The following is a 233,564-nucleotide window of genomic DNA, read 5'->3' on the forward strand; positions in this document are numbered from 1 at the left end:
TTCCAACCCTACAAGTGAGCTGCATCAGGACAATGGCACTTGAGACTTACAAAATTTTGAATAATTTGGCTCCTATATGTTTACAAAATTTGCTTCACATTAAACACACTAAATATTCATTTAAATACAGTAACATTTTGGAAATACCACAGGTAAGAACTACCTCATATGGAAAGAAATCTTTTAACTTTGCTGCTGCTTCTTTGTGGAATAGTTTACCGGACCACTTCAGGACTGAAAACAGCTTCACACATTTTAGAAGTCTTGTTCAGTCCTAGAGTGGATAGGACTGTTTTTGATGCCTGCAGGTAAGTTTTGATACATTATTGATGCATTTTTATGCTGCATTAACAGGTTGCATTGCAATTGATTTTTTTTTACGTTATAATAATTACAAAAATTATATAGTTTTTACTTTAAATTTCTTTTTTATAGCATGTCTTAGTGCTTCATATATATTTTTTTAGTGTTATACATGTATATGCTAGTCAATGTGTGCTGTTTTATTACTATTTGTTTGCATGTTGCATGCCTTGTTTTGTTTGTTATTGTAAATGTTTTTATATTCAGTGAAAAGCTCATTAGAGCTTATGTTTAAATTTGTTTGTCAAATATGCCGAATCCAAATAACGTATCGTCGTAATCACAATCCCGTCCTCTTTTCCTCGAATGTGACCTACCGAATTAGATGTATCACCGATTTTGTATTCATATGAGCAAAACGACTGGTGCCACATGTGGAGCAGGTTTTGCTTACCCTTCCGGTGCGCCTTAAATCACCCACAGTTTTTGGTGGGGGTTCGTGTTGCTCAGTCTTTAGTTTTCCATGCTGTGTTTTGTGTACTGTTGTTTGTCTTTTCTTTTTTTGACATGACATTGTCAGTTTGTTTTCGGTTTATGAGTTTGAATGTCCGTTTGGTATCTTTCGCCTCTCTTTTGCAGCTTACTGTATTTTAGGATGTTTGTCTTAGATTTTTAATATACTATACCCGACTTAAAAGAGAGACGAAAGATACCAAAGGTAATTTCAAGTAATAAGTCGCACAGCAAAGCCCTACATTTCTCTATATAAAAACCCAACACAGATGCGGATCCAGGATTTTGAAAAGTGGGGTCCCAAACTAGGCAACATTTAGAGTAGGACATATAAAAAGTCTATGCATTAACTAATGTGTAGCTCTATAGCCCCTCTAAATCCGCCCCTGCAACATCAATAATAAAATAATTAACAAAACAACAACAAAAGGGAAAACAACCATCTCGGCATTATTTCCATAAACATTTAATAGGCATGCAGTTTAGCAAGTGATTATAGCTGGTTCAAGTACCATTGTCGTAAAAATCAGTATAGAAGGACTTTTTCGTGGGTAAATATCATGAAAATTACGAATTTGTCGTACTGAAATAATCTAAGAAAACCTTCACAGATTAGCATGGAACCGCTTTTCAGACGGAACGGTTATTTGTTAAATTGATATTTTTTTTTAAACTGTGAGTGTGTAGCTGCTATCTATATTTGTATCACAATTTAATGGTACTATAATCTCAATAACAGTTTTGCAGGAGGAGAAAGAATATAACGGGTGGTGTTGGTGGTCAAGGTATTGTTACTGTTGTAAGCTATGAACAGTTAGTTTAGGGTAAAGGAGACACGATTATAAAGTGTGGTTTATACAAATACATCTGGTTGGGTTAAGCTCAACATTAAATAGAGCAATACCAAATTGAGACTAACTAATAAAATCAACAAAATGAAAGTTACGATCATAGTAAAAAGACAAGCCATGTGAACTCGGTAAACCAAACCGTTGACTTCCTCTACATGAATGAGATTTACCCGCATGAAACCTACATAAAACATTTATGATCAAATGAGGTAAGGCCTAAACATTCCAAAATGAACCAAAATTCATCTCAAAAGCGACTGCTTTAACATAAGTCATTACTGAGGTACAGTACCGTACTGAGCCAAAAAATAAGTCACTCAATGCCGCCTCGTTTAAATAGATAGCTACATAGGGCGCAGCAAAATCAGATCAAATCAAATATTGTTTATTGACATTAGAGTCAAATTATTTGACTATCATCAATTATTAACAAAAATACACGAGAAACACAAAACATGTTGATATAATATAAATACAACACAAAAATACAAAAACATAAAAGTAATACAGATATATATATATATAAATCTAATGACTCGAATGATAAATGATTATATCAAAGCTGGGGTTTTCATTGTAAAACTACAGCATGTTACGATAGGAGCATGTGTTTAAAAAAAGGCAAAGCGATTCGGAAAATCATAGATGTATCTAAGCCATTTTATATTTATGGAAAAGTAAGTCAATCTATCGAAAACAGCCATCGACATCGCAGAAACGTAAATTAACAACATTAAAAGTGTTCAAATCCAAATCAAGATTAGATCAACCCTGGATTTCAACCCTGGATTTCATTTAATATAAAAGGACACCAAAATTTTTACCGCCAGTCCCTTTTGACTCAAATAACAATTTTCATCTTGGAAACTGCATGCAGGAGCTAGGCAGAATATTGACTATTGTTGACAAGAAATTCCGCAAGAATATATGGGGAAGCATTCCCATTTCACTTAAAATTAATTTTCAAATTTCACTTTGGTCGAAGGTCTCAGTTTCACCCCCCCCCCCCCCTTTTTCTCGACATCTAAAAATAGAACAAAGGTTTCGATTCTTTGCGAGAATTAACTTTAATCAATCATTTGATTGGTCAATATTATAAGGAAACATCGTTTCTAAAGATTGACAATGATATACATCAATACCTTATCATAACATTTTTTTTTACGAATGATAAGAATGATAAGGTGCCTTCCAAATGAGAGAGGAGTCTTTGGCCATTAATTAGGAATCTTGCTGTAAATTCAGAAATTATTGCGAAAAATGCGACAGGGTTATAATCGCAATAATTTAAACACGCATTTTGAAAGTTTTTATATGAATTAAACAGGATTTTTCTCAATATCGCAAAAATTAAAACCGCATTTTAGTCTAAAATGACAAAATCGCAATAATAAATGCACGCAATAATTTCTGAATTTACAGTATACTAAAAGTCATTCAACTTTTTTTGGATCTTTTGGTTTTCAGTGCTCTTCAATCTGTTTGCTTTTCAAACTATTTAATTCGAATGCCACTAATGAGTATTGTACATGTGTGGATGAAACGAGCATCGTGTATACTAAAAATTATAAGCACGGTATCTTTGATCGCTTTTTAGGACTATAAAGTATATCATATTTGGTTCATCGGATGATTGTTTTAACTTAAATGGTTCGAATTCTCTATCCTAAAAGTCGCCCTATACAGTTCATTAAGAACTCTAAAGTTTGGTCATGGCTTGATAGTCGAAGAGTGCTCTGTCATCCTAGAGGCTCCCAGTCAGTCCCTTACATGTGCAGCCAGGTCATCTGATAACTACTCGCACTGTTATGGCTGAAAAGTTGTATTCCAAACGGGGAAAAACCTTGTAAGTAATTCAATTTTTATATCGTATTACAATGATTGACATATTGTTGCATCAGACTGTTACATTGTTTTGAATACTTTCGGCGAATATGTAATTTTTCACGGAATCATCCTGTCATGCTTGCAAGTGTTCATTGTTTAATATCTTTTTGTTTGGTTGCTTTCTCTTTGTGTGTGTGTTGTAGGGGGTTTCTTACATCACCAGTTACCCGACAGGCTGTTTTATGGCTTGATGGGTACCTTCCCGGATGCAGGGGGAATCTATGATAATTACCATATGTCATGTGCTAACTTTAGGCATAAACGACCCGATCGTCATGGTGAAAATTTTGTTACCTTTACAGTCGTCGTAAGACCTGTTTCAGAAGAATATGTGTGCTTTCCGGTTGGCCGCAGAGAAATCTCGGACTGTATAAGTATGAACTTGCATTTCTAGACAATCCGACGAACTGAACGACTGACTTGGAGACTCCCTGCGACCTGTAGGTCTAACTAAGTGATGGAAAATGAATTTTAAACTATCATGCCATGTGTTGTAAAATAGATTTTATACATTGAAGCGACGACCATGTGGATGTAAAAGAGGATTTCCATTTGAGAAGCATCAATTCGCTGAATTTGTTAAAAAAAAATCGGTAAGTATGGTCTACATGCAGGCATAATCATACTTGCATTTGTATAGACTTGTTTTATTGTTTGCTTTTTTTTTGTATTTTCTTATTCTTATATTTTGAAGTCCCCGTCGCACCGTACGTCCGTACTTCCCAAAATTAGTTTCCGTTCTCTAACTTTAGTTTGCCTCAACCAAATGTTATTAAACTTATACACAATGCTTATTACCACAAAACACAGATCAAGTTCGAATTTGGTTTGCGTCACTTTTACCGTTCTTGAGTTATGTCCCTTTATAATGCTAGATGCAAGCGGGGGCATCATCTGTGTTCCATGGACACATTCTTCATTTATTTCTGTATATTCTTCATTGGTCAGTAATATTAATTTGTTGGTCGAAACCTCAGTTTCAACACAACGTGTGGTGTAATGCATCAGTTTAAAACATATACGAGCTTTTAACATTATGAATATGGGCCATTGTTTTACGCCATAAGTTTACCAATGTGTCCGGCTAGGTTAACTATGTTAACATGGAAAGATATTCAATATTTTTTTTTATTCTAGAAAATTATGGACCAAATGCAAACATTTCTAGTGTTGGAGGTGTATAGCCTCAAAAAAGTAAATTTGCTGGAAGGACTATCATGCTCACAACACTGTATAGATGAAGATCGCTATATTCTGGTCAAGTCGAATAAATAAGTTACCTGCTATTATAAGTTTAACAATATCAACACTTGGAAGTATAAGCTAGATGACAAATTCACACTAAAAATAACGAGATCAGGCTACAAAACACGGAAAATGTCACCGTCCGTCCAAAACCAGGCCTATGTTTTGTGACTCATTGTTGAAGACAAACAAATAAAAATTACAGTGTTTTTTTATGAATGAAAGGAGATGTTGGTTATAATGAGACAACATGACGACACACTAACCACAATAAATCTTTAATGTCAACATAAGGTCTGCAATAATAGGTAGGTATCTATACCGTCAAGCTCTCAATCCTCTTAACATTGTTAAAGGTTTGTCTCTTGTATACAATTGGGGGCCTCGGGGCCGAGGTCTCTGTAGTTCAACTACTGTATCACTAGCCTGTCAACACCGAGGTTGTGAGTTTTTCTCTATGATATTGGGTGGTAGATGTTACTGTCAACTACATACTGCACAACTTAAGTTCGTATGAAGTGCAGGGCCGGATAAAGCAAATTTTGATGAGGTTTAAACCAGGGAATATTTGCGACACATTGATAAAAAATAAGAGAGAGAGAGGAATTTCGATTCAAAGAACTCCTTATTTGGACCAGCTTATTCCAGAAAGTAATATTGATTACCTGTACGTTTACTTTGCACAGAACAACTTTTGACATATCGTAAACTGAAAAACCTGAAACACGTTGAAATACAGCAATAAGTGTAATGGGTGAAAAACAACAAACATCAGTAATAAGTTTCATATTGTATTACAACATAATAAGTACACAAAATCTTATAAATATAGCAAAATACATTTTCATGTTAAGGTTTCAACATTCGTTCAAATTTAAATCAACTACTTTTTCCTTTTATCGAAAATACAAAATTCACCCGTTTTCAACGAAGAAAAAGGAAATGACAACCTCAAGCATTTGTTCTTTATATTTCCATTTGACCTTTCTTCAAAATTAACCGAAAATTGGAGGAAAACGAAATTTAGAAAAAAAAACATTGGATGTTTGAATACAAAGAAATGAAACAATATCACAGAGGGAAATACTTTGAAAACCGAAATAAAGTAGGATACATGTATCAATGAAGTACAACATGATTTCCATGACAACAATAAATAATCTATAAATATATACATAACCTACTCATGAGATCATGTTGAAAACCTTATAACACAATGAAGAATGAATTTGTTCGTATTGCACTGGGTCCCAGCCCGAGATTCTAGAACATCACACAAAATAATTAGATTACAATAGGATTTCTGTAGATCCGTTCAATAATAAATAAAATCAATCAAACAATCACACATCTCTTCCTGTCAGCGCTTTTATTCATCAATATTCGTTTTCATCTTCAAAACACAGACATACTATGCAACATTTCTATCCGTTCTTAATTTACATACATTCAACCATACATTTTATCTCAGAAAACACACTCACACATACACACGCGCGCACTCCTCACTCGTTCTGATTAAATAAGTTATCACAATGACTAGATTAACTCATCCAAATTGAAATATTAACACATTTCGTATTCAATAATATAAATTAAATAAATTAAAATTACTTAAATGTACAATCACATAAAAAAAATAGTTATGTCTACTATAAATCTGTGTTATGTTCAAACAAAGAAGTCAAATATTTTTATTACTGTATGTGCATGAATTATGCAGCAGCTGGCACGATTAATCGATATAGTTTATAACGGACTTGTCGCTGTGTTGTTCAATACCGTGACTTCTTCTAAATTATGAATAATGTGAACAATTAAATTGGATGAAATTAGAATTGTATTAAGATATAAAAATGAAATTCGAAAATATGAAATTTGAGATTTTCAAGAATTTGCTGATTGCATTGAAAATAAGAATAACCATAAAAAAATAGTTTAAACATAATAGAACTTTTCATCAAATAAAAACATGCTACATTTGTTACCTACATGTACTGTTGTTATAATTTTTCAAGAATCTTTTGATCGTTTTTGGTAGAGGGAGAATGTCAATTTCGTTTTGTCTCTTTACACTGGACAGAATCGTCGCACGGCATCGGTCTTGTAAACTTAAGTACGCTCGACGACGAATTCCTAACGTCATCTCTGTTTTGGCCGCAGTTGACGAAACTAAAGGAAATAAGTCCTCTTCAATATTGTTCAGTCCTGTAAAAGCAACACCGAGACTCACACCGTCCTTGAAATATGTTAAAGTTCCTTCGAACCAATCAAAAAGCATTCCCAAAGTAGTAGCTTGGTTTTCTGTGAAAGGTTTCGTGAATTCTTTACACTGTCCGTTATGCCAAAGAAGTCCTTTATGCGAAAGTCCCCAACTGTGTTCATCTTCTCCTAACATATTAACAAATGAATCTACATGTAATCTAGCACGTCTTGTTCCTATTCCAAACATCATACTGGTTCCAAAGATTCTCTGCGATACCTTGATTTCCCAGTAATGTCTTCCATAATTAAGTGGTACACTGCCTCGGACACCCGCCGTACCATTAGACCAGTTAGGGTGGAAGTGTGCAGTTAAGTATCTTTTTCCTTGTACCTTGACTTCGTGAGATTTATCCTTTTTATTCCAGGTCCATTGTTCCTCGCATCCATCTTGGATGATCTGATGTCGAGTACATACCATCCTCCGGATCAATACTTGTAATGCTAACGTCACGTTAAATCAATACACTCATAATCATAAAATCTCTCTCCCAATAAATCTCAATGTTTATCGTAAATATTGGTTACAAATCGTTTCAGTAGCAAACAACGAACTTAAACCTTCAAGATATCCAAATCGAATGTTTTAAATTTGAACTGTCAAATCCCTCTTATAACAGCGACAGTTGTCATCGACCGTTATATTCCCCGAGTATCACATGTCTATTGTGAACACAAAGAAAATATTCGCTACCATTCAATAATGCCGTTATCATCCCCTGGTTTAATAATCTTAATACAAACAAGCTCTCGCGACGGCCACGTGCGGTGGCCCCGTCAATCGATCCCCGTGATTGGTCTACCGAGACAAAGGGTGGGCTATTGATCGTTAACAGCTGTTCGATTTCCCCTAACTTTTATGATTTGTAACACGCTTTATTATATTCATATCTCGCTATGAATTAATTAAAAATATGAATATAAATAATATTAATTGATTGATAAAATAAAAATGTTAAAAAAAAATAATACAATACAATAAAGAAAAAGAGGAAGAAAGAGAGAGGAAAGGACAACGAATATGAAGAATTAAATAAGCAAATCAAACAATTGTTATGATGGGTTAATTTCTCATAATGTAAAAAGAAATTATGAAACCTCATTTTTTCCCGTGTAGGCTTCAAAATTGATTGTAACAAATGCGTTTAGAATGAAAATATTGTGACTCATTGTGATCGCAAAATTAATGGTTACATTCTCTTCATTTTAAAAGAGTAGATTTATTTTGTAATATATTATGAAAAGAAAGAAAAAAATATGCCTTTATTAAACGTTTACAGAAAAAATAGCGTAGAAAGGAAAAAAATGTAAACAACAATTGTCGTAGTATTTGATTAGATAATATTATCGGGTATGTCAGGAAGTGTCTACTTATCTTATTAATTCTACCCAGCGTGAGAGAAGACATACACCAGATGTGGTTTTCTGGAAAAGGGTAGGGGGTTAAGTGATTTGTCGTAATCCGATATCGTCCTTTCATCTTTAAACATTATGCTTAAAATACCCGATTTCGTGTGTCCCTGTCACACACTTCTGTTAAACAAACACAAAAAATAATTCAGTTAAAATGTGAATTTTTAGCCCCATGCACTCATAAACAGGAGTACAATTTGTTGGGTTCGATGGTATTCACTATGGCTCTAAAAATGTCCCCTAAAGCTTTGCGTCTTCTTCTATCTGTAAGAGCCGGACATCCAGGCCCGATCTGTGCTTCTCGTCAAATAGCGAGCAAGGTTCTCAGGCTAATATATAGAAGTCCCCTTTCTGCAGATAATCAACACATCAAAATTATTCAGATGTTTACCTAAAGTTATTTACATGTTTTTTCTATTAATTATTTTTCAAATATTTTCAGCCAGTTTAAAGGTGTATTTTCTACTCAATTCTGGTTTCCGGGAAATAAAAATTCTGGTTTCCGGGAAATAAAAATAATTTTTCGGTTGTCAGCTATTACCAGAAGTCTACATGTATTAATAACATATTTTTTTTACTAACATCAGTAATCTTTGAAATGTTTTCAAATGTGGAAAACATGAAAATATCAAGCATATGTCTTTGCATAGTGCATAAAGTGTAAATATTAATATAAAAAAAAAACGAATTCCCTTCAAGTGGTATAGTGTGTAGCTGGCATGCGGGAATAAACGGTCTGTTGACAATATTACATGTCCAAGAAAGGTTGATAAATGGTATCTAAAGTGGATTAAATATTAAACACAACAAAATGAATAAATGCTTTTGTAACTTGTCATTAACATATGCAGATATTTCCGACACTTTTTCTTTCATGTCATTTTCACCTGTTTTGTTGACAATATAACAGATGTCATCTGGTCGCGTGCCGCTAACGGGACAAAAGATCCAGGTAGAGTGCTAAATATGGTAAACAGGCGTGACCTGAACGTAACACGTGCGATCGATACAGTTTACCGTTACCGAAAAGAGAATCAATAATGAAGGTATTGTCCGTTACCAATTAGAGGGCACCTGGTCTGTGTTGTATAAGAGAACAAAGGTGACAAAATTAACGTTATATTTATCAAACTTAAAAATCACACAGTGCCGAAAACAAACCAACTGTTAGAAGTGTGTGATTTGTGTAACTGGCAACAGACTTGTTTCTCACGACCTGTACAAACTGATATTTTAAACTTCGAGATTTTATTCATCTCGAAACTGTAAAGTTAATAGTATTACAAGTTAAAGCATTGTTGATGAGTAGAGTTCGCTTTTTTACAAGTGATTTTGAAATATGGGGTATCACATAGGCTATATTTAAAAGACTAAGTGTGCGAGTAAATCAGTATGGGCTGCGAATAGTATTACTAAAAATATATCATGTCCCAGACTCTGCAGTTATGCAGGGATAAAGGGATATTTAAATCGTCGGTTCTAAATTTTAGGGGAATGGGATATCGCGTATACCTTTAAAAAAGGCTTAACGTTTAGAAGTAACCAACGACCGTAATGTTTTGAAATGTTAGTGTTTCCTGGTCAGTTTTTCAGTAGAAATACACAACATAGCTAAGTTATAGTTTGAAGCAAGACCTAAAATGTTCCGTTTGTTTTCTCTGCAGATGACGGTATGATTTCAGAACAGGTAAAGGTAAACCGGGCCGCAAAATGAATCTTAACAAAATACATAAACAAATAAGAAAAATGTGTCGTGCATACAATGCTCAGAAAATCTCTTACTTTCGGCAATTGGTCCAACTTATTGCAAAGAATCAGAAAAAAGCGCGGAAATATAAAAAACCAAATCAAAAGTTACAAATGGCCGTTGTTGGATGTTTTTCTCCTGAACGAGTTGAAACTATAGCAATAAACAAGTAAAAATTACAAATGAAAATTCTAACAGAAAATATTCTCACCTTCCTTGCAGAAAAACTAAAAACAGCTATTTTGATCGCCCTTGCAAAACTTGCATGCAAATGAAATGTTTTGCACATTCTCCGCGATTGATAAGTTTGCATGAAAATGTTCTGACTGAGACAAATGCTGGCAATTCTTCTATCGTTCCCAGGTTCTGGTAAAAAGTTACAATGAAAACAAATCATAGAATAAAAACAAAATTACCATATTTAATCACAGTGATCATTTTTTTCCCCTCAGAAGTTATGACATTTTAATGTCAAATAAAAGGTTGAATTTTGATTTTGATTTGAAGAAAGTTTAAAGTTTGTTCATTCATTTAGTCTGCACATTATAATTTAACAAAATGTCCAGGATAAACTTCGTGGTGAATATAGTGACTTCTAGTAACCACGTGTAGGTCCTAGAATTGCATCGTAAAAAATTAATGTACATGATGGATAAAAGGGAAGGGAAGGATATGTTTCTGAAGGAGAAGGAGAGACACGTTAGTAACAATGGCGCTCATCAGTGATAACAGGCAGATTTCATCTAAAAAATAAAGCTGAGCTTTAACGTGTACGCGGAGTGGTTTTGAGATATGAGAGGTAATATTACCCCGGACAGGCAATTCTCAAAGCTTGTAGCCAAGTTACACACACGGATGGAGTCCAGAGTTAAAAGATTGGAATATAGATGGGTTCAGAAATTTCTAACTGTACTGGGACACAATATCAATACAACTATGTGAATGGGGAATACAAGTAAAAGCTATCGTCAGACAGGTCCTAGCAGATGCGCTTGGACTCTGATCAGTAGTGTCACAAACCCTCGTATGGATCCCATATACTAGTTATTCTGTGCATTTGAAAATGGTTAAAAACTTTAGAAGTATGTAAGGTTGGTGGAATCAGGAGTAAGACAGACAGGTATGCAAACACCGATGACCTAAGTAATGGACACAGAAACGTCCAACCTATGACAAACAATAAGTTTCTCACAGATAGCACACACGGTCCAAAACTGCACATAGCAAAAAAAGCATCCAAGGAAAGAAATACAGATATAGTATTATGACTTGACGGGTGCCACTAGTACTCCCCGTGACCATGAACTGGTTACCCTTCTGGATCACATGGGTTAGTGTTGCTCAATCTTTAGTTTTCTGTATAGTCTTTTGTTATTGTTGTTTTTACGTCGTTTTTCTTTTTTGGCCATGGCGTTGTTTGTTTTTATCGGACTTATGATTTGGCATCTTTTCTACCTTCTAAGAATTATGCCCGAGGAGCACATATACTAGCAGCCATGCTCGGATTTTGAAAAGAGTTGTTGACAACACACACCCAAGAGGCAGCAGACAGTACAAGGAGCCTCCAGCAGAATGATAACACAATTTTGAAAGCCTGGTCGTAAGGAAATCAAGGACAAGAACGGTCTACTAATTCTTGTCGAGATGGATATAGCTGATACCAGAACTCTAGTAATGTATTTCTGCTAATACTTTGAGGAAACCAGCGGTTAAAATCAGATTGGGTAGACTCAAACAAAAGTGTGCAATACAGGCTATACAGGTTGAACTAGAACTATCCACTAAACCGGAGTAATACCCTCTGTATCCTAGATTGACTGACTATGCCTGTGACGGAAATACTGGCTAGACAGGTTGAACTAAAACTAACCACAAACTGGAGTAATAGCCTCCGTATCTTGGATTGATTGCTTATGCCAGTGACGGAATTACAGGCTAGACAGATTGAACAAGAACTATCCACTAGACTGCAGTAATATCCTCCGCATCCTGGATTGACGGAGTATGCCAGTGACGGAAATACAGGCTAGACAGGTTGAACTAGAACTATCCACTAGACTAGAGTAATATCCTCCGCATCCTGGATTGACTGAGTATGCCAGTAACTGAAATACAGGCTGGACAGGTTGAACTAGAACTATCCACTAGACTGGAGTAATATCCTCCGCATCCTGGATTGACTGAGTATGCCAGTGACGGAAATACAGGCTAGACAGGTTGAGCTAAAACTATCCACTAAACTGGAGTAATACCCTCCGCATCCTGGATTGACTGAGTATGTCAGTGACGGAAATATAGGAAATAGAAAAAGTTGATATTGGACGTTTTTAGTGTTATCTTTAATTTTGTCTCGGATGCATGCACATCCTTTATACATGCATATTTGATTATCAGGATATAACAATATACTTAGTTTTATATAAATATAATGAACCATCTTTGAGGAGTTGCAATAAAAAAGTAGGAGCTGGACAGAACTTAAATTTCGCTGCAGATCAGGGTCTAACAATATATATTTTTTCCTGTAAAAACGACAAAATATGCAGGAGTTGCATATATGGTGTTGGACAAGGCTAAACTTTCGAAGGTGAAAGGGGCATGATACCAAGAAAGCTCTATTGATAGGAACATCATACCCACGTGAACATCTGCATTTAAGAATCAAAAAATGTACTACTTTCTAGATACGACAAACCATGCACTATATAGAAGTTGTAATTACTAGTTCGGTTATAAAAAGGATAAAAAATCCTTAAGGCAACAATTCGAAGTACTGACTACTGAGCTGATGATACCCTCGGGAACTGATAGTCCACCAGCAGAGGTATCGACCCGGTAATATTTGCATATCATGATAAATTATTCTACATAGTTTGAAGTGAATCAAACCTATGCGAAAATAACAAGACTGTCGGAACTCTTGGGGAAGAAAATTTCTAAGCTCAAAGACGAATGCTCTAAGAAAACTCAATAGCCTAGAGCATGCTACTAACACGCCAGGCGCGTAGCTACGTTTACGTCAAAACGCCCGGGCGTACACATGAATTTTGAAAAAAAAATTTAATCTTAATAAATTAAAATAATTGGTTAAAAGCACATGAGGCTGGTAATATTATCTTCAATGACGACATTAACTTTTTGAATCAAATGATATAATATTACATATTTATTCATTTTCTGTCAAAGTCTGAATCTACTGTGAATTCTACTCAATTTCCTATTGTTCAAAGCAATTTATTATATACAAAATCTTGTTAACAATGAAAGTGGTGGTGTCTGATAGTCTGAAGCCAAGGAGACAGCATTAAGGATTTAACTAGGTAAAACGTTTATTGTACTATTTTTGCCAAACGACATGTGATATGAAAATAAAATAATTTTGAATTTTGTCTCCTGTAAATGACTGGTCAAACTTGTCACATGTAAAACAACACCTGGAAGATGATTCTTCTCACCATTATTGTGTAAAATTTTTACAAGACGTTTTGGATGTTGCAAATTCAATATCCAAGTCAATAGCTTCTCAAGTTCTCCACTGTCATCCTTTCATCATGAGATTCTAACAAAAAACCGACATATACTTTCAAAAATAGTTGATGTAATAATCCTTTGTGAAAACAGAATATACCACTTCGTGGCCATACTGAAGGAAAAAGGGCTAGGATGAAATTTGAAAAAAAGGCAGGACCGAATAGAATGAAAAATAAAAATGCAGGACAGAGATTACAACTAAAAAAATGAAGGACAACATTTTCATTAAGTTTTCTTTTTTATATTTCTATGGAAGCTGTGATACGATATGTGGTTTGCACTTTCACCTCACATCTCCTGTATCTCTTTCTCGTTAACGCGTGAGCTTCCGTGGGGGTCCGGGGGTCCCCCACAGGAGCCCCTTTCAGAGCTACACCCTGGATCCAGACCACTCGCCGAGGTTCGGGCGTACACTTAAAAAAGGCCTTGCTACGCCACTGCACGCACATCTATGTATAAGTATTTAAAAATATACAAAGTTTCGTGAAGAAACTTGTAGGACTTCTTATGACAAGTTTGGTTCTGAAGAGGGTCAAAGGGGCATAATTCTTGATAATCTAAACAGAATGAATAAATAACACTGAAATGTCTTGCCTGCTTTACTGACCACGATTGATTTTATGTTGAACGTCTTCAAGATTAAGGTTTTATACGATTGTTTTTCCATTTAAAAAGGAACAACTCAAAATGCGGTGAAAATCATGTCACCCAAATTCGAATTTGCTCTGTGTTTGGTGGTAATAAGCATTGTGTATACGTTTCATAACATTTTGTTGAGGCAAACCAGGAACTTATATATTAGATATACTGTTCCCAGGGCAAACTTGCTAGAATGGAAGCCAATTTTGGAATGTACGTTCGGACAGACGGACAAGGGTAAACCTTAATGCCCCCATCACCGAGAAGAAATTCATGCTCAGCGGGTATAACAAAATATAAGTTTTTTAAAAACAGCAAGTGACTGCCTAGCAGATCTGAGAATCACCATGTTAAACAATATACTGTGAGCTTTTGCTCATTTATCATAAACATTAGATGACCAGTACATCTGCTCCTTTGGAACAGGGTATGTTTAACTAGACAAGGGAAGGCCAATTCATCTCTTCCTTTGGAACAGGGTATGTTGAACCAAACAAGAGTAGGCCAGTAAATCTATTCCTTTGGATCAGGGCATGTTTAACTAGACAAGGGTAGGCCAATACATCTCTTCCTTTGGAACAGGGTATGTTTAAATAAACAAGAGTAGGCCAGTACATCTATTCCTTTGGTTCAGGGTATGTTTAATAAAACAAGGGTAGGCCAATACATCCCCTCCTACGAAACAAGGTGTTGATCACAGCGTAGGCCAATACATCTCTTCCTTTGGAACGGGCTATGATTAATCAGACAAGGGTAGGCCAGTACATCTCCTCTTTTGGAACAAGGTATGTTTAAGACAGGGATGGCCAGTACATCTCCTCCTTTGGAACAGGGTATGTTTAACCAGACAAGGGTAGGATAGTACATCCCCTCCTTTGGAATAGGGTATGCTTAACAAAACAAGGGAAGGCAAGTACATCTCCTCCTTCGAAACAGGGTATGTTTATCACAGGGTATGTTAAACTAGACAAGGGTAGGGCAGTACATCCCCTCCTTTAGAACAGGGTATGTTTACCTAGACAAGGGTTGGCCAGTATATCCCTTCCTTTGGAACAGGGTATGTTTATCTAGACAACGGTAGGCCAGTACATCCCCTACTTTGGAACAGGGTATGTTTATCTAGATAAGGGTAAGCCAGTACATCTCCTCCTTTGGAACAGGGTATGTTTATCTAGACAAAGGTGAGCCAGTACATCTCCTCCTTTGGAACAGGGTATATAGATATAAGATGTGGTATGGGTGCCAATGAGACAACTCTCCATCCAAGTCACAATTTGTAAAAGTAAACCATTATAGGTCAAAGTACGGTCTTCAACACGCAGCATTGGCTCACACCGAACAGCAAGCTATGAAGGGCCCCAAAAATGACTAGTGTAAAACCATTCAAACGGGAAAACCAACGGTCTAATCTATATAAAATAAATGGAGAATGTGTCCCCAACATTATAAAGGGACATAACTCAAGAACTATAAAAGTGACGCTACCCAAATTTGTACTTGATCTGAGTTTTAAGGTAATAAGTATTGTGTATAGGTTTCATATTTAGTTGGGGCAACTTGTTAGAGAACATAAACTAAAAATTTTGCAATTTTTCGATTCATAAAGGGGCATAACTCGATAATGATTAAAGTGACGCTACCAAAATTCAACTTGATCTGTGTTTTGTGGTAAAATGCATTGTGTATAAGTTTCATAACATTTGGTTGAGGCAACTTGTTAGAGAACGGAAACTAAAAATTTTGCATTTTTTCCATTTATAAAGGGGCATAACTCGAGAATGGTTAAAGTGACCCCACCAAAATTCAAACTTGATCTTTACTTTGTGGTAATAAGCCTTGTGTATATGTTTCATAACATTTGGTTGAGGCAAACTTAAGTTATAGAACAGAAACTAAAAATTTATGCAATTTTTCCATTTATAAAGGGGCATAACTCTAGAACGGTTAAAGTGACGACACCAAAATTCAAACTTGATCTGTGTTTTGTGGTAATAAGCTTTGTGTACAAGTTTCATAACATTTGGTTGAGGCAATCTTAAGAAAGAAAACGGAAACTAAAAATTTTGTAATTTTTCCATTTATAAAGGGGCATAACTCTAGAACGGTTAGAGTGACGCTTCCAAAATTCAATCTTGATCTGTATTTTGTGGTAATAAGCATTGTGTATAAGTCATAAAATTTGGTTGAGGCAAACTCAAGTAAGAGAACAGAAATTAAAAATTTTGCAATTTTTCCATTTATAAAGGGCATAACTCTAGAATGGTTAAAGTGACGACACCAAAATTCAAACTTGATCTGTGTTTTGTGGTAATTAGCATTGTGTATAAGTTTCATAACATTTGGTTGAGGCAAACTCAAGTTAGAGAACGGAAACCAATTTTGGGACGTACGCTACGGCGGGGGCATAAAAACGAGAAACACTTATGAACCACATCAACAAGCGACAACTACTTAGGTCAGGTGCAAACAAATGCAGCGGGTTTTAATGTTTTAATATGTACCAACCTTCACCCTTATCTGAAACAATAGTGTAACATCACAACATAGAAACACACTATAAAATATCAATTGAAATGCTTAACTCAATCAAAAGACATATTAACACAAGTGAACATACACTGAATGAATACATTCGATATATGTTTATCTAGACAAGGGTAGGCCAGTACATCCCCTCCTTTGGAATAGGGTATATTTATCTAGACAAGGGTGGGCCATTACATCCCCTCCTTTGGAATAGGGTATGTTTAAACAGTACAATCTTTCCTTTAGTTATTTCATAGATTTATACCAGTTACTAGTGTTTAATAAATTGCTTCGCCGAGCGCAGCTGGATACCACCGCAGAGGTCCAACCCTGAACAGTTGGGGCAAAAATGGACGCAATATTCGCGCTTGATACAGGTCTGAATTTGGATTGTAATTAAATATTTGACACATAAAAGGTTTCTGACACAGAATAACTGTAGCAAAGGAACTTAGAATTGGTTATATGATTTGAATTTATATTCAATTTTTTGCTTTTTGTGCAATACATTTTGCTGTTGCTAATTGAACCCCCTCCCCCCACAAAAAAAAAAAAAAAAAAAATTTACCCACCCAATTTTTTTTGCTTTTGTGCAATACACTGCTGTTGCGTATTAACCCCCCACACACACTTTTTTTTGGCAAAAAAAAATAATGTTTGAAGAATTTTTCTTTTTAATTTCTGAAATTTGAAATGAGAAAAAATTAACCCCCCACAATTTCTTTTTACTCCCCACCCCTTTTTCCCCCAAAAAAATTCTTTCCCTCAAGATATGGTCTTAATCTCAATTCATATTTCCAATGGAGTTTGCAACCATAATTACCCATTCAAATTTACCATAGTGCCAACTTAAATCTATTTTATAATAGAATTTAAAATATGGTGTCAAATCTTTCATATGGATTTTTTTGTAAAAAAAAAAAGATGCAACATTTGCAGATATTTTTTCTTGTCTTCCTTAATAAATGTGCATTTCTTTAAAAATAATTTAAAAGCAGAGTAAGGGAGGTAATCAAAACGTTGTATTTGGATTACCTCCCTTACACTGCTTTTAAAATTTCTAAATTGTTCTTTAACCATTACTTTATATATAATTTAAAAGCAGTGTAAGGGAGGTAATTCAAATGATGTATTTGAATTACCTCCCTTACATTGCTTTAAATTATGTTTTGTACTAAATTATTTGTCCATTAACCACGACACCCTTGTTTTTCCCCCTTTTTTTCCCCTAATTCCTAAACGTTTTCAGCCATAACCCCCCGAAAGCAAATCCTAACCATCCCTTTGTGGTATAATGTTAGAGAGATCCACACACTTAAACACAAGTTATTGTCTGGAGACTAGAAAAATGCTTATTTTTGGCCCCTAATTCCTTAACTGTTGGTACCATAAACCCCAAAATCAATCCCAACCTTCCTTTTGTGGTATTGAACCTTATGGTAAAATTTCATAGAGATCCATTCACTTAAACTAAAGTTATTGTGCGAAAACCAATGTGTCTTCAGACGACGATGACGAAGCCAATGTCATACCAATATACGACCGCAAATTTTTTTGCGGTCGTATAAAAAACAAGAGGCTCTCAGGAGCCTGTATTGCTCACCTTATATTTTTACCAAAAATAAATTGATACAATGCAATAAGATTATTTGGTAAAAATGTAGAATGTAGATTTTGACATTCTGAGCATGTCTACTCCTGTCATATTTTGTTTCTACTATGTTTTTTTAAGATATTTGACAATTAAAGCATATCTTAACCTATTTTCTATTAAAAGCCATGTTAACCATGTTTGTTGACTGACTGGGGGAAAAAAAACACAAACGTTATGCTAGGTATCCTTAAGAACATTCACCCAAAGTTTGGTTGAAATTGGTTCTGTAGTTTCAGTGAAGATCTTTGTAAAAAAATTATGATGGGAGACAAAGGAAGGATGATGAAGTGATGGCAAAAGCTCGCATGGCCGTTTAGGCCAGATGAGCTCAAAAGTAAAACATAAATAATAAGTCTGAACACTTCTCAACCTTTATTACAATTTCAATTTTTGTATATGTAACTTTTAAATACATTAAAATGTCAATTTCAACCCAATTGTGTAGTGTAATCTGTATCATTTATTCTTATCAACAATTAATATCTGATATATAATCATTAACATTGCTTAACATATAGGTAATAGTCAACCTAACTCCTTAGCAATTAATAATTTTCATGATTTAAAGTTAAATTTGAAAGACAGTATAAATTCATTGTGGAAATCTACTTTATCAAATTTATACAAACTTTAAAGAGGCATTAGCTACGAGATATAAAAAAAAAAGAATATGATTTAGTACGGTTCAATCATTAATAAAGTGAAATTATGAAATAATAAATCACTTTTAGCCACCAATTTGGTTCAATTTTGTCAAAATAAGCAAAGAAACATCGCTGATGAATTATTCACTTGCAAGTGAAAAATTCGACCTTATTGAATCATGTGACCTTCAATTTAACCCATTAGCTAGAGATTGGTTACGCATGTTTTAGTCGTGTTCAGCCATTAAACGGAAAAGAATGTCAGTATTGAAAGTGAAACAAAGGTGAACCATTTCGTTGACTAATTCGATTCACAAAAAATCATTCTTATTCAGGTAAAAACGATAAATAACTTATTTTTTTAACCTATAACATGAAATCAAACAGACGTAGAAAAATCCAATTGCACGAGGTTGTTATCTATTTATATTTATGTTTATGTTTATATCGGGTTATGTGACAGTCGGCAGCAGTCTTCGAAGGTCATCTTGATAGTTAATTAGATGGCGTCTAGACTAAAATACACACCACACGAAATTCTAATTAATATTATCGAGTACATGCACTGTTAACGGTTCATTTCAGACGTATTGTAATTTGGATATACGTTTTAGTATGGTTATAAATCAAATATGAGAATTTGATTCAAATCGGTGAACATTGATTTTGACAGCTAATGCCCCTTTAAACTAGAAAAGAGAATATTTTACTCATTTACTATAAATTGAAAAGTAATTTTTGAATAGGTTTCTTGTTTCACTAGAAGAAAGTTGGACTTCTTGTTTTTCATATTGGATCAATATTCAATAGCTGCCTGAGATTCTAAAATGATCTTAATAATTGATCCCATTTTAGACCTATATGTACAAAGCACTAAATAACCCTTTAAAAATAATGTATAAGCTGAAACAACAGCTTATTTGAGGGAAATGTTCATAAATATGTACAAGTTGGCCTGGATTGCACCAATAAATAAATTCTTTTCTTGTTTCTGAAATTAGAAAGACAATAGAATTGAAAACATATAATCAAATAATAATAAATTTAAAAAAAAAAAAAAAATCTGGAGAACTGGTTAGACATCTATTCCAATCATACAACCAACCTGAAAAATACTGTTCTACAATAAATTTTATAAATACTTCAAGCTCATGTCAGATTGTTTTACTACTTTTCCCCAAAAATAATTATTGTAATAAAAAATAAAAGTATCAGTCTTCAGATTATAAATATTCCTTATTACTGCTATTAAAGCTCTTTAATAAATATAACAAGAGGCCATTTAAACTGTTCATGATATAAAACTTTCGAAATATTTGATCTGCATCATTTCCATTTTTGAAAATTAAAAAAATCTACAACTTTTGCCTATTTATTTGAATGTCACAGAAACATGAGTGATCTTATCTTATCTATAACCCTATACACTGACCCTATTAATCACAGTATAATTACTCCTTATATTTATTCTTACCCATTTGATATCACGTTCCATTCGTCACTTCCATGTCTTCTTCTTCTTCGACAATTTCACCTACAAAGTTAATCAGTGTTACAACAAACATCTATAGTGGACAGTACATGTCAAATGATGGGTAAACACTAATCTCTTGTTTAATAAATTGCTTCGCTGGGCGCAGCTGGATAATACCGCAGAGGTCCAACCCTGAACAGTTGGGGCAAAAATGGACACAATATTCGTGCTTGATACAGGTCTGAATTTGGATTGTAATTAAATATTTGACACATAATAGGTTTCTGACACAGAATAACTGTAGTCAAAGAACTTAGAATTGGTTATATGATTTGAATTTATATTCAATTTTTTGCTTTTGTGCAATACACTGTGCCTGTGCGAATTGACCCCCCCCCCCCCCAAAAAAAATAAAATAAATAAAAATCAACCCAATTTTTTTTTGGTTTTGTGCAATACACTATGCACTAATATAAAAAGGCATTTTCAATCAAGTTTTGAATTTTCCCCCCTCTTAACATTTTGCATATATTTGAAGTATTAAAATGCATTTAGAACTAGGCACTTTTGCAAAACATAACACACATAGCTAATGACTGGACATTGAAAAATATTGTATGGTTCACAAGCATTCTCAAGAACAATATTTCTTTTTATATTTCAACCTTTCTACATATAGTTCTTCCAATAGATACTTAAGTGTTTAATTTCTTAGGGTTTAGCCTATGCTGAGTTGTTGTAGTTCACTAGACCTACTGAATTAACTGATAATTTTCTGGCTAATCATTTATTCTACTATCAAGTCAAGCATTTATACAGGCAAATCACACTCTAGCTCTTAAAAGAAAAAAAAAAATGCTGGTGGACACTTTAACGGTTACCAATGTTATGAAGCATACTTCCTTTTCATCATCTCTTTCTTAACCCTTTGCCATTTGATTTTTTTCCCTGGTATATGGCCCAATATTAAAGAGTTCACTTCACCTTCATTACTTCCTTATTTTAAAACCTTTCTTACCCCTGAGTCTTCGGATTTCTTTCCCTGGTATATGGCCTGTCTTCAACATCTGATTAAGTCTTTCCACTTCATCTAATGTTTTGGCATTTGCAATAGCATTCTGTAAAGGACAAATTATCAGTATTATGGTTGTATAAGATGGTAATTAACATGGACCGGTTACTAGTTCATTTTAACATTGTTAAATTGTACTGGTATCTACTGTCAAACCTGTATTAAGCAGTCACTCATTGGAAGTGTCAAAAGTGGTAGCTTAAGACAGGTGATCTTTTAAAAGACATTCAGAAAAATTCTGATTTTGACATTGCCCCTGACCAGGATCATGGCAAATTGTTTAAGTGTTTTCACACGGTGGAATTATCAATCTTGCGCGCAGTAACATATAAAATGGAGGATTCTGTTGCTGTAGATTTGAAGAAAACCGTCGAAATATATTAATATTCATGGAAAAATGAGTAGGCACATTGAAAGGAGTTGAACACTAGGAATTCATTTGTACACCTCCTATTGCAAGATCTCTGTTGCAAACTGGGTCCAATTCTCATTTTGACTTTGATACTGAACATTTGACATAAAAAGTGAGTCCATTTATCAGTAAAATATAGAGTTTAAAAAAATTTTAACTTTTTCTTTAGATGCTATTTCTTGGTGTTGAGGATAAGCTTCTGTCCCAAGTTTCATAGCAATCCAAAGTTTACAAAATTTAATCCCAGACTGTCTGTAAATGTTAACTGTAAAAAAACTAAGTCCATCTATCAGAAAAATACTGAAAATGAAAATATATTTTCAAAACTTTGCTTCAGATATTATCTCTTAATCATAAAAAAGCTTCTGCCAAATTTTCATAAAATTCTATGAAGGTTTAACAAAGTAATTGATGTGTAACAAACTTTAACCCAAAACTGTATCTACTTGTGAACTGTTAAAAAAAAGTCCATTTATCAGTAAAATTTAGTAAAATGAAAATAAATATGTATAAAATTTTGCTCTGGATACTGTAATTAAGTCATAAAGAAGCTTCTGTCCAAATTTCATAAAATTCCATGTTGGTTTCACAAAGTTATTGATGTCTAAACACTTTTTAACCACAGACTGAACCTAATTGTTGACTGTGTCTCGCTTTTGCGAATTAAGACTCAACAATAAAAGAAAAGAGTTCCAATGTCCCCCACTTTCCACATATTTTATCTGTCCACGGACAATTTTTTTTGTACATATTGCACAGAAATGTAGGCGTGAGAGCACTTACAATGCAATTTCCCATATAATTAATATTTCCAAGGGGCATTACTCCTTTTAAAATAGTTGATCAGCACTGATTTTCGAACTTGTTCTAGACATTGCTAATATAAACCTTTTGATATAGATTTCATTCAAATCTGGCAAGAATTGTACACATGAACATGCTTACTGTTACCATACAATTTTCCATATAATTTATATTTCTAAGAGGGATAACTCTTTTAAAATTACTGATCTGCACTGATTTTCAAAATTATCTTGACATTGCTGATATAATTTTGATATAAATCTGAATTGTAAATGTGAGAGCACTTTCAATGCAATTTTATATAATTAATATTTCCAAGAGCATAACTCTATTGAAAATAGTTAATCAGCATTGCTTTTTTTGAAATTGTCCCAGACATTACGAATATAAACCACTGATAGAAGTCTGATAAAATTCTGGCGAGAATTTTACATGTGAGAGCACTTACAAGACAGTACGGACAGATGCCGTGTATTTCTATGTCCCCTGCACACACATGGGAATAAAATGACCATTGTTAAAAATTGAAATGACAATTTTGTGCAAATATTAGATTACCGCTAGTTCATAATAACATTGTTAACTTGCATACAAATATTTTAAAATAATGTACCTTTATTAACTCCACATCCTCTTTTGAAGGACCTGTCTTTTCCACCAATTTTTCCCCAGGAACAAATGTTTTACTTCTTTTCCCAATGTCCTGCGCTCTTTCTTGTCCCTTCTTTCCCTTAAACATTTTAGATGCTGCTTCTCTTTCCTACAACAATAAATAATTACTTAATGGTTGAAGTCCAGTGGCAAATGAGATAAGGAAATAAAATGTTTGGTAGTAAAGAAAGATTTGTTTTTGAGAATTTTTTAAAACAGTCAAATAAAGTAACAAATTAAATGACTTTACAATGGCCATGCAACCATTTTTTTCAAGCCTGCGACTTTTGTCGCAAAAGCGAGATGTAGCGATCCTACATTCCATCGTCGTCCACAAATATTCACTCTGTGGTTAAAGTTTTAAAAATTTCAATAACTTTCTTAAACTATCCTGGATTTGTACCAAACTTGGACAGAAGCTTGTTTATGATCAAAACCTAGTATCTAGAAGGAAATTTTGTAAAAATTTATTTCCTGTTTTTCCGTATATTACTTATAAATGGACTTAGTTTTTCTTCCAGTAAACATTACATACAGTCTGCAGTTAAAGTTTTTAAAACATTTATTAGATTCATAAACCATCCTGGATTTTTACCAAACTTGGACAGAAGCTAATCTAACAATCAAAAGATAGTATCTAGAGGAAAATTTTCAATAATTTTTTCCCTATTTTTGTTGAGCCTGTGACTTTTGTCGCAAAAGCGAGACATAGCGATTCCTACATTCTGTCGTCGTCAGAACTCTTTTATAAATGTATAGATTTGATTGCATACTGTATTAATTTTTTACAAGCATAACTTTTTTCATACATTTCAAACATTTTATTTCATTAACTGTAAATCTATTATGTGCATTGCCCTATCACACTGAAAACATAGACAACAGCAAAAGTAGGCGAGACAATGGGTTCCGCGGAACCCTTACAAATTTTTTCTTTACTTTAATGCTTACTAAAGAGTAATTTTGTTTAACATTTGGAAAATTTAGAAATTGGCATAGAGCAAGATACAAGAGGAGCTTTAACCCACATTGCACCATTGTACTCACAAACCTGGTGGTGCAGGTTTCCAACTAACGTTCATGGAATGACATTAAATAATTGAGATTTTTAAAAATGCAACTGTTATGTAAAATAAGTACATAAATCCATGGACAATTGTGAGTAACAATTTCGGCACAAACATTTCTATTTTTGTTGAGAAGGAAACCCCAAAATGGGCATAATTTTAACAAGTGTGAACTGGGATAATTAATTCTCTTTTACTATCCCAGGTTCAACCAAGAGCAGATTTCAGTATAGCACTTGAACTCTACAGAAATTTAAAATCTGTAATTGTGGTTTTTATTCCCTACTTAATTTTCACCTGTGGCTTTTATGTTTCCCCATTTATTCTCATAAAATCTAGAATCAAGGCTTTGGTGTTTACACCTTATAATTCATTTTTTAGAAATAAACTACTTTCATCTACAGTTTTTTATGCTTGAAAACTTGAAGCCATGTATTTACTCTAGCTTTTCTGGAAATTAACACTCACTGCTTTTGTTTTTAATTTAAGTTCTCAGGAGATCTTAAAATGCTTATTTCTTATGTTAGATTTTAAAATAAAGGATATTGGGTGGATGTACTTGAAACAAAAATCTCATGAAATACAGGGGGAAATAGTTACTATGGTATTTACCTTTTGTTTAATTCTTTGGAAATCTAAAACTTGTAGTTGTGATATTTACCTTTTGTTTAATTCTTTGGTTATCTAAAACTTGTAGTTGTGATATTTACCTTTTGTTTAATTCTTTGGTAATCTAAAACTTGTAGTTGTGATATTTACCTTTTGTTTAATTCTTTGGTTATCTAAAACTTGTAGTTGTGATATTTACCTTTTGTTTTCTTTGGCTATCTAAAACTTGTAGTTGTGATATTTACCTTTTGTTTAATTCTTTGGTTATCTAAAACTTGTAGTTGTGATATTTACCTTTTGTTTAATTCTTTGGAAATCTCAAACTTGTAGTTGTGATATTTACCTTTTGTTTAATTCTTTGGTTATCTAAAACTTGTAGTTGTGATATTTACCTTTTGTTTAATTCTTTGGTTATCTAAAACTTGTAGTTGTGATATTTACCTTTTGTTTAATTCTTTGGTTATCTAAAACTTGTAGTTGTGATATTTACCTTTTGTTTAATTCTTTGGCTATCTAAAACTTGTAGTTGTGATATTTACCTTTTGTTTAATTCTTTGGTTATCTAAAACTTGTAGTTGTGATATTTACCTTTTGTTTAATTCTTTGGAAATCTCAAACTTGTAGTTGTGATATTTACCTTTTGTTTAATTCTTTGGAAATCTAAAACTTGTAGTTGTGATATTTACCTTTTGTTTAATTCTTTGGAAATCTCAAACTTGTAGTTGTGATATTTACCTTTTGTTTTATTCTTTGGAAATCTAAAACTCGTAGTTGTGGTATTTTAAACACAATGTATAATCTGTAATGTTTCTTTGTTGTGACTGGGTTTCGTAATAAACTGAAAAAGGGAAAAAAACATATTAAAGATTTTACCGTCTATTTCTCTTTTAACAAAGTTATGTACATCTTATTCTCAACTTATGTTTCCTGCCATGAAATAATCTTTTTCCTAATTTTTATTGTTGGTGTGAATGGAAGGAGATTTAGAATGTACCATTATTTCAATAAAACAGAAACCCAAGTCTACAAAAGTTATTAAACTAGCACATGCCTATGAATTGTCCCAGTCTACAAAAGTCCTTATTAAATTAACACATGCCTATGAAATGTCCCAGTGTACAAAAGTCCTTATTAAATTAACACATGCCTATGAAATGTCCCAGTCTACAAAAGTCCTTATTAAATTAACACATGCCTATGAATTGTCCCAGTCTACAAAAGTTATTAAATTAACAAATGCCTATGAATTGTCCCAGTCTACAAAAGTCCTTATTAAATTAACACATGCCTATGAATTGTCCCAGTCTACAAAAGTTATTAAATTAACACATGCCTATGAATTGTCCCAGTCTACAAAAGTTATTAAATTAACACATGCCTATGAATTGTCCCAGTCTACAAAAGTTATTAAATTAACACATGCCTATGAAATGTCCCAGTCTACAAAAGTTATTAAATTAACACATGCCTATGAATTTTCCCAGTCTACAAAAGTCCTTATTAAATTAACACATGCCTATGAAATGTCCCAGTCTACAAAAGTCCTTATTAAATTAACACATGCCTATGAATTGTCCCAGTCTACAAAAGTCCTTATTAAATTAACATATACTATCAATGATCTGTCATCAACATTATGTTTTCCAATTAACCAAAAAACCATTAAGTTATGACAAAAGACAACTACCAAACAGGTTCATGACTTGGTATTTATAACAATAATGATATCATTTAAGTTCTTGCTTTTGATATTTCTTGCATTTTTCACTGTTTCTTTTAAATAATTCAGACGAATTCAATTCTTGAATGGCTGAATAAATAAATCTAGTTCAACCCAATGAATACTTATGTGCCTATCTGATTTTTGGGGCTTTCTCCTGTCCATAGATTTTTTTATATTCATTTCAGAATTAAAAGGGGTCTGATGCATTCATTTACAACATATCACAACGCTCATCAACATAAACAGTACAGTTTGATATTTTGATGCAACTTTGAATAAAATGCTCCACAGAGCACAGCTTGATACGACTGCAGAGGTTGAACCCTGAACAGGTGGGGCAAGAATGGACACTACATTCAAGCTTGATACAGCTCGGAATTTGAATTTTGATTTAATATATCACACAGCATAGGTTATTGACACAGAAAGAATGTGGTCAAAGAAATGAAAAATTTGAAATTTGACTTTTACCCATTTTGGTCCAATATCCAAAATCTAAATACACGGTTAGATTCAGCATATCCAAGTACACCCAAGAATTTGATTTATTCATTTATTAATGGATAATTTTAGCTATTAAACTTTTTAAAATGCTTCATCAAGGAATTTAGTTTAAGCTGTAATTGGTAGCTTTCATTAAATAATTGACAATTTTTTGGTGTTTGAATATTGTTACAAGTTCGGTACAGATGGATGTGTATGCTAGTTGAGGTTTATTTGTCATCAGGTAATGATTGAAATTTCTGAACATATTGTGACTTTGGGTTATGGGAAAGGGGAGGAAATTCATTTTTCTTGACACAGTTAAACTGTTAGCATTTAGAAATTATTATTGATAATTTAGAAATTTTAGGAATGAATGATGTAGTGGAAATGAAATGCAGAATATATTATATGAATTGAATATTTTTTTTAATTTTGCAAAATAGGATAATATGGGATAAAATTGTGGCATGAAATTGGGCATGAATTGGTAATGTGGTTAATGGGATTGTAATTCTAAGTGGCTGGGATGTTATTTTAAACATATTTGTGAATTTGTGGTTAAAATTGTTCTGAAAAGTTATATCAAAAGGTGACGTTAATGTTGTGTGTTTAAGAGTGGATTATCATTTAAAATTTGTGGTTCGAGTTATTTTCCTTTGAACAGAAATGTCAATATGGAGGAAGTTATGTTCTAAGTATATGTCGGAAATGTTTAAATTATTATTGAATCAGATTGATACATTTGAGTGAGAATGCTGATAATTTGATAATTTTGGTGATGCATCTCGAGTATTCGAGTATCGCTCGGTAGTACTGAGTATCGAATACCAAAACGATACTCGACTAATCGGTTTCCTGTTAGAATATTGCTGTTTTCTTTAAATAAAATTGATCTTCTTGAGAACCTCTTTCATATAATTAAATAGGCATCACTGATTAATCATACTAGTAAATAAAATACATTTTTTTTCAAATGCTTGTGCTAAATTGTCCTTTAAAATGCCTATGAAAATATGTGGGCTATACCTAGACTAACACTTTGAACGAAACATGTCTTAGCCATTCAATCACATCGATACCGTCAGAGCAAATATTTTCGACTGCAAGACTGTAATTTACAAAGTTGCAAAACAGACTGTCCCCAATAATAGTTGACAAGAAAATGTTTCCAAATAAAATAAATCCGTTGCATCCTCTGGTGACCTTCAGTGAACAGTTAAACTTCTAATCCTTATGCCTTTGTAAACATTAAATGTGTTCTCTTAACGATACCAAATACTATTGTTTGATATGGTTTTTCCTTGATATAATTTTCAAATAGGTGTTCATTAAGTTATATTGATTAGATTATTGTTTTTACTTAATTAGTACTTGTAGGTAATGAGCTATTAAATATGGTGTGTAATTCCTTGTCCTTATGTAGATGTTTTTTCGTCAATGAACATGTGAACAACAAACCATAGAATATAAAGTACGTATTTTTGTGTTTCCGTGTTGTAGATATATTCCCGAGCAAGTACTCGAGTATTGCTCGATAAAACCAACGAGTACTCAATTAGTAATTGTTCACCAAGTTGACAGCCTTAATCTTTTTACCTTTTTTAAAGTGCAGTAGACATTGAAATTGGTCAGAAATAAGCAATTCAAATAAAGTTTTAAAAAAATTTGATTTTTTACCCCTTTTTTGCCCCGAATTCCTAAGCGGATATGGCCATCAACCCCCAAATTCAATCCAACCTTCCTTTTGTGGAACAATTTCATACAAATCGATACACTTGTACTCAAGTTATTGTGCGGAAACCAGAAAAAAAGTTTGCTTTTGGCCCCATTATGGCCCAAAATTCTTAAATGGTTAGGGCCATAACCCACTTAATCAATCCCAACCAAACTTTTATCGTATGGAACCTTTCGGTACAATTTCATAAAGATCCATATGCTTATACTAAAACAAGAGTGCACACGCTGAAATGTCTCGCCTTCTTTACTAACCATTGATTTTATGTTGATAATCCTATATACAAAGCTTTACTACAAGTAACACATAAACTTAACATGATCCAAGAAAATGAGGTCAAGGTCAGATAAACCAAACGAGAAATACATGTACACCTTACAATCATTCAATAAACCAAACATAGTTGACCTATTGCTTATTTTTTCTAAGAAACAGTCTTAAACAAGAAAACTTAACATTGACCAATGAACCATGAAAATGAGGTCAAGGTCAGATGAACCATGCCAGACAGACATGTACACCTTACAATCATTCCATATACCAAATATAGTAGACCTATACTAGGTCGAGGTCAAATGAAAATTGTCTGACGGGCATGAGGACCTTGCAAGGTACGCACATACTAAATATAGTTATCCTATTACTCATAATAAGAAAGAAATTAACATTACAAACAATGTTGACTTTTTTTTCAAGTAGTCACTGAACCATGAAAATGAGGTCAAGGACAATGGACATATGACAGACGGAAACTTCGTAACATAAGGCATCTATATACAAAGTATGAAGCATCCAGGTCTTCTAGCTTCTAAAATATAAAGCTTTCAAGAAGTTAGCTAACGCCGCCGCTGCCGCCGGATCACTATCCCTATGTCGAGCTTTCTGCGACAAAAGTCGCAGGCTCGACAATTATTGTCTGGAAACCAAATGTCTTCAGACGACAACATCGCAATGCAATTATACAGTTGCAAATTTTTTTAGTCGTATAAAAACTTATGCAAGAGAAATTATTTACAATATATAACAATTTGAATGTTTAATTCCGCTGTGGTATCTTTAAACACTTCTGACATCTACCTGAGATAGGTGAGTGATTTCATTGATCTAAGGGAATCTTTAAACACTTATGACACCTACCTGAGATAGGTCAGTGATTTCGTGGATCCAAGGGAATCTTTAAACACTTCCGACACCTACCTGAGATAGGTCAGTGATTTCATGGATCCAAGGGAATCTTTAAGCACTTCCGACAATAACATGAGATAAGTCAGTGATTTCATGGATTCCTGGGAATCTTTAAACACTTACGACACCTACCTGAGATAGGTCAGTAATTTCATTGATCCAAGGGAATCTTTAAACAATTCCGACACCTACCTTAGATAGGTCAGTGATTTCATGGATCCAAGCGAATCCAGATCACCTAATTCTTGCATACTGTTATTTGATAAGACTAATGTTTCAAGATTTTGTATACTTTCTGCTAATGTGTCTGATATTCTCCTGAAAATATGCAAAAGAAAAGTGATTTTATAGCTGTTCTTCATTTCAAAGACACAATGATGTCTTTAATTATAAGTTATGAACAATGCAATAAATACAATTGAAGCAAGGCATTCTATATTAACAATAGAAATGAGAACATAAGTTTTAATACACTCATATTATGATTTCAAATTTCAAAATGGAAGATCATTGAAAGCGAAAACAGCCATTTGGCCAACAGATATAAAATTTCAGAGGTCAATTCAAAATTTTAGTGGCCAGGCAGTAATTTCAGGTTGCCTCTGAAATTTGCTATGAAAATGCCTAACCTTAAGGATAGTCTAAGAGAGCATATTACTTTATATTTTCAACAGACGAAGTAATTATCTTACATTATGTACATGATCATGTATGGTGGTGGTTAATCAAACATTTGACCAGCTTATTTCTAATGATTATTGTGTACTGGTGCCAAAAAATAGGTGTCTTTCCTGTTGCATGGATGCCCCACTCGCACTATCATTTTCTATGTTCAGTGGACCGTGAAATTGGGGGCAAAACTCTAATTTGGCATTAAAATTAGAAAGATCACATCATTGGGAACATGTATACTAAGTTTCAAGTTGATTGGACTTCAACTTCATCAATAAATTGCTTCGCCGAGCGCGAGAGGTCCAACCCTGAACAGTTGGGGCAAAAATGGACACAATATTAGTGTTTGATACAGGTCTGAATTTGGATTGTAATTAAATATTTGACACATAAAAGGTTTCTGACACAGAATAACTGTGGTCAAAGAACTTAGAATTGGTTATATGATTTGAATTTATATTCAATTTTTTGCTATTGTGCAATACACTTTGCTGTTGCGAATTGACCCCCCTCCCCCCACAAAAAAAAAAAAAAAAAAAATTACCCCCCCTTTTTTTTTCTTTTGTGCAATACACTATGCTGTTGAGTATTAACCCCCCCCCCCCCCCAACACAATTTTTTTTTGCAAAAAAAATAATATTTGAAGAATTTTTCTTTTTAATTTCTGAAATTTGAAATGAGTAAAAAATGACCCCCCACAATTTCTTTTTACCCCCCCCCCCCCCCCCCCCCCGCATTTTCCCCCCACAAAAATTCTTTCCCTCAAGTTATGGTCATAATCTCAATTCAAATTTCCAATGGAGTTACCAACCATAATTACCCATTTTAATTTACCATAGTGCTAACTTAATCTATTTTATAATAGAATTTAAAATATGGTGTCAAATCTTTCATATGGATTTTTTGGTAAAAAAAAAAAGATGCAACATTTGTAGATATTTTTACTGGTCTTCCTTTATAAATATGCATTTCTTTAAACATAAATAAAAGCAGTGTAAGGGAGGTAATAAAACGTATTTGGATTACCTCCCTTACACTGCTTTTAAATTGTCTTAATTGTTCATTAACCATTACTTTATACATAATTATAAAAGCAGTGTAAGGGAGGTAATTCAAATGATGTATTTGAATAACCTCCCTTTCACTGCTTTAAATTATGTTTTGTTCTAAAGTATTTGTCCATTAGTATAATTTCAGAGAGATCCATACACCGTTCCACAAGTTATTGTCTGGAAACTAGAAAAATGGTTATTTTTTGCCCCTTTTTTGGCTCCTAATTCCTTAACTGTTGGTCCCATAACCCCCAAAATCAATCCCAACCTTCCTTTTGTGGTATTGAACCTTATGGTAAAATTTCATAGAGATCCATTCACTTTAACTAAAGTTATTGTGCGAAAACTAATGTGTCTTCAGACGACGACGACGCCAACGTCATACCAATATACGATCGTATAAAAACCACTTACGCTACTCGGTTATTGTTCACCAACAATGATTTAAGTCTTTTGAGCAGTGGAAATCCATCTAATTTTCTAATATCATTGTCTGATAAATCTATTGTATCAAACTGATCCTAAAATACACAAAAATATTTCTTTAAAGCAGAATGTTTTTGATAAGCTTATGTTGAAGGGTTGCTGTCTCATCGATGTTAACTGGTTATAGTCAACATTCATATGTACATGTATTGTAATAAACTGGTCACGAGAAAACTTATTTTACTTGGATGCAACAGCCATTTTGATCTTTGCTTTTGAAATTATCTTGTTTCTTTTTGAATTAATACTTTTTACAATGAGGTATATTTACTTATAAATGGGTCTGTAGTAACATATAATCTCTAAATGTTTTCTAGTTTAAGTTGTTTGGTTGCCTTTTCATTGACATATTACCCTAATACAATTCATCTGTTTTCGTGTTCATTGTTTTTGAGATTAAGGCATCATTAAACTGTATAGCAATATAATGATATACCAACTTAAACTATTTTTAAACTATCAGTGGAGGGAGGGAATATGGTATACAGTAAAAACACAAAATAACTAGTTTTGACAGTGTACTGTTTACATACATGTACTTATTACTGTACAATTGCTAGAATTGGGTATCACTGTCCATGTGTATCTCCCATGTACCTTTAAACACATTTTTATTTACCTATAGTCTAATATACAACATACATGTACATTTTATGTACTAAATTGAATGGCTCTACTTGATTATCTGGGTAATCAAGACATTTCATTAAGTTTTCTTTTAAATAATCATTTCTTATGCAACACATGTTTTGTTCAATCTGATACATACCAAAGTAGCTCCCAAATTTTCAATAACTGGAATTTTGTAACCTGAAATTTATATAAGATAAAAACTGTTAACACAGAGATATGTCTCGCCTTATTGTACTTTTGATAATGCAAATGTTGGAAATTAAAATTGCAGTCAATTAAGTTCCTTAACAAACTTGAATAAAATGCTTCGCTGGGGCGCAGCTTGATACGACCGCAGAGGTCGAACCCTGAACAGTTGGGGCAAGTATGGACACAACATTCAAGCTTGATACAGCTCTGAATTTGGATTGTTATTAAATATTTGACACAGCATAGGTTTCTGACACAGAAAGAATGTGGTCTAAGAACTTGAATTTTTTTAATTTACCTATTATGGTCCAATGTCCAAAATCAAAATACATGGTTAGATTCAGCATATCAAAGAACCCCATATTTTCAATTTTTGTTGAAATCAAACAAAGTTTAATTCTGGACCCCAACTTGGACAAACTTGAAAACTGGGCCCATAATCAAAAATCTAAACACATGTTTAGATTCAGCATATCAAAGAACTCCAATAATTCAATTTTTGCTAAAATCAAACTAAGTTTAATTTTGGACCCTTTGGACCTTAATGTAGACCAATTTAAAAAACGGGACTTAAAATTAAAAATCTAAATACACAGTTAGATTTGGAATATCAAAGAACCCCAATAATTCAATTTTTGATGAAATCAAACGAAGTTTAATTTTGGACCCTTTTGACCTCAATATAAACCAATTTGATAGCGGGGCCCACAAATAAAAAATCTAAATTCATGGTTAGATTCAGCATATCAAAGAACCCCATATATTCAATTTTTGTTGAAATCAAAAAAAGTTTAATTTTGGACCCCAACTTGGACCAACTTGAAAACTGGGCCCATAATAAAAAATCTAAACACATGTTTAGATTTAGCATATCAAAGAACCCCAAGAATTCAATTTTTGTTAAAATCAAACTAAGTTAAATTTTGGACCCTTTGGACCTCAATGAAGACCAATTTTAAAAAATGGGACCCAAATTAAAAATCTAAAAACACGGTTAGATTTGGCATATCAAAGAACCCCAATAATTCAATTTTTGATGAAATCAAACAAAGTTTAATTTTGGACCCTTTTGACCTCAATATGAACCAATTTGATAACGGGGTCCACAAATAAAAAATCTAAATACATGGTTAGATTCAGCATATCAAAGAACCTCATGTATTCAATTTTTGCTAAAATCAAACAAAGTTTAATTTAGGACCCTTTGGACCTTAATGTAGACCAATTTGAAAAACTGGACACAAAATTAAAAATCTAAATACACTGTTAGATTCGGCATAACAAATAAATAAATGTGATCACAGATTTTACAAATCTAATGCGCCATACTATGCAATTAAAGATTACTTCTTGAAATTTTTCAATATTTGAAATTTGAAAAAAAAATAATATTTGAAGAATAATTCTTTTTAATTTCTGAAATCTGAAATGAGAAAAAATTGACCCCCCACAATTTCTTTTTATCCCCCCCCCTTTTTTCCCCAAAAAAATTCTTTCCCTCAAGATATGGTCATAATCTCAATTCAAATTTCCAATGGAGTTGGCAACCATAATTACCCATTTAAATTTACCATAGTGCTAACTTAATCTATTTTATAATAGAATTAAAAATATAGTGTCAAATCTTTCATATGGATTTTTTTGTAAAAAAAAAAAGATGCAACATTTGCAGATATTTTTACTGGTCTTCCTTTATAAATATGTATTTCTTTAAACATAATTTAAAAGCAGTGTAAGGGAAGTAACCAAAACGTTGTATTTGGATTACCTCCCTTACACTGTTTTAAATTATCTTTATTGTTCATTAACCATTACTTTATACATAATTTAAAAGCAGTGTAAGGGAGATAATTTCAATGATGTATTTGATTTATCTCCCTTACACTGCTTTAAATTATGTTTTGTACTAAAGTATTTGTCCATTAACCAGGACAACCTTGTTTTTCCCCCTTTTTTGCCCCTAATTCCTAAACGGTTTGAGCCATAACCCCCCAAAGCAAATCCTAACCATCCCTTTGTGGTATGGAAACTTGTAGTATAATTTCAGAGAGATCCATACACCGTTCCACAGTTATTGTCTGGAAACTGGAAAATGCTTATTTTTGGCCCCTTTTTGGCCCCTAATTCCTCAACTGTTGGTACCATAACCCCCAAAATCAATCCCAACCTTCCTTTTGTGGTATTTAACCTTATGGTCAAATTTCAAAAAGATCCATTCACTTAAACTAAAGTTAGAGTGCGAAAACCAATGTGTCTTCGGACGACGACGCCGGACGACGACGACGACGACGCCAACGTCATACCAATATACGACCACAAAATTTTTTTGCTGTCGTATAAAAATTACATAATAATTTCAAAATATTAAATCAATTTGAGAATATTCAATCTAGTAAATTTACAGGAAATCTCTTTTTTTAAAGCATAATATGCTAAAGTCACACATTTTTATTATACAGCATATTAATATTATCAATTTAACCCTACGTTGCACCATGTTCAAAATCTATTCTGTGCTTATCTTTTTTTTACTATTATAGCTACATTTTAAGAATAAACAGGACACATCCTGCAGCCAAACAGGTTCGAGAAATGGTGCATCCCTAGAGAAAATCATGCATTTCAGGTTGCGTGAATGCAATGATGATATTCATTAATTCTCTTTAAACTATACAAATTTAGCAAAATATAAGCTATAAAATCTTAAATCTGATCAAAAACATGAAACAACACATTTGCATTAAAATATGTACATTTTAATTGTAACAAAAGGGATCTAACTGAACATTTGTTAATGTTTGTTGCATGTATACTTTTCATTGTAATTTTTGGCTCTTTATGCTCCCGTCATCTGACTAACATGACTATTTAAGCTGATCCATGCATTTGTCTGTAGTTATTAGTCATAATTGGTCTGCCTCTGAGGTTTGTATAAAAATTTCAATTGCTGACAAAGATAAATGTACAGAACTTAACAATCTTTGATAAGCGATTTGGAAAGGAATATGATGTTTTTATTTCAATGAATGGATCAAACATTAGAACTGATGCAATACTAATCATAATTTAATGAAGTAACAAATTTATTTTCATTAAAATCTGAATGTTTTCCCAGTACCAGAAGTGCAGTTTCATCAACTTTGTAAAAATGAATCAGAGCGAGAGCGCTATAAAAGCAATTGCTGTCTAGTAAATGTTTTTGTGATTTATACAATTTCTCATCCTTGAATAAAAGAATCACACCATGTACAGTGTAAAAGAGACTATATTGATCAAATACTGTACAGAAAAGACTATTGACAATTCTTTAACTACATGTGCCTCAGTATCATAGGAAGTGACTTCTTATTTTGAAACTGATAGGCAGAAGTGCTGAGCATTAAAAGAGATGTGCTTGTTTGTTCATTGCCCTATAGTGTAATGTTTCCACTTGTCAGAAACTACCCCCAAAATAAACAGCCCTTCAGAGCTCCAGTTAAGAATTCACAAATTGGGGTTTTTACCCACCAATTTTGATGTAATTGAGTGAAATAGTTTTTTCAATTGCATTATGGGCCATTATCAACTCCAATTCACCCCTCATGCAAATATCAAATTGGGCTTTTTCACCACCAAGCTTCTGAATGTATTAGTTTTTGTCATCATCTAAATATTGAATTGAGGCATGTCATAAAGTATAAATCATATCAAACAAAGATGTCCATCCAGAATCCTCCCCAGGGCCTTTTACCATCATGGTAATGTGATGCTATATTCCTTGAATGTGATGCTATCTGAAATTAGTTTCTTATAAATAGTGTTATGGATGTGATGCTATAGTTTCTAAAAACAAGATGGTATTTCATAATTTCTTGTTTACCGGGATGATATAAGAAATTTGTGAGGAGAACACTGTGTCCATCCACTGATATCTTAAATATGTTTCTTTCAAGTATGTATGTGATAATCCTTTTATTTGGTTTAAACACTGACAACAATTATTTTGTTTAATTTGTGTCTGGTTTGTTTCAACTTTTCCGCCAGTTTTGTATTTTCTGTCCATTTATAAAAACTGGTGTTACTAGTGTGGCAGTAACTGATTAATTTCTTGAGCACATACGATCACCCCTGGTTTTTGTTGGGGTTATTATAACAATCCATTGACATTGCTCATGTTGCTTGTCTGCATTTTATTTTCCCAAGTAAATAGTTTTGAACAAAATGTTGTTCATGATTTATTAGAGTGAAGTGTGAGTCAGACTCTGCTTCATTATCATCACATTCAATATCAGAGGCAACTTTGGAAATGTGTGAATTTTTATTGGTGATATTCATATGTTCAGTGCCTCATTTTGTCTTGTCACTGCTGACAGCTGAATATTTTGGGTCACTTCATGGCCCAAAACACGTTGTAATTTTGTTGTCTCAGCGGCTTGCGGTAGACTTTTATTCAGAGCAATATGTATAAATGAGACTTCCGCTTAATCGATTTGATTTAGCCATGGGTTCTTTCCTTTCCAGGCAAAGAATGTCTTATCTGACACTGTGTGTCTTTGCTTCAATTTAGTAGTATTTTCATTGAAGGAAGAAAGGACACCATCGATGATTTTCGTCCAAAATGTCACATATATTTGGAGTTGTCGCCTTCTCCATTAAGAAATTGATAATGTGACTTGCACAGCGGTCTGTTCTCAAATAGTTCAACAGAATATACTACTTTGTTACTAGCGGTGTTTTTTCCTGCCTCTCTGACTCATGGTCTGCCAAAGAAAATTTTCAAACTGGTCCATTACAAATGTTTACCGGGGATACAGTTTTGAGTACAGATAATTCCTTTCAACAGGGACCCAGATCAGATATTTGATATAATGCTCTATTTTTAGAACGAAAGTAGATTTCCTAACATTACAAAAATAGATTTACGCAACAACAATTTATCGATTAGGGTAAATAACACATACCATTGTCCATAGCGACAAGTAGGGTTGAGAACACATAGTTTTAACATATAATTGGGTATTCCTTTGCATGAATTGGGTTTTTGAACGCTACAATTGTCAATTGAATTGGGTTTTCAATTGTTTTTATTGTTTTATCACGCAAATACGCAGCTTATCTGGAGCTCTGGCCCTTATTGTGCATATTGAAATTATTGCAAGAATAAAATGAGATATTTCAAAGGCATTTAATCATAAGCAAATAAAAAGACTCTGTAGAAAAACATGCCGAAGGATACCGTTTAAATCAAACAGTTTGTGATGTTCACAAATTCCAACAGTACGTACTGTTTCCACAAAATCAATCCAAGCAAAATCAAGTTATGGTACAAAATGTGAAAATTTTACTACATTCTGACAATTAATGTCCCATAACTCTGGAGCGACAATCCAGAAACTCTAAAAATTCAAATGGAGGTTCCTTTCATCAATCCCAACAATAGTTTAAAGTTAAAAGGAAATCAATCCAGGAATACTGGAGTTATAGCACCATTTGTGAAAACTTCGTAAGAGTTCCGCGGAACCCAGTGTCTCGCCTACTTTTGCTGTTAATCGCAGGCTCAACAAAAATGAGATGAGGAAAAAATTTAATAAAAATATTCCTCTCGATACAATTTTTTTATTGTAAAAAGCTTCTGTCCAAGTTTGGTAAAAATCCAGGATAGTTTATGAATCTAATAAATGTTTTAAAAACTTAAACTGCAGACTGTATGTTATGTTAACTGGAAGAAAAACTAAGTCCATTTATAAGTAATATACGGAAAAACAGGAATTTTTTTAAAAAATTTCCTTCTAGATACTATCTTTTGATCATAAACAAGCTTCTGTCCATGTTTGGTACAAATCCAGGATAGTTTAAGAAAGTTATTAAAATTTCAAAAACTTTAATCACAGAGTGAATATTTGTGGGCGACGACGACACCGACAGAATGTAGGATTGCTATGTCTCGCTTTTTCGACAAAAGTCGAAGGCTCGACAAAAATTGAGTAAAAAGTTCTACATCTCTGGAACGACAAACCCAAAAAATTCAAAAAATTGCAAGGGAGCTTCCTTTCATTAATCCTCACAAAGATGTAAAGTTTGGAGGAGATCAATTAAGGAATTCTAGAGTAAGTTTGTGATTTGCGAAAAATAGCTTTAAAGGGTCAAACAGGGCCTAATCTAGGATTTTGAAGAGGGAGAAGTGACTTCTCCTTCCATGAGAGAAGAGAGAAGTGGTCAACTTCTTGGAGAAGTGAGATTCCATTACCGTTTCGGTTGCATCATGTTTTCAAGCTTATCACTAAGGAAATTGTTTTATATTCAATAAAAGATGTACTTGCAGTTTTTTCATATGTTATTGTACACAATGTATATATAGAAAGTTCTTAATAAAAAGGTTTAAACAATATGTAGTTGTTATTTATTTATTGATACCATAATGTGTTCTAAATAAAATTTGTTGATTGGGACATGAGGGAGTAGCCTAGTAATATTATCAAGATTATGATGCATTAAATTCAAGTGCATCTGCCTCAATTTATTTTTAAAACTCAAGAAAAATATGATGAATTTCACATGACTGGGAATTTAATTTATATCACTACTTGTCATTGTTTTGTACAACATTATTGAATGTCCAGGACATTTATGTTAGTTGTAGTAAATTGAGATTATCGTTAAAGATTGTAAGTCTATAAATGAAAATATCTTTCAATCTCAAGTTAATTATCCGATAAAGAGCTAATTTCTATCATTTTTTAAAAATGTCATCCATATCAACGAAGTGGTCATGAGAAAAAATCCACTGCTGATCACAATCTCGAGTGTCGTACGTTTGCAATCACATTATCCATCAGCTGTCTTTCTACCTTTTCTATTTCAATTTTTATTCAATGAATATAATAAATCTACCGTTAATTCCCACCCTTTACCAACCGAATAGTAAAATTGATCGACTCGTGTAGGTAATACAAATAAAACAAATCAGCTGAGTGATTACGCAACATCCTCAGATGAAAATCATCGTAAAACGTTAACTTAAACAGACAGTCAGTTTTCCGTTTTAACAGTTTTTAAAGTTATATCCGAGGATGTTCAAAGTCGCCGTTGTATTTATTTAATTTGAGCGTTTACAGTATTAGTCCTGGGTTGTTTCGAAAATCTCGATTTTCCTTATCAGCCGCCATTTTTTTACCTGTGAGACTTGTCAATCACAAGTTGTCTCCCTTTTACCGATTTTGATAGCGATTTGACCTCGCTATGAAGTCAGTCGGCCGGCGAGATTTAGCGATTTCCAAAATTCTTTGGCGACTTAAATCGTCATTTCGCCGGCAAGATTATGGCCTGGTCAAAGTTCCATGACTCTGACATGACAAAGTCAAAAATAAAATAATCGAAAAGGAATTTTTTTACGTCAGTTCTAATGTTGTGTTATATAATTACAGTAATATGAGAATTGGTCAAAGCATATGAGTTGTCGTATAAAGTGCAGAAAATGTCATTCAATTATTAGCAGAGTACATAGAGGAAACAAACTGTTTTAGTGGATAATTTAATAGACATTCTTTTTAATTTTTTTCATGTCAATTCAATTACCTGATTATACAATTTTTTAAATTTTATTTTTTTCTAAATACTTTTTTTTAATTTTTTTTTTTTCCTTTATTAATAAAGCGACACCTCCGATATTTAAGTACAACAGAGAAACTACATTAGTGACTATATTTTCACAAGAGAGGATAATTCACAAGAGAGATTACCCTGTCATCACGACAAAGATTGAAGATTGAAGATAAAGTGTTGTCGATTGGACATTAGAATATTATAATATATCCCGTTTTTGATGCAATAAATCAATTAAATGGATCAAAAGTGAACCATTATAATCACATTTTACTAAAATGATATGTTATTTTGCCGAAAATAACAAACTTTTGAGGATATGCTCGAGTTACGAGTGCTGGAATTGGAAAAAAATACTTCTGATTACTTGGCTTCAACAATTGTACCTTTGAAGTATCATACAACCACACATTACCGTCTTCAAATTCAATTGGCTTCATTCTTAATTTTATTTCTATCAACTGGTACTATACTTTGATGGGAAGTATACTATAAGATCCTAAAACAGAGTGCAAAAGGCACTGGTAAAAAAAAAATGTCTCTAGGATTGCTGTATAATTCATCTAAGTCTATGGGAAAACACAAAAAATATATCAATAAACTAATGTTTTGAAAATTTTCCAGCCCTCAATTTTCAGTTGTTTTGAACTTTATCTTGATACTTGTTCTTACTTCTACTTCTACTTCTACCAATACGCGGCCACCATCAATAAGTTGATTATTTTGCCACTTTTTGGATGCGCATTTAAAATTTAGACGAAAAAATAAATATTGAATTGATTTGAATTTGTGCTATACATCATATATACAGTGAATTTAAAAACATCTTGGCTTGATCTAGTTCATCTCATGCAGGTAAGTCTTGAAGCATTCAAGACTACCTGTATTGGTGGCAGTATGTGGTAGGGCATTCCAGTCTCGTATCGTCCTTGGGTAAAAAGATTCCTTCCGCACTTCGGTCCTACAAGATGGTACTTGATATCCATTTGTATTGATGTTTCTGGATAGCCTATCTGGTGGAATGAGAGTATTACTGGTGTAAACTTTGACCATCCCGTTGGCAAGTTTATACATCATTGTAAGCCTTGATGTTCTCCTACGGTCTTCGAGGGTTTTCCATTCTAGTATGTTAAGCATGTCACTAACAGATGATGTGTTATGATATCTGTTAGTGACATATCTGGCTGCTCTCCTCTGTACCATTTCCAGTCGGTTTTTGTTGTTTTGTTGATAAGGATCCCAGACTGTACATGCATATTCTAGAGTCGGTCTTACAAGTGACTTGTATGCAGTTTCTTTTATTGTGTTGTTATTGATGTTCAAGTTACGTTTGAGGAAGCCTATGGTCTTGTTTGCTTTAACACATATGTTTTTAATGTGTTCCTTCCATTTTAAGTCGGAGCTGATAGTCTTAATCGATTATAAATCATAAACATACATCATTGTACATAGGAAATTTATCATAGCAGAGGAAAAATCTCCTTTGACCACTTTGGTATGAATCTAGGTCATAAAAATGGCAGATTTGACATAGCATAAAAGCAATTACTTTGATAAATTACTGGTGAGGAAAAGCTACTGGTGATGCTCATCAAAACAAAGATTTTTTGTTGTGTTTTTTATAATTTTATACAATTCGAAAGGGCCGGTTTACCTCTGAGATCAAGTTCTCTGTCTCGAACTGGGTTCGTATATTGTGCAGATTGTTCAATCAATTCCGCTGTAAGCTTAACCATGGCTTGTCAGTCTATTATTTACAATTTCTTTAATTTTATTATTTGGATTTTGAGTACGCCATGCGTTTGTTCATCTGCGCATGCGATTACGGAAGTTGATTAAATGCTTAAACTAAGGCGGTCAGCCATGAGTAGTATCCGAAAACTAAATCTGAGTTTCGTGACGTAATTTTTTTCAAATATGATGAAATTGACAGATTGGTGACTTAAAAAAATTCCAAATTATATTTTTTTTAAATTCTATCCTATCACAGTGTTTTCAAAATCGTAAACATATAATAAACTATCTCAATATTAATATAGTGGTTTACAGGCAATCATCATTTGGAAGCCAACCCTGATAAATTTCAGGCTATGTCTTTAGGTAAAAAACACATGAAAAAATATCATATTTAATTTAGATGGTAGTATCATAGAATGTGAAGATGAAGTCAAACTTTTGGGTGTCACTTTTGACTTTAAATTCAATTTTAATAGTCACATATCTAATATTTGTAGAAAGGCATTTTAGTCTTAGATGCATAATTTTTTTATTAGTTGTAAAATTAATTGGCTTTGGACTTAATGTCAGTAACTGCGTGTACTCTCAGATCTGTACTTCGTGTCTATTTTGATGTGGGGATGTATAAATACCCTGCCACATCCGGTCTGTGTTTTTGTTCGATGTTTTTCTGCTTTGTATCGATCTGATGAGTTAACATAAAAATAAGAAGATGTAGTATGATTGCCAATGAGACAACTCTCCACAAGAGACCAAATGACGTAGAAATTAACAACTATAGGTCACCGTACGGCCTTCAACAATGAGTAAAACCCAGCAGATAGGGCAAAACTTTCTGGTTCAAAATTACCAAAAGGTCAATGTCTATTTAACTTGCAATTTTCCGAAAATTCAGAATGCCCATTTTGGAGTTATTGCCCCTAAGATTTCCATTTTTAGCAAATTTCGCAGTTTTTCGGTATCATCTTTCAAATCTTTAAAGTAAGAGAAAACTGTCAGATGGTAAAAATGACTAACAAAGTAAGCTCTTTAAATAAAGCTGAAATTGATAATAGCAAGGACGTATATCTAATATACGTCCTTGATAATAGACTCCTAATAGGAGTAGTAGTCCTTGAATGACGATTATAATAGTACTATATTTTTAAGAAAGAGAGAAATTATAAATAGCAAAATTGGTCAGAAAAAAATATGATCTACAAAAAAGATAAATGGCCGAAATCGTCAGTTGACTCATTCTTATGAGTTTGAATATCCCTTTGGTATCTTCCGCCTCTCTTTATAAGAGATTTTGCCCTTGAATGACTATTATTTACCTTTTTGTGTTTGTGTTTATAATCTTGAAAACCATGATTGATATAGAGTTACTTTGACCATCAAACATCATCAGCAAGACAAGATCTATAAAAATCTGTCAGTCTACTCTTATGAGGGTAACTGTTCTTCAATGACGATCCCCCATTTTGGGGTGTTTTTACAAAACCATTGCAGATAGCAAGAGAAGATCTGTAAAGTGTAAAATAGTCAACAAAGTTATAGATCTAAAAATAAATTAAAAGTGTCAAAAAGAGACAGAAACTATACGGATATCAAAACTGATTAGCAACAAAAGATCCAGGCCAGGAGGACGGCTTAGATATAAGATGAAAGTCCATGAGAAATTGATTTCTAACATTCGTTATTTCTCGGTCATTTTGGTTGCATAAATCAGACTGAGAGTCTTATCTTTTAAAATCTTTTTCCCATTTTTTTCATACCGCGGCCTTTTATATATAGCCAGTATAGGTCAGTATACGGTACGTATGCGTCTTGCTTGTTGTTTACGACCATGCGATGAGCTGTAATTGTTCCATACTAGTCTTTATTTTTTTTATCAAATATTACTGGGGAAATCAAAGGCAATAATAGTTAACTTATATAAACTCGTATATCAAATTGGATTTACCCAAACGCATAGTTGCAAATCTGATTAATTTCAATACTTGCTCAATTTGAATGACTCTGTAACGTTTGATTTAAATAGGAGTAGTATACTAGTCTTTATTTTTTATCAAATATTACTGGGGAAATCAAAGGCAATAATAGTTAACTTATATAAACTCGTATATCAAATTGGATTTACCCCAAACCCATAGTTGCAAATCTGATTAATTTCAATACTTGCTCAATTTGAATGATTCTGTAACGTTTGATTCAAATATAGGAGTAGTTAACGTCTTGTGCGTCTTGTCAAAAATCACCAGCACAAAGCCAGGACCCACCAGCACAGACTCAGGTCATGTCTTAACTGAGGAATTTTGATAAATTGCTACGGTTTTTCACAAAATAATTGTGTCGAGAGGATTTGGGTATAGGAAGTGGACTCCAGGGTCATTATGGTTTATATATTTTTTTCCGTTATAGATTTTTAAAATTGAGCACTCTTTTTGTTACGCATACTTAAATAGCGTATGGGGCCAATTTTTAAACGGATTGTCTTTGAACCCATTAGAAACAAAATTAAATCATCTCAACTTTTTCTTTTCACCATATATTCGAGAAATCGTCAAAAGCCATCATTTCTGTCTTTATTTATAAAATTTCAACAATCACCAGCACCAATCAAGACCAAATCACCAGCACAGAACATTCTCTCACAAAAGACAACCTTAACCATCGTGTTTAATTTAGTTTGTAAACAAGTCGGTCTATAAAGTTATCATATCAATCAGCTCTGTAAAAATGATCTAATTCTTATAATTTCAATAAGATACACAAAAAAGTATTTACAGATAAAAAATTGTGGCAGCATGCACTCATATATACAGTTCTATTCTGCCCTTGCACACAAATAATTCATAGCGCCGTGACAGAATTATCCAAGTGTTTTGGTTGCCATCAGTCAGGAACCTGATGTTCAGTGGTTGTCGTTTGTTTGTGTGGTTCATGAGTGTTTCTCGTTTCTCGTTTTTTTATATAGATTAGACCGTTGGTTTTCCTGTTTGAATGGTTTAACACTAGTCATTTTTGGGGCCCTTTATAGCTTGCTGTTCGGTGTGAGCCAATGCTCTGTGTTGGAGACCGTACTTTGACCTATTTATATAATGGTTTACTTTTACAAATTGTGACTTGGATGGAGAGTTGTCCCATTGGCACTCATACCACATCTTCTTATATATATGACGATCAACCATGAAATAAGCCTTCACTACAACATTGGATTTGTACATTCATATTTAGTGTTCCAAAACTTTTGCTCTGAGCTTTCCTAAATTAATTTAATCCGGAAAAATTCTCAGAAAGCAGAAAACTATAGCTGTGCATGTCTGGTTGCAATTTAGCGCAGGACCTCTGATAGATAGTTTATTCTCATAAATCCATGCAAGAATAAAGGCTACAGCTAGACAAGTTAGAATAGAAATAAACATATACATAAAGATAAACATTTGCTAAAAATTACACTTTTGACCTTTTTATTTAATACTATTGAGACTGTCCGTGTCTGTTTATGTGTCTTGAAACTAATCTATCTATCCAGCGTTTAGTTATGTTATATGAAATTATAGTATGGTCGTTCAATCCATAACTATTTAATGATAAGTGTTGAATTTAAAACAATAAATTTAAAGGTTACAGTTATCACAAAAATCAAACGTCAACACGTTAACACCTATGCAATTTTGTCTTGACGAATCAATATCATCGATCAGTATTCCTTGTGACCCTTCACAATTCCTTGGTTCAAATATTAGTTATTATTGAAATATTAAAAATCAAAATTTAAATTTAAAGTTATCCATATAGTATTAGTATTTCTTTTCACTATTTGATAATTAATTTACACTCAATAATTCTATATTTGTGATATTGTAGATTACTAAATGTCTTGTTTAGATAACCATATCAATTAAACTATTCAAATTTCCAAACATATGATCAGATAATTTGGTAAAGAGATCAATGGGTTGTTGCTATAGTAGTTCCCAGGTATGCTGCTAACCTGAGTAAAGGTATCGACTTTGATCAAAAGCCCAAAATCAACTTATTCAATTTCTCAATCATATAAGATACTGTGAAATCGAAGTTGCTTGGATATACGTTACAGGTATTTTGTGGAGTCATATCTTCCTCGACCGAAGTGACATCTTAAGATATTCAGTATTTATTTAACACTACATATGGAAGTAGTTACTTAAAAAGTCATTGCTAACTGTTATAGGATGTAAGGATATTGATAAAGGAAGACAGTACATTTTCATTATGCCGTCTATCGTGGTTTATGCCGAGTTGGGTAGGTAGATGTATGATTTTTAGGACGTTTTAAAAATATATATAAAAAAAAACAACACAAATTCAATAACATTTTAGGACGTTTTCATATTGTCTTGTAATGAAATATTTTAATCAAAATGAATCCTTGCGTCAACATTATAGTGGACGTTTAGAAAAGTGAATATATTTTAAAATTAACGAGAAATGTTTTAAAATATGAACTTGATGATATCCTCATAGACCTTTTCAAAGGAAGAGATACAATTACAAGGGGCTTTTTTAAAAGTATGTCGAACAATGTTATCCAGTAGGATGAGTTAGTGATTGAATGGAAAATATAACTCTGACTGGAAGTATGCTAATTATATGCGGAATGGGTTTTGCTCATTGTTAAAGGCCGTACGGTGATAAATAGATGTTAACTTCTACGTTATTTTGTCTCTGGTGGAGAGTTGTCTCATTGGCAATCATACCATATCTTCTTATTTTTATATGGAAATAGAAATGTTTTCTTATAATACATACATTGTCTGGCAATTGTGTTATTTGTTTTCGTCTCATAATAAATACAATCAAGATCATATAAGACACTAAATTTGAAGATAATATTTCCATATATATATATGAACTAATTATGATGGAAACAATACAACTTTTTATATATAGAAAACGATTCATTCGGTCTGTAAACACCCAGCAGTTGTTAATTAACAGAGAGATATCTATAGACTGGGTTGTTCCCTATTTTATTTCTACTTTATTATATAATTGGAAGACAATAAAATAATCTGAAATAAGAATAAACAAATAAATCAAACATTGCTTTCCTAAGACTCTTCCTTTCATATACTGTCAAATAATTGAGTGGCTTAATATGGAAGAGGTATAATTGTAAGGATGGGGTTTATACGATTTCAATGAAGAAAATGGCTGCAGAATGATTTTTATATGAACAGAAAATGCGATGTCATTTAAGAAATTGTTGAATTACTATGCTTTGTATGGGGTACATAATTGTTAAAGTTTTATACTCTTTCTGTATAGTTTATATGCATTATCTGGTGTGTATTATCCTGATTTCTTTTATGAACTAAAGTTTAATTTAAAATATTGAATGGAAGTTTAAATAAATACTTCACAAGTTTGTTAAACCGTTTTATGATGAATATGAGGACTATAAGCTGGCTACAATAACCTGAGTAATCAAAATAAATATTCATTACAAATCATGGGTGCATGTTTTTTGTCGACTTACAACACATTGGTATTAAATGTTGTTTAGAATGCGTGTTCTATTTGTATACAAACTATAGATGTATAAAATTCCTGTGAGAACATGTATTGAATATGAATTGACACCATCAATTGCATAAGGTTTGAACAGTTTTAACATTTTCAAAACGTTTAAATTAACAATCATCTTATCGAGAAGTATCTCGTATCTTAAAACCAGAAAAATGATCATTAAGCATCTCAAATTTTAAAGGTAGACATTGAATCTACCACCAGAGTCCCATTTGATTCGTTATCATTTCTATATACTTCAAAAAGTAGCAGTAAAGTTTTATCAGTTAAGGGAAGACATATTTAGAAACATTAAATAAGGACTACTTTAGAATTACCAAGTATCATAGTATGTGATATCTTGTTAAAAAGTGACGAAATTTAGGGGTCATGGGAACGTGGACAAAGTGACGTAATTCACGGGTCATGGGAACGTGGACAAAGTGACGTAATTCACGGGTCATGGGAACGTGGACAAAACGACGGAATTCACAGGTCATGGGAACGTGGACAAAACGACGGAATTCACGGGTCATGGGAACGTGGACAAAACGTTCTCATTCATTTTTTTCTTAAAATGCTAAATTTGAAAGCTAGACGTGTGTGCTTATTAATTTCCACATATGATCCCTCCTCACCACCCCCACCCCCCCCCCCCCCCCCCCCAGCATTGCTCAGTTATCTGTCAGAAAAATGTACTTTTTTGTCCCAAATTTGTCAACAAAGTAAAAAAAAAAAAAGGCAAAACTGTTCGAGTCAACAAGCCTTCTGCTCCAATCCATTGCATAACGTATCAAAAAAAAAAAACATGCATATATACGTCAATATCAAATTGATTTATCCTGTTGACCGATTGTTGTCCTGGACAAAAACAATATTTGACCTTAATCTGTCTTTATTTCGAGAGCAGACATTATTAAATGCGTAAGGATTAAAGATTTAATTACGACGGGAAGCATAGCCTTTCTCTGGCTTATCCTTATTGTGACCCGTTAATTATCGCCGGGATGTCCTGGGACAAGCAGTTTGGGAAACATCTTGATATAGAATCTTTAACAGGTAAGCAAGTACTATTTTGTACTTTTTAAATAGGAAGTCCGAAAGAAATAAGAATCTTTCGACTTTTAGTCCACACGACTACCAAAAAGGCACATCTATATCAATCATTCTGATATAGAATGAAGGAACCCAGCTTCATGACGGTAACATAGCAGTAGCCAAATAGCACAGAGTACCCAAATCGCACCTATTTTGCTAAGGTAACAGCGGAAACCTTACATGTTTTCTTAAAGACTACTAGTATATAATTTGTATTTTTATAATTTGCCATTATGCATGTCTTTCAACATAGCTAAATATATTTAAATTTGCACAAAGCGGTTACATTGTATATATCAACACAGATTATGTATCCCGAGGAAAAAAATAAAATTTACGGAAACGTCGCATGCGACGTCCACAAAAAGTCAATGGGCAATTAAAATATGTAAGAAGGATATATTTCGTACAAAATGAATAGGAAGTATGGACAAATGTCAAATTGTTCTAAAAACATAATAGATCATAATATAACAAAGCATCAGTTATTCGATTTCTACAGATATAAATTTAATCATGAAGGTAATTTAGGGACTCCTCATTACAGAATCTTGGGCCGTTTGCATTACATGTTTATGTCTCGGAATAAGTCCATCTTAATTTGCCTAGTAAACTCAGAGATTTTCGAGATTTGCTGCATATCATTCGGTTTTGTTGGTATACTTTTCTTGAAGAATTGAGGTTGGTATGTCATGATGTTAGGAACTCTGCTTGTCGTTGTACATTTGTAATTTGTTTTCCGATGATTATACTATCAGGGGCGGATTCAGGCGGGGGCGTGGCGGGCGTGCCCCCCCCCCCCCTAAAATTTGCAAAGCATGGGTTGTCCTCAGCTTAAAAAAGAATATTTCGGCGATAATTTTACCTCAAAAATATGTTCGCCTTGCTCCCCCTAACCTTAAATCCTGGATCCGCCCCTGACAATTTACTGGAATGTTTTCTTGCGAAAGAAAGGCGTCCTTTTGGATAACGCGACAAATGATCGCAAGTGCGAGTATAGTAAACCGAATTGTACCATATATTGAGCAGAAACTGCTTATGCATTTGGTGTACTCGGTGAATTCACACTTTTTAGTAGGATTCGTGGTAGTTCAATATTTTTTCTGTGTAAATGCATACGTAATACGTGTACAGTTTGACGGATAATGGCTTTCTCTAAGACTTAGAAGAAAGCTTATCAGTCTTTCACCAGACAATGATTCTGATTTGAACCTTGAGATATTTAATTTGTTTTCAAGTCCTACATGATCAATATCATGACATTTTGATTGCATGATTAAGCCATATGAACAAATCAAGTTCTACAGCTTCTTCGTCTATAATTTGCGTGTTACGTTCGTTTGTCATAATAATGTCTTAATTGTCACAGGAAGAATCTTAATTGAAAATCAGTGTATAAAGGGTCACCAATTGTCGTACTGTTGTCATATTGTAAATGTGGTCACCGAATAAAGTACCCACTGATTATGAAATATCAATTCATTTTGTGGAAAATCCAATTTCAACTACTTTTCATGAAAAGGGACAGGAAAAGGGTGACGCGGGTTTTTTCAAAAGTGATGATTTTCTAAATATTGTTTAACATTTCACAGTGGTATTATATTTTAACTTTGTTTCAATCTGTTCATTTACTTTTGACCTTAGTTATTTATCCCTTATAATTTTTATTAACTATGTATTTGCATTCAGGTATCACAGATCAAAGTTATTCGTTCATTGTGTGTTAATTTACGTTTTTTATTGAGTTAAGCCTTCCAATTGATATTTTATAGTGTGTCTTTCTATGTTGTGATGTTATACTATTGTTTCAGAAAAAGGGAGAAGGTTTGGTACCATTAACACGTTTAATCCCGCTGCAAATGTTTGCACCTGTCCTAAGTCAGGAATCTGATGTACAGTAGTTGTCGTCTGTTTATGTAGTTCATACGTGTTTCTCGTTTCTCGTTTTTATATAGATTAGACCGTTGGTTTTCCCGTTTGAATGGTTTTACACTAGTAATTTTTGGGGCCCTTTATAGCTTGCTGTTCGGTGTGAGCCAATGCTCCGTGTTGAAGGCCGTACCTTGACCTATAATGGTTTACTTTTATAAATTGTTACTTGGATGGAGAGTTGTCTCATTGGCACTCATACCACATCTTCCTATATCTATTGAAAATGAACTTTATTGCGTTTTCAAATTAAATTTCAATAAAATTGGAACCACTTATACGGATGATTATCAAATTTATTTAATAAATTTAATCCGCGACTATTTCTTCTAGGAATCACGGTACTAGAAAGTTTCACAGCTGAACTGATATGAGGGGTGGACAGGATGCACAGTTTTCTTTCTTCTACCGTCCACTTCTCCAACCTAAAATATTATTTATATTCCCGATAAAAAAAGCCATATAACTTTACAGTTAGAGGATTCGAGGAGCATGTTGCACTACCTTGTCGAACTTAGTGCCTCTTGTATAGAGAAAGTATTATGCTCCTTGTAGAGGGGGTGGACAGCTTTTGAGGGCGGTGGGAGGTTGGGGGTGGCAGGAGGTGGGCGAAGGGGGGGGGGGGGGGGGGGGGGCGGGAGAAGGGAGGTGGGCGGAAGGGGGTGGGAGGTTGGAGACAAAAAAATAAGTGGGAGAGAAAAAAAAGATTCTAAAAGTGGGAGGTGGGAGATAGGGGCGGAAGGTGGGAGAAGGGTACCCCCTGTCCACCCCTCCCTGTACGTGAAAACCGTCTTGCCAGAACATCAACATACAGTCATTCCTTCTTCCCAAACAGTACTACGGATATGGAACAACTTCAGTAGATGGTTTCAAGCAGGGGGTCAAATCGCATCATCAGACTGTTTTAACTTGCACGGTGCTCAGCTGGGAACAGTATATATGTATAAAGTCAATATAATATATATACGGTTCGTGCACGGTGCCACCTGTAAATATTTTCTTGCACCTTTTTTGTCCTACCCAGCCAGGGCAATAGTGCGATAATACTCAATTACAGAGGATTGCATGTATTGAAAGAAGAAGAAGAAAAGGAGTCCGTAGTTGACATGTTGCATCCCAAAAATTATTTGGGAGTTGAAAGGCCAAATTAACTAGTTTCTCTCCCTTTCCATGCAACACCCAATGGAATCAGTTTTCTAATAGTCTGAATTTTTCGCGTTTCATCCAGTTTCCTGGTCGACCCACTTTGCAGAACCTGAAACTACTATAACGTTATAGTAGTGCAAGGCAGAACCTACCAAATAAAAAAAGTTAATTTGTTCTCAGTCTGAATATATAGATAATACTGCTGTTTGTCACCGGACGATAACAATTTTTGTCCGGTTAAGTTTGTACAGGGACTTTCTATACTTAAGTTAGTATAGACTGTCCCTGGTTTGTATACGGATTTTTTTCGCTAGATTCAATGACTTAGTATTGAAGTTTCAGGTTTACCCTTTTAAAGTATGGACGGTGCTCAAGGTTTCCAGTTTATTGTCAACTCAGTCTGATCAAAACCAGCCCCCACTATCCACACTTGTTACAAACGCAAGTGGATAGTTGGGGCTGGTTTTAATCACTGTTGTCAACTTCCATTTACACATCTAGACTACAACAAAATTGAGCCCTCTTATGTATCTTTTTAAGGCAGGGACAGTCTATACTATAGTATAGAAAGTCCCTGTTTAAGGTCAACGTAAAAAGATTACACCTCTGTGACTGGACCAGGCTAAACAGAGCACTGACGCTTGGGGAATGAATCCCCCTTTTTCTATTTTTTTGTGTTTTGATTTTTTTATTGAATACTCTTTTATATTTTAACTTATTTTCACTTGTTTAATTTGTTTTTGCTTTTAACCATACGCTATTACAATAACACAAAGATTTGTATAGTGATATTTCTCACTATACAAATCCTTGAATAACAGTAGTTTTCAGGGGCAGATCCAGCCATTTTTAAAGGGGGTCCGTACCAGGAGAAAGGGGAGGTCCATACCAGGAGAAAGGGGAGGTCCATACCAGGAGAAAGGGGGGTTCCAACCATATGTCCCCTTTCAAAAGCATTGATTTTCAAAAAAATAAAAAATGGGGGGGGGGGGGGGGTTCCGACAGCAAGAACCCCCCAGGGATCTGCCAATGGTATTACTTTATATATACAGGATGCTCCTCTATTCTTTTTTTTCAGATAAGAATATAAAAAATAACAATTATATTCAAGAGAGCTTAGAAAAATATTATATCATTATAGATAGTTTACAAACATATTAACAAACTATTAAAGATACCATAATTGAAGTAGGCCCCAATCTTGAATAAGATATAGTGCAAGTTAACATGATTCAATATGACAGTTATACTACATAAATGTGACTGTCTTAGTTATGACTGTTGTTCTCTTTCAATTTGTCTTGTTCAAGTCCTGAGCATGCATGACCTATTTTGACTTGTTTGACATGAATCAGCCAACGATAATACACTTTGTACTGTGAAACCTTGATATAACCCCAGACCCAAATTGCTATGCACATCCCTCATGTATCTATATGTTCATGTCAAAACTTCAATATTATAAATTAATTTTAAAGGGTTTTGACGACTAAAACTGCTTAATATCCATTTGTTTACAGGTTCCCTAGATCCCTGTAAATTAATATAGCCTTAAACTTAGCCTTAAACTGCTCACAGAACCCTGTTGAAATGAATATTATTTGTCAAAATTTTGCTGGAAGAGTTATCATACACATTTTTGAAAGAAGATTACCTAAGCTTGATACAAGCTAACTTGGATTCAAATCACAAGCCCCAGCGCATATACAAAGGACAGTGATCTTCAGAATGGTTATAAAGTTCAAACCAACATAAATTAAACATTGGGGTTCAACCATCTTCGCTAGCCAAGGGTTACTACCCAGTCCCCTCCTCTCTGATGGGGTTCAACAGGCAAATAAGATATTATAGCTATACCAGTAAATATTGAACCGATTTTTAGCAAAACGTTTTTTTTTTTAAGATACAGATTGCTGGTGTGTTAACTGGTTGACCATCTTTTTACCTTATTACAACCTTTGAGTGTTTTCTGATCCCTTGTCAGTCTTCCTTGCAGTTAGTGAGATAAATTTGGTATATGAATGCATTAGGAACATTAATTTATGTTGACCTACATTTGTCTAATAAATGTATTGGCAGTCAGATTTTGAAAAAAATCATGAAAATGACATTTTTTCATCTTTGCTCTGGCTCCTTCAGATATTGATTGTCATATTATCAAAGAATGAGAAGTAACAGATTATCGATGGGATATTTTTTAGTTGACCAGCTTTTGGCCTAATTATTAGATTGGATTTCATTACATTTAGGACAATATGATAAATTTGTGACTATTTACAACACCTTTACACACTATGTACCTTCTTTACACTGCTGGCTTTTTAGGCCAATACAATTAAAGTGAATTCAGCTATGAAGCTTAATGCATAATAGATATTTTAATTAGACAATTGCTATTTTGGGATAATCAAATCTAACAAAATAATCTTGGTGCAAGAGACTAGATGTAAATCCAACTATTTAAAAGTAGCACACTAGTGGAAGAATATTAGCATTTGTAGATTAGTTCCATAGTATGCTGAAGTTAATTGCATATTGCCTTGACAATAATCAGACATTTACATCAGAAAAATGAAGTGCATATAGAAACATTTCAAGAAAGAAATAAGAATATGAAGACAATTTATGCAAGTGGTCAACCAAAAAAAAAAAAAAACAAAAAAAAAAAACAAAAACAAAAACAAAAACAAAAACACCAGGTTCTTGAATCCACGATGAGAAAGAACAATTATACTTCATCTAAGTCTTTATGATAATGAAATATTTGTTTTTTCAGATCCTGAGGAAGTGACTTTGGATGATGTGGTAAGTTATAAATATCTTGACCAAATTATCAATTCCTGTTCTGCTTGTTCTTATAATATTTCGAAACATAACATGTTTTGTTATACCCTGTATTTAGAACAGAAACCTCAGTGAGGATAGATGTTTCTGACAAAGGCTTCAATGAAAACAGTTAAATGAAATGTGCATTTTGTAATGTACACATATTTGCACAGTAAGGTTATCAACATCATAAATTTTATAAAAAAACATTAAAGGATAAATGCCAAAGTTGTTACATAAAAGCAATATAAAGTCTTGAAAAACGTAGCTTTTTAAACCTGATGTTTATATGTATAATATTAATGCATTTTTAAAATCCAAACTCTTGACATTTATCGATTCAGATATTCAACTGCTATTAAATTTCTGGTGTCGTTTTGGAAAATCAATGGAAACAGTGTCATTGATGTTGAATATCAATATTAAATATTGAAAATATAGAAATTTTTGCTTCATATTTTATTAATTTATTAACTTTATTGATTGTAAAATATATGTTCATTTTTTTTTAAAATACTTGTAATATAATATTTCAATGTGGAAAATTTGGAAATAATAACTGTATCATGATTAGTTGGATAAGATTTAAAGAAATATGAGACGAAACTTTACACCAATTAGACAGCTGCCCAACAATGTACAGTACCAAAAAAAAACCACCATTTTTTTTATGGGAAATTACTAGAACTTTACATAATGCTTTTGATTGTTTCATAAAAATTTTCATTTTTGTTTACCCTGATTATAAAAATAAACCAGCAAATGAGTTTTTTTTTTAATTATAATTGTTTTATTTATTTATTTCCATGGAGACATTCTTATAATCTTTTCATGTTTAAATAATATTTGCTTGACAGATTAAAAGGTAAAAGCCTTTTCCAAATAAACAAAAAGATAATCTGTAGCAAGCGATTAATTTTCTATTCAGTATAAAAATCTGTGCACATTTGTATAATCGTTTGCAAAAAGTTTGTCATAATTACTGGTTTCCATGAAGTAACCAAATAGAAATGAGCATTTCTCACGTAAAGTTAATTTCCCCTTCAGCACAGATCTAAAAGGTTTTAAATTTATTGATGTCAGATTTTGTAAAAAGGTGGGATTACTATATTGACAAGAAAAAGAAATTATTGAGATGGAACCTTCTCATTATTAGAAAAAGTAAATAAAAAGAACAAAGTTTGAAAGACTAATTGGTAAATATTTAATTATAACAGTCAATATCTAAGTATCAACCATCAAAGTGTAAACATTCACATAACCTTATTTACAAATAATATTGTCATTTAGATCCATTAATTGTTTTATTCACATTGTATTTTAATACACTGAACAAAGAATGTAATTGGTTAATATATTTTTATTTGAGATTTCAATAACCAAATAAAAGTTTATGGATCTGACGTCTTGAACGACTTACAAAATGTTTCTGACTGAGTCAGAGTGTTATGTTGGGAGAACACTACATAGAGATCATTATGACAAATCAGAATGCACAATAGATTTCTCACTGATAACTTCTCTTTCATTATAATCCAGGTTATAGATAACAAAAAAAAAAAAATTTCCCCATAGGCGACAATAGTAGCCTTTTTCGAGATATAGACATAAGAAAGTTGATTTTTTGAAAGAAACCTCACTAGAAAAAATGGAAAAATATTTGGACAGTAATTTTCAGTCCAAAAAAATGTAGTTGGCTGTTGCTTTTCTTAAGGCAATTTGTACTTATCTCCCTTGCCTATCAATTTTGCACTTTAGGTCGTTTAAGATGTGAGTCTCATCACAACATAGAAAAGAACTGTCAGTTCCTTTATCTAGGGGCTAAGGAAATTATATATATTTTGCCTTTGGAATAATGCAGAGTGCACTAGTAATAAAAAATACCAGCTGCACACATCGACCAATCAGGATTAGCCAGACTCTTACTTAATTCTGAATACCATGTTATATCTTCATAAAATGTGTATTATACTTTCAAAAATAACACACTTAGCAATGCATACACATAAGATTTACTCAAACAATTGAAATAAAAAAATAACACCTCTACAGGGCCCTTTATTGGGGTTACTGGCTCTGCTCCTTTGAAATGTAAGACAGTTTCAACAGCTAAATTGGATACTTAATCAAGTGTTCCTTAGACCAAACTGAAATGTTTCCTCAACTAAATTGGATTCCTTATGAAGTACTCATTAGAACAAACAGAAGTCTTTCTTCAAGTAAATTGGATACCCTATGAAGTGCTCCTTAGAACTAGCTGAAATGTTTCTTCAACTACATTAGATACCTTAGCAAGTGATCCTTATATAACAAACAGTTTTTATTTTACTAATTGGATTTAAAGTGATCTCTGAAATGCTAACTTTACAAATATTCTGTATCATAATGAGGAAGAGGTTAGTTATCTCTACTTGAATCATCAACACCACAAGAATAATGTAAAATATACTGCAGCTGTGCTATTTGCGCAGTCAAATTGCATTGACCATATATTCATTTGTGATATACAGTCACTGGCTTGTTTATGACGTTGACAATGCATTTAGTGGAGTTTTACTTATGACGTCGATAACCAATACAGGTTCGCAGAAGTTTTACGTCGCCCGCTTAAAATTAAAAAATGATGGTTTTTACCCTAAATATTTCATTTGGAACAGTTATAGGAGTTGCAGTATATAAAGAATAACCATACATTGTCTCGAAATTTAAATTTTATTTGTACTCGGCTCAAAACAGGATAGAAATGCTCGGCAAAGTCTTGCTTTCTACCTGTTTCTAAGCCTTGTACAAATAAAATTTATATTTTGAGACAATGTATGGTTATTCTATATATATTGATCTTTTGGTGAAAAGGAAAAGTGGCATTAATGCCCATATTTGGCAGGGAAAAAAATTGGATTTTAGATCCTCTTCAAATATGCTCATATAACAGGAAATGTCTAAAATCAGGAAATAAACATGAAGTAGACAAGAATAACATGATTGTGACATTATTATAACACAATGTGCACATATTTCATGAAAATCAAGGAAAAGGCTGATTTTATGCTGTTTCCATCCACATCTCATTGGGGGGAGGGGGGAACATTGACAACAGATTAATAACAACAGAAAATTTTGGGAGAAACTATTTTATAGCTATTAACGTAATACTTCAAATAAAAAGTTTTTAAATCCAAATGTTTTTCAAAAAGTTGATAAAAAAATATGAATGCTGCTATGGTTACTCATTATAAGTATTGGTTTCCTTTTGGTTAAATTTTCTAGTTAACCATTAAATTAACTTTATATTTTGAAACAGTGAACCAAAATAGCAAACATGGTTTAGAATTTCAAATAACTTTTAATTCAATATTTAAATCATGCAGTCTATAACTGTCTAGACCTGTAGAGAAAATATTACCATATTTGGCTTTCCATGAAACAAATGTAATAAATAATATTCAGATGTCTGTTCTATAACATATGTATGGTGTTATATTGTGTGTTGTTAAGGAAGATAATTTAAAAACCTTACTAGAAGTAGAATATTCATAAATCTTGTTATAAGTTAGAATAAATATTGCAGCAGTTATCTTTTTTTGGTCTAAGGGAATCAACTCTATTTTACCTCTCAATACTGTTCATAAAGCACAATATCTAACTAGGTTATCTCCCTTGTACTATAAGTTGCATATACGACTTATTTTGAAAGATTTTGATCAGTAAACCTGCACTAAACAACAGCTCTGACACCCTATTTTCTTAACAGCATTTAACTTCCACATCTATATTTTGATATAGAATCAGGTAATTAAATGTCAGTGCAAATGATTTGTTAATTACCTTACCTTATCACTTATATTATCCTTATTTTATTGGATAATAATTAATAGTTCATATATTAAATGTTTTTTAATTAAAGGCTAGAATGAGTAAGAACAGATAAGGGGTATGGTTCGTGAAATAGATAAATTTGTATTGTTCTTCATAAGTTCAATTACACGGAACATTAATTGTTTGTTAAGTCCTTACTGTAAGGTGACAAATTCATTTATAATAGGAAATAGCTAGAGAACTTTATATCTAGTATACTGAAAGTTTATTTCCATAAGTGTTGAAATGATAAACTTACAAAAGTAAAATGGGGAATAGACTTTGAGTGCTGGACAATTTGATTTTGGTTTACATACAATTAGGATTAGTGTGATGCATGAATACTGATGGATTAATATGGAAGAGGACACCACAGGCTTTAAAATTGTTGAAACAGTGCGAAGGGAACCGGTAATATTAAAGGATTTCATCTTAAACCACTTAGGGGGAGGGGAATGTTCACATAAATCTTCTCTCTAACTGACATGATTTTTTGGTGAACAAATGTCAGTTTTTATGCATATGTTTTTTTTGGAAAGGAGACATTATAAAAATGAGAGTTCCTATTATTATGACATTCATTTTGAGCATGTAACTTTTTGAAAATTGAGAAAAGAGGTTGAAAGACCTGATAACATAATGGAATAGTCTGAAATGGAAAACACTATATAACGATCTATTTTTCTATCATAGAATTTACTGAAAGTACAATCTAACCAAACATCCAACAGTTATGAATAATATTTATTATTTAATCTGATAACCCCATTGCAGTAAAACTGCATATGGTTAATAATTTGGTTGAGTAATGTTATGCTTGTTTTAAGTTTTTATTAGATTCTAGAGTTCTATGCAACTACAAATTTTATGGTGTCAGTAGTTATTTTTAGGATAATTTGAGTTAAACATGACCAATCATAAAGAAATTTTTACACAATATTTCATGGCTCAAAACAGAGAATGATATGGTTCATGATATCTTGGCCAACCCGTATCTGACATTAAAGGACACAACATGATATCTTGGCCAACACGTATCTGACATTAAAGGACACAACATGATATCTTGGCCAACCCGTATCTGACATTAAAGGACACAACATGATATCTTGGCCAACACGTATCTGACATTAAAGGACACAACATGATATCTTGGCCTACTCGTATCTGACATTAAAGGACACAACATGATATCTTGGCCAACACGTATCTGACATTAAAGGACACAACATGATATCTTGGCCAACCCGTATCTGACATTAAAGGACACAACATGATATCTTGGCCAACCTGTATCTGACATTAAAGGACACAACATGATATTTTCAGTAGTCTTGATATTAAGCAAAATTATGGTATTTTTAACCAAATTTGTTGGAAATACGGCTACTTTAATGAAGTAAAACCTTAGACAAACATCATGACAACAATTAAAAAAAAAAAAACCATCATGCTTAAAACAATAATGGTTGGTGAAATAAATTATTTCCACCAAGGAAATTTCAAATAAGATATTTATTAATACTTTTTGTATTGGATACCCATTTAATACAGTTTGATACAGATTTTTGAAAGCAGAATGCTTTGATTAAGGTACCACATATAGGCATCAAAAGGCATCATTATTGAGTAAAAGAGGGGGAGCACCCAAAGGCATTATTATGGAGGAATTTAGATTATAAAAGTCTTAATATATTCTTACTTTAATTATATAAAAATAAAAAGATTATTAAATGTATTGTTAAAGAACATTTTAACTATTTAATTTTACTCAAGGAGATAAGAATTGGAAACATTTTTAAAGAACCTGAAAGAATTTGATATATTTTTTTATGATGTATAGGTATACCGTATAGGGAAAGAAGTTAAAATACTACTGTGAACTTTATTTTGGTCTTAATAGAAAATCTACAGCAACAAACTTAATACATAATATTCTGAATCAAAGATACAGCATTATTAAGACATTTAGATAATTTTAGGTTTGTTCAAAAGAAATAAGTTTTTTTTTATATACCACTGCTAATATTTAGCTTTTTTGTCAAGTGTCAATTCCTTAAATTTATTCCACACTTTTTAAGGCAATTTCCAAAAGGTTCTTTAATCTTTAACAACATTATCACAGCTTCATACTTCTAGTCAAATCCATCCACTTGGTTAATCTGTTGAGTGTTTAATGCCACCCAGCTCCTGCACTTTACAGTTTATATGATTGTGTAACTTTGTTGCTACCCTTTAATAGAAAGTTAAGTAAATTTGCCTTTGTATATACCTATTGAGTGCAGAGACATTTAAATGAATATGTAGAAGGTGTGTAAATGAGTATTAGACACAGACTACACTTATCTTTCACTTAAACTTTAATTCTACAGTTAAAGAATTAAATGTAGGGACCTAAAAGATTTTTGTATAGGTAATTTGATTTTAAAGGTACTGGTAGATGTTATTGATCAGTTCACTATTTTGATCCTTCATTGATAGGAAATGTAACAATTAATTAGTTATAGTAGAAAGTTTGTAGTATATCATGTGTAATTGTTGCCATTTCAAACTATATTTCCACTCTATGGTTTTATAAAGATAACATCCTGGGGATTTTTACTTAAAATAGTGGGCCAAATATTACAGCAAGTTTGCATAAGCACCAAATGTGAAAAAAAGAAAAACCCAGTGAATGTGAAAAATAAGTCCACTGATAAGAGTTGTTGTCGTAAAGAAAATTTTCTTGATACAATATTCTGTGTCAATCTTTCTTGAAATATTTTGAAAAATTGTGGTTGATGTTGATTTTGGAAGATGGGGATTACAAATTTTATAACTATAGTTTGTTGGCCAGCTTTTGAATTTTTCTTGACTTTTGAATTGAAGTTAACTTTTGATTTAAAGTGATAAACAATAAATTTAAAGAAAATAAATGCACCAGAGTTTTGACTTCTTGGCTCATGAGAAGTTGGAGCAAACATCCATCAGCAGTGGTATTGACCAAGCATACTACATTTGCAGAGTGGAAACACATCAGTGGTGGTTTAATCTAAAATGCCATATCAATTATGAAGTAGTAAAGCATTCAAAACAATAATGTGTGCCAAATCTAGATTAGATACCAGGAACTAGATCATATAGAAAAGCAACTTTGCTTTTGTTGCTGTTTTACATATTACTTAAATCCTGAAAGGTCTCAAAGACCCACCTCATACCAAGATTCAGACCTTCCAAAGAAAGTCATTGAATTTAGCATATAAAGGATTCAGATAGTTCACACCTTATACAAATATTAAGATATTCCTTAGTTAATCATTGAATTTAGCATATAAAGGATTCAGATAGTTCACACCTTATACCAAGATTAAGACATTCCATAGTTAATCATTGAATTTAGCATGTAAGGGATTCAGATAGTTCACACCTTATACCACGATTAAGACATTCCCTAGTTAATCATTGAATTTAGCAAGTAAGAGATTCAGATAGTTCACACCTTATACCAAGATTAAGGCATTCCCTAGTTAATCATTGAATTTAGCGTGTAAGGGATTCAGATAGTTCACACCTTATACCAAGATTAAGACATTCCATAGTTAATCATTGAATTTAGCATGTAAGGGATTCAGATAGTTCACACCTTATACCACGATTAAGACATTCCATAGTTAATCATTGAATTTAGCAAGTAAGAGATTCAGATAGTTCACACCTTATACCAAGATTAAGACATTCCCTAGTTAATCATTGAATTTAGCGTGTAAGGGATTCAGATAGTTCACACCTTATACCAAGATTAAGACATTCCTTAGTTAAAAATTGAATTTAGCAAGTAAGGGATTCAGATAGTCCGCACCTTACACAAATATTAAGACATTCCTTAGTTAAAAATTGAATTTAGCATATAAAGGATTCAGATAGTTCACACCTGATACCAAGATTAAGACATTCCATAGTTAATCATTAAATTTAGCATGTAAGGGTTTAGATAGCTCACACCTTTTACCAAGATTAAGACATTCCCTAGTTAATCATTGAGTTTAGCATGTAAGGGATTCAGATAGTTCACACCTTATACTAATATTAAGATATTCCCTAGTTAATCATTGCATTTAGCAAGTAAGGGATTCAGATAGTTCACACCTTAAACCACGATTAAGACATTCCCTACTTAGCTAAACCTTGATAAAGACATTCCCTACCCACCTAAACTTAGATTAAGACATTTCGTAATAAATCATTGAATTGCATGCAATAGATATAGGAAGATGTGGTATGAGTGCCAATGAGACAACTCTCCATCCAAGTTACAATTTATAAAAGTAAACCATTATAGGTCAAGGTACAGCCTTCAACACGGAGCATTGGCTCACACCGAACAGCAAGCTATAAAGGGCCCCAAAAAAGACTAGGCAAAATCTTCCAATCATGCAACACTTTGTCAATGATAGAAGTCATTAAAAGAAGCAATGTATTTGGACTTGCATAGTCCTTGTCATATATATATAAGCACTGGACATCAAATAAACAACAATCATTCAACATATTTACAGGAAATTGTTAGAAATAAATTTTAGAGTAATCTCCCCTTTGTTATAGGATTACAGAATTTTCTTACAAGTTAAATATTAAACATTCTTTTCTGAGTAAGCTATTTAGAGAATTATAATATGAATAATACATTATGACTTTTGTATTATATTTATTAAATTTTTGTTAGTTGGTGGCCTTTTGTGACCAAGTAAATAAAATGCAATATTTGTTTAAAGATACATAAGCATTTGATTTTATAGAAGTGAATTAATAATGTCTCTCTCTTTGAGCATGACAACATAGTCTTTTGTGTGAGTTCCTATCATGTAGTTTCTTACTGGTGTCAAATATCCAGGAGTAATAGGAAATATTTCTTAAGAGTCTAACAGGATATAAAGTGTAATCAATTTTGAATGAAACGCAAAAATTTTATAAAGTATTATTTTCATTTACAGTAAATTATTTTCAATATGGAAATTTTGTTTAATTAAGCCTTAAAATGTTTTTATGGAAATAAATTAAGATACCCAAATTTAAGTGCATTTATTTGCGGATATATAATATTACCAAACCATACAATGTTAATATATCTTTTAAAAATCAAATTAAATCATTGGAATAGAACATATAACCATTTACATCATAATTTTGGTAAATGACAGTTGATCGAAAAAAAATACTAATTTCTTTGACTATTGGACATTTAAATGTGGATTACTTCACCTGGATTTACCTGTGGACTCTCGTTAACTTTTTCTTGATGTTTGTAAATGGATTTATATTGGCTTTAAGCACTAGCAACCAAAGAGGTGGTAAATTCCTACTTTTATGGCCTTAAATTTCTTCTATTTTGAGGCAAAATGTGATAGCATGTTAAATTTTGAATAATTGTATCAATATATGGATTATTACATGTGAAAATGAATATTCATAAAGATTCAGGAATTATAAAAAATTGGTGGAAAACTTTGGTAAGTTTTATTATTTACAAAGGTAATTAGAGTTGACTTTCAACCAGGTAAAAATATAAATGCCACTAGTATATAAATGAGAATACATGTAATCTAAATAATAATGTAAATAATTATTTTTAATCACATTAAAATTAGCAAATAATAAAAGATGCTGATGCAGACGATTACTCAGGTGTGATTCTCAAGACCCTCTTTTCTAGGCAAACTTCATGTATGATGTTTTTTTTCTGTGCATTCTGTGAGAATATTTTCTTATTCAATTCTCTTTATCAAGATTTTACATATAATTTTTTTTATATACTTGATTGAATAAAGCATATTCACATTATGGTTGATATTCATTGCTCACTGAATCGTTATTTAAGTTTATTTTTGGTAGGACAGCTACAAGATTTTATACTTATAATGCATTTTGTACAAGCTAGGTGAATAAGCTTCCTCATTTGAGCTTAAAACTGAACAAAAAAGCTTTTAAAATGTTAACGTCGTTGACTTTCTCCTAGCAATGTCTATAGAAGTTCCAAAAATGCACTTGACTTAAATATGCATCTACTTACTTTATCAATATTAGATAAAACCTTTGTTGTTTAAGTTATTTATGATTTGACAACTGTAATTCAATGTGGAATTAAAATGAAATTCAAGATTAAGATATTCTGATTTAGTTGTATTTAATCCTGAACTGTATAAACTGTTTGAAACTATTCTGGGGAAAAAAGGTGAAGATTCCAAAGGGAGAATCGAAACTTACAAGTGTCATGACAGAAACAAATCAGGAAAAAAGGGGAAGATTCCAAAGGGAGAATCAAAACTTACAAGTGTCATGACAGAAATTTTTAACAAATCAGGAAAAGAAAAGGAAGATAAACAATTGTAGTCTACAAACATTACATAAAAAACTAAAGATAAACCACTGTCCACAGTCTACAAACACTACATAAAAAACTAAAGATAAACCACTGTCCACAGTCTACAAACACTACATAAAAAACTAAAGATAAACCACTGTCCACAGTCTACAAACATTACATAATAAACTAAAGATAATCCACTGTCCAGAGTCTACAAACACTACATAAAAAAACTAAAGATAAACCACTGTCCACAGTCTACAAACATTACATAAAAAACTAAAGATAAACCACTGTCCACAGTCTACAAAAATTACATAAAAAACTAAAGATAAACCACTGTCCACAGTCTACAAACATTACATAATAAACTAAAGATAAACCACTGTCCACAGTCTACAAACATTACATAAAAAACTAAAGATAAACCACTGTCCACAGTCTACAAACATTACATAATAAACTAAAGATAAACCACTGTCCACAGTCTACAAACATTACATAAAAAACTAAAGATAAACCACTGTCCACAGTCTACAAACATTACATAAAAAACTAAAGATAAACCACTGTCCACAGTCTACAAACACTACATTAAAAACTAAAGATAAACCACTGTCCACAGTCTACAAACATTACATAAAAAACTAAAGATAAACCACTGTCCACAGTCTACAAACATTACATAAAAAACTAAAGATAAACCACTGTCCACAGTCTACAAACACTACATAAAAAACTAAAGATAAACCACTGTCCACAGTCTACAAACATTACATAAAAAACTAAAGACTGACCAACACAAACCCCAACAAAGAAGTGTTCAATACAGAAGTAGAGTTGTCTTGCTTCTGAAAATATTGACTACAATGATGCACCAAATTATTAACATGCTGTTTTATGAGCAGATTATAAAGATCACTTTTTTTCTACTACATTTACATCTAGACAACTATAAAATTAACTGACAATTTCATTGCAAAGTTCACACCACCAAGTGGTCTATAAACACTACATAAAACAAGGAGGTGTTAGGTACACATCAACGAGTCAGTAATCCAACAACACAATGAAACCAGAAAATACATCAACAATATACAAGTGTCTTTATCATATGTCAACTAGATTGCCATGTTCTGAAATACTGCAATATATTACTTCTTGCTTATCCAACTAAATAATTTAGGGAATAAAGGAGACTTCAACATAAATAGCTACATTCTGAAGTTTGAAAGTAGACCCCCCCCCCTCCTATTAGACTGAACAAATTAAAGTTTCTGTAATTGTCAGATTTTCTATTGGAATTTTTTTTATCAATTACAGAACACATAACAGATTCAGTCTTAACTTTAAAACAAATAGTTAAGAGTACAATCTCCATCTTAAGGAAGTTTGCTACTCTTTTTTAAAATAACCAGCTTTTTAAAAGACTGTTATAAATCAGTATCAAAATAATGGAACTAAAAAAGTATAAAAAAAATTATAAATCCGTGACCTTGTTTTTGAGATATAATCCATTGAAAATTTGGTGGGAAATGATTTTGTCTAGATTTTTCATACATTTAACATTGGCACTTTCATTTTTTCAAAAAACTATGAAAAAATAACAAGGATTTGATGAGATTTTCAAAAATGGCTTTTTAAACTATATGTTATTAAAATTATGAAAAGAAAAGTATGGGTTAGCAGGCAAAATTTTTAATGACACTACATAAATAAAACCAGATGATTCCGAATATCTGACAAAAAGTCTAAAACAAGAGCAGCAACATCCTTAAATTAAATTATGACCTTTCAATGGTATTTTTGAGCACTTTGTAATTAATAACTGTAGGGAAGGGGCAATAAACCCCATTTGGTTTGGTTACAAATTGTAAGTTAAAGTTTAGGGGAAAGTAGATGCGACAAAAAAAAAAATTAAAAAAGATAAAAACAAAAATTATAAATTTTCAAGCAATATTTTATTCATGAATGAACTATAGCATGTTTATTTTTGATCAGATGTTGTGATATTTATGTCTGAATTTTATAGCATTGAAAAATGAAATTTTCTGGATGTTCAGGTAAAAATATTGGCTATTGCATTATTTTCAATACAAAGTCTGCCTCAAAGCATTGTTTGTGGATAAAATTAATGATTGCGGATGTGAAAATTTAATAAAATGAAGTTTTGATTACAATATTGATGATATTGAATTAGTTATCAACTAAAAGATAATTAATCATTAAAGTTCTGTAGTGTATTAGATCTAATATATATGCAAAAGTATTGAATAAAAGTAATTAGTTATTTCCTGCGAAGATTACATGAATTATCGGAGTATGCAATACAATCAGTTGTATTTTATGGTTTGTCAGTGATTGAGTTAAACCCCTTTGGGTATTGGTAGGGTATAACTAGTTTTTGTTGCTAGGAAACTAAAGCAAACAAGCACCACACATATTGTGTTCTCTGTAGAACAGGATCTCCTGATATATGGATTGATTGTCGGTGTACAAAACAACTTTCAGCACTCTTGGGTTTATCATGGCTGTCAGTTTTTATTGGTGGAGGAAGCTGGAGTGCCTGTAAGGAAACACGACCTGTGGCAGGATAGCGGGAAGTCCTAGTCAATTAAAATCAAAGTCAAATGCACTTGCCACAAGAGGGATTTTAATACACAACCTCAGTGTTGACAGGATACAGAGCCCTGCCTAGATATACTGAGTTCCATGTTCGAGTCTTTATACTACTGAAAAAATCTAATAACTCTATAATGTGCTATCTTCATAATAAAAGTGATAATGTAAGACTATAATTAAAACAAAGGAAAACATGTGTTTTATTCAGTATTGCTTTTACTAGAACTTTTGGTCAAGGCCTGGTGGACATGCAGCAAATATGAATTAATCTACTGCTCAGTTTTTGTTTCATGTTAGTCTGTTGAATAAAATGTTTTTGTTATTTCAGTACTGCTGTTAACAAAACATGTTCTGTTTCTCAATTTTTGAATAGAACATTTATCTGTTTTTTTTTCGATATTGTTTCTGCCAGAACATTTTCTGTTGCTGAGTGGTACTGTCTTCATAAAATGTTCTTTTGCTATGCTTTGCTGTCTTCAGAACTGTCTTTATTTATTATTATTGGTGTAAACAGAAAATTTTCTGTTGCATTGTTTTGCTGTCAACAGAACTTTTCTTATTATTCAGTATTGCTGTTTCCAGAATCTTTTCTATTGCTCTGTAATTTTCTGCTTCTGTCACTAAAACATATCTGTTTCTCTATATTTTTGTTACCTGAACATTTTCTGTTGTTTGGTATTGTAGTTAACTGAACATTTTCTGTTGTTTGGTATTGTAGTTAACTGAACATTTTCTGTTGTTTGGTATTGTAGTTAACTGAACATTTTGTTTTGTGTATTGTTGTCACCTTAATATTTTTTGTTGTTCTGTATTGTTGTTACCAGAATCTTCTTTTTTTCTGGTATTGTTGATTTCTAATCATTATGCGTTGTTGTGTATTGTTGTTACCTGAACATTTTGTGTTGATGTGTATTGTTGTTACCTGAACATTTTGTGTTGTTGTGTATTGTTGCTAACTGAACATTTTGTTTTGTGAATTGTTGTTACCTTAACATTTTCTATTGTTTGAAATTGTTGTTGTTTCCTAAACATTTTTTGTTGCAGTGTATTGTTGTTCCTCGAACATTTTATGTTGTTTTGTATTGTTGTTACCTGAAAATTTATAGTTCCTTTGAATTATTGTTACTCAAACAAATTGTGTTGTCTGCATGGTTTAGTTGTTGTTTGTAATTGTTCTTACATAATTATTTTCTGTTTTGCAGTATTGCAATCACCAAAATATTAGCTTTTAGTATTGCTGTTACCAGAGTACTTTCTGTTGCTATCCCCAAAATATTAATCATTACTCAGTTTTGCTGTTCAATTGGGATTTTTGCTCTTTATGTTACTACCAAGAGAACCTCTATATGTCTCAAACCAGTTTTTGTTTAATGTTTTACCTTTTCTATTTACAGGAAGAATTCCTTATCACAGATGACTTATTTGTGGAATACTTCAATGCCTTCTTGGCGTTACCTGTAAGTACATCAACTATCAAAAATTTAAAAAAACATTACTGGAAGGTATACATATATACCAATGATGTGGAAAACCTCACACTTAAAGTTAGTTCAAGATAAAACATAATGAAATTTGGGATTATACACACACACATTGAAAGAAAAAGAAAATCTTGCTTATACACAAAAACATTCAAAAGTTGATACAAGAAAATCATGATTATACACACACACATCCGTAACATAAAATAAAGAAAAAGAAAAAGTGAATGTACACACTAAAAAGTCAGCCAAAGCCGCTAGGTACAATAATTGTGAATGAGTGTGCTTTTGCATTAAAATTCCCTGCCTACCAAAAAGCAACTAAAGTATATTTTGAATGTTAGCATAAGGGATATAATTTCTGTGTAAAGTCTGTGCTCTCAGTTTATATATGAACCTTTAGGTAAACGGACAGAAAGTCACAGGACAAAAAGTCACAGGACATAAAGTCACAAATTTGATAGGACAAAAAGTCACAGGACAAAAAGTCACAAATAATTTGTTGACAATTGTTTGAATGTATAAGAGAAAGATCTTGAAATATTTTCTTTTTATTAAAAATATATTCATTTTTAAGTTTAGGAAATTGTTCATAAGCCTTGATAAATGAAAATTTATTAAATTTTAATCATGCAAAGGATATATTTCTTGGCACAATGAAGCCATTTAAGTACCAAGCCACTTTAACATTTGGTTTTCATAGCAATTATTTGATCATTATTGATATTTATTGAATAAATATTAATTACAAAGTTGCTTCAAATATAATAGTTCAAGAAAAAACAAAAAAAATATTTTTTAAATAAGGGTTTTCTTGTTTAAAGAAAAATAATCTCAAAACTGAATTGTGACTTTTTGTCCTGTGACTTTTTGTCCATGACTTTTTGTCTGCGACTTTTTGTCCTGTGACTTTCTTTCCTACATTCCAGACCTTTATACCTATCACATTGTCATACTTTACCAGCTTACTAAAGGAACAATATGTTTGTCCATACTCTGTTATGTATATAATACAAACATTAGAAAATATACAGAAAAACCAATAAATAGTCACAATATATTGATTTAAAGTATTGTATCTTAATGTGAGTTATTGTTCATTGTCGGATATTTAAAAACTCGAGCATTAGCTTCCATTGTTACATATTTTGTTACAGGAAATAAACTTAAAATGAGATTGTTGGTTGTAAAAGAGAAAAAAATTGATAGACTTAAAGAAAATTATTGTAATTCTTAACATATAGAGTATCAAGTTTTTTTTAAATTGAAATCAATAGTTCAATTTAAGTGCCCTATTTCTCTGAATTGAAAATGTATCAGATTTCAAGAAAGGTACAGTTATTGGATAAATGCACCTAATGCTTGAAGTCCATAGCAATTTCTCCTTTTAGTACATATGGTAAGAGAAGCCCTTTCCTTTAACACAAGGTGTAGGGGAAGTTGGAAGCTGGTACATTTTTACATGTATTAACATTTGAGTCAAATTCTAACACTTAATTTTTTTTAAACTGCATTTTTTTTTCAGAAAATCTCACCAACATTGTCTTTTGAACAATATAGGAATTTGTTTCAATTTTAATCAGTTTAAATATTGTGAAAAATGAAATTTGAAAAAAACAGTGTGAATAGTCACTGGAAATAATTGTGCTGTTTCTCAAAATCATTTCCAGATGAAATGATTTATTGAAGTAGAATGTATGTATGTAATGCTGCATATCAAATTATTTCCAAAAACTTTCTCTAACTTGCATAATGCAAAAAAAATAAGATTTAAGTTTTCTTTTAAGATTAAAATCTTCTGTATTAGAAAAGTGTTTTATTTAGATTTTAATCTATATAATTGCTAATTAAAGATCATGGAACTTGAACTGGTTGAATCATGACAACTTTTATCAAGAAGAGTGTTAAGAATTTGTAAACAATTTGATGTTTGTCTTTGGTTGTTGACTTTGTTTTCTTTCCCTGTTGCCATTGACACTTACGTTAAATTAAATGTCTTACATTTCAAACCTATTAAAATCAGTGTAGCACTTTCAAGCAGGACAATTGAACCTTTGAATGATCAGGGTATTGTTGCAGTCACGTTACCATTAATAGTTAAATGATGACCAGTAATGATAATCATTTTATGGCAAGGTAGATACCATCATTTAAAATTTAATGGTTCATCAGCCAGATTTTATTAAATCTTACAAAAAGAAATGTCAAGCATTTACTTGAACTGTTTGTATACCTTATAGTTTTATTGCCCAGCAAAACACAAATAAAGTCAAATTTATGTGATAGATATGTTTACAATTCAAATATATCCTGATGTTAAGAAAATTCTCAAATATTTTATTAGCACTTTAAAACATGAGTCAGTAGAAAAGCTATGATTGATTTGTACTTATATTGAGTTGTATAGATATTTACAGGTCATGTGTTTATATTTGATAATAAAAAATGCCACTGGTACTAGAAATAGCCCAAATATTTCTACAAAACTCTTTAAGATACCAATGTTTTTGATAATGAACCTTTAATTTTCTTAAGTTTGGCCTATACATTATCATTACACTCTATGAAACACAAATTCTGAGCTGAGTTAAGACTGGGGAAAACATCTTACTACATTTTTGTATTAACCAAATCTCCATTCAAGCAATTGTAAAAAAACACTTTATGGTATTTTTCTCAGCTTAAGGAATATGAGGGAACTATATTTGACAATTTGCATCATCACCCTTTTAAAAACATAGATTAATAATTTCATACTGGTTAAACTCAAATCTTTTCCATAGGGGTTAGTCAACTACAAATTAATGGTGGCAGCAAATATTCAATACAAATGTATCTAATTGATATTCAAATTGAAATATATGCTACTTTTCAGTCTTTTCCAACACCTCTCTGTTTCAACAAGGAAAAGACCGGTTTTGAAGTTGTCACAGAAGCCAGGAAAGAAATTGGCAAACAGATTAAAGCCGCCATAAGATCACAGAAAAAGCAATCAAAGATCTACAAAGTGGTGAAAAGTCACAGTTTCATAGATATACCACTTATACCAATAGTAGAACCTGAAGGTCCAGATCATATTGAAATCAACACCAATTACACAGTGACTGTAAGTACATATCTCCTATCATCTAGGGATTTCAGAGAATTTGATTGGTTGTGCGTTATCACATGCTGACCATGTTTATTTTTAATAAAATACACCGTGTTTACAAGAGTTATCTTTATTAAAATTTTCAAAGTTAACAATAGATGTTTTTTCCAAGGATCAGATAGTCGGTAGAATATACATTTTACACAGTCCATCATTGACCTAAGATGATATAACCATGGTCAATAAATTTTATATGGGGATTCAAGCTACATCTCATCCCATATAAAAAATACTATATTATAAAAAAACTATAATAGATAGATTGAAACTTGAAAGACTAAAAATAATTAGCAAGACAAGATCTACAAATAAGTCAACATGGCCAAAATTGTTAGTTGTAATTGCTCTTTAATTATAAAAAGAAGATGTGGTATGATTGCCAATGAGACAACTCTACACAATAGACCAAATGACACAGAAATTAACAACTAAGGGTCACCATACGGCCTTCAACAATGAGCAAAGCCCATACCGCATAGTCAGCTTAATGTAGATTTTTTTCCAATTTTCAGATCTTGAAATAGCCAAAATGATCAGCAACACAGGAGCTTTTAGATAAGTCAACATGACCAAAATCTTTAGCAACATCTTTAGTCAACTCCTGATTGGAGTTCTTGCTCTTTAATGACGTTTTTTCTAATTTTTGTTTGTTTTGCCTACTATCTTAATAACTATAAAAGATAGGCACTTTAGATAGCAAAAATTATCAGCAAGGCAAGATCTACAAATAAGTTAGTGATGCCCAAATCGGTAGTAGTCTCTTTATAGGAGTGATTGCCCTAAAATAATGATTTTTTTTTTAAATGAGAGTAAGAAACTGAAAACTGAAAAAATGAGCAGCAATACAAGATCAATAACAAGAGATTTTTGTCAGGAATTCTATTCTAATCCACAATGTTTGATAATGTCCATAGTTGAAGATGCACATAGACCTAGGTGAGCAACACAGGCTCTATAGTTAAAGGTCAAGGTCATGATAGCTTTACAGAAAAAAACAGCCTTATAGAGTATGCTTAATTGTTTTAATTTGATTGGAAATTTCACAATATTATGCATTTATTACAAAAGGAAATCCATCTAGCTGATCATGCTATTTAATATAAATAACTGATTTCAGTTTGTTTGTATGTGAAATCTATTTATTCAAAAATTTTTAGTGATTTATTCTCCTCTTGATATACATGTAGTATAAATGGTTCTACTAGTATTCTAAATACTTGATGGATTTGTATAAAATTTATGTAAAACCTTTATGAAAATGTCATTCAGTAATACATATGGAATTATATGCTGTTGTTATTTCTTAATTGAACTAAATTGCTTCATTCATGCCTTTGATGTATCAAAATAAAGCTAAAATGTGATGTTCTTCATATTACAGACTTTAAATAAGGAACAGGGTATACACTGGGTAAAAGAACGCAGAATGCCAGCATTTTTAGAAAGTGACCTATACATGGAATATCGTCTAGCTAATCTAGTATCACAGGCCAAAATTACTGGAGACCAAGGAGAATATATATTAATGAGAATAGATTTCAAACCAAAAGTTAAACATAAAAAGAAAGTTGTAGAAGAGGAAGTAGAAGTGGATCCTAAAGAACAGATGATGAAAGATATGTATGTTTGTATGGGCACGGCATCAACCACTGATACAGACGCTTGGTTTACTGCTGCTAACATGGCAACAGTAACCAGTGTTACTTCCTCAACACAGTTAAGACCAAGGAGTGCTGAAATGACAAAGCGTCCAGTCAGTGCACGACCAGTAAGTGCATATAGTTCAGTAGATAATTATAAACGGTCTGAAAGCGGATTAGCCTCATCTTTTAAAAGTTCTGTGTATAGTAATTATAGGAATACACAGAATTCTGATGATTACGATGATGTGTATTCTAGTAAACTGTTTGCTGTTGATGGTAAACCTATGACCCCGAGACCCACAGATTCTGTTTGTGCTGTTACTGAAGATTATAGGGATAAACATAACCAACCTTTCAGTTCTACTGTATACTGTGTACCTAAAGTTGACAACAGTGATGCCGAATCTGGATTAGATATAAGTGATGACACAGATTCTGTCGATTCTAAAGATAACATTGATCAGTTAGAAATGCTACAAAATGAAGGACAACTCTGTTCAAGGAAAGGAAGTTCTGATAGTATAGTGTTTAAAAATATTGATGATATAGGAACTGCAATAGTAGGTGCTGTTTTAAAGAGAACTGTGTCGTCAATTTTAAACATACATGATGATGATCTGCCTTTGGAAATATTAGATCAAATTCCAGGCTGTGAACTGTCAAAACATATCTCATTGGAGCATTTAGACAGAATATCATTACAAGAAGTGCAATTATCAGAGGAGGACTCAGAGTTTACTAAGGTAACAGAAGAACAACTATCAGAAAATGATAAGAAGAAAGAAGAAGAAAGTGATGCAGACTCGCTTCTTGACAGTGAAGATGATTATGAAGAAGAAGATACTTTCTTCAGGAAACATAAAGCAAAGACATTTAAGCTGACAAACAGGAAAGGAACAGAAAAGTTTAAATCATTCTTAAGTGGGACAATGGGAGAAAGAAATTGGAACTTGTGGCTTGATATTGATAAAACCAGGTTTATGACAGACGATGAAGCTATACACAGGTGAGTTTTTCAGATCAAGTTGATAACAAGTGGTGAAGCTATTTACTTGTGAGTTTATCAAACCAGGTTTATGGCAAATGGGGAAGCTATTCATAGGGGAGTTCAGGTTTATGACAGATGATGAAGATATTCCTAGGTGAGTTTGTCAAACCATGTTTATGGCAGATGAGAAAACTATTGGCAGGTGAGTTTGTCAAACCAGGTTTATGAAAGATGATGAAGATATTCATAGGTGAGTTTGTCAAACCAGGTTTATGACAGATGATGCAGATATTCTTAGGTGAGCTTGTAAAACCTGGTTCATGACAGATGATGACGATATTCATAGATGAGTTTGTCAAACCAGGTCTATAGCAGATGAGCAAACTATTTGCAGGTGAGTTTGTTAAACCAGGTTTATGACAGATGATGAAGCTATTCACATGTGAGTTTGGAAAACCTGGTTTATGACAGATGAGCAAACTATTTGCAGGTGAGTTTGTCAAACCAGGTTTATGATAGACGATGAAGCTATTCACATGTGAGTTTGGAAAACCTGGTTTATGACAGATAAAGCTATTTACAGGTGAGTTTGTCAAACCAGGTTGATGGCATATGATGAAGCTTTTCACAGGTGAGTTTGTAAAAACAGGTTTATGAAAGATGAAGCTATTCAGGGGTGAGTTAATTTAGCCAGGTTTATGAAAGATGAGGAAGCTTTTCAAATGTGAGTTTGTCAAACCAGATTTTTAGTTATCTATTGAAAAAAAAAGAAATTAATATTTTGGCTTTTTCCTTAAGTGATGTTGAAAGAACATAGCTCATTTTATTCTTGTCTTTAACTAGGGCTAACTTTTAAATTTTGCTGGGTCAGAAGAATGAGAACAACTATAACCTGGGAGTCATAGAACCTTTTGTACCATTGATCTCAAGGTTCAACTGTTGATAGTGCATATATAACAATCTGCCTGTCAATATACACAGATAACAAGGGAGCCAAAAATATATAGCTCTTTATATGTTTTCTCACCAGATAAAAAAATATTTAATGAGTCAATATTCCAGTCTGCCTGTTCAAATCAAGCAAATGAAAATTTCATTATATAAAGTTTTTTTCTGTAATCACACATTCTAATGTTGAATCATGCAGAGTAATGAAAATCAAATGTTCTTTTCTTTAATAAAAAATCTGCTGGTGGGAAGATAAGCATTTGAATATCATTCTTGGATTAGTTTAAAATCAATGACATTATATATGATATCTAAGTCACTTTATGATGTATTACACAGGTATTGTTTGTGTATTGAAATATTTGTTAAAGTTATTATACTAAAAGTCTAAATCTTTAATCCATATTATGGAAATTAGACAGCTACTGACCGTTTTGAATTAAATAGTTGACATATAAGTATTGATATCATAGCCATTAAAATTAAATGTGAAGAAAAAAATATTTATGAAATAATTGAGACCAGATATTACTAGTAATACATTCATTTTTATTCAATGAGATGCATGTAGTTTTATGTGTATATGTTAAATATTTGGTGATGACAACATTCACTAATCCCCACCCCTAACTCAAGGCACAATCAACTTTCCCGTACTCTTCATTATTGTAATGTCCATGACACTGTCTTGTCTTTTACAGGCATTTACTAGAAATGAGAGAGAAATATTTCATCCCTGGTTCATTGTTTGAGTTGACTACTGAACAGAAGACAGATCTAAATCTGACCAAACCATCATCGTGGACTAAAGAACATCTCATAGACATACAGAATAAAATAGCAGAACCACTTGTTCTGTACTGGTTTGTTGTTGTCAGAATAAAATAGTCAAGTCATTAGATCTGTCGTGGTATATTTTATCAGGTTCCTTCAGGTTTCCAATGAAGAGCTGTTGGAATCACTTTCTCTCCTAATTACCTGCTCAGTCCATTTCTGATGCCAGGGGGCAATACTCTCCTTGTTACACTGAATGATATTATTGGTGGTCAGGAAAGTGCATGATTCTTCTCAGGTCATATCTTCAACAGTTTATAATAAAGCCCTCTGATACATTTGATTTATAGTTTTTTATTCTTACTGTACTCATATGACTAAAATTGTTAAGAGAGCTGAAACTTTCCAGCTTGTTCAGTTTGTTCTATAAATCAAGTTTGCCTCTTCATTTGTTTTTTAATACCTCAAAATGCATTAAAACTATGTTTAATTTGTATTGAAATTGGATTGTTGATGTTGAAAGTGATAACTTCTGTTTTTGAATGAATTTCATAAACTTCTACTTGTTGGCTTGGAAAATGTGTAAAGAGCTTAGTATGCTCTGCATGTGCTTGTGTGTATGAAAGAATTGCAATGTTGAATGCAGTGCCAAGATCAATAATTTTGGCAGCTTTTAAGAAGAGAAGTCAAGCTTGTGTTATAATATGATGAATGCCTGGGTGAACAATTTGGTTCCAGGACAAAAACTTTTGTGAAATATTTTTACCAAACTTTGCATGATGATTTCCATGGAAAGAGAAAGACCCTTTCTTGATTTTGAGATCAATAGGTTAAAGGTCAAGGTCATATCAGCTATTGAAAGTCTGAAATTTAAGCAAAATTTTGGTTGAAACACATGTCAAACTTTGTTTGATAATGACCCTTGGGTTGAGAAAGACCCATATTATTTTTGGGTTCAATAGGTCAAAGATCAAGGTCAAAGCAGCTATTGATTAATTTTATATAATTGATTTGTTTCCAGATGTAAAGTTTAAACCACATATCCAACATTTACAAAACTTAGCTTCATAATGGCCTATGATATACAAAACAACTATAGATTTTACATACTTAAAGGTCAAGGTCACAGCAACTATCCATAGTGAAATTTTGGCAAAAGTTTGGTTTCTGGATGTTTTCTTTTGAAGTTTATATCCTGCTATCACCAAACTTGGTTCAATGTATTATGCCTCATAGGTTGAGGCAGAACACTATGCTCTAATTACCTCTTCCCCTTTTGATTAAGCTTCTGTTCCAGAAAAAAAACTTCTTCTATACAATGAACATTTCCCCATAAAGGAAAATGTTAAACTTTGTAGCAGAAGACACTCACTACCTTGAAATTAACAATCCATGGGAAAAAAACATTAGTATATGACTAAAAACCTACAAATCTGTTTCATGACAGTAATATACGAGAATGCATGTAATGGCATGCACAGACATTGAACATATTTGGATGTTGTTTGACGAAAAAAGGATGTGTAAACAATTGAAAAAGATGTTCATGCAAATAGCATATTAGTTGTCAACTATGGCAACCCAACAGTACAAAAAATATTTAAAAAGTCTTTTGGAAGCATAAACATGTACATGTATTTTTTTCTGATGAAGTGTTAACTTAATTGTTTCTGTAAGAATTTAGTTTAGAAATTAATTACATGTTAAATTTTATGTTTCAGGGCTCCTAGATTTTTACTGACCCAATTAAGAACAACAGACCCAGCCAAGCATGCTGAATACCTCAATCTAAAGTACCTTAAAACCAAGCCTGATGTATTCCCTACTCGTCCAGCAGCCAAACTACTGCCACTACGTCCTAAGTCATGTTTTCCAAGGTTCAGACAACAACCTTTTGAGGCAAGTATACAATGTCTTGCTTAAAAAGTAACTTAAATCTGGCAGATCGATAGATATTAGACAAAGGAAAGAGAAATATATGCTTCATTTCAAATGGTTGAATTATGATTATGCAAATATCATTAAGTTACATACCAGAGGCAGAGTAGTGAAACATATTTTAACACAATCATTTGGTAATCCATACAACATATACAAATAGTGTCTCCTCCATGACAGTCTTGAACATAAAACCAAATATTGAATAAACAACTCTACTAATTTTTAGTGTTTAGTACTGGTCTGGTATTCGGAATGGCTGTCACTGTGGAACACAGTTTAACATTGAACACTGTATGGAAAAAAATATAAAAAACTTTTTTGTCAGAAAACACTGTCAAACATTCAAACATACTATCCACACTGTTCTGTGTCCACACTTGTTAAGTTACATAAAATATTTTTAAGACACTTGACCACTCAAAAACATTAGAGATGGTAGTATGAAATATAAATTCAATTGAGTTAAACTTTGCTTATTCTCATTTAATATTTGAAACAACCTTGTTATCGGTTTTTACATACATTATTTTTAAATTTGTGCATTTTCCGTACATCTCCCTTTGTCACAATGCTTATGTTATTATGTCACAGCAAGAACCAATTGTTCAATGATGTCATTTATGCCAATTAACCTCTGATCAACAGTTATAACTCATTCATGAAAAACAACACGATATTGGTCTGTGGAATGACCACATGTCATTCATTTGTATAAAACCAATCATGTTTATTTATATACCAAAAAAAAAAACCAATAAAGTATCCAGATTTCTGGTATTCACTTTTTTAAACAAGAGAAGAAAACAGATTAAATTCAAACAATTTCTTTGATGTTCTAGTTTTCTTCAGCAATGATTTTGCCATTTTGTGATCTTATTTATTTAAATTCTGTTACTTTATATTGCAAAGGGTTGCAGAGTTATGTGCATTAATGAAATACTTATTTATTCACAGGATCTACCATCTACTACTCAAGATACACAATTTGTGACTTCACCTCCTGTTGGTTACCGTAGAAACTACTCATCATCAGCTTTCACCTATGACAAGTTGCATGGTACCAAACAGACAATTATCACACCAAAATTACCTATACAGAAAACAACAAAACCTCTGATTTCTGGTCAAAAGTCAAGGTAAAAATACGGCTTTATCTTTTGAATAAGAATGATATGGAAACTTAAAAGATTCGATAAAAATATACTTTACTGTCTTTGGATGTATTTCATATCTCTCTAAAACTCCTACTATTCTACAGAAACAAACCAAATTTAAAAATAATCTGCTAAGTGTTGTTTCAATTTTGGTCTTTTTATTGCCAAAAAGGGACAAGTGCATGCTTATAGAGATGGTATGCATATGTTATCCACAGCTACTCTGAAACTACTCTACTTAACCAATGAACAAAACTTGAATGCATTCTTCAAAAGGAAGTTTAGTTATTTTGAAATAAGAGATGTCTATTTAATTTATAAAGCTAATTGAAAAAAAATAACCAATGATTGCATTGTAGGCCATCCACTGCAGGATCATCACGCCCAGTATCAGTCAATAGACAAACATCGCGTCCAGTGTCAGGGAATAGACCATCATCCCGTCCTGTATCTGGTGCACTGCCAGCGTCACGTCCAATATCTGCACATCATTCATCCCGTCCAGAGTCAAGAGATGCAAATCGTCCAGTTTCTGCACATCGACCAGTATCTGCACATCCTTCTGCAAGTAGGTCAGAAACATCCACTAGCACACCACAAACACAACTACGACAGCGACCTCAGACAGCAGGAGCTGGGAGAGAAAGAATTGGTTCTAAATGTTCAGATGAGTCAGATTTTATTGGAGGACACCGGATGGAGGCTTTGTTACAAGCACTGCACCATGAAAGGGAAGCTGGTGGATTCTTCAAGAAGTTCATCAACAGAAGTGGCAACAAGGTTGTAACTAATCACTGGGATAAATACATGTCTTTTAACATACTTTTACTTAAGTTTATCATTGTTTACAATACTGAAAAAATAGAAATGTTATACTTCATATCAAAGAAAAATTAAACTGTCACTAAACCATCATGTAGAAACACAAGCATACTGCAAAACAAAAGAAAATCCAAAAATTGCATGAAAATTACTAGTATCAATGTTCAAATTTACAGTTTTAAATCAGCTTTCTATCGTATTGTCTATGATTGTTTTAATTAATAATCTTGTATTTTGATAAACTGTATAATTTCTGCAGCCTCTATTTACTTGACATGTATTCTGTATTTTGATAAACTGTATAATTTCTGCAGCCTCTATTTACTTGACATGTATCTTGTATTTTGATAAACTGTATAATTTCTGCAGCCTCTATTTACTTGACATGTATCTTGTATTTTGATAAACTGTATAATTTCTGCAGCCTCTTTTTACTTGACATGTATCTTGTATTTTGATAAACTGTATAATTTCTGCAGCCTCTATTTACTTGACATGTATCTTGTATTTTGATAAACTGTATAATTTCTGCAGCCTCTATTTACCTGACATGTATTCTATATTTGATTGGTTCTCCAAAATAAAAGAATAATATTTTCATATTTGATCAGCAGTTGTAAACTGTATGCGTGTTTTGGACCTGTCAGACACCTACTTTCTGTTTTTCAATACCTTGAATTACGTGTGGGGTAATAACTGGTAACACTACAATGTTACAGATGTGGATTAATTGCCTGAGTTTCTATATACATTACACATATATTTTGGATTTTACACTCATGGATTAACTATTTGAATTTCTTGAGTTACAATTTGCATAACTTATTTTATATTTCATTGTTGTTGATTAACAGTTTGAGTTTCTATTTACATGACATATATCTTGTATTTTACAGTTGTGGATTAACTGTTTGAATTTCTGGAGTGAAGTGCAGGACTACCATTGGTTATTTTATACAGAATTCATTGACCCATATATACTACAGAAAAAAGCAAAGGTATTGAAAACTATAACTATATACTAATCAAGCAAAGATGCTGCTTGAACTGCTCGTCTTGAACTGCTTGACTTGAACTTGCGTTGACTTATGTGGTTATGCTCCGTGTTGAAGGCTTCATTTGAGATGATTGATTGATTGATTGATTGATTGGTGTTAAACGCCACTTTCAACACTATTGTGCTATTTCGTGGCGGTCAGTTTTTATTTTTGGAGGAAGCCGGAGTGCCCGGAGAGATGAAGAACAGCAATAAAACCATTGTCCTTTTCTTATGGTTTTGTCTAGGGCCATATTCTTTCTTGTCCTTTGTAAACTCATAAATTATTGTGTAGCTTTTTCTTGCCAAAAATGGGACATGGAGAAAATTAAAAACAGCGAAGTTCAATATTTTTGCAATGTAATTAATTGAAAAATATGATTAGACATTGGCCATTCTAAAATTTTAAATATTGTGTTTAAACATCTTGTTCAAATGTTTCTGGTATTGTTTGATATGATAATATTGCCCCTTTACAACGTGCAACCAATAGTCTTTTAAGAATATGCATGTAAAGATTTGGTAAAAACACAAATTCAAAGAAATATGTTGCTATTAATATGAATGTTACAGGTTCCAACTTCATTTTTTTTTAAACTTACAAGTCTTAAGAAAATATGATATTTATAGTCCCTTGACTGGAATGGAACAACGTTATTTGATCTTAAGATTAAACTTTGTTTATTTGTGTCTCCCCTGTGATGAAAGTTGGGGAAAGCAAGACTTAGGGATTGCTTTCTGGCTGTGGCAACGATAGCATCAACAATTGTTAAGTTTTCTGCTTGAGTTAGTTTGATAGGAACTACTTGTGATAGATCATTGACATTTAATGTAAAATTGCATTACTATTGGTACATATCAATTTAAAGACTATTTCAAGGCCCTGCCCCCTAGGTCATGGACCAACGACTTTGAATTAATCAGCAATTTTCAATGTTAAGTTTTCTGCTTAAGTTAGTTTGATAGGAACTACTTGTGATAGATCATTGACATTTAATATAAAGTTGCATTACTATCAGTACAAATCAGTTTGATGACTATTTCGAGGCCCTGCCCCTAGGACATGGTCCAGTGACTTTAAATTAATTAGCAATTTTCAATGTTGAGATTTCTGCTTAAGTTAGTTTGATAGGATCTACTTGTGATAGATCAGTAATATTTTGTATAAAATTGCATTACTTTCAATATATATTAGTTTGACGATTATTTTTAGGCCCTGCCCACTAGATAATGGTCCAGCGACTGAATTAATAAACCATGTTGCTGTCCATCAAATTGTCTTTTTCTGAATTTTATGCCGAAAGATGAGAAAAATCTCTGTGTCAACAGTTTATTTAGTTTTGATAATTGAACATTTGATAAGAAATTTCGTTTTTTAGACAGTATATTCCAAGTATATAGTTATTGGAGGCATCTGCAGCATTAGCTGTAGTTACAGTATCCGACGAGAGGTAGCCAGATGTCTACAGCCACCATTCGAGGAACTATTTGACTCAGCAGAGGAATTTTCTATAAAGGAGTTGTATGTTGCATGGACACAGATGATTACTGTAGACATGAAGACTTATGGAAAGGTCAGTAAGGTTATATGTGGCTTTTGTGGGGAAAATGGAGGTGATATTTTTATTTGATAAACTAGGAGATGTTGATAACTTTGATTAATAAAGAGATTAAATAACTTATTGAAAATTATAACTTGTTGAGGTAGGTGTTAGAGAAATGGGACAGGAGAGAGTTCAAAGCACATCTGACGATGAAGATTCAAAACTATATAATGTTTGATTTAGAAATATTCATGTATGTGTATTAATTCAAATAAATATTGAAACTGCTCAACGATTTCATAAGTAGCTGTTTATTAACATTTAAAAAATATTCACTGAGAATTGTGAACATTTACAGTATAAGGGAGATAACTGTACAAGTTTTATAAGTTATAATGATTCAAGTATTTTTACTGTTAATAGGTAGAACTAATAGAGGTGGTGAAACATTTAGAGACCAGATCTAAATATGTCCTCAATTTACAGAAAAGAGGTTTGATTAAAGAGGTAAGACATCAGAAAAGGTGGTTTTTATGCCCCACCTAGGGGCATTATGTTTTTCGGTCTGTGCGTCTGTTCATTCGTCCGTCCGTCCATCTGTCTGTCCCGCTTCAGGTTCAAGTTTTTGGTCAAGTAGTTTTTGATGAAGTTGAAGTCCAATCAACTTGAAAATAAGTACACATGTTCCCTATGATATGATCTTTCTAATTTTAATGCCAAATTAAAGTTTTGGCCCCAATTTCACGGTCCATTGAACATAGAAAATGATAGTGCGAGTGGGGCATCCGTGTACTATGGACATATTCTTGTTAATGGCTGTATTTTTTCAAATATTTAGCTTGTGTATATGATACAAAATTTAAATTCTGATGTATATAAACTGTGTTGATATAAACTTTCTGACCATCATTTATCTTGTTGCTTTTGATGTTTACCTTTTTCTTATTTCTAATTCATTTTTTTTCTTAATTCTGCATTATAAAATATTCTCTGTAGGGCTCATAAAATATTAATGCCATATTTGGGGCTTAGTTGTATTTTATATACCAGACATTGAGAAACTCATTTTACATTTCAATATGTAGAGAGTAGAAACTCCGGAGGATCCTATGGAGAAATATGAAGATCCTGTGTATGACCCAACACTGCAGGAAAGAATACCTGATGAATATAAAGACTACACATTAGAAAAACTTGTTGGAAACCGTATTGAGTTAGAGAACTTCCAGGTGTTTCTGAAGGAGAATTACGCAGATACTGATTTACTCTGTTGGATGGCTATTAGAACTTTCCGTAACATTCCATACACAGATGAGAAGGCTCGAGATGAACTGGCTACATCTATACGAGACAGATATCTTAATCAGAAATATTTCTTTGGTCCGAACAGTCCAGCAGGGAAGAAAGGACAAGAAAAGGTATAGATGCAAATTTTTACGAAATTCAGATATATGTACTTAAAAAATAATGTTAAGCAAAGTGAAATGTATCATCAATTTTTCACTAAAATGTATTAACTTAATATCATAGATACTGCCAATTAACATGAATATTAAAAACTGTGCAAAATCAAAGTTATTATAGATGTGTTACTATATTGGCCTGGTTCAGGTCATTACAGTACAGACATTTTGTGCATTGACCAACAGGTACTTACAACAAATATTAGACTGGTAAGGGTAAAATGGTAGTATGTTTTATATTTGCCTAGTAATTGCTCCTTGACTAGGCATTCACCTTTGTGTTTGCAACAAACTATATTCTTAGCTTATCCTTTGTTTTGTCATGAGTTAAGTGTATCATGAATACTTTCAAAAGTATTGACAATTATGTGCAAGTAATATATGGAACTCATTACAGAAGATGTATTTTATTTTCAGGTTATGGCTGCTGCAGGAGGTTATAGCCAGTTATTTAAGAAGAGGCCACCAAATGAAGTGTTGATTGAAGCTCAGAAATATATACGTGATAGGCTGGAGAAAAAATGGCTGCCTTTGTTCTTGGCCACATCAGAGTTTGCTGAGAGACAGAGACCAAAGGCTGGCATGGATGATGTAGTAGATGATGTCTTAGTTATCAAGAAAAAGAGATCACATAATATACAAAGGGTTAGTTCTTTTCATATTTATTACAAGTTTAATAAAATTGAGAATGGAAATGGGGAATGTGTCAAAGAGACAACAACCCGACTATAGAGCAGACAACAGCCGAAGGCCACCAATGGGTCTTCAATGCAGCGAGAAACTCCCGCACCCGGAGGCGTCCTTCAGCTGGCCCCCTAAACAAATATGTATACTAGTTCAGTGATAATGGACGTCATACTAAACTCCAAATTATACACAAGAAACTAAAATTAAAAATGATACAAGACTAACAAAGGCCAGAGGCTCCTGACTTGGGACAGGCGCAAAAATGCGGCGGGTTAAACATGTTTTTTGAGATCTCAACCCTCCCCCTATACCTCTAGCCAATGTAGAGAAAAACAAACGTACAACAGTACGCACAGTAAAACTCAGTTTAAGAGAAGTCCGAGTCCGATGTCAGAATAGGAAACAAAAGAAAATAAACAAAATGACAATAATACATAAATAACAACAGACTACTAGCAATTACTGACATGCCAGCTCCAGACCTCATGTTCTTTTAATTGAAGAAAGAAATGCATACATGATGCATAGGATTTTATAATTTTGCAAATGTTATACAATTATTACCTTATTTTCTTTTATACAAATGTATTCACAAATTAAGTGTTACACAATACCAAATAATATTACTGGTGACTAACAATAAAAAATTGATGTATTGTTTTGTTGCTAACTGATTTTATATATCCCTTAATTTTTATCATTTTGAAACACACACAAAAATTATTTAGTTTTTTTTCTCTAGCATTAATCTTTGTTATGTGACATTTACTTTTTATTTATTATTGACAGAGTTTGGATAACAATAAGTTTATCTCCTCCTCTAAAGATGTTATAGTCTTCCGTAAAGGTCTGCTGAACCCAGTGACAGAGTTACAGTTCAGGAGATATGTGTCTATATATGGTGACAATCTAGAAAATGATGTACTTTTCTGGAAAGAAGTCCAGGCATTTAAGGTATCAACTATTTACCCCTGCTATCAGGTTTTTCAATATTGTTTTATTCTGATGTAATGCTGTAAAATATTTGGTTGTTTTGAAACTAAGAGTTGTATATTTAAATGAGTTTCACTAAAATTTTGAAAGATTCTTTGGTATTTCATTATAATCTGATGTATTTTACTTTTACTAATTATATTTATATGACTATGGTTATCATGGAGGAATTGATCAGCCTATATAACTTTAAATATCCTTTACACCACTTTTAATTCCATATTTGATGTTTATAAATTTTCAGGAACTTTACCATGTACATAGTGATGAAAGTTTGATTCAGGAGAAAGTTGCAGTAATAATAAGCTGTTTTATTGACTCACAAATTCCACCAAATATCCAGATTGATATTTCACCTGATATGGCAGAGAAAATTGTAGAGAGAAAATATGAAAGAACACCTTACTTATTCAGAGAGGCTCAGGTTAATATTTCTTCCATGATTTCTTTTCTGCCTTGAATGAAATGGTATCACAGTATCCTGTCCTTTCGTACTACACAAAATATATTTCCAATATCATAGTTACAAAAATTTGAGAGAAAAGAACTATAAATGGAAAATTTCAGATGATATTGAATTAAATATGAATCCTGATTTACGATACAAGCCCTTTTGTTTATCAAAATAACAGTAAATCAACGAATTTGGTATTTTCAAATTCATAATTATACTTGTGTTTTAATATGACTGATTTAGTTTAAGCATGCAATTTTGCATTTAATTTATGATAAGGATCTAATCTTTCACTTGTTCAAAATATGGACATGTGCATATGTCTATGTCGATCACGAGATCATTTGCTTGATATCCTTACGAAAATTAAAAGAGTAACTTGGAGGACCTGAGCTTTATCTTACATACGTGAGTTGCAGTTTTATAACTTGAAAGGCATTCAATCAGAATTTTTAAATGATTGCCAACCAAAAATATTCAATTTCTGATAGAAAGGCATTGAAAAAGTCTGATCTCAGTAAGTTTTCAAATTTAATACTACAAATATGTAGGTGTTTCAATTCAGTCATTTGAATTTTCAAATTAGACATAACTGGCAAATATGACTATTTTTTACACTTGCTCCCCATTATACAAATCATGGATCAACATCTGAAATTTTTTGTTGGAAAGAAATCAAACAAAAGGGTCATGCAAATACTTTTTTCTTTCAGTTCACAGTTTTTAGACATCTATTTCGATTCTGGGACAAATTCTGTACATTTAGGGGAAACCATGCAGAAGAAAAGATATTGCCAACAATAGAGAGAATACGGAAACATGAGAGAGCAAAACAGAGAGCTGAACAACAACGACTGGATGAGCTTGCTCTCAAGGTAAATTTACATTGTATTTTTGATGATTTTCCGAGTGATTTTATGTTTGGCATTGCTTCATGTATTCTTGGGATAGAGTAGAATCTTCTCGTTTCTCATTTTATGTTCTGAAATAGAATAGATATTTCTTTTTTCCTGTACATATTAAGCTTATGGTATACAATAAATTAAAGTTATTTTTTAGCTAAATATACAAAATTCTCAGTTGAAGTTCTGTCTTTAATATGAATTCATTAAGTAAAGTAGGTATACTTTATAGAGATTTTAACACAATTTAAACGCTCACTTAAAATTAATGAAAACTACTGCAGTGTACTTGTCCTGTTATTAATTTGTCATAAATTACCGTTTGTTATCAAACATTAGAGGAGTACAGGTATGTTTTTATCGTAAAGCTTGGACGTTGGCACGTTTTCAATTTAGTTTTCAGATTTAACTATTTATGTACTATTCACAATTTTATTCTAAAGGAAGCTGAGGAAAAGAAGGTAAAATTGTGTGTTATATGATTTATGTCACCCTAATTTTACACATCAATTTACACACTTATCATTGGTCAGATTTAGATTTTTTTTTGATTTGGTAGATTGATTTTTTTAATGATTTGTCGGATTGCAATAAGATAATTGAGACATGAAGGTAAATTCTTTCTATGATCACACAAAGTAAAGATTAGTTGTCACCTAGAATTTTTTTTTATAATTATCATATCATTCAGTAACATTGATTTGCTCTCTTTGACTGTAAAACCTCTTTATTTGAATTTATAATTTTCACTAATTTATTGTGGCTAAAGGGAAATAATTCAGTGTCATTTCATGAAGTGATTAATTATTTTTTTTTTATTTTGATGTATTTGTGTTTCTCATCCAAGAATCTTAAGTATAACCTGAACTACACATGTATATACCCTGAATTGTAAATATAGCACTAAATTTCACCTGTTGTCAAAACCTTGCAGTGAACTGTTGATATATGAAAATAACCCAGTAAAATTTGCATTTTGAATTCAATTTTGTAAGATGATAGATTTTTGGTCATGTAAACAATACATGACATAAAGATGTGGCGATTATTCAAAATCATCACAATCTATCTAGCTTTGAGAATAACTTTGAATTTCAACAATTCTTGTTGTATTTACAGGCATATAAGGACCTTGTTGACTTGTTTAATTTTATTGTTCTGTGCTAAATTAAAATATTACAAATCCTGATAAGCTGAATTGTATCATGCGACTTAATGCCCTTTTACTAACTCGTGGCCCTTCTGTTATTCATCATATTCTACTAGTCTATAAGTTTACAGAAATTGTTATCTGGGATAAGTTCTCATATGTCATATTTTGTAAGTGTTACTAAAAGTCCTTTCATCACATTTGTTTTGAAGTTATAAACATCTACATTGTATGTGGACTATGCAAAAATGGAGTTCAGAACTTTTGATACCACACAAGAAATGATATAAACTTTCATATACTTTACTAGATTAATATTAGATACTAAAGCCATCTTAAATTAATATTTTATTAAACATCAGATTAACTTAATCTAATCAAAAAATATTTTTATAACAGTTTGTGAGTTTTGATCAATTGATATTAAAAAAAAATATATGATATGACAAATTTGAACAAAGTTTTGTCTATTAAGAAAGGTGTAAGTCTCATTTGTCAGAAAGATAATGATATTAAGCAAAAAAACACCAAACAAGTCGATTTTGTTTGAACACTTGAAAGTCTTACTTGCTGTAACAAACAAATGTAATTCAGTCAAGTTAAGTTGCTAGTAGTTTTACAGTGTATAGAAACTTATGATCAGAGATCTATATTTAGAATGAACAGTTTTTAGATTTGGGTCAAATGCATTTTTAATATATTCATCATTACAGCAACCTCAAAGGAAAAAGAAGCTAAAGTTTGGCAAGGTTGTAAGTCAGTGTTTATGTAACCAACCTTGGCTGTTTATGTTGCTTCACAGATTAAACCTAGCTTAACTAAAACAATGGTTTAAGTTCGTTGAGAGCATCAAATTTAACTATATAATGCATGAAAACAGCTTCATTAATTATGTTTAGTTTCAGGGTTTTCAAATGATAGTTTGTCCTATAATGTAATACCCAGTGTTATAAAACACTTTTTATATGAAACTAAATCTTATAATAAAAAAACTATATTTTGGTATGACCTCTCGGTCAAAAGCAATTGGTCTTTTTGAAATTGATTGAATCAAGTTAAGGGTAGCAGGTTGAATAAACACACAATCGGTGAATTTGCTTTGGGGAGCAGGATGTATAAAAACACTATCACAATATAATTTTTGTCAGGGATTATTGACACTACCTTGGAAATCGATTGAATTAGTTTAGTGGAGAAGGATATATAAAAAACACTATCACATTTATTGTGAAATTGATTGAATCTGTTTAGGGGTGCAGGATGTATAAATTCACTATCACATTCAATTGGACTAGGGTCATATAATCCAATTCAAGATATGACATTGTGTTCACTTCATGGTTTTAGTATGCTTTGTCTTTTGTTTTGACTCAGGACTAAATGGGTGAAACTTAAATGACTATTGATGTTGCTCCATAAAAACTGCTTACTGGGTAAAGTTGGAATTTTTTTTTCTTTGTTGAGTAGGAAGAACTACTGATATACTTTCAAGGTATTAGTGAGAAATATTCAGTTGTCAATCAAATTTTGTATGAAATGTGTATTTCCAGTTTATCTTTAACTTTTTTGTCCGGTTTAATTTCAGACTTGGACTGAATTAACAAAGTTGTACTGAAAGTATTACATTGTTTTTTGTTTGATAAAAGGTCTCTTCTAAAAGTGGTTTCACTGTTTAAAATTTTATTGGTTCAGTTTAAATGTGTTCATATTGCCTGAATGTCCGACCATTAACATTTCCACTTCAATGGAAACTAATGTGATTGAAACATAAGAATATAAAAATCAGGATCATTCCATTTTCTCATTTAAGGTATACAGGCTCATTGATTTTTTAACTTGAAAATGATTCAAAAATATGTAACACCACACAAAATTTTCTGACATTATTAAAGTCTGTAGCCATTGTGATTTTGCATGATAGCCTGTAATTTGTGGATACACCTTGTTGTTAATATTTGATAGCACTATGTGTAGGAGAGCTGTATGCCTGAATGATATACAATTACCTAAAACAAAGACTTTTTATCTCAGGTGACCATCTTCTCACTTATACAGTTATTTAATTACATCTTGGAAATTGTCCAAGGTCCAATTTAAAATCCAGTTAATTTATTATTCGTCTGCCTTTCAATAATAACAAACCTGAATAATTTTTTCTCAATGTATGATTGATTAAACAGGTCTATTTTTTTCATCTTGTGGAATATAAAACTGCATTGTTGTTTTTATCATTGAATCAATCCAAAATTTGTTATAATGATTTCCATTTTGTAGTGAAAAGAGTATTTATTATATAGAAATCAATTCGTTGGAATTTGGATTTATTTTAAATTGCATGACAAAATACATTAGTGACTGGATATAATGTGCATGACTTTTAGTATGCATGTTTAGTTGCATGTATTCAATTCATATTTTATCATCTCCAAGTATGATAACTAGGGCAGCAGAAAGTATGCAGCATTTTCAACAACTGAAGGCTATTCAATTATTTAAAGTAAATTGTGAATTTTGCTATATTTTGTGTTTCCTTCACCAGACTAATTTAAAGTTGTTTTTTCTAAAGTATGAATATTAACAACAGCTGTTTGGTTTTGATAGATTTTGAAATAACTTTTTCTTAACTGCCATCATTTAAAAAACAAAATTGTATTTTGTATATGTTTTTGTTACACATGTTACAGTGTTGGGAATGTGTAAATAGCAAAACCAGAAACCAAGAAACCAGAAATCAGAAACCAGAAACAAGAAACAAAATATAAAAAATGTTGAATATTATTTTTTTGATAACTAAATAAAATTGACATGATATAATAACACATGTGTAACTGATAAGGACTGTTCTTTATGCACCTGCTGTAGCTGAAAACCTTATCAGATGATACATACAAAAAAGTGTCAGTTCAGTGTTAGACTGCATACATTGACTTGTTACAGATTTTTAATTGTGTTGAAAGGTAAACATTGATTATAGATGTTTTAACATTGTTTTACATTTTAGCTGTAAACATATCTTTCAAGTGGCAGTTTGAGTACAAATTGTGTCATGTTATTTAATCATTTAAATGAATAGTGTCCAGTGGCCACAAGTGAAATAGAAAAAAAAACAATCATCAGTTACACTCTTCATAGTTTCTATGTAAAAATGTGTAAAATAGAGAAAGATGACACAATCTTCAACTGTGTATAAAATGGCTATAATTCAAGCATGTACATATTGGGTGCTGGTTTAACTGCTGTTCTCCCTAGTATTTTGGTTAAGACTGAATGAAGTTAAAAAGTAAAAGGATGTCATATCAGTATTAAATTTCACAAAAATGACAAAAAATATTGAAGAGATGATTCAAATGTCAATGTAACCATTAGGGTTAAACGAAACACCGGTATTTTATCCTAATTTGCAAAACACTTAGTTTACATAATTTTTACAATATGAAGAGTTTACCAATAGGTCTTCTTCAGGAAAACCTTTTTAGACATTTTTCCTAAATTTTAAGTTTTGTTCGACTGGTGGAACAGATGATTATGTGACAATGAAAAAAGGAAAGAAAGGAAATCATAAATCAAATTCAGAGGTGATATTTCTTACACTTTATAATTGTTTTACATCAACAACCCTTTACTATAGTAAACACACTAGTAAAACATCTATAAACAATGTCAACCTTTCAACATAATCAAAAATCTGTAACAAGTTATGTATGCAGTCTAACACTGAACTGACACGATTTTGTATATAATTAAGTTTTAATGCAATTGATAAGGTTTTCAGCTACAGCATCAGAGTCCTTATCAGTTATACATGTGTATTTATATCAGGTCAATTATAATTAGTTATTAGAAACATATTCAATATTACATATTTTTAATTTCTTGTTTCTTGTTTCTGGTTTCTGATTTCTGGTTTCTTAGTTTCTGGTTTTGCTATTTACACATTCCCTTACAGTGTTGGTATCAATTTTATTTTGTAAAAAAAAATATTCAAAATATGAAGATAGACTGCAAGTTTAAAAATGCAAAAGCTTTGATTAAAAGGTCACTCTCTGACTTTTTAATGGTTTTTCATAATATTTTGGAAAAACTATTATCTGTCAATTTTTTTTTAAATGTAAGACATAAGATAATTGTTTATTAAACTTTATGTATTCTACTAACTTTTATTAACACTTCTAGTAATTGTGATTCATATTTGACTATTAAGTCTTTTACTTTATAAAAAAATCTTCCCTTTCATATTTTTGTCATGTACATTACAGAGAGCTGAAGAAAGAGCTGCATTAGGACTACCACCAGAGAATGAAGAAGATGAAGATGCACTTGACCATCTACAACATTTCAGTCACCATGACGATGATGAAGAAGAACATGGGTCTAATGAGAAGAATAAGATCTCATGGTCTTATTCTAACTACATGGCTGCTCTGGAAAAGGAGGATATTCTAAACAATACAGATGAAAGTACATTCGGATCATTGTTAAATTTTGGTGAGTCCGGCATTGTATTCAGATTACACTAAGAATGATTTAAAACCATTTTATGGATAATTTTTGTACTGCAGAGACATGCATTAGATTTAAATGGATTATTTCACATTTTAAAATCAAATTATCCAAGTTTTAGAGATATGGTAATTTAAAAAAAAAAGTGCTAGTGTTAAATGCCTAACAGAAACCAAAATTTATATACATGTACTGGTAAGCTAAATATATTTCAAATTGAATATTTTTGAATATAAAATCTTTTGTTCAGGCTTAATCTTTATTGACCAAAGTCAAATGTTGTTTTTCTTTTTGGTTAATAAAAATAGTAGATTCAGTGAGAATAGATTTTTGAATGTCAATTGATGGCTAATTTCTCTTTCCAGGAGGAGAGAAAAGCAGTGATAATGCTGATGAAGTATCATTAAGTAAACAGGATGATATTGAAACAATGTCTAAGAAAGAAACTCGTTCTGAAGAAACCCAAACAGAGAAAAAGTAAGTTAACAACATGATTCCAACAATATGACAAATAAAGATACTGTTTGTAAGACACATAGACAATACAACAGTACATAAACAGGATGATACATACAAATCAAATCAAATCATTTTATTTCCTAATTAAAGGGCCCTTAAGGGCATATCAATTACAAACAAGAAAATAATAAAAAGACAAACATGTATACATTCATTTTAGACATACATGTTAATTGAGAAAGACATGGTTTCATAGAAGCTCAAAGAAAAAGTAAACAGAGGGTGAACATATCAATGGGGGCAATACAAATTCACAATTCAAATAAAAACAGACAACATCATGAGTAAAATAGTCTGCAAAATACTACACAGAAAACTAAAGATTAAGCAACACATCCTCCATCAAAAACTAGGGTGAACACAGGTGCTCTAGAAGGGTCAACAGCTCCTGCTCAACTAGTGACACCTGCTGAAGTGAATAGAATCATAAGAAGCACACCTCTTTTGAGAAAACTCTAGAGAAAAAAGAAATATTAAATATTTGGTCTACTTGATTCTGAACATTGAAGACATATTTGATACAATAAAGTGACAATTTACAAGAAAGAGTTTGTTGAGGCTCTAGTAACTAGTGCACAAGTTTTATAATACTTTGAAAAAGGATATGGAATAGAAGTTGGTTGAACAGTGACAGACAATTGGCATGATTGGTTTCAATGCATCAAAAATTTAATATAAAAGAAAAGAAACTATTAATAGTTTTTATCAGTTTACTAAAGAATACACTTCATAATTTGAAAAATATGTATATGAAAAATTCCATATTATGAGCTGTCAAGAAACAATTCTGATTTAGGAGACATTGTTTCTGATAATTTATATATAATCTATTAGGAAGTCAACAAAGTCAAGCCCAAGTCCTGACTCTGATAAAGGAGGGAGCAAAAAGAAAGTTACACGACGGAAAGGTTCTGTAGAATTCCAGAAAATGGCTTCTCTTGAAGAGGAAAAAGAGAACGAAGAATCTAAGAAAAAGTCAAAGTCAAAGGGTAAAGGTCAACAGTTATTGACAGAAAAGAAATGAAATGTTTAATCTCAATCATAGTACATGTAACAGTAAAAACAGTAAAATGTTAGTGAATACTTAACTTAATAATAGTCAGTCAGTTAGTTCATATCTGTTACCATACAGTGGATTGTTCAATGAATTGTTTTTGTTAACTCACAAAAAAGGAACAGTGAATGTGATGTTTGAGCAGTTCTAAACTATTATGATTATGTTTGTGAGTTAACTAACTTAAGACTGTGTATCTATTGTACAGGGTTGATGCAAGTTATTGTAAATCTTTTTTTTGACTTTTACAACAAGAAAAACTCTTGTTTTATTTCATTGAGGAGTTTTAACTCTCTGTCTCTGGAGTTGAGTTTGTGTTTAACAGGGATAGATTTTTTTTTAAATAATTGAAACATTTGCTGACATTTTATTGATTTACAAAGTACAAGTAAACACAGAAGCCTGTATAACTGTAAAATGGTCATTTTGTAAGTTGAATGGTAATTTGATTGTTTAATAGTTGGAGCATATTATTACATGACATGCAATTTCTGAATTTGCAAGTAAAATGTAGATGTAGGTATTTAATTAATTTATTTTTACAGTGTACTCTCTAATATTTCAAAGGTAGAATTACAATTATTATTTAATCTTTTCATAGTAAACTACAGGAATCTCAGACAAGTACACATTGTATCTACCTGCTATTTTATCTATATCATGTATTATATGTTAATTTTCAAGCTAAGTTAAATCTCAAATGATATTCTATATTCAGTCTACAATCATATATGATTGTGATGTTTCACAGTCTCCAGTCCTATGGTTGGCTGACTGACTTACATGTTTTTTTTATTTTGTTTTATATTTAACAATATTCTTTATTTAAAACAATATTTGATGATTGATAACTAGCTGTGCCTAGTATATGATAATTTATTACTTGATAATGTATTTTACATGTAATATTTTACTTCAGATGCCTTTCTGTTTTGATTATGTTTTGTATTATAGTATATACTATAAGATGATTGATTTTAAATGTGATATAAATCTTATAAATTCTAGTTAATTCCAACCTGTTATGTTTTGTCCTCTCTTCCAAGCAGACTGTGATGTTTTTTGTCTTCAAATAGCTATATTTATAATAAATAATGCTACATTTGTTGATTTTAAGTTTTTATATGCCCATCATAGACATGAATAGTATACCCTTGTCCATCCTTCAGTCTGTCTTGTCTGTTCATCTGTCCACAAAAGTTAGAGAATGCTTTGATTAGATTTCATCAAAGTTGTATGAAATATTTTAATCAATGGAATTAATTGTTTTGGTTGTCATTCCAGAAATAAAAATTTCTTATTTTAAGTCATAAAAAATCCCACTTTGTGAAAACCCCCAAAACAAATACACTGAAGATGAAATCACCAAAATGATCTACAACATATTTGTTAAGTTTGGTGGATTGATTTTTCAACAGACAGTCAGTATTCCGATGAGTACTAATTTTGCACCCGACAGGCTGACTTGTTTGTGTATTCATATGAAACAGAATTCAGACAAAACCATCTAAAACACAAAGAATAAACACATCATGCAAAGTTCTATCCTGTCAATCAATAACCCACATTTCAGTTAGTGCTTGCATCTCATGTCCCAGTGAACTTGACATTAAGGATATTTTCGAAACTAGAAGGTTTATGGTTCTCTCCAGCTTCCTCCACCAATAAAAATTGATCACCACGAAATAGCACAATAATGCTGAAAGTGGCATTAAACACCAATCAATCAGTCAATCATGTCCAAGTGAACTTGACATTAAGGATACTACCGAAACTAGAAGGTCTGCTTTAATACTTGATATTATCAGCAATATTGACGCAGATTGACAACTTCAATCAAGAATCTATGAATACAAGATAATTGCAACTTTCCAATAGTCAACTTCTCAGTTCTCAGCAGTTACATATCTTTTGCCCCATAGTATGTCTTTAGTCATGTAGTTAGTTCAATCGTTAGTTTTTTATGTTGTGTTTTGTACACTGTTACATTTATTTGTCTTTTGTTTTGTTGCCATGGCATTGTCAATTTGTTTTCGACTTATGAGTTTGAATATCCCTTTGGTATCTTTTGCCTCTCCTTTATGGCGTTTGCATATCTCAATTGATAGACTCAATCATGCATGTTCACACAATACAGTCTTCATTAGCAGTGGTGTGCTCCTTAAACAAAAGCTGGTCCAAAAGGGGAATGAGGAAGAATGAAATCAACACTACAAGTTTAAAGGCCACAATCATTAATTGGTTGACCAATAGGATATGTCTATGTATCAACTCACTAGTGACATGTTCTCGTAGTCTTAGATCTTAAGATACCAAAATAGTCATCTAATCTGTAATTTAACGTATTGTGTCCTATTCCAAATGGTGAGTTATACATGGATAAAAGGGGACACTGACCCTGTCTAACTACCTTGTCTCTCTACTTTAAGATTCCCTCAGTCTTCTTTTATTCGCTAGTGACCTACTACAATATTTTAATTTATTCTTGAAACAATTATAATAGTTTTGGTAAAAACTAATCAAAGATAACATGCTTATAATTTACAGGGACGAAGCTACTGTTAGGCACATGCCTACACATATTTTTTTCACAAATATTTTTTTATTAAACGTTATCTGTAGATGCACGTGAAGACGTCACTGAAACTCTTTCCCATTTGTACACTAGTCTATCATCCTTAGTGAATGGAGTATTAGAATTGTATGTACATTATATTCCACCTTATATAGAAACTAAACACTAAAACTTTGGTTCAGATCATTTCACTTCTATAAACAAATACTCGAATGAACCTCAACATGCTCAAAACCCTGACATTTTATACGTAGATAAATGATTATAAGTTGTTGTTGGCTTTCAACTAGCTTTCCACTTGGTCTTCATCCGACTTACAATAAAACCCTTTCCAAAGTGGGGCTTCCGTTTGGCTGTGTGGGATGTATAAATACGCAGTCACGTCTGGTCAGAATGGGGACGTTAAATCCGATGCCTAGTGTAGAGAGAATACCAGGCCCACGCTCTCTGCATGTTAAAGACACTCGCAACAACTCTTTGAGGGGTCCGTAGGTGGTCTGCTGAAAGGCAAAATTTCTGTCCCTATCCAATGAACCCTCATTTTCCAATGGCATTTCCAAATTTCCAGACCTTCATCCTGGACGACCCCTATTACAGGACCTACCTTTTGTATTTATTATTTGCCACTGGATGTTTATCAATCATTCAATCAATCAATCAATCAACTAGCTTTCGCTTAGCCCAAATGATAGTATTATTATATAGTAGTCTCAGTGTTTACGTGCCTATTTTTTTATTGAAGCATCGTCAATATGTACTATGTAATATAGATACAATGAATAAGCGTTGATTCTTGGAAAAGAAACCATGAGCCCGGAGGGCGAATCGTTTGTTTTTCATGAATCAACGCTTATCCATTGTATCTATAACTTAAACTATGTTTTAATGTCTTTTCAAAATTAAAGCCTTTTCTTAATTAGAAGGTATTGTATGTGAGTTTAAATAACCATGGTATCATGTTCAACGATGCATTACTAAATATAAGATCACAACTAATTGGTTAGAAAAATACAAATATAACACAACACGTCTGCCTTTAAATTATCAGGCATTTGAATATTATCTGTGTTTACAAAATAAGACATATTCGAACTTATTTCTAATAAAATTGAAAATGGAAATCGGGGGAATGTGTCAAAGAGACAACAACCTGACCAAATAGCATATATAAAGTATATATAATAAGTATGTTACCGAAATTTCTAGCAAGAAGCCTAATTCTAGGCACATCACGATTTACTCGCATAGGAATTTGCGAATAAACATTTGTAAAATTATGTAGTAAAACAGATGAAATCTTACTATATTTATAAAACTAAAATGGACAAATTGAATGTAATCATTTTCGTTTCAAATATGTGAAATAGCCAATAATAATCCAAAAATAAACGGTAAAACTCGCTATTATTACAAAAATATCCACAATTACATACAAAATAAGAAAAAAAAACAGACAAAACTAAAGAAAAGGGAAAACAAAGAGAATACAAGGATTCGAACCTAAACCGACAAGTCCCTACCTTTAACTTGACTCTTGATCTTAACCATGCTAACCTCGCGGCTACCAACTTATACTATACGATTGCATATTATGTATAAATAAAGATACAAGCCCTGTGTGTCCGTTGTATATCATATGTTCATTATATATAATAGACATTTAACTTGTAACCAATTGGTAGCTGAGAGGTTTCGTCGATATGTTGATGTCAGTCACACATAACAGATTTCAAGAACGGGTTCGATTCCCAGTGAAGGCATATAATAAAAATTACAAAAATTAAAGATAAGTTTTTAAATTAATTCCATTAGTGTGAACAGAAATCAGTAAATTAGCTAATTCAAACTTAATGAAATTAGGCACACAAAGGAAACAATTGAATATAATTTGGTGAATCCATTTCAGCGACAGATTTAGAAAGTGTTGATTCTAGAAAAAAGAATCCACGGTAAATGAATAGGCTGACGTCACGACAATGGTTTAACAATTGACGTATATATCAATTGTCCTCAATCAGAAAGGAATAGATATAAAAATACTAAACTGGATGTACTGCTTTATTAGAGGGATACGCTAATCTACGCTGGGCAATGCATATTGTATATATTTTTTTTTAGATTTCCGATTGTACTGCGTTAATTCATCAGTCAGATGTTATATAGTAAAATTATTTATAATTCTTCGAACTTTTCTTCATGTATATTATCATGATAAAATGACCAGTAAATTTAATATTTTTTGTACACAAAATTCTGCAACTAAAAATGCTGAAAACCGTTTTCCGTCGGGGAGCTTCGCCCCCCTGAACCCCCTACCAGGGTTCTGCCCTGGACCTGCTGGGGGCCTTATGCGGTCCCCAGACCCCTGCCGCAATTTGTGCCTACAGTTTATTTGATACCTAGCTACGCCCCTGATTTTTTATGTCAGACTTTTATTAGAAAAGTCTGTTTGGTCAGAAAGGGTTATATTAATCACCTTTTTGCTAGCGTAATGTTAAGAAATGCCAAGTCAAAGTCATGTAGAACTTGGGATACATGAAATAGAAAAGGTTTAAAAATAGCAGCAAAGCTTAATCATGTCCTTAATTGGAAATGTTAATCAAAATGTCAGCTTTTTCTGCCAGCAAGCTGATGTGAGTTATATTTATCATTTGGTGTCTATTATCTGTAAACTATTAAAAAATTGTCTTAAGCCACTGTGCCAAACATTGTCTCGGTCTCAACAAGGTCTCGGTTTTCAACATTTTGTCCAATGAACCAATCATCAAATGTTGATTTGGTCATGAAACTAGAACACAGGTGCATAACGACAACATTTAAAAAGCGAATATAAAGCTCAGACCCATATATGCAAGTTATTTTAAAGATTCTAAGAAATTCCAAAGAATTAAATGTAAGAGTGTGTGAAATAAAATCAAAGTATTTCATTTAACTTCTCTTTTAACGTCTTGCTCTCTATAAAGATAGCTTATAAGAAAATATTGACTTTAAACAAATGGCAAATGTAGTTACAAATATCTAATTTAAAGAAGGGACAAATATGGTTTATAACTATCATGTTTCAAACAAACCGTTTTTTTTTAACTGACCTAGCTTGTACTTTGTATTTAACGTTTAAAATATTGTATGGACATCGGTTTGGTGTTGAAGACTATGTTGCTCTCTATGTGTCTTTTGGTCTATTTTGTCATTGTGTTCCTGTCTCATTGACGTATATCCACATCTCCGTTTATTCATATGGCATTACGTTTGCTCCTCGAGGGTATCACATGTGCAGTAGTCGATTCTCCTGTGCTGACATGACATATTGATGCGGTTATTTTCGGTAATTCATTAATCATAGATTATTCTGCTTACCCCTCCGGAGCACCTGAGATCATCCCAGGATTTTGGTGGTGTTCGTGTTGCTCAGTCTTTTCTATTTTGTGTCTTGTATACTGTTATTTGCCTTTTTATGGTTTTTCGCTTTATTTTCCAATGGCATTGTCAGTTTGTTTTCGATTGATATCCCTTTGATATCTTTCGCCTCTCGTTTTAAAATCATTTGAGATTAATAACCCTGGCATAGAAGACCTTATATAGATTTGGCGTAACATTTCAGCTTTGTAGTTGATTTGGCCTTCCAACTCTTTTGATTCAATCACCAATTAGGAATCGCAGTTCGCAAAACACGTATCCTGCATACTAAATTGCAATCCTGGTATCTTTATTGATGAAAATAACACTTTAAATATTTAAAGTGCTTTCGTGGATTTAACTTTATCCGGACCGCTCAAATGATTTTAACGTCTTTAAAAGAAAGATGGGATTGTGTGTTGATCAACGCATGCTGAATGTATCACAGAGAAAGATGTTTATCCGCTAACCATGATAAGTTACTCAAGAAGCCATCTACCGTCCTGAAAATCAAGAGGTCCTACACATTAAACAAATAGAAAGAAAGCTTTGAACAAAATGTATGCATCAGATAAAGAATTTTCTGTAGTAACGACTTTAAAACGAGGTAATTTAGTTCTTTAATTTAGTTCTTGAATGTGATGCTGAGGTATATGAGATATTGAAATTTGAACTTTGCAGATATTTGAATGATCCTCTAAGTCAGAAAGTACATTCTGTCCCTAAAACTATAGATGAAGACGGTCTGACTTAGTTTTAGTTTGTCACCCGGATTTGTTTTTGCTTAATCGAATCATGACTATTGGACAGTGGTATACTACGCTTGCCTTTATTTACATTTAAATTAGTCAACCAAAAAAGACAACTATATAAAATTAATCTCTGTAATACAACCTCTCGCATCCTTGTCAATGGATCTCAATTTTTAGAATTTGTGAAAACTGATTTACCTAAATTATTAGTAGCTATGGATAGAAATCCACTACTTAAAGAAATGAATGAAAGTATCAGGAATGCATGTCTAGCAGGTCTTGCCAAAATAGAGGCACAAGTCAACTCTGATACCGGTTGTGGTTTACACACTGAAAACGATCGTGTAACATAGATCCAAAATTCAAACATACTACAAATCTCAGATGTGTCTTATCATGAACTCATGGAAGATCTTCAGGTTGACCTACTGCGTGGTCCCTGCTTGATAAACAATTAGCAACTCATGAGCATGATGTCAAATCATTGTCAAGCAATAAACATCCTACAGTTATGGATTCATCACAAATAACTAGCTCTGATTATACATTCTCTGAGAACAATTATGTCTTGCCATCCCCAACCATTTCTAAATAAGCAAAGGACAGTGACGATACTTTAATATATGAAAGTCATGGCACTGAAGAAACTGTTATTAAATCAAATATAAGACCAAATAAATAAAATTGAGAATGAAAATGGGGAATGTGTCAAAGAGACAACAACCCGACCAAAGAGCAGAAAACAGATGAGTGCCACCAATGGGTCTTCAATACAGCGAGAAAATCCCGCACCCGGAGGCGGGCTTTAGCTGGCCCCTAAACAAAAATGTGTAATAGTTCGATGAAAATGGACGTCACACTAAACTCCAAAACATATAAATGAACTAAAATTAAAAAACATACAAGACTAACAAATGTACATTTATGGTAACTCAACAAAATACACCAACAAAAATAGTCCCTTCAGATAACTTTAACTATGATTTTATTGCCATTCAACGACAGTTGAAAAAGAAGGAAAAGGGGTTAGAACAGTGGGAGAAAGAATTAAAGGAACGAGAAATGACCAAAGAGCAGTGGCAAAACAGCTGGCATTATCTCGATCGAAAATTTTGGCATTAGAAAAGTCAGTCACTGACTTAGAACACTCAAATAGATTACTAGTATCAAAAACTCGTTTACTCATTGAGCAGAACAAAAATGTTGAAGACCTAGCTTCTCAAAGCAATAAAACGAAAAATGCAAATCTCTCCAATGACCATCGAGAAACCTATATTACCACCAAATTTTACAAATGAGACTATGCAAAGCCAGACTATTCAAACAAAAAAGTTGATTGACACCCAGATAGATTATCTGAGATTACAGACTACTCAATCTGAAAGGATGTGTGATTTTATGTCCAGAGTCTGCTCGCTGGGAACAGAGAAAGTCAATATGAAACATGAAATTGGAAGGTTACACAACAAGCTTAGAAATTCTTACCATTCAAACCAAAACAATGTGCCTTTAGCTCAGCAAAATATGCATAACATCCAACCCAACCTGCCTCAGTACTTTAATATAGGCAGACCAACTACTGTACCAGTTATTCCCCCTCAGCACGTCATGTCTGTTAGAGACACACCAATCGCACAACCATATTATGTAGCTACAGTTCATCCTCGGCCAGGGCATTTTCCAACACACACTGTTTCAAATTTTGGAACCTCATTACCACAAAACCATAAAAGTGTCCTTCTGCCTGAGAGTACCTGTAGGGATAAGATTGAACACTTGTAAGCGTGAATCAAATTTAGAGGCACCGACAGTGATACGAAACATATCAGCAATGTCAGCAAAAAAAAACGTAATAGAATCTTTATAGACACTCGTACTCAGAACACATCTATTAGTAGCCAATATCCAACTTGCGTCCCAAGCAACCCTTCATTGTGTGATATGGATACAAACTCTGAAACCTTAAGTTCGAATAATCTTTTAGGGGAGGCTAACGTCAAACCATCCACCGCAAATATAAGCAAAGAAAACGATAAACTAAAGTACTTTTGACGAATTAGGAGCAATTATGGCAAAATATGGCAACTCAGCAGCGATACTTTTAGGTGATATGAATGCTAGTTTGAATAGATTAAAGAATTATCGTCAAGATAAAGTTTTAAAAACTTTATAGATGAGAAACGTCTGACCCTTCCAAAAGACTATCCAGAAACTCATACTTATTACCACCATAGTGGGAAACAGTCTTTCAATGGATATAGATTGACTATATTTTGATATATTTAACCCAAACAGACAGAATCTCTGAAATTAAGGTTTCAGTGAACGACCCAATGAACACCTCATCGCATAGATTAGTCCAAGCAAAATTGGCATGCTCTTTCTTTTCAAAAACGTTTGCATCAGAAAAATCAGTGATGACTGAAAAAAGTGAATTGGAAAAAGTTAGATGCTGAAAAATATGAGCAGTTACTGAAACAGCAACTCAGTCATATGTACATTGATAACAGTACTTTCTCTTAATAAAATGAGCTATGAAGAACTATTATATATATTAACCAAGACTGCATTTGAGTGTGCACCTAAAATATCTGTGGGAAAAAGAAAACTCACTTAAAACTCTGCATTACAACAACTTTGTAAACAAAGTAAGGATGCGCTTTGGCAATGGAAAATCCACGGGTGTCCCTCAGGCAATGACAATTCTATCAACAAAAAGGTTCGGTTTTAAAGAGTGAACTTAGACAAATTCAAAGACAATTAAACGCAGAAGAACAACATCCTCTGTATGAAAACATTATGAATGCTCATTGTGGTGATAATGCCACCTTCTATAAGATCATCCGCCGTCAAAGGCAAAGTGGAAAACGAATAATGGATTGTCTTATCGTTGATGATTATCACTTTGACAAGCAGGATCTTATTCGTGATGCATGGACAAACTATTTTAGTGAATTATCAACTCCGACAGAAAAATCAACAAACGAGCAATATCGCACACAAGTGGAGCTAGGCCGCATTTTGCTCCAGGAGTTAGATGAAAATGAGAGAAAAAGTGTATTTAATTTGACATTAATACCATTAGAAACTGTATATCAAAAATGAAAACTGGGAAAGCAAGTGACCAATTTGGAATTTCTGCAGAGTATTTTAAATATGGAGGCGATAAGACCGCCGAAATACTAACCTGTCTGTAAAATGGGGCATTTAGATTAAAACATGTTCCACAGTGTTTTAAGGAAGGCATTGTCTCGCCACTCTTCAAGGGACATGGAAAACCCTTACACTTACCAAAATATTATAGAAGGATTACAGTTTCCCCATCATGGGAAAGTTGATGGAGTCAGTGCATCTCAAACCCAAATTGCTGGAGGAAATCTTATCAATATTTTTTATATACTTTATAAGATATCTTATATAGTTAATAAGATATCTTATATAGTTTACAAGATATCTTTTATAGTGTATATGATATCTTATATAGTTTATAAGATATCTTATATAATTTTCTTTATAAGATATCTTATCAAGTATATGAGATATCTTATAAAGTTTATAAGATATCTTATAAAACTAGATTATATCAGATATCTTATATCTTATATGAGATATCTTATATCTTATATAGTATATGGGATATCTTGAAGTTCGAATAAATAGTTAAATGACTTGCCATATACTATCTTTGTCGATGCCTCATCGTCTTTTGATGTTGTTTGGCATGTCTCTCTGTTAAAACGGATATTTCAAAGTGGAATCTCTGGCCAAAGCTAACAGACTTTGACTGACTGGTATACGTATGTGATGTCGACAGTCCGTTGGGATGGCAAATTATCTACACCATTATCACACTGACTCCAGGTGTCCGGCAAGGAAGCGTATGGTCACCTTCTGTTTACAAACTCTTCGTTAATCCTCTTATTAATAAACTAGAAACTGGGAGTCTAGGTTTAAAAATCTAAATGTCTACGTTGGAACGCCTATGTGTGCAGTTGATCTGCTCCTAATATTTGAAAAACCTGAGGAACTTCAGACTATAATGAATTATACAACACATTATGCAAAAACAGAAGAATATGATATTAGCAAGGAAAAAACTAAAATTATGGTTTGGAACTCATCTTTAGATTGTGAAAACTGGAATCAAATGGACAAATCTCATATTGGCACAGAGGCTTTGGTAAGTGTTGATAATTATACACACATAGAAATAGATAGAGACCCCTGAATTAGAGGCAACTATAGGACTGTTGTTGGAAATCGTCTAAGAACTGTGAGACAGACTTCGTATGCCTTGATGGGCACAGGTCTACATGGTATAAATGGACTTAACCCAGAGGTTTCATGTGAAATATGGTCAACATATGTGGTTCCACGCTTGTTATTTGGACTTGAAATCGTGAATATAAATTCTAAAGACATTCATCGTTTGGAAATGTTTTGCAATAACTTTTTAAAACAAATACAGAACCTTCCTACTAGAGCATCAAATGCTGGAGCATATCTTCTTCTTGGTGAGTTGCCAATCACAGCTCTTTTACACAAAAAGGATTCTAACAACTTTTGGCTGCCTCTCTCTTCAAATCGTCACACTCGGATAGGGTGGTACCTGTTCAACGAAGCATGTGACGAGTTCAAACTTGATAAAAACACATTTATCCTTCAACTATTCATTTGACGTTTTCGTAGAACAAAGGTGTATCACAATTAAGCTCGAACAACACTGTATTTTGAAATAAACTATTTTTACACAGAGTAAATAAAGCGGATAAACTGTACGGCGAATAGCGGCAAATTGTTGTTTACTGTACGGGGATTAGAATAGGTACTTCGGTACGTTTTGCTATCATTGTTTCTTTGCTACGGGAGTATCTATATCCGGTGGTGATGCTACACAGTGAAGGTAGTGCCAAGGATTGGCATGGATGCCTGGTCTGATATCTGTATTAGCAGCTTTAAAATGTCACAATTTATTTTGGACTGCAGTTAATTTGAATGGTTTTCACGGTTACAGGATGCAGAAAGTTCGGTAGACTCTATAACCAGAAGCTTGTGTTATTTCCTCATTCCTTATTAATTCAAAGTCACTGGACCTTGACCTGGGGACAGGGCCTCAAAATAGTCCGAGGCGTCACACTGATATGTACTGATAGTAATGCAACTTGATACAAATATCATTGGTCTATCACACTAACTTAAGCAGAAAACTTAACAATTGTTGACGCCGTCGTCATCGTCGCCGTCGCCGGAAATAAATAAATAAATAAATAAATAAATAAATAAATAATCTTTATTTCAAGAGGATAATCCCATTAGTTAAAACTAATCTTCCTGAGAGTCCTCAAAATAATAATAACATATTTATAAGTACATACAATATTATAATGATATATTATACACAATATACAATTGTATCTAGATAATAATGAAAAAGCATATTAATTTGCACAATTGATGAAAAATTTGTAACATTTTGTTTTAAAAGCTACAAGTGTATTACTCATTTTTATTTCATTTGGTAAACTGTTCCATATTTGAGAACCTGAATATGTAAATGTTTTCTTTAAAAAGTTTGTTTTTGGTTTCGGAAGATTTAATAGTTTTTCATCAGCCGAACGTAAATTATAATTCTGATTACCAATAAAATGAAAGTTTTCTTGTAAATAGTTAGGAACCATATCGTTTAATGATTTAAATACAAGTATTGCCTTTTGATATTGAATGCGTTTTTCCACATTTAACCAGTTTAAACTATTAAACAACAAACTGGATGATGTCATTATGTCAGCTTCTACTATAACCCTAGCAGATTTCTTTAATAACTTATTAAGTTTATTTATTCCACTTTCATAGCAACTTCCCCATATATTGCAACAATAATCAAACAATGGCAGAATATAAGCATTAAAATAAATAATACGTATATGCATAGGTAAATATTTTCTTATCTTTTTTAATAAATTGATTCTATTTGATATTGTACATGACATTTTATCTATTTGCTCATTCCAATTTAGGTTTTTGTCGATCTATAAACCGAGAAGTTTTTCACAATCTACATTCTCTATTTGTTCATCTGAAATTTTGATATCTAAACTGTTCCCAGTTGAATAAAGCCTCTGTTTTGAACCAATAATCATTGATTTACACTTTTTGGCATTTAGTTTCATACAATTTTGCGAACACCAGTTTTCAATTACATGAATATCATTTTGAAGGTTACCGAAATAGAATATGTCTATGGTCAATGTGACATTCCACAATGATCAACCAAATCATGATGGTGTCCGTAAAACTTCCCAAGAGATTATTTCAATTTTACCATCAGCAATATCATAATAAGAAGGTGTGGTATGATTGCCAATAAGACAACTATCAACCATATAAAACAGAGCAAGAATGTCAACTACAGATAACCTTACGTCTTCTAGTAATGAGCAAGACTCATACCGTATGGGAAGCTATAAAAAGAAATAGCAAATAGTGAAACTCACAATTCAAACAGAAAACGAACGGCCTGAAACGAACATAATTATGACAGACGGCAACCAACGACAGAATCCTAGCTTATAAAAGCACAAAACGAATGTGGCAGTCACATATTTATGGCCACTCAACTCTCCCCAAACTGGGAAACATGTTTGATAGTACGACCTTATAATAAACTGTAAAAAAACAATAGAAAATGTATTGACTTGCAATAACTTCACTTATCACAAAACAACAAAGAACTCTTAGTACGATCTAATAGTATTCAAAATTGCGGAAAACTAGTTCATATTCCACTTTCAGATAAAAATACAGCAAATCACGATTATACAAGCAAGTCCAAAATACCAAATCAACTCAGAGAAATATATCCTATATGCAAACAGTGACACCGGATATTGATACTAGCTGAAGCGGAGAGAGATTGTCAAATTTTGTAATCCGGCACAGATAAGAATTCCAATATTTTATGCATTTGTAATTATTGCACTTGTCTAAAGCTTTGTATAATGATATGTTGTAACCTGTTCTCCAAATCATTAAAGAATGTTAGACACCAGTGTAAATTAAGTCTGGAGATAAAAAAAAACTAACATTTAGAACCTGAAAAAAAAAGGGGGACAGATTACTTCAAATCAAATTTCTTCCTTTTATTCAATTATGACCAACCATAAACACACAAGACCCGAATTGTTCTAGCTTGTCTTTAAATATGTTGTAAATCACAAAGACAAAGTTTCGACAATGCACGGCAGCTTGCATTTTACACGCTGTCTCCGCTTCAGCTAGAACCAATATCCGGTGTAGCTCCCATTTGGTGATAGTATCCTTTGTTTCAAGTTGAATGGTATAATACAATCGAGTTGGTAGTATCCGTTAATTGTTTAAAGTTGAATGGTATAATACAATCGACGTGGTAGTATTCTTTGTTTCAAGCTGAATGGTGTATTACAATCGACGTGGTAGAATCCTTTGTTTCAAGTTGAATGGTATAATACAATCGAGTTGGTAGTATCCGTTAATTGTCTAAAGTTGAATGGTATAATACAATCGACGTGGTAGTATTCTTTGTTTCAAGCTGAATGGTGTATTACAATCGACGTGGTAGAATCCTTTGTTTCAAGCTGAATGGTGTATTACAATCGACGTGGTAATATCCTTTGTTTCAAGCTGAATGGTGTATTACAATCGACGTGGTAGAATCCTTTGTTTCAAGCTGAATGGTGCATTACAATCGACGTGGTAATATCCTTTGTTTCAAGCTGAATGGTGTATTACAATCGACGTGGTAGTATCCTTTGTTTCAAGCTGAATGGTGTATTACAATCGACGTGGTAGAATCCTTTGTTTCAAGCTGAATGGTGTATTACAATCGACGTGGTAATATCCTTTGTTTCAAGCTGAATGGTGTATTACAATCGACGTGGTAGTATCCTTTGTTTCAAGCTGAATGGTGTATTACAATCGACGTGGTAATATCCTTTGTTTCAAGCTGAAAGGTGTATTACAATCGACGTGGTAATATCCTTTGTTTCAAGCTGAATGGTGTATTACAATCGAATGGTAGAATCCTTTGTTTCAAGCTGAATGGTGTATTACAATCGACGTGGTAGAATCCTTTGTTTCAAGCTGAATGGTGTATTACAATCGACGTGGTAGAAACCTTTGTTTCAAGCTGAATGGTGTATTACAATCGACGTGGTAATATCCTTTGTTTCAAGCTGAATGGTGTATTACTATCGACGTGGTAATATCCTTTGTTTCAAGCTGAATGGTGTATTACAATCGACATGGTAGAATCCTTTGTTTCAAGCTGAATGGTGTATTACAATCGTCGTGGTAATATCCTTTGTTTCAAGCTGAATGACATAATACAATCGACGTGGTTATTATATCCTTTGTTTCAAGTTGAATGGTGTAATACAATCGACTAGGTAATATCCCTTATTTCAAGTTGAATGGTATTCTACAATCGACGGGATTTGCATTTTATATTTTTTTTTTTTACAATGGAAACAACGTTTTTTTTTATTTACTTTTTATCAACACTTTCAAAAAGCAAGATTTGGTCAGAAATCAATTACGGGACCATTGTCAATGTAAGAATACAAGAATTTAGGATGTCGAGATTGTATTATACCATTTAACTTGAAACAAAGGATACAACCAAACAAACAAACAAAAACAGTAAAAAAAAAACAACCCCAAAATAAAAAAAAATAACAAAACAAAAAAAAAAAAACAATCAAGAACTTATTTTATGATATAAACATTACTAAATAAAACGTGATATTCAATAAAAAACTGCAAATGGGAAATTCGAAAAGGGGAAGTCCATAAAAACTGACAAAATCAACCAACGGAACGAATGGAAAGCAAAGCAGCCAACAATCTGGTATTGTTATCAGGTAATTAATTGAGAATGAAATTATCAATTCGTCCTCACTCAAGGCCGTACGCTGAACGGTAAGTCAAGTAGTATAGAAAATCATATTATGACCACATCTGAACTTAAATCCTCTGCATAACATTTAAATGTTCCTACAATGACTGTTTGTTTGTGTTTAACGCCACTTTCAGCGACCTTTAAGACTGCATATGTTCGGTTTGCAAAATAAGTGAACAACCAATTAGTCACCGGTGACTGGCTGTGATCTTTAGCCCCAATCAAGTTCAAGCAACCTCAGAGTTGACAGACTAATGAATACTGTAGAAGTATTTCCAAACCTCTTGGCGACCGTGGCCGCCTATAATTTATAAGATATACAAACCACATATAAAAATAAGTAGATTTGGTATGATTGCCAACTGGGCAACTTTCCAAAAGAGACCAAATGACGTAGAAGTAATCAATTAAAGTTCACTGTATGGTCTTCAACCATGAGCAAAACCCACTCCCCATAGTAAGCTATAAAAGGCCCCGAAATGACAATTGCAAAACAATCCAAACGAAAAAACTAACGGCCTGATTTAAGTACAAAACAATAAAAAACAAAACAAATATGACATACAGCAACAAACAACAACCACTGAATTACAGGCTCCTGACTTGGGATAGGCCATACAGAATGTGTCGGGGCCAAGTTACACATGCCAATTTGCTGGTGCTCAACCCTCCCCTACCCTGGGACAGTGGTGTAACAGCACAACATAAGAACACACTATAAAAATCAGCCGAAAAGAGGTTTTAAACTTATCAGATCGATTCAAAGCACAAAAAAACCTAACAACTTAAAGCACAAAAGACATAAAGTACACTGAAATCTGAGAGTACCGTCGCAGTTACTGAAAGCTAGGAAATGCCGATTTTGTAAACCTTTACTAAATTCTATTTTCGATGAAAACATTCTAATGGATAATGATAATAAAATAATATGTTTTACCCTATCAAAGCTTGCTCGAAATACTACCTTCTTGTACTCAGGCTAATACTAGCCTGGATGCAGTACATCCTAATACTGAGATTCGTTGGATTGTGTGCTGAGTGCAGAAAAGGACGACCCTATATATTGGCCAGGAGTAAATTTGTGTGCAGAAACGCAGTTCAAAATATAGATCATTGAGTGATTGATTGTTGGTTGCTAATCGAGCTCTAGGCAAATATCTCATGCATATTCCGGCAAAATATAAACGACAAATGAAACATTGAACTGCATATATTTAGATATCCAAACAATGAGTTCATACTAACACTCAGTATATTTAGCATATTTCCAGAATTATTGAATAAATAATACAATCTATATAATGCTAGTTAGTACAAAAACACCTTGACATTTTGGCGGGAATACTAGTCACCTCACTACCCCTTCGGACACCTCTTGGTTTTTCTTTACCCATGATCCTGAAAGAAATGGCGAACATTTGAACCGAAGAAGTGCACCTGATAGAATATTTAAATTTAGTGATTTTTCCTAATAACAGGATTGACAAGTAATAAATCAGTTTAAGGTAAGTTGATTATAAACTGTTGTCCGGGTTGACAAGCGTGAAACATGTATCAAGACGAAGGAACATCATCTAAAATCACGTGCACATATTTACAACTTCTTTATTTTGATTGCAACTTGCCCTACTTACAAAAGTTAAAAAGTTTTAGGTATCAGTATGCATTATTTACAAAATTGTATAATTTCTGACACAAGTTTTGAAATTGCAAAAAAAAAAACGAAAGCGGAAAGGGGATTAAAAAAATGTGAATAAAATAGAGCGTTATAACTAATAATAAGAAATAAATCCGAAATGAATGTTGCAGCTGGAATAATTTGTTGCACTTCCTTTGTTTTCATTTATATATATATATATATAGTAAATAAGTCTTAATGGAAAAGATTTCAATTGGTAAGGCAAAAAGATGTTTAAAAAAGAAATCTTAACTTCATTAGTTTGTATTCTGTATAACTTTGATAATTTATATATATGTTTATAATTATGTATTATCCACCCCATTTACATTATAATTAATTTACTATTTCTTGATTGATGGATAGATTGTGTGTATACAGATTAAAAGTATAAATCCTATTACCATTTCCCCAACATCTTGACAGTAAAAAATTAAAATTGGCATAAACTTTGAGAATTTGTTTTTTTCTTTGACAGAGCACCTGTGTTTTGTTCAGATGTTTTGTTTTGATCTATGATCAGCTGGTATTGATTAATTAATGCCAAGTGTGTAAATTCCATAGTAAAAATGTAAATCTAGACGCTCCATTCAAAGTATCATATGTACAAGATGGCTGAGTTATTGATATAAATAGTAACAATTTAATTTAATAATTCCTTTAAGGGTGTGTTTTTATAATGAGCCAAATGACCTTCAGTCCTTCCTGGAGTGTTTGCATACACAAAACATTTATAATTGGGTTTTAATTATGATCAATAGATCCATAGTGCTATAGACTGGTAATAAAAAGGTTTAAATACGCCTCATGGACTGTTAAAAGATTTAAAAAAATATAATGATATCATTCAACTTTACATCTTTGTTGTGTGATATGATGTCAGGTAATGGCATTTTAGTAAAGGTTTTGAAAATAAACAAGCTTAGAATTACCACAGTCTATTAGGACGAGGATTTACAGAGTTGCTTGTTTATTGACAATACCAACCTTTTCCAAAAAGTAGTCTAGTGGGTTTTAGGTTGGAAATATGGTATAAACCTAGGACAAATCTCTAATATTCCAAGAGAAGGTAGTCATATCATCATATGATCCTTACATGGTAATTGGTAATTGGACCATCTGTAGAGTAATCTAAATGTTATCTCATTGTCCATAGGTTCAGTATTCTGAGTTCAACTTGGCCCAAAATAATATTAATTCTACAATGGATTATTAAACCAGGTTTGATCCACCATTATTTACATAAGGAAATGTTTGTACTGTCAGGAATCGGGAATATGACAGTTGTTTTCCATTTGTTTGATTGTTTGAGCTTTTTATTTTGCCATTTGATTTTCTGTTTTGAATTTTCCTTGGAGTTCAGTATTTTTCTTATTTTACTTTTTATTGGGTGAACTATATTAAAAAGGCCATGTATTAATCAGTATTTATTTAAAGGGAAATCACATTATTGCATTATAAACAGTGAAAAAATACAGTGAAACAGTTATCTATTGTCTGAAACAATCCATAGAACATCCTACCATACAAAATAAACACAATAATATCTTTCAGTTTATTCATCAGTTATTCCATATGTTACTCTGTCCCTATTCTGTTCTGTAATATCAACCAAAATTATGTGTGTTTATTACCACAAAACACAGATCAAGTTTGAATTTTGGTGTCGTCACTTTAACCGTTCTAGAGTTATGCCCCTTTATAAATGGAAAAATTGCACAATTTTTAGTTTCTGTTCTCTAACTTAAGTTTGCCTCAACCAAATGTTATGAAACCTATACACAATGCTTATTACCACAAAATACAGATCAAGATTGAATTTTGGTAGCGTCACTCTAACCGTTCTAGAGTTATGCCCCTTCATAAATGGAAAAATAGCAAATATTTTTGTTTCCGTTCTCTAACTTTAGTTTGCCTCAACCAAATGTTATGAAACTTATACACAATGCTTATTACCACAAAATAAAGATCAAGTTTGAATTTTGGTGGTGTCACTTTAATCATTCTCGAGTTATGCCCCTTTTTAAATGGAAAAAATGCAAAATTTTTAGTTTCCGTTCTCTAACTTAAATTGCCTCAACCAAATGTTATGAAACTTATACACAATGCTTTTTACCACAAAACACAGATCAAGTTGAATTTTGGTAGCGTCGCTTTAATCATTATCGAGTTATGCCCCTTTATAAAGCGAAAAATTGCAAATTTTTAGTTTCCGTTCTGTAACTTAAGTTGCTCCAACCAAACATTATGAAACCTATACACAATATTTATTAACTTACAACTCAGATCAAGTACAAATTTGAGTAGCGTCAATTTTATCGTTCTTGAATTATGTCCCTTTATAATGTTGTATGCAAGGGGTGGCATCATCTGTGTCCATGGGGACACATTCTCCATTTATTTTTCTCAATGTATACTCTCCACTCATCTTTTTTTTCTCAATGATACTCATCTTTTTTTTCTCAATGTATACTCCACACATCTTTTTCTTCTCATTGTATACTCCACACATCTTTTTTTCTCTCAATGTATACTCCACTCATCTTTTTTTTCCTCAATATATACTCCACACATCTTTTTGTGCTCAATGTATACTCCACTCATCTTTTTTTCCTCAATGTATACTCCACTCATCTTTTTTTCCTCAATGTATACTCCACTCATTTTTTTTCCCTCAATGTATATTCCACTCATCTTTTTTTTCTCAATGCATACTCCACTCATCTTTTTTTTCTCAATGTATACTCCACTCATCTATTTGTTCATATATATATATATGCTGTTCAGGTTAATTAAGTCATTCTGTTCTGATTAACAGTGACATACATTATTCTGTTGTTTAACTCAACACACAAACCAGTTCTCTCATACAATAGTTAAATTTAGTCATCTTTTCGTTAATTAAAGCAAATTTCTGCAAACTGTGAACTTTAAATATTGGAAAATTATAAATTTTGTATTATCAAACTTCTTTTAAAAATTTATTTCAGTATTATAAACATACCTTTGCATTTCTATACATGGGTTCATCAGCCATTCAGGGAGAAGATTTTATTCTTTCGTTCTTCTTTGTGTTTCTTGAATAAGGATAGTTTCACATGTTAATGTTAGATAAATTGCAATGGAATTTTTATGATAAAAAAATGCATAATAATTTTCTTGTGCAATTTCTTTTAAAAAACATAACATTTCCCCACTGATTTTAACAGTTGTGATATATTTTATAGATAGGAATCACACAATGGCAGTCGTGGTCACAGCATAAAAGTAACAAAAGTTTTTACAGGTGAGTCTGAAATGATACATATCTACCAAATTTAATTAAGTTACATTTTGATAACTTAATAATGTATAATTGAGGTGACAGCCAATTTAGAACTGTAGTTCAATAGGTGTGCTTATATCTGTATGTTAATGGAGTATGTTAAGGCTTTTACAAATTATAATAAAGGAGTCAAACATTTGGTTTTACCTGGAAAGTCTAGAAAAAATTGACATATTCGTGGATATAATTTATGTGTATTAGAGTTTTTTTTGAAGATATGTACAGAGGCAGTTTTCCTTTAAGGTCAGTTTAGAATATATTTTCTTCGTAGTAAATCTGGCATGAATTTTTTATATACTTACCTCTTTGTAGTAATTACTTGAAAAGTATTTTGCCTATAATCTGTACTTATTACAGAAAACAGGTGTAAACAGAATGATTTGAGTAAGTTATGGCAAAGTTATGAAAGTTGAGATCCTTTGGGAGGGATCTAGTGTGGGAATTTTTGAAAACAGATATTTTGGGAGGGGTCTATAAACTAACTATGAATGAAGATGTCATAAAAATTATCAGAAAAGATGTTTGGATTAATATAATAAGAGAGGGTGAAGAGAAGGGACTGTTTACAAGACATAAGTTGTTACGCCATAATTAAATTTATTTAATATGCATTCATGTCCTGAAAATTTATTTAGAATACATTTAAAGTGAATTAAATTTGAAGTAGTTTATGTAAAAAGTATTTTACAAGTTTATGTAAAAAGTATTTTACAAGAAAGGAAGAAAAATATGTGGATCACTCCTTTTTAATGCATGCATTGCTTATTTCTATAAATTGTGAGATTCTTTTATTGGATTCTGATACTTTTTCTTTCAAAAAATAATTTTAGATTTTAATTACTACCGAGGAACCCTGTTGATTCTTTTCTGAATATTTGAATTAACATGATTATCATTTTAAATATTAACAATTCATCTGAAATGGTTTTTGAAATGTTGATGCAATTCTTATTAGGCTGAAACAAATGAGTAAAAAAATTTCAAGATTATTTCAAGTAAATTTTGTAAAACTGTTTCCCCATAGGGAGCCCCACATGCACGAAAGTAGGAGAAAGAATGCAGCATTATCTGTAGTAAATTGACTACTCAGCTGTGTTTTGGCAGTTGTAAGATTATTGTGTGATTCACTTACATTTATCACTAAACACATAATTTACAAAAAAAAAAGAAAATTGTAAACACACAAAGATAGGAATTATTAGAAACATTTACTAAAAAGTTTAATCAAATGCATTTTATTGCTTCAAACATAATTTACATTACCACAAATTACTTCAAAACAATGTGTATTTTTAGTTGGACTAAAGACGACTTTTGATGATGAAATTTAATTTTTGTCTTGCCTTTTAATACCTTAATATATGATTCAACTTTAACATCGTAGAATGAAAAATTTTCATGGAGGTTGTTCGTGTTCTAAGACCTTGTCACTGTATCATTGTCTCTTGATCTTTACCACATTTTATATACTCAATCAGGTCAAGTTTTCATGATTTTATATATTCATCAATTATTATATATCATAGGTTAGAAATATATGTCAAACATGCATATATGTATATGACCTGATCTTTTATTTCACCCAGCAGTGGTCAGTTGAGGTCTGTTCCTTTGCTCTATATATTATAAGACCTTATAGGTCAACAAGTTGATATATGAGGAGAAAATGTCTGATTGACATATGTCATATTGCCTTGACCACATCTTCATTCTCAGGAATAGGTGTGTAAGAGGACAAGTGCACCAAACAGGTTTCATTTGAAATTGGCCTCAGTTTAAAAGTTTTTTTCACTCTATTTACCCTAACGTTACTTTAAAGTATTGCAAAAGGTGAGACATCAATTCTTGTTTAAAATTTGGTCAGTCTTTTGAATACCAAGCCCAAGATTTGTACACACTTTACACAGGGGTGTAGGAAATGATGGATAATAGAAATTTAATTCCTGTAGAAATTTTATAACACAACACCATAAAAATACAACTGATTGCATAAACTGCATACGAAACAACTTACTGATATTGCACAGGAAACACCTGCCTCAGATCTGCATTTCTGTTGTATATTTGTCATTTGTGCACTTTTGAAAAATAAAACATCGCTTAAACTGAATCAAAAAGTATGTACATGTGTAATAATCTTTGTCATTTAATCTATACTTTATTCATCAGTTATCCCCCGTCCCTCCCTCCTTCAACACACACATACATCAAATGGGCCTTTCCCAGATTTAATATGACATGGACAGCTGAAATTCAGCTAACATATATTTCAAATAGAAAGAAATTTGGGTACTTTCAGATTTTTATTACATCACTATCTAGTAGAAAAATAATTATTCATGCTTTTAGATAACTTATAATATTATATCTGTAGTATGACCCAATTTTAAAACAGGACAATTCATTTTCTGAATTTAGACTGTTAAGGGTATTTTAATAAGATTTTTATTACCAAATGAAGAGGTACAAAACACCCCACTGCTTATAAGGAAGTAGTATCCTTAGATAATGAATGCATAGAAATCTTCTGTTAAAGTAGAGGTGTACTTAATTTACTTCTCCCATAATAACGTGTCAGATTTGAATAAAATTAACAGAAATGAGGTATAACTCAATAACACAGTGACCCAAACGACCTGAAAAAAAAACCAAACAACATCCCCATAATCTCTTCCTGTTTCTGTAACAACCTTTTTTTTTTCTAAATAGGCCTGTTGTCACTTTCAAAGTTTTCTTGTACAAGTTTTCATGGTCAAAGTTTTTGATGGATTTTTTTTATAGTTACAACCGTCAAAGAAAACTAGGATCAAAAACTTTGACTGACTTGGATGGAATAGAATCTCATCCTATTTTTCTTAAAACTTGGATTGACTTGGACGGGAATTATTCAATCACAGTTTTTTCTTTTGATGAAAAATTTTGATAGTGACAATCTATGACTTGCTCCAAGTTTACCTGGTCAAAGGGTTAACTTTGATAATGAAAAGCAGGTTTAAGTAAAGGGAATGCTAATTAGATTATTTGGATTTCTATGACAATAACAATAATAAGATGAGGGCATGTTGCATTTTAGGCATATATACATATATATATTTGCCTTCGGGTTTATATGATCCGGTCATCCTATTTGGACTCTTCAAAATTCAAGAGTCTATCCTAAATTTAGGTAAATTATATGGCCTTCCAAAGACCGTTTCGATTCCTAACATCACTGAAGAGACATTAATTGTCGAAATCCCGATATGGTGTACAAATTTTTGCACCTCATGTTTGCGGTATACCATCTTTTCCGCAAGTTTATTGTTTTTGTCGAGCCTGCGACTTTTGTCGCAGAAAGCTCGACATAGGGATAGTGATCCGGCGGCGGCGGTGGCTACGGCGGCGGCGGCGGCGTTAGCTAACTTCTTAAAAGCTTTATATTTTAGAAGGTGGAAGGTCTGGATGCTTCATACTTTGTATATGGATGCCTCATGTTACGAAGTTTCCGTCAGTCACATGTCCAATGTCCTTGACCTCATTTTCATGGTTCAGTGACTACTTGAAAAAAAAGTTAAGATTTTTTGTAATGTTAGATTCTCTCTTATTATAAGTAATAGGATAACTATATTTGGTATGTGTGTACCTTGCAAGGTCCTCATGCCCGTCAGACAGTTTTCACTTGACCTCGACCTCATTTCATGGATCAGTGAACAAGGTTAAGTTTTGGTGGTCAAGTCCATATCTCAGATACTTTAAGCAATAGGTCTAGTATATTCGGTGTATGGAAGGACTGTAAGGTGTACATGTCCAACTGGCAGGTGTCATCTGACCTTGACCTCATTTTCATGGTTCAGTGGTTATAGTTAAGTTTTTGTGTTTTGGTCTGTTTTTCTTATACTGTATGCCATAGGTCTACTTTATTTGGTGTATAGAATGATTGTAAGGTGTACATGTCTAGCGGGCAGGTGTCATTTGACCTTGACCTCATTTTCATGGTTCAGTGGTCAAAGTTAAGTTTTTGAGTTTTGGTCTTTTTTTCTAATACTATGTGCAATAGTTCAACTATATTTGGTATGTGCGTACCTTGCAAGGTCCTCATGCCCGTCAGACAGTTTTCACTTGACCTCGACCTCATTTCATGGATCAATGAACAAGGTTAAGTTTTGGTGGTCAAGTCCATATCTCAGATACTATAAGCAATAGGTCTAGTATATTCGGTGTATGGAAGGACTGTAAGGTGTACATGTCCAACTGGCAGGTGTCATCTGACCTTGACCTCATTTTCATGGTTCAGTGGTTATAGTTAAGTTTTTGTGTTTTGGTCTGTTTTTCTTATACTATATGCAATAGTTCAACTATATTTGGTGTATGGAAATATTTTATGATCTATTTGGCAGTCACACAGGTTTTATTTGACCTTGACCTCATTTTCAAGGTTCATTGCTCAGTGTTAAGTTTTTGTGTTTTGGTCTGTTTTTCTTAAACTATAAGCAATAGGTCAACTCTATTTGTTGTATGGAAGAATTGTTAGCTGTACATGCCTGCCTAGCATGGTTCATCTGACCTTGACCTCATTTTCATGGTTCATTGGTCAATGTTTAGTTTACTTGGTTAATGTTAAGTTTATGTGACAGTTGTAATAAAGCTTTATATTTAGGACTATCAACATAATATCAATGATTAGTAAAGAAGGCGAGACATTTCAGCGTGTGCACTCTTGTTCTGTTTGGTATTAAATTGATAATAAAGATCCATTTTGTTACATCTTGTGATCCGTTTATTTGGCAATCGCCAATGGCTGTCAGCAGGGTTTAAGAACATCTGTTGTTCGACCTGTTAGTCAAATGCGTTTTGTTTAAATATACTTTTTAACTTTTTTGGTCTTTTGGAAAATGTTGTTTGCGGTTTTTATCCAACGCAATCATAGGTTTGAACGTTGTTTTCAATTTAGACTTATTTATATTTTTTAGTTTGGGCTTGTATTATATTTGCCTTCGGGTTTATATGATCCATTCATCCTATTTCGACTCTTCAAAATTCAAGAGTCTATCCTAAATTGTGGTAAATTAAATGGCCTTCCAAATACTGTTTCGATTCCTAACATCACTGAAGAGACATTAATTGTTGAAATCCGGATATGGTGTACAAATTTTTGCACCTCATGTTTGCGGTATACCATCTTTTCCGCAAGTTTATTGTTTTCTGTTTGGTATTAAATTAATAATAAAGATCCATTTTGTTACATCTTGTGATCAGTTTATTTGGCAATCGCCAATGACTGTCAGCAGGGTTTAAGAACATCCGTTGTTCGACCTGTTAGTCAAATGCCTTTTGTTTAAATATACTTTTTCACTTTTTTGGTCTTTTGTAAAATGTTGTTTGTGCTGTATTTAGACCCCTCTACCAAGAAATTTGTTTTGCATGCACACGTATAAAAATTGCGGATTTTATCCAACGCAATCATAGATTTGAACGTTGTTTTCAATTAAGACTATAAGGTGAACATGAGGTGCAAAAATTTGTACACCATATCTGGATTTCGACAATTAATGTCTCTTCAGTGATGATAAGTCTAAATTGAAAACAACGTTCAAACCTATGATTGCGTTGGATAAAAACCGCAATTTTTATATGTGTGCATGCAAAACAAATTTCTTGGTAGAGGGGTCTAAATACAGCACAAACAACATTTTCCAAAAGACCAAAAATATTGTTTGTGCTGTATTTAGACTCCTCTACCAAGAAATTTGTTTGTGAAAGCATCAACATTCTAGTAAAAATATATGACATTGTAAGCTTTATCATTTCAGCTGTTTGTGAAAGCATTGACACTTTAAGCCAAATGTATGGCATTGTTAGCTACATCATTGCAGCTGTTTGTGAAAGCACTGACATTATAACAAGATGAATGACATTGTAATTTAAATTGTTAATGCTTTCTGTGAAAGCACTGTCACTATAAACCAAATTTATGACATTTAAAGGTAAATTATATATGTTGTTTTAGAAAGGACTAAGACAAAAAGTCCAATTTATGAAGCTGTCAGCTACACCATTTACACAGTTCACTCTATCACTGAAGCTATTTAAATAAAGGTAGTCTCCTGCTGGTCAGTTAATCTCATAGAAAACAGACAAAAATGGCAGGGAAAACAATAGGATTCTCCTTAGCTCTAAAAAAGTGAGACCAAGTACTTCAACAGATTGAGTATTTTTGTATGCATTACCAATCACATGATTCAAGGGTACAGCGAGCAGCAAGTGTCAAAGCCCAAAACAGGTTGTGTAGTAATGACGAACAGAACTAGAAAGATATATGTGTGATGTATGTCAGAGTTCAGATGTCACTAATGAGTCCATAAACTAAAAACAAACTTCATTCCCAGTACTATCAGCTGAAACACCGACACTTTTTGCTCAAGTACAGATAGTAAACAACAATTCCAGTAGTTTAAGCTTTAATACTGACACTGTAAGCTTAAATATGGACACTTAAGTTCAATTCCTTTACTATCAGCTTAAACACTGACCATGTAAGCTTAAATATGGACACTAAAGTTAAATGCCATTTCTATCAGCTTAAATACTGACCATGTTAGCTTAAAAATGGACACAAAAGTTCAATGCCATTACTATCAGCTTTAACCCAGACACTGACACTTTAAAATTTAATGTGGACATTCAGCTTAAATGCCAATACTATAAAATTTGATGCTGACACTGTAAGCTTAAATATGGACATATATTAAATCAATGTCAGTGTTATCAGCTAAAACACTGACCCTGTAAATTTAAACACTTTACACTCAACTTCAGTGCCAATACTATCAGCTTAAACACTGACCCTGTAAACTTAAACACTAATACTCAACTTCAATGCCAAAACTGCTGACACTACACCTCAGTGCCAGTACCATCTTCTTAAACACTGACACTACACATCAGTGACACTACACATCAGTGATAGTACCATCAGCTTTAACACTGACTCTACACCTCAGTGCCAGTACCTTCTCTTTAAACACTGACACTACACATCAGTGAAAGTTGCATCATCTTTAACACTGACACTTCACCTCAGTGCTAGTACCTTCTCCTTAAACACTGACACTACCCCTCAGTGCCAGTACCATCTTAAAAACTGACACTACACCTCAGTGCCAGTACTGTCTTTTTAAACACTGACACTACACATCAGTGAAAGTACCATCAGCTTTAACACTGACACTACACCTCAGTGCTAGTACCTTCTCCTTAAATACTGACACTACACCTCAGTGCCAATACCATCAACTTAGACCTGACACTAAACCTCATTGCCAGTACCATTAGCTTAGACACTGACACTAAACCTCAATGCCAATACTATCAGCTTAGACACTGACACTACACATCAGTGACAGTACCATAAGCTTTAACACTGACACTACACCTCAGTGCCAGTACCATCTCCTTAAACATTCACACTACACTTCAGTGCCAGTACCCTCTCCTTAAACACTGACACTACACCTCAGTGCCAGTACTGTCTACTTAAACACTGACACTACACCTCAGTCCCAGTACCGTTTACTTAAACACTGACAGTACACCTCAGTGCCAGTACTGTCTCTTTTAACACTGACACTAAACATCAGTGAAAGTACCATCAGCTTTAACATTGACACAACACCTCAGTGCCAGTACCATCTCCTTAAACACTGACACTACACCTCAGTGCCAGTACTCTCTCCTTAAACACTGACACTACACCTCAGTGCCAGTCCCATCTCCTGAAACACTGACTCTACACATCAGTGATAGTACCATCAGCTTTAACACTGACACTACACCTCAGTGCCAGTCCCATCTCCTGAAACACTGACACTACACCTCAGTGCTAGTACCTTCTCCTTAAACACTGACACTATACCTCAGTGCCAATACCATCAGCTAAGACCTGACACTAAACCTCATTGCCAGTACCATTAGCTTAGACACTGACACTAAACCTCAATGCAAGTACTATCAGCTTAAACACTGACAGTAAACATTACTGCCAGTTCTTTCAGCTTTAGCACTGACAGTCTGACACTACACCTCAGTTTCAGTACTTACCCTTTAAACTTAAAAATTGACCATAAATTTCAATGCCAATACTATCAGCTTAGACACTGACACAACACATCAGTGACAGTACCATCAGCTTTAACACTGACACTACACCTCAGTGCCAGTACCATCTCCTTAAACATTCACACTACACCTCAGTGCCAGTACCGTCTCCTTAAACACTGACACTACACCTCAGTGCCAGTACCGTCTACTTAAACACTGACACTACACCTCAGTGCCAGTACCGTCTACTTAAACACTGACACTACAACTCAGTGCCAGTACTGTTTCTTTAAACACTGACACTACAACTCAGTACCAGTACTGTCTCTTTAAACACTGACACTAAACATCAGTGAAAGTACCATCAGCTTTAACACTGACACAACACCTCAGTGCCAGTACCATCTCCTTAAACACGAACACTACATCTCAGTGCCAGTACTGTCTCCTTAAACACTGACACTACACCTCAGTGCCAGTCCCATCTCCTGAAACACTGACTCTACACATCAGTGATAGTACCATCAGCTTTAACACTGACACTACATCTCAGTGTCAGTCCCATCTTCTGAAACACTGACTCTACACATCAGTGATAGCACCATCAGCTTGAACACTAACACTACACCTCGGTGCCAGTAAGGTCTCCTAAAGCACTGACACTACACATCAGTGATTGTAACATCAGCTTTAACACTGACACTACACCTCAGTGCCAGTACTGTCTCCTAAAACACTGACTCTACACATCAGTGCCAGTCCCATCTCCTGAAACACTGACTCTACACATCAGTGATAGCACCATCAGCTTGAACACTAACACTACACCTCGGTGCCAGTACGGTCTCCTAAAACACTGACACTACACATCAGTGATTGTACCATCAGCTTCAACACTGACACTACACCTCAGTGCCAGTACTGTCTCCTTAAACACTGACAGAACACCTCAGTGTCAGTACCATCTCCTTGAAAACTGACACTATATCTCAGTGATAGTTCCATCAGCTTTGACACTGACACTACACCTCAGTGCCAGTACCATCTCCTTAGACACTTGGCACTACCCCTCAGTGCCAGCACCATCTCCTTAAACACTGACACTAAACCTCAGTGCCAATACCATCAGCTTAAACACTGACACTACACCCCAGTGCCAATTCTATCATCTTAAATACTGACACTTCACCTCAGTGCCAATACCATCAGCTTAGACCTGACACTAAACCTCATTGCCAGTACCATTAGCTTAGACACTGACACTAAACCTCAATGCAAGTACTATCAGGTTAAACACTGACAGTAAACATTACTGCCAGTTCTATCAGCTTAAGCACTGACAGTCTGACACTACACCTCAGTTTCAGTTATTACCCTTTATAATTTAACATTGACCGTAAATTTCAATTCCAATACTATCAGCTTAGACACTGACTATCACCTGCTAGTACTATGAGCTTAAACATTGGACCTGTAAAGTTCATAGTAAACTTCAATGCCAATACCATCAGCTTAAACACTAACAATGTAAGCTTAAATACTGACTCTGTAAGCCTTAATGAACTGAAAAAATATAAACTACATAGTTGCTAACAAGTCAGATAATATTGGATAAAAATAGAAATTATAAAAAAATGTTATTGACATAAAAGAACTCATTGTTAATGCTCAGGTGTTTTAAGATCATATCTGTCTCTTTATTAAGTGAAAAACACATGAAATTGGTATTATTAAAGCCCTTTTTTTTACTAATTAGAATATTTCATTAAACACATCCAAAAGTATCTATTTCCCAAGTAGGTAAGATCTAGGAATAGTATACTAAGGTCAATATATTATGACCCAGGTAAGATGGACAGATTTTTACACCACAGCAGAAGGTATGGGCTGTTATTGTTTTTTTTTTAATTATCATAATATTCGACTCACTTGATAAATTTTTCTCATATGCATTATTTTGATAAGAAAGGGGTAACCATTTGATATTCAGGTAAACAGGGGGTGGGGTCAGGAGTATTTGGAAAATAAATTTTATCTTTTATTTTTTAGTGGAGATATTAGTACTTTTTAAAGTAAATAAATTAACCATAAGTGAGTTTATTTGAAATCAATTATTTTTTTGATTGTCCAAAAGGATTTTTACCTCAGTTCAGGGTCCTATCTCTAAAGTCAAAGTCCTAATTTGCTAGTTTAAATTGAAAGTAATTTGTCCTTTTTATGAAATTAAACTTTTATATTGCCTAATGCATTATGATACAAAACATGAAAATGTTACACTTAAATAGTGAATTCCTTGAATTATTTACATTTCAACAACCGTGACTTACTGCTCTTTCTAATTTTTATACGACCGCAAAAATTGAAAATTTTTTGGTCGTATATTGGTATGACGTTGGCGTCGTCGTCGTCGTCGTCGTCGTCGTCGTCGTCGTCGTCGTCGTCGTCGTCGTCGTCGTCGTCCGGCGTCGTCTGGCGTCGTCCGAAGACACATTGGTTTTCGCACTCTAACTTTAGTTTAAGTGAATGGATCTCCATGAAATTTTACCATAAGGTTCAATACCATGAAAGGAAGGTTGGGATTGATTTTGGGGGTTATGGTACCAACAGTTAAGGAATTAGGGGCCAAAAAGGGGCCAAAAATAAGCATTTTTGTAACTTCCAGACAATAACTTGTGTGTATGTGTATGGATCTCTCTGACATTGTACCACAAGGTTCCATATCACAAAGGGAAGGCTGTAATTGATTTTGGGGGTAATTGCCTCAAAATTTTAGGAATTAGGGGCCAAAAAAGGGGCAAAAAACAAGCATTTTTCTAGTTTCATGACAATAACTTGTGTGTAAGTGCTTGGATATTTCTGAAATTGTACTACAAGGTTCCATATCACAAAGGGAAAGCTGGAATTGAGTTTGGGGGTAATTGCCCGAAACGTTTAGGAATTGGGGGCCAAAAAGGGGCCAAAAATAAGCATTTTTCTAGTTTCCAGACAATAACTTGTGTTCAAGTGTATGGATCTCTCTGAAATTGTACTGCAAGGTACCATACCACAAAGGGAAGGCTGAGATTGAGTTTGGGGTGATGAATCATAAGGGGGTTCAAAAAATTTTGGGGGGGGATTTCTTTTTTTCCTTTTTTTTTTTCTTTTAAAATTTTCCATTTTAAGTTGGTTATTTCTGATTTATATTTAAAAGCAAATAATAATGATATGGTAGGAGATACACACCAAACAGGATGTGTAAATTATTATATTATAAGTATTGTGCAATAGCAAGAAATTTTCAATTGCACAGTATTGCACAATAGCAAGAAATCTTCAATTGCACAGTATTGCGCAATAGCAAGAAATCTTCAATTGCACAGTATTGCGCAATAGCAAGAAATATCCAATAGCACAATATTGCGCAATAGCAAGAAATTGTCAATTGTACAGTATTGCGCAATAGCAAGAAATAATCAATTGCACAGTATTGTGCAAAAGAAGATACTTCCTATAAATTGCTTATTTCTTGATCAATTTCAATAGGGTTTTATTCTTGAATTCTTGGGGTTCTTTAATATGCTGAATCTAACCGTGTATTAAGTTTTTGGATTTTGGGCCCCGTTTTTAAATTGGTCCACATTGAGGTCCAAAGGGTCCAAAATTTTACTTTGTTTGATTTCATCAAAAATTGAATTATTGGGGTTCTTTGATATGCCGAATCTAACCGTGTATTTAGATTCTTAATTTTTGGTTCTGTTTTCAAATTGGTCTACATAAAGGTCCAAAGGGTCCAAAATTAAACTTAGTTTGATTTCAACAAAAATTGAATATATGGGGTTCTTTGATATGCTGAATCTAACCATGTATTTAGATTTTTGATTATGGGCCCAGTTTTCGAGTTGGTCCAAATCGGGGTCCAAAATTAAACTTTGTTTGATTTCAACAAAAATTGAATATATGGGGTTCTTTGATATGCTGAATCTAACCATGTATTTAGATTTTTGATTATGGGCCCAGTTTTCAAGTTGGTCCAAATCGGGGTCCAAAATTAAACTTTGTTTGATTTCAACAAAAATTGAATATATGGGGTTCTTTGATATGCTGAATCTAACCATGTATTTAGATTTTTGATTGTTGGGCCCCGTTATCAACTTTGTCCACATTGAGATCAAAAGGGTCCAAAATTAAACTTTGTTTGATTTCATCAAAAATTGAATATATGGGGTTCTTTGATATGCTGAATCTAACCATGTATTTAGATTTTTGATTATGGGCCCAGTTTTCAAGTTGGTCCAAATCGGGGTCCAAAATTAAACTTTGTTTGATTTCAACAAAAATTGAATATATGGGGTTCTTTGATATGCTGAATCTAACCATGTATTTAGATTTTTGATTATGGGCCCAGTTTTCAAGTTGGTCCAAATCGGGGTCCAAAATTAAACTTTGTTTGATTTCAACAAAAATTGAATATATGGGGTTCTGTAATATGCTGAATCTAACCGTGTATTAAGTTTTTGGATTTTGGGCCCCGTTTTTAAATTGGTCCACATTGAAGTCCAAAGGGTCCAAAATTTAACTTTGTTTGATTTCATCAAAAATTGAATTATTGGGGTTCTTTGATATGCCGAATCTAACCGTGTATTTAGATTCTTAATTTTTGGTTCTGTTTTCAAATTGGTCTTCATAAAGGTCCAAAGGGTCCAAAATTAAACTTAGTTTGATTTTAACAAAAATTGAATTTTTAGGGTTCTTTGATATGCTGAATCTAAACATGTATTTAGATTTTTGATTATGGGCCCAGTTTTCAAGTTGGTCCAAATCGGGGTCCAAAATTAAACTTTGTTTGATTTCAACAAAAATTGAATATATGGGGTTCTTTGATATGCTGAATCTAACCATGTATTTAGATTTTTGATTTTTGGGCCCTGTTATCATTTTTGTCCACATTGAGATCAAAAGGGTCCAAAATTAAACTTTGTTTGATTTCATCAAAAATTGAATTCTTGGGGTTCTTTGATATGCTGAATCTAACCATGTATTTAGATTTTGGATATTGGACCATAATAGGTGAATGTCCAATTTAAAATTTTTAAGTTCTTAGACCACATTCATTCTGTGTCAGAAACCTATGCTGTGTCAAATATTTAATCACAATCCAAATTCAGAGCTGTATCAAGCTTGAATGTTGTGTCCATACTTGCCCCAACTGTTCAGGGTTCGACCTCTGCGGTCGTATCAAGCTGCGCCCTGCGGAGCATTTTATTTTAAATGGACCACAAAAAAAGAAACTGCAGATTCAAACAATTTGAAACATAATGTGATTTAATATTTAAATCATTCTTCAAAAAGAGATTAAGAATGACAATAATGTTTAAATGAAGGTTTAGAATTTCAGTTTGTAGATTTATAGATTTAGATACTATTTCATCTGGGTATTATATTTCTTTTTTCTTTTCATTTAATGCATTTTTATAAGAGATTTAATTTTGACAAATTAAAATAAAATGCAACTTCATCCTATCTGAGGAACATCTGTGTTGTTTTGTCCTGCAATCAGAGAAATATATGTGTTTTTGTAATGTTGACAGCTACTTAAAACAATAGGGATTACTATTGTCTAGGCCATGGTCTTATTTACTTAAAAAGTTTTTTGATCAAAATCTATCTTTAAGCTATATTTTCAAAAAACCTATATATGGTAATATATCAATGATATTTCACCTTTAAAGTTTTCTTGTATAGTATAACAATGTTTAACAACATATATATTAGCACATGTAGGACTTATATTTCAAACTTTAATTATTTTGGTTAAGTTTTGCAAACAAGTTGGATTCTCACATACATATATGGGAGATATGATTTTTAAATTTCAATGAGACAGCAAGTGGACGACTTATATTACCAAAATAGAAATCTCGACATTACAATACAGCCTTCAAGGAAGGACAAGTGCTTGCACTGTATAAAAGTTTTGAATCTCTAAATATAGCAAACGTTTCAGAGATTCAACAGAGAAAACAAATATCAAACATGATCAACAAATTCCCAATAATAAAAATCCTTAAGAACATGACAACCAAGGACAAGATTTTTTACTTGGTAGAGTTAATTTGAAAATCACAAGTGTATTAATACTCAACCCTGTCCTTCAACATCAATGTAGTAACCAAAAAAAGCTGTTAAAAAAAAGAACTATAAAAACCATACCAGAATAAGCATTTTATTGTTATCAATGTCAATAATATATTAAGGAGATTAAACAACTGCAGCCACCAGCATCATATTTAGTCACTATAAAGACTCTTAAATAGACAGCTAACAACAAACAACACATGGTCCAGATAATTTGAATTGGTACAATCACAAACAAAATGGGGGGGGGGGGGGGGGGGGATCCAGTTTCATGTGTGTAAAGTAAAACACACAATTGAAAAGCTGCACAGCCAAGATAACCACTAACAAACCTACAGCCAAGATAACCACTAACAAACCTACACAGCCAAGATAACCACTAACAAACCTACACAGCCAAGATAACCACTAACAAACCTACAGCCAAGATAACCACTAACAAACCTACAGCCAAGATAACCACTAACAAACCTACAGCCAAGATAACCACTAACAAACCTACAGCCAAGATAACCACTAACAACCCTACAGCCAAGATAACCACTAACAAACCTACAGTCAAGATAACCACTAACAAACCTACACAGCCAAGATAACCACTAACAAACCTACAGCCAAGATATCTACTAACAAACCTACACAGCCAAGATAACCACTAACAAACCTACAGCCAAGATAACCATTAACAAACCTACAGCAAAGATAACCACTAACAAACCTACAGCCAAGATAACCCCTAACAAACATACACAGCCAAGATAACCACTAACAAACCTACAGCCAAGATAACCACTAACAAACCTACACAGCCAAGATAACCACTAACAAACCTACAGCCAAGATAACCATTAACAAACCTACAGCCAAGATAACCACTAACAAACCTACACAGCCAAGATAACCACTAACAAACCTACAGCCAAGATAACCACTAACAAACCTACAGCCAAGATAACCACTAACAAACCTACAGCCAAGATAACCACTAACAAACCTACAGCCAAGATAACCACTAACAAACCTACAGCCAAGATAACCCCTAACAAACCTACACAGCCAAGATAACCACTAACAAACCTACAGCCAAGATAACCACTAACAAACCTACAGCCAAGATAACTACTAACAAACCTACACAGCCAAGATAACCACTAACAAACCTACAGCCAAGATAACCACTAACAAACCTACAGCCAAGATAACCACTAACAAACCTACAGCCAAGATAACCCCTAACAAACCTACACAGCCAAGATAACCACTAACAAACCTACAGCCAAGATAACCACTAACAAACCTACACAGCCAATATAACCACTAACAATCCTACAGCCAAGATAACCACTAACAAATCTACAGCCAAGATAACCCCTAACAAACCTACACAGCCAAGATAACCACTAACAAACCTTCAGCCAAGATAACCACTAACAAACCTACACAGCCAAGATAACCACTAACAATCCTACAGCCAAGATAACCACTAACAAACCTACAGCCAAGATAACCACTAACAAACCTACAGCAAAGATAACCCCTAACAAACCTACACAGCCAAGATAACCACTAACAAACCTACAGCCAAGATAACCACTAACAAACCTACAGTCAAGATAACCACTAACAAACCTACAGCCAAGATAACCACTAACAAACCTACAGCCAAGATAACTACTTACAAACCTACAGCCAAGATAACCACTAACAAACCTACAGCCAAGATAACCACTAACAATCCTACAGCCAAGATAACCACTAACAAACCTACAGCCAAGATAACCACTAACAAACCTACAGCCAAGATAACCCCTAACAAACCTACACAGCCAAGATAACCACTAACAAACCTACACAGCCAAGATAACCACTAACAAACCTACAGCCAAGATAACCACTAACAAACCTACACAGCCAAGATAACCACTAACAATCCTTCAGCCAAGATAACCACTAACAAACCTACAGCCAAGATAACCACTAACAAACCTACACAGCCAAGATAACCACTAACAAACCTACAGCCAATATAACCACTAACAAACCTACAGCCAAGATAACCACTAACAAACCTACACAGCCAAGATAACCACTAACAATCCTTCAGCCAAGATAACCACTAACAAACCTACAGCCAAGATAACCACTTACAAACCTACACAGCCAAGATAACTACTAACAAACCTACAGCCAATATAACCACTAACAAACCTACACAGCCAAGATAACCACTAACAAACCTACAGCCAAGATAACCACTAACAAACCTACAGCCAAGATAACCACTAACAATCCTACATTTCACACAAATGACTTTTTATTAAGTATTTACTTATGGCCTATTTCACCAGTACAATTCACTTTTATAGTACAATTCATTTCTGCAACATCATCAATATTTCTTAGTTTAGTAACCTTAAATAAGTTTGCCTTCCGGTTCATTGGATTAGAAAACCTTGATATTTTTACTCATATTCATAGAGGTATTCAAATCCAACCTCTAACAAAATTTGACAAAAATACATTTTGTACAAGATTGCATATTTATATTTAAGTACACAAAATAGACCTATAAATACAATGAATTGCTGTACAGTACAGTTAAATATAGAAATTCCAGAAATTATTTCCTTTGTTCGCAATGTTACTAAATCTACTTTGCGAAAAAAAATGAAGAGTGACTGACAAGTAAAAACACTTTAAAGATAAAGTAGCAATGGATCTTTTATCACCTCTGTTTCTTGTCAGGCAACTCTGATAAAGTTTGAGAGAAACAACTTGTTGATGAAAAAAGTTGGTATCTTTTAAAAAAGATTAAAAAACAAATTTCATGCGATAGGATGTATATTCTCATCTCTGAAAAATAAATTAGAAAATTTCATTTGAAGAAAAGAGAAAAGGATTAATCATAAGTAATTATTTCAAAGATAAATTAATGTGGTTGACAGGCCAAGTACTTTTCCTATCATATGCAGAAGTTCCTAGATAATAGTCTGCATTGCTTTAGTAAATAACCCTCATATATATGTAAGGTGAAATTTGGGTTTGGGGTGGGAAAGGGGGGGGGGGGGGAACTTGCCTGCATGAACCTTAGGGTTGGTAATTTTATCTAGTGTAAATTTTGGTTTATTGTTCCCACCACAAATTGTCAATTGATTGATTATACAGGAGTTATTCACCATAAATGACTATTATATACCAATTTAAGCGTTTCTGTTTATCAACTTACAAAAACTTAGTAGAAAGTTAGAAATTGTAAACAGCAAAGATGTACAAAAAAAATGCTAAAAAAGTGAAACAGTATTGACTCCTTATATGGATGATTATTTTTATCTGGCCTGTAACGAAAGTTGCAGAATGGGAGACAGGGATTACTATCCGGCAGCGGCTGTGATGGCATACACTATTTGTTTAAATATAAAAATAAGGAGATGTGGTATGATTGCCAATGAGACAACTATCCACTAAAGTTCAAATGAAGTGGATGTAAGCAATTATAGGCAACCATACAGCCTTCAACAATGAGAAAAACCCATACCGTATAGTCGGCTATAAAAGGCCAAATTTACAACAAAACAAAATTATGAAAAACAAATATGACAGACAATGAACCAACGACAACCACTGAACTACAGGCTCCTGACTTGGGACAGGCACATAAAGAATGTAAAACTTATTATGTCAGAAGGTAGAAGACCTGGATGCTTCATACCTTGTATGTATATGCCTAATGTTACTAAGTTTCCATCTGTCATATGTCTATTGTCCTTAACCTTATTTTCATGGTTGAGTGACTGCTTGAAAAATAAAAGAAGAATGTGTTTGAGGACACGAATGCCCTCGCACAAGCTTTGCAATGAAAAAGGGACGGACGGACAGAAGGACAGACAGTTAAGGTAACACTTGATGCCCCCGTCGCCTACAGCGGGGGCATAAAATTTATTCTTTTTTTGTCATGTTAATTTCTTACTTATGAGTTGTAGTATGACTGTATTTGGTATATGGGTTCTTTGCAAGGTCTACATCTCCCATCAGACAGGGTTCACCTGACCTCGACCTCATTTCATGGATCAATGATCAAGGTTAAGTTTACATGGTTTTTTTCTGTTAACAAATATTATAAGTAAAAGGTCAACTATGTTTGGAGTACGGAATGATTGTTAGGTGTAAATGTCTGTCTGGAAAGGTTCATCTGACCTTGACCTAGTTTTCATAGCTCATTAGTCAGTGTAAAGTTTTCATGGTTATGTTTGTTTTTCAGATAATGTTAGCAGTAGGTCAATGAAATTTGGTGTATGGAATTATTATATGATGTTCATGTCTGTCTGGCATGATTCATTTGACTTTGACCTCATTTTCATGGTTTATTGTTCAATATTCAATTTCCCTAATAAGGTCTGTTTCTCGGATACCATAAGCAATAGGTTAACTATATTTGGTGTATGGTATGATTGTAAGATGCACATGTCTGTCTGGATTTATCTGACCTTGACCTCATTTAAATTGATCATTGATAATGTTAATTTTATTTGAAACTTATAGTAAAACCTTCAAATTACACACTTTCAACATAAATTCAATCATGATAAGTAAAGCAGGTGAGACATTTCAGCTTGTGCACTCTTGTTTTAACCAGTTTTAGTGTTTTGTGTAGGAACTGTAGACACCAAAAATGATCATCAAGGCAAGATTAAATATAAGTTGCACAACATAAACTCTCAATGGACTGTTTTTGGAGTTATTACCCTTGAATAACCTTTTTAACCGATATTTGCAATAAGGATTCTAATGTCTTCCCCTATGAAACTGCAGAACCAATTTAAAGCAAACTAGACATGAATGATGCTAAGTGTGATTTAATTTTAGTTTGTAAAATATATTCTGGTCTATCAACAAACACACCAACCATGACTATAAATAGTATTTTACACCCTTCAATCAAAGTTTTCAGGGGTATAATGGAATCACCCTGTCAACCGTCCTGTCTGTCCATCTGTCTAACAGTGCAACTCCTCCTAAATAGCTAAAGGGATATTGGTGAAACTTTACAAGGTTGTCAAACATTACCTGGAGATGTACATAAAGCAATGAAATCACTGTCTTGCATGTTAAAGGGGAAGTAATCAAATTTACTTACTTCAGTATTGTAATATGTGGTAATATTCTCTCCTCCTAACTGCCTGTTATATACAATTATTGATGAAACTTTACACAGTGGTAGAACACAACATGAGGATGAGCAAGAAGGAGTAAAATTCTATCAAGTTAAAAGAGAGATAATAAAATTTACCTACTTCAATATGTCTTTTGTAAGCTCAGCTTCTCCTAAACAGCGTGAAGAATATTGATATCACTTTTCACAATTGTAAAAAACTACCTAAAAATGTGCTTAAAAGAATATAATCTTGTTCCCACCAAGAAAACCAAACTTTTTTATTTTAATATTGCAAGATGTTGCAATAATCTCTCGAAAGTGCAACTACTCCAAAACATCTTTGTAGTTATTGATGAAACTTAACACAGTTGTAGGGATGTAGTTATTGATGAAACTTAACACAGTTGTAGGGATGTAGTTATTGATGAAACTTAACACAGTTGTAGGGATGTAGTTATTGATGAAACTTAACACAGTTGTAGGGATGTAGTTATTGATGAAACTTTACACAGTTATAGGGATGTAGTTATTGATGAAACTTAACACAGTTGTAGGGATGTAGTTATTGATGAAATTTAACACAGTTGTAGGGATGTAGTTATTGATGAAACTTAACACAGTTGTAGGGATGTAGTTATTGATGAAACTTAACACAGTTGTAGGGAACTATCTGAGGATGTGCATACAGGAATAATATCTCTGTGTTACATGTTGAAGGGGACTTTTAATTGTCTTCTAGAAGACTGTAAAATAACATTTTTACATTTCCTTTTTTGTTATTAGTCCCTACCGACGAAGTCGAAGGGGATTTAAGTTTGCACTCTGTCTGTCTGTCTGTCTGTCAGTCAGTCTGGCAAATCAGATTTCCACACTTTTTTTCTTCATGCTTGAAGATATTGGTTTGAAATTTGGTATTTAGTTTTATCATGACAAGTTACAGATCAAGTTCGAATTATGTTCCGCTCTGATGATTTTGTGCATAGTTATGGTCCTTGTACTTAAAAAATTCACTCAAATAATCAGTTTTCCACACTTTTTTTTGTCATAATTGAAGATATTGATTTAATAATTGGTATATAGTTTTATTATGACAAGTTACAGATCAAGTTCGAATTTTGTTCCGGTCTGATGATTTTGTGCAGAGTTATGGTCCTTGGACTTAGAAAATTCACTCAAATAATCAGTTTTCCACATTTTTTTTTCATCATGCTTGAAGATATTGACTTGATATTTGTGATATAGCTTACACCATGACAAGTTATAGATCAAGTTAGCATTTTGTCCCAGTACAATGAATTCTTAACCGGTAGGGGACTATGTATTGTCATGCAATACTCTCGCATGCTTGTTTTTATATGCCCGTCACGGGACGTATTATGGTATACAAATGTCGGGTGTCCGTCCGTCTGTCCGTCTGTCTGTCCGTCTGTCTGTCCGGCGTAAACATGTCGCACCCTAACTTGAGAATGACTTATCCAAATTTCATGAAACTTAACATAGTTGTTTCTTATGATGGTCAAACGATCTGTATACTTTTTGGTGAAAATAAGATTAAAACTTTTTGAGTTACGAGACTTAGTAACTAAAACAGGTGTGTGTTTTTTTTCACATGTCGCGCCGTATCTCACAAACAATTTATGATTATTGCTTAAAACTTTACACACTTCTTAGTTATATTAATCTTAAGATCTGTATACTTTTTGGTGATGATTCAAAATTTTATTTTAGAGTTATTGAGTATTTTGTTAAAAAAGGGGGAGGGGTTTTTCACATGTCGCACCGTATCTCAAAAACAGTTTATGATTATTGCTTAAAACTTTACACACTTCTTACTTATATTAACCTTAAGATCTGTATACTTTTTGGTGATGATTCAAAATTTTATTTTTGAGTTATTGAGTATTTTGTAAAAAAAGGGGGAGGGGTTTTTCACATGTCGCGCCGTATCTCAAAAACGATTTATGATTATTGCTTAAAATTTTACACACTTTTTAGTTATATAAATCTAAAGATCTGTATACTTTTTGGTTTTGATTCAAAATTTTATTTTAGAGATATTGAGTTTTTTGTAAAAAAAAAAGGGGGGTTTTCGCATGTCACGCCGTATGTCAGAAACTATTTATGATTATTGCATAAAAATTCACACACAAGACGACGGGCGTATTATGCGCTCATGGCGCAGCTGTTTATTATAGACTTAGTCACTATTAATTTAAATATATACTAAATACTTAAGTAGTACCGTAAATTCATAAATTATTGCATGCATTTATTATTGGGATTTTGACATGATAGCCAAAATTTGAGAATAATTATTGTGATTATAGGAAAAGCTGCAAAATATGTATGTGTCAGATTTCAGATTAAGAGTTCTTATTGTGATACTCATCCAGTTGCATTATTCGCAATAATAAAAACCTAGCAATAATTTCTGAATTTACAGTGTTGTTGGGTGGGGGTATACTTTTGTGAGTTTACTCACAGTTCTAGTATTTTAAACTGTAGAAGTTAGAAAATATCTGATAGCTGTAAACTTGATGTTGAGATCTTTAATGTTGAATGCTTGGAATTATAAAAAAGAATAATCTACTAAACATCCATCTAAATTGTCAGACAGTTCCGTATTGGAGTTATTGCCCTTCAAATATATTTGTATGAACTTTTGTCTTGATAAAATACTGAAAAGAAAGAAACTTGTTGCAAAATTGATAAAACAAATATTTATTATCAATAAAATATAGTCTGAACTAAGAGTAAATTTAATTATCCTGATTTATAAAAAGATATCAGTAGGGCACATTTTTTGTCAGATGAGTGATTCAGGCTCTAACGAACAATGTTTTTTTTTGCTTTGTTTGTATACTTGAGTCTTTTTCCATAGTATTGTAAGGGAGGCAATCCACGGTAAATACAATAAAATAAAACTAATTTTAAATAAATTTTTTTTAATGGGTTTATATTAACAAAAATATTGACTTAAAATGGTACACTAGTGCTGTGCAGACATATTTTTGGAAGAGATAATTTGTGAATCAAGTATGTCTAATTCAGCTATCTCAGCAAAACAAATCCTTAATCATTTGAAAAAAATCAGTTGTTTAACCATTTTACATTGAGAATATTATTAATACCGTGAACCAACTGACTTTCATTAGCACTTGATTTTTGCAACTTTCTTTGAAGAAAAATAAAGACAAGTATTACAAAAATATGATCTTCTCTTATAAGAATATATACATCATCAAATTTAGGAAACTCTGAAATTAATTCTTGCGGCAGTCGACAAGAAAGGTCAAAATGTGGATTAAAGCATATTCCAAAATAAAGTGGAATACACTGAGTCCAAAGTTAATTTACCTCTGTTGTAGTCATAACAATGTTCTAGTTTAGATTCCACAATAATCCTTTTTTCACTGTTATTACTATAAAATGCAATATAACATTTTATTTCTATTATGTTTTAGAAGTTCAGCCATAAGAATTGTTTATGATTTTTTTTTTACAGCAACTATGGTGAAGATTAAAGCAAGGTGATTAAACCACTGTGTTACCATGGCAACTGTGACAGAAGAGGTTAACGGGTTTAGCCATGGAAAAAGATCGGTCTCCCCAGATTCTGTTATTCAAGAACAAGAGGTGAGTAACAAGGAAGATAACTCTTGATTTAAAGGAAGGTAAAAGATATGGCTGTGGTTTCATAGAGAGGTGAGTAGCAGGGAAGATAACTCTGATTTTAAGGAAGAAAATTGATCTGGTTGTGGTTTCAGAGGGAGGTGAGTTACAAGGAAGACAACTCTGCTTTAAAGGAGGGTAATAGATATTGTTGTGGTTTCAGAGAGAGGTGAGTAGCAGGGAAGATAACTCTGATTTTAAGGAAGAAAATTGATATGGTTGTGGTTTCAGAGGGAGGTGAGTAACAAGGAAGACAACTCTGCTTTAAAGGAGGGTAATAGATATTGTTGTGGTTTCAGAGAGAGGTGAGTAGCAGGGAAGATAACTCTGATTTTAAGGAAGAAAATTGATATGGTTGTGGTTTCAGAGGGAGGTGAGTAACAAGGAAGATAATTCTGATTTAAAGGTAGAGAATTGATATGGTTGAGGTTTCAGAGGGAAGTGAGTAATCAGGAAGACAACTCTGATTTAAGGGAAGAAAAATGATCAGGTTGTGGTTTCAGAGGGAAGTGAGTCACAGGGAAGATAAATCTGATTTAAAGGTAGAAAATTGATATGGTCATGATGGTTGTAGTTTCAGAGGGAGGTGAGAAATAAGGAAGATAAGTCTGGTTTAAAGGAAGAAAAATGATATGGTTGAGGTTTCAGAGGGAAGTGAGTAATAGGGATGACAACTCTAATTAAAGGAAGAAAAATGATAAGGTTATGGTTTCAGAGGGAAGTGAGTAACAGGGAAGATAACTCTGATTAAAAGGAAGAAATGAAATGGTTGTGGTTTCAGAGGGAGGTGAGTAACAAGGAAGATTAATCTGATTTTAAGGTAGAAAATTGATATGGTTGTGGTTTCAGAGGGAGGTGAGTAACAAGGAAGATTAATCTGATTTAAAGGAAGTAAATTGATATGGTTGAGGTTTCAGAGGGAGAGGAGTAATAGGGAAGATAACTCTGTTTTAAAGAAAGAAATATTAAGGTTGTGGTTTCAGAGGGAAGTGAGTAACAGGGAAGATAACTCTTGATTCAAAGGAAGAGATGAAATGGTTGTGGTTTCAGAGGGAGGTGAGTAATCAGGAAGATGAGTCTGGTTAAAAGGAAGAAAAATGTTATGGTTGTTGTTTCAGAGGGAAGTGAGTAATCCAGAAGACAACTCTGATTTAAAGGAAGAAAAATGATAAGGTTGAGAAATAATATTTTATATAAACTTTTTTGCAAACTATTTCAAGAAAATGCAACATTTTTATTGCAGATTTTGTGCTGAGATGACATTAAGCAATAATCAATCAATCATCAATCAATCATTTATTGCTAATGTCCAAACTAGGCATGCTTCTTAGATAGCTTAAAAGTGTCAATTGCAATATCTTTTTATCTTCAAGAATTACATTTGAACCTCTTATACTGCTTATTAAACTAATTACCAAGTGATGAGGTGAAGTAATATAAGTGCAGAACAGCAGAAATAATTATAACTAAACTTTGAAATGCAGGGGTATTTTATATTGTAGTTTTTGGTTTGATTTAAATTATAATGTGCCATTATATTAATGATAATAATCCAACCAAATATTAAACTTATGGAACCAGTTTTATCTCCTTTAATAGATATATAAATTAACCTTAGTTACAGCAGAGGGGTTTACTGGTTTAATTTGTCTCTGTTCCTCCCTGTGTACATCTGTCTTTAATACGTTTTAGTCCCATTTTCCTCAGTAACTTAGACAAGGGGATATAATTAGTGAGCAATATCATGAAAATGTTATTTAAAAAAAATGTAGAGAAATCATACAAAGGGGGATAACTTAGATTAAATAATAACCTTGAACAGGATAGTACTTGTGCTTATTCTATTTAGAGAAGGCAGGTGACACATGTTCTTTGACAACTCTCACTTTCTTTTTATTTGGTTTTTGATTTACAAAGTCTGAAGATTTTTCTGGCCTGTAATAAGCCAATTTATTTTGGACATGTCTAGTAGACAACAGACTTATATAATGCTAAATGTTTTTTAAAGAAGCATCTTTAATAGTATTCAAGCAATGGTAGCGAATAAAAGTTTATCTAACCTTATGTGATGAAAAAAAAACACTAATTTAAACTTTCAAAAACAATGTTATCCATTATCAGAACATACTTACCCATTCTGCATGTGACTTATCAATTGTCTGGTAAATAAAGGAACCAGTCAAAATCTAACATGTTGTACTGACTGGGTACTGCTTGATATTATTCTGTTTTCAAAAGAGACGATATTATGTAAAAAACAAGAAACACAGCTATCGAAATAGTCTTAACTTTTTAGTTTTAAAATGAGAATTAGCGAATGAGCAAGGTTAAACCATGATGCCTCCTGATCCAGAGCACTGCATCAAACTGGTCTCTATTCACACAAGTAAACGAGTGTTAAGTCTGAAACAAACATGTTGGCTTTACATTATCTGATCAAATAGACTAAGAGTTTGGAAATTTTTATGCTCCCCAGTGAAAATTTTGGAGCATATAGTAATCACTTTGTCCATCCATCTTTCCGTCAGTCTGTGTGTCCCAAACATATGGTTTCCAGATAACGAAGTGAATATTCCTTACTGGGTTGAAATGAAATGTATACAGATGGATGATAAAGGCCTATTGATTTTGAGGTCAAAAGGTCAAAGGTTCTTCTTACTAAAAGTTTTAGGAACCTTTGACTGTTGACCGTTGGTTTCTGGATGAATTCCACTATGAATTGTAACATATTTATACTGTTGATAAATTAGCAATGAAGATGCATGGTTGTCACTCCAAGTATACTTGTTCTTTGAACCCTTGGATAAAAATATATTTACCTGAAATTTGCAGTTTGGGAAGCATCCGTTTGCAGTACCTGCTTTTTACTTGTTTTTCTTAGAAATTTTATGTCAAGAAATGTAGCTTATGATAATGTTGATAGTGAAACAATTGTTAAAAAATAGTTTTATACTTGAATTACTCTGGAGTTGTCTCTCTTTGAACAAGTTATTTACATGTGTACTACAATTTAAAAGACACTATGAACTATTAAATATTTAAAGTCCAAATATTCTAAAATGCACCTTTAAAAAAGGTGATAAATAATTTCAAGATTTCAGTGTATCTTCTTTTTTGACATCACTGCTGTACAAATTTTACACTTAAATTTCTTCATAGTTTGTCTTGAATGTCACAGCAGCTTTTAACCATTTCTGTTTTCGATCTGGGTTGAAGACTATGTGTATTTGACAGCATGTATAAGAATGATCCTTTAATTCATCAAGTTGAATTACTAAGATTGATTGATTGTTGCTTGTTTAATGTCTTTTGATAAATGTTTTATACATATTCTTGATAAGTGGAAGAAATATATAACTGCTTAAGTTAAAAACTTTTGGGGGTATTAAACATACAAAATTTGAAAACAAATAGTTTTTTTGAGTACAATAAGGTAAAGACATTTAAAATAACTTATCTTTTAAAAAATAATAGAAATTTAGTGCAACAATAATACAAACAAATGTGTTTTTGTCTTTGTTAGTTCAGCAAAGGTCCCAGTATGAAATACTCCCATTACAGAAAGTCACCAGTCATTTGAACTGATATTGGAATGTGCTCTGAAAAGTGTGCTAAAATAAATATGTAATTGTTCACATCTTTTGCTTTGGTGTTATATGGATAGTTTTGCCATTGGCAATCTTACATACCACATCTCATTATTTTTATAAGATATTTTGAAGCAACTTGACCTCAATCATTGTAAAGGTTTGTACTTTCTGAATGATTCCTTTCCTTTGTAATTAGCTACTTTTAATTCTATATACAGTCAAATTTACACATTGTTCAATTTTGTTTACTTTTTGGATTCAGCATACAACAGTTTAATTTAAAAAAAAGAATGAATGATAATATTTTCACCATTGACTGTTTATGTTATAAGTTTAATGTAATAATCATGGATGCTCAATGCACTTTATTCTTTTTATAACACATTGTTACCTGATGGAGGGGATAGGCACACTTTGGGCCTCTAGTTTATAGTATGACTATAGAGTCAGAAGACATTTATGATTATTTACAAACTTCTTTATACTTCATGTTTTTATTTATGATAATAAAATGACCATGGGGTAAGAGATGTCCATGGACAACTTATGTTATTTTTAGAGCTGTTTCAAGAAAGTTGACCCCATATTATCCTTTTTATTTTTTCAGCTTACTTATCGCTTCATTATAATGGTCATCAAGACAACATTGACACTACATCTGAAGAATTCAAACTTATTTTTACATTTATTGTAACAAAGTAAAATTTTCATTGGTTATTGAACTTAAAAGTACACATTTTTGTGGGTACCTATATTTTGAAGCTAATAAATTTTGACAGCGTTTTAATTTTGTTGGACAATGAAGTGAATGGTTTTGAGGTAGGCATCTGATAAAACACCTGAGGAGAAAATTACAGGTCATACAAGTCGATGTACTGTTAAAAATTGTTAAAATATGTGGACAATAAAAAATGTGATTTTTTGAGAATAAATCAGACAGATATGTCAGATTATGATTGGGTTTATCACTTCTTACATGCATGTGTTAACTACAAACATTTTAAGCTTAAGTTTGAAACTTCACGTGTTGAGGGGTACTAAACTTACAAAGTTTGAAAACAAATAGTTTTTATGAGGATAATAAAGTAGGGATTCTGATATAGTCCTTCTTTTCACAGAGGAGAGATAATGATAAACAGCTATCTGAATGGATCGAATATCTCCCCAGCTGTGGACAAAATCGGTACAGAATTTTATGATTATCAATAAAACCAAGAAAACTACTTTTTTACATAAAACAGTAAATCGTTACAGTGGTAAAGGGTCATTTCTACAATCGTAACTCAAAGAAGCTGTCAAACTTTAAAAGAAAATTACTGTCTTGTTTTTTAAAGATGAAAAATTTTTGTCAGATTGGAAGATAAGATTTTTATGACTTAACTGTTTCGCATCATTAAATTTTACTGAAATAAATTTGGCATGAAATAAAAGTACTTTTCAAATAATAAGTGATACATTTGTAACAATTAATAAAACCACAGGCAAGGAGTTTATTCTCATAAACAAATTAAAAGTTTAATGGATTGTAACAGGTTCCATACTAAACTTTATTTAATGAAATTATTGTAAATGAATTATTTCCTGAACATTTAAAATACCTACCACACTGGTAGCAGTTTGTGTAATAATTAAGGTCTGTTAAAAGTGTAGGAGCTTGCCACTTAATAGAACTTATAGAGTTCACATTATTCTGTTCATAAATTTAAGTGTTTGCACATGGCTTAAAAAGTGGTTCATTCATTAATTTGGCGATTTTGGTTTAATTCTCAATGTCCAAAAAGCCATTATAAAAGTTACAAAGTGTTTAAAGTAAGTTTAAACTTGAAATGAAACTGTCACTGTGATCTGTCATATTTGATGTAATTTATATTTTTCTAAATCTGGATTTAAAAATGCAATTCAAAACAAAACTATTTTTTTCACAAGACATATGCCATAATGCTTTAAACTAAACCTGTTATACTAATTTTTGTAGCAAGTCTTTGCTTATGAGTAATTAAAAAAATGCAAATGTTAGGTATCCAATAAAGCTATTTTAGTTGTACATACACGACCTATTTTGACTGGATTTCTGTCTGCTGGTACCCTTATTATTACTATCTATTATGTAATTAACTTTCTGTTATAGAAATTGATCATTTGATTTATGTGGGTTTTTGTGCCGATTTCCCCAGACAACTCATTTGGATGGTTTTATAATAAAGTTTTTTGCTGATGATAGTAGACCAAGCATTACAGAGTTTTGTTGTTGTCATTTTCCAGATGCTTCTTCCTTTGGGGTTCATGAAATATGTATCAGAAAATATGAGTTTAACATGGACGAAATTCCATCTGTCATCAATAGCAATCAATCATTCATCGACATTTTGTTTCTCTTATGGCAGAGCAATATTATCAAAACAAAGCAAAAAACAGGTTCTGCTTATGTGAAAACCAAACAAGTGATTATGTAGGGTTATTAAGCACATTCATTTCTGACAGCAACCTTTAATTGACACTTATTCTTTCTACAGTGAATCTTTAAGTACATCCATCCCTCTTGCCACTTGTCTTAATGTCAAAGGTAAAAGAAGACACTTGTAAGGGTTCTACAGGTAAAAGACACATGTGTTAGTTGAGTTAAATGTTATCTGTGTATATATGGTTGTTATTCATAACATCTGGTTCAGGTTCTGTGTGTGCCTGAAGTTGACTATTTGGTAACATTTGGAAGCCTGTTGGAAGTTTGGTACATATGTATTGTGCAGAAGACATGGCTTAACGTTCGTCTATTAGTAAAAGATCTTTTAAAATAAAGAAATTCTATCAGTTATTTAGAGTTTAGGGTAAAGTTCACCAGTTGGGTTTAGGTTCACCTGTTTAGGTTTCTTGTACAGCTTTACAGGATTATGTTATATGAAAAACGCAAAAAGGTCTTTCTATGTAGTAACACATGTTGTTTTGGTGAACAGTTTTAGGAGTCGGGGGAAATTCCCAAAGTTAAAGATGGTCAACAGCTAATGTTCTGCATAAGTTACTCAACATAATCAGTTAATGACATGATAAAAGATTTGTCTGTAAATTAAGATTCTACAAATTTGAATGTTTTGAAGGAATCCCTTTTCTTTTAAAAGGTTTTTAAAACATATCTCACCTTTAAAAGATATTTAGTTTACATTGTTATACAAGTAACATGTATATAAGTTAAGCAACTTCCTTCAAATATTACTTATAGCAAAATAAGGAAATGTGGTATGATTGTCAATAGCGTCCAATGGATGTAACTATATGACATGATATTATACTGAATTAAAACTATTTACTGTTTTTCCATAGTCAAGGAAAAGTTTTCAATTTATTACTGAATCAATTCTATTATATTGTTTTTTAAATGACAATACTTAAGTTTTTTGCCACTTTTATTGCTAGAAATAAAACTAAGATATGAATTGAGTCTACATTATTTATTTATGTCCATCTTTTTTATTTCCTGGTTCTTTTATGAAGAATAATAAAAGGATCCTGGTATGTTTTATATGTTACTATGCGGGAAGAAAATTTGGAAGGAAATTCTGTGAAAAATATTTGGAACAGGATACTCGGTTGGAATTCAGTTTTATGGGTTTTTTCTTGGGAAAACAGTTATTTTTAGTTTTTATTGCCCTTTAACACTATAATAAGGTTTGAAACAAAAAAAGTATTATGTCAGTGCTCTCCTGCACAAAGTTTTACATCTTATAAACCTGAGTGAATCTAAATTTGGGAAAATTATCTTTCAATGAAATTGAAATTGTAAGTTTACATAATAGTAGATATTGGATATTGTTGTTCATGTCAAGATTGATAATAGATCATAATAGGGTTTTACATTTACAATCAGTTGACTCGAGCTGTTGGTACTTTTCCTTGACCATTCAGGCATATGTTTTCATTGTTGGACTTTTTTCTTGTAATATGTCAGTCTTGGGCTATTGTTTCTATTCCCCAAAATATTATGGCAGTCTTGGGCTATTGTTTCTATTCCCCAAAATATTATGGCAGTCTTGTGATTTTAATATTATGTCAGTCTTCTGATTATTGGTACTATTTCCAGTTAATTAAGACATCCTTTATTGGCCCTTTGAGAGTTCACAGTCCTTCATGTAAGTCTTCATTTTATTTGGTATTACACCCCTACTCCAGGAATGGGGCTATAGTCAATATGTTGAAAGAATTTAATAAAAAAAATGTACACATTTCTACGATACCACTGAACAGAATGACTTCATATTTGTACCAGCAGCTCAACAGTGATGAATTGTCACATGTAACATTTTCGGATCTGTCAGAGACACCTACTTCCTTTTTTGTCTTACTTTGAGTTACAAGTGGGTGTATGCTTAGCACAACAAACTCTGCATTCTTCTTATTCTGTCTTAGGACAAATTACCTGCTTTACCAAACCTTAGTCTTTTTCCTTTTTCTTGTATTCCATTATGATACTAAGTGGTGATAAATAAAGAATCAGTAAAAGATTAAACCCATCATCCTGTATGAGCATAGGACAAATCATGGTCAGTCTGAGACAGACAGATAAACTTTGAACTCAATTAAGCACCTGTATTTCATCTCTAGGCAACAGACTGGCAAGGTCACTCAAAATGTTTCAAATTGGTTTGTGTTGCTAACCCAACAAGCATGCAACATGGATTTAGATCAAAGACTGGTTGAATCTGAGTCAGAAATATTTATCCTCATGAAGTGACACATCGCCTAGTAGACAGTTACCGTTTGATCTATAGATATAAGAAGATGTGGTATGAGTGCCAATGAGACAACTCTCCATCCAAGTCAAAATTTATAAATGTAAACCATTATAGGTCAAAGTACGGTCTTCAACACGGAGCCTTGGCTCACACCGAACAGCAAGCTATAAAGGGCCCCAAAAATTACTAGTGTAAAACCATTCAAATGGGAAAACCAACGGTCTAATCCATATAAAAAACGAGAAACAAGAAACACTTATGAACCACATCAACAAACGACAACTACTGAACATCAGATTCCTGACGTAGGACAGGTGCAAACAAATGCAGCGGGTTTAAACGTTTTAATGGTACCAAACCTTCACCCTTTTTCTGAAACAATAGTGTAACATCACAACATAGAAAGACACACTGTAAAATATCAACTGAAATAGCTTAACTCAATCAAAGGACATATTAACACCAGTGAACATACACTGAACAAATAAATTTGACCTATGATACAAAGTAAATACAAAATAAATAAACTAAGGGAAGAACTAGCACATTAGAATGTTGGTTTAATACAAAGTAGGGTTCATATATGCTATTGTTCTTGATCTGAAGATGGTGGAGAAATAACTGGTTGAATATTCAATATCTACTAAATATATGCATATCATGAGGCTGACCAAATTTTTTTTAAACAGACAGGCATTTGTACATTTGACCTGAAATATTTCAGCCCTGAAACTTGGTTTCTGGCTGCTGTATCCCCTCCAAGCTCCCTTTGCCCATTGTGTCAGTCTGCAAAATAAATTAGAACCAGCAGGAGACTGACAGAGAATCGTTAAGACAGGTAGTTGAACAATTAGTCTGACATGTTAACTCTGTGTTTAAAATCACGGAAGAAATGCCAAGTACAATCACAAGATTGATCTAATGAGAAAAACACAAAGTCTAAATTCTCCAAATGTTTTTCTAACAATATATAATTAGATAAAAATATGGAGATTTCTTGTAAATCTTTTATCTGTAGTTTACAAATGTTGTGAAAGAAAATCTGTCACACAGAAAACATACATTTTCACTAATGATCTTGCACTTCTCTGATCCTGGTCTTAACTATGTTTTAATGTGTTATACCTTTGTACCTTTGCAAGAATTTGAACAGAAAATCAAGCTATTTTATGCTTTCATCAAATAAAGATGACTCATAAATATAGAACTTCAAGATCAAGTCTTTGTTGATTCTATTGGTCCTGCTTTAAAATAATTTAAATTGAATTTTATAAAACTTTACTCAAATCAGGCGGGCAGTTTTTTCCCTGCACTCCTACTGTGGGGGATATGGTGGTATTCTCCAACAGTCCATCTGTTCTTCTGTCCTCTGAAACACATCAATATTCAGAGACCACTTAAAAGAAAGCTTGCAGGTAACTTGGTAGGATAATTTGTCATCATGTTCTCTTTACCATACTGGACTCTCTTTTACATTTTACCATTTTCAAAGTTATGGGACTTTGACTATTTTTTTTTAAAGTATTTTTACAATGACACCTTGTGAATGCAACTCTCTGACACAATTTGTCAAAAACCTCTCAAAATTAGCAGGATTGTTTTCCGCCAAATAGATATGATCATATTGTATGGTCATTTTGAGTTGACCATTCTTATTTGAATTATGGGACTTTCATCATTTTTTTGACTATTGTACTACAATGACATCTTGTGAACTCATCTCCTCTGAGACATTTGCCAGAAAGCTCTCATAAACTACCTATTGTTTGCCATCGTATGTAATTGACTAGTTGGTACTGTCAATTTGGTTTGATGATTTCTATGGGAGTTATAGGACTTGAACCATATTTTTGACTATTGTACCACAATGACACATTGTGAAGGTAACTCCCCTGCGAGGCTGCGACAGTTTGACAAAAAGCTCTCATACTTTCTAGAATTGTTTGCCATCATGTGTAGTTGACCACACTATACTTTGATTTTGATTTGACCATTTTTATAGGACTTAGTCTTTTTTTATTATCCTACCGGGAATGACACCTTGTGAACACAACTTCTTTGAGACCCTTTGACAGAAAGTCGTCATACTTAGGATAGGATAGGGATGGATTGTTTGCCATTAGGTGTAATTATCCATTTTGTACCTTAATTATGATTCCACCATTTTATGGGAAAAATAGGACTTTTTCGACTATTGAAGAGCAATGACACCATGTTCTGTCTGTTAAATAACAGGAACAAATACTAAAGCTAGAAAAATCATTGTTCACAACATTTGATTGCTTGATTGACAATGGTTCAGTGAGGCAATGTTTAAACAAAAACCAAAAAAAATATATGAAATATATTGAGCATCATTGAGGCACAAGCCTGGATATGAGTTCTCTTGATTTGGGATGAATAGAAAATGTGATAACTTTACCACTTCACCATCTGGGAAAATAAAGCAAAAATAAGAAACAGTTGTCATACAAATAATGCAATGCATGATAATCCAGTAATTAATGTATAAATACCTAAAACTCACTTAATTATTCAGGTCCCACTGGAGCAGATGATGAATTTATAATGCATTTTAGAAATGACTTTATATTATAAAGCATTAATTCTGTTTAAAATCTGCAATCTCATGTTAAATCTAAAACTTGCAACCCTATACTAATTCACATCTAGTTCATCATTTCATTTAAATTAAGTTTTCCTGTGTTATCCCAAAATTACGCAATGAATATGAATGATATTTATGTTATTTAATTCTACAAAAAGTGTCTAATACACGTTTATTGAATAGAGTTTTTAATGCCCCCATACAATGAAACATTGTTCATTCACAATATGCTCAAGTCATTTGGTCATTCTGATAGGGTGCCCACAATTTGTAATAATAAAAACAAATGGGTAAAAGACACAAATGGCCAGGTTTCATTGCTTATGGTTTTGTGATTTGAAAGCCATATAAATAGTAATTATACCATACTATTATTTGCTATGCTAAAGGGAGCAGATGTGTCTTTTTAGTACAGGAAGGAGATATCTACTAATTTCTTCAAACTAATGAATCTGAGGAACACTGCAGTCTCCAAGTAGATAGATTAGCTATAGTTTATATAGACTTTTGTAATAAAAGATATATTATTAATAGACAAACATTCTCCAAAACATGCACACAAATTCAGATGCACACTTTAAATTATATTTACTCTTAATATTTTTTGTTTGGAGGATTTTGTATTTTAAGCCCCCACCGTAGCGAAGGGGGCATTAAGCTTTCCCCTTGTCCGTCTGTAGGTCCATCCGTACGTCAGTATGTCCCAAAATTGGTTTCCGTTCTTTAGCTTTAGTTTGCCTCAACCAAATGTTATGAAAATTATACACAATGCTTTTTACCACAAAACACAGAATAAATTTGAATTTTGGTGGCCTCACTTTTACCCTTCAAGAGTTATACCCCTTTACAAATAGAAAAATTTCTGAATTTTTCGTTTCCATTCTCTAACTTAAGTTTGTCTCAACCAAATGTTATGATACTTATACACAATGCTTATTACCACAAAACACAGATCAATTATGAATTTGGGTAGGGTCACTTTTACCGTTCTAGAGTTTTGCCCCTTTACAAATGGAAAAATTGCTGAATTTTTTGTTTCCGTTTTTTAACTTAAGTTTGCCTCAACCAAATATTGTGAAACTTATACACAATGCTTATTACTACAAAACTCAGATCAAGTATAAATTTGGGTAGTGTCACTTTTACCGTTCTAGAGTAATGTCGCTTTATAACGTTATATGCAAGCGGGGGCATCATCTGTGTCCCATGGACACATTCCCCATTTATTGTTAAATTTATTTAGTTGATGAGAAGTTGATGACAGAAAATGGCTACCCTTCATTAAAAATGTGTGTAAATTTACTAATAAAAAAATAAGGAGATGTGGTATGATTGCCAACAAGACAAACATCCACCAAAGTACATATGAAGTGGATGTAAGTTTCACAACCCAGAAAATCTGTCTTTGATGTATATACAAATACATGTATTCTAAAAAAATTTAAATCTTTATTTTGAAAACTGTACGAAGAGTTTTTACACAAAATGAGTTCCCTCAATTAATTTTAAAATCTGCAAAATATGCTGCCAAATGTGTGCATAATGTAAGATGTTCATCTTTATTGTTTATAAAAGTATTCTAGAAAGGCTGAGGATTTAAAAACAAAACTGGTGGAAGAGTTTATTACACAAAACAAGTATCCCCCCATCTATAACTGCCAGTTGATTAACTTTTATTCTTTGAGCGTCATGACAAAAACATTTGATGTAGTTCATCTGAAATTGCATTAAGTATTTGAAAAAAGTGTAGTAATGAAATTGTGCATAAAAATTTAATGCTTGCAAAACATTGTTAGTTCTTAAGGGAAGTTATTTGTCATGGCAGTAAGGTGTATCCAGCCTGTTTTACTTTCTAGGGAAGTTATTTGTCATTTTGTTTAAGCAGTAAGGTGTATCCAGCCTGTTTTACTTTCATTGTCTTTTTAACTTGCAGAAAGTCAGTCATACAATAATCAGATTTGTACTTTTACAATGGCTAACCTGTTTATTGTATAAAACCAAGATAGGGGTGGAGTATTCCTGGAGACTACAATAATTCAAAAATTTACAGAATGTTCACTTTTTTATGTAAAATCTGGACCATAAAGCAGTAAACTTTTGTCAGCCGTTGAGAAATTATAAGACAATATTTTACGCATATGTAAGTTTACTTTTAGATTAACTCTTGCATACGAATAGATAGCATCGGGGAGAGAATCCCATTGTTCATTTAGATTTAAATGATAAATGTAAATTTATCGTGTCGTCGTTAAAATTGTCTTGTGCTATACACAAATTTTGTATGAAAATGAATCCTGTGCCCTTGTTCCTTCAATTATGTTGTACATTTAGCCTCAGCTTTTTCCACCGTTTTTATCAAAATCTCGGTAGGAGATAGTTTTCATGTAAATTGATGATTAATTTCTTTCTAAAGAAAATTGCAAGTTCTGTACATGATTTTATTTAACAGGATTTTTATTTTTAAATGCACTTTTTTTTCTCAAATTATAAAGTAAAGGTAAATGTTCATATTTCTGATGTATCATGATATTTTAATGGTGAATACAAAAACATAATATACCAGTATGCAGTTTTAACTTTTGGATATATTTTTTCTTCAAATTAAGCTTTTGTTTGTTTGAGAATTAAAGGCGTGAAGACTGTCTATCTGCAACATAACAAATTGATAATAGCTATGAAGGCAGGCTTAGGGAACAATTCGTAGAATCTGTCAAGGCATAACACCACTCATTAACTTCTATGATTAGTTTTGTTAGAAACTTATTGGAGGCCATTTGAATTCCTATTAAATACTCTACAATAATGTTACAAACAATTTCCTTACTGTGTTGAAAGTGACAAGAACATTAATGAACAAAATGTTTAATATTTGTCAAAAATAATAGTTGTCTCTTTGAATTCTGGTTAATTATGAATAAAATAAGATGTGGATATATATCTGTGAGGCAGCAACCCATTGACATAAATACAAAAAAGACATCTAGAGGTCATCATACAGTCTTCAACAATAGGCAGGTGTCTATAGAATAGGTCCAGCTTTTAATCATCCCAGGTGTAAAAATAGGTTTGAATAGAACAGAGAATTTTTCAAAGTTCTACCAACACTAAATTCTGCAAATAAAAAAAAAAAAAACACCATAAACATATGCACATATACTGGCTGTTATTATAGATAATAATTTGATCATTTAAGAATCATAATTTAAATTTAAGAATTTTGATCAAAACAGGGTATTGTAGTATTAATTGGAATTCAAATTGCCTTTTGTAGGTTTCTTCATTTATTTAAATTTTTGTGTAAAAAGAAAGTTAATGAACATATTATTAAGATGAAAATAATGTAAAGTGGATGTTAAAAACATAATTAGCATATATATATCTGGAGTGTTTTAGGATCAAATCTGTTGGTTTGTATTAATAATATCTTATGAGATCTACTTACAATACAATCTTAGCTTTGCAATGTCTGTTAATATAATGCTACACATTATATTTGAACAAAATAAGCTTGAAGGAAGGAAGATAGGGACTTATGAAAGTTACTTAATTTCCTGTCAAAAGTTTCCCCTCCCCCATTACTGAAAATTTTGGTTTCCAGGTCAGAACTCGTGTTGCTTGGTTTCCTACAAAACTATAATGAAATTCAACTCATTTAGTGCTTTAGTGCTGTGGTTTTATCAGGTTAATAAATAGCTATTTTCAAGCGTAGTTGTTAACAAAGAACGGTCCTTCATCTAGTCAAATACTAACGTAATTTTAGAATTTGTGAGGATTTTTTCATAAGGAAGTCAACTTTTGCTTAGTAATTCTTGCTCTAGATTTATGTCCATTTGAATTAAACTGTATTAGATTTAAGCAAGATATCATTTGTATTAGTTACAGTTTAATACAAAAATGTTCAAAATTGTAAAATAATACTTCAATAATTTGTTCTGAAATACTGTCATTGTTTGTATATCTTGATCAAAAGATAAAGATTAAGGTGTTCATTTCATACAGGTAACTAACAAGGGAGGAAACTTTATCCTCTCAGGTGAGAGAGGGGGTAATCGACTGAAAACATACATGGATGGTCCTGAAACATGTTGCAACTCCATTGAATCTGCCATGTTTCAATTTTACATCATCACCGCTTCAATGAATTTGCCTTATATTGTATATTACATCATGTTGTTTCACAAACAATAAACAAACATCGTATTGTTTTGTGCTATGTTCATTCATAATAAAGACAGGTGTACAAATTGTTTTCATTCCAACCTACTGTCTTATATAAATACCTGCTGTTTGGTTTGTTTGAAACTTTTTGAACTCATTTATTACCTATTATGAGGAAATTCTTCATTAAAAAAAAATAATCAGGACACATTTAGTATGATTTCTATTTTAATCTTTCAGTTTAGCTAGAAAGACTTAATGTTGATCCAATGGTGTTGTGACTGTAACTTTGTCTTGATTGTACATTATGCAAGATGAAAGCCTGCTAGTTTTCATAACAATAATCTGTTACTTTTTAGTTTGACCTTCAAAATATATTAGAAACATAGAATCATAGTAAATAGTTACTTGTTTAAGTCTATAGGAGGTAGAGAATTCCAGTGTTGGGTTACCGCCTATACTTCTGAAGTACAGTAGACATGTGCCCCACTTGTCAGCAAGGTTAAATGTCTATTGATTACAATACATACATTAGAAGATAAGTATCAATTAGTTTTAATAAAGATGACATCATTTTAATTCTGTCTTTTGTGTCTTGTTGAATAAAATGTTTTAAATCACAGGGATAAAACAATCATCGTAGATCTACATGGTTTTATACAATACACAACTGATAAATATAGAGATATTGTTTGATGACCAATCAGTCAGATGTCGGACTTTTCATCTGTATGTTGATGACCCATCAGTAAAATATTGGAACGGGACTGTGGTCTGACTATCATAAAAGACCATCTGTATTTATAGATAAGTGATTCATTACTTACATGCACCTGTCTTATACCAATGATTACATGTTAAGTCTTATACCAATGAATACATGTTAAGTCTTATACCACCAATGATGTTAAGTTGTTATGGAATCAAAGAATCAGATGTTTCATATGTTTCTTTGTGACTTAAGTCACCAGATATACATTATACTTTTGTTTTTGCAATAATGCAGTTAATCTCCATCTGTACAGACTCTAATCAGCACTCATAAGGTATTTTAAATGCAACTAGATGTGTTAGCAGCTATGTCATAGTTTCTTAGAATATAGCACCCTATCTTCATTTCATCCTGTATGAGACATTTATGTTTCCTTTCAATGTACTGTCTGTTGTCTGCTTTGTCCTCATGTGAGTTTGATAGAAATAGGAATTTTTAGTCCCCTACCGATGAAGTCGAAGGGGACTTTAGGTTTGCACTCCGTCCGTCTCTCTGTCCATCCGTCAGTCCGGCAAATCAGTTTTCCACACTTTTTTTCTTCGTGCTTGAAGATATTTATTTGATATTTGGTGTATTGTTTTATCATGACAAGTTACAGATTAAGTTCGAACTTTGTTCCGGTCTGATGATTTTGTGCAGAGTTGTGTTCCTTGGACTTGGAAAAATCGCTCAAATAATCAGTTTTCCTCACTCTTTTTTGTCATGCTTGAAGATATTGATTTGATAATTGATATATAGTTTTATCATGACAATTTACAGATCAAGTTCAAATTTTGTTCCGGTTTGATTATTTTGTGCAGAGTTATGGTCCTTGGACTTAGAAAATTCACTCAAATAATCAGTTTTCCTCACTTTTTTTCGTCATGCTTGAAGATATTGACTTGCTATTTGTTATATAGTTTACACCATGACAAGTTATAGATCAAGTTAGCATTTTGTTCCAGTACAATGAATTTTTATCTGGTAGGGGGACTATGTATTGCCATACAATACTCTCAGAATGCTTGTTACTCTGACCTGGCAGTCAAAAACATATTATCACAGATAATTAATAAACCAAGCAAGATATTTCTTCATATAGTCACTGTTTTGTTTTTATTGCAGGGAGGTCTTGCTGATAATAGTGAAGAATTTAAAGGATAATTAGTTTATTATTCATTATGCCTATGTTACTTGTTGATAGTGAAAGGTTGGAAGTATCGAAAGTACATACAAAGCTTCTAAGACTTAATACAAAAAAAATCAATTAAGTGTCATCTTTGACAGGGTATTTTGTAGCTCTACCAGACACTAAATAGGCTAATGTTTAAACTACTCTATCTATTTATTGTAATCAGCTCAGCTAAACCAATGGATAGTTTACTTTAAACAAACATAAAAATGGACCTCAAGTGTTTACTTATGTGAACAGTAATTACTGCGACTTTTTTGTTGAACCAATCCATAATCAGGCAAGATTTATCTTCCCTTGAGCAAACAGTCTTGGCCATGTTTAACAGGCACGATTGCTGAATTAACCACGTCTTGTCATAGACAAAGGGAGAACTCCGCAGATTTTCAAGATGTTTGTAAATATTGTTTCTCTTCTAAAAAACACCTCACAAAGCTGGCTACTAGAAATAGATTTTACTTTGTGTCAAATATTTATCTAGTCTTTAACTGGGGGTTGGCAGACAATTTGTGAACAAAAAAATTGTTTACCTAAAATATTACACAAATTTCTGTCTGGTCATAAACATTAATTTTACTCTAGTAACTTTTTGATGCGAGTAAGTATTTGATTTGGATATATGTATGTGTCTATCATATAAAGTTACTTTTAAATTTTGAACTAGTTTATTTACCAAAATTATTACTCAAATTCTGTCAGGTGACAAAATTTTTCAATATTTTAGTAGCTTTTGATACAATCAGGTTTTAAAATTTGGTACACATAAGTGTCTCATCTCTCAAGTTCATTTTGAAATAATTTTAAGCAAGTTTGATAAGGGTGTTTGAACCTTTGTATAATTTAAAAGCATAATAGTTTCAATGAACATTAGATTGATGCTGTTGGAAAGAAAAACAATCGCTTGACAGTTATTTTAGTTTAAATCTTTTGTGAACTGTAGGATGACATGAAATCATGTGACATACGGCTGCCAAATCGACAATTTCATTACAATTTTCCAATGGAGTAAAATTTGTGTTGACCTATAGTCAGGTGACTGTTGTTCTTATTTCCTTGGGAAATTGACATATCCATTTATGGATTTTGTGCCCAGAGGGGGACGTTTATAATTTTTTCTTATCGTCTGCTTCCATCTAAATTTTAGGATTGATTATCTAGCGAGTGTATAATCTTTTTCTTTTATGATTTGTGTTGTAATTTTTAATCAATTGTTAAATAGGAACACCTAAGTGATTAGAAGAATGGTAGTTTGTCTACCTGACGGCAACTTCAAACGAAGGAAGAAAGAATTAATTTTCCCCGCTTATTTCACACTACATGAATTCAAATGGCGCCTGTATCTTATCTTGGCTAAACATCTAGATCATTTTAGGCTTTAGTAGGATTTTATTATGTGGAGAATTTTAGAAAATATTGCTAAATTTGGTATTATGTTACATATTTTAGGGTAATAAATATATTATAATTGAAAATATTTAAATAATTTGCGATTCATAGACGAGTAATAGGTGAATAGTAATAACAATAGTAAGATGTTAACGAGATCTTTTCTCTAGTTAATGTATTTTGCCAAAAGAAGACGGAGGACTTGAAAACCTTAAGACATGCAATTTTAATAATATACGAGGTAAAATTGTCTTTTAAATTTTCTATATTACTAGTAATGGGATGTTATGATCTGACTTAGATAGCAAGGGTTCTTTAAGATAATATTCAAGCAGGTTTACCCCCATGTGTTGCAGGAAAAAAAGATTAAGCCCACCCTAAAGCAACACAAGAATGTTAGATATAGGGGTTGTTAATTTTAACCACATTTAAATTTATAATTAATTTCAATTTTGTACCATGAACAAATTAGATTCTCAAATTTATATACTGAAAGGAATGCAGTTAAACATAGCACACAATTGTGAACTATGTACTAGTAGATGTAGTTTACATGGGCATTTGTTGTACTATATAGTGTACACTACATAGTGATATTTTAACATAAAATTTATAGCATTGTACAAGGTCTGTGGTCTGATATACTTAATGATGTAAGCTATAGGGGAAATTGATGATTTTATTTTATAAATAAATAACTGGTGGCCAAAGTTTGGTTTGGTGTAGTTACCTTGAAACATTGATTACTGGTTGGTTGTAGTTTGGTTTGGTGAAGTTACCTTGATACATTGATAACTGGTTGGTTGTAGTTTGGTTTGGTGAAGTTACCTTGATACATTGATTACTGGTTGGTTGAAGTTTGGTTTGGTGTAGTTAGCTTGATACATTGATTACTGGTTGGTTGTAGTTTGGTTTGGTGAATGTAGCTTGCTACACACACATTGATAAACTGGTTGATTGAAGTTTGGTTTGGTGTAGTTAGCTTGACTCATTGGTTACTGGTTGGTTGAAGTTTGGTTTTGTGAAGTTAGCTTGAAACATTGATTACTGGTTGGTTGAAATTTGGTTTGGTGAAGTTAGCCTGCTACATTGATTACTGGTTGGTTGAAGTTTGGTTTGGTGAATGTAGCTTGCTACACACACATTGAAAAACTGGTTGATTGAAGTTTGGTTTGGTGTAGTTAGCTTGAAACATTGATGACTGTATGGTTGAAGTTTGGTTTGGTGAAGTTAGCTTGACACATTGATTAATGTATGGCTGAAGTTTGGTTTGGTGAAGTTAGCTGGACACATTGATTACTGGTTGGTTGATATTTGGTGTGGTGAAGTTAGCTTGCTACATTGATTACTGGTTGGTTGAAGTTTGGTTTGGTGAAGTTAGCTTGACACATTGATTACTGTATGGTTGAAGTTTGGTTTGGTGAAGTTAGCTTGAAACATTGATTACTGGTTGGTTGAAATTTGATGTGGTGAAGTTAGCCTGCTACATTGATTACTGGTTGGTTGAAATTTTTTCGTGTTGTGAAGTTAGCTTGCTACATTGATTACTGGTTGGTTGAAGTTTGGTTTGGTGTAGTTACCTTGATACATTGATTACTGGTTGGTTGTAGTTTGGTTGGGTGAAGTTATCTTGATACATTGATTACTGATTGGTTGAAGTTTGATATAGTGAAATTAGATTGCTACCTTGATTACTGGTTGGTTGAAATTTGGTTTGGTGAAGTTAGCCTGCTACATTGATTACTGGTTGGTTGAAGTTTGGTTTGGTGAATGTAGCTTGTTACACACACATTGATAAACTGGTTGATTGAAGTTTGGTTTGGTGTAGTTAGCTTGACTCATTGGTTACTGGTTGGTTGAAGTTTGGTTTTGTGAAGTTAGCTTGAAACATTGATTACTGGTTGGTTGAAATTTGGTTTGGTGAAGTTAGCCTGCTACATTGATTACTGGTTGGTTGAAGTTTGGTTTGGTGAATGTAGCTTGCTACACACACATTGAAAAACTGGTTGATTGAAGTTTGGTTTGGTGTAGTTAGCTTGAAACATTGATGACTGTATGGTTGAAGTTTGGTTTGGTGAAGTTAGCTTGACACATTAATTACTGTATGGCTGAAGTTTGGTTTGGTGAAGTTAGCTTGAAACATTGATTACTGGTTGGTTGAAATTTGGTGTGGTAAAGTTAGCTTGAAACATTGATTTCTGGTTGGTTGAAATTTTTTCGTGTGGTGAAGTTAGGTTGCTACGTGGATTACTGGTTGGTTGAAGTTTGGTTTGGTGTAGTTAGCTTGATACATTGACAACTGTTTTGACTTTAGTTTGGTTTGGTGATAATACCTTGATACATTGAATACTGGTTGGTGAAATAAACTTCATACAATAAATACAGATTGGTGAAATTATCGTGATACATCGAATACTGATTGCTGAAATAACCTTGATATATTGAATACTAATTGGTGAAATTACCTTGATGTAAATTGACAATGGATTTTTGTCTTGAGTATCACCGAAGAGACATTTATTGTCTAAATTGTATAGGAACATAGGTATAAACTAAACAGTAAAAGTAATCATCAATACAAGATCTACAAAAAATCCATTTAATAGGATTTACAAATAAGCAAACAGAACTGATTGCAATGAAAGGAAAATGAATATCAAAATAGCATATTTGTACCAGGTGAGCGATTGAGGCTCTCGGGAGCCTCTTGTTTTTTAGTATTATGTTTGGTACATGTATCAGTGTATGGGACATAACTATAGTGCATTGGGTAACATTGTTAGTTATAATTTGTGGTAGCTAACATGGCATAAACACAAAGACATGCAGTGTACTTACCTTAAACCTTTCTGGGGGGCCTCAGTGACCAAGTGGTGTAAGTAGTTCATCTACAGCAATTACTAGCCTGTCAACACTGAGGTTGTGAGTTTGAATCCAGCATGTGGCAAGTGCATTTAACTCCAATCTTAATTGACTAGGATGGCCAGTTTTCCTGCCAAAGGTTGGTGGTTCTCCCTGGAAACCCCCTGGCTTCCTCCACCAATAAAAACTGACTGCCAAGATATAGCCAAGAGTGCTGAAAATGGCATTAAACAACAAGCAATCAATAAATTCATCCTTTTTAGATTTAGATTTTTTTTTTTTTGATTTTTGGTGTTTTAATGCCACTTTTAAGCACCGCTTTTGGACTATTTCTTGGCGGCCAGTTTTTATTGGTGGAGGAAGCCGGAGTGCCCAGAAACCACCGACCTTCTATAGGAAAACTGACAATCCTAGTCAATTAAGATTGGAGTCGAGTGCACCCGCATGAGCGGGGTTCTTACTCACAACCTCAGTGTTGACTGGCTGGTGATTACAGTAGTAACTACTTAGACCACTCGGCCACCAAGGCCCTTATCCTTTTTAGAGGATTTAAGTGTCTGTGGTTGATGTGGTCTGTTGTATTGTGCAGGATTTTTTGGTGCTTCCTGTAATCTATTTTTATGGCCGGGGCCATATAGTTTTACCCTTGTTTCATTCTGTCCCTCCGTCATTCCGTCATTCTGCTATGAACAGTTATACAGACTTTTTTCTAAACGCCTTCACATATTGAGCTGATTTTTAGTTATGTGAGTCTACTATGATAGGTTACAGATCAAGTTTACGTTTGGTTCAAACCGCTGATTTTTGTTGAAACAACAGGCTTTGGACTTTTCATGAAAATAGCAGTTATATGGACTTTTTTTTCTAAATGCATTCACATATTGAGCTGATTTTTAGTATGTGAATCTACTATGATGAGTTACAGATTGAGTTTACATTTGGTTCGGCTATGCTGATTTTTGCCAAAATTATGGGCTTTGGACTTTGAAAATAGCAGTTATACAGACTTTTTCTAAAAGCCTTCACATATTGTGCTAATTTTTAGTACATGGGTCTACTGTGATGAGTTACAGATTGGATTTACATTTGGTTCTACTCCGCTGATTTTTGCTGAAACAACAGGCTTTGGACTTTGAGCTGATTTTTGTCTTGCCTGCGACGAAAGTTGCAAAAGCGAGACATAGGTTTTGCTTTTACGGCAACGGCTGCGACGATGATGGCGTCAACAATTGTTAAGTTTCCTGCTTAAGTTAGTTTGATAGAAACAACTTGTGATAGATCATTGATATTTAATAGAAAATTGCATTACTATCATTACATATCTGTTTGACGACTATTTTGAGGCCCTGCCCCTAATGACATGGTCCAGTGACTTTGAATTAATTACCAATTTTCAATGTTAAGTTTCCTGCTTAAGTTAGTTTGATAGGTTCTACTTGTGATAGATCAATGACATTTTGTATGAAGTTGGATTACTATCAGTTTGACGACTATTTTTCTGCCCCTAGGTCATGGTCCAGTTACTTTGAATTAATAAGCAATGTTGCTACTCATCAGATTGTCTTGATCTGAATTTTATGCGGACAGGCGAGACATATCTCTGTGTCAACAGTTTATTGGTATTGAGTCTACTATTATGAGTTACAGATTGAGTTTACGTTTGGTTCCGCCCCGCTGATTTTTGCTGAAACATTTGTTGAAAATAACAGTTATACAGACTTTTTATGCCCCCAACGTAGGCCTTGGTGACATTAAGTGTTACCCTTGACCGTCCGTCAGTCCTTCTGTCCATCCCCTTTTCATTTCCGCACTCTTAACTTTAGTTTACCTCATGCAAATTTTATGAACCTCATACACAATGCTAAGAACCACAATACACAGACAAAGTTCGATTTTGGGTTGTGGTTCATTTCCCATTGTAGAGTTATGCCACTTTTAACTTGGATAATTGCAAAGCTTGAACAGGGGGCATTCATGTCCTCAAAGACATTCTTCTTTTATTTTCCAAACGCCTTCACAAATTGAGCTAATTTTCAGTATGTGAGTCTACTATGATGAGGTACAGATTGAGTTTACATCTGGTTCTGCTCCACTGATTTGTGCTGAAATTACAGGGTTTGGACTTTGAAAATTTACTTTCATTCTCAAATTTCCACTCCTTCAAGTTTTTTTGGTGAGTGGGGTCATTCATGTTGTTCCGACACATCTAGTTTATGTATTATTTACATCAAGTTATTATGTTGTTACACGTTGTGCATCTATACTATAGTGCTTGACACTCTTTGATTTTTATTCTTTTAATAATTTTCAAAGTGATATAAACACATTCTCAGTCTTGATTTATCACACAACTTTATATTCTTAGTAAATTTTAACTACAGAAAGAAATAATATTATAAAATTACTTTTGTTTTCAATTAAAAATTAAAACTTAAAAATCATTAGATTTGTCTTTTCATCAAAGTATTAATAAAAGTCTGCTATAAGACAGCAACCAAACAGTGGGATTAATTGAATATAAAGAGCAGCTCAACATATGGTGATGCCTTCTAGCGTAACAATGAATTGAATGGACTACTATTGACTTAACAAAAGGTTGCATGATAACTTCTCATCATTTCTATCTCATGTCTCATGCGTAATATTCATGAATGTAAATTATAATATCTCAGTAAATGAACGAATGGTAACAGTTGTTTTCCGACAGACTTGCTTAAACAAACTTTTTCGATTATTCAAGCAGAATAACACAATATCCATAATACAGGAAAACTAAATTCATTGCTGTTTAGAATAAACAAGGAAGTAGAATTGTTTTCACCAGGTTTTTTAGTGAAAAGAATACTTTTTGTTGCAAGTGGTGAAAAAGAAGAGGAATTCTTAGCCCTGTTTCATATACTTATAGAAGATCTGTTTGTTGTGTTTCATTAGTACCTTGTTTACTATAACTTTTTTAATTTGATTGAATTTATGACCTAAATGTTTATATTATCTATTGCACTGTATTTTGCCTTCTTAACCAATGACATTGTGTGACATCGATATGAACTGGACCTGACTTAAGTCGAAGATTGTTTGGGTTTGATTTCTTGTTTTGTATACTGTTTGGGGTCACAGTAAGAGTTCATGCTTATTTGTGATAATTTGATGCTCTATAGATATTTTTCTGTTTTTGAGTTTCAAATTGAAAATCTGTCATGTAACAGAAATCTTGTGTTGATACCGTATAATCTGGTTTGTACCACTTTCAAGAGATCTTACCAAATTAGGAATGTAACTGTCTTTTTTTAAGTGTTATTTTAAAATTTTATTATTATTTTGAACTTTAATTTTTGATACCAACTTTAAGCTTAATGTCTTTATGGTTTCCTTGAGTTAAAGTGTTTTATTGTTGGAGTGAGGCTAAAGAAAAAATGAAATATCTTTAACTGTTTGTAAAATGCTCAAGTTATTTCAACTATCTATAGTAAGAATCAATTAATTTTTTTAAGGTATAATGAAAACAAAAACCTATAGTGCTAAAAGTCGTTGTTCAAGAAATCACAGGAAACTAAGGACAATTTTACACATGAGTCAAATCCATAATTTTCTATGAAATTCACTGAGAAAATGACCACACAGGAAAATAATCAATTGTATTAATTAACAGAATCAGGTGTTTGTCCAGGATTTTAGAAACATTATTGTCTTCTTAATAAAGACCATTGTCATATTTATAATGAAGGAAAATGATGGATGTCCAACTGGACAATGTCCAGCCCAGCACGTCATTGGCTCAGGCTGACTCCAAGATTACCCAGAAAAATAACTGTATTTAGATTTTTGACAAGTTAAGGATTTTTTGAAGATTTATGAGTTTTTAGAGAAGTGGTTTGTGTTTTTATAATGTTTTTGATTGATAGCGTGGAATACTTGGTTTGTTTATAATTATGTGGCTTCCGTTTTAAATATGGTTCTGTAAGTTCACGCTTGTACGGATCAAATGAAAAGTTTAAGAAATATAATGTAAAAATTCAGTTAAAAAAAAAATTGTTTTTATAGATTGTCTGTTTAATGACAAATTTATTTATTTAGCGGAAAAAATGAAATAAAAAGTAATTACTATCAAAACAGATGCAAACATTTAACGATATCATGTTTTATTTAAATATGTATAAGGCAATGATAAAATATTGGTACCGATTGAGAAGTATGTTGAATTTAAAAAAAAAGCAAATTTTTGTGACATTTTGAATGTATTTATCTTTTTAAAATGAAAGTTTATTGAGGTAGTGAAGCTAAAAATGTGGATAAAACTACCACTATAAACTAATTAGGATTTGACTAATTGTCAATTTCATGGTAATTACTACAACAGGGCTATTATCATGTCATCACTGCCCACTGGTCATCAGTGCATTGACCATCACAACTGTCCATCTTGCTAAACTGCCAGCCTGCTGGTCATAGATAATTAACATCGTTATTAATAAATATGATACATTTATTTGTGAATGTGGTTTAAAAAAAGTTAAATTCTTCTTGCTTAAAATGTATTTAACTTAGTTGTAAAATTATCTGAATGTCTATGAACAAGCTATTAAAGAAGTAAAATGAAGGAAGGCAATAAATTTACTTAATTAAAAAAAAATATACTCAAATTAAATAAAAAAATTGAGGAGTGTTTTAATTGTCCTAACTTTAGGCTATTATTTCTTTGCATAATTTTCAAGTATTTTACTCTGAAGAAGTTTTTTGTTCATCAAATTCAACAATAAATGTATATAATTTCAGTGTATTAAATTTAAACATTTACAAAAAAAGCCAATATATTTTGTACACAACAATATGTTTGGGTGTAAGTTTACACAGACTGAATTGTTTTTGGGATGGCGTACATTTCAAATCCATCTGTTGTACGATTGGCCCCTAAATTACTACTATTCAAATAAAACAGAATATGATCCTTTCATTGTTTGACCTATAACACTAAGACTGGGGTAGATTTCTCTGTCTTATAAGATTACTAGAATTGCTCAGCGATTTTTACATGTTGTGACTTAAGAGTTAGGAGGGTTTTTCTGTTTTAATGCTCTTATGTTTGCTTCCGTTAAAAGTACCAATTTATTCAAGGAAGATGTTGTAAAAAGTTATTAAGATTTTAATCTTCATTAAATTGGATTCTACTTTAACAAAGACAGGGATTATATCTGATTGGTAAGTTATTTTTATTGTTTTTAATTTTATTTCAATAATTTTGATAAGTAAAATATTAATTTTTATTGGTTATTTTCAAAAAAATGATTCCTCAAATAATGCAGTAAACATATGTCCAAATAATATCTTTGTAATAGTTCATAAATATATGTATATTTTAATATTTTTAAATGTAAATGAATTTTCTGTCAAATTTCCCCCTCTCAAATATGAACTTAATTAGTACTTCCTATAAACTTCAATTTGTTATAGAGATGTAAAGTGTAAATAAAGTAAGTAGTTTATTTGTCAAAAATTAATTGATTAATGACATTCATTTTTGATACCAGTACATTGCTCAACAAAATATAAACTTTTTGAATATTTTCTCTCAAAAAATTGCAATATTGAAAATTAAAAAATCCATCATGTCAACAAAGACTATAATTAAATTTCTATTTAAACATAGACTTTCTAAATATCCTTGAAAGTCTTCTTAAATTGAGCAATATTCAAAGTATCTTCCAAAAATAAAGGCATTTAAATTTACATTTTCTAAGCTAATTGCTAGAAAGAGCAGTCACTTTGATGTTTTATTTGAAGTTAATGAGGCCAGGTTACAAACGAGAATAGTTGCATGTTTAACAGTAATCTGTAGCTAGTATTAGATGGTATCATCTCCTTAGAACACTAATTACTTTCGTTTGCCGAAGGAAGGAGCAGCGTCTAATTTTGAATGCTCGTTTCTATCACCAAATTTTTATAAAATATGGCGAAACTGTGATCTAAAATATCTATTTGAAATATATCATAATTTAGAGAGTTACAGACAAGATCTGCGATTTATTTTAAATTGGTTGGAGATGGTAGATAATGTATTTAATGTTTACCTATTTTTTTATTGTCATACTCGTGTGTTTGGATGTATAGAACCATTGCATGATCTGATACATTAGTCTAAAGAATGCTTTTCTAACTTGGTCATGTTTTATAAAATAATCACGATTTTGCCATGGAAAATGATGATGGAATTTAAACAACCGTAGGTAAAAGTCAAGGTGGGACGGACCTATCATTAGTTTACAAATCCGCAATTCATAGTGATCACCCAAAGATTTTTATTTCATTATAATGACCTATTAAAGTTGGTAATATTTTCAATCATGCATTCTGAAAATAAGGTGTAAAATACAGGGTATCATGATGATGCAGAAAATTTTAACCATTGTTTTCTTCTGATATCTACCTTTTTTCATATTTTTTTCAAATTTATGTGTTTTGGAGAATATAAAATTAGAAACTTTGAAAATAAATTCATTGAAAGACATATTTACTATAAAAATATAATATATTTAGGTCACAACTTGCGAACCTAAGATCTTTTAAAATTTTTAAAACTTATAATTGTGAAAAAAAGCAGTCGAATTTTAATGGAATTATGAAATTAAAAATATTTAAAATTTGAAATAAAATACTGTTTTTTTATTCTCTTTGACTTATGGTCTCCCCCTCCCCCTTTTTTCATGAATAAAATTTGATATGGAAAGTAAAGAAGAAAATATTAGTATGAAAGGAAATTAAACCAGCGTTAACGTATTTGATTATTTTTTGTTCTTATTTATAAATGTCTTAGTAGCACCCTCAACCCCATGAAATACTGAAAAAGACCATTAAGTAACCTCACTTTTAAGAGTACTTTACAATGCTGGCTGATAAATCTGTTTGCCAAGAGTCTGTTAACATCAAGGAAAGGCTTAGACTTGCCAGATCAATAAAATTACTGGACTTGACTGTACATGTACATTTTTAGAGGAAAAGAATTTTTTGCTTACTTTTGTGTATGCACAAACATCCAATATTTTCCAAACATACTGATGGTTAAAACAAATAAATCAAATATCAACTGCTTTCTTAAAAAACTGTGTGAGTCATGAAATTATGAAAAATACTTTCCATGACAGTACTTTGCCTTAAATTGTGCCAGCCTTTAGACAGAAAGCAAATTCTTCAGGGTGGAATTGGAACGAGTCTGTATTTAAAAAAAAATGTGGACTACTTAGTCTGCACCAAAAAAACTATTCATTACATGTCCACAGTATTTGGTGTGTCGATTCTCTGTAAGGATTGTATGACCTTGACCTCATTTAAGCTTTAGTGATCAGATTGATAACAAGTATTTAAATGAGATTTATAAATTATACTCAAATCAAATCAACTTCTCATAATATGGATGTAATTGTTATATGCTTTATCAGATGATGTAGTAACAGTATTTGAGGTCTGTTGTGGACTACATTTACAACTTACAGGTGTCTGTTGATTTTGACTAAGTTTCTACTTTTATAGACATTTAAGATAAGTGTTACATAAATACATAAATATTCAAAAATATTGCAGCAAGAAAAACCTTATATTTGAATGTGGGTTAACAACAATGAATATATAGTAATATGTAAGGAAACTGATTTACAGAAATTCTCTCTCTATCTTTCATTGTATCTTCAATTATTTTTGAAAACTTTACATCATTTATTACATGGGATTTTATAATTATCACTTATGAGAATATTTGTTTGCATACATCAGTACAGAATTATACTCGTCTGAAACATAAAATAAAAGATGGTTGCTGCCATTTATACTGTGTCAAAATACCTACTGTACATAATTAACATACAACCTTAATTTGGTCAAATTGAACTGGCTACTATCACCATGTTTGTTTTTTGCTGTCTTCCATGGTATTATTTGGTCTCTCTAGATTTATTGTTTATAATGAGACTTACATGTTTTCCACATATTGTCTTGTTTGTTTGATTTTATTGATGCCACACAAGTATCTGGAGTGGCTATATTATTGCAAATACATGTAGTCTATCAACATGTTCAAAAGACCCAACAAACCCCATGAAAAACTTGTCCTATTTCTTGATCTCAAGGATCCATAACACTATAAATATTGCTGAATAAAAACAGGCTTTGCTGTAGTGGTCAATATCTTCAAAAATGAGGAATTTTGTTCTGTTTTGCCAATGATGTCCCTATCTTGTGACTTGTAATTGCCAGATGAAAAAATAGATTGACCCTCTGAAAAACCATTTTTCAATCATAATGTCTCATTGATTGTTTAACTTGCAGTTTTACTTGGAAGAGGATAGGGGAAAATTGTTTAAAATATCTAGTAACCAGCCAATCTCAAAGTACTAGAGAAGTATTAGGAAGCCAAATAATCATATTTTGGGACCTATGCAAAATTAGTAAAGGGTTGATCTCCACTTTTTGACTTTTTTAAACTGAATATTTTTTTTGTATATCTGATATAATTCCATTGTCTAATCATCAGTACACAGTGGCTGTATTGTTAAATTGTTTACATCATTTCATTCACCAAATTTTACTTAGAATACTAACATTCATGATATGGTGAAAAATTACTGGTTGGAAAATACATGATTCCTTGCATGTTTATTCATTTGCTCATATCAAAAGGATAACAGCAGTCATTGGCATTAAAAAACTGATTATGAAAATAGCTTGGAATTTATATTCGGTAAAACATATATGACCAGTTTTAATGATTCATGAAAATAAGAACAAAAATCTTATACAACTAAATTGTTGTAAAGTTGCAGTGAATTGTTGATGAGAATGATTAAGTATGGTTAACTGTATTGATGCACCTTTGTTTAATGCTAGGAATATTAATTGTCTGTTATGTTTTTAGCTTAAAACACCTGCATAATACATATAGCAGTTATGTAACTATTTGTTTGATTAAGATTTGGGAAATGATGGGTTATTTTGTCCTGTTTATGACTCCGGTGAGATGTCTAAACACCAAATATATTGAGAAACATATCCCATTTTAAATTTTGCATAGATTTAATTTAGATACTGACTATGCTGTCTGAAACTTAGTATAATACTCTTTTTAACAGTTTGAAAGGATCATCAGAATAATTAAGTTTTGTGACAGTCTACATCATAAACTAACATATCCATTGACAAAACAGTCAATTTGTCTTTTTGTTACCTTTAATTTATGAAGAAGGCATGCAATAATTTTATATAAATTTAATGATCATATTTGCAACATATTTTGTTATTTCAAAATTTCTTTTTTGATGGAAAAATTAATTGTTTTTAATTTTCCTGGAATTATTTAAAATCAATATGTTTATTATAAATGAAAAGTATCACCTTTTCCAGGTAAATATGTTAAGGGAAGAACAAAGTTTTCTCATGATAATACTATTTTTTTTATGCCCCTGCCGTGACCGGACGGGGCTTTAAGTGTTACCATTGTCCGTCTGTATGTATGTCCTAAAAATTGTTTCCATTCTCTAACTTTAGTTTGCCTCAACCAAATGTTATGAAACTTATACACAATGTTTATTACCACGGAAGTCAGATCAAGTTTGAATTTGGGTGGTGTCACTTTTACTGTTCTTGAGCTCTTTATAACGTTATATGCAAGCGGGGGCATCATCTGTGTCCCATGGACACATTCTCCATTTATTTGAATTTATACCATCCTACTACAAGTGAGATTGAAATGTACCGCTGCTACTAGCTCTTTGTCATTGATCCTTGCAGCAGCTTATCCATATTAACAAGATAATTTAATAAGAATATTAGTGTTATGTGGGCTCTTTTAGTGTGACGTCCATTTTCACTGAACTAGTACACATTTTTGTTTAGGGGCCAGCTGAAGCCTCCCTCCGGGTGCTGGATTTTATCGCTGTGTTGAAGACCCATTGGTGGTCTTTGGCTGTTTTCTGCTCTTTGGTCAGGTTGTTGTCTCTTTGACACATTACCCATTTCCATTCTCAATTTTATTTATCTTCTGTTTCTGCATGTTAACTTTTTTCTCAGGGATACAGATTTACTAATGGTCCAGAACCTTTGACTACAAAAACTGAAAAGTCCACCTTTATTGTTGGAGGGTACTATTTTAATTATAAACTAATAAATCAAAATAGATATAAAAATGTTAACCCATCGAAAGCACTTTAGTTTATCCAAGTGTCTAAAAAGAGCCCAACAAGTAATTTTTATGTTTTTTAAGCCACACCTATGATAGTAGAGTGGCATTAAGTTTTGGGTCTGTGTGTGCGTCTGTTTATTCATTATTCCTTTCATCCGTCCAATATCATTTTAAAGTTTATGGTCAAGGTGGTTTACCATGAAGTTGTCGTCACATCAACTTGAAACTTAGAACACATGTTCTTTAAGACTTTTAATTAAATGCATGATTATGGTTTTGACCAGATTTAGCTGTTTACTGAACAAGGAAATTAATAAAGCAAGTAGGGCATGATGTCCTAATTACATAATTATTTTTTTAACAATTCACTTAAGTCTTATACTATAGTTCTTTAGCACAAAATTTTATATTATTAACAAAATTTCTGAGTAAACCAATACATAAATGTCTTGGTGCAAGATAAATTAAACTATTACAGTTATTAATGGATTCTAAACAGAGATTTGATTTTTTTTTAACACTTCAAAGAACCAGATTGAATTGCTGCTTTATTCAAAAGCTACCATTTACCAAGATCGGTCACATGACAAAACAAAAGTGAGAAAAAATTGAATTGCTGCTTTTTTCAAAAGCTACCATTTACCAAGATCGGTCACATGACAAAACAAAAGTGAGAAAAAGTGATAAAAATATTTTTTTGTTTTTTCAACAAATTACATGTTTTAGCATTTTAATGCAAGATTTATTGATTATTTTGAACTTTTTGAAGAAAACTTTTCAAAAAGCAAACAGCCTAAAGGATATTGGGTGTAGCCAATTACTTGCAGGAATGTTGGAACTTAAAAATGATTGTCATTGACCTCAGACTACGGTTCTTCTAATTTTAAATCCTGGTTGTCTTGCCTTGATGGAGTCAAAAGCAAGACATAGGTATGCTGTTTCCAGCGTCGGTGGCAGCGTCAACAATGTATTAGTTTGTGATTAGGTCTAGTTTAGGGTGAACCACTAGTGGTAGGTCAATGATATTTGGTATGCAGTTGTATTAGCATTAGCACATCTCATTACCATGGAGATTATTTGGCCCCCGCCCCCTCAGTCATGGTTTATTAGTCCCCTACCGATGAAGTCGAAGGGGACTTTAGGTTTGCACTCTGTCTGTCTGTCTGTCCATCCGTCAGTCCGGCAAATCAGTTTTCCACACTTTTTTTCTTCATGCTTGAAGATATTGATTTGATATATGGTGTATTGTTTTATCATGCCAAGTAACAGATCAAGTTCGAATTTTGTTCCGGTCTGATGATTTTGTGCAGAGTTATGGTCCTTGGACATAGAAAATTCACTCAAATAATCAGTTTTACGCACTTTTTTTGGTCATTCTTGAAGATATTGATTTGATGGTTGGTATATAGTTTTATCATGACAAGTTACAGATCAAGTTCGAATTTTGTTCCGGTCTGATGATTTGGTACAGAGTTATGGTCCTTGGACTTAGAAAATTCACTTGAATAATCAGTTTTCAACACTTTTTTTCGTCATGCTTGAAGATATTGACTTGATATTTGTTATATAGTTTACACCATGACAAGTTATAGATCAAACTAGAATTTTGTTCCAGTACAATGAATTTTTAACCAGTAGGGGACTATGTATTGCCATGCAAAAAGTAAAATCACAAAAATACTGAACTCCGAGGAAAATTCAATCGGAAAGTCCCTAATCACATGGCAAAATCAAATGACAAAACACATCAAACGAATGGACAACAACTGTCATATTCCTGACTTGGTACAGGCATTTTCAAATGTAGAAAATGGTGGATTGAACCTGGTTTTATAGCGCTAAACCTCTCACTTGTACGACAGTACCAATACTCACAGAATGCTTGTTGACTGAAACTTTGCTTAGTTTACATGTATTAGTTTGTGATTAGGTCAGTTTATGGAGAACCACTAGTTGTAGGTCAATGATATTTGGTATGCAGTTGTATAACCATTGGCTTATCTCATTTCCATGGAGATTACTTAGCCCGGCCCCTTCAGTCATGGCCTATTGACTGTGAAACTTTTGCTTAGTTTTCATGTATTAGATTGTGATTAGGTCAGTTTATGGGGAACCACTAGTGGTAGGTCAATGATATTTGGTATGCAGTTGTATTAACATTGGCATATATCATTTCCATGGAGATTATTTTGCCCCGCCCCATCAGTCATGGTCTATTGACTTTGAAACTTTTGCTTAGTTTACAAGTTAATGTTTGTGATTAGGTTTCTTTAAAGAGAACGACTTATGAAAAGTCAATTGTATTTGGTATGCAGTTGTATTAGCATTGGCACATCTCATTTCCATGGAGATTGTTTAGCCCTGTACCTTTAGTCATGGTTCATTGACTTTGAATATTTGCACAACTTACATGTTAAAGTATTGTTATTTTAATTTCAACATTTGCTTTATCAAAATAACAAATAGGCGAGATATATCTCTGTGTTAACAGTTTATTTTAATCTGCATATTAACTGTTGATATTTTAAACTTATACATTATATTTCAGTTATCAAAACCATAATATACAAATCATATGTGCTTTAAAGGTCTTATTGATGTTACTAAGGATTGATTGATTGTTTCTTGTTCAATTTCAGCAGAATATTATTGATATTATTCATGTCCACTAAAAATGATGCAGCAAAAAACAAATAGTCAATGATTTTCAAATGCTTTTGGAAAAGTATGGAGAATTGTGTGGGGTCTCTGAATTTATTTTTTTGCAGCGTTTACAATAGGCTACTCTGAAGTTTTAAAAAGGTCTCTTTAACTTAGTCTTCTACTAAGTCTTTTTATCATATATTTTGACCACTACAATTGTCTTTGTGTTTTTGTGTTGTATGGTGGCTACCTCATTGACATATATCCCACATATCCTTGTATTACGTATATGTGAAGTATTGCTTTCTCCAGCTCTGTCACCTTTCTTCTTTATTATTTCAATAATTGTACTACCTATATGCCATTTGGGGAGACCTTAGACCACTTTGTTGGTAGTGGTTGTCCTTGAGTATCAGTTTTCAGGATGAATGAATCAAGGTATATTTCATTTTAACAGCTAAAGGTTTGAAAACATATTTTAATCTACTACTAAGCATTACATCTCCTGTCCTTTTTGAATTAACAAAATGAAGGGTAATAATGACCTATATTTTAATGTGTGTGTGGAAGCTATTGTCCTTTTTGAACTAGTAGTATCTTTATTTGTCATTTGGTCCATGGACAGTTGTCTCATTGACAATCATATATAAAAAAGAAGATATGGTATGATTGCCAATGAGACAACTCTCCACAAGAGACCAAATGACACAGAAATTAACAATTGCATAGTCAGCTATAAAAGGCCCAGAAATGACAAATGTAAAACAATTCAAACGGGAAAACTAACGGCCTAATTTATGTACAAAATAATGAACGAAAAACAAATATGTATCACAGCAACAAACGACAACCACTGAATTACAGGCTCCTGACTATCCCAACATTTTTTAGGATTTATTTTTGTTTATCTGATGGATTGAATGGCTTTAGCAAAGAATATGGTTCAGTTCTATTCTGATAACATTTCCTGAAGCATCTCTTATACTTGCACATCTTCAGTTTCCCATGAAGGAAAAAAAAACACAATTTTTGTCAGTTACAGTTATAGTTTTACCCTGTAAAAAATTGTTGTTTTAAGTTTTCCTTATATTTGAAATATCCTGCTAATGTTTATAAAATACCTTGTCATTTATAGCAATGCAAGGCATTAGTATAGCATTACTGATTTTATTTACAGAACTTAAAACAATTAAATTATGATAGAATTTGTGATTGATAAAGATCTTGATGACTTGAAGATAATCAAGGTCAGTTAAATGTTTGAGATGGTGAAGGGTATTGGTTTCAGACCTATTGAACTCAATACCTATCTTTGACAAATATCATAATACAATAGTCATATTTTATGGTTAATCATCAGATTATGATCATATAATATATCCTGGTTTTTTCACCAAATAAATCGAAGTTCATTCACATACAGTCCTTCAATCATTCTCATTAAATTATCACCAAAATAGTCATTTTTTAGACATAATTCACAAACATTGCTTTAAATAATTTTACTAGGTACAAAGTAATAGTTCTTAATTTCATAAGGTTTCATGCTAATTGTAGTTTGTTCAATGTGATTAACGTCTTGCCTATGACAAAAGTTGCAGAATGCATGACATAGGATTGTTAATCCTGCAGAGGGGACGGCAATAAGGGCATGAACTATTTGTATAAACCTTTATATTTCAGAAGGTAGATAGATGATCTTGATGCTTCAAACCTTGTTTACAGATAGCTTATGTTACGAAGTCTGTCTGTCATATGTCCATTGTCTTTGACCTCATTTTCATGGTTAAGAGACTGTAACAGTTTTTTGTCACATGAATTCCTGGTCTATTATAAGATAGGATAACTATTTTTATGTGGGGTCCTTGAAATGTCTAAATGTTTGTCAGACAGGATTGAACTGTCCTTGACTTCATTTCTTAAATCGGTTAAGTTCTATTTCTGAGATATTATAAGCAGTTAAGGTCAACTAGGTATTTTTGTTGATGGAATGGTTGTAAATATACATGTTTGTCATGCAGGGCTCATCTGACCTTGACCTCATGTTCATGGTTCATTTTTCAATGTTAAGTTTTTTTAGGTTAAGGATGTTTCTCAGATACAGTAGGCAATATGTCAACTATATTTAGTCTATTGAATGATTGTAAGGTGTACATATCTGTCTATATTTAGTCTATTGAATGATTGTAAGGTGTACATATCTGTCTATATTTAGTCTATTGAATGATTGTAAGGTGTACATATCTGTCTATATTTAGTCTTTTCAATGATTGTAAGGTGTACATATCTGTCTATATTTGGTCTATTGAATGATTGTAAGGTGTACATATCTGTCTGGCAGCTTTAATATAACCTTTACTTACTTTTTATGTTCACAATAGTTGTGTTTTGGTCTCTTTCTTAGATATTATAAGCTTATGGTTTACAATATTGGGGTATCATGATTGTATGGTGTACATGTTCATCTGACATTGACCTCATTATGATGGTTCATTAGTTGATGTTTAGTTTAGTTTGGTTAAGTCTGTTTATCAGATATTATAAGCACTAAGACAACTATATGTGGTGTATGGAATGATAGCAAGTTGTACATGTCCATCTGGAAGGGGTATCTCACCTTGAGCTCATTTACATGGATCATTAACAATGTATAAATTTTATGATATACTTGTAGTAAAACCTTACTTTAAAAGCCTTTCATTATATGGCTTATTTATTTAAGTACAAATACAGCAAAACAGACTCATGGGAGCATCAAGTCTTATGATATCATTTATATACATACATAGAAAAAACTTTTTCCAAAAATGAATCAATCTTTTAAAAACTTCTTGGCATACAGTAAGGTGACAGCTCATAGTCTTGCAGTGCTGACGTGACAGCTCATAGTCTTGCAGTGCTGATGTGACAGCTCATAGTCTTGCAGTGCTGATGTGACAGCTCATAGTCATGCAGTGCTGATGTGACAGCTCATAGTCTTGCAGTGCTGACGTGACAGCTCATAGTCTTGCAGTGCTGACGTGACAGCTCATAGTCTTGCAGTGCTAATATGACAGCTCATAGTCTTGCAGTGCTGATGTGACAGCTCATAGTCTTGCAGTGCTGATGTGACAGCTCATAGTCTTGCAGTGCTGACGTGACAGCTCATAGTCTTGCAGTGCTAATATGACAGCTCATAGTCTTGCAGTGCTAATGTGACAGCTCATAGTCTTGCAGTGCTGATGTGACAGCTCATAGTCTTGCAGTGCTGATGTGACAGCTCATAGTCTTGCAGTGCTGACGTGACAGCTCATAGTCTTGCAGTGCTAATATGACAGCTCATAGTCTTGCAGTGCTGATGTGACAGCTCATAGTCTTGCAGTGCTGACGTGACAGCTCATAGTCTTGCAGTGCTGATGTGACAGCTCATAGTCATGCAGTGCTGATGTGACAGCTCATAGTCTTGCAGTGCTGACGTGACAGCTCATAGTCTTGCAGTGCTGACGTGACAGCTCATAGTCTTGCAGTGCTGATGTGACAGCTCATAGTCTTGCAGTGCTGACGTGACAGCTCATAGTCTTGCAGTGCTGATGTGACAGCTCATAGTCTTGCAGTGCTGATGTGACAGCTCATAGTCTTGCAGTGCTGACGTGACAGCTCATAGTCTTGCAGTGCTGATGTGACAGCTCATAGTCTTGCAGTGCTGACGTGACAGCTCATAGTCATGCAGTGCTGTCAACGTTTTTTGTTATATATATCAAAAGATAATAAATGATTTGAATTACCATATCAAGCAATACTTGAAGAAAACTCAAAGTTGTTTCCTCTTATAGAGAATGTTAAGATTTCACAATATCCATTTCATGATGCAATACAAATTGTGATGAGTGACAGTTTCTGTAGAGCATTGATTCCAGACTATTCTTAGACAATCAAACATGTCTGTATATTACATGTTACAAATTTATGTATGAGGAATATTTGTGATTTATTTTACATTTGATATCTTGTCTTTAATAAACTAATGCTTTAGAAATCATCGTTATTTAACGACTTCTTCACCTCCAGGGAACTTGTAGTTCTACAAGACATAATTTCATTCTGTTTCTTCCATGATCAAATTTTGGTAAACGATAAAACAAGCCATAACAAATAGTGATTTGTAATTCTGATCTCATTATACTACATTATAAGATGATGGGACCAGCTCATATTTCTCCCTCAGAAATTGTTTTATGCAATATATAATATTACTTTAATGGATTTTTAGCATGTATGATTTGATTGTAAAACACTGACACCTGATTTCATTAATCTGAAGGGGGTGGTGCTAGTCATTACCACAAGTTTTAAGTTAATATCTGATCAGGATTAAACGGGAAGTTTTAAATTGCAGTGATAATATAGATTTGATGAATTTGATAAAATGACCACAAACTTGTGCATATTGTTATGGTAATTCTCATAGCATTGTTGTCATTGTTTTATTTTTAAACATAATTTTCCATGTTAATATCCTGTAAAAAATTTTGCAAAGAGTTAACAATAAAAGTGTTATTTTTGTTCAGAATTTAAAATAATATGCACATCCTAAATTTTCCCTTATTTCACAAATTACAGCTTATTTAACAACCAGTTCTATTCTAGTAACCACCTGTATTTTTGATAAGCGAACCTCTGGATGATGAAAATTTTGAGCCCAGTTATATTTTCTAAAACAGTAAAAAAGGGTCCTAAATTTTCATTTTTTTGTTTGAACTTAAGTGTGCTAAAAGTTGCCCTTAAATCCCATTGTCACTATCAAAGTTTTGAAGGATTTTTTATAGTGACAACCATCAACGAAAACTTTGATATAAAAAATTTGATAGAATTTGATGGAATAGAAACTCATCTTATTTTTCTTGAAACTTGGATAGACTTTGACCGTGATTAGCCAATCATAGTGCAGTTTAGGAATTATGCATTTTTTGTTTACACAACAAAAGCACATGGCAAAGTTTGCAGAAAAAGGTAAAGTTCCAGTAAGAAAATTACTATGGAGAATAAAACAATAGATTAATTTAATTTTATTGAATTTATTTTGATTAGTGGTTTAACTTTACCATGAAACAAATTGATTATTGCTTTTTTAATTCTTTAATTATTTCTGAATTTGACCGGAATTCTCACTGTGAAGTTCTTGAAGGGGAGTGTTGAAGGTAACTTTTCCGTCTTCTTCTTAGCAGCCAGTTTCTTGTCACCCTTTTCCTCACTCTTGTACAATTACTAATTCTCCTCCTCAAAATGGCAATTCACAGAATACACAGTGAAAATGCAATGCAATCATTCTGTGGGAAATTTAGCCATTTTTCTCTTTGTAAACATTGAATTCTTGCCTTTTCTTTGACAAAGTTTTTGATGAAAAACTTTGATATTGACAACAGATGACTTTGTCCAAGTTTTCTCATTCAAAGTTTTCTTTGCCAAGTTTATGATGGAATACTTTGATAGTGACAACAGGGCTGTTAAGCATCAGAAAGATCCAAAACTATGGACGGCTAGTTGACTAATGGTTTAATTTCCACTATTCAGTTCCATTGAACATTATAATGTGCATAGAATATATTATTTTTAAATCATTGAGTTTGAGTTTATATGCCAAATGTGAATGATTGAAATAAAGCAGAAATTTTGAATGTTTTATATGTTTTGAAAATTTGAAAATTTACAGTATTACATTCAGAAATTATTGCGAGGTTTTTATTATTGCGAATAATGCGACTAGGTCAGTATCGCAATAATAAAAACTCGCATTCTGAATTCGGTGTATATGTCTGTATGCAGTTTTTCCTGAAATCGCAATAATTAATCTCGCATTTTTGCCAATTCTTCAAAAATCGCAATAATAAATGCACGCAATAATTTCTGAATTTACAGTATTCAAATACATTTTTTGGAACCTTTAAAAAAGAATATTAAAATTCAAAGTTAAAAGTTGTGTATTTACTACAGTTCTATGTAACACAAGTTATTAAGATGTTTCCATTCTCTTTAAAAAGTAAAAATTGATTTTTTAAGGCAATGAAATAGTTCAACATTAGACACATCCTCTTTTAAAGCCTTAGTTGTTTGACTGTCAATGACCGATGTAGTTAATGTCCACTATTATTATTGTTAACATGGAGATAACGACAGTCTATCTTATTTAAAATACAATTACCCACAAACCATTACTTATAATAATGTACTATAAATTTTCAATTTTGTGACAAAACAAGTGATTTAGATAATTTACTGTATGAAGGATGACCCTCAACAAGTTTTTACCGACTAAAGAAATGATAATTATAGAGATTGTCCGATAAAGTTTAATGGTAAAGTTTTCTGCAGAATACACCCATTCCTGTACATCCAAGTTTACTGAATGGTCAAAGACAATGTTAAATGACCAGCATACATGAATGATTTCTATCCTATAAATCCATGTCCACTGAATGGTCAAAGATAATGTGGATTGAGCAGCATTGAAAACATATAAATAAAGAGATGTGGTATGATTTCAAATCTGACAACCATCACCAAAAGAAGGAAAACAACAACCACTGTAATGCAGGCTCCTTACTTGGGACAGACTATGTGTTCGTTTTAAAACATGTTTGTGAGCCCTCAGCTCTCCCCCATTAAAATTCAGTTGAAGCACTATATTTGTAGACAGTTAAGAAATGAAAAAAGACACAAAGTACTCACAGGTTATAAAAGCTAGTTCAAAGCCAAATAACAGACCATGTTTTCCAAGAATGAAATACCAATCGGTACACCTCCAACAGATTTAATATGAATATACAATATATATTGACAGATATAAAACTATAAGTGTTGGTAACTGGATAGCAATATGTGTTTAGTTATGTATTAAACTTTACAGTTTGTTGAAGGTTGGGGGAGAGCTGAGTGCTCACAAGTAGATAACCTTAAAGAATAAGAAGGACCACTATAAATACAGGGATCATATCTTAGTTTACAAGCTCTATAAATAACATCACTCTAAAAAATTGAGGTGTGATATCTCTTTCCACATTTAAAGCCTAGCTTCCAAATCAAATTGTTATCTCAAAAATAAATTTAGTGAGATTTTTAGTAATTTGTGGTAATGTTGATATCCCTGACAAATAAAGGCAATTTTTGGTTCTAATTGGTCTAATATTTTAATTTATCGGCAATTTGTACATTTTCCCTTTGATCTTACTGCCTGATATTTTTAAGATCATGGACAGGACTTGATATTCAAAAATATTAGGCAATGACGTCATGTATCAGTGCAGCAATGGCATGTGCTCAAGTCAATCCGTGTCAATTTATCAATGAAACACGACTTCATTCATAAAACCGAACAACTATCCCAACATTTTGTACGCCTAATAGTAGTTTTACTAACTATTTCATCTTACTTCATATTCTCAACCAAAAAAACATACAGTTAAGACAAATTGGCGATAAAAAGAATAATGGCATTTTATTTTTTGATAATGACTTCATCCCCTCCAATATCAGCTAGCCCTAGTGGGCTTGCTTGATATTCTTGCTGATAAAGTCAGTATCAAAAACAAAAATGCCATTATTCTATATATCTCTGTTGAAGAAACTAAAGGACCAAATCCTAATAGAGCTCATAAGAATTATGATTGGGAGAATTTCTACTAAAATATTTGTTTTGTTACTGATCAAGTGGCATACATGGAAGCAGGGATTCGCTTTAGGTATAGATGAACCTTATGGAAAATCACATTTTCATGATTTTCTCAGAAAATTTATTTACAGTATTATGTTATAATTTATGGTCTTTTAAAAGTATATTTTATTACTTTCATTTTAAGAGGACAAAATGTTCCATAAGTAAATTATGAATGAATTTTTCAATTTTACCTCTGAAACTCTAAAGGTTTTTTTCTCCCTCAAACCTTTCAGGAGTAATACTTGGGAAATCCTCTCTAAATCTCCTTTTTATGCACGATAAAGTAATTCTTTTAATTATTGAATTCAAAATGCAACAAAATTTTTTTCTGAAATCCTGTAAATTGTTGCAAATATTATAAAGAATGCATACATTTTTTAGGGTTAGAGAATGCCCATTGTTGACATTAAATTAAATCCAATAGAGCTAATTACCAGATCTGCAGGCCGTCTAGTTGTTTAATTTGTTAATTTTGGTCCATTATTTTTTAGACTGTTTCTGTTGAATAATAGACCATGGTGTATTGAGTGATTTTTATGAAGATAAGAATGGATTAAAGCCAATTTAATTCTCCTATTCCATATTTAAAGTTGTATGGTGGTTTTCTAGATTTTGTTAAAAAAAAAAAAATTATGTTTTCATAGTTTGTTTTGAATTTCAGATTTATTGTGAATCTCTCCTGATTTTATATATAATTAAGTCATTCATTTATCAAACAATTTGTTTATATTAGATAGAGAAGCAATGTTATCAATTGTATTAATTTCATCTGTAACAAATAATAATAGTCTTATAAAAGGATGATTTTAACTATTTTCTTTCTTTTTGTCAAAATCAATGAAATTGAAATTAAAAATTTGACTGCAGACAAAAGCTTCACAGTAAGTTGTTTTATCAATGAAATAAAAACAATACTTTGGTTAGAGGATTTATCAGAGTACTATCCTTTACCAATTAATGACAATAAAGTTGATTGTGGTTTCAGTAATAAAAGGCACCCATCTTTAAATTAGAACAATATTCTTACAGAATCAAAAGATTCAGGCTGATTATAATTGTCATTAATGTAGAGAGAATTGGTGTTGATTAAAATATTTGATGTTTTAACAGCTGACATAAGCCTTAACAAGATAAAGTTTTTATTTTATTTGGACTTCATTTGTTCCTGACTGTAGAGTGATAGGACATGAATTAACCCCGCCTCTAGCCAGAGTGACATCGCTAATCAATAGAATATGTTTCATGCTATTATGCCTTGGCTCCTCCCACAGCTGGTGTTTAATGACTTTTATAAACCCAATGACAAGACAAGTTGGAGTAAATGTGAATATTAATTAGTGCTGATTAACTTAGAGTCGGGATTAGTGGGTTGTGCTTGTATACAGAAGGATTAAATTCCAGTAAAAAGTAGCAAATTTGTGTATTATACCTATTGGTTTTCACTGGGATACAGGTAAGATACCCACCAACAGGTCTGGGCGTGGGGGTGATACCTGATACCCCTCCCTGATCTAATCGTCAGGACAATTTGTCCGTTTTTGCATGTTTTTTTGTCTTGTGATTGAGGAATTAAGATATCGTTGAGGTAAGTGTGACCTTTGTTTTTCCGTCTGTATTATTTTCCATATTATTTTCCATGTTGTTTGTGTATCAGTTTTGATACCAGTCAGATGTGTTGTTTAAATATGGGTCAGTTTCATTTTAGGTGTAACATTACAAATTTGTTACTTTTCTTGCCAAAATCTTAAATAGCCAGTGGCTATATATTGTCAAATTGGAAGTGTTTTGAAATTTAATCAACTGAAAAAAGGTTGATGGATTTTCTTCAGCATGAATGTAATTTTTCTAACAATTCTATTGAAATCAAGTTCAAGTTTTAGTACTTTTAATTATTTTCCACCGTAATACCTTAAACCATTTTTTTAAATTCCTTATGTTAACCCTTAAGGCTACTTAAACACAATATTTTTTTTCTTTTTCAATTTTATGTATTATTACTATGTTTGTATGTCACAAGCATCATCTTTAAAATTGACCAAGTAAAATTTTGGACTTTCATTCAGATAAAATATAAAGTCGAAGTTGATCATTTCCTTTAGCCAACCTCCTGTAGGTCTTCAATGTTTACTTAAAACATTTTTTCCGTAATCCTTTTTTCTCTAATTAGGATCTCAAAGTTGATTTTAAACACTACAATTGTTGGTGAAATGGCGGGTAAACATGGTTCGGCTCTTGTTTAAACAGAAGGGAGGACATTTAACTACTAAGAATTTTATGTTAGTTGTTTGTACAAAATTACTCTTCTTTAGACTTTAAATTTACTTAATGTAAATTACGATTCTACAAAATTTACTTTTCTTTTGTTAGTTTTTTACCTTTTTTTAAAAAGATTTTGTATACATACTTTTTTTTATTTACCTTTTTTTAAAAAGATTTTGTATACATACTTTTTTTTAAAGTATTTGGCTGCTGTTAAGATGTAAAGAAATTATATTATAATTTTTACCGTTCTTTATTCTAATGTACATCTCATTTTAAAACCAGAAACTTTTTTTGTTTAATTTTATTGTATTTTGATTTTCGAATTATTCCATCAGTATCTAATTAAAATCATGAAAAAGAAAACTTTTTTATACAAAGAAAAGAATTTGTAAAAACTAAATTTGTTAAAATTTAGGAATAAACCTATTCCAACAAAATTGCAAAAATAGTTCATAATAAATTTTTGAACAAATATTTCTATAGAAAAAAATTGCAAAAATAAATATTATTTTGATTATGAACCTTTGATGTGTGTAGCTGACATAATTATCAACAATTTCCTTATTTAGCTAATAGTTTTTACCGGACAACATCAAAAGAATTTTGTCATAAATTTTAACAAAGGAAAAATTGAAATAATTGCTGTTAAAAAATAGACATAAATGATTATAAATAATTTCAGTAAAGTATTCGGCTTTAACCTTTCAAGAGAAATGCTATAATAGGTAAATTACAGTGTTAAAAGTTGTAAATCCTAAAGAAACTGCCATTCACAATAATTTAATCGAACATGATATTTTGTGAGCCGGGTGAACAAGTTTCCCTGTGTGATTCAATAGAGTTCTTTTTAATATCATATTAGAATACCTTTAATATAACAATATTTGTATAAATTCTAGGATTATAGATTCATTTATAAATTATTTTTTTTATAACTATTTTACAAATTGTGAAAAGCTGACTTTAAAATTTTTAATTTTTTTTTTTCATTTCACAATATTCAATTTTTAGTCCTAAAGTCTAACTGTAAATATTTACAAATTTTGAATATGAAATATAATAACTAAGATAAAGCTGAATTATATTATGTTCATTGTTTATTCCCTCATGATGTCTTCGTTGTTACTTTATTTTGTATTATAAATATTGTGAAGTTGAAAAGATAAGAATGATGACACCTGCTTCTTTTACCTATATTTATCTGTTGTTATAAATATTAATTATTTCTATTAAGCCAGTACCCACATAACCCATTGTTTTCAAGGAAATCTGATTCTCTTTAATTTCCTTGTGATTTTCCTGTTTTCACACATTTCCTGAGGTGATATAAATCCTACTGAGTCCACAAGTGGTCAACTACTGGTCACCTGTTAAGGTACCAGTACACCTGTCAGGTTAATCCTTTGATGTTTTACCTGTAATTGTTGTCTTTGTGATGTGTTGTTTCTGAAAGGATAACTTCATATGAATAATTAAGCCGTCATTTATCTAATCGTGTAAGTAAATTAATATCTATATAGATTATACAGTTCTGTCCTGATGTACAGATATGAGGAAAAAATAGGAACTTTTATAAGTAAGAATTCAATATTTTAGTAAATTAATATATACTTGTAATCTACTTGATGTTTGCAGTGTTGAAAAATGTGACAGAATCAAAGCTAATATTTTTTTATTGGTATCTATATGACTAGAGTCACTCCTCAGATTTAAACATTGTTTAGAATTTGCTTGAGTGATCAGTTTTGTTTTTGTTAAGATGAATTCTGTTCTAAGTAGGTTTTTCCTCAATATGTTCAGCTGTGCATACGTTTTAACAGATCATATCAATGACTATGGGACAATGCTTTTCTTTACACAGATTTTCAAAAGTGTTCAAATATCGTCTTTTAATGTAGAAAAGCAAACATAGCATTAAAAAAATTTAAAGACAAAGTTATAAATATTTAACAAGACAAAAGTGTATGTTAAATATTTATCAAGCAATACTGACAATCTTAAAAGCTCCATTTTAAAATTTGAGTATTTTTAGGCTAGATAATTGTTAAAAAAAAAAATTAAAGAGGAAAAAATATCATGAGAATAAGGACGTTTTGTGTTTAGCGGCAGAAGGAAAAACTTTACCACTCAAAATATTTATAAGTGATTTATGTATTAATTTTGACAAGTTTATCACTGAACTTGCTATAAATTCATTTTCCTGCTGCTGTTTTGAGAAATCTTGGGATTATTTTGATAATATGAAACAGATGTTTTCTCCAGTTTTAAAACATACAGAAGTCAAAATCATGTTCACAGTCTTGTATAGATTAAAGTCAATAAATTTCTTACATTTTCTTTGATGCTGGATTTTTTGGAGAATTAATTCAAATTGATGAAAACTTAATATTTTACATATTTTTGTACAGAAACAGAGAGGAATTATATAAAAATGCTTTGGGAAAACTAATACTATTCAATATTAACCTGAACTGCCATTTTGTCAAAACACAGAAGTCATACATTTTCATGGATTTTTTATCTTAATAATAACAATAATAATAATAATAATAATAATAATAATAATAATAATAATAATAATAATAATAATAATAATAATAGTTATTCGTTATTAAAAGAGGGTTACCAAATTAGTTTTCACTTATCTTGCTTGAGGCCCTCTTGAAGGTAATAGAAATGACATAATAACATGTAAAGTACAAGATGATTTTATAGGTACATTTATATCATTATATATTGATAATATGTATTATGTTATTTCATTAAATAACTGGTGACCAATTTCATATTTTTCTCATTAATTGTCTTTTATTGTTCAGCATTTATTTGAAATTTTTGAAGCTTGTCTTGATATTCCTTGTTGAGGAAAAGATTTGTTTAATTAAGTGATTATTAATTAATTCTGACTGTATTCATCCCACTGTGTTGTCAAATCTTTCACATATGGCTTTACTCACTCTAATCAGAAGAAAATCTCAGCCTGCACAGTTTCTGACACATATGTTTGACCTGTTTTCCTTGAGATAATGGCTGATTTTGTGTAGCCACGTTTTTTCTGTTGGAATATTTGTGTTGTGTATATGATTGAGGATGATTTTGGGGAGTGAGAACCCCAGTTTTGCTTGGTTGGATGACTCTCCCCCATCATCTCCACCTCTGGTGAGTTTTCATACCCCTCATATTATCATGTAATTATGTATCCATTATCTACACATCATTTCCATGCTGATTTTGATATTTAATTGAAATAAAATTGATATTTGTTTACTTTTATACCCTTTATCTATGTTATGAATTGGGAAGTGATTTTAAATGATTTTTCATAAGTTTATCAAATTAATTGTTTGTAGAGTATGACCTTGACATTGGATAAGACAATGGTTGTTTGACAGGTGCTTGTTTCATCCATTAACAAATGCATGTATGTGTGTTTTTGTGCTGCACAATTATGTACACATGTATATAATAAATCAAAAGAAGGGTGTAACAATCTATTGTTATAAATCTGATTAGAACCCTTAATGTTTTGGGCAGATGATGAACTAGTTCTGAATTCTATGCAGTTTCCAAAAAATACTGCTTACCTCAAAAATAAAGATTACCACAGAAAACTGCAGCTACAACCATCACCTTACTTGTCAAAATAGAAAACACACATTCAAAGACTAACAGAGTGGTGATATATAGTTTTCTTTGGTACCAGCGAAGAATGTTGGATTTCATTAGTTTTCAAAACATTTAAAACACAATAAGAACCTGCAAAGTAAAATATGTAAACACATACTTCTGTATGACACTTCTCATGCAGAGGGAATGTTATTGTTGATTTTTGGAAACAGAACTGGACTTATTGTAATGCAAAATAGCTTCGTGCAAAAAAAATATTTGTCTGTCTGATGACATTAATGAGATGGAAAGGGGGATATTGTCAAATATTTCTACAACAGAGACATGGAAATTTTAAATGAAAAATAAATACCAAAACCCTTTAAATAATAAATAGGTGTTTTAGAATGTCAATGCTCAGAAAATGAACATTATCATCAGAAATAACAAGTTCTTTATAAATTCTCCAAAGAGAGCCAGTGGTCATTTTCTTGACATTTTAAATGACTGTTTTCAGTATTTGTTGAATTAAAATCAGTGATTTAATGACTTTTTCAATGATAGGTAGAGAAAAGCTTCGAGTTTATATTGTATGGTCTTCTGGTTTGGTAGGGGAAGTTGTAAATTGTGGAGTAGATCGCGATAGATAGAATAAAGATTTGACAGATTTAGGCTTTAGGCTTAAAGAATTTCTTCTGTAATTTACAGGTGAAGCGAGCAAGGAAAGATAACAGCTTAGACAATAACCTTGTTGACGATCGGTGAGTACAATATAATCATTGCGGAAATTCTATAGTTGCAAAATAATAGATGGAAATATACAGTAACAGATGTAATAATACATCTATAATTTCTGTTTGTTGTGCAATGAACTGTTGGTCACTGTCTGGTTCTGAAACAAAATTAAATAAAAGCAAAAGCAAGAATGATTACCATTCAGTGCATCATTATATAGTGTATGAAAAAGCAAAAGCAGAGGTACACAGAAAGAAAATACCAACTCCCACTCAGTTAAGAAGTATCTGATTTCTGAATTTGTATTATCCTGCTATAGAAATGAAACAAAGCTTACAAATCTTTTTCTTTAAAAATTATTTTCAATCCTATACTATTTGCACTTTTTATGTAGATCCAAAACTTTATTTCAAAAATTCATGATCATATTTTCAGTATGCTGCATAGCTCTTTATATCTGAGGACTGTCTATTGCTGTATAATGTTAGGCACTTCAGGTCTTAGTCAAAAGTATTTCAGCGACTCTAAAGATGGGGAACAATGATAAAACTGTAGTTCCTATGTTATATTGCTTTTTCCCAGTATTTTAGGAGATACATGTAGATGTATGATCCACAACATTTACCTTATTTTCTGATCTTTGGAACTTAGGGGACATAGTCTATCTAAAACATTTATTTATCACAGAGAACATTATCTGTGTCTAGAATTCATGCAGCCATTTACTTGCAATAGTGAGCTATTGGACAAAACATTTATACTCCATCTTGGTTTGTTTTGACAAATCTTGATGCATTTTGAGATTTGTACACAGAACTTTAATTTCATGATTTTGTTTTGACCAATAATGATGTGGAAGTTCAGGTCATGGGTGAAGTAAACCATTAAAGTCATTAGGGTCAAGCTATTACTAGGTGAAGTGACCTCTAGACCCAGAACAGGAAGTAGTGGGCATTATAGACTCAGCTTGACAATTACTGTTCTCTGCTTGTAAAGATTAAAGAGAAAGCATTTGCTTTTCTGAAATGCAGATACTCTACAAATATTTTACTGTCATTTTATCCTACAGTTACTTTAGCAATGTGTACAAATGTAGATTATCTACAAAAGGGACCTAAGAAGCTACTGCACTAGGCAATCTTTTTTCTGCTTCTCCTCTGAGCATGCAACATTGAGGGGTAAAAGCAAAGACTGGATAGCTCAGAGTAAGAATAATGTGTGTGGGTAAGACTGGTCAAGTTCGGGTCAGAATAATGTGTCCATGTGGAGTGACATATTTTCCTGCATATTGTCACCTTGTGAACTTGTTGGTTGAAAATCTGACTCAGATAATCTGTCTTGTACGCACCAGAGTTCATATTTATTCAAATCAACATGTTCTAGACCTGATATGCATGTAACATTTGCCACTGGACAATAAACACCAATCCATCCATCGTTTTGTACTGATTACATTGTACCATATCAAAGACCTTATGTGGGTCAGTGTGGCTTTTCATTACATAATACACCATTGTTATTAGTGCTGTCTTGTGACCAATCCTTACTTACAGCACCTCATAAAAGTTCTAATTAAATCTTAATGAAAGTCTTAAATTATTTTCTGTCTCAAAACATGTCACATATATAATAAATATTTCAAAATTAAAAAATTTTAATTTAAAAATTTTAATACAGTTTTCTTAAAGTGAAACGGGAAGACAAAACTGATGCTAAGTACCACTGTATCATATAACTACACATATTAAAACTTCCTGATCATACAGTGGACGGTAGGTTTAAATTATTATTATTGCAAAGAAATTGTTATTTGTTAATTTTCATAACGTCGTTTTAGTATTAAATTCCATTGCATTGTCAATTTAATTTTATTTTAAACGAGAGTATGTTTTGTATCCTCATCTTGTATGTTGTGCCCATTAAGGCTTCATATATGATCAACTCACAGGTGTGATATTGTATGTTTCATACTAAGAAACCCCTTATGTTAAGATTCAATATTTATATATCAATCTTGCATATGTTACCTTATGCTTCATAAATAGTAAACAGAGACATGTATCTCAAACAGTGTCATTTCTAGACAAAACAAGGACGTTGCTGTCTGCAGTGCCCTTTTACTTCCAAAAATATATCAAAAGTTTTGGACCATTGCATTAAAAAAGTCTTGAAAGATATAAAATTGTTACAATTTAAATTACTAATTAAAAATGAATTATTTGTACATAAAATTTGAGTAGACCTTTGAATATTGACCTAATGTTAAAGATAAGGTACTTAAACAGACTACAGGGTCAAAGTCTAGCAGACTTGATGTAAAAAGACAGTAAAAGAATGTGCAAGGTGATAGAGAAAAGCAGTCACACCCATTCCTTATGTTATTACATGGTTACTATGTATCAGGTCAGTCGGTCTTTTTACCTCTTTTTTTTAATGTATTATTGCACATTATTGTATTGATTGCAGGTCTGTTATATTGTCAGTTATTACAACCTTGAATAAGTGTTTTTCTAGATCAGTGGAACTGAAAATCGGATCTGTTTATATTAATTGATAGATTACTTAGGATTACTCAGTCTTTTGTAAAAAAACAGTAAGGTCTGCTAAATTTTAAAATAAGTTACTAGCAGTTTAGTGGTAATTCTTGTATCGTGGACGCTTGTTAGTTTGTGAATGGCTTATTTTTATGTTTGCTGGTTTCTCCGTCAATTACAATCATAATGTCCTTGTTTGTGTTTAGAATTATACCAGACTGGATACCTGCGCCTTCCTTGTATGTAAAACAGGTGAGAAAACAATTATTTCTGCTACCTGTTCAACAAAAAATGTGCATTGACCAGGTGTAATCACACAACTAAACAATATATCTTTTATACTGACGCACATTTAAAATAATCATTGATGATTTAACATCTAAATATGAACGCACCACCTGTGAGGGTGGTAGCAAAGACAAAAGATTATAGTCAGTTTTTGGAGTGTCCTTTTTAATTGAATGATGAATAATTTTATTGGAAAGGCTTGATTTAGCACATATTTTGTTCCTTGAACTGGCAGTAATCTGTCACACTATGACTTTTATAAATGAGGACATTCCTCAATTTTGTCTTGGACACTATTTACTTGCTTTCCGTTAAATATGTGTTTCCTTTTTATTAAAGTATACCAGAGGAATATAATTATGTTTGTGACAATGAAAACTTTTATGTTTTGTATTGAGTGTAACCTACTGCCTTGCATCATCCCTCTGTAGATTGCACAAGTTTGCTCTGAAGGCTGTCATTGAAACACGCCACTTCTCTAACAAATCTTGTAACCATTCAGGACAAATGCACCATTTCCATAAGAAAATTACAACAGCAAAGGAATTAATCAGCAGATAATTAATTGGATTTCTTTCCTTTATAGCGATATAATTGTCAGTTTACTCCATCTTAAGGGACTTCCTCCGAACAACTTTAACGTTGTGCTCTGTTCCATTCACAAGTATTTTTACGAGATTCTTTTCTTGTTTGTTGACAACAGTCCATTGTTTGCTTTAAAACAGTCTCATTTCATCAAGCTCATTTTATGTTTGTCGATAAAATATTTATTGCTGCAAAAAAAAGCTTAATTTGTAACCTGCAATTGTATAGAAGAGAGAATGTATTTTAAAGTTTGTAATTTTCTTTACATGGCAGTTGTAAACTATTACAGTTGTAATAATTGTCTTAGAAAATTGCTTTTATGGAAATGTCAGTTCATAGAAAATATGCTGCATTAATACAAACAGCACCTGCACAAAAGACAATTACTGCAGGAGGATTAAGCTGGCAATGATTTATAGTAGGTAGCTCATCAAGTTTATATCACTTTAGAAAATTAATTTGCTGTTTTCAATGTATAATAGTACATGGTTTTAGCTAATGAGGTTTATATTTGATGTCAAGATATTTTTTGTGCATTCATAAACGCACAAAATTCCTATAAAGATAAATAGATAGCAAAGCATATTGCTGTTTCAATACAAGTGAAGTACATCATACCTTGGTAACAAATCATATTGCTGTTTCAATACAAGTGAAGTACATCATACCTTGGTAATGCTGTGGATGACCACCACTTCACTGTTTTCTCACATTTAATGCTGTTTCAATATAAGTGAAGTACATCATACCTTGGTAATGCTGTGGATGACCACCACTTCACTGTTTTCTCACATTTAATGCTGTTTCAATATAAGTGAAGTACATCATACCTTGGTAATGCTGTGGATGACCACCACTTCACTGTTTTCTCACATTTAATGCTGTTTCAATATAAGTGAAGTACATCATACCTTGGTAATGCTGTGGATGACCACCACTTCACTGTTTTCACACATTTAATGCTGTTTCTGATGATAAATGTGTAGATGAAACAAAGCTTATAATGATGATGGATTTCATTTATGTTCAAAAGTGTATTGTTTAAAAATATAGGAACAGTTTGTTTAAAATAGCTGAGATATAAAAGTAGATATACATGAGCTTGTTGATTTGGGAGTCCTATCATTGGTGTCTTTTATCTAGGACTCTATCCTGATTTCAAAATGAGTAAACTATTAATTTATACATAACAACAGGAAATAATTGAGCATAGTTAAAATAATTTTGATGTTGTTTAAGGATTAGATTATAGTTAGAATCTGAGTGATAATACCCATTCATATGCATACAGTAATTACAGGTTGTTGATAAAACAGCTGAACTCTATACAGAAGTACAAATTTGGTTTTAAACCAAGGAATTCACTGATTTTCTTCCCATCGTAGATTTGAATAAAGGCAGACATTTTTCCTATTCATGCTTTAGTCCAGATTTATCATTAAGATTACATGCTTTAGGTTATCATAGGTTAGGAAAGCTATTATCATAATGTAGTGTATCTAACTTGTTTTAAACTTCGATGCTTTTTTCAATTTTTCTTATTTCTTTAAAATTTTGCTAAACATGTTAAAATTATTTCCAGTGAAAAGATTTGAAACGATTTTGAAAAATTCAATTATAAATACTAACATGTTCTTTTGAAAGCTTGATTGCTAAGCTTTAATAAGACCAGGAAATGTTTTATATTGATTATTCAGAATAGTTTGTCACCCAAGGAAATTTTTTGTTTATTTTATAAGTCTGAAATAGTACTCATGTTCCAAATCATCTTAGACATCTCTATCAAGGATTAATACTGATGACCAGAAAGTTTCTGCTGATTTCTATATTCTCTTAAAAATTGTGCCTTTTCCACAATAAATTGCTGAAGATATTTTAAGAATAATAATATAGATTTCTGAAAACATTTACTGTTTCTAAGTGCAATGGCTTTCTTTGAAATGTTGATAGTGGTTGTAGTCTGTGTGTATCATGCTTAGAGATTGTTTGAGATAACAGCTCCTTAAAGTGTTAATTTTGATGGTCAGAAAGTGTTTACTATTGATCATATACAATGTTTTGATGCTGTTTTAATTTGTCTGATTTAAACTGTTAATGGCGCTATACAGCATATGTCTGCTGCCTAATTTCCGATATGTCAGGGAACCATTTTATCCCACAATCCATCGTTATGTAGAGAATCACGGATATAAATTGTTATTTCCTTAGAATCAATAATCATAAACTGACACACTGAGAATATCTACGTCATAAAATTGTTACATTTTTCTAAAATCTAGCTTTTTAGCTGTCAGCAGGTCAATCAGCAGGTCAATTTGTTAATGCTGGTAGTTTCTGTTTGTAAGACATGTAGAAATCTATAGAATGTTCTATATCTCTGCCAATAGTATGACAGGGATACCAGTTTTAACTTTGGATGGGCATGGAATATGTGTGAATATGAAACAAGTGCTTGGTCATCTTTCCTGTTTGGATAGACATCATCACCGAATTTTCCCTATAGGTTTTATGCATTGTGGTGTCCAAATGCATTAATAATTTCGGCCCCCATCATTCAAAATTTGAAATTCTTTATTTCCCTATATCATAAGCTCCATCCTTTTAAATCCATGACCACCATCCTTTCAGTCAACCCTATCCTTCAAAAAATTATTAGGGAAAACACTGAGGCATGTATACTTTGTGCCATAATCTTACTTGCTCAAGTTTTCTCACCTACAAAATTATATTGTTAAAGTTCAACAACCCCATTCCAAGATGTTTCCAGGAATATCCATGGAATGTTTAAATAAATAGTGAGAATACTATATGTATAGGTTTCACATCTAAAATATGTTGGATAAAAAGTACATGGTCTTTGTTCTTGTTAACCACAAATTAGATTTTAGGTCAACTGGTGTCATTTATCAAATTCTTGGTTTTTGAGAAGCCATTGATGAAAAAAATGGTTTGTTTTTTGTTTTTAAAGGCTTGCACTTTTTATTCTCAAATTTTGAAAATTTTTATTTAAAATTATTAGCTCACCTGGCTCACAGGTTTAGTGTGAGCTATAGTAATCGCATGGCCATAAGTTGTCTGTCTCTCATCCATCATCCATTGTCTTCTTTCTGCAGATAAAAAATATCTTCACCTATGAAACCACAGGGGCAAAAGGAACTAATCTTTGTCATGTTTGTCAAAATCATCAATAGTGTGTAAAGTTTCAAATATATTCCTGGTATTGACATTGATCAACCAATACGGCTGCCATTTCTATGAATAGAACACCTATAATTATTCAAATGAATTGTACAGAATAACAGAGATTGAACTATTCAAATTTTCTTTTAATTTTCTTGCAAAAACATGTGTGAAAGCCATGTATTGCTAATTTGCAATTATTGTTAGGTATTTTGGTGACAGATTATTTCTTTATTTTTCAGACTTGTAGAAGTTTCTCCCTTGTTAGAGGCAGTCTTCATTAGAAAGTCATCCTTTGTTGACAGATTATTTCTTTATTTTTCAGACTTGTAGAAGTTTCTCCCTTGTTAGAGCAGTCTTCATTAGATAGTCATCCTTTGTTGAGAGATTATTTCTTTATTTTTCAGACTTGTAGAAGTTTCTCCCTTGTTAGAGCAGTCTTCATTAGAAAGTCATCCTTTGTTGACAGATTATTCCTTTATTTTTCAGACTTATAGAAGTTTCTCCCTTGTTAGAGCAGTCTTCATTAGATAGTCATCCTTTGTTGACAGATTATTCCTTTATTTTTCAGACTTATAGAAGTTTCTCCCTTGTTAGAGCAGTCTTCATTAGATAGTCATCCTTTGTTGACAGATTATTCCTTTATTTTTCAGACTTATAGAAGTTTCTCCCTTGTTAGAGCAGTCTTCATTAGAAAGTCATCCTTTGTTGACAGATTATTCCTTTATTTTTCAGACTTATAGAAGTTTCTCCCTTGTTAGAGCAGTCTTCATTAGATAGTCATCCTTTGTTGACAGATTATTCCTTTATTTTTCAGACTTATAGAAGTTTCTCCCTTGTTAGAGCAGTCTTCATTAGATAGTCATCCTTTGTTGACAGATTATTCCTTTATTTTTCAGACTTATAGAAGTTTCTCCCTTGTTAGAGCAGTCTTCATTAGATAGTCATCCTTTGTTGACAGATTATTCCTTTATTTTTCAGACTTATAGAAGTTTCTCCCTTGTTAGAGCAGTCTTCATTAGATATTCATCCTTTGTTGACAGATTATTCCTTTATTTTTCAGACTTATTGAAGTTTCTCCCTTGTTAGAGCAGTCTTCATTAGATAGTCATACCAATCATTCACCATTACATGACCAGTCAAAAGAATCATCACTAGATCTACCAGCTAATGGCACCACAAATGGTAAGTTAGGGCTTTGTTTTGCTCAATCTTTAGTTTTCTGCGTAGCCTTATGTATTCATTTGGCTATGGTGTGGTCTGTCTGTCTTATATTCACGGTTTATGAGTGTCCCTTAACTATCTTCCTTCTTTTTAGAATGTAACATTCTATTCTGTGATACAAATAGCATGTATTATTTTATTTTTATCTCTGTCCAATCAGTGATGGTTTGAGGTTAAAACTGTTCATAGTATTATTTAGCATAAGCACATGGTAAAAACAAATATGACTGAAGGAATAGAGAGGAAATGCTGTAAGGTAAAGGATCAAGCCTGAAACGTTATTTGTCTTTATAACCAGTGACTGTGATTTCCCATATGTCACTACAAACTACCCCACAAAAAAATCATTGACTTAAAAAAATTAAGAAGGGTATTAATTTATTTAGGGAAACCTTTTTAATGAATATTTAAAAACAAATTATTTTATTGTCCTGAATAAGCATGTTGTTGCTGGATGTTTAATGTGTGAAGTAGATAACATTTTCGTTTCAATTTTATAATTTTGGCATTGTTTGCAGTTTATTTTTAGAATATAGGCTCTGATATTTGTCACTATTAGTTAAGGTTAACAAAATGACTAAACTTTTATTTCAAATTGTGGACCTGAATTTTAATTATGGAACACAATTGTTCTGTATTTAAATTGTTTAGATAGAGATTGCTTAAAGATCTGAATTCCTTAAAGACCTAAATTCCTAAGCAGTTGCATCAGTTTATGACAGAAATGAATTTAGGCAGGGTAGAAAAAGATTGGTGCCATCACTTATTTTCCACTATAACACTTAATCAGAATCATTAAATATATTTTGTCTGGAATATAAAAACCTTTTGAAATCCCCTATGAGTCATTAATTGAAAAATATTTGATTTCTTTATTAAAATCTGTTTATCAGAATTATCTAATGATTGATTCTATTGTGGCTTAATAAGGCGTAAAATTTATAATTACCTGAATTTTTGACAGGGGAATTAACATTCACTTATCTGGGGTGAGAGTAATTAATTTCATAGAGTTTTTTTATTCCCGAGGGGAATGTGTGATAAATACCTTTCAATTCTATTGAAGGTCAGACTTTTCTTCATTTATGATTTCATTTCTGGTCAAACAATTTGAAAATGGCACTTGTATTTGTATGGTTTAAAGCTATTTACCTTTAGAAATATATTGATATTGATAAGTTAATTTAATTTTTGTGATATAAGTGATTTTGTAAGGTAGAAAATCCTTTGAAATTTTTTTTCACTGACATGGTTTCAGATGAGTAAGAAATCAAATTATGAATGAAATTTGAATTTATTGATACAGTGGGAACTTTAAAACTGGAAAGCCATGTACTTTTAGTACATAACCACCACTTCTGTCAGTCTTTAAAACTGGAGAGCAATGGTACCATAAGTACATAACCACCACTTCGTCAGTCTTAGCTCAGAAATTTTAACTTTACCCCATGCAGGGATGGATGTACACTATGAGGGTATTACATTGTTGTTAAGGCACTTTTTATTCAGCTGTTATATGTTTTTGACAGAAATTGATCAGCAACTAGGTCTACATCTGTGTAACTATGTAAATCATCCTATATTGTGACTTTCAGACCATCAGTAGACTATTGTTGAAAGGTTGCTGCCATACATTAACATAAATAATCTGAAGCATTATCCACTATAAATAATGTGTGAGTTAGAAGAGAGGTCATTTAAGTGTTCATGCTGTTTTTGCATTTGTTTCTTAAATTTGCAATTATTGTCTGCTTTATGGGTATGTTAAACCTTTTGTTTTCATTGCATTGACTACAAAGAAGCAAGGAAGCGTGGAATGCACCAATTTGGGTGATTTGTAATCATTACATTATAACATAAAAAGACATATTGTTCTGATCATGTGACAAGGAGTTTCCGTAGTAATCTATTCCACTGTCGTCCATAATATGTCTTGGTCATGCAATGCTTCGTAATCATCCATTTTCTCCGAACTTTTCTCTCTGCTGAGATTTAATTAATTTTGCAATAATTGCTGTCATCAATTCAAGTTATATTTAATCAATTTTTGTTTTTCTGAATTAATCTGTATGTCATATTTGATGAATCTTTCGATGATTAGGCTTGGAGAAAACTATTGTACTTGGTTGCAATAACCGCACCGTATGGCCACGTAATTATTCCACAGTCAAGTAAAGATCTGTCATGTGCCAGTTATTATCGGGGCTTGTTGTCTTGTAAAAAATAGAGGTGATTGTTGTAACAAAGAATATCTAGGCAATGAATTTTGACATGGAAGTCACTGGTCCTGACCTTGAAGGACAGACCTCACTGAAAGTCTCACTGGGATTATGGTCATAGTATGAAACATAGTTAATTATGCATATTCACCAACTTTCAAGGAAAATGAGTTTGACTATGATTAATTTTGTGAAAAAAAGATACATTTGATTTCTTAGTGACACATAAGGGAGTTGTGGCTTCAGCCATATTGTCCTATCAGTTTATCAAATATTGACATTCATATGAGGTTTGTGGCTTAAAAAGAATGCTTAAGAATGCTTTAGTTATTTTGTCCAGATTTTCTCATTGTAAACTTGCTGTATAGTACAGTTTGTCAACTTAATAGATGCCACTATTAGAGGCGAAAAAATGTAGAGTTAGGTATTATACTGCCTTGAGATAGGTTTTCATATTGTGAACTTTCTATTTTTGGTTGGCCTATAAGCAAGATAGCATCTTGTGGACAGTTTAGTATTGATCACTTTTGTATTGTAATTATTCTGTTTTAGGTGGCTTGTCAACAGAAGATGGCACCACTTTCACAAGTGAAGACAGTTGGGTAGTGACTACTGTTAGTTCACCTGTAGGTGTGTATATCTTTTTTATACCATCCAGTCCTGGGGTATATTAACCAATTAGATACATCAGAACATTTATATTTTCATCCTTGATATGATAAGTCAATTATATTTGGTATGAAATTGTACTAGCATTGGCAAATCTCATTGTCATGGAGATGATGGAGATTATTTGGCCATTTTTGTCATGCTTATTGACTTTGAATGTTTTGCATAGATGAATTGTTAAATATTGCCATCTTAATCTCAACTTTTGCATTATACTGTCAGAATTAAAATAAAGATGAAACTATATCTTGGTGTAAATAGTTTATATATATAATATAGATTTAATTCAGTTTAGATTGGAGAAGAAGCTTGTTTTAAACAATGAAACAGACATCCAACAGAAGCATCATAGACAAATCACTTTATTAACTACAATGTCATTCTGTTATAATTACTCTGTTTGCTTTCTATTATACACAAATTATATAATTAGGGGAATGTTGTTAAGATGATGTGAAGAGGTTCCTGTAATTATAACATCCGTCAAGTTGTTATGAAGTGTGACCACTTGTCAAGAAGGAAGTAAAGGGAGGTTTATTTGCCCTTGGACGAGTTGAGGAATTAAGGGTCATTGTCTTTGATCAGGACGTCCTTGGATAATTATATCAGCCATTGTAGATCTGCCAACACACTTTACTTTCCTGTGGCTGTCACAAGACGATTGCCCATTTGTGTCTCTTCCATGCAATAAGCTTGGACAGGTTTTAAATATTATTCACATCCTGAATAAGAATAATCATGATATACTTGTCACTGAACAAAAAGATATTTGTGTTAATATTATTTGTTAATATCATGATTATCCTTTGGTAAGATAAGTGATCAGTATTTTCTGTTGGAAAAATAATAAGTTTCCGTTTTTTATTTCCAGTAAAGACTGAACCAGCAGCAGTTGTGTCTAACTCTCCTGCCACTATTACACTAGCATTACCGTCCAACACATCCACATCAGAACAAACAGATCCATTAGCAGGTAAATTGGTGTCTTCTACTTTCCCTTTAAGGCAACATGGGAACAAAATTTACACATGATCTATAAACTCATGATTCTTTTCCTGGATAATCATACCAATATGTTTTTAATTTGGTACCATGTTTCAGGACATGAACAAATATGTATTTAAATTTTTTTTTTTTTAATATGATCTGTAGGTTATCAGGTATTGGTATATATAATATATAATAATGTTTTGTAAAAAAAAAACCCACACATTTGTTACATGTATATGCCCCCTGGGGACCTAATTTGGAAATATATTATAAATGTTTTGGTAACCTTCGGCTGTTTTTCTGCTCTTTGGTTGGGTTGTTGTCTCTTTGACACATTCCCCATTTTCATTCTCAATTTTATTGTATGATAATTTTGAATTTTGTCAATCCCTTGCTTGAATGTCTTTATTTTTTAAAATTTCAGTAGCCACAAGTGAGATAGACAAGAGTGCAGAATTAACACCCACAGATTTAACTAATTTCTTAAACAGGTACGATTCATTATTTTGGATAATTTATATGCATTTCATGCTGCAAAATACTGTAAAAAGATAAATAAACTTATCTTCGGCAATTATTTTATTTATAAGAGTACAAATTATATCAGGTGAATTTTGTAGAATTAAAGAAATTTATATGGAAATCAGTTAAAAACTTAGTATAATTGATTGATATTGTCTAAGCTTTGATAGAAAAAAGTCAAGCATACTACTATTGTATATTTTTTAACAAAGGTTTGATTTTATACATCATTATTCAACGGATAGATGTAACATATGGCATTCAAAGGTTGAGAGTACTATAGCACTTTGTGAATATATAAACTGTTATATTTTTTTCAGTGCTACCATACCTATTGTTGTATCATCTGACGGCAGTGTTCAAATACTAACCACAACAACAGCCATGAATACGTATCTTGGTCAGAATTCATTCCCTAACACAGGATTCTATCCACCACAGTATGCTGGAGCAGCCTATGCACCAGAATGTAAGTAGACAGTTATCAATAGGTCACCATTCATTCCTAAACACAACATGTTATTCTTCAGTGTTATGATCAGCTCACAGACTAGATTGTAAGCATATATTCTAATAGCTATGACTGAAAACACATATCCTGGTCAGAATGTTTGGCCTTTTGGAGAATTTTGATTTTGTCCATCACAATATTATGGGATTGGGTTATAAACAAAATTCCATGGTAACTTTTACATTTGAAAGTTTGAAAGATCAGGTCTGTCATGAATCGTTCATAAAATCTTTAAAACTTCATACAAAATTGAACCTTTTACCTATATATATCTATTTTTACTACCCATAGTTCTTCATAAGTAACTGAACTTTTGTGTTTTCATTAAGTTTTTATTCCTCAGAAACTGACTTACATTTTGAATTGAGAATTTGTGGAATAGATATGTATTTATTGAAAGTTTGGCAACACCTAACCTGAGAATAACTGAATTATTTAATTTTCACATCAGTGTGTTGGTAAATTTCTTTTTTGGATGTGTTCCTAAGAATGTAGAGTTTTTTCCACCTCATTAAACTTAATTCAGTTTTACTTGAACATTAACAGTCGTTAATGATGTACTTTTTAGCATCTGTTGTATTTTTTATGCTGTAATATTTTGTCTTCCTTACAATAATGCATTGTCTCAGTGATGTAGATTGATTTTAAGGTTTGCCGATAGGGATCGGAAAAATGGTGGTCAGATGTTTCCCTAAAAACATATCTGATCATGATGGCGGTGGTGTTAACTATAGTGCATTGCATAGATAACCATTTGGTCACATGACCACAATAGAATATATTACGGTGAATTACTTTTTATCCAAGATCTGTTGATTTCATTGTGTTTGAATATTTTTCGTTGATTGCCTTCTTTTATTTAAAGATAATGAATTTTAAACAGAATGTACATTTGAAAATAAAAAGAACAATCAGTAAATAATCATGATCAAAGGATCTCGTTCGTTCAAAATTTAAATGATAAAAAGAAAAAGTTGTTTTTGTTTTGGAAGAGGGAATGTTTAGTACACATTTTGAAGTGAAAACTTGATACTGAATTCTGTGTGAAATATGGTAATATGCATCCCTTCCCCAGTAAAGTACCCCTTCCCACTACGTAAAATACATGCTAGTATCACTATAAAGAGAATGCTCCCAGTACAAGTGTACCTATTGTGAAACATGGTAAATAAAAATGCAGAAACTGGACCTGTAATGCTTTATAAAGGCCAGAGGAATAAAAAAAGATTTCTATGGCTAAAGTTAAAATTGACAACCATGCAAAAAACAATCCTGTTTCTGTATATGCTTATAAAAACACCTAACATTGAAGGAAGGTTACTTTATCTGTCTATAATAAAGGTAGATATTCTAAATAATACGTATCTCCATGATAATTATTTTTGTAGAGAACACTTTTCTAAATGAACAAAACATTATAAAATGTTTTATTTCATGATCATTAAGAAGCATCAATAGCATTGATTTATGTTCTAATTTGAATAGTGTGAAGGTCAATATGTCAGAAGATGTATATAGACTTTAAAAACATCATGTGAATAACTTTTCCTTTAGTAGAAATAGTTTGAGGGTAAAAAACATGTTACCCTACTGTGAATTGTATATAAATAATGATGGCAAGTTAATCGTTGGTATATTAATTCAGATTCATTTAAAAGCTTGCAGGTGTTTTAGGATAAAGCCTGATTTATGATCTTTTAAGAGTTTTAAACCCCTTAAATGAAACATAAATATTCTTCTACCATTCATATAAAATCTGTAGCTTTGATTGGTTTGTACTTGATTTATATCCATTTTACATTTTTTGTAGGTTTTAATATAAAATTATTTTTGCTGTGAAACTAATCATTTAAGCACTGGCACAACCTACCCCCATTGTAGCATGTTAAGAAAATAATAAATTTATGGAGAGTTATGAAAAGTAAACTTTTTATGTTTTCTTTGGATTTGTCAACTTTAATATGCGTTCCAGTTTCATTAATTGAAAAATCATTAAACTTTAGAAAGTATGTGAAGCGTTAAATGCAGTGAATGATTTTATAGTAGAAACACGGACAGGTAAAAAATTTGATTAGCTGTTTATGACGGGTAAAAATGAACTCCAGGGGTGACTTGATAAAATTGGTGTCGTGACGGACAGTGTACATATTGATCCTTCATCCCAGACATTTGTTTAGCTTTTGTGGGTTGAATAGTAATCACAATTTACACATGCTGAGTTTTATTTTCCATAGAATTTTGTATCACAGTTTTCTTGTTGTCCTGGGATGAGGACCCATTGTCATCATTTTGTGCCTGTTGTTACTTTTTGTTCTTTTCCACTGGTATCCAAGTGGTTAGTTTTAACATTTGACTTTCTAGATAGTCTTTAATGATTTCCTCTTTAAAAGAGTATTCAAACAGTTGAGAATGCCTCTGTTTAACTATCTATTTATGAATTTTGAAAAAGGTTCTGATAAAAACAAAACATATCTTCAGAAGATCAATTAATTTGTTAACAAGCTTGAAATGCCTTCCCATTTATTTACAGTAAAATTAAAGACTCAGGCAGGAAACCAACAAAATTATTTAAGTTACCAAACAGGCTACAACCAGACAGCCTATTGCTTCAGTGAGTATTTTATTTGAGGTAATCTGGTTGCATGATTTTTTTTTTTTTTTTTTTTAAATAATATTTCATATAGAAATTTTTAATATTATTACATATTAGAAAAAGTCCATATTACTTTTGAATTACTATTATTAGTTTGTCTTAAGTGAGGTGTCAAATTTTATTTTCCCTGTTTTATACCAATGACTAGAATATTTGTTGTTTATGTTTTAGATCCACAAGTACCATTTACAACCAACTCAACAGCAGCAGCAGCAGCGGCAGCCGCATATCAACAGTCATCTGTAAGTATATCATCAAATATACACCACAAAGTTTGATATCCAAGACAACTGATCAAATCATAAAACTCTTGTTTCATTATTGGTTACTCATTTCGTGTTATTAACTCAGAAACACAATTTAGTAAAAGCAACACTTGTAAAGAGGGCATGTTTTGTGGTTATGCCAAGAGAAATAGGGATGTGGTTCCAGAGTTATTTTCACTAGTTTTACACAAATTTCCCAAAGTTTCTGAAAGAATTGAGGGTGTTTAGAACCATGTAACCCTCCCGTAGGTTCCCACCTTCACAATATCCTAGGTATGCTTTTAATATTTACCATTTGATATTATATAACAGAAAAATCTAAGGAAGAAATGAGAACACATGTTAATAAAACAAAATACAGGTAAAACTAATGTTAGAAATGTGAGGGGGTCACAAAGGAATAGGGCTTTATCTTGGAGGTCAAGTGTTGTTATAATGAAAAATAGTAAAAACTCTAAATACAGTTTAACCCATTAAGGTTTAAAAAGTTGAGAAAAAATGCATTATAATTTAATGAATGTATAATACATACAGAATTTATCAGGAGGAAGATACCAAAATATAAGTATGAAAAATTTGGAAGATTGAAAATTTAGCAGACCATTGTTTCTTTGCATTGAACTGAAAGTAACCATATTTTATTTATTAAAAGCTTCATACAAAACAAATTAATTTTATCTGCATACAAAATCAAATTTTGACACAAAATAAATGTTGCCTTTTTCTCAAAATGACAAACCCTAGTTTTTCATTGTTTATGAACTGACACATATTCTATAATTTTCATTAACTTTGTGAAAATAACATTTATATGATTTCCTATTCTTCACCAGATTATTAAGTACGATAAGAATATGACTTATATAGTCGCTTTATTAAATCTATATTACATTATTTATTTGGAAAATTAAAATGATAAAAATATCAGATGTTTAAATCTTTCTGGAAAATAATTTAGTATTCATGATATTAAGAGCATCTGAATGGATTTATAAAAATTTATGTATCTTTCAAATTTATTATATGCAATAAAAATGGTAATTTTGTGTAATTTTCCACAGTTATACATTGGGAGTTTTTGACGAGTATTAAAAACCTGATTAAAATTAAAGTAATTTAATGAAAGATTAAGTGATTATATGTAAATTTGGAAGTTATGTTATATAAAATATAAATTCTTGTCATCTATAAATTTATTATTGATGAACTGAACTGACTTTCATACATACCAATAGAATTGAAGTCAGATTTTCAAATTATTAAAATTTTCATAAGAAAATTAGTAAATCATAAAAAATAATTTAAAAATGTATACATTGACCTTGTTTTATCTGATATTGAGGTGTTGGTTAACAACAGTTTTGGGAAAGTAATTAATGCAGATTTTGAAAAAGAACAAAAATGTGTGCAAATATAGATAGACATGTACAGATGTTTGGAGCCAGTTAGAAAATAGGATGGTTTGTCCCAGACAAAGGTGACCTTAGTTTTATATGTTAACTTATTTTCAACTCTTCTGTTTACTGTATAGACCCACAATTTGTTACTATTCCCTTTAATCCTTACTTTTTACTTTGCCATGAAGACCGTAAGCTTGACTCTGCTGTTTTACCCTGACTTTTTACTTTGCCATGAAGACTGTAAGCTTGACTCTGCTGTTTTACCCTGACTTTTTACTTTGCCATGAAGACTGTAAGCTTGACTCTGCTATTTTACCCTGACTTTTAACTTTGCCATGAAAACTGTAAGCTTGACTCTGATATTTTACCCTGACTTTTTACTTTGCCATGAAGACTGTAAGCTTGACTCTGCTGTTTTACCCTGACTTTTTATTGATGTTTAAGGCCTTTATAGCTTTGTCTATTCTATTTTGGATCTCAGTAATGAATGTTAAAGGTGATCTTGTACAAATACTTATGATTCTAACATAAACGAATTCTAAAATCCAGTTGTGTTGCAAATAAACATTCTTTGACTGTTCTGATCAGCTGTTAGTTTTGACTGTTCTGTTCAGCTGCTAGTTTTGACTGTTGTGTGTTGCCTCTTCTTTTTATACTTTTTTCTTAGGGCCTCAGTGTCGGTTGCTATAGTTGGACCCTATTTTGACTATTTTGTGCATGCCTTTTGAATTGACTTTTCTGGTTACTAGGTTGTAATTTTGCCTTATATTTATTCCTTCTGTTTGAGTCCTTTTCTAGATTTCTGGTGTTTATTCCCATTTGACAATCCCGACCTTCAGGCGTGAGACATACATGAAAAAGTAAACATGAAAGAGTGTTTGTTTATTGAAATAAAGAAAAAGGCATAACAAGACCTTATTTTGCTGTTATTTACATTTTGTTTCATATGTGTGTTAACATTTTTATTAAAGGAAGTAATAAGTACCATTTCAGTGTTATATTGTATGTGGTATTGAATATACAAAAAATGTATATCAGGTATTGTCCACCAGATAATATCTGGGATGGAATTCAAGAAAAAAAAAAGTGAATCATTTTGATGGTAATATAATATTTGCATTATAATGATACAAGATATACCATATCAGCATGGTTTCAATGGTTTTGATATTGGGTTTTATTTTTTCTTATATTTCCCTTTCTTTTGATGATTTTGGTATCAAAGTTTGATATTCTTTGTTTTTCAGGGTATCGATGGCTTCAGTTATAATTATCCCGGTGCGAATCCATACTACCCAAGCTATCAGCTGGCAAACAGCACGACTGCTACAGCATCACCGTCAAACTCACAAGTCTACACTTTGATGGATACCCCCACAACAACAACAGGTCAGTTTTATTATAATTTCTATCTTTTGCCTCAGAGCTTTTATTAACAAAAAACAAACTTTTGAAAGGAACATTAATACAGCAAAAGCTTTGGTAGAATTCTTGCTTATTAAACATCAATTTAGAGATAGTCTTGTCTTTAAAGAACATGTTTATGGCTTATAAAGCACCTATTATAATGGAATTTTGGATTATGTGGTACCTAATTTTGATAGTATTAGTTATAGAGCACATGCCTTGGTAGTAGTCTTCTGTATGGAGCACCTACGGTATTTAAAAGTCTTGGTACAGTATAAAAAGGATTAACAATATTTGGCATAACTTTAGTCTTTATTTTACAACTAATATTAGCATCAAAATGAACTTTTTTGCTTCAACTGAAGAATCAGTAACCATAGTACTAATATTGCTTTGACCTTGATTAAATGACTATGGTACAAACAAACTTAAAACAAAAAAAATGGTTTCACAAAATAAATTGTTTTTCTCTAGACAACATCTTTTCATAATCACTTTTCATGGATTTTAGAGGGTTTTAATATGGCAAAAATATTTAAGATTTATTCAAGAGCAAATAGTGTAATGACTTTTATCAATTGTTGAAAATCTTAATCCATTTTCCAAAACATTGTTGGTTTTTTCCCCCTGAATATTGCCATTTAACAGTTAACAAAAAATCTTTCAGTCATATTTGAATTTTCAGACCACAAAAAGAGTCATTACACAGAAATTTTACTTTTTTTAATTCTTTTAGGAAGAAATTGGTTGTAAAAATAGATGTTAAAGGAAATAGAATTAGTAATTTTTTTTCCTTCAAAAATAAAAACAGTCTATTTGAATAAAATTATTAGGTACCAGCTTTTCAGCCATGTAAGAAGAAAATACTACCCATAAGGCATTGTATGTTAATGAAAATTATTTTTATAATTGCAAAAATGTTTTTATTAATATATTTTCTTGTCTGTTATATGCTGTTAATTTACATATATTAAACATCCCTAGTTACAATGCTAGACTGTTAGATTCTGGTCATTCAACTGAAGCTTCATTTCTACTGACATTGCTTGTAAAGACTGACACAGGCTTTGACAATTACACTAACAATGAATTAGAAACGACAGGCTTTTAATAATAGCTATGTATGTGTAATCGCCAGTTTTCTATAGGTGGATGTCAATTTGATCGATGGCGTATTCTGTAGCTGGCACGAATTATTCTGTTCTATTTTTAAAAGCTTTGAAAAAAATAGACAAAATAAAGTTTCATTTAAATATTTGAGATAAGTGATAAAGTCTTTTGATAAGTTACTGTATCTTAAATAATAATTATCTTCTTTATAAAATTGTCTTTTGTGGCCTTGGGCTTTTTAACTGCCTTTCATTTTTTTTCTACTCTAACTCTGAAGAGTGTTTTAAAAATGGTGTCTGCTTCTATTTTTGTAAGATACAAGTATTTATATTTTTCATATATTTTGTTTCATAGACTTTGGCAGGTTGAATGATCAGTGAATAAATGTCCTCAGATTTATAATTTGTAAATGTGTTATGAACTTGACTTGTGTAAAAGATTCTCTAGACAAGTGTACATGTGATGTCCAGTGGTCTTGTGTAAAAGATCTTCTAGACAAGTGTACATGTGATGTCGAGTGGTCTTGTGTACCGGTATGAGAGAGTTTTAGTGTATATGTGATTTCACATGCCTTTAGTATGTAAGGTATACTAATGCCTATGTGATTTCAAGTTCCCTCTTGTAAGAGGTCCATTAGTGTATATGTGATCTCAAGTTCCCTAGTGTAAGTGGTCCGCTATTAAATATGTGATGTAAAGTTTCCTAATGTCAGTGGTCCATTATTGTATATGTGATGTCAAGTTCCCTAGTGTAAGTGGTCCGCTAGTGAATATGTGATGTCAAGTTCCATAATGTAAGTGGTCCATTAGTGAATATGTGATGTCAAGTTCCCTAGTGTAAGTGGTCCATTAGTGTTTATGCAATATCAAGTTCCCTAGTGAAAGAGGTCCACAAGTGTTTATGTGATGTCAAGTTCCCTAGTGTAAGTGGTCCATTAGTGTATATGTGATGTCAAGTTCCCTAGTGTAAGTGGTCCATTATTGTATATGTTATGTCATGTTCCCTAGTGTAATAGGTCCACTATTGCACATGTGGAGACCTTTGGTAATAATCTTTTTCTGGGAGTCTAGCGGTTATTGACTTTTTCTCTGTGAGAGTTGTGGAAATAGCTTTTTTCATTTTGACACTAGTGGTAATTTCCTTATTTTTAGGAGGCTAGTAGTAATGGCCTTATTGGCCGCTTGGAATTGCAAATAGATTCTACCATACTTCTCAGATTTTTGCACTTTTGTAATCTACTTCTTTTATATAGTATAGATTTTCTGCAATAAAAAAATGTCAATTGAATCTTACATTTTGTTTAGTTTTTGTTTATGATAATAACAATAATCACTGAATGATTTGTTTTGACTTGTGATTGTCACTCTTTTGTTCATGTTCATTCAATGAATGGCCTTAAACTTAATAAATATTTTTCTCCTTCAATTTACTTAACATTAATAGTTGATTTTGCCAGAATTTAAATGAATTATTGATGACGAGAAACCTTTAATTCTCCTGTATTGTCTAGTTGTATACACCATTCATTATTTATCGCTGACTGTAAAGTTTTCACATGCAAAAATGTAGCCCAATAACAAACTCTGGTTGACTGATTCGACCGTGTTGTTTATGTTTGTTTATCCACCGTAGATGTTCGATTCTTTCACATGATAAATCTTTTTGTCCGCTTTCCAAACATAAATTTCATGCCCAATTCTCTGACAATGTCTCTATAGTGAATTAATGGCTTAAAACAGTTTTTATTGAAACTTTTACGGTGACATAAATTTACAGATCCAACACCACTTATGGCTCAGCATTTCCTTGTCTTTAATTAAAAATGGTTGAATGGAGAAATTTTTTAAAGTAATGTTTTTCTTCTTTTAGAAAATTTGTTTGCATCATTAATTTGATTTTACGTCCTACACCCCCAAACATACAAATCTGCAATATAACTATGAGGAATTGTCCTCGAGGTTACGAATAAAAGCACAGTAAAGTAATCAATACTAAACTCCTTCTTCCTCAGATCAGTGTAGAAATGAAAAAAATCGGAAGATTTCAATTGATTTGAAATTAAACATAGTGGATATCATTTCAAATGTACATAAAAGATTGTTTTAAATATTTGTGTATTGAACTGTTGGGATATAATGTATGTGTTTTAATGACATGAAATTTCAATTTTAGTAGTAAGAAATATACCAAATATACCAAATGGTCAAAGACCTGTTGACACAAGTAAGTTATAAACCTGTTTTATCCCCACCCCCTAATAGCTACATTATTTAATGTGCTGAGCTACCCATCATACTACTAAAAAGATTTGTTGTTTATTTAACATTTTCTCCTTTGGATTCTCTTACACTGCTATCACACTCCGTATTGTAATAAACTGCCATATAAGTATCATAATAAACTAAGCTTTGTCATAGAAGTTGACAAGGGAGAACTGATGCCATGAGTATGAGCACATGAATTTAAAGAACTTTCAACATCGATGATGCAAGTGATTTTTTGTCAAGCCTTTGACATTTATGTCTCGAAAGGGAGACATAGCCATCCTAGATTCTGTTGGTGGTGTTATTTAGGTTCAGTCTGTTGTTAAAGGTTTTTTTAGACATCAGTAACTTTGTCAAACCTTCATGGGATTTTATGAAATTTGGACAGAAGCTTGTTTATGATCCAAAGACAGTATCCGAAGCAAAATTTAAAAATATTTTTATTTTTCTGTATTTTACTGATAAATGGACTTAGTTTTTAACAGTTAACATTTACAGACAGTCTGGGATTAAACTTTTTTGACGTGATAAATTTGTAAACCTTCATGGATTGTTATGAATTTTGGACAGAAGCTAATCATCAAGACCATGATATAGCATCTAAAGAGAAAGTTGGATTTTTTTTTAAAACTGTATTTTACTGATGAATGGACTCACTTTTTAAGTCAACATCACACTTTTACACTAACAGCAGCAATCACAGGCGATACACAGGGTTCCACGGAACCCCTTACGAATTTTTAATACTCAGTAGTTATTTTTGAATTTATAAAACATCATTATAACAATGGGCTTTGTCAGATAACATGGACAAGAGGAAAACTAAGATGCTGTAATGAATCCTGCATACCAGTTGCCTAGCTGGAGATTGTTTTGGATGCTTTATGCAAGTGGCCTTTTTAGTATCGCACATAGCAGACAAAATGTCAACTCGTTTGTTTTAATATTTTAATGGCTTTTAATTCTTTAATCTGTTAAGTGTTTTGAAATGTGAAAAATTCCAATGAAGAAATCAGTTATCTGTCTTGGTAGCTGTCTTAAGATAGAAAGGAAAGTGTACATGTATAATTAATCACAAAAAATATCTGTAGAATTGGCCTTGATGATATCATTTTAAATGATTATAAAATCAATACCAAAAAGGTATGCGTTAAAAAAAATGTCACACATTGAATATAGTGCCAGCTTCATGTCATGATGAACGGATGGAAATTAGTTTTCCTTGTCAGGACTCTGTGAATAATGCAAAATTTGTGTAAATAAATTCTCAGATTGTAGTCTCTTAAAAGCTTTTTTGTTCAAAAATGTCTTTCTTGAATAAAATATATTGAAATAAATTCTGAGTACAGACAGCTCATAACGTTTGGGTGTTTTAGCTATTGAAAAAAATGGAAATAGTTAGCTCTGTATATAATATGCTAGACATGTTTACTGATGATATGTCTGTTCGTAGATACAATTGGAGTTTAGGTCTCTTGTCTTCAGTGAATATTGTTGTGTTTATCAGGCTTAAAACAAAGTGTTCCCTCTATAACCACAGTGCCTCCAAAAAAACTATGTTTACATGATATGCAATATGATAAACGATATATCATTTTATACTTGAGTTTATTATGAAATATCTCAATGCATTCCATTTATTAGAATTTAGCAGTTTCCCCCTATTTCAATTGTTTACTGCCTCTTGACTATAGCCCTAGAGATCTCTATACTAGTACCCCTAATTGTCAATACATTGCTTTGATGTCCCTTTTCTTTGTAATTTCACCCCGGGTTGGACTTGCTTGTATTGTGAATAACTGTGAAGGAGATCAGCAATGCAACACTACATATTTATATGCATGAGTTTTGAGGCAAATTTGTTTTGGGGTCAGTTTTTATTGATACTGTCAAAGAATAGTTTTTACTGTAAATGCACTTATTTTAGAAGTGTTTAATTTGATTCTTTTATGGATGAAATATGTCTTCATAGAAAAGAGTTGTATTTGTTTACTATTATCATTTTATAATAAATAAATGTCTGTATGAGATAGTGTCTGTATGAGATAGTTTATTTTCAAGAGGCAATATTATGCTAAAAATTTGATAGTAAAAATATGTCAACTTGTTCGCACACTTTTATTGATTTAAAAAAAATATTTATGGACTTATGAGAGTAAAACTTATTTTTTAAGATGTAAGTACACCTATTTCCTTCGAATTGATATTGGTGCTAGTAGTATTGGTTCTCTATTTAAATTTTGTTTGTATTTGTTGTCAGTTTGTCATTAACTTTTTAAATGAAATTGATACTGTACTTTTATAACAGAAACCTGTAAATTTACTAGAAAACAATTTAGAATACTACATGTTATGTTATTGATACTGAAGCCTTGAAACATTAATTTTTAAGGCAATTTTCTGGAAAATGTCAATACAATAGTCCCATTTTAAGATTTCAATAATATATCCTATTTTAAAAATTCAAGTGATTTGAATCATGTTCCTTGCCACTGGTGTAAGTTAAGCCAAGTTATTCTATTGTGTTTACAGCAGAAATATAATCTGCAATGTCAGTGGGTCATTGAAACAGACCTAAATGCAAGATACAAAATAATTCTCATTTCATTGGCTCACAAATATATGGAAAGTTTATATGACAGGACAAATACAATTCTACATGTATTAGTATCAGACATGATTTTCTTAAACTTTAAAACTGATTAAAGTGGGTTTTTTTCCTTCATCAATACAAAAATATGGCATGTGATGAATATAGTGTAACTAGCTTGAAAAGGTTTGTATTGTATGACTTATCTTCAATTTTAATTATTAAGAGGGTTTTTTCTTATCTGATCAAAAATCATCTGTAGAATCTGAATTTCTAGTTTATAATGGACTTAAGAAGTCTGACTGCTAAAGTCATTCTCCTTTAAATTGGAAAATGCAATAATATTAGTACATGAAATTTTATTTTTATTTTTTTTTGCTTCAAAGCAGGGGAGCATATATCTGAGTTAACAGAGACCTTCAAGCTAAATTCAATAGTTTTCATTAAAACTCAATACATATATTCACATTTTTTTGGTGATTTTTCATTAAAACTCAAAATACATGTATTCACAGTTTTTTGATATTTCATTTAAACTCAATACATGTATTCACATTTTTGTGATTTGTCATTAAAACTCAATACATGTATTCACATTTTTGTAATTTCATTAAAACTGAATACACATTCCACATTTTTGTGATTTGTCATTAAAACTCAATTCATGTATTCACATTTTTTACCATTTCTCTTTTCACAAGCTGATACCTAATATTCATAGTTTGCACTTCCTTTAGGTAAACAGCAATATTCATGTTTTTTTCTCTTTTCTATTTTTTGAGAATTAATATCTCTGTGTTTTTTTTTCAGCTGATCCTCAGTATTCTTCACAGATCCCAAGTCCCTCACCTCCATTATCATCTACAAATAGCACAAGTAAGTAGATTCTTAACTTATATCAACAAACATTATAAAATAAACTTTGTAAATTTGCCTTCAGATTTATCTACATGCAATCAAACCAGAAGGTATTGTTTAGTAAAATAAAATGTTTATAAAAAAAATCTTTTATGTTCGTTTCACTTTTATGCAAATGTTAAACTTGGAACTCGAAATGGCATCTTAATTAGAATATTTTGTATTATAGAGAGAAGAAGTGGTAGTCGAGCAGGCAGAAGAACAAATCCTTCACCTGGACCTGAGTCTGATTTAGAACGTGTATTTGTGTGGGATTTAGACGAGACAATTATTATATTTCATTCATTACTAACAGGAGTGTATGCACAACGATATGGAAAGGTGAGTAAATCTTCAATGTTGTTGTTTGGGACAAATTTTTTGCATGTATAGTTGGATAGACATATATTTCTGTATCAGTTTGAATCACTCCAGGCTTTTGTTTGACTTCAGAAGTCATACCTTCAGTGGTGCTTGTTTGAGTTTTTTGTCTATTGCTGCCATACAAATTTCATACTCTTTGGAAAGTTTAGAGGGAATTTGTACTATCCTGATCATAGGTTTTAGTATCTTTTATTTTTTAAAGGCATTGTGAATATTTTTGTTGTAAAAGAGATGCATATGAAGGTTTTTGTTTTTATACACTCGTCAATTTTTGACGGGACGTATTATGGTATACAAATGTCCGTCTGTCCGTCTGTCTGTCCGGCGTAAACATGTCGCACCGTAACTTGAGAATGACTTATCCAAATTTCATGAAACTTAACATAGTTGTTTCTTATGATGGTCAAACGATCTGTATACTTTTTGGTGAAAATAAGATTAAAACTTTTTGAGTTACGGGACTTAGTAACTAAAACAGGTGTGTGTTTTTTTTCACATGTCGCGCTGTATCTCAAAAAAATTTATGATTATTGCTTAAAACTTTACACACTTCTTAGTTATATTAATCTTAAGATCTGTATACTTTTTGGTGATGATTCAAAATTTTAATTTAGAGATATTGAGTATTTTGTTAAAAAAGGGGGAGGGGTTATTCACATGTCGCGCCGTATCTCAAAAACAGTTTATGATTATTGCTTAAAACTTTACACACTTCTTAGTTATATTAACCTTAAGATCTGTATACTTTTTGGTGGTGATTCAAAATTTTATTTTTGAGTTATTGAGTATTTTGTAAAAAAAGGGGGAGGGGTTTTTCACATGTCGCGCCGTATCTCAAAAACGATTTATGATTATTGCTTAAAATTTTACACACTTCTTAGTTATATTAATCTTAAGATCTGTATACTTTTTGGTTTTGATTCAAAATTTTATTTTTGAGATATTGATTTTTTTTTTTTTAAAGGGGGGTTTTCACATGTCGCGGTTATCTCAAAAACGATTTATGATTATTGCTTAAAATTTTACACACTTTTTAGTTATATTAATCTAAAGATCTGTATACTTTTTGGTTATGATTCAAAATTTTATTTTAGAGATATTGAGTTTTTTGTTAAAAAAAAAGGGGGTTTTCGCATGTCACGCCGTATGTCAGAAACTATTTATGCTTATTGCATAAAAATTCACACACAAGATGACGGGCGTATCATGCGCTTATGGCGCAGCTGTTTATTAATATTTGCTTGACATACTCACCCTGTTTTCCTTCTCTAAAGTGTTTGCTATCATTAGAAACATCATAAAACATTTTAATGTTTAAATATGTTTCATTTAGATCGGAGTTCTAGTTTTTGTTCTGTTTAAAAAAACCTTGAATTAGTATTTTTACAATTATAGATTTTTTTTTATCAAATATGACAATAATTATGGATTTCCAGATCAAAATGATCATTCTTTTATTCTAATTCCTAAACAAAATAGAGCAAAAAGGTATGACTCAAATATTTTAACAAATTATGCTTGATCCTTCGAGCAATAATGGGCAGAGAAAATGTTTGTCAATATAACTGTAATCATTTAATGACTTTCAATATTTAAACAAGTGCCGTTTCCTACGATTGTTGAAAATAACATAGTACCCATGAGACTTTTTGTACCTCAATCTCCATAATAATTGTCGATTAGAGGTTGTTACCTTTATTGTTTATTTGCTTTTTTAATCTCGGCTATTGTCTGGCCTTCATGCCTGGAACCTTTGATGTATTTGTTGTTACTTTTAATGCTTTCTGTTTTCCATTCCTACAATTCTGTATTGCTTCAAAGTTAATGTATTTGAATAAGGCCATTATCGTAAAGATCTGCTACAAAATATAATTCATAGATTTGTTATTTACACATTTTCAAGAGAAGGACAATATATAAATGACATTATTTACTAGTCAGTGGGAATTTACCAATTTCTGAAATGTCTGCAATTATTTCCCTCTATATCAAGATTAAAATGGACTACATACTATTACATAAAATCCTAAGTATTTAAAAAAAAAAACCAATGACAATGTTTTAAGTGCTCTTATGGGTCAGTTATTGAAAAGTGTAGATACATAGTCTTCATTCTCCATCACATTGGAAGAACTAGAAGATATTTATCTTATTCAGAAAACTGTGACACGTTTTAAGGAGTTGGAGGTGTTTTGAAGGGAGTGCTTTGTTGATTGGCATAACCCTCTTCGTCACTACATCTGTCATATCTTAAATTATACTTCAAGGATGAAATACCTCCTCTATACAATCTAGAATTGCTAGTGGACAGTCCATCAATACAATATATGTAACTTACTGGATTTGAACTTCAGCAGAGGTATTTACTTATTTCCCACCTTGTAGCTTTCTGCCAAACAATATGCTAAATATGTACACTTTCACCGCTAATCTTTGGTGTTGTCTCATATTATAATTTGAGTTATAAGTATGGTGGTAGATCACCACATGAGATTTACGTTTTGATGGAAGACAGACACAACTCTTGATTAAAAACAATATTCAGTACAAGATTGTAATATTTTCTTTTCGCCATCTGTCATAATTACAAATTTTGTTCCTCAGGAAAAACAAACAAGGTTTTATCTACAGATTGTTTGTATATTATTTGTGACAACCAGCAGCTGTTCCATGTTCTTATCTCCCTTTGTAGAACTCTTCAGTTAATTTTCACAATTCTCACTTTATCACATGCTAATCTTGATGTGACTATTGATATTATGATAGATAGTTGAGGAATTATAAATATTATTGGGTATTGAAAGTTTTCTGAGAGCGGAGGAACAACAATCAAAGGGTATGAGAGTAAACAAAGTTAGCATGATCTTAAAGATCTGGTCAACTGTTTTGTTGTGAATGATAAGTTCTGTTTCACTGGGTACCAGTTTGCACTCTTTTTACAATATTCTAGTTTGGAAGTCTTCATTAGGTTTTCTGACCTAACAGGACCCTTATCAGTAGTCAAGGTTATAATAAACATCCCTGTAGTTGATGTAAAAAATATCATGAATCTAAAATCGTAAAAAAAAAAAACGGTTTGAAATGAAATTATGTCTGAGTTAGAGAGCAATGGTTCTTAAAGTTTGGAAGATTTAGTAAACTCAGTTCATAATTGATATAATAATCAATGCCAATATATAAATATGTTAGAACTGAGATTGATTAGAAGTATCAGTAGATATCACTAATCATCTTAATTGATCATTGCTAGATATAAACATTAAATGAACTTAGGAATTCTATACAACATTTTCATCATTCTAAAGTGTCATGACTTAAATTGAATTAATCCTAATGTGGAAATGAGGACGTGGTCCAAAATATGAGTTATGTATTTAAATTGAATAAATATTTAATTGTTAGGATTCAGCATGAAACATTTACAACCAATAAATATGTCAAAAACTGGAGTAATTGGTACCATTTTATATATTTTCTAATTTTATTTAACAAGCTATGCCACATTTTTATTAGTCATGATTTTAACAGAAAACGTTTAAATAGTATTTCCCTTTTTGATTAGCTCAATTATGTCAATGTGGTAAAAAAAAGAATTTTCTAATCAAATATTACAGAATTATTTCTTGTACTAATCGCTTTTATCAAGTTTGTTGTCTGCTTGTTTTAGATAAATAGTGTTGTATCTATGATAGAAAGCTTTCAGAAATTTAGTACAAAATCTAATTATAGCATCTTGTTCACATACAGAAATCTCCTGTAATTTCTGTTTATGGCTCTATAGAAAGACACTTATTTGTTAAATTGACAGAAATTGCAATTCTCTTTAGATTTCGTTAACAACATGTCCACCGATTAGCAACCAGATTGTCAAAACCACAAATGGATTCTATAGATGGTAAATGGCAGACCAGTCCGCCAGAATTATCACCAATAAAAATAATTACCTAGAAAATCTTTTATAGAATAAATGATAAAATTTTATCATAAACTTTCATCAGTTTAAATGATGTTAATTTATTGATAGTCTATCATCAAAGTTTTGGGGAATAAAAGATTTTCATTAATTGGTCTAATTATATTGTGTAAATATAAACTGTTCAAAGTATTTAACCAATTCAGTGCCATTATTATGTTATGTCATTGAACAATATCAAATTACGTTTAAAAGCTCCGACTTCATGTAATTAAAGAGTCAGTTTCTATTACATGGCGTTCTCCGTAAATTATTTAAAATTCAACTTTGAAAATTATTTTTTTAAATTGAATCTTCATTGATATAAGAAACAAAACTTGCACTACAGTATGTATTCGTATTCAGCGGATGGGACATGATTTTGTTTTTCACTGAAAGGTGGGGTGTTGAGCATCTAGGGAAAGCAAATATATGAAGTCAACAATTCATAACAGAAATCGAAGTGAAATTGAAGAACACTTTTGCATGATAAATCAATTTTGTGTCTGCATTATATTAATGTAAATATATTAACTATATTATACAGGAAAATGAAATCAAACTCCCAACTGAAAAGGTTTATATGCCTGTTACTTTTTGTTATTAAAAACAAATAATAATAAAAATTAGATGTGCTCTGTATTTTTATGTAATCACTCATATAAAGTCTAAAGTTTTTCTTATGTCTTTCATTTTTAAAGGTTTTATTGTTTAATTAAGATATGACAAAAACTGTAGAAGGAAAGAGCTATCTGAGATTTATTTAGATTATATAGATTTCATATATATCCCTTTTGATATACTGGGTTATATTGTAACTACTATCCATAAAAAAATAAAAATATACATATCCATGTATAGCAGTTCATTTTAATAAAAGAACTTATGTTATTAACTAAAAACAACAACAGTCCAAAAACGTTGGCCTTTACTAATTAAGTTGGGTTTAGAAATAATTGACAATTGATTAAAATCTGTCAGTTAGTAATTATATTGATAATGTAGCCTCTCAGGACATTGTTAGTGTCATACTCAACGACTGAAGGAGCGCCACACGATGTCTTCTTATCCCCAAGACAAGAGTGTTCTCAGTAAAGAAAAGAGCATTTGTATAGCTCCTTCAAATATAATAGCTAAAGCTGTTATTATGGAGTAGAGACATGGTACTATATGAAACATTGCTGTAGTGTGGCTCTTAGAACTTTATGACACTTGTTTGTTTACAATTAACTCAATGATATCAAATTTGATAAAGCTGCAAACAGTAGCTAATTCTAAATTAGAGACATATTGGGAAAAAAATGTAAAATAGCTGTCAAAAAAATATAAACAAAATGTATTTAAAATTTCTAAGCAGCATTTCATTCAAATTTTTTCTCCATTGAGTCTTCAATTGTAATATAGTTTGAAAATTTTACCTGTCATGAAGTTAGTATAAATTTGAAGGAGACCAAGGACACATGAAAAAATAGAATCCTTTATATGTATGTCGAGATGTGATATGATTGCCAATGAGACAATTATTCATATAATTATAATATAATAATAATAAAATTGAGAATGGAAAAGGGGAATGTGTCAAAGAGCAGAAAACAGTCCAAGGCCTCTAATGGGTCTTCAAAACAGCGAGAAAATCCCACACTCGGAGGCAGGCTTCAGCTGGCCCCTAAATAAAAATGTGTACTAGACAGAGAAAATGGACGTCACACTAAACTAAAATATAGTTCAAATGACATGGACGTTATGTTTACTAAGTCTACATGAAAGATGAGAAGTAAATTATGTGTTTTAACATATTAGAAAATTGATTTTGGCCACAAAAATTTTAGAGCTGAATTTTTAATTTTTTTCAGGATCCACAACAAACAGTACAGTTAGGATTACGGATGGAAGAAATGATATTTAATTTAGCAGATACACATTTATTTTTTAATGATTTAGAGGTACGTGACCATATAAATATATTTATAGAGTGTTTAAAAACATACTGTACACATCTGATCATTTCTTTTATATGGTAGAAAATTTACTACAGACATTTATAGCTATATATTGGTATTGGTTTTCATAAACTCATTTATGGTTATTTAGCTTGAATGCACTTCAAACTACTAGAAGAGGCTCACTTCCTCTTTTTTTTTTTAAAGAACTCCTTTGCAGGTTGCAGTCCAAAGTTGTTTACATGATAAGTGTTGGTGCCAATGTAAAGTATTGGAATTAAGTGATTAGTACTGATAGCTGAAATCCCTTCTGATTTTATTTGGTATTTTACAGACAAGCTACTTAACATTTTAAATAAAGCTGACCTATTGATGGACCCCCTGTCTAGGGAATATGGAACACTTCCAGTGACATATTTGATAAATATCTAGAAATTAATTAATATTTCTGAAATCCCTTTGGGGAACACATGCCCAAGTCCATGTACAATGATTGAATCAGTAGCTTATTTGGAATAATTTTCTGACTTCATTTCTACGATGAACATATCTATAATGTTTAAGATTACTTTGAAACCTGTAGATGTTCAGTCCAAACTTGATGTTTTTAAACATCTGTTAGGCCAAGTATGTATTTGGAATCTATGCTTTGTTTCCATTGCTCTTTAAATGGTAAATTTCATTTCTTTGGTGAAAGATAATCAGATAGTTTGTACACAAATAAACAGCTCATATATCTAGATTATTTATAATAAACTATAAAACTACATCAAAATAATAGAAATTTTATTAAAACGTAGTGATCTGTAGCCTCGATACACACTATCAATAAACTGAATTTCTGATTATTGAGTTTTAATAAATTGCTCTGTTTTTAGGTGAATTAATAACATTAAAAAGTGGCAGCTTTTTTATTACACTTTGGTAGTTCTCTGTCTAATTTACTCTCCATATGTTTAATAGAAAATACCCCCAAAAAATAAAATTGTAAAAAAATGATATTGAAATGTTTTTACTGTCTGCGTTAGTGACACTCAGTACAAAAGGGAGAAGATTTAAATTCACATCAAAGTAATTGATTTAGGCGCTTATCATATTTAGAATGTGTTCCATACTTAAAATGTAAATGAATTCCTCCTTCCATTCTATGGCAAATCTCGCCTTAGGTAATGTCATAATGACAAAGTGTAAACATTAACCAAGATAATTGCTCCATGGAATTCTCCGTCTTTTGTCAGTACAGGAAATATTGTTACAGGTCCAAACGTATGGAGGAAATTAGGATGAGCAGATTCCCCCTTAAAGAGAAAAATATAACATTTACCCCTAAGCTTGTCATATTCGTAGAATTAAATGGAAATTTATTCTGATTTGAAATCTTTTACGACAAAACTGGTTACAAATAAGAAAAGGAAATATTAATTTGTTCTACAAATCATTATTTACGTTGAAAAAGATGGTTGTGTTTTTTATTAGAACCCTGAAGTTAAAATTGATTTTCCCTTTAGATTTCATCTAGACTATAGTGAAAGAAAAAAAACCGCTAAATATTTAAAAAAAAAATTTGTTATTCATTTATTGATAAAATTACTGAGTAACTTTAGAAATAATGTCATGTACTCAAGTTATCAATTTTATATTTGAGAATGTATTTCATTTCCTGTGGAACTGTCATTTTATAGAGTATATTTGTAACATATTTTAAATAACAGTTTCAATTAATTTGTAGGAAAAACACATTCAGAGAAAGATTGCTATTTCAAAAGATTCTGTCAATGTCATCTCTAAACAATAATGTCAGCGCTATGCCGTCACAAAATATATGGACTTTAAAGCACATAAAATCGTCACTTTAACAAAGAATTTAAGGAGTAAAAATGTTTTACTGTGTCAAATATATAATTATTTGTTGGTTGACTGAGTATTTTGTCTATTGACAGGAATGCGACCAAGTCCACATTGATGATGTGTCATCTGATGACAATGGACAAGATTTGAGGTAAATTCAGGTCAACATTAGGGTTTATTAGAAGTCAAACTGGGAACATGGACAGATAGAGGGTCTGATGGGAATAGTTACACAGGGACCATAGAAGTAGGGGGAAAGGAGGTGTCTGAGCTTTAACAGTTAATTAATTTTTTTATTGTCCAGTTCCTTCCTGCTTAGGTAAAATGATGTGAAAAAAATTTATTGTTTGAACAGTAAGTATGAGGTAGTTTTCTAAGATAAGTGAACAATGGGGTTCTTTAAAATGTGAGATAGGGTTCTGAGAAATTTTTAAAAGTTTAATTCCCAATATCAAGTACATCTACTGCATAAATCTCCTTTCGGAAAAGAAAAACTTTGTCGATATCAATTTTATCCATAGAATTCACAGACTTACATGACAAAGATAGATGTATGTCAAGAAATTAGAAAACAAACTTTCTCAAAATGCGTGGTATTTTGCATGGTATAAAGACACTGTTGATTTTTGTCATGGATAATTCTATGCTGGTGACATCAGTTTATCATATACCAATAAATGTCTGTTTGGCGCGATGGGATATGCTACCGTATAAATCATTTTCTATTTGTGGTTATTGGATAGATTAATAGATTACGAAGATGATGAATTTTTTGACATGACAACATGAATTAAATGGGAAATGCCAGAGAGAATCCTATTGTATACATTTGAATAAGTGATAGATTCATATACCCATCAGTTCTACCAAGTCACGGTCAGGTGATCTGGAGAATATTTTCACAATTGTAAAGTTTACTTTTTATTTATGAGTTATCATTTATGGACCAATAAACCATAATTCATTAAATTTTAATATCAATTTAGATCATTAGAAAGCTATAAATTGTTGGTTGATATTTAAAAAGTTGGTTTTTATTCCATGTATAATTGTCTAATACTAAAATAAGAGGCGAACTGTCACAATTATTTTACTGATGATTGGAGCTTTATTTGCCCCTTGGGACGTTTTTATCTCCATTTTTTTTTTATCATGTTGATGATTTGAATCTATGAATTTGAATATCATAAAGGGTAAGAGATTCTAGGCTTAAATCAATGTTTAAAACTGACGGATCACACTTTGTCACCTATTTATTAGTATTCGCTTGTATGAATGGTCAATGTATTATTTTCAAATGATTATTATAACAATTTAAAATAATACCGTAAAAAAAAGATGAGTTTATAACTTTAAGGCAATTCTGTATAACTTCTATAGCCTATAAAGTAAGATTTTGTTATGCCTGTATATTTTGGATACACAAGTTATTTTCTCAAACTTTTAAGTTACTGTTTACAATTCTTAGTAACAAAGGAAGAATTAAAGCTGAAAAAGGAACTTTAATGAAGACAAAAGAGGAAGAATTTCTTTCATTCTGACTTAGTTTTCTGGAATTCCTTTTGATCACTAGTGTTTAAGATGCAGATGCAGCTAAAATTATGCATCATGTAAATTTTGATAAGAATAAAGTAATTTCTTGACATGTCAGGTTCCAGTTAAAATTTATTGAGCTATAAATCGTTACAAATCATGATGACCCTCCTTAGCTTGATTAACGAAATCAACATGATTAATTCTTTCACACTTTTTGATAAAAACATTTCAGAAAACATAAAAAGCTTCCTCTTTGATGTTGATAACACTACTTTGAGAGGTTAACTTTTAAGAGATAAGGATCTTTCCTCCCAATATATCTTGTTTTATAAGTTGGTTTTGAGATGGATTATATCATCGACATAGGCAGGTGTCCATACTAAACTCATAATAATGCTAAAAAACATTCAACCTGTTCTTTAATTTTTAAAATTTTATGACATTTCAAGAAAAAATGAAGGATTATAAATAATCTTGAAAACAGATGAAGGTGTATTTTTTTCTGCCTTGGATTTGATTGAAGGTTTCATTTAAAACCCTTAGATGTGAATTTGGACAGGTTTATTATCATTGTTTTACAGTAGTATCAGTAATATACTGATTAAGAAAATGTTTGAAAAAAGTAATTAAGTAAATTGTTATTTTAAAATTAAAAAAATACTTGACTCTTCGTGCATTTCTTAGTCATAACTGTTTTAACTAGCTGTAAAGCTGGACATTGTGTACATATTTTGCCAAGGCATTTTATTATGTAATAGCTTTCAAACAGTTAATGAAACACAATCCACATTCCACTGTTTTATGTTTTATTTTCCTGTAATAACCAGAGGCCCATTATTATCAATAATGTGCTATAGTTCCTGTCAATATACTACAAATAATTTCGCAAACAATAATCATTGTGCCCTTTACTGTATGCTATAGCACTACAACAAACCATATTTTTTTCATTTGTACAGTTTTGCTGTAGATACATATATTTTTATAATACTCTTTTATTGTCTTTTTTCTAGTGGATACAATTTTGCTGTAGATGGTTTCCATGCAGCAGCAACTAACCCTAATGTATTAGCCGGGATGAGGGGTGGTGTAGATTGGATGAGGAAATTAGCATTTAGATATAGGAGGATAAAGGAAATATATAATAGTTACAGAAATAATGTTGGAGGTAAATAGAATTAATTTTTCTTTGCCTCATTCTACTCTAGGAAGTGGGATTCTGATTAATACACCTAATACTAATTCAAAGTTGATTCAAACTTTATATGAATGATAATGTAAGCTTGCCATACAAGGAATCTCTATCATGCTTACCTTTAAAAAGGTTACAAGATTAGCATATAAAGATCAGAAGGGTTCAAAGATCAGCTTTTAATAGCATTTTAATAGATTTTTTTCTATTTTTGGGAATTAGTTATCCAAAACCCTTTCCCTCTCTTGTAGAAAGTTCAATTACACAAAAGTAAATTACGGTTATACTATTTTAACAAATTTTATATTCCAATTCTGATTATAATGATAATGAATATGAGTTATGTCACACTCATGTTTAAAAAGAAAACCAACCAAATATATTAGTACAAGCTTTCAAAAGATGTAATGGGTGTTTTGTTCTACAGGTTTAATTGGTCAACAGAAACGAGACAATTGGTTACAAGTACGGCAAGATATTGAAACCTTAACTGACAACTGGCTCACACTAGCATTAAAATGCTTACAGATTATAAATTCAAGGTAGGGACATCAAAATGCCTTCATTTGTAAATTCCATGTAAAATATAATGGTTTACTTTTATAAATTGTAACTTGGATGGAGAGTTGTCTCATTGGCACTCATACCACAGCTTCCTATATCTATATAAAAGCTTGAAAAAAGTTCACAGACTGTAAGTTTAAGGTACAAACAGCAGACATTAGGTTGGCATTATTATTAAATGGATTATAGACTGTTGTTCAAGGTGTTAAATGTGACTGGTTCTAATATGAAATTGATGACTAATGATAACATCAGAATGTACATGCATTCTAGGGATTGCTTTAATGTTTGTATTTGAGAGTACATATTTAATACTGTTGTTTGTATTTGAGAGTACATATTTGATACTGTTGTTTGTATTTGAGAGTACATATTTAATACTGTTGTTTGTATTTGAGAGTACATATTTGATACTGTTGTTTGTATTTGAGAGTACATATTTGATACTGTTGTTTGTATTTGAGAGTACATATTTGATACTGTTGTTTGTATTTGAGAGTACATATTTGATACTGTTGTTTGTATTTGAGAGTACATATTTGATACTGTTGTTTGTATTTGAGAGTACATATTTGATACTGTTGTTTGTATTTGAGAGTATATATTTGATACTGTTGTTTCATTTATTTTAGTCGTTTTCTTCAAGTAACTTCTTGTTTCAAACAACTGACGTGAATTCATATCTGTTTCCTTAACTTTTGTAAAGGCAAGTTAGACCGAGTACAAATCTATATGACTGATTCCTAAACTTTTGTAAAGGCAAGTTAGACTGAGTACAAATCTATATGACTGATTCCTTAACTTTTGTAAAGGCAAGTTAGACTGAGTACAAATCTATATGACTGATTCCTTAACTTTTGTAAAGGCAAGTTAGACTGAGTACAAATCTATATGAATGATTCTTTAACTTTTGTAAAGGCAAGTTAGACTGAGTACAAATCTATATGACTGATTCCTTAACTTTTGTAAAGGCAAGTTAGACTGAGTACAAATCTATATGAATGTTTCCTTAACTTTTGTAAAGGCAAGTTAGACCGAGTACAAATCTATATGACTGATTCCTAAACTTTTGTAAAGGCAAGTTAGACTGAGTACAAATCTATATGAATGATTCCTTAACTTTTGTAAAGGCAAGTTAGACTGAGTACAAATCTATATGAATGATTCCTTAACTTTTGTAAAGGCAAGTTAGACTGAGTACAAATCTATATGAATGATTCCTTAACTTTTGTAAAGGCAAGTTAGACTGAGTACAAATCTATATGACTGATTCCTTAACTTTTGTAAAGACAAGTTAGACTGAGTACATATCTATATGACTGATTCCTAAACTTTTGTAAAGGCAAGTTAGACTGAGTACAAATCTATATGACTGATTCCTTAACTTTTGTAAAGGCAAATTAGACTGAGTTCATATCTATATGACTGATTCCTTAACTCATTATTTACTGTTTTTACAACATTCCTAACTGATTAGCTATTTCTTTGTTAAGAGTCATGGTAATCATTAGGAACAAGTACCAGACTGGTTCCCTTACTGATTCTTTTACTTTCCAGGTCAAACTGTGTTAATGTACTAGTCACAACCACACAACTGGTTCCAGCTTTAGCTAAAGTTTTATTATATGGTCTTGGAGGTGTGTTCAATATAGAAAATGTTTACAGTGCTACAAAAATAGGTAAGTGACCACATTTATTATTGGAATCCAATCTTTGTTGTTTGTGGCAATCTTTGGTAAATGCCATTTTAAAGCCTTCTGACTTCAGGTACTCTGGATTCATTATTATTCATTGGATATTATTCTTAGATTTTGTGGTTACCCGGGAACCACGAATTCCAAGGTTTAACAAATTACTAATTTTCTATAGGAATTTATGCAGACTTTGGCAAAACCACGAAATCAAATATCCACGAAAATGCAAGTTTTCCTCAATCCACGAAAATTGGTTCCCACGAAAATAAATGAATCCACAGTATCTGAAATAAATTTGACCAAATGATTTTTGAAAAGCAAAAAAAAAAAAGAAGTCAATAATGGCCAAAAAAATAGGACAAATTTCATGTAGTACATTTTCTGGGAGAATTTTAGCAGAATTTTATTGTTTACATTACACTTGTTGAAAATATAGTTGATAACCACAGACTTTTGGAATCAAAAATATTGGACCTCGATTTTAATTTTTGTCTGGATGTCTTAAAAGCTGTTTGTTACATATCAATAGGAAGTATGTATATATTTGGGTATAAGAAATAATTGACTTAATGAATAAAAAAGAATTGGAGAAAAATGTGTACCTCACAAACTTTAACAGTATGAAATTTTTGTGCTCTTATTCAGAATCAGACAAAGTTCACATGCATTACAAGCTTATTTCATTCTTTTATAAAAGGATCACACATGACAGTGTAGCATTAACACCATTTGTATAATATTTTATAGTATGCATATTATAAAATTGAGGAAAAAATGCCAGCAATAGGTACAAAAAAGCACTTCACAAACTATGAATTTTTTGTCAATAAAAGATAACATAAGTTTATCAGTAAGAATCAGCTTAGAAGTATGAAAGTACACCTGTTTCTTAATATATTGTAGGAAAAGATAGTTGTTTTGACAGAATAGTTGCAAGATTTGGCAGGAAGTGTACATATGTTGTCGTTGGTGACGGCCGTGATGAAGAACAAGCATCAAAACAAGTAAGTAATGTGTATCAACAACCCAGAAATATTTTTGAAAATATAAAAATGAATACAACTTGTAATAATGTGTTCGGACAAATTTGAAGAAAAAAAAAACAAGAAACACAATAGTCACTAAACAATTAAACAAACAAAACAGGCCAGTATCTAGAAAATTGCTCTGGTAGGCATACAGTAGTGAGTAAAAAAGCTGTTGCTTACATCCATGTCATTTGGTTGATAGTTGTCTTTCAGGAAATCATACCAAATCATTTCTGTTATGAACACTGATCCTACAGCAGATGATTATATTTATTTTATAAAGTGTATATGATATTTTTCTACTTCTAACTGTAATAGATTTTGAAAAGAAGTATACTGCATTGATTCCTGACATGAAAACCCTAACGTTATGCATTTGAAAACGAACAAAACCAAATAATAAAATTTTAATTAATTTTTCGTCTCAGTCACAATGAGGTTATCAGGAAACAAAAGCTCACACCTCACTGAAAGTTCAAGGCTATCTCAATCACCAGTTTGAGTGGAATTGATTGGCAAATTTTGTCTAGCCTCAAACTTTAGTCACTAAAATCTCAAAAGCAAGACTTGGGTATACTGTTTCTAGAGTCTTCTGGTCAACAATTGTCAAAGTTTTTAACCAGGTTAAACAGACTAGACATATCTCTATTTTAACAGCTTATATATAGTAATTTTGATATACATATATTCTGTACATCTTATTTTATATTTGCAGATGAATTTTCCATTCTGGAGGATATCAAACCATTCCGACCTAGCTGCCTTAAATCATGCATTAGAATTAAACTACCTCTGATATGTGATAAGGACAGAAATTTCTGCCATCAAAAAAACTTGCCTCTATTCCAGACCATGTGTGATGTCATTTCCCATCATGCAATAGACTGTTTCCTGTCAGCATTGCATTGTGGGACAGTTGTGCCATGAACTGCCATTGTTGACAATTGGACCATAGGAGGTTAAGATAACCTTGACACGAACCAAAGATTTATGTGCACGGAAAGGAAAGCTTCATGTTGTTGACGTTGTTGATATTTTTTACGTCCTAAAGAGATTTTATAAAATTATATATTGTAAAATTGGTATTTAATATATCTTTTTTGGAGAGTGATGCAGACCATGTGTTAAAGGTCACAGGATTGACCTTAGAATGACATTTAATCCTGATAACTTTTGTTTAACAAAGGTTATGTTAACAGTGACCATGATATATGTACTGTTTAAAGTGCTTCATGTTTTTTATGTTCTAATGAATGCAATATATTTATCCTTACATGTACAACTTAATTGGTCCAAAAATATTATTATTGCTCATATATATACATAAACAAGATGAAAGTTCAGTAGTTCATTTTAAAACAGTCTTTGAATTCTAAGCAATTTTAATTCATTATTAAAACCAAAGAATATATCACAGAAAAAGGTGCTCTCAATTAGTTATTAGATATAGTATTCAGAATACATTGAACTCAAAGTTACTTGTTAGAACTTAGCATTCAGAATACATTGAACTCAAAGTTATATATTAGAAGATAGCATTCAGAGTACAAGTAGATCACTAACAAGTAAATTGAAGGTACATATTCAAGTGTGTTTAGTCAGTCAGTAAAGTGTATATCAAAATGAGCTTTAAGAAGCATATTGTCATTTAGGAAATTAGCCCATTATGCAATTTAAAGCTCCCTAAAATTAGGGTATTGTGACCCACTTTGTACAGAGTAATAGTATTTATATTCTTTGGTGCTTTAACCATAAATTTTTCAGCATTCAGATAAAACCAAAGTCCCACAACATTGTATTGTACATAAAATCAACCCTATATCTTGATAACAGCATGAACATATCAGTGTATATTATTATATATTTAACATGTATGCAGATGACAATCAAAGTGTTAAGAGAATTGTAACGATAATCAAAATATTCTGTTATTACGAAGGAATGTGACCCTTTACAGCATAAACTGTTTATGTGTTAACCAATTTTCTTGTACAGGCTCAATTCCATTTCGATTTGAACTATAAAATATAAAAAATTGTTACCAAATAATAACTTGAGTTAAACAGCTTATTCAGGTAGCTTTAACGTATTCCTGAGTTCCCCTGTGCAGTTTTGATATCATCAACAAACAGTTTTCTAGAAAGTCATTTAACAATCTAAATATAATTGAGTACTTACAAGGAGACAAGGTTACCACATGGATTGTTTATGTTTATATCATTTGGAAAAGAAAGTTACAGTCACAGAGGTGATTGTGTTCTATTTAAGTTCTGCTATTGTCAATCAATAATTGGTGATTACAATTTCTTTATATAATTGGTTTCTGACACAGCCACATTCTCTTTTATATTTTGTGACTACAGACATAAGTTGGAAGAAAGTCAAAGGAGAGGGGAGGGGGGCTCTGGCATAATTTTGTTGATTTTTACATGATTTAAAATAAAAACTAAAAGGTACTGCCTTTATTTGGCAATGATTATGTAATCAAAATCTTTTCTGGAATGGGATCGCAGAATGAATTGCATTCTTGATTGTAAAGGTTCATAATGCATAATCAGTTTTTCTGTCTAATAGCATTTATACTTCAAATATCTGAAAGAAATTCAGAGAAAATACCTTTAGTATTGGACTGTCTTCTACATTTTTAACTCTTATAGGTCACATTCCTTACAATCAAATTATATATGATGGCTTTAATTAATCTCAGTATTTATATCTCATGGTTGTGAGAGAGTTGTTGCTTTTTTCAGTTAATCAGAATATGCTAACTCAGAATGATGAGTGGGAATTATGAATTGTTCATATTTTGGCTATTATTTTTAATCCAAAGCATTATTATCCATGGATTGCAAATGGTTGTTGGAATATGTCTGTTGTCATTTTCCATCATTTTTTGTAAAACTAGTTAGGATGTGATATATGTTATTCCAGGCAATGATTGCCATACATTTTAAATTGTGACCTGTGGTATGCGCACTAAGTTCGGTGTAAATTATAACCAAAACTTTTTGGAACATGCAGTAAAAGTTTCTATTCAAAATTAAATCTTACTTTTAATTTAATATTTTATTTATTAGTAAATCAACTAAAAAAATTTCTCGCTGGGGTTATTTTCACTTAAATTTGCATGTAAAATATCACCGCCAAATAGTTTGTAGAATTATTGATGTGAATAGTGAACTTACTGTTGATGAACAAACTTAACCCTAGCACAAAAGGTTTATGCATGAAATCACAAAACAAACAACCCACGAAAATATTTGCATTTGCTGTAAAGCCTTATATTGAAAAAAAAACAGCTCTATCATAAAAGGCTATAATTTCTGTTTTCTTATTGCAAGGAAAGATGATACAATAAACATATGTAATATATAAGAAAATAATCTTAATAATTATACAAATTTTAGGATGATTTTATTGATAAGATAAGAAAAAATAGTATATTAATCAAGATTTTTATGTTAACTGTTTATTCATTTTGAAAGAGTTTTGAATGGAAATGAACATCTACATTTTATTATTAAATGTTTGATAAAAAAAAGAAAAAAAACCTTTTGAATGATTATAATATGAAATACATTAAAATCAATTTACCTTTAGTGTTTTATGCAACATTTACGGAACACGGATGGATTTTATGTGATTATTACACAATTTATAATTTATGAATCAATGGGGAAAAAGGTATTTGAAAGAAAAACAAATCAATTTATGTATTAAATTTTAATGTATTTTAAATGTTATATTGTTTTTGATGTGACTGTCAGTTTTATAAATTTTATGCACTGTTACAATTTTAATTCTCTGCATCATATTACTGTTCAGGATACTCAATTATTAATGGAACATTGATCGCTTTTCCATTCTTCCTTTCTGCTCATTTCATATTTTATTTTGCAGGAGAAATGAACCAAAGATTTTTGTATATACCATTCAACAAGGGAAATCCTTTTCATTCATTTGTTTTCATTTAATACTCATTCATAAGAAATATTTTGATTTATATATTATTTATCTGGGGACAGGCTTTTTTCACTGGTACCCAGATCTACCCTCATGCCGATACATCCAAGTTGTAAAATCTTGAGTAAATTGTTGATGTTTTGTTATTGTTTATATTGGCGTGTGTCAGTATCACAGTGGATACTGATGTTGTAAAATATCATTGGTCATTGTATCATATTAAAGGGAGATAACTCTATCATAACAGACAAAATTTGTCAAGCATGAAATGATAATGCAATAAAAAAAGATGTATGACAATATGTGGATTTTTTATTGATATAATATCAACATATCTATGTAAACAGCATGACATATACAAAGTTTAATCATTCAATACAAAAAAATAAACAAATGGAAGGGCTTTTACTAAAGTGTTGCTAGGGCTGTTTTACAAGAGTGGTGTAAACAGCATGATTTATACAATATATAATCATTCAATACTAAACAATTAACAAAAAGAAGGTTTTATTTAAGTGTTGCTAAGGCTATTTTACAAGAGTGGTATAAACAGCATGAGATATATTAGATATAATAATTTAAATATAAACGAAAGGGAAGGTTTTATTAACGTGTAGCTAAGACTGTTTTACTGTACACTTAATAAGCAACAATCATACAAGATGAAAGGTCTCGAAACTAAAAGTGACAACTGTACACCAAACTGCAAAAAATTCCACAAAAAGAATCACATGAAAAAGGAGGACAGATGAACAAACAAGCCAAAACATTGCAATAAGAGTGGTCTAATAACAGAGGAGGGACTACTGTACACAAATAGAACAATAATAATACAATAAGATTGGTCTAAAACAGAGAGAGTGACTCTTGTACAACAAACCACCAACACTAAAAAAATGAGCACTACTATACACCAATTAAACCAGAATAAAACAATATGAGTGGTCTAAAATAGATAAGTACTACTGTACACAAGACAACCAACAATGGATCTCTAAACAAGAGGGAGGGACTTCTGTACACCAAACAAACCACAGTTTCACATTGAGTGGTCTAAAACATGGGGATGGACTACTGTACGCCTAGGAAACACATCATTTCACTATGAGAGTGGTCTAAAACATTGAGAAACAGCAGTTCTCCAAACAAACCATAGTAACACAATGAGAGTGGTCTAAACAGAGTGAGGGAATTCTGTACACCACACAAACTATAGTAACACAATGAGTGGTCTAAAACATGAAGGACTACTGTACACCAAAGAAAATATAGTAACACAATGAGAGTTGTCGAAAACATGGAGAGGGAATACTGTACACCAGGTAAACTATAGTAAAAAAATGAGTGATCTAAAACATGGAGAGGGGCTAGTGTTCACCAAGCAAAATATAGTTCCACAATGAGAGTGGTCTAAAACATGGATGGACTACTGTACACCAAACAAACCATAGTAACATAATAAGAGTGGCCTAAAACATGGAGATGGACTCCTGTACACAAAGCAAATCATTGTAACACAATGAGTGGTCTAAAATAGAGAGATGGACTACTGTACACCAAACAAACCATAGTAACAAAATTAGTAGTCTAAAACTTGGAGAGGGACTAGTGTACACCAAACAAAATATAGTTCAACAATGAGTAGTCTAAAACATAGGGATGGACTACTGTACACCAAGCAAACAATAGTAACAATGAGAATGGTCTAAACAGAAAGAGGGACTACTGTACACCAAGCAAATATAGTAACACAATGAGAGTGGTCTAAAACATGGAGAGGGATTACTGTACACCAAATAAACCATTGTAACAAAATGAGTGGTCTAAAACATGGAGGGACTACTGTATACCAAGCAAACCATAGTAACACAATGAGAGTGGTCTTAAACATGGAAAGGAATTACTTTACACCAAACAAACAGTAGTCACACAATTAAAGTGGTCTAAAAGAATGGAAAAAAATTACTGTTCACCAAACAAACCATAGTTACAAAATAAGAGTGGTCTAAACAGAGAAAGGGACTTATGTACACCATGCAAATCATAGTAACACAATAAGAGTGATCTTAAACAGAGAGAGGGACTTCTGTTCACCAAGCAAACCATAGTAATACAATGAGAGTGGTCTAAACAGAGAAAGGGACTTATGTACACCAAACAAATCATAGTAACACAATTAGAGTGATCTTTAACAGAGAAAGGGACTTCTGTACACCAAGCAATCCATAGTAACACAATGAGAGTGGTCTAAACAAGAGAGAGGGACTACTGTACACCAAGCAAACCATAGTAACACAATGAGAGTGGTCTAAACAGAGAAAGGGACTTCTGTACACCAAGCAATCCATAGTAACACAATGAGAGTGGTCTAAACAAGAGAGAGGGACTACTGTACACAAAGCAAACCATAGTAACACAATGAGAGTGGTCTAAACAGAGAAAGCGACTTCTGTACACCAAGCAAACCATAGTAACACAATGAGAGTGGTCTAAAACATAGAGATGGACTACTGAACACCAAGCAAACAATACTAACACAATGAGAATGGTATAAAACAGAAAGAGGGACTACTGTACACCAAGCAAACCATAGTAACACAATGAGAGTGGTCTAAACAGAGAAAGGGACTTCTGTACACCAAGCAATCCATAGTAACACAATGAGAGTGGTCTAAACAAGAGAGAGGGACTACTGTACACAAAGCAAACCATAGTAACACAATGAGAGTGGTCTAAACAGAGAAAGCGACTTCTGTACACCAAGCAAACCAT

The 233,564-nt window shown here is 32.0% G+C and overlaps 4 protein-coding genes and 4 long non-coding RNA genes across 36 annotated transcripts; 3 read left to right on the plus strand and 5 right to left on the minus strand.

Moving 5' to 3' along the window:
* Positions 1–5,577: 5,577 nt before the first annotated feature.
* Positions 5,578–7,851, minus strand: LOC127734398 (SPRY domain-containing SOCS box protein 3-like). The gene has a single exon (XM_052244253.1). The coding sequence runs from the start codon at positions 7,480–7,482 to the stop codon at positions 6,784–6,786; it is 699 nt and encodes a 232-aa protein (XP_052100213.1). The 5' UTR covers positions 7,483–7,851; the 3' UTR covers positions 5,578–6,783.
* A 7,677-nt stretch (positions 7,852–15,528) lies between these two features.
* On the plus strand, positions 15,529–21,088 carry LOC127734405 (uncharacterized). The gene is made up of 2 exons (XR_007997540.1): positions 15,529–17,335; positions 20,970–21,088. It is a non-coding gene; the product is annotated as an uncharacterized LOC127734405 (long non-coding RNA).
* On the minus strand, positions 18,931–42,861 carry LOC127734394 (U2 small nuclear ribonucleoprotein A'-like). The gene is made up of 9 exons (XM_052244238.1): positions 42,701–42,861; positions 33,413–33,453; positions 32,572–32,678; positions 30,626–30,751; positions 26,040–26,142; positions 23,591–23,737; positions 21,708–21,807; positions 20,690–20,749; positions 18,931–20,206 (listed from the first exon to the last, which is right to left on the minus strand). Exons 1-8 carry the CDS (start codon positions 42,780–42,782, stop codon positions 20,700–20,702), a joined length of 756 nt encoding a protein of 251 aa, XP_052100198.1. The 5' UTR covers positions 42,783–42,861; the 3' UTR covers positions 18,931–20,206; positions 20,690–20,699.
* Positions 42,862–46,743: 3,882 nt separating this feature from the next.
* Positions 46,744–96,443, plus strand: LOC127734421 (regulator of G-protein signaling 22-like). Of its 8 annotated transcripts, none has more exons than XM_052244268.1 (22): positions 46,744–47,053; positions 55,268–55,296; positions 69,529–69,591; positions 72,491–72,721; positions 74,148–75,415; positions 77,047–77,208; positions 78,841–79,018; positions 80,015–80,196; positions 80,574–80,994; positions 81,933–82,034; positions 83,452–83,646; positions 84,040–84,123; positions 84,702–85,034; positions 85,497–85,724; positions 86,556–86,720; positions 87,004–87,183; positions 87,927–88,088; positions 88,559–88,576; positions 89,979–90,017; positions 93,522–93,750; positions 94,131–94,242; positions 95,119–96,443. In XM_052244268.1, exons 1-22 carry the CDS (start codon positions 47,023–47,025, stop codon positions 95,306–95,308), a joined length of 4,602 nt encoding a protein of 1,533 aa, XP_052100228.1. In that variant the 5' UTR covers positions 46,744–47,022; the 3' UTR covers positions 95,309–96,443. The 8 variants fall into 8 exon arrangements, with proteins under 8 accessions (XP_052100228.1, XP_052100229.1, XP_052100266.1 ...); XM_052244269.1 differs by having other exon boundaries at positions 89,979–90,014; XM_052244306.1 differs by lacking the exon at positions 89,979–90,017.
* LOC127734452 (uncharacterized) lies at positions 65,316–68,115 on the minus strand. Of its 18 annotated transcripts, none has more exons than XR_007997615.1 (6): positions 66,207–68,115; positions 66,115–66,159; positions 65,977–66,021; positions 65,885–65,929; positions 65,747–65,791; positions 65,316–65,652 (listed from the first exon to the last, which is right to left on the minus strand). It is a non-coding gene; the product is annotated as an uncharacterized LOC127734452 (long non-coding RNA). The 18 variants fall into 18 exon arrangements; XR_007997605.1 differs by lacking the exon at positions 65,977–66,021 and adding an exon at positions 66,023–66,067; XR_007997620.1 differs by lacking the exon at positions 66,115–66,159.
* Positions 96,444–109,174: 12,731 nt separating the features above from the next.
* LOC127734520 (uncharacterized) lies at positions 109,175–149,883 on the minus strand. The gene is made up of 3 exons (XR_007997644.1): positions 149,855–149,883; positions 110,214–110,409; positions 109,175–109,754 (listed from the first exon to the last, which is right to left on the minus strand). It is a non-coding gene; the product is annotated as an uncharacterized LOC127734520 (long non-coding RNA).
* On the plus strand, positions 112,390–231,094 carry LOC127734496 (eyes absent homolog 1-like). Of its 3 annotated transcripts, XM_052244396.1 has the most exons (22): positions 112,390–112,501; positions 115,902–115,960; positions 138,847–138,977; positions 187,356–187,408; positions 195,033–195,154; positions 197,965–198,042; positions 198,953–199,054; positions 199,496–199,562; positions 199,914–200,062; positions 202,635–202,715; positions 202,929–202,999; positions 205,671–205,812; positions 209,113–209,163; positions 212,605–212,670; positions 212,882–213,033; positions 218,881–218,970; positions 220,908–220,966; positions 223,365–223,519; positions 223,971–224,085; positions 225,665–225,786; positions 226,705–226,805; positions 227,545–231,094. In XM_052244396.1, the coding sequence occupies exons 3-22, from the start codon at positions 138,894–138,896 to the stop codon at positions 227,623–227,625; spliced, it is 1,941 nt and encodes a 646-aa protein (XP_052100356.1). In that variant the 5' UTR covers positions 112,390–112,501; positions 115,902–115,960; positions 138,847–138,893; the 3' UTR covers positions 227,626–231,094. The 3 variants fall into 3 exon arrangements, with proteins under 3 accessions (XP_052100356.1, XP_052100375.1, XP_052100366.1); XM_052244415.1 differs by lacking the exon at positions 209,113–209,163; XM_052244406.1 differs by lacking the exons at positions 112,390–112,501; positions 115,902–115,960; positions 138,847–138,977 and adding an exon at positions 186,117–186,200.
* LOC127734516 (uncharacterized) lies at positions 130,442–131,801 on the minus strand. Of its 3 annotated transcripts, none has more exons than XR_007997643.1 (3): positions 131,130–131,801; positions 130,908–131,019; positions 130,442–130,633 (listed from the first exon to the last, which is right to left on the minus strand). It is a non-coding gene; the product is annotated as an uncharacterized LOC127734516 (long non-coding RNA). The 3 variants fall into 3 exon arrangements; XR_007997642.1 differs by lacking the exon at positions 130,908–131,019 and adding an exon at positions 130,661–130,797 and having other exon boundaries at positions 130,442–130,577; positions 131,047–131,801; XR_007997641.1 differs by lacking the exon at positions 130,908–131,019 and adding an exon at positions 130,634–130,797 and having other exon boundaries at positions 130,442–130,577; positions 131,047–131,801.
* Positions 231,095–233,564: the final 2,470 nt, after the last annotated feature.

Source organism: Mytilus californianus, unplaced genomic scaffold, assembly GCF_021869535.1.
Source record: "Mytilus californianus isolate M0D057914Y unplaced genomic scaffold, xbMytCali1.0.p SCAF_1, whole genome shotgun sequence".
Lineage (NCBI taxonomy): Eukaryota > Metazoa > Mollusca > Bivalvia > Mytilida > Mytilidae > Mytilus > Mytilus californianus.

Coding starts and splice junctions, on each gene's coding strand:
- LOC127734398 (XM_052244253.1), bottom strand. CDS start 7,482: ATGGTATGTACTCGACATCAGATCATCCAAGATGGATGCGAGGAACAA.
- LOC127734496 (XM_052244396.1), top strand. CDS start 138,894: ATGGCAACTGTGACAGAAGAGGTTAACGGGTTTAGCCATGGAAAAAGA. Junction 199,563..199,913: donor TTAACTAATTTCTTAAACAG/GTACGATTCATT, acceptor TATTTTTTTCAG/TGCTACCATACCTATTGTTG. Junction 202,716..202,928: donor CCAGACAGCCTATTGCTTCA/GTGAGTATTTTA, acceptor TTTATGTTTTAG/ATCCACAAGTACCATTTACA.
- LOC127734421 (XM_052244268.1), top strand. CDS start 47,023: ATGCCGTCTATCGTGGTTTATGCCGAGTTGG. Junction 85,035..85,496: donor GGAAGAAAGGACAAGAAAAG/GTATAGATGCAA, acceptor TTTTATTTTCAG/GTTATGGCTGCTGCAGGAGG. Junction 93,751..94,130: donor CGGATCATTGTTAAATTTTG/GTGAGTCCGGCA, acceptor TTCTCTTTCCAG/GAGGAGAGAAAAGCAGTGAT.
- LOC127734394 (XM_052244238.1), bottom strand. CDS start 42,782: ATGGTTAAGCTTACAGCGGAATTGATTGAACAATCTGCACAATATACG. Junction 33,454..42,700: donor CAGAGAACTTGATCTCAGAG/GTAAACCGGCCC, acceptor TATAAATTTCAG/GTTACAAAATTCCAGTTATT. Junction 23,738..26,039: donor TCCAAAGAATAAAACAAAAG/GTAAATATCACA, acceptor TTATTGTTGTAG/GAAAGAGAAGCAGCATCTAA.